Source organism: Hyla sarda, chromosome 2 (genome assembly GCF_029499605.1).
Source record: "Hyla sarda isolate aHylSar1 chromosome 2, aHylSar1.hap1, whole genome shotgun sequence".
NCBI classification, from domain to species: domain Eukaryota; kingdom Metazoa; phylum Chordata; class Amphibia; order Anura; family Hylidae; genus Hyla; species Hyla sarda.
The window spans coordinates 426,758,875-427,047,232 of record NC_079190.1 but is presented as its reverse complement, the minus strand read 5'-3'; the positions used below and the strand labels follow the sequence as shown (position 1 = coordinate 427,047,232).

At 43.0% G+C, this 288,358-nt stretch overlaps 1 protein-coding gene across 6 annotated transcripts; it reads left to right on the top strand.

Annotated features, from left to right (window-relative positions):
* Positions 1-69,964: 69,964 nt before the first annotated feature.
* Positions 69,965-274,725, top strand: ANKRD13B (ankyrin repeat domain 13B). 6 transcript variants are annotated; one of them, XM_056559008.1, is made up of 16 exons: positions 69,965-70,461; positions 226,237-226,372; positions 230,588-230,712; positions 234,609-234,654; positions 239,579-239,722; positions 239,809-239,998; positions 242,568-242,634; positions 243,324-243,405; positions 249,278-249,342; positions 260,482-260,580; positions 265,959-266,092; positions 269,269-269,426; positions 269,645-269,842; positions 270,165-270,325; positions 272,380-272,456; positions 273,713-274,725. In XM_056559008.1, the coding sequence occupies exons 1-16, from the start codon at positions 70,360-70,362 to the stop codon at positions 273,900-273,902; spliced, it is 1,974 nt and encodes a 657-aa protein (XP_056414983.1). In that variant the 5' UTR covers positions 69,965-70,359; the 3' UTR covers positions 273,903-274,725. The 6 variants fall into 6 exon arrangements, with proteins under 6 accessions (XP_056414983.1, XP_056414986.1, XP_056414985.1 ...); XM_056559009.1 differs by having other exon boundaries at positions 69,967-70,461; positions 269,645-269,797; XM_056559011.1 differs by lacking the exon at positions 260,482-260,580 and having other exon boundaries at positions 265,962-266,092.
* Positions 274,726-288,358: the final 13,633 nt, after the last annotated feature.

Genomic DNA, 288,358 nt, shown 5'->3' with positions numbered 1-288,358 from the left:
TTCCTCGGCGCAGTCCTGGAGAGCGGAAGACATGCGGTAGCCACTGAGGCCTGGTGATAGCAACAACAGTTCCTGGGGCATTTTGCAAAAGTCCTTCTCAGGGCTGATGACCAAATAACTGGGAAAGAGTCCATGTGGCATTGCTGGTAATGTCCTGACAGGCATTAAAGATGTGAGCTTTTTAGAACTTGTAACCGCTTGCTGGAGAAATTAGGTGTTCGGATTGGGCTTCCGGAGGCTTTCTACCTGAATGCCTTTGCTGCTGGGGCCCTTTGGCAATAGCTACTTCTCCCCAGAACACTACTGTATATAAACAGATACTCATTTTCTGACAATAGATAACAATTTTTACCTACATACATTGTAGCTCTGTCTCTGCACGTGTTTACCTAGGCTTCCAGGAGAACTCTGTGGCCAGTAGAGCACCCTGTACACGATGGACTGGAAAATAGTTAGACATTATATATGACATTTGTGGTCTGATGTGGACTGAGAATATAAACTGGTTAGCTACAGTACTAATTAGACGTGCCATTTGACTAGTTTATACACACATTACTGACTTCTCTGTACATAAAATTACATTAGAATTATTTAGAATATTTATTCTACACTGAATAGGAGTATACTATAGACAAATAACTGTTGTACAGAGGTACAATTATTCTCTGTACCTAGCTGGTAACTGTCCCTGTGTAGACCTTTGGGATCTGCGCAGCACCACCTCTGCAGAATCAGGAACCCTTGGAGCTTCTGGTACTTCAGCCGGCTCTTCTTCAGTGAACTCAGGAGTTGGAATTGGTTCAGAACTGGCTGGACTCGGGATCGCTGGCATTCGTACCGGAGACATGGGAGACATTATTGGCGCTCTGGAGACAAGTGTATAAGCCGGAGCAACTAGTGTGTTGACTAACATTGGTTGGCTTAGTCCCAGGGTTGGAGACACATAGAAGAATGCTGGCTGATTTGGAGAAAACATGGGGAAATCCATGGATGGGTGTATCCACTAGCCAGAACATACTCCCTTGCAGGTCGGACATCCGGGGGAGGAAGTACTGGTAAATCTTCTTTAAGACAGACTTTGATACGATTTCGGTGAACGACTTCTGGCTCCAGGCTTCTGGACTTCGTACACATCAAACTCAGGATAGGGTATGGCCATCACCGTATAGGATTCTGTCTCCCAGATGGAATCTAATTTGTTAGTTCTCGGAACCTTCCATAGCCAGACTTTATCACCCACCTGGAGTGGTTTGGCAGAGGCATGGCAGTTGTAGTCTAATTGTTGTCTTTGTTGGGCCTCGCCCCTTTTTCTTCCTGACAATCTCCTTGGCCTCTTGAATCCTTCTCTGATGGTCTGGAACCCACTCCAGGGACGCTTGTGGAGAATTGTTGATCCGGGCCTGCAACCCAAATGTCCGGTCTTTCGGCAGTTGCTCATGTTGTCCCATCATCAAAAAGAATAGGGTGTATATAGTGGAGCAGTGCACTGTAATCTTGTAAATTTCCAATAACTTGGGTAGTAACCGGGGCCATTCGTCCTGCCTTGACACACAGGCTGATCGCAGCATATGGATGAAGACTTGGTTGATACGTTTACAGAGCCCATTCCCCTAAGGGTGATAGGCAGTGGTCCGGAGCTTCTTGCAGTGGTGGAATCTACACAGTTCTTGGAAGAGTTGGGCCTCGAAAGCCATTCCACGGTCAGTTAAGACAGACTCCGGGCACCTAAGGGTCTGCACCCATTTGGAGTAGAACATCTGGGCCGCTGTCTTGGCTGTGAGATCTTTGATGGGTACAATTACAACCCACTTATAGTAATGATCAACCATGGTGAGAGCATAGGTAAACCGGGACCGGGTAGGAGACAATTTCAAGTTGTCTAGCGCGACCAACTGGTTGGGTCTGTCACTCTGGATGGAGTGGAGGGGTGTTCTTGCGTCCTTGCGCACATTCTTGGTGATATTACAGACAGCAAATTTACTGCACCATTTTTCAATATTGCTCCGCATTCGATCCAATAGAATCTTTGCCTGACAGTGGCTTCGATCTTGTGGACTCCGAAGTGTCCCGACTGGTTATGATATGCGTTGAGGACCATCGCCGCATCTCTTTGGGGAACCAGAATCTGGTGAAGTCGATCACCAGAGACCGGATCCAAAGAATTTCGGTACAACAGTTCTTTGTGCACAAACAGTCACTTTCTCTGTCGCCACAGAGGTTTCAACTCATAGTCACACTGGGCCCGACGTAGACGGGTTGGTACCTTTTTCACCAGAATGTAGTCCAGCAGATCCCCCATAACTCTATATCTTGGAGAGTATTCCAAGTATACAGGTCTTTTTTAACCCTTTGGAACCTGGGTTCACCGTCCATGAGGGCTGTTACACACTGCGCTCCGGCCGCTAGCACCAGCCATGAGCGCAGTGTCCCTGTGTCCCCGACTACCATCGGGGCCTGGATTTGCATCGCTGTACACGCCTGCATGCAAATCTTGGCCCGTCACTCACCACGCTCCGCTCCTGCAACTCTTTCTCTCTCAGCTCCGGCACGCCTCCCCATCTCTTAGGGCGCGCGCGCGTCGGAGCTTTGACATTTAAAGGGCCAGTGCACCGATAATCAGTGAATACACCTGACACCACATTATAAATTGTTGCACCTCCCACACTTTCCTGCCGGATCTTCAGTGCCTATTGCCTGAGAGAAAGCGTTCCCTATTGCCTGTTTGCCATACCCATGTATCCAGACCTTCCTGCTACATTTTTTTACTACGAACCTTTGCCGCCTGCCTTGACTACGCTACTGCTTCTTCCTTTGGTACCGCGCCTAGCCCAGTTACCTGTGTGGTCGATGGCTGTGTCGGGGGTAGCGACCTGGGTGTCACCTGCTGCAGCAACCCATCCTGCCTTGCGGCGGGCTCTGGTGAAGACCTTAGACTCCGCTCCCAGATGCTGTCCGAGTCACCCAGCTCCGTTACAGTATGATCCGGCATGGATCCCACTGGGGTTCCTCTGCCTAACAACACGGATCTTGCTACTATCGTGGTGCTTCAGTCACAGCAGTTGGCCCAGCAGGCACAGCGGCTGAACCAGCTATCCGCCATGATGCAGCAGTGTTTATCTGCTCAGCAGCAACCGCCACATCCACAGCCTCCTCCAGCTCCAGTACAGCCTCCCACTGCTGCAGTCTCCTCCGAAAACAAACTCCAATTGTCGTTTCCAGAAAAGTTTGATGGGGATCCCAAGTCCTGTTGTGGTTTCGTGACACAGTGCTCCATGCACATTGAACTCATGGAGGACCAGTTCTCCACGGAATAAGCAAAGGTGGCCTTCGTCATCAGTCTCCTATCTGGTAGGGCCTTGGCCTGGGCAACTCCGCTATGGGATCGCAGTGATGCTATCACTACCAATCTCCAGGCATTCCTGACGGAATTTCGCAGTGTCTTCAAAGAACCTGCTCGAGCTTACTCCGCTTAGACGGCTTTGCTGAGTCTTTCTGAGGGCAACTCCACTGTGGGCGAGTATGCCATTAAGTTCCCGAACCCTGGCATCGGAGTTGTCTTGGAATAATAAAGCTCTCTGCGCTACTTTCAAGAGAGGATTATCAAGTCAAATTAAGGATGCTCTCACTGCCTGGGAATTGCCATCCAACTTGAATGAACTTATCCAATTGGCATCCTGGATTGATATCCGTTTCTCTGAGTGACGAGAGGAATTACAACAAGAAAGGGAATCTGCACAACCTCGGCGCTTTCCTCATCTGGCACCAGTTTCCAGCAACCACCGCAACCTTCTATGTTGCCTCCCGCAGTGGAGGCTATGCAAGTGGATCGGTCTCGCTTGACCCAGCAGGAAAGAACTCATTGACAAACCAAAAAACTATGCGCCAGTGCAGACCACTTCCGTAAGGATTGTCCTCTGCGTCCACAGCCACAGGGAAACGCTCGCACCTAGGGTTCGTGGGAGAGGCCTCCCTAGGTGTGAATTCCACCTCTCCACGCTTTAATTTGATGGTCCAGCTTCTTCTTCCTTCTAAAGAGATCATCTCCATTCTGGCTTTCCTGGACTCTGGCTCAGCAGGAAACTTGATGCCTCCCTGGAGCATAGATATCATCTGCCAGTGTCCCGCCTCTTAAAACCACTGTACATCTCTACGGTCAATGGAGAAAGACTGGACTGTACCGTGCTATATCACACAGAACCATTGTCTATGCAAGTCGGAGTCTCCCATAGGGAGAACTTATCTTTCTACGTTCGCCCAGATTGTACTTCTCCTCTCTTGCTTGGCCTACCGTGGTTGCAACTCCATGCTCCGCAGCTTGATTGGAAAACTGAAGAAGTTCTTCGCTGGGGCTTGTACTGCAACAACCACTGTATTCATATACGTGTGACCAAGTTGAAATCATCATCTAGTCCTCTGCCCGGTTAACCTTCGTTCCTCCAGGACTTTGCTCATGTCTTCAGTGAAAAGCAAGCTGAAGTCTTGCCTCCACATCATCCATATGATTGTCCCATTGATTTACTGTCTGGCACCACACTTCCTAGGGGCCGAATCTACCCCTTGTCTGTTCCTGAAACCCAGGCCATTTCAACCTACATCCAGGAGAAGGGATTTATCAGGAAATTCTCTTCTCCTGCCGGAGCCTGGTTCTTCTTCGTGGAAAAAAAAGATGGGTCGTTGCGTCCTTGCATTGACTACAGAGGACTGAATAAAATTACAGTAAAAAAATATTATCCCCTTCCTTTAATCTCGGAATTGTTTGATCGTCTGCGAGGTGTCAGGATTTTTTCCAAACCAGATCTTCGTGGTGCCTATAACTTGATTCATATAAGAGAAGGGGACGAGTGGAAGAATGTGTTTAATGCTCGAGACGGACATCTTTAGTACCTTGTTATTCCATTCGGACTATGTAATGCTCCAGCAGTCTTCCAGGAGTTTGTCAATGATATTTTTCTATACTCCTTCTCTACTCCTGTGTCGTTGTCCATTTGGATGACATTCTCATCTATTCACCCAATCTCCACACTCATTGTCTCCATTTCCATCAAGTTTTACAGCGTCTCCGAGACAACCAACTCTATGCAAAACTTGAAAAACTGTCTTCCGTTCCTGGGGTATATTGTTACCAGTCAAGGACTACAAATGGATTCTAACAAATTATCCGCTGTACTGGAGTGGCCTCAACCTTCTGGTCTGAAAGCGATTCAGCGCTTCATTGGCTTTGCCAATTATTACCGGCAGTTTATTCCTCACTATTCCACCTTGGTTGCCCTCATCATGTCTCTTACCAAGAAAACTGCCAATCCGAAGGTCTGGACTCTAGTGGCGAAGAAGACTTCAAGCACTTAAAGTCTGCCTTCGCTTCTGCTCCGGTGTTGTCAAGATCTGATCTGGACAAGCTAAAGGTGGATGCATCTTCAGTTGGTGCAGGAGCAGTCTTGACACAGAGATCTTCCAAGGGCAGGACTGTGACTTGCGGACACAGTTACTACTGGGGGGGTTGTTATTTTTTTGTATAAGGTGCACACCCGTATCCTGTTCGTAGGACGTCATAAGTTGTGGTGAAGGTGTGACGAGGGCAGATGGAATTACCCTAGGGGCAGATGGTATTAACCCCTTGTATTTGTGACGCCAGAGCGTGGTTTATCCTCTACACCACTCTTATGGTATATGGATCCTGGGCTAGGCACGGGGGCAAATAATGACTCCGATGCCAAGTTACGGAACAATGGCAGCTTTACTGAGTCAGACAGATGTAACAGTCTATACAGCTTTGCTAGGCCCAAGGAGGTGATCAGTGACTTCAGAGACCACAGGGTTTGCTGAGACTTATAGTGGACTTGCACAATTTGATGCATGGCCACGCTGACTCGAGACAGACTTGACTTGGACTGACTTTACCCCGTTTGAAGCTTACTAGGTTTTTGACCTAGTGGGTAGTGGACTTGTGGATCCGTGGGTATGTGGTAGACTTTAGGACAGGGCAGCTAGGGTACAGGGGTGCAACTCCTGCACTGGGCCACCCCACCAGTGCTCTTAGAAATATTATAAAGTCTACTATAGATGCATGCATTATTTCTTTACTGTAAAAAGTGAGCTATTGTATTAAAGGGATACACCAGGGAAGTATATATATGTGTGTGTATATATATATATATATATATATATATATATATATATATATATACACTCCAAAGCTACCACACTACCTGAAAATGTTCCCTGTTAACCATCCTGCCTTATATGCATGGCTCCTGTGGCCCTTGTTGTCTTCTCTGGCTGCTTGATATTCTTTGCCATCCTTCCCTCCCCTTGCCTTCATCTCTTAGCAATTATTGCAGCTCCTCTCTGCCAGCCGGCTCACTCTTTGAGAGCAGCCCCACCCTCCTGCTCTGAGCAGCAGAGAGAAAGGTTTGGTGTCTGATTGGCTAAGGCTACAAACACCTCCCATTTCTCAGCACTGATGAAAACAACATGGTCTGTGTGTCTCAGGAGGTTGGTGGCTGCTTTCAGAGAGGGATTTGGGCAGAGACAGAGTGGATGGCTAGATGATGTCATACCCTCACTTCATGCATGTAAGTGACAACCAAAGAAGGGGGACTGCTCTGTATAGCTAATGAATGACATTTAGACAATTAAATAGGTTGATGAGAGGGAAGGGGTGGCAATGGGTTTATTTCTCCAGAGTACTCCTTTAAAGGGGTACTCCGGCGCTAAGACATCTTATCCCCTATCCAAAGGATAGGGGATAAGATGCCTGATCGCGGGGGTCCCCCCTGGGGGCTGATTCTAATGGGGTGCGGCGTGGAAGATCACGGGGGTCCCCAGCGGTGGGACCCCCGCAATCAGGCATCTTATCCCCTATCCTTTGGATAGGGGATAAGATGTCTTAGCGCCGGAGTACCCTTTAAGTTAGTAAAATACCTCATTACAGTAGAGCATCCAAAAAAGACCTGAATTGTAAAAAGTTTTTACAAAAGGTATTCTACAATACCCAGTGAGAAGCTGAAAATCATAAATATTCCAAACAAAATCCTTAAAGGGATACTCCAGCAAAATTTTAAATTTATCCTATATACCCGTGCTACTACCATTAAAATAATAAACTTTAAAGTACCTTCCATGGTGTGCTGATATCGGTCTCCCGTCCTCCATCTGCATTCTTCATCCTGGCATAAGGCTGCACTCAGCTAATCGCTGGCCGCATCGCTATCCCACCTTGGCTGGTCATAGGCTGAGCGTCAGTGTCATGTAACAGGTCTGGCCTTCTTCCTGGTGCCTGGGCCCATTACATCACATTGCTGCTCTGCCTATCATCAGCCGAGGTGGGACACCGATGCCGACAACAATTAGCTGATCCACAGTGTTATGTGTCGGGCCCCAAAACCAGAAAAAAGATGGAGGAGGGAAGAATGATATCGGCAGCACCGGGAAGCAACGGAATTAAAGTTTACATTTATTATTTTAATGGTGGCAGCCCGGGCACATAGGAATAATAAACAATTTGACTGAAGTACCCCTTTAATACTAGCCTGCAGCAACAAAACTTTTAATACCATTTCATATTACTCTATTGTAGCCCCTTAGGTTGAAAAACGAAAACAGATGTAAGTCTAATGGACTGTGCATGATAAGCATTGACAATGGGCCCTAAGGATCTATATTATTTAGCAGTGTTTCTCATTCACACTGTAGGCTAGACACGCACAACAGTAAACCCAACAAGAGTAATGGTGATAAAAGGCGGGGGTGATAGCTAATAATAGAATCATGCACACTGGAGAAACCTCTCCAAAACACGATAAAAGTAGTATTCTAGCAAATAGTGTTCAGTTTACTGAGCAGTGGTATACACATGTTGAAAATGTGATGTCTGAGCTGAGGTATTGGCAAACACAGCTGTTGCATTACACTATAATTGGGTTTAAATAATTCATTAAAAAATATAATACAAAAACACCCCACAGTAATTTCCCCTACCTACACAATTCTGTTGGATTTTTTCTGACTACTCTATTAGGGTCTATTCACACGGCGGAATCAGGACCGTCTTTAATTTTGATTGGACCCTGGGCAAGCAATTTTTTTGGGCCCTCCCCCCACACACACTCACACAATTGCACAGTCAATCTCAATTCTTCATCCCCACCTCCCCCGACAAAACACATTAGGTAGACAGCATAGTTTCCCCACATTAGGTAGATAGCATAGTTCCCTCACATTAGGTATGCAGCAGTGTTCCCCCACATTAGGTAGATAGCATAGTCCCCTCACAGTAGGTAGACAGCATAGTTTCCACACATTAGGTAGACTGCATAGTTCCCCTACATTAGGTAGACAGCATATTTCCCCCATATTAGGTAGACAGCATAGTTCCCTCACATTAGGTATGCAGCAGTGCCCCCCCCCCATATTAGGTAGACAGCATACTTTCCACACATTAGGTAGACAGCATAGTTCCCCCACATTAGGTAGACAGCATAGTTCCCTCACATTAGGTAGACAGCATAGTTCCCCCCACATTAGGTAGACAGCATAGTTCCCTCACATTAGGTAGACAGCATAGTTCCCTCACATTAGGTATGCAGCATAGTTCCCTCACATTAGGTATGCCTCAGTGTTCCCCAACCTTAGGTAGATAGCATAGTTCCCCCACATTAGGTAGACAGCAGTGTTCCCCCACACTAGGTAGACAGCAGTGTTCCCCCATATTAGGTAGACAGCATAGTTCCCTCACATTAGGTATGCAGCATTGTTCCCCCACATTAGGTAGACAGCATAGTTCCCCCACATTAGGTAGACAGCATAGTTCCCTCACATTAGGTATGCAGCAGTGTTCCCCCACATTAGGTATACAGCATAGTTTCCCCACATAAGATTAGACAGCACACAAGCACAATAAGGTTACACAGCCCGCTTTTGGGCTGATGTTCTGCCGTCCCGGAATGGCCCCCACATGTCCCGTATTCAGGGTTGCCTCATTGATATTTTCCTTAAGGAGCCAGGCCACCCATCAGGACTGAGAATAGTCCCGTCTCTGTCAGCATCATTCAGCCTGCAGGCCTTTTCACAGCGCAGGGGTTGACTGGGAAGAGAGTAGAGAGATAATCTCCTCCTCACTCTCACTCCTCTGTGTGCTGTTTCCAGCAGGCCAGGCTGTGTTTCCTGCTCCACCACAGGCCCGGACACCCACCCATGCCTCCAGGAAAAGAAAGACTTACCCTGCCCACCCTGATGCTGCCCTTTATATTAAGTAATTTTGGGAGGAGGGGGGGGGGGTGTCAGGTTCAGGAGACAGTGGGAGGTAAATGGGAACTACTGTATCTCATTGTTTCCTAACAGAGTGCCTTTAAGGCCCCTTTCACACTACAGTTATGTTCTTGCATTCTGACATCCGTTATTCAGCAATAACGGGTCATAACTGATGACCAATTTTAATGGACATTCTGTCAAAATAACGGACATGTTATAACGGTCTGTTATCACCCTTTATAGTCCATTATTTTATGTCTGTTATTTTATTTCCATGTGAGGCCCCTTTCACACTATACATTCATCTGTTTTAAAGATCCAATCTAATGTTCCATTATGAAAACCCTGAAAATCGGCCATTAAACAGCTATTACAAAATCCCATACGGCTGTTACAAAATCCCATTATAGTCTAAGGGATTTTTACATTATTCGTTTTAACCCGTCATAGCCCGTTATCAATAACGGACGTTGTTTGTGACGGGAGAAATTAGCTGGAGAAATAGTGCATGCACTATTTCTTCCATTCTTTCTCCCGTCACAAAATAACGTCCGTTATTAATAACGGGCGATGACGGGTTAAAACGAATAATGTAAAAATCCCTTAGACTATAATGGAATTTTGAAATGGCCGTATGGGATTCGGGTGTATAGGCTATGACCACTATCTTACGGAAAACGGGTAAGTCACCTGACTTTATTGAATTTGTTACTGAAGCCCTTACATTCGTGTTGAGTAATAATGTCTTCCAGTTTGGAGGGGATTGGTATAGACAGACACATGGTACAGCCATGGGGTCTCCCACCTCATGTGCTTATGCCAATATTTTCCTCTCCATGTTGGAAGACAAGTGGGTGTTCACATCCAAGAACCCCTTTATTGGTAAAATTAAACTTTTTCTCAGATATGTGGACGACCTCTTTATTATTTGGGATGGTTCACAGGAGGAATTTGCTGCCTTTGTTGAATATCTTAACCAAGTGAATGGAGTTAATATGTTTTTTACATATGTATTTGGAGATCAACATCTTGAATTTCTAGATGTACAGATAGATATTGTGGATAGCAATATAGTGACATCTGGTTTTAGAAAATCGATTGCCAAAAATTCATTGTTACATTATCAATCATCCCATCCCCCCCAGGTCAAAAATAGTATCCCATACAGTCAGCTAGTCAGACTAAAACGAATTAACAGCAGTCCCTTACTGTTTCAAAAACAGGCAGATGACTTACAGTATCGTTTGGAACAGAGAGGTTATCCTCTTAATTTAATTTTAGATGCAAGAAAGAAAATAGATCGAATACCAAGAGAAGTTTTGCTGAAAACGAAAGACAGAAAAAACAACAAACGTTGCGTTTTTTCTTTTTCAAATACTCCTATTAATAATGTAGTGAAAAAAGCTATTACGAATAATTGGTATATTTTACAAGAAGATGCTGACATAGCAGTAATTACTAATGAAAAACCGATTGTTACATATAGAAAAACTAAAACAGTTGGAGACTTATTGAAAAAAGGTAAAAACGCAGCGGGACAGAATTGGCTGTCTGAATTACGCCCAAAAGGGAATTTTATTTGCGGTTCATGTTCATTTTGCTCTCTAAATATGAAATGTAGAATTGTAGAATTAGCAGGTAATACTATTAATGTGAAACAATGTATTACATGCAGATCCTCTCATGTGGTTTACGTATTGGTATGTAAATGTAAATTATTTTATATTGGGAAGACAAAAAGGCCCTTATTTCACAGAATCCGCGAACATGTTCGATCCCTCAGGACCGGCATCGGAGCCACTAGATTTATTCAACATATTAATGAATTTCATTCTAAAGAAAAATATGGATTCCGTTTTGCCGGACTTGAAAGGATCGAACATGGTGTTGCTGGGAAAAATAGAGAAGAAATACTGTTAAGAAATGAAACTAAATGGATTCTTCGGTTGGAAGCAATGGGGCCTTTAGGTCTCAATGAACGTACTGAGCTCAGTGCATTACTAACATAAATGAAAATCTTAGGAGTATCACACAGTTGTTTTTAACATTTTTAATTGCACTTACCTTTTGTTTGGCTCATTTCTATGGCAACGGAGGGGAGGGTTATTTAAATGTGTTTCCGGCTGGAAGACGATGTGGGCCAGTTGAAGCATATCTTGCGAAACGGCACCGTAGCCCCGAACGAACGTCCCCCTGTTGTTTGTCCACCCGTGTCTTGCACTGTTTATACCCTTCATGGAACAATAAAGAAGCTTGAAGTTTACGTACTTGGTGAGTTGCCCTGGTTTTCTTTTCTCTTTTCTACGGATTGTTTGCATTGGACTTTGCTATTACCAGTGAGCACCATCAGACGTGGTTGAGCCAGCAGAGGCATTGGATGTCAGGTGCTAACAATTAAGGAAGCAGTGCCGAGTTTGTTCTTTTCTACTATTGAATATTAACTGAAATAATGTTTTTATGTATAGCTGACTAATTTTTCAGACGTTTCTGGCACAGTAATTTGTGCACACGTATGATATTAGATGAGCACTTTCCATTTTTTGCTTTGAATGCAAACTTATCCAACATTGTAACACATAACACTTATTTTACTTGAACAACATCGTAAGCTTTTTATTATGCCATTGTAAACTTTTTATTTGCACTTCCTAATATACAGCCTACACACACTTTGTTACACCGCATTATCCTATTAGAGAAATGTGTTTTGACTACAATACAGTTTAAGGGTAAGGTCACACATTTGCTGCTGCAGATTTTGCCCCCCATTGAAGTCAGTGGGTAGCAAAATCAGCTGCAGAAAATATGCAGCAAAATACACTGCAAAATATAGCACATGTGACCCTACCCTTAAAGGCGTTATCCAACATAAGGTGACTTACCTGCCAGACAGCAAATGGACATGCTTAGAAAGGATCCAAGCTCGTCTTGGGGCTAAATGGCTGTGTTGTGAGTCCAGCAATTAACATCATAAATGAAAGCACAACAGACGAGGATTGCATATATCCATTTATTTTATCCCAAATTTTCTTCAACTGATACATAAACAGAAATGAATGGATATAAGAAAGGATAATCACCCAGTGATAAAGTAGCAGTAGCTGATCGATCAGGCACTTGTAGGATTCATCAGCTTCACCGAGGTCTCCTGTTCCTGGCCGTGATCTGTTGCATCTCCTGCGGGCTGGAAGTCGGACTGCTCAGTGGATCCGAGCACCGACCATTGGATTGGCGACGTTTCAGGAGATAGAACTCCCTTTCTTAAGCCTATCACGTGCACACGCACCACCATGTTAAATATAACACTTGTGAGAACATTAATTCTATAACAAAGTAGAAAAATACATAAAAACATTAGTGATTGTAACAATATCCAAATAGAGTCAAGTAGAAAGTGCAGGCACTGCTAGTCTACCTTCATAGTCATTATGGGACATACAGACTTACAGACGGAGAACTTCCATGGCACAATGTACTAAGTCGGTGGTGCTCATTCGTAGAAAAAGCAACGTGTAGAAAAATCCATTCATAAAAGAATACAAAGGCACTCACCACGTTCAGTGTGCCTTCTTCTTTATTGCTTGTAGTTAGACAGACAGGTATACAGCGGCGCCATGCCGCAACGAGTGAGTAGACGCCAGTGCGCACTAAGTGGTTACAGCTGTTTCTTTCCTTGCGGAACTTCAACAGACCATTTCCTCTGACCTGTTCTCCGTGACTTAAGTACACTCCTCTATCAGTGACGTGGAACACAGGTGAGCGGAAAAAGTGATACAATTGTGAATATATCAAATTGTATATAAAATTCTACACACATCATTCATAAAATATCAAAATACGACATGTTAAAGGAAGACTCCCATATCTATTCTATCATTTAACCCTGCATTTTCTTGCGCTCGTGTTCTTAGTATCCATCTTGCCTCTATTTTTCGTAACTTCTTAACAATGTCTTGTCCTCCTTCTGTATTAACCCTTTGTTTACCCATAAATGTTAGTTTTCCAGTTTCTGTGTGCGTCCGTTATGTTATGTGTTAATATGTTCTATTAATCTGGGTGAGCCTTTACCAGTAGTTATTAATCGAATATGCTCTCTGAAATGTACATTAACCGGTCTAATTGTACTACCAATATAGTAACGTTTACATTCGCATAGAGATGAATGGAGGTGGCGTGGCGTGACGTCACGTCCCCGTCTCGGAAGCCCGGCGGTTTCCGAAACTGCAGACGCAGCTACGCATAGAATGCGGGCTGCTGCAGGGAGATCTTGGGGGGTCCCAGCGTTGGGCCCCCCGCGATCAGACATCTTATCCCCTAAACTTTTGATAGGGGATAAGATGTTTTTGCCCGGAATACCCCTTTAAGTCACATACATCATGGCCATTTTCAAAGAAGTGTCTAGCTAGACTAGTTTCCACAAATTTATCTTTCTTATTTTCATCTTTTTTCACTACCTCTATTTTTTTGCTTATAATTTCTTATAGAGCTTTTATGTTCATTTAGTCTGATTTTCACCATCCTAGATGTTTGACCGACTTAACACATTCCACATGGGCATTTAATTAAATATATAACATTTTTGTTGTCTCGCATGTAAAAAAAAACTTTAATCACTATCCGTGTGTACGGGAATGTACCCCTATTTCTCGCTTTCAAGAACATCTGTATGGACGTTCTTTTCTGTCACATATCTGGTCTCAACAGATAATTCGCAATTGACTTCCCCTTTCTATATATGAATCTCGGGCATTCCTTAAACAGCACTCCATATTTTTCCTCAACTTTTAGCAGTTCCCAATATTTGTTAATCACTTTTTTTGTTAAAGGGGTATTCCAGGCAAAACCTTTTTATATATATATATATATCAACTGGCTCCGGAAAGTTAAACAGATTTGTAAATTACTTCTATTAAAAAATCTTAATCATTCCAATAGTTATTGGCTTCTGAAGTTTTCTGTCTAACTGCTCAATGATGATGTCACGTCCCGGGAGCTGTGCATGATGGGAGAATATCCCCATAGGAACTGCACAGCTCCCGGGACGTGAGTCATCAGAGAGCAGTTAGACAGAAAACAGCAACTCAACTTCAGAAGCTAATAACTATTGGAAGGTATAAGATTTTTTAATAGAAGTAATTTACAAATCTGTTTAACTTTCCGGAGCCAGTTGATATATTAAAAAAAAGTTTTGGCCTGGAATACCCCTTTAATTTAGCATTTCTATCATAAGTAGTTAGGAACATAAATCCAGTTTTTCCTTTTTATCCTTCCTTTTTCTCAGCTGTTCCTTTGATATTTTGTCCACTTGCTGTGCAACCTCTTCCCCTTCAGATCTCTCATGTCCCCGCTGTATAAACTTTTCAATCATGTAATTTCTATTGTTCTGATATTCTTCTTCAGAGCTACAGATCCTCATTATTTGTCCTTTCGGTATCCCATTGAATACCTGTGGGGCATGTGCACTTTCTTTATGAAGTAGATTACTTCTATCACTATCTTTAACATAAAGTTTGTTCTCTAGATTATTATTCACATTTTTAACTTCCATAACCAAATAATGTATGTGGGTAGCGCTTGTGGGTAGCAGTATTTCCTGTTGGAGTTCCCTCCCTCCAACTTCAAGTCCCAGGATCTCTTGTTTGTTGGGGTGAGGTCACTTTTCTCCCTCCAACACATCAGCCACCCCACCAATTAAAGCACAGCTGAGCTCCCTTCTATGCATGCTGTGATTGAAGCTACAATTCCCTGAAGCCCTGTTGAGAATGATCTTCCTCCCATCCAGCGGTCACTGCACCCATTAAGGCACAGACAGGCTCCCTTTGAACACCTACCTAGTTATGTAATGTCTCAGGCTGCATGACAACCTGGGAAAACCTGAGAAAACACTAATTTTGTATCCTGTTAAAAATAAACATCCAGAGCAAAGATCACATAAGATTGTGAGACCAGCCATCGAATGGTACAATCACTATATTATGAACTACACTAACTTTACATCCCAGAATACTCATGTTAGCTTTTAACCAGGGCTCAAGTCCTTTTTTCACAGCAGGAACACTGTTCCCATTACAGGAGTCCTGCAGGGCCATCCCTTGAGTGGAAATCTTGAGTGAGTTTCCACACTTTTTTCCCAGGACTTGACCCCTGCTTTTAACTAATACCAGGATCATAGTGGTAGGTGCAATATTCAGGATGGAGCAACATAAAAGTCTGTGTAAGGATGGGGAAGAGGAAAGATTACAACCTTTTAGGCCCCGTTCACACTCGGAGATTCCGCCTGGCGGCCGCTGCCGAGGATACTTCGGCGCTAGGGCCGTGGGGCACTGAGCCGTCACCATTGACGGCTTTGGTCCGCTCGCGGAATCCGCGCAAATAATGAACTTGTCCTTTCTTTGCGTGGAACACTTTCAGCTCTGGAAATGTCCGCCTCTGAAATTCCGCAGTGTGAACGGGTCTCACGGAGACCCGTCCACACTAATGTTAAAGTTCACACAGCGGAATTCCGCGGCAATTCCGTAGTGTGAACGGAGCCTTAATGTCATTCCCCTGTACAGCCTGCCAGTGACCCAGGAGTGGGAAACATTAAAGGGTTATCCCTAGACAGGAGGTCGGTGATCGGTGGGGATCCCAGCGGTTGAACCCTTTACCTTTCAGCTAGTTATCCCCTATCCTGTGAATAGATGGTAACCTTTAATCTGGGTACAACTTTTGTCCAAATTATTACACTTATAGGCTCTCTGATTGTTTCCATTTAGAAGAGGGGGAAGGGGTGTTACAATTTTTGTTCACACCGCAGAATTTCCGTGCAGAATTCCACTGAATAACTTAGCTCAGAAACTGACCAATAGTCCGGTATGGTTAGGAGAACAAATTTTTTAAGAAATTGAAGCTATGGAAAGAGAACTAGTCTGGAAAGGGAAAAAAAACAAGAATGAAATTAGGTCATTTATATAGGGAAATGAAGAACAGAGGACTAGCTGTTCCAGAATTCAGACTATATTATATAGCAGCACAGTTGAGGTACGTAAAGAAATGGAAAGAAACAGATTCCTTTGCTAACATGGTAAAAGAAAAAAAGGAGGCGTGTGAAGATATGGGAGAATATCTAGAATCCAAGTTGGGTGAAAAGGAGCCCATAGCAGAGATGGTGGATAAAGTATGGGAGCAAATGAAAAAAGTAATGAAGGTGAAAGACTCACTAGATTGCACAAGATTATTTAATAACACAAAATTTTAAGAATTAGAGGAACATGAGTGGCGATTTTGGGGCAAATATAACTTAAAATATGTTGCACAATTTTTGAAGGGGAGAAACTCAGATTATTTTGTTATATAGATATGCACAATTAAAGAATGCAATAAAAAAAATAGATAAGAAAGAGAAGCTAAGAATTCATGAGTGTTTGATAATGAGGGTTTTAAGGGAAGGCACAGGAAAAAAATAATTCTAAGATGTATAAAATAATGAGGGATGCTAAAAATCAGGGAGTGAGGCACTTCAGTATAAAGGAATGGGAAAATGATATACGACATGTAACAGAAAAGGAACGGAGGGGGATATTGGAAGAGAGTTTTAACACTATTAAAAATAGTTCACATAGGATTACACAATTTGGAGGGAGTGGAGGGAATATTAAAATTAGTCATAAGAATAGATGTGGGTGATGTGGGTCAGACAGGGCACTGGAACCAGATCTGAGAAGTGTATGGGGTGTGGGGGGGTTAAAAATTTTTGGAAGTGTAATTTTATGAAGAATGTACAATTATTTGGAAGCTTAATAATAATAAAAATAAATAAATTAGCTCGGAAACTCCACAAAATGAGGATTGTGCCCATGGCAGAATTTCTGCCATGGAAATTGAGCTTTCAAAGTTCTGCAAAAATATTGAACATGAATTTTGTAGAATTCCGGCTGAATCCCATTGAACACAGTGAGGCTTTGAATTTCTGCAGAATTCTTTGTATTGAACACACAGAAATTCCACCGAAGTTCTGCTCAAATTCCCCCTAGGGGCCTATTATAAGCCATCAGTAGATGGCTTACTGTTACGCCTAGCGCTCCGGGTCCCCGCTCCTCCCCGGAGCGCTCACGGCGCCTCTCTCTCCGCAGCGCCCCGGTCAGTCCCGCTGACCGGGAGCGCTGCACTGTCATGGCCGTCGGGGATGCGATTCGCACAGCGGGACGCGCCCGCTCGCGAATCGCATCCCAGGTCACCTACCCGTCCCGGTCCCCTGCTGTCATGTGCTGGCGCGCGCGGCTCCGCTCTCTAGGGCGCGCGCGCGCCAGCTCTCTGAGATTTAAAGGGCCAGTGCACCAATGATTGGTGCCTGGCCCAATTAGCTTAATTGGCTTCCACCTGCTCCCAGACTATATCTGATCTCTGCCCCTGCACTCCCCTGCCGGATCTTGTTGCCTTAGTGCCTAGAGAAAGCGTTTACTGTGTTTGTCCATACTGTGTACTTGACCTCCTGCTATTGCCATATTGACTACGATTCTTGCTGCCTGCCCCGACCTTCTGCTACGTCCGACCTTGCTCTTGTCTACTCCCTTGTACCGCGCCTTCTTCAGCAGTCAGAGAGGTTGAGCCGTTGCTAGTGGATACGACCTGGTTGCTACCGCCGCTGCAAGACCATCCCGCTTTGCGGCGGGCTCTGGTGAAAACCAGTAGCAGCTTAGAACCGGTCCACTAGCACGGTCCACGCCAATCCCTCTCTGGCACAGAGGATCCACCTCCAGCCTGCCGAATCGTGACACTTACATAGATCAATGTAATGCTATTGCATTACTTTGATCTATGTTATCTGCGATCGATTGCTAAGGGCTGCCTAAGGCAGACTTAAGCCACCACCAATCTGAGGAGCACCAGGAAGGATGGGTAAGCACCGGTTTTTCCTCAGCAACTAATGACAGGATTACATTGCGGAGCTGCAGATGAGTCCCCTAGACCCCAGGGACATTTAATGTTTAAATACCAAAATGCCATAATCATTATTGATCACAGCATTTAACCATCTAAATGACAGACATTGAAGCCAGCTCCGATGTCCATTATTACTGGCAGATGTCAGCTGCTGATAGCAGTGGGGATCTGCCAGTTAAGACGCGGACCTGACCCGCAGGCCGCACCATATTCCCCTCACCCGACCCATGACGTACCCGTACGTCATGGATTGGGAAGGGGTTAAGAATCTTCTCGGGGTGACAATTTGCTGCCCAAGTGAAGATGTCACCTGGGTCTAATGGACCCAGCGGGACCCAGTATAGGGCCGGCCTTGGTTGGAAACACACTGGTTGGGAAACCCTAGTCTATATCAAATGTGTGAAAGCCTCAGAAGCAAAAAGGTTAATCTCAGTATTGCATCAACAACATTTGTGTCAACAGATGTCTAGTCTGAACATTTGTCAACGCAAACGATTACTAAAATCTTCACAGAGCTTGTCAATCTTTTGGGTTTTGCTGATATGTACATATAGCCAAAGGCATAAGTGACATGTATAAACTGTACATCCTTTTTTAGGAGGTGTTATATGTCTAAGCTTGTGCTTTCTTGACACTTTTAGCCACAAACATGATTTTTTAAGCATATTTTTAACACTACGTTTTAATGCAAAATTGCATGAAGGTGCATACAGTGGAGATCAAAAGTTTGGGCACCCCAGGTAAACAATTGTATTAATGTGCATAAAGAAGCCAAGGAAAGATGGAAAAATCACATTTACACTTTCAAAATAACAGAAAACAAAAAAATGGCGTCTGCAAAAGTTTGGACACCCTGCAGAATTTATAGCATGCACTGCCCCTTTGCAAAGCTGAGGCCTGCCAGTGTCATGGATTGTTCTCAATCATCATCTGGGAAGACCAGGTGATGTCAATCTCAAAGGTTTTAAATGCCCAGACTCATCTGACCTTGCCCCAACAATCGGCACCATGGGTTCTTCTAAGCAGATGTCTAGAAATCTGAAACTGAAAATAGTTGACGCTCACAAAGCTGTAGAAGGCTATAAGAAGATAGCAAAATGTTTTCAGATGTCAATATCCTCTGTTTGGAATGTAATTAAGAAATGGCAGTCATCAGGAACAGTGGAAGTTAAAGCAAGATCTGGAAGACCAAGAAAAATATCAGACAGAACAGCTCGCAGGATTGTGAGAAAAACAATTCAAAACCCACGTTTGACTGCACAATCCCTCCAGAAAGATCTGGCAGACACCAGAGTTGTGGTACACTATTCCACTATAAATAGATACTTGTACAAATGTGGTCTTCATGGAAGAGTCATCAGAAGAAAACCTCTTCTACGTCCTCACCACAAAAATCAGCATTTGAACTTTGCAAATGAACATATAGACAAGCCTGATGCATTTTGGAAACAAGTTCTGTGGACCGATGAGGTTAAAATTTAACTTTTTGGCCGGAATGAGCAATGGTACGTTTGGAGAAGAAGGAACAGAATTTAATGAAAAGAACCTCTGTCCAACTGTTAAGCATGGGGGTGGATCAATCATGCTTTGGGGTTGTATTGCAGCCAGTGGCACAGGGAACATCTCACGAGTAGAAGTAAAAATGGATTCAAAAGAATTTCAGAAAATTTTGGATGCTAACTTGATGCCATCTGTGAAAAAGCTGAAGTTAAAGAGAGGATGGCTTCAACAAATGGATAATGATCCTAAACACACCTCGAAATCCATGGGGGATTACATCAAGAGGCTTAAACTGAGAGGTTTTGCCATGGCCTTCACAATCTCCTGACCTACACATAATTGAAAATCTATGGAAGACCTTAAGAGAGCAGTGCGTGGAGGACAGCCCAGAAATCTCAAAGAACTGGAAGACTTTTGTAAGGAAGAATGGGCAAAGATACCTCAAACAAGAATTGAAAGACTCTTGGCTGGCTACAAAAAGCGTTTACAAGCTGTGATACTTGCCAAAGGGGGCAGTACAAGATATTAACTTTGCAGGGTGCCCAAACTTTTGCAGATGCCATTTTTTTGTTTTCTGTTATTTTGAAAGTGTAAATGATGGAAATAAAATCTAACTTTTGTTGACATATTATAAGAATGTCTAATCTGTAATTTGATGCCTTTTGGAGATTTTTCCATCTTTCCTTGGCTTCTTTATGCACATTAATACAAATTTTTAACTGGGGTGTCCAAACTTTTGATCCCCACTGTATGAATGTAAAGTCCTGGGCAGTATTTCCACTGTTTACTTTTATATATGAATATGGAAGTATGATGATTTATTTGTCTATATCAGTGTTTCCTAACCAGTGTGCCTCCATTTGTTGCAAAACTATATCTTCCAGCATGCTGGGACTTGTAGTTTTGCAAAAACAGGAGAGACACTGGTTGGGAAACACTCAAATCAAATGTGGGAAAACTAAGCTGAAACCCCTAGAAGCAAAAAGGTTATTCTCATTGCACTGCACATATAATAGACAGGAAAAATATATATTTCTTTAAACTCCTAGAAAAGTTTTTTTTCCCATTTTGCCTATATCTGCTAAGTTCACTATAAAAAATAGTGTACTGTGTATAAATAAAAAAAAAAAAAAAAAAAAAAAAAAATATATATATATATATATATATATATATATATATATATATATATATACTGTATGTAGTATAGAACTTCTCTTTGAAGCAATGTACTCTACACCTTCAATAAAACCTCCTGACACACAATATAGCTGAAAAAATGTAATGGCACTTAGTATTTTTGGTGATTGATGTGTCAGAATTTTTATTTTAGAATATCATAATGAAATATATAAATTTCATTCTTCCAGTTGGTTCTATTCATGGCCAATCCATTAGTATACTAGAAGTACCACAGTTAAAGCGGCACTGTCACATTAAAAAATACATTTTCTATGTTGTACATCTTGGCAAAACATTAACCTTTCTAATATACTTCATAAGAAAATGCTACTTTATTTTTATAGAAATGATAGCTTATAAAAAAAAAGGACCACTAGGGGTCCCCATACCATCCAGAACATAATCCTGTCTGGCTGCTGCATCATCTTTGTCCACAGGCATGGACAAAGTCCAGGAGGTAAAGGTGGGGCTAGCACTCCTCTGTGCTCATTCCTGTCCTATCAGAGTGCAGCTTGAAAACAGAGAGTAGGGGGGTTCAGAGCAGCCTGCAGTGATTGGATAAAGAGACCCGGCACTCAGGGTCATTCAGAATGAAGACCCCCCCCTCTAAAGTACAGAATGACAAACCAAGTGCGCAACAGATAGAAGGTATTTGTGAGGGAAATGTAGGTGCTAGACACATAGAAAATACACAATCAAGATAAGGTACTGAGTAACATGTAACTTTTTTATTGTAGGATATGACATGTACGCTTTAACAAAAAGTATAGAGCTGGACAGCTCTGTATTCCATGGGAAAATTGATACAAGGTTCAAAAGGTAAAATTTTGTGTATATATATATATATATATATATATATATATATATGTATATATATATATATATATATATATATATATATATATATATATATATGATCAGGGTTAGGTACTGAGTAAGATATAACTTTTTTTTGTAAGATATGACAGGTATGCTTTAACATACCACACATTTCAGTCCTCCTATATCATGGTTATCCAGGAAAAAACTTTTTATTATATATCAACTGGCTCCAGAAAGTTAAACAGATTTGTAAATTACTTCTATTAAAAAATCTTAATCCTTTCAGTACTTATGAGCTGCTGAAGTTGAGTTGTTCTTTTCTGTCTAAGTGCTCTCTGATTACACCTGTCTCGGGAACTGTCCAGAGTAGAAGCAAATCCCCATAACAAACCTCTTCTACTCTGTGCAGTTCCCGAGACAAACAGCAGAGAGCACTGTTGCCAGACAGAAAAGAACAACTCAACTTCAGCAGCTGATAATTATTGGAAGGATTAATATTTTTTACTAGAAGTAATTTACAAATCTGTTTAACTTTCTGGAGCCAGTTGATATATAAAAAAAGTTTTTGTCCTGGAATACCCCTTTAATACTCTGGATGTGTGGTCCACTATGTACCACAATACATTTAACACATAGAAAACCATTTCTCCAGAGAGTTTACTGTTTCAAGAAAAGCTTCACCTTAATTTCTGTCTTATAAACCTGTACAAACAAGAAAATATATTGAACAGAGCAAAGCAATACAAAACCCCACTGTGGGAATAGGGGATTTAAAGTAATGAGATTGCCAGGGAGGCTCTTATAGTGGAATCCAACTGTACATTGCTGGATTGCAGCTGGTAAATAGCTCACAGTGTATAGGAACAGTGTATAGTGTGCTGCAGAAGTTGGGGTACATACAAAATTAAACTTTTTGAAAATTTTCCCTTGGGGTGCAGATAAATTAATTAAAAAGTATTGTCCGGCAGTTAATTTTTTTTAAAGAGCACCGGTCATATCCTACAAAAAACAATATATGTTACTCAGTAATCCTGATTGTGTACTTTTAATTTTCTATGGGTTAAATGTATTGTGGTACATAGTGGACCACACATCCAGAGTATTAACTCCATGATAAGATATAAGAGGACTGAAATGTGTGGTATATTAACCCCTTCACTCAGCAGCCTGTTTTGACCTTAAAGGGGTATTCCGGGCAAAAGCATTTTATCCCCTATCCAAAGGATAGGTGATAAGATGTCTGATCACGGGGTGCCCGCTTCTGAGACCCCCGCGATCACCCATAGAATGCGGGTGCTGAATCTCCAGTCCAGATTTCCGGGACTGGGGACGTGACGCCACGCCCACTCCATTCATTTCTATGGGAGGGGGCGTGACAAATTCTATAGGGACAACTTGAATTCTGAGTATATATATATATATATATATATATATATATATACATACAGTCAAGGCCGTAAATATTGGCAACCCTGAAATTTTTCAAGAAAATGAAGTATTTCTCACAGAAAAGGATTGCAGTAACACATGTTTTGCTATACACATGTTTATTCCCTTTGTGTGTATTGGCACTAAACCAAAAAGGGAGGAAAAAAAGTTAATTGGACATAATGTCACTCCAAACTCCAAAAATGGGCTGGACAAAATTATTGCCACCCTTAACTTAATATTTGGTTGCACACCCTTTGAAAAAAATAACTGAAATCAGTCGCTTTCTACAACCATCAATAAGCTTCTTACACCTCTCAGCCGGAATGTTGGACCACTCTTGCTTTGCAAACTGCTCCAGGTCTCTCTTATTGGAAGGGCGCCTTTTCCCAACAGCAATTTTAAGATCTCTCCACAGGTATATAATGGGATTTAGATCTGGACTCATTGCTGGCCAATTCAGAACTCTCCAGCGCTTTGTTGCCATACATTTCTAGGGCTTTTTGACATATGTTTGGGGTCTTTGTCCTGCTGGAAGATCCAAGATCTCGGAGACACAAACCCAGCTTTCTGACACTGGGCTGTACAGTGCGACCCAAAATCCGTTGGTAATCCTCAGATTTCATGATGCCTTGCACACATTCAAGGCACCCAGTGCCAGAGGCAGCAAAACAACCCCAAAACATCATTGAACCTCCACCATATTTCCCTGTAGGTACTGTGATCTTTTCTTTGTACGCCTCATTCTGTTTTCAGTAAACAGTAGAATGATGTGCTTTACCAAAAAGCTCTATCTTGGTCTCATCTGTCCAGAAGACGTTTTCCCAGAAGGATTTTGGCTTACTCAAGTTCATTTTGGCAAAATGTAGTCTTGCTTTTTTATGTCTCTGTGTCAGCAGTGGGGTCCTCCTGGGTCTCCTGCCATAGCGTTTCATTTCAATTAAATGCCGACAGATAGTTTGTGCTGACACTGATGCTCCCTGAGCCTGCAGGACAGCTTGAATATCTTTGGAACTTGTTTGGGGGTGCTTATCCACCATCTGGACTTTCCTGCGTTGACACCTTTCATCAATTTTTCTCTTCCGTCCACGCCGAGGGAGATTAGCTACAGTGCCTTGGGTTGCAAACTTTTTGATAAAGTTGCGCACTGTGGACACAGGCAAATCTAGATCTCTGGAGATGGACTTGTAACCTTAAGACTGTTCATATGTTTCCACAATTTTGGTTCTCAAGTCCTCAGACAGTTCTCTTCTCCTCTTTCTGTTGTCCATGCTTAGTGTGACACACACAGACATACAATGCAAAGACTAAGTGAACTTCTCTCCTTTTTATCTGCTTTCAGGTGGGATTTTTATATTGCCCACACCTGTTACTTGCCCCAGGTGAGTTTAAAGGAGCATCACGTGCTTGAAACAATCTTATTTTTCCAAAATTTTTAAAGGGTGCCAATAATTTTGTCCAGCCCATTTTTGGAGTTTGGTGACATTATGTCCAATTTGCTTTTTTTCCTCCCTTTTTTGGTTTAGTTCCAATACACACGAAGGGAATAAACATGTGTATAGCAAAACATGTGTTACTGCAATCCTTTTCTGAGAGAAATACTTCATTTTTTTGAAACATTTCAGGGGTGCCAACATTTATGGCTATGACTGTGTGTGTGTGTATATATATATATATATATATATATATATACATACATATCTATAAATACACATATATATATTTATGTTTACATATCTGTATATATGTACCTGTATATATAAAAACATTTTTTTTTTTACTTCTGTACAACAGCTCCCCCTAGTGTCTGCCCTGCCAAGCATAAGATGCAGTAGCAGGTTTGGGACACTGGGGGCGGCAAAGCAGCAAGGTCAGGTCACGGAGCAAAGGGTATGTTACACGGCAAGGCAACTCTCAGGAACGCTTTCTCTCAGGCACTAGGCAACAAAGATCAGGCAGAGAAGTTCAAAGTTGATCACCACGTCTACAGTGAAAGTAAACTACTCCTGGCTAGCTCAGTCGGCTGTTGGGGACCTCCACGGCGAAATCCCAAACAGCTGGAACACACAAGAAGGGCCCCTACCTTCCTCTTGCGTGTCTGATCGCCGAATGACTGCTCAGTGTCTGAGATCCAGGCATGAGCAGTCAAGCGCAGAATCATTGATCAATGTTATCCTATGGGATAACAATGATCAAAGTAAAAGATCAATGTGTGCAGTGTTATTGGGGCAGTAATTGGCTATGGGGGCTATAACATTGCAAAAAAAAAAGGGAAAAAAAAAAAGTTAACAAAGGATCATTTAACCCCTTCCCTAGTAAAAGTTTGAATCACCCCCCTTTTCCCATAAAAAAATTGTGTAAATAAACATAAACATATGTGGTATTGCCGTGTGCAGAAATGTCCGAAAAATGAGCCCTCATATTGCCCCGTACATAGAAAAATAAAAAAGTTATAAGGGTCAGAAGATGACAATTTTAAACGTATTAATTTTCGTGCATGTAGTTATGATTTTTTCCAGAAGTATGACAAAATCAAACCTATATAAGTAGGGTATCATTTTAATCGTATGGACCTGCAGAATAAAGAGAAGGTATCATCTTTACGGAAAAATGTACTGCGTAGAAACAGAAGCCCCCAAAAGTTAAAAAAATTGCCTTTTTTCCTAAATTTTGTTGCACAATGATTTTTTTTCCGTTTCACCATAGATTTTTGGGTAATATGACTGATTTGATAACAAAATAGAATTGGTGGTGCAAAAATAAGCCATTATATGGGTTTTTAGGTGCAAAATTGAAAGAATTATGATTTTTTAGAGGTAAGGAGGAAAAAACGAAAGTGGAAAAACTCTGAGTCCTTAAAGGGGTACTCCACCCCTAGACATCTTATCCCCTATCCAAAGGATAGGGGATAAGATGTCTGATCACAGGGGTCCCGCCGCTGGGGACCCCCACAATATAGCATGCGGCACCCACCTGTTACTGCTCCGGAAGCGCTGGAGGGTCTGGCTCCCGACCACGGGAATGGAAGATTGTGACGTCATGCCCCGCCCCCTTAATGCAAGCCCCCTCCCATAGACTTGCATTGAGGGGGCGGGGTGTGATGTAACACGGGGCGGAGTCGTGATTTCACGATCTTCCATTCCCGTGGTCCCTCCAGCACTTCCGGAGCAGTAACAGGTGGGTGCCGCATGCTATATTGCGGGGGGTCCCCAGCGGCGGGACCCCCGAGATCAGACATCTTATCCCCTATCCTTTGGATAGGGGATAAGATGTCTAGGGGTGGAGTACCCCTTTAAGGGGGTTAAGGAAAAACTACTAAAGGTGGGTGTTCCACATTATTAAGCAGACACCATTTTCAAGCAATATGGGGAAGAAAAAGTATCTCTCTCCTGCCGAAAAGAGTGAAATAGTTCAATGCCTTGGACGAGATATGAAAACATTAAATATTTCATGAAAACTTAAGTGTGATCACCGCACTATTAATAGATTTGTGGCTGATTCAGAGCACAGACGGGTTTGTGCAGAAAAAGACAAATTGAGGATGATTTCTGCCAGATCCATGCATCGGATCAAGAGAGCAGCTGCTAAAATACCATTACATAGCAGCAAACAGATATTTAAAGCTGCTGGTGCCTCTGGAGTTCCACGGACATCAAGGTGTGGAGTCCTCCAGAGTCTTGCAACTGTGCATAAACCTTCTATTTGGCAACCACTAACCATTGCTCACAAGCAGAAATGGCTGCAAAGGGCAGAAAAAATAAATGAAGACTAATTTTCAAACAGTCCTGTTCACTGATGAGTGCCGTGCAACCCTAGATGGTCCAGATGGATGGAGTAGTGGATGGTTGGTGGACGGCCAAGCTGTTCCAACAAGGCTGCGACGTCAGCAAGGCGGTGTGGAGTCATGTTTTGGGCCAGAATCATGGGAAGAGAGCTGGTTGGTCCCTTTAGGGTCCCCGACGGTGTAAAGATGACCTTTGTAAAGTATGTGGAGTTTCTGACTGACCTCTTTCTTCCCTGGTACAAAAGGAAGAACTATGCTTTCCATAATAAAATCATCTTCATGCATGACAATGCACCATCTTATGCTGCAAAGAAAACCTCTGCATCAATGGCTGCTATGGGGATAAAAGTAGAGAAAGTCATGATGTCGCCTCCATCCTCCCCTGGCTTCAATCCTATTAAGAACCTTTGGAGCTTCCTAAAGCAAAAGATCTATGAGGGTGGGAGGCAGTTTACATCCAAACAGCAGCTCTGGGAGGCAATTCTGACATCTTGCAAACAAATTCAAGCAGAAACTTTCCAAAAACTCACAAGTTCAATGGAAGCAAGACTTGTGAAGCAGCTATCAAATAAGGGGTCCTATGTTAAAATGTAACGTGACATGTTAAAATGTTTAGCAAGTTAAAATGTTGTTAAAAGTTTGATTGAAATAGCTTTTGATTTCAGTAAATATGCTGCAAACACAACAAATGACAATTTTCAGTTCTTTACAACCTATAAAGTGTTTTGAAACTTACTTAATTTGGAACAGTGAATTGTAAGTTTTTTATGCTTTAAAAAAAATACCGTTATCATTAGAAGGTTTGTTCAGTAAAATTTGAATTGTTCTCTTAATAGTTGATAGCGTGAGAATTATGCTGACTGTAATTTACATCAATTATTTAGTTAAATGAAAAAAATATAATTTGCAGAATAATAATTTGGAACAGGGTGTAGAGTAATATTTACAGGGGTTAACAGTGTACAGACAAGCAGAAACGGGGATAAGTGTCAGATTGTAAAGGGGTCCGACCACTGGGACCCCCCCGCAATCTTCTGAATGGGCCCTGGTTCTATAAATTTCTATGAAAGCGCCGGAGATGCCTGAGTACAGCATTCTTCTGCGTTCCCATAGAGAATGAAAAGAGCAAATGCCTTCCCCAGCATGAGCTCCGCTCAGAGAGCCGGGACCTGTTCAGGAGATCGTGAGGGGTCCCAGCGGTCAGACTCCCCTCGATCTGACACTTATCCCCTATCCTTTGGATAGGGGACAAGCTACTTTTTGCTACAGCAGTGGTCTTCAACCTGCAGACCTCCAGATGTTGCAAAACTACAACTCCCAGCATGCCCGGACAGCCGTTGGCTGTCCGGGCATGCTGGGAATTGTAGTTTTGCAATATCTGGAGGTCCGCAGGTTGGAGACCACTGCGCTACAGTAACCTTTAACCCCTTAACGACAATGGACGTAAATGTACGTCATGGTGACGTGGTATTTAGCACACCATGGCGAACATTTACGCGCCGCCATGATCGCGAGCACGGCTCCGTCATGCGTGGCAGGTCCCGACTGCTATCAGCAGCCAGGGACCCGCCGGTAATGGCAGACTTCCGTGATCGCGTGGATGTCTGCCATTAACCCCTCAGATGCCGTGATCAATACATATCACTGCATCAGCGGCAGTGCGGTACTTTGAATGGATGATCGGATCGCCCGCAGCGCTGCCGCGGCGATCCAATCATCCAGCATGGCGGCCGGCGGTCCCCTCACCTGGCTTCGGCCGTCTCCCGGGGTCTTCTGCTCTGGTCTGAGATCGAGCAGACCAGAGCAGAAGATCACCGATAATACTGTCCTATACATAGCACTGAACAGTATTAGCAATCAAATTATTGCTATGAAAAGTCCCCTATGGGGACATAAAAAGTGTTAAAAAAAAAAATGTAAAAAAATGTTAAATAAAAATGTAAAAAAATTGAAAAATCCCCTCTTCCAATAAAAAAGTAAAATGTCTGTTTTTCCCATTTTACCCCCAAAAAAGCGTAAAAAAATAAATTATTAATACACAGATGTGGTATTGCTGCATGCGTAAAAGTTTGAACTATTAAAATATATTGTTAATTATCCCGTACGGGGAACGGCATAAGCGTAAATTCTTTTTTTTTTAAAGTAAAAAATTGCAGTTTTTTGTCACATTTTATTAAAAAAATGTTTTATAAAAAATTTATAAAAAGTAAAACCTCAGCAAAAGTGGTACTGATAAAAATTCCAAAAAATGAGCCCTCATATCGCCCCATATACGGAAAAATTAGAAAGTTATAGGTGGTCAAAATAGGGCAATTTCAAACATAATAATTTTGTTCAAATGTTTTGAGATTTTTTACAATTATAGAAAAGCATATAACATGGGTATCATTTTAATCATATTGACCCACAGAATAAAGAAAATATGTAATTTTTACCAGAAAGTGTACAGCGTCAAAGCAAAACCTTCCAAAAGTTGCTAAATTGCGTTTTTCTTTTCAATTTTCCCATATAAATAATATTTGTTTGGTTGCAGCGTACATTTTATGGTAAAATAAGCAATGCCATTACAAAGTACAATTGATGACGCAAAAAACAAGCCCTCATATGGATCTGTAGATGGAAAAACAAGAGAGTTGTGATTTTTAGAAGGCGAGGAGGAAAAAACGAAAAATGCAAAAATAAAATTGGTCTGGTCCTTAAAGCCAAAATGGGCCTGGTCTTTAAGGGGTTACATAATCCAGTTTAGAAAAACAAAACTACTCAGCCCTTCAGGAACTGAGAAATAACAGAATATTATGACTACAGGGCAGAAGTTTCTAACCTTGTGTTTGCATTCCATTTGCTAGGTTAGTTATTGCACATGTAGCCGTGGTTAGACATGCTATTTTTGGGCTATGGAAGTTTATTTTACTCTCTATCACATGCAGAGAGTGCAGGTTCCTTTCATTCTGTTCCTGTATCATGTTCTCTTTGCACTATGCTCTCTTGTTTTATCAGTAAAACTACTTTTTATCATGCAGAGGGAATTCCTCCCAGGCTGCCTTCTTCCTTGCTAGAAGAGCTGAAGAAAATCAAAGCATCTTTGTCTACTGATTCACACATAGGAGCGAGGGCAGGCCTGCCAAAATCAATGCCTTAGTTTATCCGGCTATGTCAAATACAAGATGCGGTCCCTGGGGATGTGAAGAGATATTATTCCACCTCTTTTATCCGTTTTTGGACACAACACTAAAATATATATATATTATAACAGAGATGAATGGTAATCCTTATAGACTGAGAAAATATTGCATCTACTTCTCTTCTTTATAAAATCAAATATGCAGTCGAGTGTTGCAGTAAAGGAACAAAAAAAATTAGCTTGCACCATGCTTTGTAATTAATTTAGCCTCAAGTCACGCTATGTCTTATTACATGGCAGAAGGTTGGTTGGGTTGTCTGAAGAACCAGAGCTTTGTTGTAATTTTTACATCATTTACATCTGCCTCCCCTATGGCTGCACCTCTTTGGTGCCACAAAGACCTATTGGTGCATATATTAAAGGGGTATTCCAGGCAAAACCTTTTATTTATATATATATATATATATATATATATATATATATATATATATCTCAACTGGCTCCGGAAAGTTAAACAGATTTGTAAATTACTTCTATTAAAAAATCTTAATCCTTCCAATAGTTATTAGCTTCTGAAGTTTTCTGTCTAACTGCTCAATGATGATGTCATGTCCCGGGAGCTGTGCATGTTGGGAGAATATCCCCATAGGAACTGCACAGCTCCAGGGACGTGAGTCATCAGAGAGCAGTTAGACAGAAAACAACAACTCAACTTCAGAAGCTAATAACTATTGGAAGGTTTAAGATTTTTTAATAGAAGTAATTTACAAATCTGCTTAATTTTCGGGAGCCAGTTGATATATAAACAAAATTTTCTGCCTGGAATACCCCATGGGCTTTAACATCTCTGAGACTGGAGATGTGACGTAACGTCATGCCACCTCCGTGAGAGATTTTACGGTAAGTGTTAAAAAAATCTCCTTTTCTCTATCGGCTCCATTGGGGGACACAGACAGTGGGACGTACCAAAGCCGTCCCTTGGGTGGGCAGATAAGTAATCAGGCAGACGGCTGATCCACTGCCGCCTGCAACACTTTACTCCCCAGGGTAGCATCAGCCGATGCGAAAGTATGAACCCGGTAAAACCTCGAAAAGTGTGCAAAGACGACCAGGTAGCCGCCTTGCAAATCTGCAAGGCCGAGGCTCTATTCTGGAGAGCCCAGGATGCCACAACAGAACGAGTGGAATGAGCCACAACCCTGAAAGGAGGAATCTTCCTCTTACAGCGATAGGCTTCCGAAATGGCAAACCGAATCCACCTAGAAATGGTGGCCTTGGAAGCAGGTTGTCCCTTGCAACGAACTTCCGTAAGGATGAAAAAGGAATCACACTGAAAGGAAGAAGTGATGGAAAGATAAGACCGAACAGCCCGAACCACGTCCAGCTTGTGCAGTGAGCGCTCCCTAGGATGAGAAGGAGCTGGGCAAAATGACGGAAGGACAATATCCTCATTGAGATGAAAGGCCGAGACCACCTTAGGTAAAAAGGAAGGGTCTGGCCGGAAAGCAACCTTGTCCTGGTGGATCACCAGAAACGGAGAATGGCAGGAAAGGGCTGCCAATTCAGACACCCTCCGGATGGAGGTGATAGCCACCAGAAACGCCACTTTCCAAGAAAGGAGGCGGAGAGACACCTCTCTAAGGGGCTCAAAGGGTGCACCCTGGAGGGCACTCAGAACCAAATTCAAGTCCCTAGCGGGAGAAGGTGACCGATAAGGAGGAACAGCATGCGCCACTCCTTGCAGGAAGGTCCGGACATGATGATTAGAAGCCAGGGGCCGCTGGAAAAGAACAGTAAGGGCCGAAACCTGACCCTTAAGGGAACTGAGAGACAACTTCAGTTCCAACTCCGACTGCAAAAAGGAAAGAAGACGGGGAACAGAGAAGGTCACCGGGGAGAAGTCCTGTGCTTCACACCAACGAAAATAAGACCTCCAAGTACGGTGGTAAATCCTTGCAGAGGAGGGCTTACGAGCCTTGAGCATGGTGCGAATAACTTGGGAAGAGAACCCGCGGGCCCTCAAAGCCGCGGTCTCAACCGCCACGCTGTCAAATGCAGCGACTGTAAATTGGGGTCGCAAAGAGGACCCTGAGAGAGCAGGTCCGGACGGAGCGGAAGGCGCAGTGGAGCGTCGTCCAGGAGCCTAACTACGTCGGCGTACCACGACCTTCGGGGCCAATCTGGAGCTACCAGAATGGCGGGGACGCCCTCTGCCTTGAGCTTCCTCAGCACCCTGGGAAGAAGCGGAAGAGGAGGGAACATATAGGGTAGGGCAAACCCCGCCCAAGGAATCATTAAGGTGTCCACGGCCAGAGCCTTAGGGTCCCGGGACTTGGACACAAACGGAAGGATCTTCCGATTGTGCAGGGACGCAAAGAGGTCCACATCCGGAATTCCCCAGAGGTCTCCGAGTTGTGCGAAGACCTCTGGATGTAGGTACCACTCGCCGGGGTCGGGTGAGGACCGACTGAGGAAGTCCGCTTCCCAGTTGAGCACCGCCGGGATGTGAATCACCGAAATGGCCGGAACCTTGCTCTCCGCCCAGGAGAGAATCTTGGTCACCTCGGCCATGGCTGCCGAGCTGCGAGTGCCGCCCTGACGATTTATGCACGCCACGGCCGTGGCATTGCCCGACTGAACGCGAACAGGACGGGACTGAAGATGGGACTCCCAATGAAGAAGACAAAGAAGAATCGCCCGTAATTCCAATAAGTTTATCGGAAGAAGGGTCTCCTGGGGAGACCAGAGCCCCTGAACCGTTCAATCCCTGAACACGCCGCCCCAGCCCGACAGGCTGGTATCCGTTGTAACAACCTGCCAGTGAATAGAAGAAACGACCGCCCTTGGAGAAGAAGGGGGGAGCAGAGCCACCAGAGCAGAGACTGATGAACCCTGCAAGGGAGAACAATCTGACGATTGAGGGACAGAGGAGACCTGTTCCATTGGGAGAGAATCGCCAGTTGAAGTGAGCGGTAATGAAACTGGGCAAAAGGTACGGCCTCCATAGTTGCCACCATCCGACCCAGGACTTCCATACAAGTGCGGATGGAGACTGATACCTAGGTCCGAAGGGAGCGGACCCCTGACCGGAGCGCTAGACGTTTGTCCGGCAGAAGAAGAATTCGGGCAGAGGCCGTGTCGAAGTGAAGTCCCAGAAAGGTTAGAGACTGGGTAGGACGGAGGACTGACTTGTCCTGGCTGATCATCCACCCGAAGCGAGTCAGAGTGTGGAGAGTGACGTCCAGATTCTCCAGAGTCTGAGCCCTGGATGGAGCCTTGATGAGAAGGTCATTCAGATAGGGTATCACCTTTGGACCTTTGTAAAGACCCGAGGAGCCGTGGCTAGACCGAAGGGAAGGGCTACAAATTGAAAGTGCCCTTCCGAAACCGCAAAGCGGAGGTACCGATGATGGCCCGGAAATATTGGCACGTGGAGGTAGGCATCCTTGATGTCCACCGATGAAAGAAACTCCCCTTGTTCCAGGGACGCCACTACCGAACGGAGGGATTCCATTCGGAAGTGGCGGATGAGAAGATGATGGTTGAGACGTTTGAGGTCCAAAATTGGACGCACAGAACCGTCCTTCTTGGGGACGACAAAAAGATTTGAATAGAAACCCTGAAACCGTTCCCCTGTAGGAACAGGAACAATAACCCCCTGGAGAAGCAGAGACTGGAGAGCCGCTCGAAACAGCTTCGCCAGAGGAGGAGACCGGGGAGGTCCGGGAGCGAAAAAAGCGGTCCCTCGGAAGGGATGCAAATTTGATCTGGTAACCGTTGAACACCACGTCCCTGACCCAAGAGTCTTGAATGTGAGAGGTCCAAATTTCTCGAAAAATTAAGAGACGACCTCCCACCGAGAAGAAACCGCGGGTGGGGGCCTCACTTCATGCAGAAGTGGGCTTGCGGTTGCCTGATTTGGGTGCAAAATGGCCGGACCGGTTGGAGTCCGACTTCCAAGATGGGCGAGGCCGGAACGAGGGAGCCTTCTTATCCCGCGAGGGCGCTGCCCGGACCCCTTGTTGGAGCTGGAGGTCCAAAAGGAAAGGACCAAAAGGAAAAGGACTTCCTTTGAAAAGTAGGGTGAGCCTTATTTTGAGGTAACAAGGAACTCTTACCTCCCGTTGCCTCAGAGATAATCTCATCAAGGCATTTGCCAAAAAGACAGCCACCCATAAAGGGAAGCTCAGTGAGAGATCTTTTTGAAGCGGCATCCGCATTCCAAGCTTTAAGCCACATAGAGCGGCGGAAACCCGCTAGGTGACCCACAGCATAGGCAGAACAACGGGCTGCCTGTATGGAAGCTCCGCACAGAAAATCTCCGGCCTTAGAGCATTGGAGAGCCAAAGCAGATAGATCCTCCGGGGGGGGGGGGGGGTCCGTCTAAGATATCCTGACGGAGCATTTGGCACCACTCCGACAGGCCCTTGGACACCCATGTCAAGGTGAAGATGGGAAGAAGAGAAGAGCCAGCAGCTTCAGTGGCAAATTTCGCTAAGGATTCCACTTTCTTGTCCGTGGGATCCTTGAAGGCAGCGGCATCTGCCAGAGGCAGTGTAGTCACCTTATTAATCCGCGAAACTGGTGGATCCACTAAGGGAGGGGAAATCACCTTAGTGATAAAGACCTTGTCAGATGGATAACGATCTTGAATTGTCTTAATTCCCAGGAATCTCTTGTCTGGGTGTTTCCATGCGGTTTCCAGAATGTCGTCAAAGTCAGCGTGAGAGCTGAACTTCTGAGGTGCAGGCTTAGCACGATGAAAGGAAACTCCTGGATTGACATCCGAAGATCCTGGGTCCTCTAGATGAAAGGTGTCTCTTAGGGCTGTAACCAAAGAGTTCAACGTTGCAACTGAGTCCGGGCGGTCCTCTGATTCAGATGCCGGCTCGGAAGCCTCATCCACCAGTTCACCAGGGGAATGAGAATGGGTAGAGGCAGTCCTGGAGGGGGGCGACTCTGACCGAGTACGCGGCTCTGGCGTGGCAGAGCGGCGACTCCGAGAACGTCCTCTGGAGGAGCGACGTTTGTGCCCAGATGACAGGGGGGAGCGGGATCCACGAGGGGAACGCTCATGTCTATTTGAAGACTCATTGCAAGAATCAGACGAGGCACCCCTAGGCCGCTTGTGAGAGAGTGAAGTATGTGGAGACGAGGAGCGAGCCCTTCCAGAAGTCCTGCGCAGGGAAGACCCCTTCAAGGCAGACACCACTTCCCGGGAGGCCTTAGCCACCGAGCAGAGACTTGGGTCAAGTCAGCCATATACTGGGTCAGGGAAGAAACCCAGGCTGGGGGAGCGGCTGGATCCACCGGGACCGAATGGGCATCAGGGGGTACCAGGGGGTCTGGGGGAGCAGTGGCGCAGGCAGGGCAAGTGGGCTCGGCAGAGCCAGACATCTTGGTATTACAGTGCTTACAGAGATAGTAAGTCGCTGAGGTTCCGGGTCTCTGTTTAGAGGGAGGAACAGCTCTGGGTATGGACATAATGTGGGAAAAGAAGGGAGTTAGGAACTTTCTCACCCTAGTCTGTGTCCCCTGTCAGCTGCAGTGAGGAAACTCGCTCAGTGCAGCTAGAGAGTGAGACAGGCCAGCCAATAGGAAAAGGGGGGCATGCCTGAAGCAAGGCACTAACTAACTGACCCCTTCCCACTGAAATTCACGCCCACGGTGCTGATTGGAGGCTGCTTCGCACCTCTGAGCGCTCCCAGCCCTGTGGGTGGAGCTACAGATCAGCCGAAGAGAACTATCATGGCGCCCGCTCCTTGTCCCGAGTGCACCTGTCGGCCGTTTGTGCGCTCAGGGGAATAGAGCGGGTGGCCAACGCTGGCAGAAACTGCCGGGGAAAAGAAAGAAGCCGGCGCAGAAGCGCCCGGCTCATAGGAGTGCCGCGGCTGTCAGACGCAATAAGGCGCTGCTGGCAAGCACAGCGGCTGTCAGCCGTGAATAAGGCGATGCCGGCAAAGTGAAAGTAAGCCGGCGCTGAGAGTGCCCGGCCCGGGACAGCACCGTGGCTGACAGCCGCACATAAGGCGCTGTGAACGAAGTACCCCGAAACACACACACACATAAGTAAAGTGCCGGAATAAGGCGCTGTGAATAAACGCACCAAGCACCCACACACACACACCTAAGTGAAGTGCCCCATATATGGTGTCCCTTCATTGTGCCACTGCTCCCCCAAAAATAAAGTGCAGCCCCTGAAAGCTAGCCCCAAAAAACTGAAGGTGGGCCAAAACAGGGGGACTCCAGCTGTTGCGAGTCCGTACCTATGGAGAAAAGGGGGAAAGTACTTACCTCAGTCAGAAGAACTTACCTAATGGAGTCTTCAGTGAAGTCTTCAGTCAGCTTTAGTTACCTGCATCACGCCTGGCTGCTATGCGCGAGTGAGGCGAGCAGGGAAATAGGGGTACCCGGACCCGTGAGGTACCACCCAAGCGCTGACCGTTGGCGAGGGGGGGGTTAACAGCGCATATACACAATGTCTGTGCCCACACACTCGCAATGGGGAAACGGGGAACCGCAGTCCCTGAGTCCCCACCTGAAAACAGAAAAGAAAAGGAATAAAAAACTAACATGTCCCTAACTAGGAAAACAAAAAATCAGAAGACCTGGTCTGGAGCAACCCAGACCATGTCCACCTCCTTCAGACACTAAGCTTAAACTGACTAGCTCAGAGCCTGAAGGCGGGTGTATCCTGCTGGGAGGAGCTGACTTTTTTTATCACCATAGTGTCACACCTCCTAGAGACAGCAAGATTGTCTGTGTCCCCCAATGGAGCCGCTAGAGAAACTCCATTTTGTTAATTTTGGGGGCTTCCGATTCTACGCAGTGCACTTTTCAATAAAAATGACACCATATATTTATTCTGTGGCTCCATACAGTTACAATGATACCCAATTTATATAGGTTTTCTTTATTTTACTACTTAAAAAAAAGTTATAACTACATGCACCAAAATTAGTATGTTTAAATTTGTCCTCTTCTGACCCCTATAACTTTTTTATTTTTGGTATACAAGGTGGTATGAGGGCTTATTTTTGCGTAATGATCTGATGTTTTTATCGGTACCATGATTGTTTTGATCTGCCTTTTTTTTTTAACACTTTTTATACAATTTTATGGGTATACAAAATATGCAATTTAGGACTTTGGAATTTTTTTTACATCTACGCCATTGACCGTGCGGTTTAATTAACCTTATATTTTTATAGTTTGGACACTTATGCATGCGGCAATACCACATATGTTTATTTTTATTATGTTATATTCATTATGTTTATATATTTTTTATTTGGAATTTGGGAAAAGGGGGGTGATTTGAACTTTTAAGGAAGGGGTTAATGTGTGTGTTTTTAAACTTTTTTTTAAGCACTTTTAGTGCTTTTAGGGGACTTTTAGGAGGAATCAGTAGATGCCTCATACAGATCAATGTGGTTCCATAGAACCACATTGATCTGTGTGCTCTGCGCTCGATTGATTAAGCCTGGTCCTACCAGGAATTATCATTGTTAGAGCCACAGCCAGCACAAGAGGGGGCAGGGGGGCGATCCACCCGACTGGACGACCAGGGAGCAGTTAAAGGTACCTATAGACGCCGCTGTGAGCTTTGACAGCAGCGATCTAAAGGGTTAATAGCTGCCCATGGCGATCGCCGCATGTCGGCTACTAACGCCGGCACTCAGCTACAAGAATGAGATGGAGGCCGGCTGGTATGGCATGGGCTCGAATCGGGAGCCCGCGCCATACCTGCTTAATGGCACATGGATGTATATACACGTCCATGGTCGTTAAGGGGTTAAAGGCTTTATCCAGGATTAGAAAAACAGAGCTGACTTCTTCCAAAAACAGGTCATCACCTGTCCCCAGATTGTGTGTGCTATTACAACTTGGCTCCTTTCACTTCAATGGAACTAAACTGCAGTACCACACACAACCTGAGAACATATGTGGTGCTGTTTTTTTCTCTCTTCCTAATCCTGGATAAACCCTTTAAAGGCAAAAGGATAGGTTTAGATGGGACCTGTTAGAATCCTCCAGCCCAAATTGTAGTCAACTCACTCAACTTGCTATATAATAAAAAGGGTTGTTTTAACCTGAGACAGATCTGGGTCAGGATCACAGCTATCATGGTACTGTTCCGGGTGCTATGAGCAGACACACTGCGCAGTATGCTCACACACATCACGTCTGCTCGCAGCCTAGCTCACTGCACTTTTTCTCTCACATAGTTTGATAAATCAGGGGCTTAATGTTTATTTTTGGTGTTTTATTTTTTATTTTCTTTTACAAATATGTGGTATTCAACAACCATGTTCCAATGGACCTGATCAAAGACCAAATGGTATGAAATATTAAAGTTTTTTATGTTTTTATTTCTTTGGATGGATTACATTGTAACTTGTTCCTTTTATATCTTTTTCAAATGTCTGAATGGTATGAATCAATAATACAAGCAAAGAAATATTTGTTATTGGGAAAAAAAAGGCCCTTTCTCCACTTATCAGGCTCCTATCCACTTATCATTGACTGTGAAAAACTGCTAAAGTCCGATTCCAGATGGACCAGCTTACTGACAAATCAAATTACAGCTGCCCGTATAAGACTGTGGAGATGTAAAAGGGAGGGAAGAAGTGTTATATCTCACCACAGAGCTGGATTCACAGCTTCAATAATCGGTATTACTCTATAATGTCCTTCATACTGCTGCTTTGGTGTCCTAAAGAAATATAGGTGAACATGATTCCCTCTTCTGTGTGGGTGTGCAGTGTATGGAAGACATCAAAACAGCCAGTCTTGACCCACTAATTGGACAACTGAAAATTAGAGATAGAGCTTATGGATCAGAAATCTGATGAAAAATGCCATTTACACATACATAATGGGCGGAAATAGCGCAACTTCTCATGTATACACTTACAGCTTATTGGACACATGTATCCATTATGCAAAAGACAGAATTTAATCCTAAAAAAAAAAGCAGTTATATAAATTATATAGAAGAAATACTTAGATAAATTAGTAGTGTTGAGCGCGAATATTCGAAATGCTAATTTTTACCGCGACTATCAGCACTTCACGATTTTGCTAATATTTAGAATATAGTGAGATATATTCGTAATGACGAATATTCACTTTATTTTGTTTTTATTTGTTGTGAATATGCAAATATTCGCAAATATGCAAATTTTTACGAATATCGGCACTTCCAGTCAGTGGACACTGATCCATCCCTTCTGTTAGGTAAAAGATATAATCGCGCATGCACACTATGCAAATTTCATTACGAATTTTCACATGAAAAAAGAAACGAACATAGCGAAAATAGTCCATATATTCGTGAAATATCGCGAATTCGAATATGGCCTATGAAGCTCATCACCATAAATTAGCGTTGTCTGCACCATTTCCAGTTCTAGTTACTAGAACCTTTTAACCTTAGACAGATCTGGGTCAGAATCGCAGTTATCAAAGTACTGTTTGTTTGAAGTGGAGAACCAGCTAAGCAAGGACCTTTCTGCAAAGACTAATCTCTTTGTGAGCTTACAGAAAGAGTTAGTTCCATGTGGCTAAAATTTTTAGTGTACACCCTGCAATTCGGTATCATGCCACAAACTGTGAGTCTTTACTTAGTTGCTTATAGAAAATAAATATTGCACTCTAGTTTACGATGGTACATAAGAAGATCCCAATCCTTTTTGTTAGATAACAAAAAACTTGGGACTCAATTTGCGTAATTGGAGATTTATTTTTAACAATCCTTAAACACACACACATATATATATATATATATATATATATATATATATACGTATATATATATATATATATATATATATATATATATTAGGTTCTGGTTCTATCGGACCTTCCTTAGAGGATAATATGGATAGAAAGGAGGGGTGCGAAAAAGCCCCTTTGCCTTGGTGTTTTAGATATAGATTTAGGGCAATAAACTAATGTGGTGAGGGTGTGATGGAGGGCAGATTTTATTACCCTATGGGCAGATGGCATTAACCCCTTGTGTTCGTGATGCCAGGGTGTGGTTTTACCTCTACACCACCCAAGGGTATACCGCTGGATCCTGGTCTAGGCACGAGGCAAATAATGACTCCGACACAAAGTTACGGAACAACGGCAGCTTTTCTGAGGCAGACAGATGGAATAGTCTTTACAGCTCAGTTAGGCCCAAGGAAGTGACCAGTGACTTCAGAGACTTTAGGGCTTGCTGGGACTTGTAGTGTATTTTGAACAATTTGCTGCAGGCCCACGCTGACTTTGTCCAGACTGATCTTGACTGATTTGATTAGGACTGACTAGACAGACTTCACCCCGTATGTAGCTTACCAGGTTTTGACTTTTACCTGTGGGCACTTGGTTGGTAGAAGCATGGCTGCGTGGGTCTCCTCAGGACACCAGACACTCTCTCCAGGTCTTGAATATTCCTCAGCATGCTCTAAACTGAAACTAGAACTCCCTAGCTAGCTCCTCCTAGTAATTATATGGGGGAGATTCTGGAGGGGTCCTATAGGTCACCCTATACGTCACCTGATCACTGGTACCTTCCTTGGTTACATGACTTGGTAACAACATTTAAAGGTACATAACATCATATATACATTAGATAATATAGGCACCTATTAACCATTTAAAATACTCAGCTTAAGGGGGGACTCAGGGGACACTGCAATAGAGTCCGCTAGACAGGAAAGCAAGAGTACAGGGGAACAACTCCTGTACTGGGCCACCACACTAAACTTTTACCCTGGGTGTAAGAAAACCCGCTCTGACTATAATATTAGCAAGAATAGAGTGGCGACAGGCACACTGAAACACAGCCTTGCTACAGTCCCTGTAAAGAAAACTGTTCATAATAACCCCTTAAAGATTCAGGGCATACCTGTACTTCCTGACCTGGCCAGGACCTGTGGCTAATAGCGCGCGGCACTAATCGCAGTGCCACACGCGATTAACCCTTTAGACGCAGCGTTCAAAGTTGATCGTCGCGTCTAAAGTAAAACTAAAGTGCTGCCGTTAGCTCAGGGGGCTGTTCTGGACCGCCACAGTGAAATTGTGGTGTCCCGAACAACTGAAGGACACAAAGAGGGTCCGCGTACCTGCCTCCTGGTGTCTAATCGCCGAATGACTGCTCAGTGCCTGAGATCCAGGCATGAGCAGTCAAGTGGCAGAATCATCGATCAATGGTTTCCTATGAGAAACCATTGATCAATGTAAAAGATCAGTGTGTGCAGTGCTATAGCCCCCTATATCCGAATTATAAAAATATATCGTTAATTAAACCGCACGGTCAATGGCGTACGCGCAAAAAAATTCCAAAGTCCAAAATAACGTATTTTTGGTCACTTTTTATATCATGAAAAAATGAATAAAAAGCGATCAATAAGTCTGATCAATACAAAAATACAGCTAAAAACTTCAGATCACTGCGCAAAAAATTAGCCCTCATACCACCCCATTCGCGGAAAAATTAAAAAGTTATAGGGGTCAGAAGATGACAATTTTAAACATATAAATTTTCCTGCATGTAGTTATGATTACAACAAATCAAACCTATATAAAGTGCAAACCAGGAAGATGATGAATGAAAGGATGCACTCACCCGGGAAGCTTGATTGCAGAATATTTTATTCAGAATCTGGTACAACACATAGGCGGGTGGACGCAGAGGAGCGACCTCGCAGCGACAGGCTGTTTCCTGCGCACAAGGCGCTCTTCTTCTGGCTGCCCAAAGAAGTGCACCTTGTGCGCAGGAAACAGCCTGTCGCTGCGAGGTCGCTCCTCTGCGTCTACCCGCCTTCTGAATAAAATATTCTGCAATCAAGCTTCCCGGGTGAGTGCATCCTTTCATTCATCATCTTCCTGGTTTGCACTTTGTATCTGCTATTTGCCGGATCGCACCTCCGGGCACCACATGAACTGTGTGAATTTGTTACGGATTGTCCCGTTAAAATGAATCTGTTTGAACAGCAGTGCCGGACTGTACTTTTTGTACAAACCTATATAAGTAGGGTATAATTTTAACCCCTTCATGACCCAGCCCATTTTCACCTTCAGGACCTGGGCATTTTTTGAAAATCTGACCACTGTTACTTTAAACATTAATAACTCTGGGATGCTTTAACTTATCATTCTGATTCCGAGATAGTTTTTTCGTGACATATTCTACTTTATGTTATTGGTAAAATTTCACTGATATTTGCATCCTTTCTTGGTAAAAAATCTAAAAATTTCATGAAAATTTTGCATTTTTCTAACTTTGAAGCTCTCTGCTTGTAAGGAAAATGGATATTCCAAATAAATTATATATTGGTTCACATATACAATATGTCTACTTTATGTTTGCATCATAAAATTGACAAGTTTTTACTTTTGGAAGACACCAGAGGGCTTCAAAGTTCTGCAGCAATTTTCCAATTTTTCTCAAGATTTTCAAAATCGTACTTTTTCAGGGACCAGTTCAGGTTGGAAGTGGATTTTAAGGGTCTTCATGTTAGAAATACGTTATAAATTACCCCATTATTGAAAACTGCACCCCCCAAAGTATTCAAAACAACATTCAGTAAGTGTTTTAACGCTTTAGGTGTTTCACAGGAATAGCAGCAAAGTGAAGGAGAAAATTCTAAATCTTCATTTTTTACACTCGCATGTTCTTGTAGACCCAATTTTTGAATTTTTACAAGGGGTAAAAGGAGAGAAATCACCCTAAAATTTGTAACCCAATTTCTCTCGAGTAAGGAAATACCTCATATGTGTATGTCAAGTGTTCGGCGGGCGCAGTAGAGGGCTCAGAAGGGAAGGAGCGACAATGGAATTTTGGAGAGTGAGTTTTTCTGAAAGGGTTTTGGGGGGCATGTCCCATTTAGGAAGCCCCTATGGTGCCAGAATAGTGGACCCCCCCACATGTGACCCCATTTTGGAAACTACACCCCTCATGGAATTTAATAAGGGGTGCAGTGAGCATTTACACCCCACTGGCGTTTGACAGATATTTGAAACAGTGGACTGTGCAAATGAAAAATTGTATTTTTCATTTTCACAGCCCACTGTTCCAAAAATCTATCATACACCAGTGGGGTGTAAATGCTCACTGCACCCCTTACTAAATTCCATGAGGGGTGTAGTTTCCAAAATGGGGTCACATATGGATATTTATTGTTTTGCGTTTATATCAGAACCGCTGTAACAATCAGCCACCCCTGTGCAAATCGCCTCAAATGTACATGGTGCACTCTCCCTTCTGGGCCTTGTTGTGCGCCCCCAGAGCACTTTGCACCCACATATGGGGTATCTCCGTAGTCGGGAGAAATTGCATTACAAATTTTGAGGGTCTTTTTTCCCTTTTACCTCTTGTGAAAATGAAAAATATAGGGCAACACCAGCATGTCAGTGTAAAAATTTTTATTTTTATACACTAACATGCTGGTGTAGACCCCAACTTCACCTTTTCATAAGGTGTTAAAGAAGAAAAAGCCCCCCAAAATTTGTAAGGCAATTTCTCCCGAGTACGGAGATACCCCATATGTGACCCAAAACTGTTGCCCTGAAATACCACAGGGCTCCAAAGTGAGAGAGCGCCATGCGCATTTGAGACCTAAATTAGGGATTTGCATAGGGGTATTCTATGTCAATGATTCCCAAACAGGGTGCCTCCAGCTGTTGCAAAACTCCCAGCATGCCTGGACAGTCAATGGCTGTCCGGCAATACTGGGAGTTGTTGTTTTGCAAACAGTAGCGTACCAGACGTTTTTCATTTCTTTTCGGGAGGGGGGCTGTGTAGGGGTATATGTATATGTAGTGTTTTTTACTTTTTATTTTAGGTTAGTGTCAGTGTAGTGTAGTGTTTTTAGGGTACAGTCACATGGGCAGAGGTTCACAGCAAGTTTGTCGCTGGGAGTTTGAGCTGCAGCGCAAAATTTGCGCCATCTCAAACTTGCAGCACTCACTGTAAACCTCCGCCCATGTGAGTGTACCCTGTACATTCACATTGGGGGGAGGGGGCAAACATCCAGCTGTTGCAAACTCCGAGCATGCCCTTTGGCTCTCCGTGCATGCTGGGAGTTGTAGTTTTGCAACAGCTGGAGGCACACTGGTTTGGAAACACTAAGTTAAGTAATAAACTTTCAAGTGTTTTGCAACCAAACTTAGTGTTTCCAAACCAGTGTGCCTCCAGCTGTTGCAAAACTACAACTCCCAGCATGCATGGTCTGTCAGTGCATGCTGGGAGTTATAGTTTTGCAACAATTGCAACAGTTGGAGGCACTGAGGTAGGAAACGGACAATGTTTCCCAACTAGTGTGCCTCCAGTTGTTGCAAAACTACAACTCCCAGCATGCCCAGACTGCCCACGCATGCTGGAAGTTGTAGTTCGGCAATATCTGAAGGATCTGATGTTGCCAAACTACAACTTCCAGCATGCTTGGGCAGTCTGGTATGCTGGGAGTTGTAGTTTTGCAACATCTGGAGGTCCACAGTTTGGAGACCCCTGTATAATGGTCTCCAATCTGTGCTCTTCCAGATGTTACAGAACTACAACTCCCAGCATGCCTGGACAGACTGAACATGCTGAGATTTGTAGTTTTGCAACATCTGGAAGAGCACAGATTGGAGACCATTATACAGTGGTCTCCAAACTGTGGACCTCCAGATGTTGCAAAACTACAACTCCCAGCATGCACAGAAAGCCAAATGCTGTCTGGGCATGCTGGGAGTTGCAGTTTTGAAAGTCCCAGAGGCAGCAGTGAGATCTCACTGCTGCCAATGAAGATGCCGCCCTGCTGCCGGAAACTCACCGCCGGGACGCAGCGCCGCCGGGACCGCCTGGAGGACGCCGCTCGCGCCAGGACCGCTCGGAACACCGCTCGGACGGGTAAGTGACACCGGGGGACGGGTCAGGGACACTTAGCAGAGCGGTGTGTGTCTCGATCCCTGTGATCCGGACTCACACACCGCGCTGCTAAGTATTCTGATAGCGAAACGCTGCTATCAGCTAGTCAGATTTGACCAGCTGATAGCAGCGATCGCTGGGGGGGGGGGTGGGGGATGAAACCCCACGTGGTCGCATGGTAAGATGGCTGGCTATCAGTGATAGCCACCATCTTTCCGGGCGCTGCGGGGTGCCGCGAGTAGCGGCAAAAATGTTCATGACGTACCTGTATGTCATGGGTCGGGAACACCTTGCCACTCATGATGTACAGGTATGTCATAGGTCGGGAAGGGGTTAATCATATGGAACAGAATAAAGAGAAGGTGTCATTTTTACCGAAAAATTTACTTCTTAGAAACGGAAGCCCCCAAAAGTTACAAAATTGTGTTTTTTTCTATTTTGTCTCACAATGATTTTTTTTCTGTTTCGCCGTAGATTCTTGGGTAAAATGACTGAAGTCATTACAAAGTAGAATTGGTGGCACAAAAAATAAGCTATCATATGGATTTTTAGGTGCAAAATTGAAAGAATTATGATTTTTTAAAGGTGCAAAAAAGTGCAAAAACGAAAAAACCGTGAGTCCTTAAGGGGTTAAAGTTGAGTTCAGTCTGCCATAACAGGTTGTGTGTGATATTACAACTTATCTCCATTCATTTTAACAGGACTAAGATGAAATACCACACATAAGAGTGGCGCTCTTTATGAAAGAAAGCAGCTATGTTTATTAATCCTGGATAACACCTTTAAAGCGTTACTGGCGCTAAAAACTAATTTTTCCTGCCAATCAGACATGTTAAAAGTTGTCGATCACTCCGTGACTTACTCCTGAGACCCGCTCCGATCCAATCATGAGTTATTGACCGGGGAAGTGGGCAAGATTGAGAGAAAAAAAAACTTGAAAGTTATTTTTAATGGAAATAACACATAATAATAATTATTATTATTAGCATCTTGGACCTTGAGCATGTAGTTAATATTTTCGTATTTTCAACCCCTGCATTCCAAAAACCATATCATTGGAAATTTTTCCATTGGTATATCTACGTAAAGGCTTGTTTTTTATGGTTTGAGTTTTCATCACATTATCTTGCATTACAAATAATGAATTATAAACTTTTATTATACTTTTAGTTACGTGAAATACAATAGTTAAATCTTAAGCAATTAACTACATCGGACATTAGAGATTCTATTTTTATTTTTTAAATTTTTTTAGCAATAGCTGACAAAAAGAAATAACACTTGTGCTAAATCATTTGTTACTAAAGGATTACCGTATTTTTCGCCGTATAAGACGCACTTTTTTTTGTTTTGGGGGGAAAAAGTGGGTGCGTCTTATATGGCGAATACACCCCTATCGCAGCAGTCCCTGCGGCCATCAACGGCCGGGACCAGCGGCTAATACAGGACATCACCGATCGCGGTGATGCCCTGTATTAACCCTTCAGATGCGGCGATCAAAGCTGATCGCCGCGTCTGAAGGGAAAGTGACACTAACCCGGCTGTTCAGTCGGGATGTTCGGGACTGCCGCGATTTCACCGCGGCGGTCCCGAACAGCCCGACTGAATAGCCGGGTTAGTGCTTACAGGACACTGGGAGGGACCTTACCTGCCTCCTAGGTGTCTTCTCCGTTCAGGGATCCCCTGTATGGCCGGCGCTCTCCTTCCTCGTCATCACGTCATCGCATACGTGCGTCGGCGTGCGTAACGACGTGATAGCGGCGACGGAGAGCGAGGATACCCGGCCGGCAGCAGAGACGTTCCAGAGCGACGGGGACGCGGGGACAGTGATGGAGCGACATCCAGGGCAGCGGTGACGGGTCCGGAGCGGAGGGGACACGTGAGTATTACCTCCTCCTGCAGTGGTCTTCAATCTGCGGACCTCCAGATGTTGCAAAACTACAACTCCCAGCATGCCCGGACAGCCGTTGGCTGTCCGGGCATGCTGGGAGTTGTAGTTTTGCAACATCTGGAGGTCCGCAGGTTGAAGACCACTAATGGGTTCAAAATCTTAATTTTTTTAGATTTTGCCCCTAAAAATTGGGTGCGTCTTATACGCCGGTGCGTCCTATAGGACGAAAAATACGGTACATGATAAAGTTGGATCATTTAAACAATGTAGCATTTTAGATTTCCTTATGGGTGTATTAGCATTGGGGCTTGCTTATTGGAAATAGATTCCAGGGCTTTTTCTTTATATTTTTGGTTTTATTCTGACATGCTTAAAATATTCACCTGTACCGAGAAGCTGCAGGGAATGATCAAATGAAATCATTCTTCCCCATATACTTGTTTGTGCCAAGCGTCAGCATTAAAACAGCAGAATGACCTGACTACCATACAAGTGATTATCAGCAGATCCTCTTTGAGCACCAGGGGGCGTACATGATAACTGTAAACAGAGAACTATTCGGTCAGAGTGGATAAAGTTCAGCTTTTCGGACATTATTATTTATGTTGTGATTATTGTCTTAGTTTGAATGGTGAGTAATAGCAGCATGAATTGGTCAGAATGAATGAATAAATTAAATACATTTTTTTTTTAAATCTTTTGCAACACAGCACTAAAAATGATCACCAGGTTAGGGATGTGAGGAATAAATAAAAAATCAGACAGTGCAGATATCCTAAGGTAACAAGGATAGTCTGCTCACCTTGTAAATTGATCCTAAGCGCAGGCACTACTCTGTCTCAAAGTATATAAACCTGTATTATTACCCCGACATCTAACTTAGTTCAAGATGTCACCATCAGAATCAACAATGCAGGATAGTAAAAGATGTGGTTTGGGGCACGCAGGTTACAGATACCAGTTGAATCTAACACAACTTCGATTTGTTTAGCTACATTTTTTGGCACTAGACCACTGCCGGAACGTATAGCTTAGAAATTTTGTAACCCCAACTACACCCGCCGATGGGACCCCCGCAATCTCTGTTCAGCTCCCGACATTCGTTTAGAACGCTGGGTACAGGCAGCGGGGGTCATGACATCGTGACCACGCCCCCTAGTGATTCCACACCACACCCCCTCAATGCAAGTCTATGGGAGGGGGCGTGGCTACTGCCACGCCCCCTACCCTAAACTTGCATTGAGGGGGTGTGGTGTGATGTCACGAGGGGGCATGACCGTGATGTCACAACCCCCGCTGCTTGCTCCAAGCGTTCCTAACAAAATGTTCCAAACTCTGGGGCAGCGGAGTACCCCTTTTAACACACGGGAATAGTTGCTATTTTAACCACTTATATTATCGTCTGGCCCCAGGTTCTATACGTCACACTACCGCTCAGCCTATCACCGGCTGCGGCATGACATGGCTGTGGCCGGCAATTTGTTGAGGCCCATTGTGACGTGTCAGGGCCCAAAAACAGGAGGAAGATCACACCAGAGGGTGGGGGGTGGGGGGTTAATACCAATGGCACCAGGGGAATGGGATTGTGGCATAATGAAAAAATAATAATAATTATATATGAAAGCTGACCTCAGAAAGATTGATATATCTGGGCTTATATTGAGTCTTGTGTGATAATTGGGAAGTTCTGTGCAAAATGGAAATATATAAATGATTAAAGAAACGTCACATATTTAAATAAACAAAGGAGTTTTCTAGGAATTTACATTGGAGGTCTACTACTCAAGTGAATGGACCGATCTGCAGTACAGACACAATAAACTGATCATTAGGGTTGAACGGCAACTGATCGTATATTGAGAGACTATGCTCAGCGTATTCCAACCGTATTTGTCTAGTTTAATGAACACATGTTATGAAGGAACCGAATTATTAAAGAAACAATTGTTATCACATTAGTACTAAGCATGTAGAAAGTGACACATCATTGTTTGCTGCAAAACAACCTATTATCACGGGGATTTGTGGTGTTTTACAATAAAAACTGCATTCACAAAAGACAAATTATCTAAATATATCTAATAAAAAAAATCTAATAAAAAAAAAAAAAAAACTTTATTTGAGCCACACATTATACAAATAGACCGACTCAATTTAGGTATCAGCACAATTTACTGTCATCATGACCAGTAGTTAGATATAAAGATAGATAGATAGATAGATAGGAGTTAGATAGATAGATAGGAGTTAGATAGATAGATAGATAGATAGATAGGAGTTAGATAGATATAAAGATAGATAGATAGATAGATAAATAGATAGATAGGACTTAGATAGATATAAAGATAGATACAGTAGATAGATAAATATAAAGATACATAGATAAAAAGATAGATAGATATAAAGATAGATATAAAGATAGATAGATGATAGATAAAATTATAGATAGAAAGATAAAATGAAATAAAATTATAACAGTATATATTTACAATATAAAGCATTCTTTTTAGTCAGAGCTGTGCAATGTTGCAGTAATGAAAGCAAATTGAAAGGAAGTTTGGCCATTTCAGCCTATGTGTATAATGTTTATGCCTTTTTAGAAACTTTTTTTTTTTTTTAAGGCTAATGATTTTTTTCAGTTAAAGAAAACATAATGATCATGTAGTAAATCTTCTTTAATATGTGATTTTACAGCTCGGACAAATAATCTAGGTATTGCATAAGACAGAAGTTGGAATATCTCGGTTTAATAACAGAAGATAATGTTGCACAATTTCTTTATGTCCTTCCAGAAGTGACTTCACAGCAATGTTACTTGGAAGACAAATAACTTGGCTCTTTTATCTGTTTGCTTCATTTTATCAAGCCCATAAAACACTTCTGTCATTGGAAAACTATATAAATGTGTTATATGTTCCCAAAAAATATTACACAATAAGAATAGAATAGTGGAAAGTGAGATTATCTATCTATCTATCTCTCTCATATCTATCTATATTTCTCATACCTATCTATATTTCTCACATCCATCTATCTCATATCTATCTCATATCTATCTACAGTATCTATCTATCTATCTATCTCATATCTATCTATCTATCTATCTATCTCATATCTATCTATCTATCTATCTATCTATCTATCTATCTATCTATCTCATATCTATCTATCTATCCATCCATCTATCTCATATCTATCTATCTATCTCATATCTATCCATCTATCTCATATCTATCTATCTATCCATCTATCTTATATCTATCTATCTATCTTATATCTATCTATCTATCTTATATCTAGAGGAAGGAAGCAACTGCAGCACACCGAAGTATCAGACAGGTATAGTGAACAAAAAGAGGACAACGTTTCTGTGGTCTCACACCACCTTTCTCTATATAGTATATCTATCTATCTATTTATCTATCTCATATCTATCTGTTTCATATCTATCAATCTATCTATCTATCTCATATATATATCTATCCATGTTATTAAATACAGTGGGTCCACTAACAGTTTTGTGCCCATGTGACTTGGAACGGGGGAATACCTCAGCTAGGGCTTGTGGGAAATAAATGTTAGTGCTGACTGTAGGAGGGCATGGATGTTATTTGCCATCATTCATTACTTAGGATGAGTTTACACTGATTCTAATACTATTGCATTTTTTTTTATATATCATAACTATGTCATTTGTAGAAAGCAGGTATAACACGCCAGCTCACCTCCGCGTCCAGCCAATGCATGGAATGATGTAGACCTCACCGCAATAACGTAACTAGGAAGCAAATATTCAGCACGGCACAACTCTTCAGGACAGAATACTTTATTATATAATCCACAACACACAGGACATAGGAAGGTGACGCGTTTCGGCCCGATCACCAGGCCTTACTCATACAAATTGTGTTAAAAACACCAGAATCCTAAATAGGGGAAAGAGGCTGATGTCACTCCACAGCACCTGTGGAGTTCCGGCAGTCTCCCCCTTTTACATGCAAATTAAAAAACAAATCATATTAACACTTTAAAAGCTGATAGATACAATAGAGGCTAAAGATGACACATACTGCATACATCTTACATAAAAATAAACCGCACAATAGTATATATAGAAAAACTAGAAAACAATTACATCTGTGGAAGCATACATAGTATGGTCAGCACTCTATAGGACATTTGGGAACATAGGTGTATAAGGGATAAAACACTCAGACTGAACCATCATATAATTAAAATCCATGGTTGGAATTAGAGATGAGCGAACTTACAGTAAATTCGATTCGTCACGAACTTCTCGGCTCGACAGTTGATGACATTTCCTGCGTTAGTTCAGCCTTCAGGTGCTCCGGTGGGCTGGAAAAGGTGGATACAGTCCTAGGAAAGAGTCTCCTAGGACTGTATCCACCTTGTCCAGCCCACGGGAGCACCTGAAAGCTGAACTAATTTATGCAGGAAAAGTCATCAACTGCCGAGCCGAGAAGTTTGTGACGAATCGAATTTACTGTAAGTTCGCTCATCTCTAGTTGGAATGGTCAAACCAAATTATAATCAATAATTAAAATACATATAGCACTAATAATGTTGTTTGAACAAAAGATTAGACACTATACTCCATTATTAATGCTATATGCATTTTAATTATTGGTTATAATTTGGATAATTTAGGATTCTGGTGTTTTTAACACAATTTGTATGAGTAAGGTCCAGTGATCGGGCCGAAACGCTTCCCCTTCCTATGTCCTGTGTATGGTGGATTATATAATAAAGTATTCTGTTCAGAAGAGTTGTATTGCTGGCTGGTAACTATGTCATTTGGTTTTATTTGTTTTGCATCAACATAATTAGGGCCGAAACATTCATTCATTCTGTGTTGTATAATACATGGATATGTACTCTTTATGTACATTTAGAAATTAAAAAGAAATACAACTTGTCCCACAATAAACAAGGTCTTATATGGAAAGATCAACAGAAAGATTAGAAAGTTACCACTTTGAAAATATAGAGATTTAAAAAATAAAACAAAAATAAAATTGCTCTATCATTAAAGGGGTACTCTCGCCCTAGACTATCTAAAGAATAGGGAATAACATGTCTGATCACGAAGGTCCAGCTGCTGGGGACCCCCGTGACCTCCCGCCGCGACAGCCGCGACGCCCACTCCATTCATGTCTATGGGAGGAGGCGTGATGGCTGTGTACTAGTGGTCACGCCCCCTCCCATAGACATAGACGTGACTGCATGAACACGGAAGCCCCAGGCTTTTTGTGTTCATGAACGCTGCAGAGTCGGCCCGGAGATCGCGTGGGGTTCCAGCGGCCAGACCCCCCGCGATCAGACATGTTACACTCTATCCTTTGGATAGGGGATAACATGTCTAGCGGTGGAGTACCCCTTTAAGTACCTAACTAGGCTGCATCAATAATGAATGAAGAGGTGACTACTAGAGTCAATCTACATAAAAACACTAAGTAACTTTACCAGTAGCTTATTTTATGTATCTTGCTCTGGATCTGACCTATAGCCTGTATTACAGCCCAGAGCCGCATTCACAATTCTGCAGTCTTTTTTATTGGACCAGTTATCATAGTTGTTTCCTGCTTAGCTGAGTTTATTTAATGTTGTGAAACAGCTAGTTTTCCCTAGATCAGATTATAGTGTCTGGTGCAAAGTCTGTACTTTACAGAATACAAATGACCAGAACACGCTCTGTGCAAGGGATAATAAAACAAAAAGAATTTTGGTAGGAAACCTGCAGAACTGTGAATGCAGCTCTGGAATATAATACAGGCTGTATCTCTTAATCTGTACAAGATAAGTAATGTAATGCATTTACAAAGTTACTCAACTTCATATGAAGATTCAACATTTATGTAACCTACAAAATTGTGGCTGAAAATGAACATACCGTATATACTCGAGTATAAGCCGAGTTTTTCAGCACGATTTTTCGTGCTGAAAACTCCCTTCTCGGCTTATACTCGAGTGAACTCTCCGTCTGTCAATCCCTTCTCAGTGGTCTTCAACCTGCGGACCTCCAGATGTTGCAAAACTACAACTCCCAGCATGCACGGACAGCCATCGGCTGTCCGGGCATGCTGGGAGTTGTAGTTTTGAAAACTCTGAAGGTCCGCAGGTTGAAGACCACTGCGGCCTTCGTCATCATCCAGACCCCCCCTTTAGTTTTTTACTCACCTTCCCTCGGTGGGAAGGGTGAGCTGGTCCGGGCCATCTATGCTGCAGGGACCGTCCGGTGGGGAGGATTAGTCATTCCGGGCTGTCCATCTTCCCTGGGGGGGGGGGGGGGGCCCTCTTCTCCGCTCCAGGCCCGGACTAGTGACGTTGCCTTAACAACGACGCACAGGGTAGTTTTGCAACATCTGGAGGTCTGCAGGTTTAAGACCACTGATGAAGGGATTGACAGGCGGGGATGATGACGGGGGTCTGGATGATGACAGGGGGTGATGATGACATGGGGGGATGATGTATTTCCCACCCTAGGCTTATAGTCGAGTTAATAACTTTTCCTTGGTTATTGGGGTGAAATTAGGGGCCGAGTATATACGGTATATAAGACATGTCTAATTCAGGAACTTACAGGATAAAAGAGCATGTTAAATTCTAATCGCACCTGTTTTTGTTACAAACTAAAAGGCAGATTTTCATTTTATTTGGCGGCATGTCCTTGCATTGAGAAGTCATGGCTTACATAAAGCAGAAGCACGAAATTTATAGAGGAGAATTGAATCTAAGCATAGCTGGCACCAGGTAATGGTGCCAAAGCAGAATTCCTTCCATTAGGAAAGACACCCAGGCACATCTTACGGATTATTTTAAGCCACAACTTGACTTTTTGATGCACATCCAAGACACCTATCATTGTGAAGCTCATGTTCACGGCATTGCAGCATCCTGCCTTTTTGTTCAGGTTTTCAGACTAGCATTTTTTTTTAATAACATGATGGATAATACACTTATTGCTTTATACCATCTTATAGCAACCAGAATTCAGAAAAGTTGGTTACAGAGGTACAAGAGGCTACAAACACTTTTAATATATTAATAAAATGAGGAAACAATTGGAGAACAAACAGCTCACAGTATACAATACTTGAGGTTAAAGGGGTATTCTTGCTTCGTACATTTTATCTCCTATCCAAAGGATAGGGGATAAGATGTATGATCGCAGGGGTCCTGCCGCTGGGGACCCCCGCGATCTCGGTGCAGCCCCCCCAGCATTCTGTGCCGGGCACTTCCACCGGAACGTGACATCTCAGTCACACCCCCTCCATTCAGGTCTATGGGAGGGGAAGTGATGGCCGTCACGCCCCCCTCCAACAGACACGAATGGAGGGGGCATGGCGTAACATCACTAGGGGCGTGGCCGTGATGTCACATCCCCACCTCGGAGGCAGCACCCGACACAGAATGCTGGGGGCTACACCGAGATCGTGGGGGTCTCCAGCAGCAGCACCCCTGCAATCATACATCTTATCCCCTATCCTTTAAGATATATAAGGATAAGATTTATAAAGCCGGAATACCCCTTTAACAGAAAAAGGGCATATATAGATGTCCAAAACAGGTAAAAACTAAAATAGAATCGGGGGTATTGATCCTCAAAAAGATTCCAGGGAAGCCCCTGACACAAGATGTAAAATAAACAGATGTCGAAGAAGCTTTTTTGTGCCGAGTCCTATACAGATATGAATTATTTATTGGGAATAATTTTTGGAGCAGGCTAATTCCAGAACATGCTCACGTTACATCATTCTTCCACTAGATGTTACAAATTCTAACTATTTTCTATCCAAGGTGACATTTTCCCTTCCAATATCTAAAGTGTAAATCTAATGTCAATGTGGAATATAAAGGGGGATGTATAAGATTAGAAAAAGGCCAAATATTTTTTTTTTATTATTACTATTTAAGATCTAATTTAGAAACCTCTAGCAAATCCAATCTTACAACCTCTCAAACGGCAAAGCAATAGCTACATGGCTCTCATTATATACATCCCAAGAATACAGGGACATAACTATATGAGTAGTTGAGGCAACAGGACCCTGGTATCTAGGGAGGCCTAAATACCCTTCTGCCACATAAAAGAACACCAGTATTTTAAATAGTACATAGTAGCTTTTGGCCCTGGTAGAGAATTGCATTGGGACTAAGGTGCTTCAAAGGGGTACTCCACTGGAAAACCTTTATTTTTTTTTTTTTTTTTATGAACTGATGCCAGAAAGTTAAACAGTTTTGTAAATTACTACTATTAAAAAATCTTAAACCTTCCAGTACTTATCAGCATATGTATTCTCCACAGGAAGTTATTTTCTTTTTGAATTTCCTTTCTGTCTGACCACAGTGCTCTCTGCTGACACCTCTGTCCATTTTAGGAACTGTCCAGAGTAGGAGCAAATCCCCATAGAAAACCCATCCTGTTCTGGTCAGTTCCTGACATGGACAAAGGTGTCAGGAGAGAGCACTGTGGTCAGACAGAAAGGAAATTCAAAAAGAAAAGAATTTCCTCTGTAGCATACAGCAGCTGATAAGTACTGGAAGGATTAAGATTTTTTAATAGAAGTCATTTACAAATCTGTTTAACTTTCTGGCACCAGTTGATTAAAAAAAAATAATGTTTTCCAGTGGAGTACCCCTTTAAGTTATGCCTCTGCAGGGAGATATTATTTATGCATATTGTGCAGATTTTGATACTGTGAACTATTGCATGTTCTGTAATATTATAGAAATGTTTGATGTAATAAACTCTATGGGGGGTATTTATCAAAGGATTTATGTGTTTTTTTTTCACGTAACTTTGGCGCAATACTTTGGCGCAGCGTCTTTTTGGCGCATCTTCTCCACTGTCATTTTTACAACTTTCTCAAAATCACACGGTCCTGTGTGTGATTTTAATTTTAGTCAGTAATTCATCATTTGCGCCAATAGATCTTTGGCGCAATTTTGCGCCCTTAGGGGTTTTTTTTTGGCGCAAATCACCGCCAAGAAATTTTGCACATGGAAAACACAATTAGCAATGTCAGAAAATGTAAAGGCGTCAAAATACATTAAAAACATTTTTTTTTTTGAAAGCAGCGACGCATCCAGGGCTGCTCAATACTATCCTGCGACATAGTTGTCTCTGAGGAACCTTCACCCTTCGTTGAGGCAGCATTGGACATGGCCACACAGGTTCAGGAAAGGTAAGCACTAAAGCAGTGGTCTCCAACCTGCGGACCTCCAGATGTTGCAAAACTACAACTCCCAGCATGCCCGGACAGCCAACGGCTGTCCGGGCATGCTGGGAATTGTAGTTCTGCAACATCTGGAGGTCCGCAGGTTGAAGACCACTGCACTAAAGTAAAAAAAAAAAAAAAAACTACCCAAGTTGAAAATAAAATCCATTTCACATGGTGGCTATAAACCCCACAATAGAAAATAACTCATGTCGCTTGCGGATATCCTGCAGGAGGGACTCCGAAATGGCTGCTCCACAGGGTAAAATACGCGTTCTCTGTGGGGGTAAGTTCTGTGTAAAAGGCGCTGTGAACGGCTGATTTCAACATTTGAGCCAAAATTACTAACAACTTGCACCAAATGATAAATTTGGTGCATGTCCACGAAAACCAAAGTGAAAAAAAAAAAGGGTAAAAAGAAACGGTCAACAGGCAAAATTGATAAATACCCCCCTATGGCTTGAATTAATGGCTTGAATGTAGGTCATGTGGATAACACAATGGTAGAAAAGTCACCAAAAAGCACTAACCTTAATAATAACAAATATCAGACTAACAAAAAAATGATTAAAAAATATTGTGCTACAATACATTATCACAGTTATGTACAGTGGGTAAAATACCGCCGTGACTAAGTCAGCTGCACAGTGCCTCATATGGAATACGTTACTGGAAGCAGACATGATGACATCTGTCCCAGCATTCATAGTGGCGGCTTATACCACACAGTACATCACACAATTGCTGTATGTAGTTATCACACCAGATAAACAGAAAACTTAGATTTTTCATTGATGTAACATTGTTCAACTAGAAATGCCCTAAGCAAGCTACAGCTACGAATCTAAAGCATAGGTTGCATTGTATCACTAAGATATCACCACTGTAAAGGAACATTCACAGAGGGGTCACATGGACATATAGCTTAGTGTAAGTGTCAGGGTCCGGACTGGTATGCAGCGAGGACACTGGTGGTGGATCCTCTGTGTCAGTGGGGGGATGGTGTGGGCCGTACCAGCAGGATGGACTTGCAGCGGCAGGTAACCCCCAGGTCGTTCCACCCGATAGCGACTCAACCCCAGCTGACGGGACGGAACAGCAAGAGGACGGGGCAGGTGAGGAGATTGGGATGCGACCCGCGGGCGGGCGCGTCCCGCTACGTGGATCGCATCCCCGCCGGAGATATCAGTGCAGCGCTCCCGGTCAGCGGGTCTGACCGGGGCGCTGCACAGAGAGGAATGCAGCGAGCGCTCCGGGGAGGAGCAGGGACCCGGAGTGCTCGGCGTAACAGTAAGATTACAATAACACTATGGTTTCAAAGCCACTTCCTATTCACATGACAGTATACTTACCACCTAAAACTGTTAAATCATTCATTTTATTTGACCTTTTGAGTATATTTTAAATGGACAACCAGATAAAAGCTAAATAATAGCCGCTAGGCTGGGTTTCTTTATTGAAATCTATTCAATATGGCCGACACCAAGGTGCTCAGTGGTAGGGTCAGTACTGTAACCAGTTTTGTATAGTAGAAATCTATGACTGTACCGAAATGTAGAAATGTTCATTTTATCAGTGATCACCAAAGAGCAAGGGTGCACAATGTACACAATTCAGCCCAAATGTAATATGGTTGTGCCACTGGACAATATTTTGATCTACTTTGGACATTAATCACAAAGGGGTACTCTGCCCCTAGACATCCTATCCCCTATTCAATGGATTGGGGATAAGATGTCTGATCGTGGGGGGGTCCCGCTGCTGGAAACCTCCGCAATCTCCGTGCAGCATCCAGCATTCTAAACAATATGTTTAGAATGCTGGGTGCTTCACAGAGATTGGGGTGGTTCTCAGCAGTGGGACCCCCGCAAGCAGACATCTTTTCCCCAATCCTTTAAACAGGGTATAAGATGTCTAGGGGTAGCGTACCTACCCCTTGAAAGGGTTTGTTCCACCTCACTTTTTCATTTTTTGCAAAGAAATAAATTCTGCATGTCAAGTGTTTTTTTCTGACCTTGCATATGACGCATGTGTTGTTTCCTAATCAGCTTTAACATTAGTTAAACATCTATCTATATCATGTGTTCTACCCAGGGAACAGAGACTTTATTTATGAGAAAATGTGTGACCGCCCTTGCCAGCTTTGGACTATTAATGGTCCCCTTGGAAGCTGTTTATTCCTCTGTCTGTTAGCATCTCATAGTAACAGATCAATCGCTTCCCTTTCTAATTAATAATTAACAGTTTATTCCATATACCACTTGCTGATTCTTCCCATGAAATTTACTTGGTAATGTACAAAAAAAAAAAAAAAAAAAAAAAAATATATATATATATATATATATATATATATATATATATATATATATATATAAAACACCTCTTGTCGTGCGGAACAGAAGCGTCTTTTGTCATCGAAATCAATAGTCAGAATACACACAACTGTGCCATCAAACTGTCAATTATTTACATTCACATCGTCTGCATTCTCTATAAGACTAAATTGCCAACCATATGAAAAGAGATTAGATAGCAGCTGATTTCAGGGATGACTCAGATTATTCAAATAATGTTCCGAGAGCGCACATACAAGGCGACAGATAATAATGCTTCTCGCTCATGCAGTCACTGAGATGTCCAGGTTTATGGGGTGGACAAGGACAGACGCCAGTGGAAGGCTGAACAAATGTATTTCGATAATGGAGATTCCTTGACCTACCAAGATCTGTGTTTCATTTACGTGGATGCATTTAACACTTTATTCACATATTGCTGTAAGGCCTAAATAATAATTTAGAAAAATATTTCAATTGAGATGTCCAAGTAGCAACAAGGGGGAATGTGAATTCTGTAGGTCTCATTGACCTATTGATATACAGTTCCCATCAGAGGCGTAGCTTGTAGCTACTGGGCCCCAATGCTAAATCTACAACAGGGCCCCATATGCCAATTAAAAAACTGGTCTCTTATGGGGCAGATGTGTTTTGGGGCCCCTTAAATGCTAGGGCCCAGGGGCGACTGCTACCTCTGCTTCTTTATTAACTAAGCCCCTGGTTCCCATCACTGTTCTTCATTTCATCCTGTTATTTAGTGATCACGGGAGGAGCAATGCATTTTAAAACTGGGTACCACTAAGTTGGGAGTAAGGAGCACGTAGAGTAGGCACTAGGGCTTCACAATGACCTTGGTTTGTGCAACAACAAATCACATCAACTTTATTACAGTTTATATTTGGCTGTATAAAAAATGGCCAAATTGCTTAGAAATCACAAGCAAGTCACAGTCCCATGTAACTTGCATTGAGGTCATTATAATTGTGATTCTTCAGAAATGAAAGAATCATAAAAATCATTGCTTCTAGTTCTACTTATTTCTGTGGTAGATTTCTCCCCCACTAGTGTCAAAGATCCACGCAAATATTATCATTAGCATACAAATGGGTCTGCAGAAGTCCCAAACACATGGATATGATATGGACCATCATTAGATTTGGAGTGGATTTTAATGTTGAATTTGTGTTAAAATCCATGTCAAATCAGACGTGTGAATGGGACCTAACTCCTTAAATGAGTACTGTGACTTTAAAAAACTGTTCACATGTCAAAGACCCTGACAGATTTCTAGCTGGGAGAAGTGACTGCTAAGCGCACTCTTTTCCAGCTATGTGCTACATCACAAAAATGGACTCCTAATATAAGTCTATGGGAGCATCTTGGTTGTGAACATAGAGAGTGGGAGAAAAGCGCTCAGCTGTGCGCTTCTCTCCCTGTGCGTTCGGTTGGGGTCTGAACAGGTACACTTTAACCAGGCCATGACATAAAGACATATATACCGTACTATATTCAGGAGGACACCACTTGATAAGTGTTTTTTACTGTATAAAAAGTAAATGCAACAAGACAGAAATTATTAACATGATCTATGTATAATATCATTGAAATGCACACATGGGGGGGGGATTCATCAATCTATATAGAGTCATTTTAGGTGCACATTCTTGCGCAAAATCTTGCGCAAGGATATTTCTTGCGTTCTTTTTGTGCGTCTTTTTTGGTTGAACTTTTTCTAAAGATGTCACCCGTCAGGTGTACCGTAGAGCTGTTTTTCCTGTAGACATGAATTTATTAACTGCGTCTTTTTTTTTTCGCAAAAAAAGGACGCATGTATCATTTTCTTGCGCAAATATACACCAGCTCCGAGCACACGTAAAAGTCTGCCTTATATTTTTTTCAAGAGCTGAGATGGGCTGGATTCTATTACTGCACATGATTCACAGAGACCTGTGCACAAGTTTAGTAAATTTTGCGCAGGTAAATGACAAATACACACAGCAGAAAGGGGTAAAAAAAGCTCTACCATACACTGCTGTTGATGAATACCCCCCATGGTGCTTACATATTATTAAAAATGTTTACAAATATTGTCATAAGGTGATAGTTTCTTTTTATAACTATTGTTCCCAGCCTGCGTAATAAAACAACAAAAAATTTAACTCATCTTCCTCACTCGCTCATAGCCTCTGTTATCAGGACACCTCATCTCTGACTGGTCTCTGCTGACATTCTGCTTCCCCACAGCCAGCCGGAGATGTAGACGTGACAACACAGCACCACCCTGCCAATCACTGCCCATAGCAGTGTACCTCCTTGGTTAGTGATTGGCGTTTGTTACTGTCAGGTCCCCCCAACTGTAGGCATCCCTGTAAGGCTGGGTTCACATATATCAGTCGTCCGGCAAAGTTTCCCTCCGGCGTGCACCGGAGGGAAACTGATGCTAGAACTGATCTCAATTTTGACGCCGGATGGTTGGACATGCCCGGAGGGCACCGGACAGAGCAACGCAGCTTGCTGCGTTCCCCTGTCCGTTGCCCAGAAACAATGGACGCCGCATGCCATACAAGTGATGACAAGTTGTCATCAGTTGTGGCATCAGTTGAGTCGAGATTTAGGCTGAGTTCACCTATGCCGGATGCCGGACATATGTGAACCCAGCCTTAGTGCCCCAACGAGGAAGGTGATTTTGAGTTTTTATTATTTTATTAGACAGGCTGGAGAAAACAGTAAAAACGACAAAAAAATAAAATAGCTGGACAATGTAAAAAATGACAATAAAATTAAGTTTAACTGAGATTTGAAGGGAGTCCTCTGTACAGGGAAACATGTTTTTTTTTTTTTTTTTTTTTACTGGATGGTTTATTATAGAATAGAAGAAATAGAAAAAACAACAATTAAAATAGACAATACAACTATCTGTAGTTTTTAAAGAGTGCCTCAACTAAACGTTTAATATATTGTTCCTTATGTAATTATAAGATACTTTGCTATATACTTGCTGTTAAAATTCTCAACTTTTATATATTTTAATGTGTTTGAAAAAAACAGGGTGGCATTTACCAGGGTGGCATTTACAATAGACTGTGTGTGGACTGGGGAAGTCTTTACGCAGTCTTTAGACTGTACGCAGACAGGGGGCAGCATTTACACTGTGCATGAACCAGGGGTGGCATTAACACTAGACTGTGCTTGGACAGGGCACTTTTAGCAAGAAAATTATAATACACAAATATAGTATACATGAAATATACATTCACAGTATATGCATGTACATACACATGCAAACTATATTTCTGGTGTTGCTGAACTTGTCCTTGTTTGTACAGTAGTAGTAATTGTGCAGAAACATTCATGTCCTATACTGAAGCCCCCAACATGTAAGACGGAGGGGGAAATCAATTGTTGTCAGGATCCAAGCTGCACAAATATGAGAAAGCCTAAGGTTATGTTCACTTACATTTCCGCAATTCCGCACAAATTCCGTTCAGCAAAGCTTGCAGAACAGAATTGAGGTGGAATTTTTGTTTTCTCACAGGGATGTGGAAATCCTATCGTCCGACGCCCGGGACAAGTAGTTTTGGGCGCCGGGCAGGTGAATTATTCATAGATTTAGCCCTGTATCAGGCTAGCAGGGACAGACCGACCTCCCCCTTATTTTTCTTTAATGCCGGTGTGAGGCGCAGGAGCCGATTGAAGTCTATACCTCACACCGGCGCTCAGAGTGTATGGAGGGGGCGGCGGCCTCCAGCTGACCGCAGAGTCCCCTTATCTCCCCTCCCGGAGGATGGACGGAGCTCAGAAGACACAGCAGGGTGAGAGAAAGGATATAGACAGCTCCGTGCACAGCTCCATCCCCCGCACACAGCTCCATCCCCCGCACACAGCTCTATCCCTCCCCCTCCCCCTGATCTGTCTCCCCCGGACCTAATCCACCACGGGGCGGTTGCTAGTTTGCACGGGGAAAACACAGAGCGGGGGTGAGGGGGAGGACGGAGATCTCACCTCACACCAGCGGTGACTACAGCTCTGATGTCCACTCATGGCGGCTCAGGTGAGGAGACCGAGAATACAGGCGGCGGCAGGAAGGGTGGTTGTATATGTATGGTCTGAGTGTATGTGTGATGTGTGTATGTAATGTATGATGAGGGAAGCGGCCGGTGTATGTATGATGTGTGCATATGCATGGTGTATTTCAGTGTTTCCCAACCAGGGTGCCTCCAGCTGTTGCAAAACTACAACTCCCAGCATGCTCTGGTCATGCTGGGAGTTGTAGTTTTGCAACAGCTGGAGGCACCCTGGTTGGGAAACACTGGTGTATATGTATGGTGTGAGTGTATGTGTGATGTGTGTATGGTGTCTGTCTGTGTGTGATGTGTATGTAATGTATGATGTGTGTATGATGTCTGTCTGTGTGTGATGTGTATGTAATGTATGATGTGTGTATGATGTCTATGTGTGATGTGTATGTAATGTGTGATGTGTGTATGATGTCTGTCTGTGTGTGATGTGTATGTAATGTATGATGTGTGTATGATGTCTGTCTGTCTGTGTGTGATGTGTATGTAATGTATGATGTGTGTATGATGTCTGTGTGATGTGTATGTAATGTATGATGTGTGTATGATGTCTATGTGTGATGTGTATGTAATGTATGATGTGTGTATGATGTCTGTCTGTGTGTGATGTGTATGTAATGTATGATCTGTGCATGATGTCTGTCTGTGTGTGATGTGTATGTAATGTGTGTATGATGTCTGTCTGTGTGTGATGTGTATGTAATGTGTGTATGATGTCCAAGTGTGATGTGTGTATGTATGTAATGTATGATGTGTGGGGGGTGGCAGCGGCGGGTGTATGTATGATGTGTGCATATGTATGGTGTATATGTATGGTGTGAGTGTATGTGTGTATGTAATGTATGATGTGGGGGGGGGGCAGTGGCGGGGGTGTGTGTATGTATGATATTGGGGCAGTGGCTGGGGTGTGTGTATGTATGACATGAATGTTTTGTATAGGAGCGGACTGTCACGTCGGGCATTAGGGCAGTTGTGCCATCTAATTTTATTTATTTTTAGTGGCACCCACATTAAATTGCACCCCCAGAATCCCCACCTTCATACTCATCCGCCAACCAAGAGCCCCACGGATGCACACAAACACGCCCGAACCAAAACTACAACTCCCAGCATGTTGGACCATAACCTAAACTGTAGAACTATTAAGTGTAACATGCTGAGAGTTGTAGTTTTGGTTCGGGTCAGCTGCAGAGCCATAGGCTGCATCAGGGCATGCTGGGTGTTGTAGTTACTAACTGTAATTCCCAGTATTCCTTGACACAGCCTATGGCTCTACAGCTGACACAAACCAAAACTACAACTCCCAGCATGTTACACAATAACCTTAACTGTACTACTATACAGTGCAACATGCTGCAACACCCACACAACCATAGGCTGCATCAGGGCATGCTGGGAGTTGTAGTTATCTAGTAACTAAATGCAACTTCCAGCATTTTCTGACAAAAAATGCACCACATAAACTGGAGAAGCAGAACCCCCCCCCCCCCCCCAGTAACACATAAGTCCCTATTGAGACTGAAAAATAGTGATTAAAATATTTTAAAAAGTGCATATATATGTGAATAAGCCCCTTTCCTAATAAGTTTCCAATTTTCTTTAAACAAAAATAATGTACAAAAATAAACATAAGTGGTATCGCTGCATGTGGAAATGTCCAGACTATTAAAATATAATGTTAATTAAACCGTACGGTGAACGGTGTAAATGTAAAAAATAGTCCAGAATTGCTCATTTTTGGTCACTTCATATGAGAAATGTTTTATAAGGTGATCAAAAAGTTACATCTAGACTTTTCTGGGCTTGTCTGGGGTGTAAGAGGAGCTACAGCTCTCCCGCCGCTAATAGCCTGGCATACTGCGATCACCTATTAACCCATTAGATCACCGCTGTCAGCAGTGTCTAAAGGATCTTATATCCATCCCTGGTGGTCTAGTGGGGGGGATCAGACTATTTTGGTTGAAATTATTTTATCTACCAGGACAAGTGGATTTTCTTGAGGGACAAGTAGATTGTGTTCCGCTTTAGTCCCTTGGACAAGTAGTTTTTTTAAAAATTTCCACACCCCTGTCTCAGAACACCAAATTCTGCCAAAATTTTGGCCCCATTGACTTCAATGGGATTCTGTCATGGAATTCCGCAAAATACAAGAATGTGGAAAGTGGAATTTTCTTGGCAGAAATAGGACTGCGGAATCTCATTAAAATCAATGTGCAATAAATTTCGGCGGAATGTCTGGCAGAATTCTTCTGCGTAATTCCGTATGGCAATTCCGCAGTGTGAACAAAGTCTATGATGGGGGGGGGAGAGAATTTACTAAGATATGTGTGATGTAGTACATTTTTTAGTTTAGTTTTTCGTGTTTTTTTTTGTCACCAAATTTCTTAAATGGTCACAGGGCATTTGATACATTTTGTGGTGGATACACATTTTCTGAAATTTTACTCTTCACATACACCAAAAAGCTAAGCTAAGTCTGGGCTGGTGTAGTTTAGAGACTTTTCAGTGGCTTTGCTAAAAATAAAAAATAAAAGTCTCGGTTAATAAAGTCATTACCACTGCATAAAACTAACCTCTACAGCTGGACTGTACACACTTTAAATTGTTCATGATGCCAGAGCGTGGTTTGTCTATGTAACCACCCGAAGGTAATCCCGTTACTCCTCGGTTAGGCAGGGGTAAATAATAGCCCAAGGCCAGGTTAAGGTTAACGGTAGCTTTACTGAAGTTGAACAGGTTTAACAGTCTTTACAGGGTAGTAAGGTTCCCAGAGTGATGACCAGTAACACGAGGGACCTCACAGCTTTCTGGGACTTGCAGTGACTTGACACACTCTAGCACAGCCACGCTGACTATAACTGACTTGAGTTGACTGAAGATAGTGACAGCAGACAAAGATGACTTGACTTACAGATCTGTGGCTGCAATTTAGGCTTGAGGCCTCCAGATGTGCTGGACACTGACCCTCAGACGTCTGGACTAGACTTGACCTCAGCAGAAAGTGAAACACAAGAGAGGGATTGTAGTACCTCCCCCTCTTATAAAGCAGGGCTGAGCAAGGAGCACATAGGCCAACTGCGGGTCACCTGGGCACATGGTGCTCTCTAGGTAACAAAACATATGACAACCCTTATCATGTGACTAACAATCATGTGACCATATCAAAGGTCCTTTACCCTTAATATATAACTTATAAACATAATGGGGTAACACTGCAGGTGAGCCCTGAGGATATATAGGGACTCAACCAGACAGGACTGTAGGAGCATATCCCATACTGGGACATCACAAACTCCCCTACTTAAGCAAAGTCATCCACGATGTCCGTCCTGGAAGGCTTTGAGGACCGAAACGGACACGGGGCCACATGCAGTCCTGGGGCATTGTAATTAACGTCCATATCCAGGCTGTTTGTTGACAAGAACTGATAATGCAATAGAGTCTCTGTATCAATGTCCATATATGCTCTGTTAGTTTTGTGTAACTGAAAATAACCATGGAATTACTGGAGAATAACGACTATGTATAATAAATGACAACATACCTATGACTATGGTATAAACATGACTTATGCACTATGACTATGCATTTTATGACATTTGACTATGCATATTATGACAGTTGACTATACATATTACATTTGACTATACATATAACACTCTATACATGACTAGACATGACATTGGAGGATAAGGTTGCCGGAGGCTCTCTGCCCAATGCCTTGACAACTGGGGTCCCTTGGCATTACAATGTCTCGCCAGAACACTAGATATATTTAGATATTTATTAGATAACATTTGAGATTTGTTACTTGACTTTTGAATTACATGCTTTTGTGGGAAAAGAAATACCTTCTGGCCAGCAAAGTATCCCGAGCACGTGGACACAAGAAATTACATTAGACATTTTAGACATATAAGACATTTTTATGGACTGTGTAGTTGTGAGTGTTACAGCCCTAATATACAGTGGATATGTGTACATACTTTATGTGTACTTCTGGACTATGTTTAGTACACAACTTTACTCTTTACTGTACATGATACTAGTCTTTGTACCTTGCAGGTAACTGACGTTGGGATCTATGCAGCACCACCTCTTGTGACTCAGGAACACTTCCTTCTTTGGGAGCTCTTGGCACGACTGGAGGGATAGAGGCCTCTTGAACATCCATTTCTATAGTGGGAACTGGATCTGCACTATCTGGACTTTGACTGGCTGGCAGGGATTAAAGAGACCTGGAAACCAGAGTGTAGACTGGTGCCAATTGTTACAGGACTTGAGCTGGTGAGGTGACTAGAGTTGGTTGCACCGGCCCCGGAGATAGCATGATACCGAAGATTGCAGGTTGGCTGGGAGAGAACATGGGGACATCCATGGATGGGTGGATCCTTTCTCCAGGTACGTACTCAGGAGGTTCAGGCAGGTCTTCCTTACAGCATATCTTTATCTGGTTACGGTGGACGACTTGCAGCTCGTACCCTAGTTTCTGGATTGTGTACACATCTGAGTCTGGGTAGGGTACGGCCGTCACCGTGCAGGGCTCCGTTTCCAAGATAGAGTCCAGTTTGTGGGTCCTTGGGAACTTCCGCAGCCAGACCTTGTTGCCCAAATGGAGAGGTTTGGCAGGGGCATGACGGTTGTAGTCTTGCGGTTATCTTTGCTGAGCCTGACCCTTCTTTTTATTGACAATCCCTTTTGCTTCCTGGATCCTTCTTTAGTGGTCAGAGACCCACTCCATAGAAGCTTGTGGAGAATTGTTGAAGGGAGCTTGAAGTCTGAACGTCTGATCTTTTGGCAGCTGCCCATGTCAACCCATCAAGTAGAACAGAGTGTATCCGGTAGAACAATGGACTGTGTTATTATAAATTTCCAGCAATTCAGGCAACAACTGGGGGCACTCTTCGTTCTTTGACACAGACGCTGCTCACAGCATGTGGATAAAAACTTGATTGATGCGCTCACAGAGCCCGTTCCCTTGAGGGTGGTAAGCAGTAGTCCGGAGTTTCTTGCAGGTGTGGAACTGACATAGCTCCTGGAAGAGTTGGGCCTCAAAGGCCGTTCCTTGTTCCATTAGGACAGACTCCGGACACCCAAGGATTTGCACCCAATGAGTGTAAAACATCTGGGCCGTGGTTTTGACTGTGAGTTCCTTAACGGGCACTACAGCAACCCACTTGGAATAGTTGTCCACCATGGCGAGAACATGTGTACCAGGATCGGGTAGGAGACAACTTGACATGGTCTAGCGTGACCAACTGGTTAGGCCTTTCACTCTGGATGGAATGGAGGGGTGCTCTGGCCTCCTTGCGCCCGTTCTTGGTGATGTTGCAGATGGCACACTCACTGCACCATTTCTCGATGTCGCTTCGCATCCCAATCCAGTAGAACCTTCGTCTGACAGTAGTTTCGTTTTTGTGGACTCCAAAGTGTCCTGTCTGATCATGGTATGTATTGAGGACCATCGCCACGGAGTATTGTGACGGCACGGCTCTGCCCCGTCACAATACTCAGGCCCCGTGATCGACAGTTATCAGACCGAACATGCTCCGGGGACTGATGGTAACGGGGTGCTGCGTGAAAGATCACAGGGGTCCCCAGTGGCGGGACTCCCACGATCAGGCATCTTATCCCCTATCCTTTGGATAGGGGATAAGATGTCCTAGCGCCAGAGTACCCCTTTAATGCAGGGAGCCACCGGCACCAGAGACTTACTTGCGATGATCGTTGGTTTATGGAGAGTCTGCGCTGTAGCGGATGCTTGACTGGGGACAGTGGAGCCGGACACAGCCGCCGAAACCTCCAATATGGCTGCACCCGGAACTTCCTGTTTTGGTCCAGTTGGTAAAGTCTTCCCCTGTGCAACACAGGGCGGATACTTAGTTCCTCCTCGCAACACTGAAGAGGCGTCGCTGCTGGGGAATGACGGCGGAGCTGCGACTGCTCCCGCGCACGGGAAACACCAGACTATGTGACTTTGCACACTTTGCAACGGCAATTAACAGTCTTTCCTTCACCTCCCCCACTATTTTACCAGCGCTGCCAGTAACACTTTGCAGTAACAACAGTCCCATACACTTTTCTGGCACAAACTTTTTTGCATCCACATGCGATTTTTCTTGGACACAGTTTGGACTCCGATGGAGGACTTGTGGCTTTATGGCTATGACACACACCCATATCCTGTTCATGACGCCAAAGATTGTGGTAAGCCAAGGGGGTGCGATGTGAGGTGTAGGGGCAGATGGTGTTGCCCGGGGGTAGATGATATTAACCCCTTAGTGTTCATGATGCCAGGGCGTGGTTGCCTATGTAACCACGCAAAGGTAATCCTGTTACTCCTAGGTTAGGCAGGGGTAAATAATAGTCCAAGGCCAGGTTAAGGTTAACGGTAGCTTTACTGAAGTTGAACAGGTATAACAGTCTTTACAGGGTAGTAAGGGTCAAAGAGAGGTGACCAGTAACACGAGGGACCTTGCAGTGACTTGACACACTCTAGCACAGCCACGCTGACTATAACTGACTGGAGTTGACGGAATATAGTGACAGCAAAGATGACTTGACTTACAGATCTGTAGCAGCAATTTAGGCTTGAGGCCTCCAGACGTCTGGACTGGACCTCTGCAAAAAGTTAAACACAAGAGAGGGATTGTAGTACCTCCCCCTCTGATAAAGGGGGGCTGAGCAAGGAGCCCATAGGCCAACTGTGGGTCACCTGGTGCTCTCTGGGTAACAAAACATATGACTTTGACATGTGACAACCCTTATCATGTGACTAACAATCATGTGACCATATCAAAGGTCCTTTACCCTTAATATATAACTTATACACATTATGGGGGAACACTGCAGGAGAGCCCTGAGGACGTACAGGGACTCAACCAGACAGGACTTTAAGAGCATATACCGTACTGGGACATCACAAATGTAAATCGAAAAAGTGCACAAAATAGCCTGCGGTGCAACGCTGCGCCAAAATACAGACAAATCTACACACAAAAATTGCTCTAAAGACAATGATAAATGCCATCCAGTGTGATGAAAAGCTACAACTCAACTCTGCTGCAAAACCACAACTTGTCTCTGTTGCAAAACTACAAAGGCTGTCCGGGCATGCTGGGAGTTGTAGTTTTGCAACACACCGGTTGGGAAACACTGGCCTAAGATAAACAAAACCTTACAAGTGAAGGGTTAAAATTTGACTACAGCACTGCAGACCCCCTTTACACCACCTTGACCAGGACCTCTCTTTCCTCCCCCCTTATATGCAGGCACTGCACAGTCATGTACAAAGTAAGAAGCTTGACCCTGCAGACCACTGGAGAAGGACTACAAGCTCCAGCCAGCCTGTGAATTCCGTCCACATGAACAGGATACACACAGCCTGCAGTGCACTCGGTGCCTTGTGTTCAGTCCACACTGCTCTGCTATGTATCAGCACCTGCCAGCAAAGTGAAGAGAAAAAAAAAGGAACTACATCTCCCATGATGCAAATCGCCTGTGCCTGTCACTGGCAGCATCCTGCACAATGCACAGCAGACAGTAGAGCAGAGACAGCGCTGCCAGGGAGGAGTCCTGAGCCCACCAGGAGCCCCTGGCACTGCCCCACTCTCCTGCCAGCTTCTGGCGGTCTGGGGATCCCCCCTCTCTGGGCTGGCATGCCCCTTCCCTCCCAATTCTGCAACACATTGCGCTACTGCTGGGTGCAGTGAGGAGGAAGAGGAGAAGCAGCAGCTGCCGGCACTACCCATCCCTGCAAGGCGGCTGTGCACACACATATACCCATTTGGCACACACACTGGCACCCACAGCAGTGTATTGCAGAGCCTCCCACGCCAGCTCTTCTCCCTGCACAAGGTTCTGCATGGTGCATTCGGGAGACTGGGTGGAAAATCCAGCATGAGACGAGGATGATGCCAGCAAAGAAAGGTCCGGAGAGCAGATACCCCCTGCACTACCTGGTGTGGCACAATAAATACCGGGAGCTGGAGAAGGAGATATCCGAGAGGCAGGTGGGTCTGGGGGGCATGGGTACTGGTAGCTTTACTGCCCACTCTGTGCTGCTGTATGGGTATGGGTCACCCAGGAAGGTGGCATCTCATATGCCAGAGCTGTGTCTTCCCAGCTTGTTTGCAAAACTACAACTCCCAGCATGCCCTCAGGGCATGCTGGGAGTTGTAGTTTTGCAACAGCTGGAGGCACTCATGCTAATGGATCAGAATGCAAGGATAGCTGGGTGTGGGGCACCAATGTATGTACTGCTGTGTGCATAGAAACAGGCTGTGACTCTGTTCACTTCTATTCCGAAATGTTACATGTGCAGGATCAGGCGTTGTTATTGTTGTATTATGTATACACTGTGTGTCATAAATTGATAGATACATTTCTTTATTCCTCGGGCAGCAGCTGTATTTATTTTTTTATTTATTTATTTATTTATTTTTATTATTTATTAATATATATATATATATTTTTTATTTATTTATTTTTTTTTAATCTTTTTTGATCCTTATCCATTCCATCCGATGTATTGATAAATATCCAGACTTTTGTTTTGTAAATACAAGCCATGTACATATCATCTGGCGTGTGACGTGAGCCGGATTGGGATTGTAAAGCGGGAAGGGAGGGGCAGGTAGTCTGAAGAAGTAGTATGTGGGTGAACATGCGTGTCGTCTGCCATTGGGAATCCATCTGTGGTGTTCTAACCGCCTCCATATTCGGGTCATTTTTCCATCGGTCCGTATTGCTATGATTGATCGTCATTTTTGAGAAAAAAAAAAAAAGAGGAATTTTAAACTTAACCCATGAATCCAAATCGTTGTCATTTTGTTCTATGGCTATGAGAAATGGTTATACCAGAGAACAGTGTTTTCTAAGCAGTGTGCCTCAAGCTGTTGCAAAACTACAACTCCCAGCCTGCGCTGTCCGGGCAGGCTGGGAGTTGTAGTTTTGCAACAGCTGGAGGTATGCTTGGTGGAAACGTTGCCATAGAGGGTTTGATGGTTATGTGACCCTTACGAAATATAAGATTTCCACACCACTTGTTCATGGTCATCCTAGTACTCCAAGTGTGCATAGGAGAAGGTCCACGCTACGGAAATATTGTATTAGTGAGTTATTTAGCACAAACATATTGTAAAATGTCTGAAGCCTCATGTTGTTCATTAACCCTATAGAACCTACGGATTTGACCAAGCTGCACTCTGACACATTCAGATGAAAGTGTTCGGCAATGGAATCTGTCTGACATGGCCATTTTAATGACTGTGGTATTCACATCTTAGCATATTGCCTCCTAGGCACAGGGACCCCCCCCCATACACACACACACACACACACTGATCCATAGACCAGAGGTGACCTGCCCCTGGAGCTGAATGGAGCACATCAATCATAGGTGACTTGTGGTCCATTCATTCTCTATGGGGCCTCCTAACATTGCCAAGCTCTGAGCTGGCAAGCTCCTTTCTTTGTTGTACAGATCGGCGTGGGTCCCATTTGTTGCACCCCTACACTGATTAGCCAATGGATAGGGGATAACATGTTGAATGGGATGACCATACACGTACGGAAAAAGTTAGCCAATATGGTTAACCATTTTGACTGACCATCCTGTATTATAAAATTACGTGTGTGCTTTCATGTTTTTGCATGGGTATGTAGCAACTGTAGCATCAGCCACCAAATGAGTATGGGTTATTTTTGAAATTATGTGCCAAAAAATGGGATTTGTCATGTTGGATTTTGTAGCTCCTTCTGGTCTAATACTACATGTGTATGGCCTTTTTTTTTATTCTTGCCCTTAGTTAGAATGATATGTCTATGTTCAGTTTGTTCGCACTAACAATCCATTCTATGATTTATCAGTCAGATTCTGGCCATCACTTATTTTACTGTATCACCATCTTTACTTTCATCTCCACTGACAGCTATTGACACTGATCCACTTGATATATTGAACGTGTAACATTATGGGAGATCACTAGGTGTGTGCGGTGACATCCCTAATCTCAGCCTTAATGCTCAGGACAGCCTAATCCCTACCTAAACTCTGCATTTAATACCGCCTAGTACCACCTCTCCTTATTTCTAGTCCTGGTCTATATCCTTAACTGCCTCCTAATTGAATTCTCTTATAAGCATTACACCTGTAGCCGGTTGTGAATGAATTCTTATGAAATACATTATTAATTTAGTGGAAACCTTTGATTCTGAGGCTAATTCTCTTACATTTTCTGGAAGTAGGAGCTTTTTTTTTTCATAATATCATATAATAATACTTTAGTAAATTCCCTTCACTGCATATTAGTGCAAGATTAGAGAGATTTGGTCTGTAGTTTATTCCATTTATATGTACAGTAGTTTCTCTTAATAACTTAATAATACAAATTTGATACCAGAATGCCCCTTACCAGGGATGTAGATAGAGGGGGTGGAGAGGTAGCAGTTGTACCGGGGCCCTGGTGTCTAAGGGGGTCCCAAATCACATCTGCCCCAAAGAGACCAGTATTATAAATTACACATGGGGCCCTTTTGCAAAATTTGCATCGGGGCCCAGAAGCTACAAGTTACACCTCTGCCCCTTCCCCATCATTAGGATTCATCTGCCACAATTAAAGGAGTACTCCACTGGAAAACATTTTTTTTTTTTTTTTTTAAATCAACTGGTGGCAGAAAGTTAAACAGACTTGTAAATTACTTCAGAACTTATCAGCTGCTGTTATGATCCACAAAAAGTTATTTTCGTTTAGAATTTCCTTTCTGTCTGACCACAGTGCTCTCTGCTGACACCTCTGTCCATTTTAGGAACTGTACAGAGTAGGATAGGTTTTCTATGGGAATTTGCTCCTCCTCTGGACAGTTCCTAAAATGGACAGAGGTGACAGCTGAGAGCACTGTGGTCAGGCAGAAAGGAAATCCTAAAAGAAACAAACTTTCTGTGGATCATAACAGCAGCTGATAAGTACTGGAAGAATTGAAGTAATTTACAGATCTGTTTAACATTCTGGCACCAGTTGATTTAAAAAAAAAAAAATGTTTTCCAGTGGAGTACTCCTTTAACGCGTACCATTTCCAGGAAAGTCCTCTTCTTTATCACTAGTGGCTTAATTCATATTAATTATTCTTTCAATTATATAATGTAATTCGGCTTAATATGCTTTATGAATGTCTTGTAAGTTTTAACACATCAGACAGTTTGCGCTACCAGAGATACAGTATAGAGCATGTTGGAGAGAGAGTAGCCAGAGTCTGTGATGAGGCAGGATATGTTATTTCAGATTACATCTAATTTATTTTAGACAATACAGCTAAACTGTAGTTACTGAGCATAGATTTGCCCTTATACAGAAGAGCTATATGGGTTGTCTCATTAAGACAACTCCTTAAAAAAAAAAAAATAGGCTGGCATGGTGATCATCTGATCTAACACCATTGTGATCAACGGTTACTGTCTGAAGAAGGGAAATGCAACATTGTGTGCCTGTCTTTCAAATAGGAAAAGTAGCCCACCATTAAAGGGGTACTCCCATGGAAAACATTTTTTTTAAATCAACTGGTGCCAGAAAGTTAAACAGATTTGTAAATGACTTCTATTAAAAAATCTTAATCCTTCCAGTACTTTTTAGGGGCTGTATACTAAAGAGAAATCCAAAAAAGAAATGCATTTCCTCTTATGTCATGACCACAGTGCTCTCTGCTGACCCCTGCTGTTCATTTTAGGAACTGTCCAGAGCAGCAAATGTTTGCTATGGGGATTTTCTCCTGGTCTGGACAGTTCCTAAAATGGAAAGCAGAGGTCAGCAGAGAGCACTGTGGTCATGACATCAGAGGAAATGCATTTCTTTTTTGGATTTCTCTTTTGTATACAGCCCCTAAAAAGTACTGGAAGGATTAAGATTTTTTAATAGAAGTGATTTACAAATTTGTTTAAATTTCTGACACCAGTTGATTTAAAAAAAAAAAAGTTTTCCATGGGAGTACCCCTTTAAAATAAAGAGAGCTTGCTCTGTGGTGCCACCTATTGGAGTTAGTGCCCCTGCAATGCTTGGCTTCTTAAAGAGCCTTGAAACATGACTGAGGATTATTAGCCTATTAGTATTACACATGAAGGGCGAGAACCCCAAAACAGCTGTCTATATAACTCTGCCTTCTGAAAGAGTGTCTGTCTTGGCCAATAATCCCCAGTCATGTTTTAAGGGTCTTTAAAGGGGTACTCGCCCCTAGATATCTTATCTCCTAAGGATAGGGAATAAGATGTCTGATCCCAGGGGTCCCGCCACTGGCACCTGGAATTCGTTTAGAAGGTCAGATTCAGCGCCGGAGGCTCACGACATCACCGCTGCGCCTCACTCGTGACATCACGGCCACGCACCCTCAATGCAAGTCAAGTCAATGGGAGGGGGTGTGGCGGCGGTCACGCCCCCTGCCATAGACTTGCATTGAGGGGGCATGACCGCGATGTCACGAGCGGGGTGTGACCGTTATGTCACGAGCTTCTGCCCCTCATCGCTCCGTGCACCGGATGTCTGGGGTGCCGTAGCCGAGATCATCGGGGTCCCCAGCGGCGGGACCCCCGCAATCAGACATCTTTGGATAAGATGTCTAGGGGCAGAGTACCCCTTTAAAGGGGCCGAGCATTGACTTGCAGGGATGCTACCCCTAAAAGGTGGTGTGTTCAAAAAGCAACGTGAAGGTGTATGAATATTCAGGTCCTAGATTTCATTTTTCACGTATGCTTGAAATATGAGACTCTGGAAACAACTTCTCCTTCCTCTTGTGCTGGAGTTATTAATGAGTTTTCACAGTTCTGTCGCTGCATATTTTAGAACTAATGGATTCATATTTTTAATGCATCAGATTTGAGTATATGTGTTAAAGAAGACGCCTGCCATCTCCAACAGAGCTAAACAATTATAGCTATAGATTTTATTGTACATATTATTCATGTTCATGTCACAGGAAATATAGCTTCAGATGTAGCTGCAGCAAAGTCTTATTATAGAGTTTTTAGGACCTGCGGTGCTTCCATGTTGGTTACATGATTCTGTGAGCATGTCAGGATGAGGACCTGTGGTTTGCAGAGTTGCCCCAGTAATAAATCAACCAGTTACTATTATAATTTTTTTTTATATTTGCTGAGTACTAATATCAGATAGTCGACATCAGTATTTGCTGTTGTCAGGCTGACAAACAATAGGTCTTTGTAGCATTAGCTAAATCTTGCTCACCTGCCATCTCCTGGCCCTGTACCTCCTTACATATGCACTCTTGGCCTCGTGTTTACTTCAGTGATTTACGGAAAGAAGGGAATATGAATTGACTGAACACTGTCAGTGCTTATCTTATGGTAGAACACAGGCTCAAAGGGGTTATTGAACTTTTTTTTTCTAAATCCTGCTCAGGCTGAGAAGCTTTAGATCAAGGTGCATGTAGTTGATGTGCGACCACGTCTGTCTTTTTTCTCTCTACTTGAATTGGTATTACTTGGACAGACATGTAGTATTATATTTTCCGTGAAAGACCTCTATAAAAGTCTTGTATGCATAGTGTTTTTAACCAATTATCAACATTGTTATCGATTACGGATTTAAGTTTTGCATTATGTGATATGTCTTAAAGGGGTTATCCACCATAAGGTGATTTTAGTACGTACCTGGCAGACAGTAATGGACATGCTTAGGAAGGATCTTCACTTGTATGGGGGTAAATGGCTATGTAGTGAGATTACCATAACACTGTGGCTAGCTTTTTGTGAGCAGGTATTTCCTTTTTGAGTTTCCTTCTTTTCCTACAAATCCCATAATTCCATTTTCCTCCCTCCCACACATCAATTGAAACATAAATGAGCTGGATCCATTCAAAAGACCTTTGGTTTTTAATCAGGGTACCTACAGCTGTTGCATTAGTTGCAGATTGATCTCTCTCTCCCACCAAGTGATCCCTCCACCCATTGAAGCAGACAGGCTCCCTGTCATCAGCTGACTAGTGAGTCAGGTCTCTGCCGCATTGCAAGCTGGGAAAAATCTGAGAAAACAGTAAATTTGTATGCTGTTGAAAAATAAATATTGGAGTGAAAATCACATAAAAATTGTAAGAGAACCGTCACACACAGGTACAGACACTATATTATGAACTACACTAACTTTACAGCCACTGTAGCATAGTCAACTAAAAAAAAATTCCTGGAATATCCCTTTAAAGGAAATCTGTCATCAGAATCACCTGCACTAAACCTGTTACACAGGCTTGTAGTGCGGGTGATCCTGATTAAAACGCTCCTTACATGGTTAAAAATGGTTCAGCGGTTCTTAAGATATCTATATTTTAGTTTTCTGTTATTCCCTGGCTTGGGACTCAGTGGGAGGTGTTATCATCTGGGACTCGGCTACACGTCATTCTAGCTGGGCGGAGCGGCCGCCCGGCTCATGAATATTCATGAACTTATCCTCGTGGTCTAACTCCTTTTTCTAGGTCTGGTGGGGAGGGCCGCGCATGCGCAGCGTTCCGTACACCCGGAAGCGGCGTTCTCCCCCCGGCTTCACTCGAGCTGCGGCCCTATACAAGTAAGAAGACGGGCTGCATGAGTGAAAAGCTTGTTCCTTCAGTTTGTGAATAAAAACACCATCCGTCCATCCCTCCCTTCCTCCCACCCCCGGCTTTTCACTCATGCAGCCCGTCTTCTTACTTGTATAGGGCCGCAGCTCGAGTGAAGCCGGGTGTACGTAACGTGGCGCATGAGCGGCCCTCCCCACCAGACCTAGAAAAAGGAGTTAGTTCATGAATATTCATGAGCCGGGCGGCCGCTCCGCCCAGCTAGAATGACGTGTGGCCGAGTCCCAGATGATAACACCTCCCACTGAGTCCCAAGCCAGGGAATAACAGAAAACTAAAAATAAAGATATCTGAAGAACCGCTGAACCATTTTTAACCGGGTAGTAAGCGTTTTAATCAGGATCACCAGCACTACAAGTCTGTGTAACAGGTTTAGTGCGGGTGATTCTGATGACAGATTTCCTTTAATAATGAGAAAATCATATTTACTTGTATAGCACCAACAAGTGTCACAGTATTTTACAATACAAAGATTCATGTATGAACAAAATCAATATTACATTGTAACAAACTAGTAGCAATTTAAATGATAGGAATGATGCTTTGATCAAAAGAACTTACAGTATGGGGGGGGGGGGGTAGGGTAGGGAAGAAAGGGTGAAATAAGTTAAAACATGTTTGTTAAGCCATTTTGTATGGAAAAACCTAAACCAGTGTTTAGGTATGTGAAGTGCATTGGTATACTGTTAAAGGCAAAGCTGAGGTTCAAAGGAATAACGTAAAAGGGCTGGGGGGATGGGGTAAATAGGGCAAAGTTAGCTTTAAGAGATTTGTTTGCATTTGTTTGTAGGGCATACTTAAAGAGCTTCCGGGTCTTTGTGTCCACCGGAGATGGTTGTGGATTAAAAATTGTAGATTTTGGAAATTAAGCTCATTGGCCAAAATCTTGCTTTCCAAAGAACTGGTGCACCATGGGCATAGTCTTGGGGATGGGATTTGGAGGATTATTAAGAATAGTAAAGAAGGTGTCCCACCATCTCATTTGGCTTTTTCTGGCCATTTTGGCCAGTTTTTGGCTGCTGGAGGTGGTTGGGAAAGCTGAAAGCTTTGACTTTAGTGTGAGTTGCGCAAATGGCAAAGTCCGCAAGGCTACACGAGTTACACAAATTGTGTAATATTACCGTGTAACTTCCCTGGCACCACAGACAGGGCCGAGGAGTATCCCCCCCCCCCTCCCGCTCAGGTGTCCATGTGTATTGTTTGAAAAAAAAATGCACACTATCTTCATGGATCGGTGAGTTGCCATCTTTATTTTCTTCATGTAAAGTGTACTAAAATAAAAGTATTGTGGTTGGGTAGGTTGGAAAATGGAGAAAACACAAAAAGTGTATATAAAAATTACATAAACAGGAAAGCCAAGAAAAGCCAAAATATCCACTAAATTGGTCAAATTTGACCTGAGCCTATTATGGGATACTTGTAAGCTTAGCCGCATTAGTAATTGATGATAAGCTCTGTCCATTACTCATATCTTTTTCTGTATCCCTGACGTAATTGGATAATTGAAATCATAGGCTTAGTGGAGTTTTGGCTTATACAATATAGCAGGGCCGCATCCTCGTGTGTTCTGGTTCATGAATATAAATTGGCAGTCAAAATTTTAATAACAAAATAGAAAACTTTCAGGTACAGGCAGATGAACCATGCATTACATGAACACCAATTTATGAAGAATTATTTTTCAGATTCTAAATTACATTTTGTAACATCCAATTTTAAATTTAGCTTTTTCTGATATATTAGAATTTGAAAAAATGTATTTACACAGTTTTAGTATACAAAAAGTTACTGGGTCAAATCACTATAACTACTGCTAAACTACTGTATAATGAAACATGTTTCGATACTCAGTGTCCCGGACCAATAAAATGCAAAAATGTACAATTTGTTTGTATGCTAATCTTTTATAAACACGGAATGTGAAAAATTTTATTATTTATCAGTGGAGTTATGTAGGCGTTGTTGCCAAATCTGCCTTATATCACTACCGTAGCTCTGTATGTAAAAATGTTGTATCAATTCGAATTGTGTGAAGACTTGCATGTTTTATTTTTTATTTTTTAACAAGCTCTTCAACAAATATTTATTCATTTTATAAAAAATGTGATTTATACTAGGTTATCAGTTCCTTTATTGTTTTGTTTTGTTTTACGCCATTCACTTTGTGTACAAACTTACATGTTATTTTGATACTTTGGGTCGGCCTGATTGCAACAATACCAAATTTGTTTATTTCCATCATGTTTTAAAAAACTTTTTAATTTTTAAAAAATTTTCAGACCCCTCTATAACATTTTTATATTTTCGTATACCGGGCTTTATGGGGGCTGCTGTTTGTATTGGTACCATTTTGGTATTGATCAGACTTTTTTGAATGCCTTTTACTTCATTTTCAACACAATTCTGTGGTTTGGTATTATTTTACCTTAACACCATTGACCGTACGGGATATATAACGTTATACATTTATTTTTATTATGTTTACATATTTTTTATATGGAAAATGGGAAAAGGGGGTGATTTGAACTTTTAATATGGAAGGGGTTACTGTGTGTGTTTTTTTACTTTTATTAAACTTAAATTTTTTTTTTTTAACACTTTATTAGTCCCCTCAGAGGACTTATATGAGGACTTATTAGATTCCTCATACAGATCAATGTATTGAACTCCATTGATCTATGTGATCTGTTTTCATTTGGTCGAGGCTGCTCCAGGCAGGCTCAATTAAATACAGATCCCTGGCAGTCAAAAAAGGAGAGGTTCAGGAGTAAACAAAAAGGGTCGGCACTCAAGTCCCTTGGTGGTGCACGTGGAATGAATAGCAATAGTGGAAAAGAAATCCCGGCACTCACTATATCTTCTGCCAAGTGTTATATGTTTATTGAAACACAGTACAAGTACTTGCACTGTGTTTCAATAAACACATAACACTTGGCAGGAGATATAGGGGGAGATTTATCAAAACCTGTGCAAAGGAAAAGTTGCCCAGTTGCCCATAGCAACCAATCAGATCGCTTCTTTCATTTTGCAGAGGCCTTGTTAAAAATGAAAGAAGCGATCTGATTGGTTGCTATAAGCAACTGGGCAACTTTTCCTTTGGACAGGTTTTGATAAATCTCCCTAATAGTGAGTGCCGGGATTTATTTTCCACTATGAAAGGAGAGGTAAGCCCTCCAGCTACCTCCATAGTGGATCACCTCTCTCCCCGCGATTGCATTGCTGGGGGACGATCCACCCAACTAGACCACTAGGGTCCATTTAAAAGTCCCTTTAGATGCCGCTGTTAGATTTCTAAAGGGTTATTAGCTGGCTGCAGCGATTGCCGCATGCTGGCTATTGACGGCAGCCCCCAGCTACTGAAATTAGCTGAGGGCGCCTGGTATAGGAGGTCAGGAGCCCGCTTCATTCACCCTGAGCGTTGGTGTTTTAAAATAAGAGGAGGAAATCGTTCCGGCCCTGCTTGCCTGAAGCAGGGCTAAATGCAAAAAGAATTCACCAGCCTGGCACCTGGAACTGCATGTCCCGGGCGTCGGGCGATATGATTTCCACATTACTGGACTCCAAAAAGCTTGTCTCTACAAAATACTGTTAGTCCAATAAAAAGGTATTACAAGATTCTGTTACATTCTATAATTTTGCATCTGCATCACTGGACTACTCCAAACTACTATACATCATCTGACTGAGGGCCAGACTTAGTGATAAAAGAAGCATTAACTTAGTTGAAGGGGACCTAGTTTGAGATGTGACATACAACATTTTACGATAAATATATTTTACATAAAGTAAGCTAACCAAAAATGTCTAAAGATGTACTAAATGTATTTAAAATTGTTAGTCAGTGTGATGAATTTGACATTGTTAGACTGCCTGGTTTTACGTTGACTGTAAAGTCATCTGAACCTACAGAATTCGGTGAGATTGGCTGACCAGTGTATAAGGGCCTCCCAATTCTCCCCTGCTAGCTGACATCCGGGCATGATTGGTTGGGCATTTGGAATATTATTTTACCCCATGCATTTTTTCTTCGGGAAATAAGCTGCTGCTAGAAATGTCTGGCAGTGGATTTGTCCCATCTCCCTTTTCATAATCCATATCCTTGACTGATCTAAACATGCCTGTGCATCTTGGGATTGGTATTGGGATAGGTGTAGGCCTAAGTTAACTTATGTGTATGACCAACTTTAGTTTACACCATGTTTTAGTAAATCTGCTATATTTTGTGAATTCAAAAAGGAATCTACCTCACAGTTCTCACTTTTAGGGCTCATTCATACTACTGGATCTCTGCCTGGAGATATTCCGGGTGGAGATTCCACCTGAAGCGGGCATCGGCAAAACAAGTCGACACTAGGACTGCTTGGAAATGGTCCGTCTCAATAGATGAAGAGATGAGAATGCATTTCAGAGCAGATTTCGCCAAAAGAAAGAACATGTTCATTCTTTTGGCAGAGTCTGAGATTTAGAATTTCTGCATCGGACATTCTGCGGCCGAAATTCCGCGGTGTGAATGGTGCAGCAGAATCCCATTGAGAACAATGGCTCATATTTTTTTTAACCTTCCTCTTTATGCACACTGTATGATAATAGGCTAAACTGAATGGACATAGATCTTTTACAACCTTAGGCCATGTTCATATGGCAGAAATTTTACATAATGTCCGCCCGGAAAACATGGGTGGGCATTCTGTAAATAGGACCTCTCTCCGTGTATGGCACAACATTTCCGAGCAGATTGACGTGTCAATTCTTTTGGTAGAGGCTGGAATTGGAATTTCCACAGCAGATGTTTCTGGCGCAGAAATTCTGCCCTGCAGCTGAATCTAATTGAAAGCAATGGAACCCTGCTGCAATGGAATTTCCAAGCTGTGTTTTTTCACCAGATTCCACTCGTAAATTCCTTCTTGTGAACGTTACAAGTTACCATTTTAGGCTGGGTTCTCATTTACCAAGCGTCCGGCACAGTTTCTCTCTAGCGTGCATAGGAGGGGAACTGATGCTAGAATTGATCCCAGATCACAATCGTCCAGTGTCTCAATGGTTGGACACGCCGGACAGCACCGGACAGGGGAACGCAGCTTGGTGCGTTCCCCTGTCCACTGTGCAAAAACAATGGATGCAAGCAATACAACCGATGACAACTTGTCATCAGTTGTGTCATCAGTTGCGTCTAGATTTAGGCTGAGTTCACTTATGCTGGATGCCGAACATATGTGAACCTCGCCTAACTTGGCACAGGTATAAGAAATTAGAAATTTTTTTTTTTAAGGAGTAGGTTTGTAAATTACTTCTATAAAAAATCTTAATCTTTCCAGTACTTATTAGCTGCTGAATACTATAGAAGAAATTATTTTCTTTTTGAAACACAGAGCTCTCTGCTGACATCACGAGCACAGTGCTCTTTGCTGACATCTCTGTCCATTTTAAGAACTGTCCAGAGTAGGAGAAAATCCCCATAGCAAACATATTGTCACGCCGAGCTCTCCGGGTCCCGCTGCTTCCCTGGAGCGCTCACGGCGTGCTTCTGGATGCAGCGCTCCGGTCAGCACCGCTGACCGCGAGCGCTGCTTCCATGTTCCCGGAGGGGACGCGATCCGAGGTGCGGGACATGCCCGCTCTCGGATAGCGCCCCGTGTCTCTCACCCACCACGTCCTCCTTCACTGCCCTCCCGGCGCGCGCGACCCCGCTCTCTAGGGCGCACGCGTCGGCTCTATGAAATTTAAAAGGGCCAGTGCACCACTAATTGGTGCCTGGCCCAATCAGTTCAATACATATAAAAACCCACTTCCCCTTCCTGTCCTTGCCGGATCTTGTTCCCCTAGTGCCCTGAGAAAGCGTTTTGTGTATCCTAAGCCTGTGTATCCAGACCCTTGCCGTTGCCCCTGACAACGAACCAATGCTGCCTGCCCAGACCTTCTGCTACGTCCGACCTTGCTCTTGCCTTGTCCTTGTGTACCGCGCCTGACTCAGCTGTCAGTGGGGTTGAGTCGCTATCGGGTGGAACGACCTGGGGGTTACCTGCCGCTGCAAGTCCATCCCGCTTTGCGGCGGGCTCTGGTGGAAACCAGTAACCCCTTAGATTCAGTTCCCCTGGTACGGCCCACGCCATCACTTCACTGACACAGAGGATCCACCTTCAGTGTCCTTTCTGCATACCAGTCCGGATCCTTACACATATGCTGCTCTGGACAGTTCCTAAAATGGACAGAGATGTCAGCAGAGAGCACTGTGCTCGTGATTCAGCACAGAGCACTGTGTTCCAAAAAGAACATAATTTCTTCTGTAGTACTCAGCAGCTAATAAGTACTAGAAGGATTAAGATTTTTTAATAGAAGTAATTTACAAATCTGTTTAACCTTCTGGCACCAGTTGATTTAAAAAAAAGTTTTCCACCGGAGTACCCCTTTAACATATGCTGCAGGAGTTTTTTCCCGTTTAAGAAGAAATATTAGACACTGGAGGAAGAAACTTTTAAAGAGGAACTCCAGTACAGGACATCCTATCCACTACACGAATGCTGTGCCTCCCTCTCTCTCATAGAGATACATGGAGGACATGTTGGTCACTGCTTTGTGCCGTGGTCGACAGTAACCACTTTGTGTCATGGTTGATAGATCAGATACTAATCCTCTATCCACAAGATTCTGTGGATAGGGGATAAGATCATCTGTACCAGAGTTCCCCTTTAATCAGGTTCCGTGGGTCACTCTTATTTTATTTATTGCATAGTGAAAGCCTATCTGGTGGAAGGAAAAGAAAGGGCAAAACTACCTGTGTGAACACAAGCTAAAGCTTACCCCCCAGTGCTGGTAGCCTGAAGGCTTAATAAAGTGTCTATTACTTTACCTTTGTTGTGATATACTGTTCCTATTTATACATCGCCTGCTGTGTTCTGCATAATAATCTCTCTTTCCCAGGAGGTTATTGGCACGCACTTTGCTTTGAGCGCAGAAAAGAAAGATTCTTATAATTGTGATTGAAGCCGCATTGCTTGAAAAAAAAAAAAAAAAAAAAAGCTTTCATTTAAGTTTCTCAATTTTTTTCCCCGGAAGGTTCTGTTCACATGTCACCATGGTAACAAGTAACACAGGTTCTTGGTCGGAAAGGTAATCACCTTTTTAGCACTATAAAATCATTAATCTTTTAGCTGAAAGACAAAATCCAAAGGAAGCAGGAAAGGAACACAGGAACTGAGGAAAGAAAATAAACAAGACAATGATGTATATTTAATGAATTCTTGATTTCTTTTTCTCCTGCCGGTGAAGATGTGATATGAAATAGATTGGGACACATCTTTATTACAAATAGGTCAGTACAGGTAGTGAGTTCTGAATAGTAGAGCAATGTTTCCAAACCCGGGTGCCTCCAGCTGTTGCAAAACTACAACTCCTAGCATGCCCAGACAGCCAAAGCCACCACAGTACCTGGATCTATTCCCTGTAAATGATCCTGCCTTATACACATGGCTCCTGTGGACCCTGTTGTTTTCTCTGGATGCTTGAGTCCCAGCCCTGCCCTCACTTCCTGCCAGCTCCTTCTCTGAGAGCAGCCCCCACCATTCTGAGATTGATTGGCTGAGGCTGCATACACCTCCCATGTCTCTGCACTAAAGGAGGCATGACTCAGGCCGAAAACATGTAAACTTCTTGTTCTGTGGAGCAGTCTCCACCTTATCATCACAGGCAGCATTACCATGACAGGTGACACCGATATGTAGATAACACAGGATCCACCATTTGCAATAGGTGATTATCACTGCTCCCCTCCTCCCCTTTCCTGCACATGGCCAACCTGTTTGTTTGCAGTTCCTCTTTAGAGGAGAGTCCTACACAGGTATGTGCCACCCAGTAGCAATATAGAAGAAAACCAGGACTGGGTCTCCTATTTCTAAGGGCATCACTTGATGTTTTCTTATGTTTTTCAACTACGGTTCCCGCATACGTTTTCATTAGTGAAAACATATGGAACGGTATAGAAAACGGTATACATTGCACCCTGATGCATACGGTTGCGTACGGTTTGCTTGCAATACGGTTTTTAACAGTACTCCAAACCGTGTTCAACCACGGTTTTGACTCTGGGTTAAAAACCGTATTGCAACCGCATACCTTTTTTTTTTTTAACATGGATGTCAATGGGAAACGCACATGCATACCGTTCCATACGGTGAAACCGTAAGCGTTTTTTCTTTGCACATGCAAGACCCCTCCCATTAAAAATGGACAGAATTTTCAAAAACGTATGTTTAACCCCTTAAGGACTCAGCCCATTTTGGCCTTAAGGACTCAGACAATTTAATTTTTACGTTTTCATTTTTTCCTCCTCGCCTTCTAAAAATCATAACTCTTTTATATTTTCATCCACAGACTAGTATGAGGGCTTGTTTTTTGCGCGACCAGTTGTCCTTTGTAATGACATCACTCATTATATCATAAAATGTATGGCGCAACCAAAAAACACTATTTTTGTGGGGAAATTAAAATGAAAAACGCAATTTTGCTAATTTTGGAAGGTTTTGTTTTCACGCCGTACAATTTCTGGTAAAAATGATGTGTGTTCTTTATTCTGAGGGTCAATACGATTAAAATGATACCCATTATTATATACTTTTATATTATTGTTGTGCTTAAAAAAAATCACAAACTTTTTAACCAAATTAGTACGTTTATAATCCCTTTATTTTGATGACCTATAACTTTTTTAGTTTTCCGTATAAGCGGCGGTATGGAGGCTCATTTTTTGCGCCATGATCTGTACTTTTTTTTGATACCACATTTGCATATAAAAAACTTTTAATACATTTTTTATAATTTTTTTTTAATAAAATGTATTAAAAAAGTAGGAATTTTGGACTTTTTAAATTTTTTTTCGTTCACGCCGTTCACCGTACGGGATCATTAACATTTTATTTTAATAGTTCGGACATTTACGCACGCGGTGATACCAAATATGTCTATAAAAAATGTTTTTTACGCTTTTTGGGGGTAAAATAGGAAAAAACGGACGTTTTACTTTTTTATTGGGGGAGGGGATTTTTCACTTTTTTTTAACTTTTACTTTTACATTTTTTTACATTTTTTTTTACACTTGAATAGTCCCCATAGGGGACTATTCATAGCAATACCATGATTGCTAATACTGATCTGTTCTATGTATAGGACATAGAACAGATCAGTATTATCGGTCATCTCCTGCTCTGGTCTGCTCGATCACAGACCAGAGCAGGAGACGCCGGGAGCCGCACGGAGGAAGGAGAGGGGACCTCCGTGCGGCGTTATGAATGATCGGATCCCCGCAGCAGCGCTGCGGGCGATCCGATCGTTCATTTTAATCGCGAACTGCCGCAGATGCCAGGATCTGTATTGATCCCGGCACCTGAGGGGTTAATGGCGGATGCCCGCGAGATCGCGGGCGCCGGCCATTGCCGGCTGGTCCCTGGCTGCGATCAGCAGCCGGGATCAGCCGCGCATGACACGGGCATCGCTCCGATGCCCGCGGTTATGCTTAGGACGTAAATGTACGTCCTGGTGCGTTAAGTACCACCTCACCAGGACGTACATTTACGTCCTGCGTCCTTAAGGGGTTAAAAAATAAATAAAAACGGACGGAACTGTATGCACTTTTAAAAACAGTATACGGTTTAAAAACACATATGGTTTACTTTTTCCCATACTGTTCCATCCGTTTTTTTCACATACAGTTTTTCATAGAAAACGTATGCAGGAACCGTAGTCTTGTTTTTAGAATGGAGTTATTGGACAGTTGATATGTGTTGATACTACCATATGTTCTCTTATTTTTGTCTTATTGTTATTTTGTTATTTACATTGCCATACATTGCCTTCTGTTGGTATAAATTGACAGCAGGTATGGAGAATCTGGAAGCACGGTGACCACGCAGATCGGGGGTCCATGGGATCTTGGAACTGGGAAGATTCATTCTTTGTTATTTTCTGATATTTTGTGGCCTGGCAAGAGAACAACATATTTGTTTCTATAAATTATTATTACTTTTTGCATGTTTGAAATTCCCAAACTTGGAAGCCTGGTTAACCCAATAAGTGCCAGAGATCCATTTGACAACTGCTATGGCATTTTCTCTATATCCTTATTTGGAGACTATGCTTAAAATAGATCTATCCCGCAGTTTTTTCCCTGTGAAGAGGGAATTGTTCACAATCCATACACATGCGGGTTTTGGGCTTGACCCTGAGCTATGACAGGATATGTCATACTAGCCTGGGCGTCATACAGCAGAATACAGCTGTTCTGTACCAAATCCAGATATTGGGGAAGCTCACTGTTTCTAAAAAGAATTTCTTTAATTGTAAACTGATATGTTGTGGGCCGCTTGCTCAAAATACAGAAGGAGGAGGAGAACGCTGGGGTCCCTATGGTCTTCTTGTGAGTACTGTACGTTCATAGCTAAAATATAAAGTTATGAATCACGACAATTGAAACATAAGGATTGTATAGTAGCTGTAGGCACAAAACAGTAGGATTTTTAATAATCCAGACTATTTTGCAAAGCTTCTTCCATTGGAAGAGTAAAAAAAATTAAAAATACAAGTTACAAAGGTGATCATACCCTTTAAAATACCATTCTGCAATTTAACAGAAAGAGTGAACAGTCCCTAAGGCTAGGGCTTCACAGCGTCTTTTGGTCACACTACAGTCAGAGTAAAATTGTGGGTTAATCTCCAGTGGGCCTTTTCACACTAGGAAAACATTTGAAAGTGTGCATTAGTTGTGGTAACCTGCAATTTTGCAATCGCTGTGGAGCCCAAGCCTTAAATTATTAAGTGAAGTTATATATAATAATATAAGTTGTTGTTTTTTTATGTTCAAATTTTTGATTTCTTCCATGGTTACATATTGGGGCTGTAACAGAGATAGTGAAAAGATGTCGGCACTCACCAGGATAGTGTCCAAAGCATCTTTATTGAGAACATTGTGAGGACAGACTACAAGGTAAGTGCAAAAAAGCACCTGCATTATAGTCAGTCCCCACGATGTCCTCAATAAAGAAGCTTTGCTTCCTCGCTATCCTCGCAAGTGACAACATATTTTCGCTATGTCTGTTACACAAGTATTACATTGTTGCATTATTGGCACCATCTCCTGGATATTGAGAATTGTGAACCTGCACAGTATCCACAAAACCAGCGAGTATATGCATCAGTGAACAGAGCTGGCTTGCTCTCTCATTGTTTGTTACATTGGGGCTGTGTTTAAAGAATTTTCGCTCTTACTTGGGTTTTGCAGCCTTAAAGGGGTACTCCCTTGGAAACCTTTTTTTTTTTTTTTTTTAAATCAACTGGTGCCAGAAAGTTAAATAGATTTGTAAATCACTTCTATTAAAAAAATCTTAATCCTTCCAGTACTTTTTAGGGGCTGTATACTAAAGAGAAATCCAAAAAAGAAATGCATTTCCTGTGATGTCCTGACCACAGTGCTCTCTGCTGGCCTCTGCTGTCAATTTTAGGAACTGTCCAGAGAAGGAGAAAATCCCCATAGCAAACATATGCTTCTCTGGACAGTTCCTAAAATGGACAGCAGAGGTCAGCAGAGAGCACTGTGGTCAGGACATCATAGGAAATGCATTTCTTTCTGGCACCAGTTGATTTAAAAGATAAAAAAAAAAAGTTTTCCACGGGAGTACCCCTTTAAAACATAATCATGCAGAATTTTATGAGGACCCGTCAGCAGGAAAACAAGGTTGTAAATAAGCACCAGACAAGAGCTCAGGTAAGTCCAGCCCATGTCCTCTTTATCTAGTGAGGCGGTCATAAAAAAAGATCATGAGCTGGACTCACCTGGCAAATGCCCCCTGGGCACTTGAGCCTAATTTACATAATGACAACAAGGGTTAGTCTCAAATCAAATCTATCTATCTGCATGAAATCCTGACTAGCCCTATCTAGCCATGCATTTATTTACAGTCCTGTTTTCCTGCTTACAGGTCTGCTATAAGGCTAGGTTCACACAGCATTATTGGATTCTGTCCTAGTATTGCTTATTAATATCGAAATAGTCCAAAAGGTCTGCTGCTGACTACATACTGGCCACTTCCCACACATATACAGTTATTTAGCTGGTGGCAATAATGTGGCCTACTTCACTAAGGCTCTTTTCATGTAACCTTTTTTGGTGTTTGGCGCAGGTATTTGTTGGGGGACACCCTGACGTATACTTCACTGTATAACTACGGCAGATGCCTTGTTGTGCCATCCATCATACATAGACTCCAGTGTTGTAAAAAAAAAAAAACTGTGTGATATAATTTTATTTTTACACAGGCCCCTGCTCTATGGAATAGAACAGAGGTCTGTGCTATTACATCCAGCATGGAAAATCCAAACTGAGGCCAAAACTCAGTTTGTGGTCCTCCATTGGGAAATTAGGAACTATTGGTACATTTACTGAATGCTTCATTTTCTAATGCATACAACAATTGGATACCACTGACTAGGTGTGAAAAGAGCCCAAATAAGCGAATATGTGCTGGCATTGGCCTGAATGTAGTCATTATGGGGGAGATTTATCAAAACCTGTGCAAAGTAAAAGTTGCCCATAGCAACCAATCAGATCGCTTCTTTCATTTTGCAGAGGCCCTGTTAAAAATTAAAGAAGCGTGCTGATTGGTTGCTATGGGCAACTGTGCAACTTTCCCTCTGGACAGGTTTTAATAAATCTCCCCCTATATGATTTGTAAACTTGACCATCTATACAAAGCAATTAACAAAAAGCACCTCACAATATATGCTCATAGACAGCAATGGAGCCAACACCTAATGCAATAATATACAATACTTTTTTAATAAATTAATTGATAAAAATATAAACCATTAAAAATCACTGAAAACATTATTGCTTTGTTTTTCCCCAAAGATATAACGCAGAATGATAGTGAAGGGTCAAAGACTAGGGGCTTGTTCACACGACCGCTGTGCTCTGGTAAATGGAGCTCAGCCAGTCAGTCCACCAGAAGGAAAGGAGCAGAAAATACGGGACTTGTGTAGGCACTGATCGCAGACTCCAGATCATTCAAAACACAATTGTGTCAGAAAAAAGTGCCAGGATGCACTATCTTTATTAACAAACTTCCAATGACGCGTTTCGGAGGGTATTTCCTCCTTCCTCAGATTTTCATCTACATTATTTTTTAAATAGCCTATGCTGCACTATAACAATGGGAAAAAAAAAAAAAGATCGGACTGCTTCTTTAATAAAAAAAATTCCCAATTTTAACACCGGTGTCTAATAACTGCATGAATATTTCACAATCCATGAATCATAAACCCTTACATACAGTAAATGATCGGTCATACAGAATTCCTTTTCTTCTAGTACAGCCCCCAAGACCTGACATGTCACAATGTTGTGCAAAGTATCAGGCAAGGGGAGGGAAAAATAGTGGATTTATGAAAAACATAACCACAAAAAAGGACATGGTCAGTTCAACGAAAGATGTAAGAGTCTAATGTATAAGTGTGACAGCAGCTAAACCCCAACACACCTTTTGCGTTCACTTCTTCTCTGGGGGGGATTATTGGATATTATTGTATTAAAGGAGATATCCAGTGGTGAAAAACTTATCCCCTATCCTAAGGACCGACCGCTGGGGCCCCCCGCGATCTCTCTGTATGGGGCCCCGACAGCCCGCGGGAAGGGAGCGTGTTGACCACCGCACGAAGCCTTCGTCAATCTCCGGCTCTGCCATAGCGATGTATTGAGGGGGCGTGTCGGCCGCCGCTTCGTGCAGTGGTCAACACGGGGCCCCGTGCAGAGAGATCGCGGGGGGCCACAGCGGTCGGACCCCCCGCGATCTGAAACTTATCCGGGATACGTTTTTCACCACTGGACTACCCCTTTGGGCTGGCTCTATTGTTGTATTGGAGCATATGAACATATGTCACTAGCTGACTATGTTTGGGCCATTAAAGAGAACAGGACCTCTACAGTATACATCAGAATCCTTCTATTGATGGGATTCTGACACAACTAGGATGGAAGCCAATAACGCTGTGTGAACCCAGCCTTAGGAACTTGTCATAGAAGACACCTTATGATGACTGTTTGCTTTTGCTGACTGTTTGATGTATGTATCATTATATAATATACTTTTAATTCTTGTGTTAGTATATATGATCTATAATGTCATCCTTCTGTGCAAGCGTAAATCAATCTTCATGCCAGAAACATGTTATTGTATCCATTACCACTGACCTGTGTTATCTTGAGTCAGCGGCATCTATCAGCATGCATATCTACACAAGTCTCATCCATTAATGTAATTGTAATACGGTATCTCAGTGATCAGGTAACTGTTTGGCAATCATTTCAGCCTTAACTCTAAACCACTTTGCAACTGAGAAGGCTGCGTCACATTGCCACGTACACTCCAGAGCTTAGGAGATGAAACGATAACCTGTTATAACTATAACGCTGGCTGTCCATACTGCAAAGCTTGTGTTTGAACAGCTTATGTAATGTTTCTATAGAAATGTGACCTAACAACACACACAAATTATCACCCTACTATATGTACACTTCCCAAGCAGGGAAGTAATAAATGGTATGCGTCCCAGAATTCATTGCAGGTGTTTTTATATATCTATCATTTGAATGCTGCATATTTTCATGCAGAATCTAAATACAAAACAAAATGAGCGGGTTCTGCAGTTTCTTTTATGCAAAATCTACAACAATACTTTTCACTGAGGTTTTACAGAAAATTTTGAATTCTCTATTAACGTCAATGCAATAGATCAACAACAAATCTGCATCTTAGGCCGGGTTCACACTACGAAATTTCCGACCGGAATTCTGCTCAGGAATTTTGGTCAGAAATTTTGCTGCTTGAAGGTTAACATGCAGGTGATTGGGTTTTCAGTTAACCCATTCATACTGCAGAATTATCTGGGCAGAATTTCCCTCAGAAAATTCTGCTAAAAAATGTTGTCTGACTATTAAACCTGCTCTGGCGGTTCTGGCAGAATCTGTGCTGCAGGCATTGCTGTGGTTTCTGTAGTGTAAACCTGGCCTTATTAGGCTGGGTTCACATATGCCCAGCATAGGTGAACTTAACCTATATCTTGACGCAACTGATGCTGATGACAGCGTGCATCAGTTGTCATCAGTTTTAAAGCATCTGGCGTCCATTGTTTCTGGACACCGGACAGGGGAACACAGCAAGTTGCATTCGCCTGTCCGGTGCCGTCTGGCGTGTCCAACCATCCGGCATTAAAATTGAGACACTGGATGATCGTGAAGTTACATAGTAACCCATTCAAATGAATGTGATCTGTTCTAGCATCAGTTTCCCTCTGGTGCATGCCAGATGGAAACTATGCTGGACTTCTGATATATGTGAACATCGCTGCCGCAGAGATCCGATCATCCAGAACGGCAGACGGAGGTCCCCTAACCTGCCTCTGATGCCTTCCACGGGTCTTCTGCCCTGGTCTGAGATCAAGCAGACCAGAGCAGATGACCGATAACACTGATTTGAACAGTATTAGCAATCGAATGATTACTATAAATAGTCCCCCATGGGGGAAGTGTAAAAATCAAAGGGAAAAAAAAAAAAGGAAAAAATTTTTTTTAAATCCCCTCCCCCAATAAAAATATAAATTGTCCCATTTTCCACATTTCACCCCCAAAAAGGGTAAACATTTTTTTTAATAGACATATTTGGTATCGCCGCTTGCGTAAATATCCAAACTATAAAAATATGATGTTAATGATACCGTATATGAAAAGTTTTATATATGCAAATATGTATCAATAAAAAGTACAGATCATGGCATAAAAAAACGTACTAAACTTAGAGATTTTAAACGTACTAATTTGGTTAAAAACTTTACGATTTTTCTCATTGCAACAGTAATAGAAAAGTATATAATCATGGGTATCATTTTAATCGAATAAACTAAAAAAAATGTGGAGCTCACAACAAAGGACACGAGGTCAACTGTTATCCTCTCATCCAAGGACAGATAGTAAAATGACAAAGAAAAAACACAGCCCACAGTCCTCAGTGTCCTACCCTGGTACTGTGACGACGTTATATAGATGATATTATTTTAATTTGGAAGGGTCCCAGGGTTAGTCTGGAATCTTTCATTCAACTGTAATAACCATAATCTCAGGTTCACATCCACTATTAGTCAAGAAAAAGTATAATTTTTAAATATTGAACATTTTCCCTTACAGAATAATTTATAGTGTAAAACATTCATCAAACTCACAGCAAAAAATAGTTTAATCAGACATGACAGTTGCCATCTACCACGATGGTTGACCAATGTACCGACTGGCCAATTTAGAAGGCTAAAACGAAATTGTACTGCTGAATCCCAGTTCCAAAAAGAAGCAATAGCATTAACGTCCCAATTTCTTGAGGAAAAATTACCCCAGAGATGAGGTCGAAAAATCTTTAAGTTAGGTGAAGGAGTTGGAAAGAACTTCTTTCTTTGAATCTTGTGTAATTCCCAATTCAGAAACTGAGCAGCAGTCAAAAATTATACTGCTTTTCAATAAGGACTATAAGCGGATTGAAAACATCTTTAGAAAACATTGGCACCTGATCATACAGGAAAGAATAATGGGGGATCTACTCCCTACCAAGCCCATGGTGCTATACACCAAGGCCCCTAACCTGGGCATTGCTGTTGCACCATCGGTGAAAAGACCTGAGAGAGATACTAATCCAGACTCATGGCTGACCACGAAAGGCTTTTTTTTAGATTTGGCACCTATTTAAATTGTACTATTACAAAGGGGCAAAGGAAAATAACAGAAGTAAAATCTACAGTCAATTCCTTTACATGGGAAATTGGTGAACTGATCACCTGCAATACAAAAGGGGTGATTTATATCTTGCAATGTAGCTGTAATAGATTGTATATGGGCAGGACAAAACGCCCTCTAAAAGTTATATTCATGAACATTTTAGTAATATAAAGAAGGGCAATATGAAACACCCTTTATCGTTACACTTTTCTAAAATACACAATAAAGATCTTATTGGTTTAAGTTTTGTTGGTCTGCAGACTGTAAAAAAGACTAGGTAGCTTTATGTTAAAAATGTCAAAGATAGAAATACAGAATCTATGAATTTTATCTATGAATCTTTGGAACCAAAGTGTCTGAACGCCAGTCTTGAAATTTTTGGTTTTCTGTAGTGGGGTGGTTTTGTTCTGATGGATAGGTCCTATTGTTTCAATCCCGGAACCTTCCCCCATGATGACTACCACCCCATTTATTGGTTTCTGACAGGAACATTTTTATTTAATTATTATTATTATTTTTATTTGCCATTTTTATATATTTAGTTTTGTTATTTTTTACTTTTATTTTTATATTTAGTTATTTTTTATTTTTTACTTTTATTTTTATTATTTTTATTTAGGGGTTAAAGGGGTATTCCATGAAAAAAACATTGTTTTGTTCATATCAGCTGGCTCCAGAAAGTTAAACAGATTTGTAAATTCTATTAAAAAATCTTAATCTTCCAGTACTTATCAGCTGCTGAAGTTGAGTTGTTCTTTTCTGCCTGACAACAGTGCTCTCTGCTGACACCTCTGCTTGTCTCAGGGACTGTCCACAGCAGGAGAGGGATTTGCTGCTACTCTGGACAGTTCCTGAGACAGACAGAGGTGTCAGCAGAGAGCACTGTTGTTAGACAGAAAAAACAACTCATCTTCAGCAGCTGAGAAGTACTGGAAGGATTAAGATTTTTTTTTAATAGAAGTAATGTACAAATCTGTTTAACTTTCTGGAGCCAGTTGATATGAAAAAAAATGTTATTTCATGGAATACCCCTTTAAATCCTGCACATCAAATATGAACAGGATATTGTACATGTAAATACAGTGGTCCCTCAAGTTACAATACTAATTGGTTCTGGGACGACCATTGTATGTTGAAACCATTGTATGTTGAGACCAGAACTCTATGGAAACCTGGTAATTGGTTCTAAAGGCACCAAAATGTCATCCAAAAATAGGAAAAAGTGAGAATTAAAGAAAAATAAGTAGATAACTAATATACATAAAGCAAGTCCGTACATATAAAAGTAGAAAAGATCTGCTGGGAGCTGTAATCACTGCCTATGCCAGTGTTTCTCAAGCAGGGAGCCTCCAGCTGTTGCAAAACTACAACTCCCAGCATGCTGGGAGTTGTAGTTTTGCAACAGCTGGGGCCACCCTGCTTGGGAAACACTGGTCTATGTAGAAGACAGGAGCTTCTTCGGGGTCCTGTACAGTACACAGTGTCCTAAAAAAGTAATGGAGTCGCCCTCACCTGGTGTCCAAAGGAGCAGCTAACCCTGGCACAGGTAAAGTGTACAGAACATGTAATACCTCCCTGTACTGTAGAGGGCGCTACCAGACACCAGTCAGTGCATACACTTCAGTAATACAGGGGTCTGTACATTGTATGTTGAGTTTGGTTTCTGGTTCCAGAAAAGACCATTGTATGTTGAAACTATTGTATGTTGAGGCCATTGTAAGTTGAGGGATCACTGTACAGGCTCCAATATGATGTTGTCAGCCAATGACAGGGCAGAGTGCAATGTTGGACCAGATATTTCTTCCAGGTCACATACAACTCTTTTATGAAGTCCTTCTTACAGCTGATAACAAACAAAGCAGAACAAAACCATCCCCACCAGAACCAAACTGATGTTTTGGATAAACAGTCTCTAGAGAAATTGACAGTGCAGAGGAATAATTCCGCATATTCTCCTGGCTTGGCAGAAAGCCCTCGGACATATTTAATCACTTCCGTTTCTGTGTTACTTATCTGCATGTTTTTTTTTTTAGTTTAGATCATTTCCATTCTCCATCTATCTTGCTTTTAGCCTCTACACAGTTTTAATTTGTTTATACGGTTCCCATGTTTTCAGCTGTGGCCTTAGCAAGGGGGTTTTTCAGTTCACGATTAAAGAAGATGCTTTACGAAAGCAACCGTTCTGCACATGCCCTATGTGGGCAATGGATGTTTTAGGCTAGAGCCACCCAGTGACTTTTTGTAGCGCTACAGACTGATTTGAAGTGTTGAGTGACACCTGCAGTCCACACATTGCATAGAGCTCAACGGTGGACATTTATCATTGTATTTAAAGGGGTACTCCGCCCCTAGACATCTTATCCCCTATCCAAAGGATAGGGGATAAGATGTCAGTACGCCGTGGTCCCGCTGCTGGGGAGCCCCGGGATCCCCGCTGCGGCACTGCTCTATCATTACAGCACAGAGCGAGCTTGCTCTGCACGTAATGACGCGCAATAGAGGGGCCGGAGCATCGTTACATCACGGCTCCGCCCCTCGTGATGTCACGGCCCGCCCCTTTCAATACAAGTCTATGGGAGTGGGCGTGGTGGTCGTCACGCCCCCTGCCATAGACTTGCATTAAGGGGATGGGCCATGACGTCACGCGGCTCCGTCCCCTGTATTGCCCGTCATTACGCACAGAGCGAACTCGCTCTGTGCTGTAATGATAGCGCGGTGCCGCAGTGGGGATCCCGGGGCTCCCCAGCAGCGGGACCGTGGCGTACTGACATCTTATCCCCTATCCTTTGGATAGGGGATAAGATGTCTAGGGGCGGGGTACCCCTTTAAGGCTTTTTTTTACTTACAAATGGCTCATGAAATGTAACCCATGCGCTTAAGATTTCTTAGTTTTTATTTTGCAATGGTAAAGAATTTATCAAGTGTGAATGTTGCACAAAAAGTTGCAAATCCTTCAAAAACATCGCAAATCTACACCAGCCCAGACCTGGCTTACAAACCTGCCTTTGGAGAGCATGTTTACATTCGGCACAACAGGTTAAAAAGTAGCACAAAAAGTCTCAGAGTAGGAACCTTAGCAGCACCATATTCATCACATGCCCTGCACCGTATAATACATTTGGCGCACATACACTTTTCCAACAACACAAATTAAAGAGGTAAAAAAAAGTTGTTCACCTACACCAACCTTGATAAATTCCCCCCAATGTGTTACTTTGCACTCCAGCTATAGCTCAGTAGTTAAAATGTATTTGTAGTGCTTCAAAAAGTCTCAGGGGGAGATTTATCAAAACCTGTGCAAAGGAAAGGTTGCCCAGTTGCCCATGGCAACCAATCAGATTGCTTCTTTCATTTTTAAGAAGGCCTCTGAAGAATGAAAGAAGCAATCTGATTGGCTGCTTTGGGCAACTTTTCCTCTCCACAGGTTTTGATAAATCTCCGCCTATGTGTATCCCTGGCCATAATCCTCCGAAAACCACTCAGTTAGTGAGAAAGAGCTGACGCAAGAGGTGAGAGCCAGGATGACCCAGGCTTTTTATGTATTATGTCATTGGAATAGCTAGCATATAAAACTATATTGTGCTGTAGGGGAGATGTACGGACATACAGAGCTTTCATTGGTGATGTCAGTGGGGTTTCTTAGGCTAGTCCCTCATCTTCAATATAAAAAGGGGTTGTCATAATAAGACAGCCCCCAAAGGAGTATATTACCATGTTACCCCTACATACAGGAAAGAGAATAACATGCTGATTGGTGGTATCCCATCCCAAGAACAAGAATTGTCCCCAGAAGAAACGGAGTATACCGAGCACGCTTGGCCAGTGCTTCATACATTCTCTATGGAGCTTGCAAGCATTGCTGAGCTCAGCTCTTGGAAATGTTCTAAAGCCCTATAGACAATAAATAAAGCACTGGCTGCACATGTGCATTGTGGTCTGTACATTCCAGGGGAGATTTTACCTCTGTCCTACGGATTGGTGGCGTCCCACAGGATAGGAGATAGAATACTGAGATAATATTACGAATTTAAGCCCGATTTGAAAGGATATTGATGATACCAGTCCCATATTTTTCTCTCGGATTAAACACAAGAATCAATGTGCAGCCAAAGCGTGCCTCCACCTAGCTCCATATGGTAGAGATATATGGTGAGAGATCTGCAGGGAGAGCCACATGATTGCATAATTACCAACATATTAAAAGACAAAATTGGAACATTAACCCCTTAAGGACCCGGGCTTTTTCCGTTTTTTCATTTTCAATTTTTCCTCCTTAACTTTAAAAAATCATAACTCTTAAAAATTTTCACCTAAAATTATATATAATGGCTTAATTTTTGCGTCACTAATTCTAATTTGTAATGACATTAGTCATTTTACCCAAAAATCTACGGTGAAACGGGAAAAAAAAATGTGCGACAAAATTGATGAAAAAACACAATTTTGTAAGTTTTAGGGGCTTCTGTTTTTACGCAGTACATTTTTTGTCAAAAATGATACCTTATCTTTATTCTGTAGGTCCATACGGTTAAAATGATACCCTACTTGTATAGGTTTGAATTTGTATCACTTCCGAAAAAAATCATGAATACATGCAGGAAAATTTATACGTTTAAAATGGTTATCTTTTGACCCCTATAACTTTTTTATTTTTCTGTGTTCAGGGCGCTTTGAGGACTCATTTTTTGCGCCGTCATCTGAAGTTTTTAGCGGTACCAATTTTGTTCTGATCAGACTTTTTGATCACTTTTTATTCACTTTTTTGTGGTATAAAAAGTGATCAAAAATGCGCTATTTTGTACTTTGGAATTTTTTTGCGCGTACGCCATTGAACGAGCAGTTTAAAAAGCGGTATATTTTTATAATTCGGACATTTCCGCATGCGGCGATATCACATATGTTTATTTTTATTATTATTTACATAATGTTTTTTTTTATTATTATTTACATAATGTTTTTTTTTATTTTTGGAAATGGCGGGTGATTCAAACTTTTAATAGGGGAAGGGATCATTGAAAGGGTTAATGATTTTTTTTTACACTTTTCTTATGCAATATTATAGCTCCTATAGGGGGCTATAACATTGCATTTACTGATCTTTTACACTGATTGATACATCTCCATAGGAATGGATCAATCAGTGTTTTCGGCGATTGAATGCTCAAGCCTGGATCTCAGGCTTGAAGCATTCATTCGGCGATCGGACAGCACAGGAGAAGGTAAGAAGACCTCCTCCTGTGCTACAGCTGTTCGGGATGCCGCGATTATACCGCGGCGATCCCGAACAGCTCCCTGAGCTAACCGGCACATTTTACTTTCATTTTTAGCCGCGCAGCTCAGGTTTGAGCGCGCGGCTAAAGGGTTAATAGCGCGCGGCACAGCGATCAGTGCCGAGCGCTATTAGAGGCGGGTCCCAGCTTCACTATGACGCCGGGCCCGCCGTGATATGATGCGGGGTCACCGTGTGACCCCGCGTTATATCACAGGACCGGGACCCAGGACATACTCATACGTCCTGGGTCCTTAAGAGGTTAAATGGGCACTGTCAGATCCAAAAACGTTTTCTTTATTGTTACTGATGAAAATTAAAGACCTTTTGTAATATGGTTGTTATAAAAGTTTTGAATATTTAATAAAGAAAACGGCTCCTGAAAATCCCACCACTAGGGGTCCCTATCCCTTGAGCGGATTTCTACAAATGTGAGCTAATGAAAAGAGGTATTTTTTATAATAAATGTAGGTGATAGAGGCATTAAAATTAGATGAACATGGTCAAGATTAGGTACTGAGTAAGGCTGCATTCACACCTCGTTTTCAGCCTACGGTTGCCTGATCCGACTGGAGGAGGGTAAAACCGGGTGACTCCGGTCGGCTCATTTTTGAACCGTATCCGGTTTTGTGACCGGACCCAAAACCGTAGTATGCTACGGTTTTAGGCCCGGTCAGGAAACCGCATACGGGTCAAAAATGAGCCGACCAGAGTCACCGTTTAACTCCGATCGGCTCATTAAAGTAAATGGATTTCAGCGCCAGTCCGGCTGGGGTAATGGAGCACCCTGTTTTCCCCTCACCCAGCCGGATCCGGCAACCGTAGGCTGAAAACGAGGTGTGAATGCAGCCTACCATATTAAATTTTTTTTTGTGTGGGATCCGACAGGTACACTTTAAGGGTAGGGTCACATGTATCTGACACTGTGGATTCACTGATAGCAGTCACAAGAGCGAGCTCCCTGCTGCGACGTGCTCTATGTGTCTGCTCGTAGCTTTATATTTCCTGCTGTAGACACAGTGCCTGCTCGTAGCTGATGCGCAGAAATCCACTGCTATGAGCGTACACACAGCTACCTGGCCGCCGCAGGGAGCTCACTCTTGAGACTGCTGTTGGTGCATCCACTGTGTGAAATACGTTGCGGATGGCCCCGTGTGGCCCTACCCGTATCCTGCACATATTTGATGCACCAGGTTTAAAGCTGATATAGAGACACAATCGATTTTACTATTAGTATCTCACATTTTATGTCTTATTTGTAAGTTTCGCATTGCCTGCATGGATTGAGCTAGTTTTGGTGCCAGTAGGAGCTTCATCAATTCATGGTTGGTGCCTTAGCGTTTTTTTTTTTTAGAAGTAGTTAATTTTGTTTAAGTATTGTGTTGATATGATCAATAATGCATACTTTTTTCTGATAATCTGAAGACGTCTTTTTATTACCATATTGCTATAGCATTTATTACTGCTGCCACTGTTAGACTGTGTTCACACAACACAATTTCACAAGCCACAGATATTCCGCAGCAGCAGATTGCCATAAATTTCAATGGGATTCTGCTGCTCTGTGCCCATAGCAGAATATCCGGTGCAGACAATGTTTCATATGTTTCCTGCGCAAAAATTCTAATTCCCGTGTCCTCAGAAAGAATAGACAGGTCCTATGAGACGGTGCATTCCCTATCGGTTCATGTCATGTCGGCGCCCCGCTCTGCAGAATGTCTGCACAGAGATTTTCCATGTGGAGATTCTGACATGTGAACATAGCCTTACTGTAGGAGTAACTGGTTTTGGTATTAGAATTAGTACAAAGTATGGCGGCCTTATTATAGGATATAGGAACCCATATATCTATATAACAGGTTAAAAAATGAAATCGGCGTTTTCCAAACAGTGTGAGGGAGATTTATCAAAACCTGTGCAGAGAAAGAGTGGTGCAGTTGCCCATAGCAACCAATCAGATCACTACTTTCAGTTTTCAGAGGCCTCTTTACAAATGAAAGAAGCAATCTCATAGGTTGCTAAGGGCGACTGCACCACTCTCCCTTTACACAGGTTTTGATAAATCTCCCCTCGTGTCTCTAGCTGTTGAGAACGACAACTCCCAGAATGCCCGGAGTTGTAGTTTTGCAACAGCTGGAGACACACTGTTTGGGAAACACTGATCTAAAGTATTACTCGCCATTCAGTTTCAGCGCCTGGTGTGCTGTAATAAAAGCTGTGACATGTACAGTGATCCCTCAACTTACAATGGCATCAACATACAATAGTTTCAACATACAATGGTCTTTTCTGGACCATTGTAACTTGAAACCAGACTCAACATACAATGCTATGGAATCTGCGAAACGTGTCAATGGCTGGAAGAACCGACCAATCAGAATGGGCATTTCACTGGTAAAACCCCTGTATTCCTAAAGTGCAGGCACTGACTGGTGTCTGGTAGCGCCCCCTACAGCACAGGGAGGTACTACATGTTCTGCCAGGGTTAGCTGGTTACCTCTGCCAGGGTTAGCTGCTCTTTTGGACACCAGATGAGGGCGGCTCCATTTTCCTTTTTTTTTTTTAGGACACTGTGTGTACTGTACAGGACCCTGAAGAAGCTTCTTTCCTCTACATAGACCAGTGTTTCCCAAAGAGGGTGCCTCCAGCTGTTGCAAAACTACAACTCCCAGCATGCCCGGACAGCCGAAGGCTGTCCGGGCATGCTGGGAGTTGTAGTTTTGCAACAACTGGAGGCATCCTGGTTGGGAAACACTGACATAGACAGTGATTACAGCTCCCAGCAGCTCTTTCTTACTTTTATATGTAAGGATTTGCTTTATCTATATTAGTTATCTACTTATTTTTCTTTAATCCTCACTTTCTCCTATTTTTGGATGACATTTTGGTGGCTTCAGAACCAATTACCAGGTTTCCATAGAGTTATGTCCTCAACATACAATGGTTTCAACATACAATGGTTGTCCTGGAACCAATTAATATTGTAACTTGAGGGACTACTGTATACATTGGCCTGCTTTGCAGTATCCCTTATTCATTTGTTCTTTTATGTCCGGTTGAAAATGGAATATAATTTATGATACGTGAGAGCTGGCACAAAGTTCTGAAGTTTTTCTTGTCTTGTAAGAGTTAAAAGGATGTGCCTTTTTTTAGAGGAAGTGGAGGAACTGGACTATTTTTTTCTTCTTTTCAGTTAAACATATTGTTGAACCTGTCAGTGTGTACACAAGCATACACCACTCACCCGAAAACAATATACATGCACACTGCTTCATTCAGAAAGAGGCATACTTGAAAGAGTACATCTTAAAGGCAAAGGAACACTCATTATAGCTTTACAGAGTATCTGTCATATCCTACAAAAAAGTTATGTGTTACTCAGAACCTAATCTTGGTCATGTATGTATAATTTTTATCCATCTAGAGCCTATATTTCTCTCACAAATACCTTCTATCTGTTGATCACATGGTTTGTCATTCTGTGCTCTGGAGAGGGCGTGTCCTTACTCTACATGACTCAGCTTGCCCCCTGAGTCTGCTGTGCTGTGCTGGGCCTCATCACTGCAGGCTGCTCTGTAACATCCTTTCTCTGTTTTCATGCTGCAGTCTGATAGGACAGGACAGGAGTGAGCACAGAGGAGTACTAGTCCTGCCCTAACTTACTGGACTTTGTCCATGCCTGTGCTTCATCTGGGATAAAGATGATGCTGCAGCCGGACAGAATTATGTTCTGGATGGTATGGGGACCCCTAGTGTTTTTTTTTATGAGCCATGAATTCTCTTAAAAGGAGATCAAATTTTCATATGAAGTATATTAGAAGGGACAGTGCCCATTCAGGTGCCCATATACATCAGGTCATTTTAGGATGGTGTAATATAATGTCTATAAGGTTAAATCAATTGCCCCAATGTCTGGATAAAACAAGGACTGGCCAGGTGTATTAAATAAACAATACTTTCGTAAGTATATATTCACGATAGATTTTTTTTTGTTGCCGATCTGTTGCACAAATTCGAGATACCATTTAAAGGAGAACTCCGGAATAGGAAAATTATCGCCCATACTGCAGGCAGTAAAGAAATAAACAGGTACATACCTTCCTTCGCTCCCCCGCTGCCTCCGGTAACCGGCTCCGGCCTCTGCCGCGATCCTTTTCCTGGTTGCCGGTGGTCAGCGAGTCATACTGCACTCAGCCAATCACCGGCCGCAGCGAAGTCCCGACTCGGCCGGCGATAGGCTGAGCGGCAGGGGGAAGTTTTCGGCCCCGGCGGCGGAGGCCGGAGCCGGTTACCAGAGGCACCGAGGGATTGAAGGAAGGTATGTACCTGTTTATTTTTTTTTACTGCCGGCAGTATGGATGATAATTTTACTATTCCGGAGTTCTCCTCTAATTTCTACTATGGATTTTACTGCAGTTTTTCTCACTGATATTTAGCCCAAATGTGGCATCCTGGCTACATCCACTTCGTAGTCAGGTAGCCAGATTTAAAATCAATGTGGAGAACAAATTGCAGCCGATGAGCTATGGTGTGAATTACCAATTTACTGTGGTGTTTACGGACAGAATTCACACAGATTTTGGTATGGAATATGCAACAAATTCTCTGTGAAAGTCTGTTGTGTGAACATGCCCTAAGGCCCGCTTCATACATGGTTTTGTTGTGCTGTTATTGAGACTTTTTTTTTTAACAATCCTTTTTTTACAATACATGTGTCGTATTTTGCTGCATATTTTCTTCTGCATATATTCCTTCCTATAGAAGTAAGGGGAAAGCAAAATATGCAGCTGATTTTGCTTCTTGTTGGGTAGGAACATATGCAGCAGCCAATACACAGCAAAGTACAGCACGTGTGACCCTACCCTTTAAGCTAACAAACCATGAAAGGCAGGTTGTCTTGTCCACCATGGAGAAATACACATCTCTTGTTTGATTTATTCCCATATTCATTTTTGAATTCTAAGTAGCTTTGTAACATGACTTTATAACTTTATAACAGTTATGCTGAAATTCCACTTGGCTTAAAAAAATTCAAAATAAAATAATAATTATCCACCATACTCACTGTATGGTGTTTTATGGGCCAAAAGTAGTAGTCAGTAGCGAGGCATGAAACGCCAGACCCACATGCCATTTTTTCTTTTCTTTCGTTTTTTTTAACCTTTAGTGAAGTTTTTTAGGCTCAGGGCAATTTTTCCAAAATCACATTGTGTTAAGGGTATGACTTTTTTTTTTTTAAGGCTAAAATGCACTGGGGATTTCAAATTGTTCTTGTTTTTTCCCCCTCCAATTCTTTAATAAAAAATCGATGAGTTACGGGATGAAATAAAAAAATACGGGTGATAAAACACCAAAGTAAACATGTCTATACCAAAACCCATTAAAGGGGTATTCCGGGCAAAAATATTTTATCCCCTATCCAAAGGATAGGGGATAAGGTGTCTAATCGTGGGGGGCTCGCTGCTGAGACCCCCCACGATCTCCCTGTAGCACCCGCATTCTATGCGGGTGCTGAATCTCCAGTTTTGGAAGCCTCCAGGTTTCCGGGACTGGGGACGTGACGTCACGCCCCCTCCATTCATGTCTATGGGAGGGGGCATGACGGCCGTCGCGCCCCCTCCCATAGACATGAATAGAGGGGGCGTGGCGTGACGTCACGTCACGTCCCCAGTCCCGGAAACCCGGTGGTTTCCGAAACTAGAGACGCTGTCCCCGCATAGAATGCGGGTGCTGCAGGGAGATCGCGGGGTGTCTCAGTAGCGGGCCCCCCGCGATCAGACATCTTATCCCCTATTCTTTGAATAGGGGATAAAATGTTTTTGCCCAGAATACCCCTTTCATTTTGAAAATGAAATGCCACAAACAATGCATCTTGGGTGTGAAAAATAAGGGGACACTTTTTTTTGTGGTATGTTTTTTTTTTCTAGTCAAAAAAGTCACACAAAAGTTATGTGGAGTGTCAGCTTAAGAGCATTGCTTTTTTGATAAATTGCATTTAAACATAGATATAGGTTTACATTTTAGGCCCCTTTCACACTGCTGTAGTGCCCTGTCAGAAAAGATCCCTTAGACACTTTTTTTGTGCCTTTAATGTCCGTTATCCGGACAAGGGGCAACAACGGGTCCCAACAGATCCCATTTACTATTATGGGGTCCGTCAGGTGCCATTGTTTTTTAGACGGAAGTAGCGGGAGCAAAAGCCGTTGCATGATGTATCTTTTTCTCCCGCTATTCTCCCTGTGTTCCCTGATGTCCGTCGCACTGCCGTGGCAGTGTGAAAGGAGCCAAGTTATATCGATGTATACCGCAACGTACTCGCAATAGGCCCATTTGTGGAGATTTATCAAAGCCTGTGTAGAGGAAGAGTGGTTCAGTTTCCCATAGCAACCAATCAGCTTGTTTCTTTCATTTTTAAAGATGCCTGTGAAAAATGAAAGAAGCGACGTGGTTGGTTGCTATGGGCAACTGCACCACTCTTCTTCTACACAAGTTTTGATAAATCTCCCCCATTGTGTTTTTTATACCAAATGTATTCTACTAGAGACTACATTTAGTCTATTTCCAGAATGTAGACTTTTTTATGCAGGACCCAAAAGCGCAGTGGATCATGTTTTTGGAAATGAACCAAACATTGGGGGGGGGGGACTGGATGTATCAATAATGGTGTTGCAATGTGTGATTTTATGTTTGTTTGTTTTGCGTCAAATGAAGCGTAGTTGCGCCAAAATTATCAATTGTCGCAGGCAAGTTTGTAATTTTGGCACAAATGCAGCCCTACAAAAGGCGCAGACTCCTGCCCCAGAATTCCAGGCAGAACTTTCTGACTGTGAGGCAGTTAAATCTGGCCTTGGGACTTTGGCTGGTTTACAGTGGTAAAGCTCGCACAGCCAGAGCCTTTTTTTGCTGTTTTTAATTTGTGCATTAGGGGGGATATTCATCCAGACCTCTGCCGTGCAAAAGTGTTGCATTTCCCCTAGCAACCAATCAGGTTGCTTCTTTTATTGCTCAGGGTCCTTTTTCCACTTTTTAGTTGGGCACTATTTAAATGTTCTACATTCTATCATTGTAGCTATTTTCTATGTCATTTTATTTTTGGTGTGGATTTGCGCCTTAATGAAGGTATTTGCCCCAAAATTTGCGCCAAACTGAAAAGTCGCAAATTACTAATTCCAAACCAATGCATGATTTTAACTGAAATCACAACTTACACCGTCAATTCAGTGATAATGTTCTAAATCATTTGGCGCAGCTGTTTGTCGCAAAAAGTAACATATAAACGAAATAGCGACAAAACACAGTAAAAAATACAGTGTAAAAGCTTTCATACATACCCCTCATTGTAACTAGTAGACTGTGTTCTGTCCATGAAACTGTATATATGTACAGTATATAAAGGCAGTGAAGGTAGAAGTATTAACCTTTCCTGTTCAGGGCTCGGCCCCCTGCTGTAGCGACATGAGTGCTCATACAGCATCTTACTCCTTTAAGCCTTATGAATAATTTAAGCCCTATATGCATAATTTATTGTAGACCACTAGACATTTAAAATCTATTAGTGGTCTGCAAGTGATTAAATAAGAATACTTCTTGGAACAAGTGCGTACTAGAGCAGTGTGGATATCCACTTTATATACTGTAGGATGCACAGCAGGGTCTACTGGTTAAAACTACTGCCTTGCAGCGCTGGGTATAAATTAGAAAAAATGCAGGACTTAAATGTTCTTCCAGTGTTTACACAGGGTAGGGTAGGCTCCATCTAGTTCACTGGGCCGACCACTACCAATACCAGAACCATGTTTGTGGAGCAACCTGGTGTTGTCTAACAGCGCCACCTGTAGGTGAGGTAGGCACTGATATTAGAGCGCCCAGTGGATAAGGGCACTGCCTGGGGATTGAGGACTCCCCAGAACATCCTGGATGCACAGAGCGAGCGCCATTTTTAACTTTTTGTTCACCTTTAAGATTCACACCAAGTTCGAAAGTATGCTCCTGCTGAAACAGAATGAAGCCACGCAGCTCTCTCCTTCCACAGACTTCAATTTTGATGGCCTATTCTTAGCATAGGCCATGAATATCAGGTCAGGACATCAATAGTGCTATACTTTTGATAGTGTCCGTTCCTTGAATGCAAATGGAGAAGACCTCACAGGACCTCGGTTGGAAGAAGAGGGTGCTGTATGGCCCTTTGTCAGCATATAGTATTAACCACCGACAGACCTCAATGAAAAATAATGAAAATGTTTAGTAGACAAAGGACACCCCTTTTCGAGAGGCAGAATTTTCTCTTCGTCAGGTCCATCCAGGTCAATAAGGACCTGAGAAAGAAAGAATTCCGAAAAGCGATTTCCTTTGTCTAATAAACATTTTTATTACTTTCCATTGAGGTCTGTAACTGGTGAATGCTGTATGCCAGCAAAGTGATACCCTAGCACCCTTTTCTAACGAGGTATGGTTCTCCTCCATTGGCTTACAGTTCATGGACCATTCGGTCATTTGACTCTGGTTTTTGCATGCAGACTGCTTCTGGCAACAAGAGAAATACACTGCTCAAAAAAATAAAGGGAACACTAAGATAACACATCCTAGATCTGAATTAATGAACTAATCGTATCAAAATACTTTCGTCTTTACAAAGTTGAATGTGCTGACAACAAAATCACACAAAAATTATTAATTTAAATAAAATTTATCAACCCATGGAGATCTGGATATGGAGTCACACTCAAAATCAAAGTGGAAAACCAAACTACAGGCTGATCCAACTTTGATGTAATGGCCTTAAAACAAGTCAAAATGAGGCTCAGTAGTGTGTGGCCTCCAAATGCCGGATGACCTCCCTACAATGCCTGGGCATGCTCATGGACAGTCTGTGGTGCAACGTGGCGTTGGTGGATGGAGCGAGACATGATGTCCCAGATGTGCTCAATCAGATTTAGGTCTGGGAAACTGGCGGTACCAGTCCATAGCATCAATGCCTTCCTCTTGCAGGCATGACACAATCCAGCCACATGAGGTCTAGCATTGTCTTGCATTAGGAGGAACCCAGGGCCAACCGCACCAGTATACGGTCTTACAAGGGGTCTGAGGAACTCATCTCACTACCTAATGGCAATCAGGCTACCTCTGGCAAGCACATGAAGGGCAGGGCGGCCAACCAAAGAAATGCCACCCCACACCATTACTGACCCGGCGTGGCCGGCGTCTGAGCTCCCCCAATTCCACCATCGCCTCCCTGCAGAAGTCACCTAAATCGGGACCTCTACTTCAGCATCTTAATCCGAAGAACAGTGATCGTGTGAGTGCTCCGTTTTCTCTTTCTTCTCTATATTATGATTTTCAATCGGTTTCATACGTGATGCACCGCTATCGACTCATACCGAACATTTGATACCACCTCTTCACCCATTAGTGCATTTACTTTGTTTGGTATTCTCCAGTGCCAATTGCTCACTATACATCTCTGTACTTTTCTTTTTTCTGGTTGCATATCATAATTCAAGTTTTATAAACCCATTAAATATGTTTTAGCTAAAAATAAAATGTATATTTAATATATTCAAATGTATATGTATGCGATAGGGACTATAGCTTGTAAGTAAGACAAGGCACAGTCTCTGGTGTGGTGACAATCTGTGATCAGCTTACTTGAATATTTTGGTGATATATAGGAAATAAATGTTATGAGCAAACTGCATGTTTCTTCCGATAAAGTCAACTGATTCAAGTACTGTATTTGCATTGTATTTTAACCTGATTATAGTTTAAATTAATTACATTATAATTTAATTGTGTACTCTACATTGATTTTTACATACATTTGGGATGTCTTTTAATAAGTGTATTGACATAATATAGCTGTACAAAATAAAAGCCTCATTAATCACTTTAATATCCCTCGGTGAATTGGACCGGCCCTGTGGTAATGCCAAATCTTACTGCGTGTCATAAACTTCATTTTCTAGGTACCACTACTGATCGGGGCTGCTAGGGATTTCTGTCAGTGCACTTGCACATAAAGCTATATGAAAAATCCACGTAATAGGAAGCCTGTTTAAACTGACTTCATACTGACACGTGCCACTGTTGAGCTGCATTCACATTTGTGTCAGAGCTCCGTTTCAGGGCTCCGATGTAAATTCTATTTATTTTGCAAGATCTGACCGGACAAAAAAAATATTGCAGGCAGTAATTTTTGTCTGGGTTAATCCTGCTAGACACCAGAAAGAAAACTGACATACCCCATTGAAGTCAGTGGGATCGCTCAGCCGTTGTGCAATAGACCATCCGGCTCAGTATTCTAGCCCTGAACAGAGTCTGTGACAGAGCCCCAATGTAATGTAAACTTAGCCTTATTCCACTTGCATGTTTGTAATCCTGAACCTTAAAGGAGAACTCCAGAATATAAAAATTGTCCCCCATACTGCCGGCAGTAAAAAAATAAAGATGTACATACCTTCCTCCGCTCCCCCGGGGCCTCCGGTAACCGGCTCCGGTCTCCGCCGTGATCCTCTTCCTGGTTGCCGGTGGTCGGTGAGTCATACTGCGCTCAGCCAATCACCAGCCACAGCGAAGTCCGACTTGGCCGGCGATAGGCTGAGCGGCAGTGTGACGTTTTCTGCTCCGGCAGCAGGTGCCGGTGTAGTGAAGAATTTTGTGTCCTGAAGCGTTCTCACACTGCTGCTCAGCCTATCGCTGGCCGAGTCGGACTTCACTGCGGCTGGTGATTGGCTGAGCGCAGTATGACTCGCTGACCACCGGCAACCAGGAAGAGGATCGCGGCGGAGACTGGAGCTGGTTACCGGAGGCCCCGGGGGAGCGGAGGAAGGTATGTACATCTTTATTTTTTTTACTGCCAGCAGTATGGGGGACAGCTTTTATATTCTGGAGTTCTCCTTTAACCTGACTTTTTATGATCCAGATCATGTGAGTACTCTTTGGATCCTCCACTGTTCTGCATTCTGATCCTACTTGACATCTAATACCTGGCCTCCAGCTTGTTTGAATATTCATGTCTATTTTACAATACCACTTCCTCTTTCTGCCCTGTTTTCCTTGGCTCATTGAACTAGCCTTATGAGTAGACTCTTATTTACTGTCTATTGTTACCGTCTATAGCAACCATACCTGGAACCTATTTTCAGAGTGGTTTCACCTCCACTACACGCTTATCCTGGAAATCACTGGATCAGCTTAGGACAAATAAGTCCAGGGTCCAACTGGGTATTTATTCCAAGCCACAGTCACATTAAAGGAGGGTTTAGTTGATTCTTTCCATGGGTGTTTCAGAAAACAGATCATTACAATATGGTAACCCTATATTGACGGGCCTTTGCTGACTGTGAGTTAAGTTATAACATCTTTATCTTCATTATTATTAACTGTTACTAAACAAGAAAACAGAGCAAGCTATTAGCCATTTAATGTGTTCAAGAAAGCAGGATTGCACTCACCAAATTATCAACAAGGCTTTTACTTCGGCATTCCAGGTAACAGGAGCAGGTAAGTGGAGGGAGGCAGGGGACGTACACCAGGAAAGACTGTTTCACTCCAGTGACGGCGTTTTTTCAAGCCGGTATAACTTACCACGTCATCCATGACTCCATATAAGGGCGTCATGATGGGCGGTATCTAAATCACATGTCATAACAAAGTGAACACACGATTAACACAAAACATTAGCCATTTAAAGTGTTATTTTAAGACTTTTGACTTATCCCACAAATATGTCAAAGGTTTTGATCAGTCAGGGTCTTGGGGCTGAGACACCTCCGATCCCAAGATATAGCACAGCTTCACTCACCGGCTGGTTACTTGATCTGATTCACTGCAGGAGATAAGCTTCATAGACTAATAATGCAGTCTGTTTCCATCAATGAGTCCTATTGAATGACGCTTCTCCTGGCAATATCTAGAGATCAATTGGGGTCAAAGCACTAAGACCCAGACCGATCAAAAATGTTCAGATGTCTGTGTGACAGTAGCGCTTTAAAGGGGTATTCCTGGATTTCTTTTCATTTGACTATGCTACAGGGGCTATAAAGTTAGTGTAGTTCATAATAAAGTATTTGTACCTGTGTTTCATGGTGGTCTCACAATTCTTATGTGATCTTTGACCCAAAGCTGAGGAAGCTGCCAGTCAGTGCAACGGAAGACGTGGAGTTTGCTGTCCCCCATGCTGTGGTGATCATCTCCCAGGCATGCTTATTATTTTGATTGGTATACTGTCACCTAGGGCTGGGCGGTATGACCAAATTCCACGGTATATAACGGTATTTCCCCCCCCCCAAATTAATTATCAGCCCAGCGCTGCGCTGTCCCCATCAGGGTAAATACTCACATATCACCCGCAAGCGCTGCCCTCCTCGTCCTCCTGTTTGTTGCGGCCGCCGGTGCTGGCACTCTATATTGTACGCTGTATCCCTATGCCCGGGCTGCAAAAGGTAAACAAAATAAACTTTAATTCACCTTCCCCGTCAGTCCAGAACTGCTTCCTGGAGACGGGAACGTCGGACAGCCGTCAGCCTATCACTGGCCGCAGCCTATCACTGGCCGCAGGGGGGGGGGGCAGAACAGCACTCGTGGGTCACATATGATTAGTTTCCCGATGTGGGGACAGCGCTGGGCTGATTCATTCATTCCCGATTGGGAGCAGCTAAACCGGTATTGCGGTATGCGGAAATATTCATATCGTGCAGGACAAAAATTTCGGTATTCGGTATGAACCGGTATACTGCCCAGCCCTACTTACACCTTTAGGATTGTTTGGTATAGGTGTTTAGGTGGGATGTTTTGGCACTCAGTTTGTATTGGTTGTTTCTTATAAGAATTATCACATTATTTGGTGTGACCTTGTAATATTTTTTTCTTTATTATATCATTTGGTGTGTACTCTTTATTTCATTTGGTGTATATAGTCACCGCTTTGCATAATGTTAGCTGGGAATTTTCTCTATAGATTATTTATATCCGGCATGGGGATGGGGGTTGTAAGATCACAGTCCTCTTGTGGGTTGTTTGTGGATTTTAAAGGGTACCTCTCTTCAAAAAAACTTTTGATATATTATAGATTAATGTATGCAAAATAACTTTACAATTGCATGTTATTAAAAAATATGCTTCTTTCTATTTAATTTTCCATTTTGAAGAAATGACCACTAGGGGTCTCCCTACCAGTCCTGGCAGCAAGCATTTCAGACTCATGCTGGAGTCCTAAACACTACAAGCTGCCAGTCTGCTTTGTTCACAAAGGAGAACATTCAGAGCTGCCAGCCTGCTTTGTTCACAGCCTGTTTGGCTGTGAACAAAGCAGGCTGGCAGCTCTGAGTGTTTAGGACTCCAGCATGAGTCAGAAATGTTTGCTGACAGGACTGATCGGGAAAAATACAATAGAAAGAAGCATATTTTTCATTAACATGCTATTGGAAAGTTATTCAACATTCATTCATCTAAAATATATCAAAAGGTACCCTTTAAGTGATTTTAATTGTTTGTGTACAACTGTGTGTCCAATAAAGTTTTTCTAATTTTGTAATCATTGGTGTGCATCTTCCCTCTAAACCCTGTTCCAAATTATTATGTAAATTATATTTTTCTCTTTTACCTAAATAATTGATGTTAATAACAGTCAGCATAATTCTCATGTTATCAACTATTAACCCCTTAAGGACTGAGCCCTTTTTCACCTTAAGGACTGAGGCCTTTTTTTGCAATTCTGATCAGTGTCACTTTATGCATTAATAACTCTGGGATGCTTTTACCGTTTATTCTGATTCTGAGATAGTTTTTTCATGACATATTCTACTTTAACATAATAGTAAATTTTCGTTGTTACTTGCATCCTTTCTTGGTGAAAAATTTAGCATTTTTCTAACTTTGAAACTCTCTGCTTGTAAGGAAAATGGATATTCCAAATAAATTATATATTGATTCACATATACAATTTGTCTACTTTATGTTTGCATTATAAAATTGACATATTTTTACTGTTGGAAGACATTAGAGGGCTTCAAAGTTTAGCAGCAATTTTCCAGTTTTTCACGAAAATTTCAAAATCGGAATTTTTCAGGGACCAGTTCAGTTTGAAGGGGATTTGAGGGGCCTTCATATTAGAAATACACCATAAATGACCCCATAATAAAAACTGTACCCCTCAAAGTATTCAAAATGACATTCAGAATGTTTGTTAACCCTTTAGGTGTTTCACAGGAATAGCAGCAAAGTGAAGGAGAAAATTCTAAATCTTCATTTTTTACACTCGCATGTTCTTGTAGAGCCATTTTTTTTTTACAAGGGGTAAAAAGAGAGAAATCCCCCCAAATTTTGTAATCCTATTTCTCTCGAGTAAGGAAATACCTCATATGTGGATGTAAAGTGCGCCGTGGGTTCACTAGAGGGCTCAGGAGGAAAGGAGCGACAATGGGATTTTGGAGAGTGAATTTTGCTGAAATGGTTTTTGGGGGGCATGTCACATTTAGGAAGCCCCTATGGTGCCAGAGCAGAAAAAAAAAAAAAAAAAACAGGGCATCATTTTTTTCACAAAAATGCTGTTCCCCCCCCCCCCCCCCAATTTCACATTTTTACAAGGGGTAATAGGAGAAAAGGCCCCCCAAACTTTGTAACCTCATTTCTTCTGAGTATGGAAATACTCCATGTGTGGACTTCAAGTGCTCTGTTGGTGCACTACAATGCTCAGAAGAGAAGGAGACAAATTTGGTTTTTGGAAAGCAAATTTTGCTGAAATGGTTTTTGGGGGGCATTTCGCATTTAGGAAGCCCCTATGGTGCCAGAACAGAAAAAAAAAACACATGGCATACTATTTTGGAAACTATACCCCTCGAGGAACGTAACAAGGGGTACAATGAGCCTTAACACCCCACAGGTGTTTGACGACTTTTCGTTACATACTTTTTATTACATACTTACATACTTTATATTACATGTGGAATTTCATAATCATGATTAAGACCTTTAGAGAACACTGTATTTAATGTGTGAATCCAGTATGCTCCACTATAGCGGAGAAGCTTTGTAATACCACCACGTCTTGGATATCTAACCTGTTCCAAGATCTGGAACCGTAATTGGGCTATACTGTGTCCTTTTTCATGAAAATGGTGAGGTACTGGGAGGAGTACATTTTTGCAAAGAATGGTCGACTAATGTTTGCTTAGACGGTCTTTCATCCGTTTAGAGGTCTCACCTATGTAAAGTAATCCACATGGGCATTTCAGAGCATATATTATATTGGATGTATAACAGGTGTAATAGCCTTTAATTTTATATGGTGTGCCTCGATGTGGATGGAAAATCTGATCTCCTCTGAGTACATTGGAACAATGTGTACAATGTAGACATGGGAATGTCCCATTTTTACAGTTAGATATGCAATGTTGATGCGATTTTTTAATCTGACTCCCAATATCTTCTTTTACTAACGTGTTCCTAATATTCTGAGCTTTCTTATTGCAGTAAATAGTTACATCACTGAATTCTCTAATATCCGGATAAGCTTCCTTTAAAATATGCCAAGGTTTGCGTACCACTTCATATATCCTGTGATTTAACGGGTGAAACTTTAACAAAGTACATACGTGGTTGCTCTACTTTAGGTATCCTATCTGATAAGGACTCTCTTTCAGGTTTTTGCAATATTCTGAGGGGATAGCTTCTGTTGATGAACTTCTGTCTTATGTCTTGTATTATCACTTCACGTATCTCAGGGTTTAATACAATACGCCTAACCCTCTGGTATTGAGATTTAGGAATAGCACATTTGGTTGTATGTGCATGATTGCTTGAATAGTGTAGAATACTATTTTTATCTGTGCGCTTGATGTATAAGTCGGAAGATAAAAGGCAGTTTGTGTTTATACTCACAGTAGTATCTAAGAAATTCACTGTGTTCAGACTCAATGTCATAGTGAAGTTGAGCTCAGGCCACACCCCATTAATGTGTTCCATGAAATCCAGCAATATTTGGCGTGGAACCTCCCATACGCAAAACACGTAATCTATAAAACAATACCAAGCTTTAGCATGATAAATAAATAATTCATTATTATAGACATAGTGTTCTTCGAATGATTACATATAGGCATTTGAGTATGGGAGGGCCACGTTCCCCCCATGGCCGATCCCCACTACTGAATGTAGAAATCATCTTGGAAAAGTAAATAATTATAATGTAGAACCAAATCCAACATTTCAAGAAACATTTATTTCTGTATATCCACTGTCAATATCTCTTTAACAGACTGAATGCCTTTAACATGTTCAGTTGATGTATATAGGCTCTCTACATCAATAGTTATGAGCCATGTATTTTCCTGTAAGGGTCCAAGATCTTTGATTTTCTCAAAAAAATATGAGGTGTCTAATAAGAAGGATTTGGTATTTTTAATCAGCGTTCATTAGTAATCATTAGTACTTTTTCAAGGGTTCCTGACAACGGGGTCAAAACAGAATCATTAGAAGCCACAATTGGGCGGCCCGGTGGGTCTACTAAATGTTTATGTATCTTCGGTAAGATATATATTGTTGTAATAACTGGACTTTCATTCACTAAAAAACATGACAACTTGGCATCAATCACCCCTAACTCCGAATAATGGGTCACCAGGTCTTTTATTTTTTTGTTTAATCATTGGAGTGGGATCAGACTCAACTCTCCTATATGTGACTACATCACTCAATTGTCTCCGTATTTCATTTACATAGGCGGTACAATCCATAATAACGATCGCACCACCTTTGTCAGCCGGCTTCACTACTATATCAAGATCATTTTTTAATGACTCAAGCACTTTTTTGTCCGGAAGTGAGATTATGATGGATGGGAAACTCGCCCCTTTTAATCTGTTCCATAACCACCTCTGTATCTCTTTTTATTAACTGTACAAATGTTTCCACTGCATGTTCTGTTTTAGGTGGATTAAAAGTGTTTTTGAGTTTCAGATTAGGATCATCAAGATGTAGCATATTGCTATCAATAACATCTGAAACGTTTCAAATTTTTCATCCACATCGAGGCACACCATATCAAATTAAAGGCTATTACACCTGTTATACATCCAATGTAATATGTGCACTGAAATGCCCATGTGGATAACTTTACATAGGTGAGACCTCTCAATGGATGAAACATAAATCGAACATTCGTTGCAAAAATTTACTCCTCCCAGTACCTCACCATTTTCATGAAAAAGGACACAGTATAGCCCAATTACGGTTCCAGATCTTGGAACAGGTTAGATATCCAAGACGAGGTGGTATTAAAAAGCTTACAGTGTTCTCTAAAGGTCTTAATCGTGATTATGAGATTCCACATGTAATATAAAGTATGCTTGTTTATTTATCATCTTTTCACTTTCCTTACAGAGCCAGCAGAGACCCACTTGAAAGTTTAGCATTTGTAAATCCTTTTTGTGAGATTTATGCTATATAATATATATTTGATTGCACGGCAAATGTAAATTTATGGGATAATATACTTATATTGTTTGGTTTTAATAGTATGAGGTCCATTCCGCTATGTTCATTATCATGTTATGTTGCACCCCTTTTTTGTGATGCTTAAATGATGCCATTTCCTCTGTGAATACTAGCTGTTGAAAGGCTCAGGTGTAAGCCAATACGCGTGCAGTAACGCCCATTTATGTTAAGCTGAATAAACCCTTTGCAAGAAAACTACCATGTGTCGAGACTCTTTTCTTGGATTATACTGATTTGCTATGTGCACCGGGTGAGCTGCAGTGCCGACCGCTTCCATTTGCTCCTGAAATGGTGCATTGTCATGCATAATGATGTTTTATTAAGGAAAGCATAGTTCTTCCTTCTTTACCAGGGAAGAAAGTGGTCAGTGAGAAACTTCACATACTTTGCAGAGGTCATCTTTACACCTTCGGGACCCTAAAGGGGCTGACCAGTTCTCTTCCCATGATTCTGGCCCAAAACATGACTCCACCAACACCTTGCTAACATCGCAGCCTTGTTGGAGCAAGGTGGCCGTCCACCAACCGTCCACTACTCCATCCATCTGGACCATCCAGGGTTGCACGGCACTAATCAGTGAATAGGACTGTGTAAGAACCCAAAGGGTTAATCTGCACTATGATTTTTTGTTATAATTGGTTTCTGTGGAAACGCCCTGTTCTCTGGATGTCAGCTGACCTCGTTGGCTTTTCACCTGCTTAGCTCACAATTTAAACCCTCAGTATTCATCCAGGCGTCTCCTGCGAAAGAGCTCATACTCCTAGCTAGCGTTTGTACTGTACCTTGTATTTCTGGCATATTTGACCCATTGGCTCCGCTCTCTGACTCCTCTCCTGTTTCTGCGATTTGGCTTTTCTGTTATCTCTTGGTATTGACTCGGCTTGTGGACTGTGACATATTGTGTGTGTATGTTTAGTTATTATTTCTGTTAGTGTGTGTGATTCCATACAGTGTCCCGACCTCCCTCTGTATTGTAAGTTTATTTTGTTGATGTTTTACTCCCTGCACTTATTCAGGCAGGGACTGTCACCATGGTTGTGGACTCGTCGCCTAGGGCGGGTACGCAAGTAGGCAGGGCAAGTGGGAGTGGATGAGTTCAGGGCTCACTCTTCCCTGCCCATATGTGACAGACTGTTTGAAAATTAGTCTTCATTTATTTTTCTGCCCAGTTGTTTCTGCTTGTGAGCATTTGTTAGTGGTGGCCGAATAGGTTTATGCACAGATGCAAGACTCTGGAGAACTCTACACCTTGATGTCTGTGGGACTCCAGAGGCACCAGCAGCTTCAAATATCTGTTTGCTGCTATGTAATGGTATTTTAGCAGCTGCTCTCTTGATCCAATGCATAGATCTGGCAGAAATCTTCCTCAATGTGCCTTTATCTGCACAAACCCATCTGTGCTCTGAATCAGTCACAAATCTCTTAATAGTTCGATGATCATGCTTAGGTTTTCATGAAATATCTAATGTTTTCATACCTCGTCCAAGGCATTGAACTATTTCACTCTTTTCAGCAGCAGAGAGATCCTTTTTCTTCCCCATATTGCTTGAAATTGGTGCTCTGCTTAATAATGTAGAACACCCACCTTTAGTAGTTTTTCCTTAAATTGGTGTCACCTGTCAATCTAATTATCACAGGTGTCCAAGATTGTTTTCAGTGATCAAAAGAGCCCTGAGACACAAAGCCATCCATGAGTTACACTGAAAAACAAAATATTTAAAGTGTACCTGTCGCCAACAAAAACTTTTGATATAATGTAGATAATACCATTATATGTATATTTGTAATATACATTGATTAAAAATGTGTATATTTTTGGGTGAAAAATGCTGTCCTTGCAGCTATTATCTGTGTGTCTCTATGAGGAGTCTAAATACAGGAAGTGAGGGCAGGACAAGCAGGGATCTGTGCAGGCTCCTGGCTTGTCAATCATTCTGTTGTGTGAGCCAGGGGCGTGTCATAGAGCCTCAGTGTGCAGAGCCCTGCTTGTCCTCAGTGCACAGACAACTGCTTGTTCACCCACACTTCCTGTATTTGGACTCCTCATAGAGACACAAGGACAATAGCTGTAGGGACAAAAATATACACATTTTTTAACCAATGTATGTTACAAATATACATATAATGGTATTATCTACATTATATAAAAAGTTTTTGTTGACGACAGGTACACTTTAATCTTTGTGACACTTAAATAGAATTTGCATAATAATTTGGAACAGGGTGTAGTAGCCAGCTTTTCTGACTCTTCTATATTACTTGTTTAAATTGTATTCATAGAAAGTTTGGATAAAAGCTTGAAAATATTCTGCAGTCCTCCAGAATCTACCATTATGATACAGTTTTCAGTCTTGTCAAAGGCCAACTTTGACTAAAATGCTTCTTGCCCTGAAGGCAATGTGCAGACTTCGAGTATATCTAACTCTGAGTGCTCTGCAGTCATTTTTATACTATATATTATAGTTTAATTTACATTTCTTTTCTAGCATCATTTAAAAAGGGAATGTGTAATGTTTGTTCAGATAAATTAGGCATGTTTTTAGGTGTGGTATTTTATTTAATAAGACACTGCCTTTTAGGCGAATACAAGCCGAGAACACACCACACGTCACCATTATCTGGCCTAAAATGATATTTGGAATTCAGGAGAATAAAGGGTCTTTGTTTTATTTATTTTTTGCCCTTTAAACAAATCAGGGTTTATGGAGTATGTGTAACTCTAGTAGGGGCTATTTTAGTTACACATTGAATGCAACTGTATCGCTCTATAAGTGCAATGTTGAGGGACAAAGCAGAGAAGTCTCCCCCTCCTCCTTCACTTTTCTTTGTGAAACAGAAAGACTGACGGTTAATATTTTATGAGGATAAAGAAAAAAAAATGTTTTTTTTTCATACATCATGTTATTGGATGGTCCCTGGGACTACTCTGTTAATTAATTCAATTACATGTATATTCAGTTTCATTTTATTCTCAATTAAGATGCTTTATGACTCTTGGAAATGTCATTGCTTGTCAAATGAGAACCGTGAGGAATAGTTAAGATTCCAGAGACTACCATGTATTCCCGTTGAAGATAGGTAATTGGATTGCTACAAGCATAGCACCTTTTTTCAAGGGCATTGTATCATAACTACAGGTATGACACTACAATAAAAAAGAAACTGGTGGTACAGCTATTTTTCCCTATAATAGATGTATAATGAGTGTGTGGTAATGGTTTTTATACCCGGTGATATTTACGCAACATGGAGTTTTTTTTTTGTTACATTATGTTCATGTCTGTAATGACATAGGACTACAGTGAATTATGGCATTTCTACTGTCTAGTAAAAAAAATTAAGTACTGTCTGTAGATGTTCCCATAGAAATCTGTCACCAAATGTGTTCTACAGTGAAGGTCGCCTACCAATTTCAGCATCATTTTCAAGCATAACATGGTGCAGTTATCCTCTTTAAATCATTATGCTTCTTCATAATTTCCCACTTGTTGGATGGGTTTTTTAACAAAAAAAATTATCAGAAAGTATACCCCTGCCAGGACCTTTAATAATGAGCCGTTAGCTTTTTGAAATCTAGGCAGTAAGTGTTCAGTTTCCTGCAGCGCCACCACAGGGGAAATGAAGCATTACGGAGTACCTATATATATCAATGAGATGTCTGTAGAAGAAGTTCTCCATAGTGGGAGACTATCTTTGTAACCAGTCTCCCCTCTAGCCAAGTGTTGAGAATCCTGAACAGGGAACCGCCCCTCCACGTAATCTGACATACCCCCCACCCTGCTATTAAATAGGTTATCCAGTGAAATTATTTTCATTTTACTACTGCCTCAAGCCTGCCTAATAAAAAACTGTAACTCAACCTTCTCTGCTCCCTTGTAGCCTACAGTATCAGGGCACCCTACCTGCAGCTGGTCTCCGCTGACAGTCTGCTTTTCCGGAGCCGTATTGGGGCTGTGAAGGAATGAGCTAGGAGAAGTGCTTGGCTAAGCTTTTCTCCCCCTGGTTTGCCGATCTTGCCTACCTAGCGCTAAGCTGCATTTTTTTTCCGTAGTATTAGATCCTATGCTCTTGATATAAGATCCTAGTAGCTAAAAGCTCTCCACTGCTTTATTATCTTACCGCTTAGCACAAATAAATCATGACGCATATAAAGCTATCTATACACAAATGATAGCTGTTGGCTCAACTTTGGTTTGGCTGACAACTTTCCTGCCCGATACCCCCATACTCCTGAACACCTGCCTCGGCTAAGCATTATTGTGTTTTGAATGTATATGTGCTTTAAATATATAGTGTTATGAATGTATTTCCAATGTTTATGTTCGCCTTAAAGGGGTTCTCCACCACAAGGTGATTTTAGTACGTACCTGGCAGACAGTAATGGACCTGCTTAGGAAGGATCTGCGCTTGTCTTAGGGCTAAATGGCTTTGTTTATATTGCCCTGATATGTGTATAACGCAGTATAGATCCAAGTGTAATGCCTCACCTAGAAGTAACAAGCACTGAATAGTGAGGATATAAAACGTAACTTTTATTTAGCCTTTCAAAAATATTTATAAAAATCGTAGAACAAATGTGCATATTGTATCACAAATAGAGGCCGCCATCACCGTGTTCATGGAACATATTTAGCATACTAGTCCAGAGAAATATGTGTATGCAAATACATGAGTCCATACATAAATATTAGAGATGAGCGAACTTACAGTAAATTCGATTTGTCACAAACTTCTCGGCTCGGCAGTTGATGACTTATCCTGCGTAAATTAGTTCAGCCTTCAGGTGCTCCGGTGGGCTGGAAAAGGTGGATACATTCCTAGGAAAGAGTCTCCTAGGACTGTATCCACCTTTTCCAGCCCACCGGAGCACCTGAAAGCTGAACTAATTTATGCAGGAAAAGTCATCAACTGCCGAGCCGAGAAGTTTGTGATGAATCGAATTTACTGTAAGGTCGCTCATCTTTAATAAATATCATGAAGCATAATCCATCAAAGTCCAACAGTTACTTTTCCAAGATACTGTATATAGATATACTGTGTCTTTATTATGTTAAAGTAGCCCATGCATATTTCTTTGATTATAGAAAATAGTGTAGCAAATATCACAGCCTCTTTTAAGCGTTACTCCTGTTGATAAATAACCATGATAATAAACATCCATTCTGGTATGTATATCCACATCTATGTCTCGATATTGCTGATCATGTGAATAATACCATGTATCCAGGCCTCTTGGTTAAGACCAATACACACTGTGCTTTATTGTGGTATATAGTATATAGGGCATGTCAATGTTCATACACTTTGTAGCTGACTTGTGTCCATATCTCACAGGGAAAATAATAGGTGTATCTATACGCAGTGTGCCTTCGGTCATTCACAGTCCATTTTAGATTCTATTAGTGCACTGTTATCCTTTTATATAGATGGAAATTATGCATAAAATCTAGACCTATCATCAGCGTGTAGTCCAAAGGTTTATACACATATACAGTCATGGCCATAAATGTTGGCACCCCTGAAATTTCTGCTGTACAGCCATAGCCATAAAATGTAAGATGACTTCAACCACCACTATGGAGAAGTGGAAAAATTGTGGAAAAATATCAACAATCTCAAGGTTACAAGTCCATCTCCAGAGATCTAGATTTGCCTTTGTCCACAGTGCGCAACATTATCAAGAAGTTTGCAACCCATGGCACTGTAGCTAATCTCCCTGGGCATGGACAGGAGAGAAAAATTGATGAAAGGTGTCAACGCACGATAGTCCGGATGGTGGATAAGCAGCCCCAAACAAGTTCCAAAGATATTCAAGCATTCCTGCAGGTTCAGGGAGCATCAGTGTCAGCGCAAACTATCCGTCGACATTTAAATGAAATGAAAAGCTATAGCAGGAGACCCAAGAGGACCCCACTGCTGACACAGAGACATAAAAAAGCAAGACTACATTTTGCCAAAAGTAACTTGAGTAAGCCAAAATCCTTCTGGGAAAACATCTTGTGGACAGTTGAGACCAAGATAGAGCTTTTTGGTAAAGCACACCATTCCACTGTTTACTGAAAATGGAATGAGGCCTTCAAAGAAAAGATCACAGTACCTACAGTGAAATATGGTGGAGGTTCAATGATGTTTTGGGGTTGTTTTGCTGCCTCTGGCACTGGGTGCCTTGAATGTGTGCAAGACATCATGAAATCTGAGGATTACCAACAGATTTTCGGTCACTTTGTACAGCCCAGTGTCAGAAAGCTGGGTTTGCGTCCGAGGTCTTGGGTCCATCAGGACAATGACCTCAAACATACATCAAAAAGCACCCAGAAATGGATGGCAACAAAGCGCTGGAGAGTTCTGAAGAGGTCAGCAATGAGTCCAGATCTAAATCCCATTGAACTCCTGTGGAGAGATCTTAAAATTGCTGTTGGGAAAAGGTGCCTTCCAATAAGAGAGACCTGGAGCAGTTTACAAAGGAAGAGTGGTCAAACATTCCGGCTGAGAGGTGTAAGAAGCTTATTGATGGTTATAGGAAGCGACTGATTTAAGTTATTTTTTCCAAAGGTTGTGCAACCAAATATTAAGTTAAGGGTGCCAATAATTTTGTCCAGCCCATTTTTGGAGTTTGGTGTGACATTAAGTCCAATTAGCTTTTTTTCCTCCCTTTTTTGGTTTAGTTCCAATACACACAAAGGGAATAAACATGTGTATAGCAAAACATGTGTTACTGCAATCCTTTTCTGTGACAAATACTTCATTTTCTTAAAAAATATTAGGGGTGCCAACATTTATGGCCATGACTGTATATTGGGACAACTTGCCTCTCTATATGTCCCACTTCTTTATGTGACAGTGTTGTAGCATGGTAAGTATACCACAGGATTTTATTTCTCATACAGATATATAGAACCTGCTGTCCCGGAGTTGCTTCATTCGATTTTATGGTCCATGCAGTAGATAGATATTGTCTTTATTGATTCAACGCATTTCGTGCAGCTGGATTCATCAAGAATCTGTTGGAACAGCATTTCTTTCCTTGAAGATGTTTGATCACAAATCTCATTATGGCATAGTGTGGACACAACTCTGATGGTGACCGTGTACTAAAACCAAACAGCGGTCTTACTTTAAACATGCCGACAATGCCCCTAAATCACTACCTACCCAATCAATTGCTACCAGCGCTCGAGTGTAACTGAGTGTGCTCTATCGCTCTCAGCTGGGCTGTTTCCTTATATTGGGATATACGGGGCGGTGACAATCACAACCAAGCCTCTCTCTCAAGGCTTGTTACTTAGGTAACAGGATAGTATGCGTCTCACTGCTGGATACATCGTGACTGAGGTATATATGTATTACAGAGTATGCTACGTTCTAGTAATAAACTGCCCTACATTATATTTTCTAAACTACATGGTATATATTTACAGAACAACATGACTCTTAAAAGCAAACATACTAGAAAATAGGGATCGACCGATATCGATTTTTTAGGGCCGATACCGATAATCTGTGGAGGTTAGGGCCGATAGCCGATAACTTATACCGATATTCCGGTATAAGTTATCGGCTATTTATCCACCCCCCACCCCCCCCCGCGCGCGACACTGCTGCAGATCATTGATTTAAAGCAGGCGCTTTAAATCAATGAACTGCAGCGGCTTTTGCAGTGCCAGAGACCGCTGCCGCCACCAGCTTCTCTCCCCCTGCCGGTCCGGGGGTCCTCCTGAGTCCTATCACTGCCACCGCGTATGGCCCCTCCCCCCACCGCCGCACCGTGCCACACCCCCCACCGGGGTCCACGCTACATCTGGCTCCGGTGGCGTCCTCCTGAGCTGTCACTGTGCGCACTGACGGTGACGTCGCATTGAGGACGTCACTTGTCATTGCGCAGCGCACAGCGTAACACAGGACGCTGCAGGAGTCAGTAGTAGCGTGGACCTCGGTGCGATGGGGGGGCAGCACGGTGCGGTGGGTTGATGGGGGGGCGGTCGCGGTGCGGTGGGTGGTGCAGCGCGGTGGGGGCGGTGCGGGGGTGGGGAATTTTCAGATTATCGGCAAGGTAATTGCAGATACCGATAATGCCCAAAATCGTGAATATCGGCCGATAATATCAGCCAAACCGATAATCGGTCGATCCCTACTAGAGACTATTAATGATTACCAAAATATATCTCGTGAGGGCAATAAGCAATCTGAAGGGAAGGGAAAGCGTACTGACCTAAGGGACCTACATGAATAAGAAGGAGATATGGTGTTGATTTCCTATCTGGATGTGCTGTAAAAGCAAAAAGATCAAGATGTCTGTGCGTAAAGTGTTCATGTTGGCCCAGGCAAGATGGATAATACTTGGGATATGAAAGACTACCATCAGATTGGATGTTAACTGTGAGTCTGGATTTGATCATTGCTTATTTGGCCTCTGGTTGTACCTGCTCAGTAATGTCACAATATTGCGGTGTTCGTCAGTCCCTATGTATGTATTCATTCACAGTATGTTGGGGTTAGTATGGGGGCATTTTAATACTAGTAGGGAAAGCTGCGGAGCACAAACTACTGGATTATCTTGAGAAAACTGTTCAGGCCATGAGAGGAGGAATACATGAGACCACATTGCAGTAGTTGGGCTGACACCTACCGTATTTTTCACCCTATAGGACGCACCGGCATATAAGACGCACCCAATTTTAAAGGTGCAAAATCTAGAAAAAAAAGATTCTGAACCCAACAGTGATCTTCAACCTGCAGACCTCCAGATGTTGCTAGACTACAACTCCCAACATGCCCGGACAGCTGTTTGCTGTCCGGGCATGCTGGGAGTTGTAGTTTTGCAACATCTGGAGGTCCGCAGGTTAAAGACCACTGGATAGGAGGTAATACTCACGTGTCTCCGCCGCTCCAGACTCATCACCGCTGCCCTGGATGTCGCTCCATCGCTGTCACCACGTCCCCATGGTGTCCCTGACGCTCCGGACGTCTTCTTCCCCGGGATCCACGCTCTCCGTCGCCGTCATCACGTCACTATGCACGCCGCTCCTATTGGATGATGGGACGGCGTGCACGATGACGTCGAAGGAGAGCGCCGCCCATGCAGGGGATCCCGGCACGGAGCAGACACCGAGGAGGCAGGTAGGGTCCCTCCCGGTGTCCTGTAAGCTGTTCGGGATGCCGCGATTTCAGCGCGGCGGTCCCGAACAGCCCGACTGAACAGCCGGGTTAGTGTCACTTTCCCTTCAGACGCGGCGGTCAGCTTTGATCGCCGCGTCTGAAGGGTTAATACAGGGCATCTCCGCGATCAGCGATGTCCTGTATTAGCCGCGGGTCCAGGCCGCGATAGGTGTGTGTATTCGCCGTATAAGACGCACCAACTTTTCTCCCCCCAGTTTTGGGGAAGAAAAAGTGCGTCTTATATGGCGAAAAATACGGTAGTTTAAATCTTACACAGAAATGACTGTAAATTGTATATTTAATAATTGCATGTGAACATCTGTATGCACTTTGCTTTATTCTCTTCTTTTCGCCATGACATTTTTATGGTACTCAATGCAAGAAATGATTACAACAGCTTGAACAATGCCCCCCCGAGATAAGACAGTGATGTCACCGAAATGATGAAAGTCCTAGCAATGTGGTTAAAGTGCCAGATAAAAGTGCAGTTCTGTTTAATAGCATTGCTGTAATAAAACAATAATGGAGGAAACACTGGTGTCACTTGGTTTGTGTTATTCTTGTTTTACAATCCCTTGTAGACCAGTGAAATATGGAAACGATTTCACGAAAGTGTCAGGCCTCCGAATGACTGTAAATTAAAAGATGTGAGGAGATTATATAAAGAGAAACATAAGACAAGTGCAGGTCATCATTCTTAGGGCAGGCGTAGGGAGACGTGTTTATTAATGAAGACTATATTTGTAATAAGAGGTTACACGGATAGAGATATAACCTTTGTTTAGGTGAAATTAAAGGACGACAATTATCTGTTGTCATTTTTTGTGACTAAAATGCCAAAACAGCATATCCTACCTATTATTGCATATACTTGAATGAATCATAACTATGGGACTATAAAAAGCTGGACGACATTCCCTGTTGGTATCACTGCATTTACTGTATTTCACAATCTGGAAGACACACATAAGAGGACAGGGACTTATTTTACTAGGTACCGTATATACTCGAGTATAAGCCGACCCGAATATAAGCCGAGGCCCCTAATTTCACCCCAAAAACCCAGGAAAAGTTATTGACTCGAGTATAAGCCTAGGGTAGGAAATACATCATCCCCCCATGTCATCATCCAGACCCCCGTCATCATCCCCACCCCCCCCTTTTTCATCACCGCCTGTCAATCCCTTTATCAGTGGTCTTCAACCTGCGGACCTCCAGATGTTGCAAAACTACAACTCCCATTGGCTGTCCGGGCATGCTGGGAGTTGTAGTTTTGAAACCTCTGGAGGTCCGCAGGTTGAAGACCACTGATGAAGGGATTGACAGGCGGTGATGATGGCCTTCGTCATCATCCAGACCCCCCCCCCCTTTAGTTTTCTACTCACCTCCACTCGGTGGGGAGGAAGGGTGAGCTGGTCTGGGCCATCTGTGCTGCATGAACCTTCCAGTGGCGAGCGTTAGTCGTTCCGGGCTGTCCATTTTCAATTTTCACCGGGGGACCCCTCTTCTCCGCGCTCCGGGCCTGCCACGGACTAGTGATGTTGCCTTGACGACGACGTACAGGTACGTTCATGCGCAGAGTGCGGAGAAGAGGGCCCCCCAGGGAAAATTGAAAATGGACAGCCCGGAACGACTAACCCTCCCCACCGGACGGTCCCTGCAGCATAGATGGCCTGGACCAGCTCACCCTTCCTTACCACCGAGGGGAGGTGAGTAGAAAACTAAAGGGGGGTCTGGATGATGACAAAGGCTGCAGTGGTCTTCAACCTGCGGACCTCCAGAGGTTTCAAAACTACAACTCCCAGCATGCCCGGACAATCGATGGCTGTCCGGGCATGCTGGGAGTTGTAGTTTTGCAACATCTGGAGGTCCGCAGGTTTAAGACCACTGAAAAGGGATTTACAGGCGGAGAGTTCACTCGAGTATAAACCGAGGGGGGGCGTTTTCAGCATGAAAAATCGTGCTGAAAAACTCGGCTTATACTCGAATATATACAGTATTTCTTTCACTATATGATGTGGGGCATTGCTCTTGAAAAAAATAAAACTTAACTTAGAAATAATGGATGTGGGACTTGCAGCCAATGATAATTTGCATGGATTTTGTTTCCTGTAAGGTAAATAGTGGAAGTGTGATAAAACACCATACAAGTGTATACTCACATCAGTATCAGGACAATATCTCTAGGCCATTGTATCCCAAACAGTGTGCCTCCAGCTGTTGCAAAACTATAACTCCCAGCATGCTTGGACAAACTGGTGTACTGAGGTGCCTGAACTTCAAGTCCATTGAGTGGAAGCACAGGAACTGATCTCACTTTCAGCCTTCTTGGCACTCACCACTTGATTCCCAACCTTCTGGCTTTTGGTGTCAGACATTTTTCTAGAACCGATCAGTTGTCCAGTCTGTATATACAGCATACCTCACTTTATGTTTTTTTAGAATTTTCCATTTTTCCATTTGACATCAGGATTACAGTGAAAGGTGACGCCAATATATAGATAAGATGAGATCAGGTCATTAACAATAGGTGATGGTCAAGGCTCCACACCCTGCACATTTCACAGAGTATGTGTTACATTGGACAGGGATAAGTGCGGGCCTGAACTGACTCACATTCTCTGTCTCTGACTTTTGGGGTGCCCACCTCTTTAACCCCTTAACGACGCAGGACGTATATTTGCGTCCTGCGCCGGCTCCCGCGATATGAAGCGGGATCGCGCCGCGATCCCGCATCATATCGTGTCGGTCCCGGCGCTCATCAACGGCCGGGACCCGCGGCTAATACCACACATCGCCGATCGCGGCGATGTGTGGTATTAACCCTTTAGAAGCGGCAGTCAAAGCTGACCGCCGCTTCTAAAGCGAAACTGAAAGTGACACGGCTGCTCAGTCGGGCTGTTCGGGACCACCGTGGTGAAATCGCGGCGTCCCAAACAGCTGACCGGACACCGGGAGGGCCCTTACCTGCCTCCTCGGTGTCTGATCGGCGAATGACTGCTCCGTGCCTGAGATTCAGGCAGGAGCAGTCAAGCGCCGATAACACTGATCACAGGCGTGTTAATACACGCCTGTGATCTGTGTAGAAGATCAGTGTGTGCAGTGTTATAGATCCCTATGGGACCTATAACACTGCAAAAAAAATGTAAAAAAAAAGTGTTAATAAAGGTCATTTAACCCCTTCCCTAATAAAAGTTTGAATCACCCCCCTTTTCCCATAAAAAAAATAAAACAGTGTAAAAAAAAATAAAAATAAACATATGTGGTATCGCCGCGAGCGTAAATGTCCGAACTATAAAAATATATCATTAATTAAACCGCACGGTCAATGGCGTGCGCGCAAAAAAATTCCAAAGTCCAAAAAAGCGTATTTTGGTCACTTTTTATACCAAAAAAAAATGAATAAAAAGTGATCAAAAAGTCTGATCAAAACAAAAATCATACCAATAAAAACTTCAGATCACGGCGCAAAAAATGAGTCCTCATACCGCCCTGTACGTGGAAAAATAAAAAAGTTATAGGGGTCAGAAGATGACATTTTTAAACGTATAAATTTTCCTGCATGTAGTTATGATTTTTTCCAGAAGTGCGACAAAATCAAACCTATATAAGTAGGGTATCATTTTAACCGTATGGACCTACAGAATAAGGATAAGGTGTAATTTTTACCGAAATATGCACTGCATAGAAACGGAAGCCCCCAAAAGTTACAAAATGGCGTTTTTTCTTCAATTTTGTCGCACAATGATTTTTTTTTCCGTTTTGCAGTGCATTTTTGGGTAAAATGACTAATGTCACTGCAAAGTAGAATTGACGACGCAAAAAATAAGCCATAATATGGATATTTAGGTGGGAAATTGAAAGGGTTATGATTTTTAAAAGGTAAGGAGGAAAAAACGAAAGTGCAAAAACTGAAAAACCCTGAGTCCTTAAGGGGTTAATAGAGTGGCCCTAACCATGGTGTCGGTCCCTATGCTACTACAGTGCACCTTAGTAGCTTCCAATATAGCAATCAGAATAAATCCCCGGATTATCGTTCTGTCACCGTGAATCTAGTATCCATAACTTGTAATATTAAATGTATTACCTTACCATGGTTAGGGTCATCTGCAAAAAGTGAAATTCTTCCCCAGTGGACCCAGTACTGACCCCTGTAGTCCCCACTTGTAACTGTCACCCAACCAGAGTAAGTTCCATTGATCTCCATCCTCTGCTTTCTATCACTGAGCCGATTGCTAACCCATTTATATATATCATCCCCTAGTCCCAGCCTCCTTATTTTATGTACTAACCTTTTGTGTGGCCCAGTATCAGATGCCTTAGAAAAGTCCAGATATACAACACCCACAGCTTCACCCGATCCAACCTATAAGTGACCTCCTCATAGAAGCTGATCAGATTAGTCTGACAGGACCGATCGCGTATAAACCCATGTTGGTGCTGTTTAAGGCATTAATAGAACAAAATAGCGAGCTGCTTTAGGTGATAGGACACTGTTTGATGGGTTATATTTTAGAGATAGCATTGGGTTCTGGGAGGATAAAGAAGCACCCATACTAAGGGGATTAATTATTAGTAGGGGGACTGATAATCGCCATGCAGAGTGAACATGTCCACACTAAGATAAATACCAGAGAAGGAGATATAGATAGTAACCTGCAGTGAATGAGGACAACATAATCACCTCCATAACTGTATTCACAGGCCCCGCTGACATGGTTCACCAATTTATATTCTTAGGGTGGATACACACAGCTGTCTCTGTAATTGGAACTTTACAAGAAGCTTTTTATTACTGTTTAAAAACTATCCTGAAATGGAGAGATTTTCATCTAAAACTTTAAATGACTTTCCCCCAATACTATATTCAATCATTTACTTTTTCTGTCTGGTGGTAAAGAATAATGACATAATAATGTTAACTACATGGATCATTTCAAGGCATTCGGGCCATTTTAATACTTTAATTCTTAAAGGGCTATTCCAGGAAAAACATATATATATATACATTTTTCAACTGGCTCAAGAAAGTTAAACAGATTTGTAAATTACTTCTACTAAAAAATCTTAATCCTTCCAGTACTTATCAGCTGGTGAAGTTGAGTTGTTCTTTACTGTCTGACAACAGTGCTCTCTGCTGACACCTCTGTCTGTCTCAGGAACTGCACAGAGTAGAAGAGGTTTGCTATGGGGATTTGCTTTTACTCTGGACAGTTCCTGAGACAGGTGTCATCAGAGAGTACTTAGACAGAAAAGAACAACTCAACTTCAGCAGCTCATAAGTACTGAAAGGATTAATATTTTTTAATAGAAGTAATTTACAAATCTGTTTAACTTTCTGGAGCCAGTTGATATGTATATTTTTCCTGGATAACCCCTTTAACCCCTTAAGGACCCAGGACGTATGGGTACACCCTTGCTTCCTGGTAGTTAAGGACCCAGGGCGTTCCTGTACGCCCGTGGGAATTCCGGGGACCGAACCAGGATGCCTGCTGAAATCATCCAGTAGGCATCCCGTGCAAATGCCCAGGGGGGTCGCCACAAATTGCCAGTCAATTCAGACCGTCGATTTGCGGCGATTCCAGGTCAATCGGGTCTCTGGTTACCCGGTGACCCGAAAAAAAAAGGGTGAATGGGGTTGTCCGGGGCGGCGATCGGGGCGGAGTTCAGGGTCGGCAGCGGTCTCCTACCTTTCCCTGGTCCCGCGGGGGTCCCCTCAGGAGCGGCAGTGGCGGTCCCGATGGCAGGAGCCTGTGGTAGCAGCGGCGATAGTCCCGGCGGTGCAGGCGGCAGGATACAGCAGGAGGTGAGGCCTGTTCACCTCCTGCTGTTGCTTAGCAACAACTCTCAGCATGCACAGCCAAAGGGCATGCTAGGAGTTGTAGTTTTGCTACAGCTGGAGTTCCATCTACAACTCCCAGCATGCCCTTTGGTAGTCTGTGCATGCTGGGGGTTGTAGTTATGCAACAGCTGGAGGCACATTTTTTCTAAAGTGTGCATCCAGCTGTTGCATTACTACAACTTCCAGCATCCACAGACTACCAAAGGGCATGCTGGGAGTTGTAGCAGTGTGCCTCCAGCTGTTGCAAAACTACAACTCTCAGCATGCACTTCAACTGTCAATGAATGCTGAGTGTTGCAGTTTTGCAACAGCTGGAGACACATTGGTTGTGAAACAGAGTTTGTGTCCAAACTCAGTGTTTCACAACCAGTGTGCCTCGAGCAAAAATACAATTCCCAGCATGCACAGAGAGACTGTACATGCTTGGAGTTCTAGTTTTGCCATAGCTGGAGGCACACTGGTTGCAAAACACTGAGTTAAGTAACAAACTCTCAGTGTTGTGCAACCAATGTTCCTCCAGCCGTTGCATAACTACAACTCCCAGCATGTATGGTCTGTCAGTGCATACTGGGAGTTATAATTTTGCAACAGCTGGAGATTTGCCCCCCCCCCCCCCCATTTAAATGTACAGGGTGCATTCACACAGGCGGGTTTACAGCGAGTTTTCTGCTGCAAGTTTGAGATGCAGCAAATTATCTTCCGCAGCTCAAACTCCCAGCTAGAAACTCACTGTAAACCCGACCGTGTGAATGTGCCCTAAAACACCACACTACACTACACAAAATAAAAAGTAAAACACTACATATTCATATACCCCTACACAGTCCCCTCCCCCAATAAAAATAAAAAAAACGTCTTGTATGACACTGTTTCCAAAACGGAACCTCCAGCTGTTGAAAACCAACAACTCCCAGTATTGCCGGACAGCCACTGACTGTCAAGGCATGCTGGGAGTTTTGCAACAGCTGGAGACACCCTGTTAGGGAAATACTGCCGTAGGGTATTTTGGTGGTGGATGCAAATCCCCAAAATAGGCCTCAAATGCGCATGGCGCTCTCTCGCTTTGGAGCCCTGTCGTATTTCAAGGAAACAGTTTAGGGCCACATATGGGGTATTTCCGTACCCGGGAGAAATTGTGAAATTTTGGTGGCTTTTTCTCCTTTTCCCCTTATGAAAAGGTAAAGTTGGGGACAACACCAGCATGTTAGTGTAAACATTTTTTATTTTTTACACTAACATGCTGGTGTTGCCCCATACTTTTAATTTTCACAAGCGGTAAAAGGAAAAAAGACCCCTAAAATCTGTAACGCAATACCCCATATGTGTCTGTAAAGTGATCTGCGGGTGCACAACATGGCTCAGAAATGAGAGCACACTATGTACATTTGAGGTCTAAATTGGTGATTTGCACCAGGGTGGCTGATTTTACAGCGGTTCTGACATAAATACCCAGATGTGACCCCATTTTGGAAACTACACCCCTCACGGAATGTAACAAGCCTTAACACCCCACAGGTGTTTGACGAATTTTCACAAGGGAGAATAGGAAAAAAGCCCAGCAAAATTTGTAACCCCATTTCTTCTGAGTAAGAACATACCCCTATTTGTGGATGTAAAATGCTCTGCGGGCAAACTACAATGCTCAGAAGAGAAGGAGCGCCATTGGGATTTTTGAGAGAGAATGTGTCCGAAATTGAAGGCCATGTGTGTTTACAAAGCCCCCATAGTGCCAGAACAGTACCCCCCACCACATGTGACCCTATTTTGGAAACTACACCCCTCACAGAATGTAATAAGGGGTACAGTGAGCCTTTACACCCCACAGGTGTCTGACAGATTTTTGGAACAGTGGTCCGTGAAAATGAAAAATAAAATTTTTCATTTGCTCAGCCCACTGTTCCAAAGATCTGTCAAACGCCAGTGGGGTGTAAATGCTCACTGCACCCCTTATTAAATTCTGTGAGGGGTGTAGTTTCCAAAATGGGGTCACGTGGTGGGGTCCACTATTCTGGCACCATCGGGGGCTTTGTAAATGGACATGGCCCCCGACTTCTGTTCCAATCAAATTCTTTCTCCAAATTTTCAATGGCGCTCTTTCTCTTCTGAGCATTGTAGTTCACCCTCAGAGCACTTTACATCCACATATGGGGTATTTCCATACTCAGAAGAAATGGGGTTACAAATTTTGGGAGGCTTTCTCCTATCACCCCTGTTTGGGGTAACACCAGCATTTTAGTGAAAAAAATCAAATTTTTCATTTCCACATCCAATTTTAGCGGAAATTTGTCAAACACCTGTGGGGCTCACTGTACCCCTTGTTGCGTTCCTTGTGGGGTGTAGTTTCCAAAATAGTATGCCATATGTTTTTTTTGCTTTTCTGAAACCATAGGGGCTTCCTAAATGCGACATGCCCCCCAAAAACCATTTCAGCAAAATTTGCTTTCCAAAAGCCAAATGTGACTCCTTCTCTTCTGAGCATTGTAGTACGTCAGCAGTGGACTTGATGTCTACACGTGGGGTATTTCCATACTCAGAAGAGATAGGGTTACACATTTTTTGGGGCATGTTCTCCTATTACCACTTGTAAAAAATTTAAATTTCGGGGAAAATAGCATTTTAGGAAAAAAATAATAATAATAATTTACACATCCAACTTTAACAAAAAGTCGTCAAACACCTGTGGGGTGTTAAAGCTCACTGTACCCCTTGTTACGTTCCTTGAGGGGTGTAGTTTACCAAATAGTATGCCATGTGGCGGGGGGGTCTTTGCTGTTCTGGCATCTTAAATGTGATATGCCCCCCAAAAACCATTTCAGAAAAACTCACTCTCCAAAATCCCACTGTCGCTCCATCCCTTCTGAGCCCTCTAGTGCACCCACCGAACACTTGACATACACATATGAAGTATTTCCTTACTCGCAAGAGATTGGGTTACAAATTTTAGGAAGATTTCTCTCCTATTACCCCTTGTAAAAATTCAAAAACTGGGTTTACAAGAACATGCCAGTGTAAAAAATGAAGATTTTGAATTTTCTCCTTCAATTTGCTGCTATTCCTGTGAAACACCGAAAGGGTTAACAAACTTTTTAAATTTCATTTTGAATACTTTGAGGTGTGCAGTTTTTATAATGGGGTCATTTATGGGGTATTTCTAATGAGAAGGCCCTTCAAATCCACTTCAAAACTAAACTGGTCCCTGAAAAATTTCAATTTTGAAAATTTTGTGAAAAATTGGAAAATTGCTGCTGAACTTTGAAGCCCTCTGATGTCTTCCAAAAGTAAAAACATGTTAACTTTGTGATGTAAACATAAGGTAGACATATTGTATATGTGCATCAATATATAATTTATTTGGAATGTCTATTTTCCTTATAAGCAGAGAGCTTCAAAGTATAAAAAAATGTCGGAATCACAATGAAAAGTAAAAGCATCCCAGAGTTATTAATGCTTAAAGTGACAGTGGCCAGATGTGCAAAAAATGGCTGGGTCCTTAAGGTGAAAATTGGCTGGGCCCTGGCTGGACCCAACCCATTTTCACCTTAACCCCTTAAGGACCCGGGGTTTTTCCGTTTTTGCTTTTTCGTTTTTTCGTCCTTGCCTTTAAAAAATCATAACTCTTTAAATTTTGCACCTAAAAATCCATATGATGGCTTATTTTTTGCGCCATCAATTCTACTTTGTAATGACTTCAGTAATTTTACCCAAAAATCTATGGCGAAACAGAAAAAAAAATCATTGTGAGACAAAATTGAAAAAAAACCCCCGCAGTTTTGTAACTTTTGGGGGCTTCCGTTTCTACGTAGTCCATTTTTCGGTAAACATGACACCTTATCTTTATTCTGTAGGTCCATACGGTTAAAATGATACCCTACTTATATAGGTTTGATTTTGTCGCACTTCTGTAAAAAATCATAACTACATGCAGGAGAATTAATAAGTTTAAAATTGTCATCTTCTGACCCCTATAACTTTTTTATTTTTCTGCGTATGGGGCAGTATATTATTCATTTTTTCATGAAATAAAAAGTGACCAAAAATGCACTATTTTGGAATTTCTTTGCGCGTACGCCATTGACCGTGCGGTTTAATTAACGATATATTTTTATAATTCGGACATTTCCGCACACGGTGATACCACATATGTTTATTTTTATTTACACTTTTTTTTTTTATGGGAAAAGGGGGGTGATTCAAACTTTTAATAGGGGAGGCGTTAAATAATCTTTATTCACTTTTTTTTGCAGTGTTGTAGCTCCCCTAGGGACCTATAACACTGCACACACTGATCTTTTACATTGATCAGTGGTTTCTCATAAGAAACCACAGATCGATGATTCTGCCGCTTGACTGCTCATGCCTGGATCTCAGGCACTGAGCAGTCATTCAGCAATCGGAAAGCGAGGAGGCAGGTAGGGATCCTCCAGCTATCTTGTAAGCTGTTCGGGATGCCGCGATTTTGCCACGGTTATCCCGAACAGCTCCCTGAGCTAACTGGCATGCTTTCACTTTCACTTTAGACGCGGCGTTCAACTTTGAACGCCGCGTCTAAAGGGTTAATAGCGCGTGGCACCGCGATCAAAGCCGCTCGCTATTAGCCACGGGTCCCGGCCGTGGCCCCGCGTTATAGATCGGGAGTGGACTCATGACGTACGCGTAAGTCATGTGTCCTTAACAGGTTAAAGGGGTAATCCGGTGCAAAATATTTCTTTTTTAAATCAACTGGTGCCAGAAAGTTCAACAGATTTGTAAAACGACTTCTATTAAAAATCTTTAGCCTTACAGTATTTTTTAGCAGCTATATGCTACAGAGGAAATTCTATACTTTTTGAATTTCTTTTTTGTCTTGTCCACAGTGCTCTCTGCTAACACCTGCTGCCCATGTATGGAACTGTCCAGAGCAGCATAGGTTTGCAATGGGGATTTTCTGTGTCAGCAGAGAGCACTGCGGACAAGACAAAAAAGACATTCAAAAAGTATAGAATTTCCTCTGTAACATACAGCTGCTAAAAAGTACTAGAAGGGTAAAGATTTTAATAGAAGTCATTTACAAATCTATTTAACTTTCTGGCACCAGTTCATTTAAAAAAAATGCTTTTACTTTTCATTCTGATTCTGAGATTGTTTTTTCATGACATATTCTACTTTATGTTAGTGGTAAATTTTTGTCGATACTTGCATAATTTCTTGGTGAAAAATTCCCAAGTTTTTTAACTTTGAAACTCTCTGCTCATAAGGAAAATGGACATCCCAAATAAATTATATATTGATTCACATAGTGCTTGGTGATATACCGGTTCATACCGAATACCATAATTCTTTTCCTGCACGATGTGAATTTTTCCTATACTGCAATACCGATTGGGCATTGGGCCCCTCCACCTCCCCCTCGAATGAATTATCAGCCCCCACATTATCTGTCCCAACTAATCATATGTGACCCGCAGGCGCTGTTCTGCTTCTCTAACCCCCCCCCCCCCCCCCCTCCCCAGTTTATCAGCCCAGTGCTGCGCTGTACTGTACTGTACTATCCTGAGCTCGGGCTTCAGAAATAAACAAAAAAAACTTTAACTCACCTTCTTCCTACATTCCCCCGTTGCTCCGGGAACCGGCCTCATGGTCCCTCCGCTGCTCTTGCTGCTTCCTGGGGATGGGAACGTCATGGAGCCGTCAGCCTATCACCCCCCTCGGCTGGTGATAGGCTGAGCGCACTGTCATGTAAGGAGCCGGCGGGCTCCTTACATGACAGTGCGCTCAGCCTATCACCGTGAGCCTCAACACAGTGAGCCTTAAAACCCCACAGGTGTTTGACGACTTTTCGTTAAAGTACGGTGTGTAAATGAATTTATTTTTCATTAAAATGCAGTTTTTCCCCAAATTTTACATTTTTACAAGGGGTAATAGGAGAAAATGCCTATGAGTATGAAAATACCCCAAAGAGTATGGAAATACCCCATGTGTGGACGTCAAGTGCACTGTGTGCACACTACAATGCTCAGAAAAGAAGGAGTCACATTTGGCTGTTGGATGTGTAAATGATTTTTTTTTCACTAAAATGCTGGTTTTTCACTCAAATTCCCCATTGAGGAACGTTGTGGTACCTCGCACAGGGACAGGTGAGCTTCTGTTACATCCCTCTAAGGACATCTGTCTTATCCTTATACCTGACCAGCAACAGGTTTTTATGGGCAAGGGCACGGGACTCACCCTTGGGCATAGGTGTCTGGATAAAATTTAGAGGGAGGCCTCTCTGGTTCCTCCGCACGGTCCCACAAGTGGACGTGGATCTGGGGGCAAAGGAATGTGAACAGAGGGACACGTGGTAACCCTTATCCAGCAATGGGTGCACAAGGTCCCAAACGAGTTTCCAGCTAACACCCACAGTGGGGAGACATTCTGGGGGTTCAATACGGGAATCCCATCCCTCATATACTCTAAACTCTACCCGGAGGTACTCTCACAAAGTTAGTAGAGTTTCACACCATACCGTGCTCGCTTCAAGGGAATATACTGGCAGAAGATGAGTCTTCCCTTAAAACTGATAAGAGACTCATCTACCGAGAGCTCCCTGAGGGGTACGTAGGCCTCCAAAAATTTGGTCCCAAAGTGATCTATGACCGGCCTTACTTTGTAAAGCCGATCATAGGTGGGATCACTCCGGGGGGGGGGGGGGGGGGGGGGGGACATGCCGCATTATCAGCATAATGCGGGCATTTCCGAAGGGCCTCAAACCGCTTCCGTGTCATGGCCATACTGTAAAGCGGGGCCTGGTAGAGGACCTCTCTGCTCCAGTACTGCCTGACACTTGATTTTTCGACTAGGCCCATATTCAGCACGTGGCCCCAAAATGTCCTCATTTCGGCTGCATCGGCGGCGTACCATTCATTGGACCTTGCCAAAAACTAATTTGGTTGGTGGGCTATGAACTTTTGGGTGTACAAGTTCTTTTGCGCCACCATTAGATTGACAAAGTCGTCACTGAAATAATAACTAAGAAAGTCTATTTCAAAGTATCTGACTATGTCAATCCTGATTCCGAAGTCGTCAACAAACTCAGGAATCTGTGGCTGATAACCCTCTGGGTGTCTCCAGACAGGTTCACCGGAAGGGGGCTCAGCTACGCTTGTCTGGGGGGTCGGACTCCTATTACGAGCGGCATGACCACTCTTACAGTGTCGGTTATTGGGTCACTATCATGGGGGGTGCGTGGCCTCGCTTGGCGGCATCTCCGCTGCTGTGCAGGGGACTCATCATCAGTACTAGATGATGAGGAGGATGAGGAAGAACACAGAAAAGTAGGAAATGTGTATGTGTGTGTGCTTGGTGCAAACTTTATATAGCGGTGCATGATATCACACACCATTATAAAAAAAATTATAAACGCTGCGGCCTAAAAAGGTGGCCAAATGCAGTCCCCTGAAACCCTAAAAGGGCCTGGGTCACACTGCAAAATGTGCGTCGGACCCTTGAGGACCTATTACGGGGTCGGGGGAAATATTTTTTTACCTTTTTATTTTTTTCAAACTGCTACCTGTCTCTTTACACACAACTCACCCTGACTACAGGTGGCAGGAGGCCACTTCGTCAGCCTTGAGGGGCACAGATCTGGTCAGGAGGGGGGGTCCCTGGCTATTTCTCTCAGCTCTGCCCGTTGACTTCGGTGGGCTAGCAGAGCTGAGAGAAGGGGACATTAACCCCTCCTCTGCCAGTTGCTATTGGTCGGACCAATAGCAGCACATCTAGGGAGGTGACGTGATCGCCACCTCCCCCCAGCAACAGGAGGTGATTGGCTGTGTATAGTACACCGCCGTTCACCTTCTAATTCCGGGTCATTGGGTGACACACGTGACCTGTATGACCACAGATCACCGGTGTAAATTCACCGGAGATCTGTGGCGATTGCTGACATGGGGGGGGATGCATTGTCACGGGATGCCTGCTGAATGATTTCAGCAGGCATCCCAGTCCAGTCCCCGCTCAGCACGTGGCGGGGACCGGAATTCCCACGGACGTACAGGTACGCCCTGTGTCCTTAAGTCCCAGAACGTCTGGGCATACCTGAAGGCCTGGGTCCTTAAGGGGTTAAAGTCACTGATGGCTAGTCTGTACTTTCTTTGTTCTTGATTGTTTCATTCCCATTACTTTTGACTCTGTTAGGAATGAATTATGTTGCATCATGTTCTGTGTAAGTTTCCATTTCATTTATTCTTCATAAAGTGGAGCAGACGTATTAGAGATGTTTTCCAGTCTACACTGCCCAGGTCCTTTTAGTGCTAAACCATTTGTTTGGGTGATGGGTTGTTATGCAATCTTTAGTATGCCAACCGCAGCTTCAAATAGATATGCTGGGAGCCCAGACAAAAGGCCATGAGAAGGTCTTGTGGTTTGGTGGCTAGGAAACATTGGTTACCAAGCCTGGAGTTATGTTTCAGTGACACCTACGTTTGGTTAACATATTTTTGCATAACCAGATCTTGGTCACGTTTTGATCTCTCTTTTTGTGAGAAATAATAAGGTCACCACAAGAACCCTCTATGAAATGTTGGCTGCATTTTATTGTCAGCAGTGCTTCATATCTCCTTATAGTAATGCTTTGTCATGTATGTTCGGGACCCTTTGCAGACATGTATTTTTAGAATTCGTATCCTTATTTTCCTCCTTGTTTTCCAAATTTCCCAGTTAATACTCAATTATTGAAAGTTGAGTATTTATAAAGCTTTGTTCACACTGGCTTTGGGATATTTCCCAAATATTGCTTTTTGATTCTTTAACCGCATTTACCATCCACAGAATGGAGGCATTATGAAAGCCATTTGTGAACAGAGGCTTAGTCTTCTTTATGTAATGAGGCTAATAGGTAGCAAGAGTGTAGAACTTGGATTCTTAGCAGTCACTTTAACTTGGTCCTAACAATGTAAAAATGGCTCCTGGTTCCAGATAACCTCAGGAATAATGAAAGGACTGAATGGTGAACCTATCGGCAATCACACAAAAAATGATACAGTGGTCCCTTAAGTTACAATGTTAATTGGTACTGGGACGACCATTGTATGTTGAAACCATTGTATGTTGAGACCAGAACTCTATGGAAACCTGGTAATTGGTTCTGAAGCCTCAAAATGTCATCCAAAAATAGGAAAAAGTGAGAAGTAAAGAAAAATAAGTAGATAACTAATATAGATAAAGCAAGACCTTACATATAAAAGTAATAAAGATTAGCTGTGAGCTGTAAATCACTTTCTATGTCAGTGTTTCCCAAGCAGGGAGCCTCCAGCTGTTGCAAAACTACAACTCCTAGGATGCCCGGACAGCCAAAGGCTGTCCGGGCATGCTGGGAGTTGTAGTTTTGCAACAGCTGGGGGCACCCTGCTTGGGAAACACTGGTCTATGAAGAGGACAGGAGCTTCTTCGGGGTCCTGTACAGTACACAGTGTCCTAAAAAAGTAACATGGAGCTGCCCTTACCTGGTGTCCAAAGGAGCAGCTAACCCTGGCACAGGTAAAGAGTACAGAACATGTAATACCTCCCTGTACTGTAGGGGGCGCTACCTGACACCAGTCAGTGCATGCACTTCAGTAATACAGGTGTTTTACCAGTGAATGCCCATTCTGATTGGTCGGTTCTTCCAGCCATTGACACGTTTCACAGATCTGGACTGTCTGTAGCATTGTATGTGGAGTCTGGTTTCAAGTTACGATGGTCCAGAAAAGACCATTGTATGTTGAAACTATTGTATGTTGAGGCCATTGTAAGTTGAGGGATCACTGTACAAGCATGTGACAATGTCAAAAGCAAAAACAAATGCCAAATCACTATTAGATGTCAGTGGCCAATGAGAGTAGTAGTCTTACAGGATGGCTCAAATAAAATGCAAACTACAGAACTAGAAATCTCAAAAGGCAGAATTCTGCAATACACCAAAAAGGATCCCAAACTGAAATGCCAAAACCCACATAGACAGACTGGGCATGGCATAGGCAGCACATAGCAGCAGACCACCAACCAAATCAATAAAACCAGCATGAGACAGACTGGACAAAAATAGACAACACATGGCAGCCGTTCAAACCAAATAATAGTAATCCATATAAAACAATGGCCCTCATTTACTAAGAAAATCGGGTTGTAAGTCTATGTTGCTTTCTTACCCGATTGCTTTTTTCCCCTGGTATTTATTATTATGTCGCATCCTGTTTGTCGCACGTGGGTTTTGTTTGTTTTGGTTTCCAACTCCTCTGAGCTGTCGTGAAAAAATCCACAACAATACAACAAATTCGAGTTGGAAACCTTTATAAATACGCGGGAAAGCTCAGAAATGTCGGATTACGCCCCTTTTTCGGGTTTGGGAGAATCCACATCGGGTCCGTCGGGAAAAAATGTTGCATCGTGTCGCAGACTGGCGCATGATGTCTGCGACATGGCGCAGACAAAGATGCGACAAAAAAACCCGACAAAAGAGGTCGGGTTTAGAATAGTAAATGAGGGCCAATATGGCCAGACTGGACAAGACAGACACCAGGAAGCAATCATCAAACCCAGCCAAATGCCTGATGAAGCAGCCATCAAGCTGGGAAACGCGCTGCATTTTTCTTCTTTTCTTCCATTAAAGAAGTTTGTCTTTTATCTGGTCTGTGGATCTGTTCAGTACTGTGGAAATCCTGCTGTATCCTTCAGAAATGATTCTTTTCTGTTATTGCCGTTGCAGCCGAAAGTAGTCTGTGCTAAAATGTTTACTTCTTTTGATTCTAATTCTATAAATACATAAATCCATTCATATAACAGCTGCGGATTTCTAAGAAGGGTTCCACAATCAAGCTCGCCTCCACTTGCTTCTAGTTATTATCTGTTAATTGTTAGAGATCAGTTCAATGGACACAGTGATTGTCATGCACCTAAATGCTCCAGCTATATTCCATAATCCAATGTATGTTGCTAAGCAGTATTGTAAATTCTGAGGATTGTTTGTTCCCTTCTGTAGTTTTATGTTGAGCAAGAATTGATTGCGGAGAGAAAGGCATCTGCTAATGAACGGAATCGGGGAGACGCCGAGCATCTGCATGGCAACAAATAGGACATACTCAAAGTGCATGTCTCAACAGAAATACTTGGTTTAGGGTCCATTCACACGTACAGTATTCTGTGCAGATTTGATATGTAGGATTTCAAGTTGTTGTGTTCCGTAAAGATGAGCGAACTTACAGTAAATTCGATTCGTCACAAACTTCTTGGCTCATCAGTTGATGCCTTATCCTGCATAAATTAGTTCAGCTTTCAGGTGCTTCCGTGGGCTGGAAAAGGTGGATATAGTCCTAGGAGAGTCTTTCCAGCCCACGGGAGCACCTGAAAGCTGAACTGATTTATGCAGGATAAGTCATCAACAGCCGAGCCGAGAAGTTCGTGACGAATCGAATTTACTGTAAGTTCGCTCATCTCTAGTGTTCAGTTTACATTGAAATCTGCAGCAGAAAATCCTGTGCGTCAAATCTACGCGTCAAGTCTGCACAGAATACTGTATGTGTGAATAGACCCTAAGGGTACGTTCACACGCGTGGATTTTTTAGCGGGTTTTCCGCTGCATATTTGAAAGTGGGCGGGCTCTTCTGGACTGCCCGCAGCAGATTTTATGCGGAGGAATTTACGCCACAGTCCTTACCGACTTCAATGGGGCTTGCGGCGGATTTTCCGCAGTGTACATTCCGCCGCGGAAAATATGCTGCAGACAGCCGAGAAGAGCCCGCCCACTTTCAAATACGCAACAGAAAACCCGCAAAAAAATCTGCACGTGTGAATGTACCCTAAAGGAGTATTCCTACACTCCTGATCCCTTTTTGGCCTGCTTACAGTTGCCAGAGGTGGTCAAGCTGCAGAAGCTGCATCACGTTGCTATGATGCTATTGCAACTTCTATTATAATCAATTAAAATGACTCTAATAGTCATTCAGTGGCCAAATCTCCCTGTGTATAGAGCAGGGTTAACTTTCCCTGTTTATGCCTTCTTTATGGAAGCGCCAGAGATACATAAGCGTTGTACTCGCTCCAGGGCTCTCATGGAGGGGGCGTGACGACCCTGCTTGTACAGGCAGTCTTAGGCGCCATTCTGGAGATCAAGGGAGGTTCCAGCAGTTGGACCCCCCATGATCAGACACTCATCTCGTATAAATAGAAGATATGTTTTTAAATGCAGGATAACCCCTTTAAGCTTCAGTGCAGTGGAATCATACTATTGCCATATAGCCTAATATTACGTACCGTATATACTCGAGTATAAGCCCAGTTTGTCAGCACGATTTTTCGTGCTGAAAACGCCCCCCTCGGCTCATACTCGAGTGAATTCTCTGCCTGTCAATTCCTTCTCAGTGGTCTTCAATCTGTGGACTTCCAGATGTTGCAAAACTACAACTCCCAGCATGCCTGGACAACCATCGGCTGTCCGGGCATGTTGGGAGTTGTAGTTTTGAAAGGTCCGTAGGTTGAAGACCACTGCGGCCTTCGTCATCATCCAGACCCCCCTTTAGTTTTCTACTCACCTCCCCTTGGTGGGAAGGAAGGGTGAGCTGGTCCGGGCCATCTAGGCTGCAGGGAACCTCCGATGGGGAGGGTTGGACATTCTGGGCTGTCCATCTTCTCCACTCCGGGCTGGCCCCGGACTAGTGACGTTGCCTTGATGCACAAGGACGTCCGCGATGTCCCTGCGCATGAATGTCCCTGTGTGTCGTCATCAAGGCAACGTCACTAGTCCAGGGCCGGCCCGGAGCGGAGAAGAGGGCCTCCCGGTGAAGATGGACAGCCCGGAACGACTAACCCTCCCCCACCAGACGGTCCCTGCAGCATAGATGGCCCGGACCAGCTCACCCTTCCTTCCCACCGAGGGGAGGTGAGTAGAAAACTAAAGGGGGGTCTGGATGATGACAAAGGCCGCAGTGGTCTTCAACCTGCGGACCTCCAGATGTTTCAAAACTACAACTCCCAGCATGCCCGGACAGCCTATGGCTGTCCGGGCATGCTGGTAGTTGTAGTTTTGCAACATCTGGAGGTCCGCAGGTTGAAGATCACTGATGAAGGGATTGACAGGCGGTGATGAGGAAGGGGGGGGGGATGATGACGAGGGGGATGATGACGAGGGGGATGATGACAGGGTGATTGATGATGATGGGGGTGTTAATGATGGGGGTCTGGATGATGACAGGGGGGGATGATGACATGGGGGGATGATGTATTTCCCACCCTAGGCTTATAGTCGAGTTAATAACTTTTCCTGGGTTTTTGGGGTGAAATTAGGGGCCTCGCCTTATGTTCAGGTCGGCTTATACTCGAGTATATATGGTATATACTTTGCATTGTATAAGAGAACTGTTTTTGCATGCTGCTTGAACACTTCTAAAACCTGGTCCACATTTTGCCTTTTGTTGCAGCATTTGTCACATTTGTTTTTCACAACAGACAAATGCAGCGGAAGAAACAACATATCAATGTTTCAGAGAGATCCATTCACAGAGAATACCAGCAAAAGAAATATTGTTTTTACCATGGACATTTAGCCTAAAAGCCTAAAATTCAGCCACATATTTCATATTACTCGCATTCTTACGGTGATGTTTCTGTTATCTCTGTATAGTACATTATGGCACCACTACTGTATCAAAAAAAGTATACAGAAAAGTACCTCAGCACTGCCAAGTCCCTGAATACAGAAGAAAATATACATGGAGCTTGTTTTGTTCACAACTTCTGTATTATTCAGTATCTCTTGGCTGCATGTAGATTATCATCCACCACGGTTTACAGTTCATAGCTTCATATTTCTATTGCTGCATTACAGCATTGACACCGAAAATATTTTTGTTTTATACTACCCAAAATAGGGATGTAAGAAAAAATCGATTTGCACGATTATCGCGATTTTTCATTTGGCGATACTGAATCGATTCAAAATATTTTTGAATCGATCCTTTTAGGGATGTGGAATTTGTATCTCCTGACGCCGGGACATGCTGTTCCGGGCGCCCAGCAGTTGAATTTTTCTGGCTTGTGCACACACCGGACCTGACAAGCACGGCAGCACTCTGGGTGAATGGAGAAGGCTCCTGACTCGTGCCCACTCCGTACTCTGCGGCCCCCGGCTGATTTTAGTAGCCGGGGGCCACTGATGCATCACCGCCGCAAATAACTAGCATGCGGCGCTCAGCAGTCTGTATGGAGCGGGCTCCGGACTCCTGCCTGCTCCATGCTCTGCAGCCCCCGGTTGTTTTCAGTAGCCGGGGGCCGCCGCTAATAGTCAGCATGCAGCGATCGCCACGGCTGGCTATTAACCCTTTAGATCGCCGCTGTCAAAGCTGACAGCGGCGTCTAAAGGGATCTGTGAATGCTCCCTGGTGGGCTAGTGGGGTGGATCGCCCCCCCCACAGCGCGATCGCGGTTTGGCGATCCACTGTGGAGGTAGCTGGAGGGCTTACCTCTGCTTCCTGCTGTCCCGTGGCTCTGTCATTGATAGAGCCTGGCTTGACTAGGCTCTATCAATGTATCGCAGATCAATGGAGTTCAATAGAATTCTATTCATCTGTCTGAGGAATCTAATGATTCCTCCTAAAAGTCTAATAAAGTGTATGAAAAAAAAAGTTTTAATAAAAGTGTAAAAGACATTGTTTTTGAGCCAGAATCGGGATATATCGTGATATATCGTCCCGTAAACAGAATTGGGATATATTGCGATATATCGTATAGCCATACGTGTATCGCAATACATATCGTATCGCCAAATTTTTGCCGATTCACACCCCTAACCCAAAACATGCAGTTCTGGTACAGCTTTCTGCCCTTCTTAGGGTACATTCACAATACCCGCCAGTTACCTCTGGCAGAATTTCCACAGCAAAAAGACTAGCAAGACCCCATTGAGGTAAATGTATTCTGCTGCGGATTTTCGGATGCGGAGATTCCATTGCGGAAAATCCGCAATGGGAAATTTAAACCTGCAACTCACTGGTAACTCGCCCTTGTAAATGCACCCTAAGGTTGGGTCCACACCTTTTGTAAATTTCATTGTCCTTGTTTGTCATTGGAAGAGAACAGTGTATAAAAGGTGTCAGATGATCTGTTACATAAGACATGAACTATAACCTGATGGACCCCATTGACATTGAATGGGTTATCTATGAATAGAAAAACAAACCTATTATCTTTCAAAAACAGTGCCACGTCTGTCCCCAGGTTGTGTGTGGTATTACAACTTGTCTCCATTTACGTCAGTGGAACTGAGCTGCAGAACCACACCCAACCTGGAGACAGGCAGAAAGCGATTTTTGAAAGAAATAAGCTCTGTTTTTCTAGTCTTGGCTAACCCCTTTAATGTGTTCTGGTGGGTTTGCAGGGTGGTGTCCAGCATACTGTGCTATTTGCCTCCTACACAAGTGTAAACCCAGCCAACCAGTCTTTCTGAAGGCCTGGAGTTCTCTGGGTTCCATTGAGTTTGCTGGTGTTATAACAAGTTAATATGTTGAATGTGGCTCTTGAGTGTGGTTCACAAAGGGACAAAGGTAGAAGACCTCTACTTTATTACAAACACTTGTGTAGTGGCCTAACATTTTAGATATATGGTCATAAGTCACTATATAATCTATATTATCTTGCCATAAAAATACATGATTCTACCATAAGCTTAGGCTATTTTTAGATACTTTGTTGTCTTAGTCACATCCTTGCTTATCAGACAGTGCATATTACAACCATATGTATCTATTCTACATTACTAGCCCATATTATCATAGATCATAAGTATCCTGTCCTGGTGTATGTAACCTGACGCTCTAAACCAGGGGTCCTCAAACTACTCATGCGGCCCGCCGAGGTTGTATTTCCGGCCCGCCGCTGCCTAAGGACATCCCTGTGTCCCGAAAGATACTGCACCTAATGTGGGGGAACTAGGGGATAGGGGATAAGATGTCTTAGCCCCGGAGTACCCCTTTAATGTCTCCCTATAACATATTCTTTGCTACAGTACATAAGTACAGTGCATGTTCTTGGATTTCCTCCAGTCAGTTCATTGTGTCCCTGTGACACATAATGTAATTTATTCATCCTCTTTCTGCCTGAAGGATCTGAACTTGTCCATCTTTTCTTTATTATTTGCTCTTACTTTCTTAAATTCTACTAGTTAAATCACCATTCCTCCATGCCTCTCGTCTCAGGCTTTGTACTGCAATCGAAGGACCACACATATAAACGTTATACCTTCAAACACAGTATGAACACTAATCTCATACAGTGGGGCAAAAAAGTATTTAGTCAGCCACCAATTGTGCAAGTTCTCACACTTAAAAAGATGAGAGAGGCCTGTAATTTTCCTCATAGGTATACCTCAACTATGAGAGACATAATGAGAAACCAAATCCATAAAATCACATTGTCTGATTTTTTAAGAATTTATTTGCAAATTATGGTGGAAAATAAGTATTTGGTCACCTACAAACAAGCAAGATTTCTGGCTGTCACAGACCTGTAACTTCTTTAACCCCTTAAGGACGCAGCCCTTTTTCACCTTAAGGACTGAGACCTTTTTCGCAATTCTGACCACCGTCACTTTACGAATTAATAACACGAAAATGCTTTTACCGAATATTCTTATTCTGAGATAGTTTTTTCGTGACATATTCTACTTTATTTTGGTGGTAAATTTTCGGCGTTAATTGCATCCTTTTTTGGTGAAAAATCCCAAAATTTCATGAAAATTTTGCATTTTTCTAACTTTGAAGCTCTCTAATTGTAAGGAAAATGGATATTCTAAATAAATTAAATTTTTATTCACAAACACAATATGTCCACTTTATGTTCGCATCATAAAATGGACATATTTTTGCTTTTTGAAAAAATTAGAGGGCTTCAAAGTAGAGCAGCAATTTTCAAAAATGTCATGAAAATTGCTAAATCTGAAGGGACAGATGTTACAGAACTACAACTCCCAGCATGCCTGGGCAGTCGAGGCATGCTGAGAGTTGTAGTTTGGCAACATCTGGAGGGCTATAGTTTGGGCACCACTGTAACAGTGGTCTCCAAACTGTGACCCTCCAGATGTTGCAAAACTACAACTCCCAGCATGCCCAGACAGCCTTTGGCTCTCTAAGCATGCTGGGAGTTGCAGTTTGGCCCCCCTAGTGGTTGCCACAGTAAAGATCGATTTACTTTCACTTTCAATTCCCCCCCCCCCCCCACTGTCGATTCCCTACCTGATCAGGATCCAGCAGGCTCCAGGCTCCAGGTCCCCAGGCATCTTCTCCTGCAGGTACGGCCTCCATCTTCTTCCCAGAGCCCCTCGACATCCAGGGGCGGGCAGAACGGGGGTTGCCATGGCAACCCCCTGTCCTGCGCTGCCATTGGTCAGAACTCCGTTCTGACTAATGCCAGGGGATAGGAGTAGATCGCAGCTTTGCGACCTGACTCCCATCCTTTAGGCTGATCGGGGCTGTTGCTGACAGCTCCGATCAGCCCTATTTTCCGGGTGATCGGGTCACCAGAGACCCGATCAGCCCGGAATTGGAGAAAATCGCATGTCTGAATTGACATGCGATTTTCTCCGATCGCCGACATGGGAGAGTCTCAGGACCCCTCTGGGCGATGTGCCAGGGTGCCTGCTGAATGATTTCAGCAGGCATCCGGCTCCGGTCCCCAACCGGCTAGCGGTGGGGACCGGATTTCCCACGGGCGTATGGATACGCCCTCGGTCCTTAAGGACTCGGAATGCAGGGCGTATCCATACGCCCTGTGTCCTGAAGAGGTTAAGAGTCTCTTCTGTACTCCACTCGTTAAACATAATTTATAAAAAATGAAACATCATTTATTAAAAATGAAAGACTAAAATTAAGAACCTTTACTATGGACACTTGAAATGTAGCTCTGGGGGTCTCCCATTTCTTATGATCACCTCTGAGATGTTTTTGCACCTTTATTGGAGTCAACCGTGATAAATTAAGGTGACTGGACTTGGTTTGGAAAGACACAGCCCTGTCTATATAAGATCTCACAGCTGACAATGCATTTCAGAGCAAAAACCAAGCCATGAGGTGGAAACAACTTCCTGTAGAGCTTAGAGACAGGATTGAGTGGAGGCACAGATCTGGAGAGGGGTACAAAAAAATTCAGCTGCATTGAAAGTTCCCAAGAGCTCATTGGCCTCCAATTTTATTACATGGAAAAAGTTTGGCCTCCAATATAATTACATGGAAGAACAACCAGGACTCTTCTTTGCTAAAAAGGTTTTCTAAAAAAGAAAACCACCTAATAGACAATCAGAATGTGAGAAAGATTCTCTGGTCTGATACAACCAAAATTGAATTCTTTGGCCTTAATTCTACAGGTCTGGAGGAAAGCTGGCACTGCTTATCACCTGCCCTTTTGGTATCTCACATTGGACCTATGTGGCATCTGAGGGGGGCACACCCCCTGCATGCCCCGTCATGTGTAGCCTTTCCTCTTTCCTGACTCCTTCCATCCCTCTTGGCACAAAAGCCATGTGTGTTCAAATGCCATCAATTTTTAAGTAAAAAAAAAAAAAGATTTTGTGCAAAAAATTTTGTTTTCGAACAATACGCCACTATCACATTTTAGTAAATGTTCCCCATTGTCTTCTATTTTAAACAAAGCTTACACTTACCCAAATATTTTTACCTAATACCCTTTTTTTAGGTTTATATAGGCATGGCTCTCTATCTCTCTGGTATCTTACCATTTTTAATTTACTTTGTCAATGTGAACTTATTTATAGTTGCATTGATTTTTAGGCCTTTTTGGACATACCAGTTACTGTACCATCTCATAGACGGCTATGCATTCCCTGTGGAGTCTGCAGAAAGAATGAACAGGTTCATTCTTTATACAGACACGGAAAACTAAATTTCTGTACCAGAAACATCTGGCATGCAAATTCTGCTGTGTGCACAGCGCAGTAGAATCCCATTGAATACAATGGGATTCTGCTGCTCCAGAATCTCCAACAGAATTCCAATGCGGAATGCTGGATGTGTGAACGTGGCCTTTTTTTACCCTCCTTTTTCCTCTGTATGACTCCCAATGTACAGAATGCTGCTAAAATGGAATATCTTCCCTCTCTAAGGGACCAGGTGAACAGTGATATAGTAGGCGAGTCCATATACTTATTTTTACCGAGTTAAATAACTTCCCTGATCACACCGACTGCCTCTTCTGTGTGCAGAATCTCTAGTGTATCCCATGAGATGGAGCCTGACATTGCACCCTTTTGGGTAAGAGCTGACAGGGAGAAAAGAAGACAGACTTAAGCTGTATCTCATATGATACTCTATAATGTGAGTCTGGGCCCAGAAGTTCAACATCACTGATCTATCACTCTGCCCCCCTGATTTTGCAAAAGCCAGAGGCATCATGGAAAATGGTGGCAGCATAAGGAAACCACATCAGAGGGAAAGATTGCAGGCAACCCATCCATACCACATCAACAAAAATAGGTATACACAAAGCATACATAAAAGTCTCTACATTATTCTCTAATAATAGCCTATGCTGCACTATTGTAAGCAGACAAAATATGCTGCTTCTTTAAACCATGTTTGACTGTAGAATTTTTCTCTACTGTTAATTTATAATTCCCAATCAGTAGGGAATAACCTAGGGACAAGCAAAGATGCCTCCTGTCTGTGTTATGTGCCTGTTCTGGAGTGACTATGAATAATCTTATCATCTTTTATGCTATTATGTTATCTAGTGAGGGTGTTACTTTTTCCAGTTAAAGCCCATTGTGATAAGGCAGTAGAGCTTTTTTTTTTTTTTCAAAAGCTATATACACAAGAAAGGTCATTGTTTGCATTTCATTTGCATTGATTTTAATACATTTTTATGTACTTTGTTGAACACATTGTGCAAAGGTTTCTACACAAACTCAATGGAATTTGTATTACTGTCAATGTTATCCAAATAGGTTACATGTATTCTTTAGGCTGAGGAAGTTTGATAAATTTACGTTAGGCCATAGACCAGTAATTTTCCAAACAGTGGGCCTCTAGTTGCAAAACGACAACTCCCAGCATGCCTGAACAACCTTTGGCAAAAACTGGGAAACTCACTACCCTTCATTACCAGTAGCGTTGCTAGAGAGGGGGGGCGTACCGCATCGGGTAACACTCTGACTGGCGTGCCTGGCACTAAATAGCTGCACTCCAGCTATCCCAAAACAACCCAACCACCCTCCTCAGAAATAAAAAAATATTAAAAACATACTATGCCGCACCATGAATATCCGTAGTCTGGAGGCTTTTTTGTTTAACCCCTTAATGACCACAGACGTAAATGTACGTCCTGGTTTGGCGGTACTTCGCGCACCAGGACGTACATTTACATCCTGTGTATGGCCGCGAGCATCGGAGCGGTGCTCGCGTCATACACAGCAGGTTCAGGCTGCTATCAGCAGCTGGGGACCCACCGGTAATGGGCAACATCCGAGATCGCGCGGATGTCCGCCAGTAACCCCTCAGATGCTGTGATCAGTACAGATCATGGCATCTACGGCAATGTGCATGTAAAAATAGATGATCGGAACGCCCACAGCGCTGCCGCGGCGATCCGATCATCTGTAATGGCGGACGGAGGTCCCCTCACCTGCCTCCGTCCGTCTCCTGGCGTTTCCTGCTCTGGTCTGAGATCGAGCAGACCAGAGCAGAAGATCACCGATAATACTGATCAGTGCTGTGTCCTATGCTTAGCACTGAACAGTATTAAACAAACAACAAGAAACGTGGACTCAAATGGCTGGAGGTGCTCAACCCCAAATGCAGTTGTGCATTTATACTGGGGGAGCAGATCCTGCCCTTGTAGTCCGTTGCTAGGGGCGATCCCCAGCATAAAAATGCATACAATGGAGGATGTCTGCAGCGGACTACAAGTGCCACAATAGAATCCTACACCAGATAAACGGTGTGGATGTGTAACAATTAGAATACAATACAGGAATATGGGTGCACTACTGTGGTAGATGTATACAATGACATTGGCTAATCCCTCAACACTGATGTTAAAATTGAGACATTCGCCAGTATATCCTTATATGAAGGACATACCAGAGCCCGCACACCAACGCCAAGGTTTCTCAAGATGGTGCGAGACCTACGCTAATCCTACCTGTGCTTGATAAGCAAAACAGGGGCCAGTGGACAATTACGGCAGCATTCGGTCGACTGAACAGTATTAGCAATCAAATGATTGCTACAGATAGTCCTCTATAGGGACATAAAAAGTGTAAAAAAAATAAGTTGAAAAATTAAAAAAAAAAAGTTAAAAAGTTGAAAAATCCCCTCCCCCAATAAAAATGAAAATTGTCAGTTTTTCCCATTTTACCCCCATAAAGTGTAAAAAAAATGTTTTTATAAGCATATTTGGTATCGCGGCGTGCGTAAATGTCAGAACTATCAAATTACTGATTTTGTACAAAAAGTTTTAGATTTTTTTTAAGCGGTACAAAAATATAAAAGTATTTAGCCATTTTAAACATATTGACCCACAGAAAAAAGAACACATGTAATTTTTACTGTAAAGTGTACAGTGTGAAAACGAAACCCTCCAAAATGTGCAAAATTGTGGTTTTCATTTAAATTTCCTCCCTAAAAATAATTTTTTGGGTTTGCCGTACATTTTATGGTAAAATTTGAGGTTTCATTACAAAGCCCTTATATGGTACTGTAGATGGAAATATAAGAGTTATGGATTTTAGAGGGCGAGGAGGAAAATGCAAAAATAAATTTGGATTGGTCCTTAAAGGAGTATTCCAAGAAAAAACTTTTTTTTATATATCAACTAGCTCCAGAAAGTTAAACGGATTTGTAAATTACTTCTATTAAAAAATCTTAATCCTTTCAGTATATATGAACTGACACCTGTCTCGGGGAACGCCCAATTTAGAAGCAAATTCCCATAGCAAACCTCTTCTAAACTGGGCGTTTCCCGAGACAGGTGTCATCAGAGAGGATTTAGACAGAAAAGAACAACCTTAACTTCAGAAGCTCATAAGTACTGAAAGGATTAAGATTTATTTAATTAATTTACAAATCTGTTTAACTTTCTGGAGCCAGTTGATATATATAAAAAAGTTTTTTCCTGGAATACCCCTTTAAGGTTAAAATGGGCTTGGTCTTTAAGGGGTTAATTTTGAGCCTGCATTTTGTGACGTTGGTGGGTGGAGTCTTGCGTCGCTGCACTGAGGCCGGAGTTTACGTCAGGAAGGAAGACAGCACAGCATAAACAATAGTGAAGCCACAAATAAAAAAAATAAAAAAACGGCTCGGTACGTTACCCACCCCAAAATGTGCATGTAGCTGTATTCCTATGGATGTTTTTTTATTTTTTTATTTTTTTTTTTTTTTAAGGAAACATTTTAGTGCTACGTACGGTTATTTACGTAGTCTGTAAAAATTCTTACATAATTATTTTGTGCCTTATTCTAACACAACATACATTTTAAAATTTTGTGGGTACACCAGCATGTACGTGTCCTAAAATTAACAAGGTGTGCAGTGTGTATTTTCAACCTTAAAATGAATAGAGTTATTACTTATTTCATAAATTTTTTCTGTAATTAACATTAACATTAATGTAGTAGCTTTGTTCATGATGCAGAAGAAGAACAGTTGTTAAAGTGGGTGTTAATGTCCTTTTCTGCTGACGTATGCACTTTCTGTAAGCCAGGTTGGACCTGGAATACATAGGCGACTTTTAAATGGAGATGCAACTTTTTTTTCTTCATAAATAGCGACTATTGCATTTGAGAAATACATGACCACTGCAAAGTAAAAAAAAAAAATATAATTACTACGAGAGCAGATTTCAGAAATGTGCTTTGGAATAAGCAAAAATCAAAAAGTTGCAGCATGTATAGAAAAGTTGTACGTGCGCACTTTTTTACACAAAAAAAATCTACTACGGAGCTTGATAAATCTCCTTCAATGTGTTCTATTACTGCAGAGAGCGGAAATTTCCACTTATGGTCAATGTGAAGATGAGTGCCCAGGATCATAATGGGGGAGATTTATCAAAACCTGTCCTGAGGAAAAGTTACTGAGTTGCCCATAGCAACCAATCAGATCGCTTCTTACATTTTTTACAAGGCCTCTGCAAAATGAAAGAAGCGATCTGATTGGTTGCTATGGGCAACTCAGAAACTTTTCCTCTGGACGGGTTTTGATAAATCTCCCTCATAAATTGTAACAGTTTAAAGGGGTTCTCCGGTGCTTAGACATCTTATCTCCTATCCAAAGGATAGGGGATAAGATGCCTGATCGCGGGAGTCCCGCCGCTGGGGACCCCCGGGATCTTGCACGCGGCACCCCGTTTGTAATCAGTCCCCGGAGCGTGTTCGCTCCGGGTCTGATTAGCGACGACCACAAGGCCGGCGGCGTGTGACGTCACGCCTCCGCCCCCGTGTGACGTCACGCTCCGCCCCTCAATGCAAGTCTACGGGAGGGGGCTTGATAGCTGTCACTTCCCCTCCCGTAGGCTTGCATTGAGGTGGCGGAGCGTGACGTCACACGGGGGCGGAGGTGTGACTTCACACGCCGCCGGCCTTGTGGTCGTCGATAATCAGACCCGGAGCGAACACGCTCCGGGGACTGATTACAAATGGGGTGCCACGTGCAAGATCACGGGGGTCCCCAGCAGCGGGACTCCCGCGATCAGGCATCTTATCCCCTATACTTTAGATAGGGGATAAGATGTCTAAGCACCGGAGAACCCCTTTAAACACCTCATTGGCCACACCAAGGGTCAGCTTTTAAACCAATTTTTAGTGCTACTATCTTTACACATATACAGTGATCCCTCAACTTACAATGACCTCAACATACAATAGTTTCAACATACAATGTTTTTTTTCTGGACCATCGTAACTTGAAACAAGACTCAACATACAATGTTACAGACAGTCCAGATCTGTGAAATGTGTCACAACTGGAGGAACTGGCCAATCAGAATGGGCATTTTACTGGGAAATCACCTGTATTACTGAAGTGCATGCACTGACTGGCTGTCTGGTAGCACCCCCTACAGTACAGGGAGGAACTACAAGTTCTGTACTACTCCTTACCTGTGCCGGGGTTAGTTTCTCTTTTGGACACCAAGTAAGGGTGGCTCCATTTGGGACACTGTGTGTACTGTATAGGACCCTGAAGAAGCTCATGTCGTCTACATAAACCATTGTTTCCCAACCAGGGTGCTTCCAGTTGTTGCAAAACTACAACTCCCAGCATGCCCGGACAGCCAACGGCTGTCCGGGCATGCTGGAAGTTGTAGTTTTGCAACAGCTGGAGGCTCCCTGGTTGGGAAACACTGACATAGACAGTGATTTACAGCTCCCAGCAGATCTTTCTTACTTTTATATGTAAGGATTTGCTTTATCTGTATTAGTTATCTACTTATTAGTTATCCTCATCTTTTCCTATTTTTGGATGACATTTTGGTGGCTTCAGAACCAATTACCAGTTTTCCATAAAGTTATGGTCTCAGCATACAATGGTTTCAACATACAATGGTCGTCCTGGAACCGATTAATATTGTAACTTGAGGGAGCACTGTAGTGGAAAAATGGACATGGACAAGATAGAGTAAAGCCATTTCCCTAAAGAAGAGAAGAAGTCATTATATTGTGAGATAGTAAATCACGTGCTTCCGTGGCTCCTGTCACATTTCATTATATGAAGATTTTATCTAGTGACTGCACATCTGTTATACTGCAACTGTGTTACCAGACAGAGCTCCATCTATAACTACACGGCTGAAGTCACGCTGAAACACGGCTGAAGTCACGCTGAAACACGGCTGAAGTCACGCTGAAACAACATCATTTTCTCAAAGTCTCTCAGGCAGGACGTGTTTTTCCTGTTAGATGAATGGGATATATAGACGAAGAAATATGGCCGCTATCAGAAGAATGTGCTGCTGTGCTCTTACCTGATCACAACTTGTGTACATGGAATATTCGCTAAGATTAAAGGGGTACTCCACCCCTAGACATCTTATCCCCTATCCAAAGGATAGGGGTATAAGATGTCTGATCGCGGGGGTCCCGCTGCTGGGGACCCCCGCAATATAGTACGCAGCACCCACCTGTTACTGCTCCGGAAGCGCTGAAGGGTCTGGCTCCCGACCACGGGGACGGAAGATCGTGACGTCACGACTCCGCCCCAGTGTGACGTCCCGCCCCCTCCCGTCACGCCCCCTCCCATAGACTTGCATTGAGGGGGCGGGACCCCCGCGATCAGACATCTTATCCCCTATCCTTTGGATAGGGGATAATATGTCTAGGGGTGGAGTACCCCTTTAAAGGGGTATTCCAGGCAAAACTTTTTTTTTTATATATATATATATATATATATCAACTGGCTCCAGAAAGTTAAACAGATTTGTAAATTACTTCTATTAAAAAAATCTTAATCCTTCCAATAGTTATTAGCTTCTGAAGTTTTCTGTCTAACTGCTCAATGATGATGTCACGTCCCGGGAGCTGTGCATGATGGGAAAATATCCCCATAGGAGCTGCACAGCTCCTGGGACGTGAGTCATCAGAAAGCAGTTAGACAGAAAACAGCAACTCAACTTCAGAAGCTAATAACTATTGGAATGATTAAGATTTTTTACTAGAAGTAATTTACAAATCTGTTTAACTTTCCGGAGCCAGTTGGTATATAAAAAAAGTTTTGGCCTGGAATACCCCTTTAAAATTATTTTCGGGGAAATGTTTGCTGATCATAGTAAAGATCAGTCTGAGGAACTATTGGTGATGTCTTAATTTGTGAATTTTTGACTGTACCATCACTTGCAAACTCAGTGTTTTATAGTCTAATAACAGTAAAATATTCTGTGCCCGGCTGTTGTACATTTACGTCACAGATTCTTCTGTATATTTTGACGCCTTCCAGCTGTCAGTGACTTACTGTCTTGGTGACCGCATTTTCTATACAAAGAATAGATGTAATCATATAATATCTGTAATCACTGGTAGTAGCCTTAGGTTAGATTCACAAATGCCCATTTGTTCATACATACATTTATTTTATGGCAAAAAAAAAGCTGCATGTCCTTTATTTAGTTATTTATTTTAAAGCAATTTAGAGGATCAGCATGAACAGCCTCTAAAAAGGCCATTTAAATGCTAAGTGGCTGAAAAACAGTCAAAAGCAGATTTCCATGCTAATATGATTGATGGCCTATGCCCAGAACAGTCCAGTAGTCACTGATTGGTGAGGTGCCGATTCCCCCGTTGATCAGCTGTTTGGCACCTGCCATGAATGGGGACATAAGCAGTCGGCTTCTTTCACTGTACAGTGGAGGAGCATGGTTACTAGAGTGTAGCTCCTGCACCATCACTAAGCAGTGAACGAGGCCTACTGTTTCCATTGGGGCATTCACCAAACAGCTGATTAGAAGGGGTATCGGGTATTGGCACCTCGCTGATCAGCAGTTGATGGCCTTTCCCGAGGATAGATCATCAATCATATTAGCCCAGAAAACCCCTTTAAGGCTGGGAATACAGACATAATTTAAATAGCTTACTACAAGCAGTCTTACTGAATTCAATGTATGACTGTAAGCAGTAAGCTTCTAAGCCGTCTCCAGTGGTAGCAGCATGAACTTGTGAAAAGACCGTCAGCATGTAGGAGCTGAGCAGAAAAGTATAACATATCATTTTATTTAAACCTCTGCTCACTCTGGATTAGGAGTCTAGTGGGCGGTCCAACTCAATGATTGACAGCTATAAGTGTATGCACACATATACTGGGAAGGCTGTCAATCAGTAGGACTGCCCACTAGACTCTTAGAATGGAAGTGAGAGCGCTCCATGGTGCAATTAAAACAGGGACATTATGGTGAGGGGAAAGGTTGTTCCTGCACCCAGCCGAGCCGGCGTCTACTCCTGAAGCTACCTTGATCTACACTGGACTCTTAGGGCTCGTTCACACAGGCAGATCCACAACATATTTTATGCTGTGGATCCGCCGACAATGGACCCCTACAGTGTCTCAGATGTGCCTGCTTGGAGAGGCAGTCTGCAGCTACTAGCAGACACACTGCTGCGATGTGTGAGTCGCCGTGTGCATGCGTTAATGCATTACAGTTAATGGGTAGCAAAATCAGCTGTACAAAACATGCAGCAAAAATATGCAGCAGATCCTGTACATGTGAACATACCCTTAAAGGGGTACTCCGGTGAAAACCTTTTTTCTTTTAAATCAACTGGTGGCAGAAAGTTAAACATATTTGTAAATTACTTCTATTAAAAAATCTTAATCCTTTCTGTACTTATTAGCTGCTGAATACTACAGAGGAAATTCTTTTCTTTTTGGAATGCTCTCTGATGACATCACGAGCACAGTTCTCTCTGCTGAAGTTATTATAATAATAATAATGCTTTCTTTATTGTTGTCCTTAGTGGGATTTGAACCCAAGTCCCCAGCACTGCAAGGCAGCAGTGCTAACCACTGAGCCACCATGCTGCCCTTAGCATACATCTGCTATCTATGGTTGCTAAAATGGACAGAGATGTCAGCAGAGAGCAATGTGTTCGTGATGTCATCAGTGTTCCAAAAAGAAAGGAATTTCCTCTGTAGCATTCAGCAGCTAATAAGTACTGGAAGGATTAAGATTTTTTAATAGAAGTAATTAACAAATATGTTTAACCTTCTGCCCCCAGTTGATTTAAAAGAAAAAAGGTTTTCACCGGAGTACCCCTTTAAGGTGTGTGCTGACGAAAGTTTTCATAAACTCAAATGGCAAGAGAGAGAGAGTGGTTTTGGGGTTTGATTTCTGTGACTTGTAACCTCCTGGACCCCTCTATTACTAGGCTTATCAGTTAAAATAGAAGCAACAAGGCTGTCAGGTAGAATTGTTTGTTTGCTACCATGGTATAATTTATTGTTGTCGCCAGTTCTTTTCTTTATCCTTCAGGCGGCAGTCTGACCGGTCTAAACTCTTTTGCACTTGGTAATATTCAGATAGACAATAGTATATACTGTTCTTAATTAAATGCATGTCGTCTAGTGTAAACAACAGTAATTTGCAGTGTAAACAATTGTATCCAGTGTCCTCTATTAACCTGAGTGACCCAGCTTTCTTTTGTCTCTGATGGGGTTAAATGAGGCCGCCACTGGCTGATATATTAATAAGATATTGTTCCATTCTCTGGGGTGAGACTGTCTGATGGCTACCTAGTTTCCAAAATACTTTGCTTGCTCTTACAAGGTCTGGATCATATGAAATCTTTCCCGGATCCACTTGAATGAGGTTGACACTCCACAGAGACCGTCTCGCCAGCCTTGTGCGGGTCTGACAGCTCAGTGCAGGTGATGCCGTGTAGGAGATAAGCAATGGCTGATGCCTTCAGTGCTCCTGCCACTTCCTAAAGTGATTGATAAAATGTATACAGTGCTCCCTCAAGTTACAATATTAATTGGTTCCAGGACGACCATTGTATGTTGAAACCATTGTATGTTGAGACCAGAACTCTATGGAAACCTGGTAATTGGTTCTAAAGGCACCAAAATGTCATCCAAAAATAGGAAAAAGTGAGAATTAAAGAAAATAAGTAGATAACTAATATAGATAAAGCAAATCCTTACATATAAAAGATCTGCTGGGAGCTGTAAATCACGGTCTATGCCAGTGTTTCCCAAGCAGGGAGCCTCCAGCTGTTGCAAAACTACACTCCCAGCATGCCCGGACAGCCAAAGGCTGTCCGGGCATGCTGGGAGTTGTAGTTTTGCAACAGCTGGGGCCACCCTGCTTGGGAAACACTGGTCTATGTAGAGGACAGGAGCTTCTTCAGGGGTCCTGTAAGTAAAAAAGTAACGGAGTCGCCCTCACCTGGTGTCCAAAGGAGCAGCTAACCCTGGTACAGGTAAAGTGTACAGAACATGTAATACCTCCCTGTACTGTAGGGGGCGCTACCAGACAGCCAGTCAGTGCATACGCTTCAGTAATACAGGGGTTTTACCAGTGAATGCCCATTTTGATTGGTCGGTTCTTCCGGCCATTGACACGTTTCACAGATCTGGACTGTCCGTACATTGTATGTTGAGTCTGTTTTCAATTTACGATGGTCCAGAAAAGATCATTGTATGTTGAAACTATTGTATGTTGAGGCCATTGTAAGTTGAGGGATCACTGTACTGTAAAGAACAGTTTTTGCTGTCCATGCCTTCTATCATACACATAATATTCAGCACCTGCAGGAGTTACCTTACTGGGGAATATTCGGTGCAATAAGCCATCTTTTATTTTGGCTGAGTTTGCAGAGAACATTGTTATTTAGGTCTCAGGCCTCTGATGGGGAGCTGCGGGGCATGCTTTGATGCTTTGCAGGTTTTCTGTCTTCTAAAGAGAAATATCTATCAAACATTTGACATGCTTGGATCAGATTAATAGTCGGTTACAGCAAACACAAAATCCTTCCAGCACTGGAAAATGACAGAACTACTACCGTATTTTTCGTCGTATAAGACGCACTTTTTCTTCCCCAGAAACTTGGGGGGGGGGAAGTTGGTGCGTCTTATACGGCGAATACACACCTATCGGGTCGGTCCCTGCGGCCATCAACGGCCGGGACCCGCGGCTAATACAGGACATCACCCGATCGCGGTGATGCCCTGTATTAACCCTTCAGACGTGGCGATCAAAGCTGACGGCCGCGTCTGAAGCGAAAGTCGGGCTGTTCGGGACCGCCGCGGTGAAATCGCGGCGTCCCGAACAGCTTACAGGACACCGGGAGGGACCTTACCTGCCTCCTTGGTGTCTGCTCCGTACGGGGATCCCCTTCATGGCCGGTGCTCTCCTTCAACGTCATCACGTCGTCGCGCACGCTGTCCCGTCATCCAATAGGAGCGGCGTGCGTAGCGACGTGATGACGGCGACGGAGAGCGTGGATCCCGGGGAAGAAGACATCCGGAGCGTCGGGGAGACCACGGGGACGCGGCGACAGCGATGGAGCGACATCCAGGGCAGCGGTGACGGGTCCAGAGTGGCGGGGACACGTGAGTACTACCTCCTATCCAGTGGTCTTCAACCTGCGGACCTCCAGATGTTGCAAAACTACAACTCCCAGCATGCTGTCCGGGCATGCTGGGAGTTGTAGTTTTGCAACATCTGGAGGTCCGCAGGTTGAAGATCACTGTTGGGTGCAGAATCTTTTTTTTCTAGATTTTGCACCTTTAAAATTGGGTGCGTCTTATATGCCGGTGCGTCCTATAGGGCGAAAAATACGATATGTCCTGGCTAAGGTCACTTTAGCACAGCAGTATTTTGGTCAGTATTTGTAGACAAGACTCAGGAGTAAAACATAAAGAGGGAAAGGATAAAAAGGTAAAATCCTAGTTTTTACCTATAAATACGGATCTAAAGGTGCACACTTATCCAGCGTGAAACGCATTGTTCATTTTCTTCAGTATACGGATGTCTTCTGGAAGAATACCTTGGTGGGTAGTGCTACCATATACAGCAATCCTCTCAAATTTTTGACTATGTTTTTTTTTTAATTCACTTTTAAGGTGTTGTACTTGGTTATGAACAACCAGGTGAACATGATTCTCATAGTGTATGTTGGGCATCCTGTTTTTCCCAAAGTCTGTTGGCATGCTTTGCTGCTTTTGTAGCTATTGTAGTGTTGTGAGCTATCACCGTAGCAGTAGGGGAGCTGACAAAAGACTTAAAGGGGTATTCTGGCTTTATACATCTTATCCCCTATCCAAAGGTGCAGCCCCTGCAGACATGAATGAATGGGGCGTGACATGATGTCACTAAGGGGAGTGGCTGTGACATCACGTCATTGCCTCGGAGGCAGCGCCTAGCACAGAATGCTGGGGGCTGCACCAAGATCGCGGGGGTTCCCTTGCGGCGGTACCCCTGCGATCATGCATCTTATCTCTTATCCTTTGGATAGGGGATAAGATGTGTAAAGCCGGAATACCCCTTTAACCTGGCCGACAGCTGTCTCACCTCATTGCCCCTTACACCTGCACACATGAGCTTGCATGCATGTTCTCATGAATAAGGGTATGTTCACACTGCGGAATCTGAATTCAGCGAGCGGAGATTCCATCTGGTGGCCGCCGCTGAAAATATTTAGGCGGTAGGACCGCGCAGCACTGCGCCATCACCATTGACAGCTATGCAGTGCTCATGGACTTCCGCGCAAAGGATGAATGAAATTGTTGCAATGTCATTGGTGGAATTGTCCGCCGCTGAAATTCCTCAGTGTGAACGGGTCTCAGAGAAGACTCATTCACACTGATGGTAACGTTCAATGCGTGGAATTCCGCTCACCGAATTCCGCAGCGTGAACGTACCCTAAAGGGGAAAAAAGCCCCCTCTGGAGAACAAAAGGATACAGAAGTTTAAATCCAACATGCCTGACCCTTACCTCCCCTGACATTTGCCAATGGGGAGAGTAAGGAAGCTCCCATACACATTAGATAGTCATCTAGTCCTTTCAAATTCAGTGGGTTCTGTTGACTTTATTCCAATCTGTAGGGCAAGCTTAAGGGGAAAACACCTTTCTAGAGCTGCTACCAATTTGTCCTAGTGGTCAGTAAGGATAAGGAAACATTCGTTCCGCCTCCCCGCACCGATTGCCATCTATGTCCCCGCTTGATTGACGGTCATCTAGAAGCAGAGGCTTGTTTACAAAAGTCGTTCCTGTGCTGTGCATACAAATTGTGCCCAGATTGTGCGAGATTGACTGTCAAGCAAAAACAGGGAGTGAGAGCCTCAGTCCTCAGCACTTTAGTTTCTTGGAAACACCCCTTTGACACATTTTGCTAAAAGTTATCATGTGTCTTGTAACACTCATGTTTCTGAAGACAGGAACTCCGGTGTATGTGGATCCGCTGGACCTGTGTGGCAGATAACTCGGACCGTACCAGGGAGCGGAGTCTAAGGTCCCGCTGGTTTTCACCAGAGCCCGCCACAAATCAGGATGGGCTTGCAGCTGCAGGTGACACCCAGGTCGTTAACCCTGGCATGGCTCGACCACACAGGCGGCTGAGGAGATGCGAGGCACAGGAGGGATGAGGCAACTTGTAGTCTGGATAGCAGTAGGTCAGGGCAGGTGGCACAGTAGCGTAGTCGGGACGTAGCAGGAGTTCAGTAGGCAGGCGGCAGAGGAGCATGGTCAAAGTTACAAAAGCAGGAGATCTGGTACACGGCAAAGCAATACAGAGGGACGCTTTCTCTAGGGCAAAAGGCAACAAAGATCTGGCAGAGAACTGAGGAGGGTGGAGGAATTTATAAACAAGCCTCAGGTGGATTACACTAATGAGCGTATTTGCCCTTTAATTCTTAAAGCTCTAGTGCGCGCACGCCCTAAGGGACAGGGACAGGCGCGCCGTAGCAGAGAGGTGGAGGCAGGAGAAACGCCCGGAGAGTGACGGACTGGGGCTCGCATGCGATGCGAGTCCCAGCCCCGTCGGCAGCAGAAGGTAAGTGGACTATGTGCTTACGGCCAGCGTGTGTGCGCATAGCGTAACGTGTCTCCTTGCCCTAATAACTATCTAACAAGTCAGCAGTTTGGGGCTTGAATTGCAGCTGACAGATTTCCTTCAATATAACAATCGATTGACGTTTTAGTGGAAGCACAGCTGTATAGAGGCCACAATTATTGTGGTGACTGTGGCGGTAGAATAATTCTGGGTAATTGTTGCTCAGTATATAGCACTGGGAGCATACAACATCCAGGATAACTGTGTCACGCAGCTGTTTGTATATGAAATATTAATATAATACTGACAGTAGAGTGTATTATGAACTGACGGCTCAGTGTTATTACCAGATAACACACCTTGGATTTATTAGTAGGACTCATGACTGACACTGCTGTGATAAAGCATACATGGCCATTGTCTTTCTTCTGCCTGGCAGCTTATTGCTGCTGCATGTCCTTGTTTTACATGGTTGACAGAAGAATCATTTGGATTCAAGTTTTATATATTATAATAATATCTGACCCTATTTGTGTTTTGTATACAGTACTTCAAATATTTCTTTAAACCAGATTTAAAAACTATTCTTAATCTTGTTGCTTTCACCTACTCACCTCCATTTACACTGTGGATGGGGGTGCTGATTTTTTGGGGAGAAAAAAAAGCCCAAAATTATTGCGCACGCCATATTTTTTCTATAATATGCCACTTTTAACCCCTTGTGGGACAAAAGTGGGGAAAAAAATTTAATTTTGTAACTTTCTGGTTAAATGACACGTTATCTTTATTCTGTAGGTCAATACAATTACAGCAATACCCAATGTGTATAGGTATTGTTTTACTTTACTACTTTGACAAATTAGAACTTTTGAAAACGCCTTTGGTTAAAATTGTTCTCTTCTGACCACTATGACACTTTTATTTTTCCATATACGGGGCTGCATGAAGACAAATTTTTTGCACTGTGATTATTAGTTTTATGGGTACCATTTTTGTTTATATGGGACTTTTTAATCCCTAATGATGATTTTTCTTTTTCTGGTATATGAAGTGACCAAAAATCTTCAATTCTGGAATTTGGCTTATTTTTTTTTACATGAACGCCATTCACTGTGTGGTTTTATTAACATAACATTTTTATAGTTTAGACATTTCTGCATGCGGTGATACCAAATGTGTTTATGTATTTTTGTTTACATTATTTTATTTAATAAATGGGAAAAGGGCTGATTACATTTTTTATTTGGAGAGAGGCTCATTCCCACTTATTACATTTTATTTTATTCACTATTTTTTAGTCCTCATAGGGGACAGTATTACATGCAATCTTTTGCAGACACTGTTCAGTGCACTACCATAGCACCACATTAATCATGGAGGCCTGTCGAACCAGCCTGGAGAAGCAAAGTGATGAGTGGACAGCATGGAGGCACCTCCGGGCGTCATGTCAGCTCACCGGGACCCCGTGATCTTCTGATTTAAAGGTGTAATGAGCAGGTCGGCATGAATGGGACAGTGTCAGAGATGCAGATAGTTCTGAATCCCGCCTCCAGTGCACTTAAGAGTTTATTTTCATATTGTAAGACTGTGTTATATCTCTGGAATAATTGAACGGATTGGGATATGGAATACATAATTTTACTCAGGATCACCCACATTAACCACCTGTATATTCTGGTTAGTAGCTTGAACCATATGTAAAATTCTCCCTTTAAAATAGTTTTTCGGGCTAACTGTATAGATTACCTCCGGAGAGGTCATCAATATCAGATCCATTGAGGTCTGACTCCCAGGATCCCTGCCGATCAGCTGTCATCCGTATGCTTGCGGCGGCACAGTGCATATAGATAGAACTGAACCGGATGCAGAATGTTATACATTAAAGCCCAGAAATCTCTCAAAGAAAGCCATACAGTAAATAATCATATTAAAAAAAGGAATCCTTACTATTGTATTAGGATTAACATATTGCATTACAATAAGAAGTTTTATTGAAGCCTTTATTTTGTTTGTTTGTTTTTCCAACAAACCGTATTAAAAGGGTTGAACAGGATCAGAAAAACATGGCTGTTATCTTTCAAGAAGCACAGGATACTTGAAATATTACCGATTAAACCCTTTCACTTTAATGGGGGCGAACTGCAGGACTAGACAAAATCCAAAGACAGGTGGGGCATTGTTTGTAGAGCAAGCAGCCATGTTTTTCTAACCTTGGACAACCCCTTCAAGTTTTTTTTTCCTTTTATTTACCTATTTGGGCAACAGAAGGAAACTCTGCAGTAGATAATATCTACCGTCTTTTTGATGTTTGGCGAATAGAAAACGTAAATTACTGTGTACATCTTCCTCGCAGCAGCGCTGTGAGATCACGCAGTGTTTGGCTCACTTTCACCTTGTTTGCTTTTCATTTTGTGGCCAGCCGGGCAAACAAAATAATTAGACAATATTGTCTCAATGTTCACGTCATTGTACAGCTCACTCAATGTGTGTTTTCAAATTCATGTCAATTATCATGAGAAGAACATATGAATTGTACAAAACGCTGTATTTACAGGCTCAGGTTATTCACCTTGGCATTCCTATCTTGATAAAAATGTCGTTTGCATTTTGCCATTTGCATTTGCTCATTGTGTGACAGCAGTGAGGTTACAGCCTTTACATGGTCTTTGACCTTTATTTATCATACGGTGTATTAGATGGGAAGGCTGATATCAGGGCTGCTGTCGCTATGACATATGTTTTGTTTTGTTCATTTAACAGAACATTAATGAGTGACCATAAGTCGTAGTATTACATAGGGTAAATCAAGGCTAGAATCACAAATATTGGGGAAGATTTATCAAAACCTGTGAAGAAGAAAAGCGGTGCAGTCATCCATGGCAACCAATCAGATCGCTTCTTTCATTTTTCACAGGTCTCTGTAAAAATAAAAGAAGCAATCTGATTGCACCACTCTTCCTCTACACATTTTTGATAAATCTCCCTATAGTGTTTGATGCCGTTTTCATTGCAGTTTTTGAGCAGAGGAGAGGTTACAAAAACTTCATCAAAAACTGCCCCAAAACTGCTTGTGTTTTTCCAGCCACTTTATTGTACTGTATTGATAATCTATGGTTTAGACGTTATAGCTTCCTGCACAATATTCTGATTATCTGGAACGTTGAAGACGACAAAGTTAGAGGAAATGTTGCTGAGTTGCCCATAGCAACTAATTAGGTAGCTTCTTTCATTTCTGAAAAGGCCTCTGAAAAAGGAAAGAAGCAATCTGATTGGTTGCTATGAGCAACTTTTCCTCTGGACAGGTTTTGATAAATCTCCCCCAATGTGTCTATGGGACATGTCAAAAGTTTTGGTTGGTCAAGGCCTGAGCATTCAGACCCCCAACAATTTATAGATATAGTCAGGAGAAGCACCCAAAAGCATACTTCAACCCCAGGCTGGCTGCAGTAGACAGACCCATAGACTTATGAAAGAGCCCTCTCTAGTATCTGGATATCAACTATGAACTGTATAAACTATAGTTCATTTAGTGTGAAAAACAAACTTAGCATTTTCCCTTGGTTATAAAATATTTTGCTCGGTTTCTCTTCTTCAGCCTGCATGTTTTCACATATAGTACAGATTGGTTGTCTCGTCTGTTGTAAAATTCTTTAAACTGGCTGCCCGAAGGCTCAGTCACCAGTCTCTATTTCTCCTCAGCTGAGCTATTTTATATGCTGATTTATGACAAGATCAACTTTTGTATCTGCTTAAAAGATAATTTAAGAAAGGAAAGAGGGGCTGTCGGGCAGACAGTGTGGAAACTGGGGCAGAAGCAGGTATTGCCAAAAGCGTTGACCTTCAGGGTAAAGTGAAGCAGAAGTAGAGAAATAATTTTGGTTTTACCATAAACCTTTATTTTATACAGCAACAGGAGAATACAGCAGCACACTGCTAGCACAAAGATATAGATGAAACATGAGTATATAGATAAAACATGAGTATATAGATAGAACATGAAAAGCTATAATGCAATAAATGAAGATATGAAACTATGACATTTTGAGGTACTCAGCTTGCAAATTTGGTGCCAAATAGCTTAGACCATCCCACCACGGTAAGGTGACCTCATTCTGGGACGGACCCTACACTGTGAATATGCCTCTGTGTGAACAGTACAGAAGGCATGCAAGGTCTGAAACATCCAAGGCACCTAATATACTCCTAATAGAGGTGGGTGGCGAGCAGTAGCCAACATGGAGGTAGCATTCTTTGGTTGTTTTATTTTATACAACTATTTCCACCACAGTCTGATTTCTTTCTGAACAGGACAGTGCAGCCTGGACAATGTGGGAGATTTATCAAAACCTGTCCAGAGGAAAAGTTGCTGAGTTGCCCATAGCAACCAATCAGATCGCTTCTTTCATTTTTGGGAAGGCCTCTGCAAAATTAAATAAGCAATCTGATTGGTTGCTATGGGCAACTGGGCAACTTTTCCTTTGGACAGGTTTTGATAAATCTCCCCCAATATGTAAAAACATGCCGGCTACAGAAAAGAAACTGGGCAAAAATGTTAATAAGCAAGTATAGGAAGAATACCCTTTTCACCAAGTACAATGCAGTAATACTAAATTGCATTCAAAGCTGTCCATAGCCTTTAAAGCCATTTTTCTTCCCAGTTTACTTCAATCAAGCTCTGACTTTTTTAAAGGACCTGGTCAGCAAGACTGTTTGGTGGCATGCAGAAAGTTTCAGATATTTGTGTTACATAAAAACATGAAGCTAAGTGCAGTTTCTTTTATATAGGTTATCAGGTATCTAAGAACTTATCCATTATCTGCAGGATGGGGGATAAGTGTCAGATTCAGAGAGGTCAGACCGCTGGGACCTCTGTGATCTCTTGCCTGGTGCCCGGCTCTATGCATGAATGGAGTGTGTTGACCATGACACTAAGCTGTGGCTGACTTGCCCCCTCCATGCATCTCTATGGCAGAGCCGGACGCTGTATCTCTGGCTCTCCCATAGAGATACATGGAGGGGGCGTGTCAGCCATCGCTTTGTGCGGCGGTAAACGCACCTTCATTTATGAGGAGAGCGGGGTGCCGTACGGGAGATCGCAGGGTTCCTAGGTATCACATATCTAGTAGACAGGGGATACGTTTTTAGATACTGGATAACTTGTGATTCCATCTGTACATTACTGATGTGTATGGACGATATATTCTAATTATATGTGTACCATTTAAATGTTTCTGTTTATAAAAGATGATCATATAATTTAAGTCATATGAAGACCACAAGTTATTAGCCTCTCAGTTAAAGCAGCCTATATACCCATTGAGGAATTGACACTTAGAGTAGGTCGAGAGATGTAATCTAAGTTAGTAAATACATTTGTATCAGTTTTATTAAATATTGATAAGGTTCTGCAAAGGCTTTGAACATTTACAATGGTTATGCCATTCTTCACAATTATTAAATTAAATTGTCATTTCTGCCTTAAACCTTCTTTGTAATAGTAAATACATTGGTGACAACTCTCAGCAATGGCTCTCGGCAATTTGTTATTGATAGCATGTTTTTTGTCAGGTCAGATATAGTAACTAACCTTGATGGCTATGTCAGATCTCCAATATATACTTTTAATTATATTCTTACATTTCATAGAGATTTTTGTATTCGAAAGGTAACAATGTCCTTGGTGCAGGACAAGGACAGACTGATTCTTCTGGTAACAATAGGCTTACTTAAAGGGGTACTCCAGTCCTAAGACATCTTATCCCCTATCCAAAGGAATAGATTGTGGGGGTCCTCAGCGGCGGGACCCCCCGCGATCAGGTATCTTATCCCCTATCCTTTGGATAGGGGATAAGATGTCTTAGGGCCGGAGTACCCCTTTAAGTAACTAACACACAATGCATGTGTTCATAAGATCGGCAAGAATATGCGAGTGTTGAATGAATAGGACAATTTATCACTCCTTAACAAAAAGACTGAACACATGGCAGATTATCAAAAATGAATAGCTCCAGGCACATCCGAGTAATATAAACTCTGACTACCCTGGATCTCAGACATGTGAAAATGCACTTTGAATCTGGCTCGTGGTCTGTTTGGAACTTTCTCATACATTTCTAAACTTTATAACAGTGATTTTTAAAATACCGTATTTATCGGCATATAACACGCACTGGCGTATAACACGCACCCCAATATTTACAGTTAAATTTAAGTTTAATAAAAAAAAACAAAATAAATGTTAACAAAATAAATGACTTGAACTTAATGCCACATCATCCCCCCAACTTTGATTTCCCGTGCACCTCAGTTTGGTCCCGTCCCCCCAGTGCCACATCATTCCCTGTGCCACAGTTACCCATCTCATCGCCCCCTCCATGTCTAATCATCCCCCCTCATCATTTCCCCCTGCCATAGACCACTAGCCATACAGACATTACCCCTTTAGTGCCTCATCACCCCCTCATCATTTCCCTCTGTCTCATCATCCTCCTATGCCATTCTTCCCATGCCTCATCATTCCCCCTTTTCCCCTGCTTTTTATAGTTTTTTTTTATTTTACTTACCTGGCTGCGCTTCGACAGGTCAGGCAGTGGGTCTTGCGGGCTGTGTAGTCAGGGAAGCAGATGAGTGACGTCCTCTGCCGACTCCTCTGCGCGGCATCAGGGACGTCACTTTTCATTTCCTGGAGTTGCTGCTGGTCATTATTCTAAAGTGGCTTCTGAACTTAAGCTTCCGTCGCTGCGTCCACTCTGACTAGTAGGGGCTGCAGGAAATGAAAAGTGACATTGCCCGCAAGACCCGCCAAAGCACAGCCAGGTAAGGAAAATAAAAAAAAACTAAAAAAAAGCAGGGGAAAAGGGTGAATTATGAGGAAGGGGGAGGTAAGGAAAATAAAGAGCAGAGCAGGGAGAAGTCTGAGCCAGCAGAAGACGCAGCTGGTCACTGATTTAAAGTGGTCACGGCCAGCCACTTTAGATAAGTGACCAGCACATTTATTGGCGTATAACATGCAGGCAGGCTTTTTGTCTTACATTTAAGTTTTAAAAGTGCATGTTATACACCCATAAATATGGTATCTCTTATGCCAGATAGATTGAAAAATTAAATCAGAAGAAAATAAAAGTTGTGTTGATATGTGTAGAAATTCATCCCAGAAAAATGATCTTCAAGTGGAATCTGTCAGCTCTACTGTAATGCTTGCAACTGGCTAGGCTTTGCATGCTGTGCTTGGTGAGGAGTTTTAGGCCCGGGCCAATCAGCAGCTGAAGAGGGGATTTAGATTTAGATTTGGTCTTGTCTGTTTCAGTTTGAACCTCTCTATTTAGTTTTTAGCCTCATACTGTCTTGTGATCTGTATGTTCTTGGTTTTATCATTTCTACTTTGTGTCTGTTACCTGAACTTGTATCCTGACTTGTATTCTGACCTATTTGTGTTTCGTACTACACCTTGATATAGGTCCTGATCCATTGGTTCTCTTGTTTTGCTCCTTCTCTTGTGTTCTTCTTCTGTCCAGTTCACTCCTGGTTAACCTGCTGCTCTATCTTCCTGGAAACCTGTTTGTCATTACTGCCATACCTGCCGTAATATTTTGGTCCTGAACCTGTTAGTCCTTATACCTGTTTGTTACTACTTTGCATGCCTGCCATTATATATTTGTTCTTTCAGTTTGTTTGTGTGTTACCTGTTTATCTTTGATGTCCTGATTTGTTTCCCTGATCTCCATACAGTTCTGTTTATTATTTTGACTTGTGAAGCCCCTGCACCTTATATAACACTGGGACTGCCATCCAGTTGTGGATCCGCTGTCTAGGAGGGATATACAAGAAGGCAGGGAAAGTGGTTCTGGATAAGATCAGGGCCGCATTGTTCCCTTCCCTACTTGATATCTTCATTATGCTCAGAGCAGCAAACATAGGGCAGATGGAATCAAAATAATAATACCTAATGATAAGCTGATATCTGTTTTATAAAGTTGTAAAATCACATTTTACTTCTAAACTCAAATGTCATAGAGGTGGTTAGCATCTAACATCTAGCATCTTGGGTGAGTTTGAGCACATTTATTACTTAGTCGATGAGCTATTTAATTTATTTATTATAAGATAAAATGTTTTAACAGTAGTAAAATAAAACAAAAGCTATAAAAATTCAGTAATACTGTAATGTTGAATGGTAAAATGGAAGACACAGAACACTGAAGTTCTTGGTGGATTCTGCACCAAGAACTTCAGTAAAGTTAAACCCTTTTTTTAAAGGGGTATTCCGGGCAAAAACATCTTATCCCCTATCCAAAGGATAGGGGATAAGATGTCTGATCGCGGGGGGCCCGCTGCTGGGACCCCCCACGATCTCCCTGCAACACCCGCATTCTCCCTGCAGCACCCGGTGGTTTCCGAAACTGGAGACGTGACGCCACGCCACGCCACACCCCCTCCATTCATGTCTATGGGAGGGGGCGTAATGGCCATCACACCCCCTCCCATAGACATGAATGGAGGGGGCGTGGCGTGACCGGAATACCCCTTTAAGTTATGCTGGTGTCTGGAGTATTACTGCTGTGTCTAAATATTGCTGTTACATACTTGGTATTGCACCCCCTGCTGTTCTTTTAATTAAGTGTAAGAATGTCCACCTAATGGACCCAGTAGTGGTGGTCACACATGCTCTGTAGCTACAACTCATCATCTAGATCCACCTCACCACTATTGGACATGGGGTGGACATTCTGAGAGGGAATCAAAGGAACGCCAGAGGGCAGCATAACAAGGATATAAGAGCCATATCTAAACAAAGGGGAATTTTCTTAAATATATCTTATCAAAAACCTCTTACATTTAGGGCTAGCCACCTTAAAGGGGTACTCCACCCCTAGACATCTTATACCCCATCCTATTCGTTTAGAGTGTCGGGTTCAGCACTGGAGGTTCGTGATATCACCCCTCAATGCAAGTCTATGGGAGGGGGCATGACGTCACGAGCGGGGCGTGACCGTGATGTCATGAGCCTTCGTGCACCGGATGTCTGGAGTGCTGCAGCCGAGATCGCGGGGGTCCCCAGTGGCGGGACCCCCCTCCTGGTCCGACATCCTTTGGATAGGGGGATAAGAGGTCTAGGGGTGGAGTACCCCTTTAATCAATAAAAATGAAGTCACAGCAAATAGTATGTATTTGCTTTACCAGATCCATAATACTGCCGCATGCCCTCTGCCTTCTATTCATGACATCATTTCTTGAGCTGGAAATGTGGCAATATTCAATATTTGTTAAAGGTGTCTATGGTAAAGAACAGTTTATATAAAGTGGAAGTTTATTGTTTTTTCCTTTTGTAAAGGTTTGCACCGCTGCCAGTGCTGTAGAGACTTTAACACACCAAATATTTAACAGAATGACAACTCTCAGGGTTTCTGTCTCTCATCAGATTTTACAAATTAGATTCCTGGTGACTGAAAATACATTAGAAAAGCAAACTTTGTTTTGGCTTGTGTGAAGTGCTCAGGAATAGTAGTAATCTGTTTCTAGTTCTTATTCCATACAGGCTTTGATATTGTATATTTCTATATACATATACCCACTATATTAGTCAAAGAACATCAGGATCTATTTTACATTAAAACATAGTTCTGCTTTAAAACACATTTTACAGTATAAGGCCTTGTTCACACTGCAGAATTTCCAAGCAGAAACATCTGGCGCTGAAATTCTGTTTCTGGCCTCTGCAGAAAGAATTGACATGTCCATAATGCTTTCTGCACAATCCGCTTGGAAATGCATTACCTTCAATGGAAACAGCGCATTTCCAAGTGGTCCTAGCGCGGTTGAATTGGACATTCTGCAAAATTTACACCGTGTATACATAGCCTAATACAGTGTTCTCCAACCAATGTTCTTTTAACTGTTGCAAAACTACAAATCCCAGCATGACTGGACAGCCATTGGTCCCAACACTAGTCCTTATGTGTAGAGACAGTGACCCCCTCCCGACCTACGATGGCCCCGACATACGATCATTTCAACATACGATGGCCTCTCAGAGGCCATCGCATGTTGAAGGCAGCATCAACATACGATGCTTTTGTATGTCGGGGCCATCGCATAAACGGCTATCCGGCAGCGCAGACTGCTTCAGCTGCCACCGGATAGCCGTTTACGGTGCCCCGTGTGGTCTGCTGACGATCACTTACCTGTCCTCAGGGCTCCGGCGCGTCCTCTTTCGGATTCCCTGCATCATCGGCGCTCTCCATCTTTTTCATCACGTCGCTGCACACGCCGTCCCATCATCCAATAGGAGCGGCGTGCGTAGCGACGTGATGGCGGCGACGGAGAGCGAGGATGCCGGGGAAGAAGAGGCCTTGACAGAGCGTCGGGGACACCCCGGTAACGCGGCGACAGCGACGGAAGGCGACATCCAGGACGGCGGTGACGAGCGGTGAAGGTCCGGAGCGGCGGGGACACCTGAGTACAACCTTTAATACCAGTGGTCTTCAACCTGCGGACCTCCAGATGTTGCAAAACTACAACTCCCAGCATGCCCGGACAGCCGTTGGCTGTCCGGGCATGCTTGGTGTTGTAGTTTTGCAACATCTGGAGGTCCGCAGGTTGTAGACCACTTTCCTATACTTTACATTGCACGGATCCCTCAACATACGATGGTTTCAACAAACAATGGTCCATTTGGAATGGATTACCATCATATGTTGAGGGACCACTGTATAGTTTTAAGCTTTTAGTTAAAGAAAAGATGTAGTCAGCAGAGAAAATGTTACCTTTTTTATATTGTTTTGTAGCTTTTGGTGACCTGGTTCTAGCAGTATTTTTACTTTGTTGCTCTGTGCCTCTGGTCCTAATATAGGGCTTTTACTGTTTGCTTGACTGCTCTTTTCCCTGAATCGGGGATCATGGCAAACAAAACTACAGTTGAATCAGAGCTTTTTTTAGGCTACAAAATGGTATGAAAATTATTTTTTTTTTACTGACCTCAAGTCCTCTTTAAAGGGAACCTGTCATCACTTTAATGCTGCTTGAAGTCATGGCATGCTCCCCAGCAGCTTCTGCCCACCCCAATAGTAACCAAACCGAGAAATGTATCAGGGCTGGTGGGGGAGGGAAAAGCTGCTGGGGACCACCCTGATGATTTGTGATTTTCCAAGCATGATAGTGACAGGTTTGGGAGAATAAATTTTACCTACTGGTCACTAGGGCTGGGCGGTATACCGGTTCATACCGAACGCTGAAATTTTTGTGCTGCACGATATGAATTTTAACCCATACCGCAATACCGGTTTGGCCCCTCCCCCTCGGGAATGAATGAATTATCAGCCCAGTGCTGTGCCCATCGGGGTAAGTACTCACATATCACCCGCAAGCGCTGCCCTCCTCTTCCTCCTAATTGTTGCAGCCGCCAGCGCTGACACTCTATACCAGTGGTCTTCAACCTCCAGATGTTGCAAAACTATAACTCCCAGCATGCCCGGACAGCCTTTGGTTGGAGGTCCGCAGGTTGAAGACCACTGCTCTGTACTGTATCCCTATGCACGGGCTGCAAAAGGTAAACAAAATAAACTTTAACTCACCTTCCCCATCGGTCCGGACCAGCGTCCTAGTGAATGGAACGTCGGACAGCCGTCAGCCTATCACCGGCCGCAGCGATGTTCCGACTCGGCCGGCGATAGGTTGAGCCCACTGTCATGTAAGAAGGCGGCTTCTTACATGATAGTGGGCTCAGCCTATCACCGCCCGAGGCGGAACATCGCTGCGGCCGGTGATAGGCTGACGGCTTTCCGACATTCACATCCCCAGTAAGAGGGTAAGGCCGACGTTGGAACATGCGTTAAAGTTTATTTTTGTTTACCTTTTGCAGCCCGGGCATAGGGATACAGTATAGAGTGTCAGCGCCTGCGGCCGCAACAGACAGGAGGACGAGGAGAGCAGCGTTTGTGGGTGACATGTGAGTAGTACCCCGATGGGGACAGCGCAGCACTGGGCTAATAATTAATTTGGGGGAGGGGATACCATTATATACCGTGGAACTGCCATAACCCAAAAATACCGCGATACACATATTTGGCCATACCGCCCAGCCCTACTGGTCACAGTGGGGTCCCACCTGAGCCATGATTGGCAAAGAGAGCATTTCTACATGGTGGGAGAACAGTAAGTGCTTACTGCAGGGATCAGCATCATTGTATGACACCAGCTGGGAATCAGGAACAGGGGAATACACGTTTTTATTATTATTAAATGTAAAATGTATCCTCTGGAATACTCCTTTGTGTGCAGGTGATTATAAAAAATGCAGTTGCTATAGCTCTGTCCCTGGTAGTTATACCGTTACTTAGTGCAAAGCCTAAGGCCTCATGTAGTTAGCAAAGGCCCATTTCCAGAGACTGGAGTCCCTCTGTGTGTTTGTCACTATATGGTGCCTGTATACAGCAGCATATTACTAGGAGACAGAAATGTTTCTAGGGTAGAATACTCTTGTAGTGTTTAATCAGGTAGAGCATGCCGCGTTTCTTTTTCTCATATTCCATATGGATTTGAGAGAAAATACATCTGTATCCCTCCATGTAAAATGTAGTGCATACAGAGATATAGTAGGGCCCCATAGGCTTCTTTAATTGTCATATTACAGTTAATTGTTATATACAATTCCAAGATAGTTACATAATTCATAGGGTTGGAAATAGATCATCATAGATCATCATGTATGGAACTGTAATACAGTTGTGTGCATCAGATGTAAAGTCATAGAATGCAGTGATTTTTGCATATTATCCAATAATCCCAACCAATTTTGCCAGGACAGTCTCACAACACTAGGCCATATAATGGGCAGGGCTCTATGTAAACTTTGGTAAGCATGTCATGGTAATTTCCAATTTCAGTTATATAAGACTTTTATATAAAGCTGTACCAAGTGCTATGTAATAGCACTTGGTACAGAAGCAATAAATGCCACAAGAGTGATATTAATAGGAAAGAAGGATGATGAACTTAAAGGGGTATTCCAGGAAAAAACTTTTGTTTATATATATATCAAGTGGCTCCAGAAAGTTAAACAGATTTGTAAATTACTTCTATTAAAAAATCTTAATCCTTTCAGTACTTATGAGCTTCTGAAGTTAAGGTTGTTCTTTTCTGTCTAAATCCTTTCTGATGACACCTGTCTCGGGAACCGCCCAGTTTAGAAGCAAATCCCCATAGCAAACCTCTTCTAGACTGGGCGTTTCCCGAGACAGGTGTCATCAGAGAGGATTTAGACAGAAAAGAACAACCTTAACTTCAGAAGGTCATAAGTACTGAAAGGATTAAGATTTTTTAATAGAAGTCATTTACAAATCTGTTTAACTTTCTGGAGCCAGTTGATATATATCAAAAAGTTTTTTTCCTGGAATACCCCTTTAATAAAACAGCAGATTTTCTCGATTTTTCATAGAGATTTCAAAACTAAAAATCTCATTGTGGATTGGTGTACTTAAAAGGCCAAAATGATGTGCCCTTTCATTGACATCAGGTACTTATAAAGCTTCACTTACTCGATCATTTTAGTATATATATTGTGTGTATATCATAAATTCCCTTCCCAGTATTGACATTGAGTATAAATGTGCTTGCTGCAGATTTCAGCTTTGACTGTGTATTGCATTTGTGGGTGTTTTTCAATGCAAAGTTTCTGTGTGGGTGATGTTGGAGAAATGACCATGGCATACCAATGTGTCCATGACAAGCTACCTCCTGTCTACCACTGTAGTAATTTGCTTTAGTATATAGATGGCGATGACATTTGTGAGTAAGGAGAGGTGTAAGGAGTCGTGCTCTAGAGAGGCGAATAACAAACGCGGCATGCCAGCTCCACGACCGTAATTGCTCATTAACTAAAATATGGCCATATGTTCCCTTTGATTTGTTAGTGGATGCTTAAAGTGCTTAGTCATATGTAATATTCTCTAGATTAAAGGGTCAGCAACAAGGCAGGTTATTTACATAACGTTACTTATAATTTGCATTTTAAGCATACAGTACAGTGATCCCTCAACTTACTATGGCCTCAACATACAATGGTCTGTTCAGGACCATCGTAAGTTGAAACCAGACTCAACATACAATGTACAGACAGTCCAGATCTGTGAAACGTGTCAATGGCTGGAAGATCTGACCAATCAGAATGGGCATTCACTGGTAAAACCCCTGTATTACTGAAGCGTATGCACTGACTGATGTCTGATAGTGCCCCCTACAGTACAGGGAGGTATTACATGTTCTGTACATTTTACCTGTACCAGGGTTAGCTGCTCCTTTGGACACCAGGTGAGGGTGACTCCATTACTTTTTTAGAACATTGTGTACTGTACAGGACCCTGAAGAAGATCCTGTCCTCTACATAGACCAGTGTTTCCCAAGCAGGGTTCCCCCAGCTGTTGCAAAGCTACAACTCCCAGCATGCCCGGACAGCCAAAGGCAGTCCGGGCATGCTGGGAGTTGTAGTTTTGCAACAGCTGGAGGCACCCTGGTTGGGAAACACTGACATAGACAGTGATTACAGCTCCCAGCAGATCTTTCTTACTTTTATATGTAAGGATTTGCTTTATCTATATTAGTTATCTACTTCTTTTTCTTTAATTCTCAATTTTTCCTATTTTTGGATGACATTTTGGAGCCTTTAGAACCAATTACCAGGTTTCCATAGAGTTCTGGTCTCAACATACAATGGTTTCAACATACAATGGTTTCAACATACAATGGTCGTCCCAGAACCAATTAATATTGTAACTTGAGGGACCACTGTACAGGGCTCATGGGGTAGGAATGAGCTACATATGCTGGACTCTAAAATGTGCCCAATTTTACGATGGGTGGACATCCATTTCATAACAAGCATATATATACATATATATATATATATACATACATACAGTATCTCACATCCGGGAGTCCACCCCTCACATTTTTGTAAATATTTTATTATAGCTTTTCATGTGATGAGACATTTTGCTACAATGTAAAGTAGTGAGTTCACAGCCTGCATAACATTAAGTGTTGTGTCCCCTCAAAATAACAGATAGCCATTAATGTCTAAAGGCTTGGCAACAAAAGTGAGTTAACCCCTAAGTGAAAATGTCCAGATTGAACACAATTAGTCATTTATACTTCCCCGGTATCATAGTGTTACGAAGTCTCAGATGTGAATGGGGAGCAGGTGTATTAAATTTGTGTTATCGCTCTTACACTCTCTAATACTTCTCACTGGAAGTTCAACATGTCACTTCATGGCAAAAAACTCTCTGAGGATCTGAAAAAAAGAATGGTTGCTCTACATAAAAATGGCATAGGCCGATAGGGAGGGAGATTTCTAAGACCCTGAAACTAAGCTGCAGCATGGTGGGCAAGACCATACAGAGTTTTTATAGGACAGGTTCTACTCAGGCCTCACCATGACCCACCAAAGAAGTTGAGTTTGCATGCTCAGCGTTATATCCAGAGTTTGACTTTGAAATACATTGCTGCAGAGGTTAAAGGGGCAGGGGGTCAACTTGTCAGTGCTCAGACCATACTCTGCATCAAATTGGTCTGCATGGCTGTCGTACCAGAAGGAAACATTTTGCTGAAGATAAGCAGAGTAAGGACATGGATTACGGGAACCATGTCCTGTGGTCCGATGAGACCAGGGTAAACTTATTTGGCAACCAAGTGAGGAGTACAAAGATAAGTGTGTCTTGCCTACAGTCAAGCATGGGGATGGGAGTGTAATGATCTGGGGCTGTGTGAGTGCTGCTGGCACTGGGGAATTACAGTTCATTGATGGAACCATAAATGCCAACATGTACTGTGACTGGGCCGCAGGGCAGTATTCCAACATGATAATGACTCAGAACACTTCCAAGACGACCACCGCCTTGCTACAGAAGCTGAGGGTAAATGTGATAGACTGGCCAAGCATGTCTCCAGACCTAAACCGTTATTTAGCATATGTGGGGCATCCTCAGGGAAGGCGGCGGATCGTAAGGTCTGTAACATCCACCACCTCTTTGATTTTAACATGAAGGAGTAGAAAAGGACTGCCATGGCAACCAGTTATGCTCAAGAGGTTTAAAGCAGTGCTGGAAAATAATGGTGGCCACATAAAATATTGACACTCTAGGCCAAAATTCTGTAGTTTTCAATGGGATTTTGCTGCACCATGCACATGATGGAATTTTTGTGACAGATGCTTCCGCTGCGTTAATTTCAGTTACAGTGTCTGACAAATAAATAAATATGTTGATTCTTTTGGCGAAATCTGCTCAGGAATGCATTGACATCTATGGAGACAACGCATTTCCGAACACCGGCAGAACATGCAAATTTGCAAAACATATGCCTGTGTTTTCCTGGCGGCCATTACGCAATATTTTCACCATGTGAACATGGCCTTACTCCTACTGAATAAATATATTAATCTTAACTTCTACTATAATATGAATTATTTGTCCTTTTTGTTGTATTTATCATGAACATGTCTAATTTGTACAAATCCATAAAAATAATCATAATAATTAAAACATTACCTGGAAGTTTGGTTCCTTTCATCAAATTATTTCCATGATTATGTCCAGTTAATAGGAAAGAGCTTCCTGCATTTTGACTGCTATATAATTAAGAAATGAACTTGCTCTCTGGTTGTCGTCATTTAAAAATATTTTTTTAGCCTTTACTCTGTGTAGCTGTGGCTGCTTATTATTTGACAGGAATACTGTATATTGTAATTAGGGCTGAAGCTATTATTTCTAATTATTTCTTACTTAGCTGATTATTGGTACCATTAATCGATTAATCAGATAAAAAACCCAAACGGGATTAGGGGACTATGGAAGGATTAACAGGAGGGTGGGAGGAAGTGGGGACCGCATTGTGCAGAGTTAACAGGGGGAATAGAGAGGGGACAGCACCTGAAGGGTTGACAAAGTGTAATAGTGAAGGGATAGAAACTAAACTTTAGACAGAAACTAAAGGGTTAACAGGGAGAAAAGAAAGGGGACATCCCCTGAAGGGTTAACCAAGGAGCCTCGCTGCAGGGGAGAAGGACCAATTCACAGACCTTAGTGATATTTGTCCTCCTGCACCAGGAAGAACTGTCAGCTTCTGGCCGGACAGGGGGGCTCCCGCGATGTCAGGACCAGAGTCTTCTTGTCACCAGAGGCGCCGAGGACAAGGAGGCGGCACTGGTTTTCAGGCAGCACTCCAGTGCTGCAGGTAGGCCGCAGATGTCGTAGGACAGCAGTATCTTCAAAAAGGCACCCAAAGACACTGGAGGGTAAGGAGAGGCACTGTAGTGTAAGGGGGATGAATGGTACATGAAGGTGCAGACTAAGGGGCTAAAAGGCAGGAAGAATAGCAAAATTAGTAGGAATACTGCGTTACTAGGCCACACCCCCTAACGTCCGAGGTGGTTTGTGTCCTACATTGCCCCGGGCAATAATTTTAAAAGTATTAAGCGTTGGTTGATGTTGGTACATGCAATAAAAGCCACAGATCATTTGTCCTGTTTGTCTATGGCAGAGTTTCCCAACCAGGACGCCTTCAGCTGTTGCAAAATCACAACTCCCAGCATGCTCAGACAGCCTTTGGCTGTCCGAGCATGCTGGGAATTGTAGTTTTGCAACAGCTGGAGACACCCTATTTGGGAAACACTGGTCTATGGATAGAAAATGTCTGTCACGTATGAGCAGGGAAGAGTGAAGCCCTGAACTCACCTGCTCCCACTTGCCCTGCCTACTTGCGTACCCGCCCTAGGCGACGGGTCCACAACCACGCTGACAGTCCCTGCCTGAATAAATGCAGGGTGTAAAACGTCAACAAAATAAGCTTACAATACAGAAGGAGGTCGGGACACTGTATGGAATCACACACACACTAACAGAAATAATAACTAAACATACACACACAATATGTCACAGTCCACAAGCTGAGTCAGTACCAAGAGATAACAGAAAAGCCAAATCGCAGAAAGGGGACAGAAGTCAGAGAGCAGATCTAAAGGTCAAATATGCCATAAATATAAGATACAGTACAAACACTAGCTAGGAGTATGAGCTCTTTCGCAGGCAGGGTGTGGGAGCAGACTGCCATCTTAAATAGGCAACACACAGGTGAACTATCAAGGTCAGCTGACCAGCCCAGAGCTAGGCGTCGCTACAGCACCCAGAAAAACAAACATTCTCAGGAATGTTTAACTCTTCGGGTTCTAACAATGTCAATATTTCTATTGCCACAGTAACCTGTGGAAACAAATGAAAGTTTTTAACTGTTAAATACAAATAAATAAGAAAATATTTTTAACTGTAATATAGAAAGAATAAATATGTTGCGTGAAATTGGTTGGATATTGCTGCATAGGTGTTGTTAAGAATAGGAGTGCCAAGAATACCAGTTTATAGGGGAGATGTATCAAAACCTGTGTAGAATAAAAGTGGACCAGTTTCCCACAGCAACCAATCAGATAGCTTTCTTAATTAAAAAAAAAAGGCCTCTGAAAAATAAAAGAAGCAATCTGATTGTTGTTATGGACAAGTGGTAACTTTTTCTCCGTATTTATCAATTAATTAATGTATATATTTATTTATTCATTCATTCATTTATTATGCATCCTTGTATGGGCAATAATGTGGTTAAACAAACACAACCTCCATGTTATATTGAACCATAATACGGAACCCAAAAAAGTCTTTGAAACTTTAGGGCACATCAGTATAGCAAGTGATTTTGCCTTGTTAAGGCAAATATAGGAAAGAAAATGGAGAGGACAGCGCCTCGTGTGATTCCATGGGTATTATGTCCCACATAACCCCCGTGTGATATGTGCTCACCTAGGATAGGTCTTAGTAAAAGCGTGTCACCCCTCCGTGTGGGGTCAGACGAGATATCTCGGGCTGCAGCCTGTAGAGTCTGGCCAAAGCACTCAGGCAGAGGTCGGCAAAGGATATGGGGATATTGGAGGTAAATGATGATCTGCAGTGGCGCTGCCTTTCGGAAACCAAATTCAATTCCAGTCCGGTTTAAAACAAAGTATTCACATTTATTAGTGCAACCATGTGGTGGACAATCATGCAAGACCCATTTCGTGATTAAGTTACCCCTTTCTCAATTGCAGAATAAGAGGAATTTATTTTTTTGCAATTGAGAAAGGTCAATGTAATCTGTTGCTGATTTTCGGCTGCCGAGATTCCACTGCGAAAAATTCGCAGTGGCAAATTCATACCCGCAGCAGAACATACCCCTGTGCCCAATAACTCCGCACTCTCCATAAACATTTATCCCCTCTTCTTCCGCATGTCCGTGAAGGGGGGCAGAGTTTGGTTGCACATAAAAAGAATACATTGAACATAGAACAAGAAACTACCATATTTGCATCAAAATCTCCTGAACAGCTAAACAAAGTTTCAGCCGGTAAGAAGCGTTAGAAACCGAGTCATCTGCACTATCTACCTGCATATTCCGGTTAGTGCAGGTGGCTCTGCTGTCAATTTTCCTTTAACAATCTGAACGTGGGAACACATCCTAAATGTTCATGATTGCAGGAGCAATAGGGTTCAGTGCTCAGGCTGGGTTCTCATTACGGAATTTTCAGCCAAAATTCTGCTTGGGAATTACAGTCTATAAATTCCGGTGTAGCAGAATTCCATTGCTGGCAATGGGATTCCACTGCACAGTGCATGCTACAAAATTTTAGCGGGGATATTCTGCCGCTGAAATTCTGCCACCAAAAGAATCAGCTTGCTATGAGAACAGTGATTTTCGTATGATCCTAGGGCTGACTGATTCAGTCGGCGCAGGGTGCACTTGGAATCCCTGGATGGAATTTTTTCCCTCCGGAGCTTCCTGAGTGTAAACCGAGCCTTACAGTACTTATAGTGTGTCAAGTCGAAACGGTCCCACTTATTGTACCCTATATAAATCTTGTCTTGTAGAGACCTCATCAGTTTATCTTTATCTGGTTTATTTTTGTCGGGTTTATCCATTTAATGATAACAGGAAATTTCCTCTAATTAGTCTCAAATTAATTCATATATCCTCTGCCCATTGACTTTAATGTTTTTTCCGCTGTCCTCTTCACACTGCGGAAATTCTGCTAGCGGAATTCTGACGCTGAATTCCGTTCCACTTGAAGAATGGGCATGTTCATTCTTCAAGCGGAATCCGCTAGTAGAAATCAGTAGAAGTCAATGGTAAAAATAAATTCCGCCCAACATCGTTTTTGCGTGGAATTCGCCCGCAATTTGCACGGAATTGACTCAGAATTTATGCGGAAATGGCTGAAAACCCTTCACTTCTTTCTCCCCCATTTCTGCGTCCAATTCCGCGCGAAAATGAAATTATTTTATCTGCCCGTAATTTTTTCGGTGTGAATTACTCTTGATTTACTCGGTGTGAACGCACCCTTAGACAGAAAAGAACAACTCAAATTCAGCAGCTCATAAGTACTGAAAGGATTAAGATTTTTTAATAGAAGTAATTTGCAAATCTGTTTAACTTTCTGGAGCCAGTTGATATATAAAAAAAAGTTTTTTCCTGGATAACCCCTTTAAAACAAGTCAAAATGAGGCTCAGTAGTGTGTGCGGCCTCCACGTGCTCGTATGACCTCCCTACAATGCCCGAGCATGCTCCTGATGAGGTGGTGGATAGTCTCCTGAGGGATGTCCTCCCAGACCTGGACTAACGCTTCCGCCAACTCCTGGACAGTCTGTGGCGCAACATGGTGTTGGTGGATGGAGCGACACATGATGTCCCAGATGTGCTCAATCGAATTCAGGTCTGGGCAACGGGCAGGCCAGTCCATAGCATCAATGCCTTCCTCTTGCATGAACTGCTGACACACTCCAGCCACATGAGGTCTAGCATTGTCTTGCATTAGGAGGAACTCAGGGTCAACCGCACCAGTATATGGTCTCACAAGGGGTCTGAGGATCTCGTCTTGGTACCTAATGGGAGTCAGGCTACTTCTGGCAAGCACATGGAGGGCTGTGCGTCCCCCCAAAGAAATGCCACCCCACACCATTACTGACCAACTGCCAAACCGGTTATGCTGGAGGATGTTGCAGGCAGCAGAACGTTCTCCACGGCGTCTCCAGACTCTGTCACGTCTGTAACGTGCTCAGTGTGAGCCTGCTTTCATCTGTGAAGAGCTCAGGGCGCCAGTGGCGCATTTGCCAATCTTGGTGTTCTCTGGCAAATGCCAAACGTCCTGCACGGTGTTCGGCTCTAAGCACAACCCCCACCTGTGGACGTCGGGCCCTCATACCACCCTCATGGAGTCTGTTTCTGACCGAGTGGACACATGCACATTTGTGGCCTGCTGGAGGTCATTTTGCAGGGCTCTGGCAGTGCTAACTGTGACAACTTGCGCTCACTCTGGCCGTGACCGCATTGTCCCCTTCTCGTCCCCAGCCTGCGGGGCTGGGATTTGCATTGTGGGACTCGCCAGCATGTGAGTCCAAGACCGTCACTTACCTCTGTCCTCTGCTGCTTCCTCTCAGCTCCGGCGTGCGTGCTCCCACCTCCTAGGGTGCTCGCGTGCCGGAGCTCTAAGATTTAAAGGGCCAGTGCGCCCATAATTATCCGTTGCACCTGTCACACTGTTATAGGTTTCTGCACATCCCAATTTCCTCTGCCAGATCTTTGTTGCCCTAGTGCCTTAGAGAAAGCGCTCCTGTGAGTTGCCTTGCCGTTTTCTGACCTCATTGACCTGACCTTGCTCCTTTGCTGCCTGCCTACTGACCTCCTTCTACATTCCTGACTACGCTCCTGTGCCGCCTGCCCTGACCTTCTGCTACGCTCCTCAGCCGCCTGTTTGGTCATGCCAGAGGTAGCGGTCTGGGTGCCGCCTGCCGCTGCAAGCCCATCCCGCTTTCCGGCAGGCTCTGGTGAAAACCAGCATCACCTTAGACCCCGTTCCCTGGTACAGCTGTGTCATCTGCCACACAGGTCCAGCGGATACACTACCACAAGTGTTCCTGTGTACTGAACTGTGAGTGTCACACTCCTCCTGCTCCTCCTTGAACAAAGGCGGAGGTAGCTGTCCTGCTGCTGGGTTGTTGTCCTACTACAACCTCCTTCACGTCTCCTGATGTACTGGCCTGTCTCCTGGTAGCGCCTCCATGCTCTGGACACTATGCTGACAGACACAGCAAACCTTCTTGCCACAATTGGCATTGATGTGCCATCCTGGATGAGCTGCACTACCTGAGCCACTTGTGTGCTTGTAGACTCTGTCTCATGTTACCACTAGAGCGAAAGCACCGCCAGCATTAAAGAGTGACCAAAACATCAGCCAGGAAGCATAGGAACTGAGAAGTGGTCTGTGGTCACCACCTGCAGAACCACTCCTTTATTGGGGGTGTCTTGTTAATTGCCTATAATTTCCACCTGTTGTCTGTTCCATTTGCACAACAGTATGTGAAATTGATTGTCAATCAGTGTTGCTTCCTAAGTGGACAGTGTGATTTCACAGAAGTGTGATTTCACAGAAGTGTCCCTTTATTTTTTTGAGCAGCGTAGTCTTATTATAGCTACTTCTAAATGGTGACCATCTGCGGTTCCTTAAGCCCATTTATAAAGATAATTCTTAGGATCTGGGTCTGCCCTTCATCTATACAGAAATGTTGTGTGTTCACTTTTAGCGGCAACATTTTACTCTTATTGTTTTACATTGTTGTGGCAGTTCAGCGCTGCATACATACATATACATACAAATATTTGAAAATCCAACATTGAAACATTTAGGCCTTGTACACACAGAAGAAAATGACATTGACATTTTGGTTTTTTAAATTTCATTTCTGCTCAATGCTCAAATGAGGCAGAACTATGCAGAATTGTCCCAATTACTTTAATGAAATGTTTCCTTACAGATTCCGCCTGAAGAATTAACTTTTTTTTCAACAGAATTCCAATGAGAATGGAAATTTTTATGTGTGAACATGGTTGCGGGAATCAAATTAAAATAATTGGGGGTCAGATTTCAGATGGAATTCATGTTAAATTAAAGGGGTTATCCATCAGAAGGTGATTTTAGTACGTACCTGGCAGACAGTAATGGACATGCTTAGGAAGGATCTGCGCTTGTCTTGGGGCTAAATGGTTGTGTTGTGAGATTACCATAATACTGTGACTAGCTTTTTGTGAACTGGTATTTCCTGTTTGAGTTTTCTTCTTTGCCTACAAATCCCATAATTCCATTTTCTTTCCTCCCACAAATCAGCCACCCCACCCATTGAAACATAAGGCTGCATCCATTCAAAAGACCTGTGGTTTTCAATCAGGGTTCCTACATCTGTTGCATTAGTTGCAGGTTGATCTCTCTCCCACCAAGCGATCCCTCCACCCATTGAAGCAGACAGGCTCCATGTCATCAGCTGACTAGTGAGTCCGGTCGCTGCCGCATTGCAACCTGGGAAAAATCTGAGACAACAGTCATTTTGTATACAGTTAAAAATAAATATTGGGGTGAAAATCACAGAAGAATTGTGAGAAAAACGTCACACACACAGGTACAGACACTATATTATGAACAACACTAACTTTACAGCCCCTGTAGTATAGTCAAATAAAAAAAATCCTGGAATACCCCTTTAAAGGTGGAATACACATCAGAATTCTCTTAAACCCATAAAAACTGCTCCTGGGGCCATCTGTTACTAGCTAGGAATAATCCAATACCTCCTACTTTTGGATGGTGTTTGCATAGGCCACGCCCCTTTTCCCGCCAAAATAAGGGCCTTTGGCAAAGTATGTGGATCTGCCTCTCCTCTTAACCCATTAGTGTTTACCTTGAGAAACAACTTGTTGCAGTGTTTTTCCATAGAGATTTTTCGTTAGATTCTCACGCAGTAACAATCCAGGGCCACTGTATTAAAGATGTTGCGCAAGCACAATATTTCCATGTTCCAATATGAGTATTAGAGAAGAGGTGTTCTTACAGTGAGGGGTGAGCGGGTGTAAGCGGTACACTTGGGTGCACTAGATAATGCCTCCAGTGCACTAGGGATGCTCTTTTGCATTTAGAAAAAAAAAACAGGGCAACAGATGATAATTAAAAAAGCTACCAGTGCCACAAGTGCTATTATCTAATACAGGCAGATTTGTATGGGCTAACCTGATGACAGTTTCCCTTTAATAGTGTGGTGTCCCATTATGGGATGGTGTGTCCCCGTATTTCTCCTTCCCTGTCATGCAGAGTCTCTCCATGTCCCTAAGGCCCCCTTTATGTGTTATCCCCTGTGTATATAAGTTGTATAATAAAATGTACTGTCTCTTTAATAGCTGTTACCATGTGATTGTTACCCAGGAGGCACTCATTTTATTTTTTTTAAGAGCCGAGGAACGTGCTCTCGAATCACCCAAAGTGCAAGAAAAAGTGCAAACGTGTCACACTAAATAAAACGTGCACAGAGGATGCGGTCTATCACAAGCCGTTATCCAAAAGGAAAGGGCCCCCCCAACAAACCTTACCCTTTGCCTCCAGACCAAAAGGTACCTGCGAGGTTCCAGGTTCGATGTCCCTTTTCGCCGAAGCTACTAAGAGACCGAAAATGCTCCCGGCATCCCCCTTGGCGTTAGCCAAGGTATCTGCCCGCAGAGCCGATAACGGTAGGTACCCTGCCAAAGCAGGAGTATCCGGGGTGTTTGCAGGGTGGTGCGGAACCTAATGGCCACACACACCTCTCCTAGACCACCAGGAGGGACACCCAGAAGGGCTACCGCATCCTGACAAATCCAGTGGACACACAACACGCAAAAAGTGACACAGTGAGACAAAAATAAATAAGTGAATGTGTGTAGATATACTGCCCGGACGGATCTATAAAAATTTCTCTGATCCTAGCCAGAAGGCCGGGAAGAGGTGAGTGCCACAAGGTGAAGAGCTTATGGTGCCCGTGCTTCAGCTCAGTGAGCCAGTACACCCAGTGAGTTTCGGCCCCTCGGGGTCACCACTCCCTGAGGCACAAAAGAACCTCGGCTCTAGACCCTCTCAGCCTCATGGCGAGACCCGGAGGAAGCAGGTCACATCTGGGCAGCCATCGGGCTGAGTACAGAGGGACTACGTCCTCCCCCCACCCCCAGCAATGCATTCTCTTGAGAGCGGGGAGATTGTGGAGCACACGCCAGTGCAGAGCATGAGAGGAGAGTGGGTGGCTGCGGTGACCCGTCCAAAGAATCCAACGCAGATTCCATTTGCTTATTTCCCTTCGGATGACTGGGGCGCAGATCCTTTTGGGTTGCTGCCACCGAAAGTCAAAGGTACCGCCTGAGAGGAGGTCTTCATGCCTGAGGCACCTGCTATGGCTCCAAGATACCTGCCAGAGTCTTCTGAGGATGTGCCCAGGTCTACTCCTGTGGTCGAGGAGGTTTGGCCTATTCAGCGGGCACCAACCAAAGTGCCTCGGCCTACTCTAGCTTTTGCAGAGGTTTGGACGGTTCACCAGGCACCAACTGTTCATCCCCCAGTGGCACAGTCTGCTGTGGTGCAGGTGGTGGTCACTGTGATTCCGACCATAACCGAGTCCCATTTGTCACATCTCTTATGGAACACACATGTCAACCCCATGGAGCGGGCTCAGTCCTGTTACCCTAGGTTCATGTCACAACCTTGGAAGCAAACCGACCGGCAAGGCTGTGATGGAAAGATACGATATTGAGGAGCATCTTGTCAGTCAAGTAACTTTACCCTTTTGGTCGAAAAGACTAACTATGTTCTGTGTGAGAATACTTTTGTTGTTTTAGGTTTCTACAGCAACATTCAAGTACAGCGCCTGACTAACTTGTCAAGAGTTTTTGTTGCAACCAATTTCGTAAGTGTGTGCCCGGCTCTTAGCTGAGATTCTTTGCCAAGAACTCTACAATGTACCTGGACTGTAGAATGTATAAAATGGACCTATATGTATATATATTTCTCCTGTTATAGTAATACATTTGTGCTTATTATTCTGCACAAGCCAACACTTGTGCTAATGTGCTATAATTGTCGTAATGTAATAAAATGTATAGAACTTGTTTGTACATCAAGGTCAAAGTGTACAGTGTTTTTGTGTCTGGCAATTTTTATAGGAGGTATCCTGACCTAGTCAGGAGGGGCGTTACTACTACCTCACCTCCAGGACAACAGTATAGGGATTAGTTTCCCACATAAAAGTTATGTACCACACATAGGTATCTAACACCATATTGAATAGTGTACATATGTCTATATAAATACATTAGGGCTGTAGCATTTACTGTAAGTACCAGTCCACAAGTGTCTATGATAAGAATGTTTAATGTCTAATATTTTCTTGTTTCGACGTGCCCAGGATACTTTACTGGCCAGAAGGTATTCCTGTTAACCCACTGCGCACCTACAAAAATAAGATAACAAATGTCCAATTTTGTCTAGCAATGTATAGAGTTCTGTGGGGAAGTGTGTCGAAAGGGGGAACACAGTGGCCAAGGCATTGGGTAAAAAGCCTCCGGCAGCCCAATCAGAAAAAGTAATGTATATTGTTATGTATATTGTCCTATAGTCGTATTCCTAAAGCAGTTACTAGGTCTAATAACGCTCACATGTTTGGAGCGTGTAAGAACATTTTATGCTACATGGACTCTTGTGTTCCTCTGTTAATCTACATCAGACCTGGAAATGGATGTTGTTTGAAATGCCCCCTCCATTAAAGAGGGGGAGTTTGTGGTGGCCCGGTACGGGATCCCGGCTGAGGTCCAGTGCAGTCATCTTAGAGTGTGTCCAGAGCATTGGAGGCCTCAAGCCTAAAGTCTGCAGCCACAAGTCTGCTCAAGTAAGCTCAAATTCATCTTCATGTCAATTGTCAAATCTTCTATATAGTCACCGTGGCCTGCACTAAAGTGTCTCTATATACTGCAAGTCCCATTAAGCCTGCGAGGTCCCCCTGTGTCACTGGTCACCTACAGTGGGGATCAAAAGTTTGGGCACCCCAAGTAAAAATTTGTGTTAATGTGCATAAAGAAGCCAAGGAAAGATGGAACATTATCCAAAAGGCATCAAATTACAGACTAGACATTCTTATACTATGTCAACAAAAGTTAGATTTTATTTCCATCATTTACACTTTCAAAATAACAGAAAACCAAAAAATGCAAAAGTTTGGGCACCCTGCAGAGTTAATATCTTGTACTGCCCCCTTTGGCAAGTATCACAGCTTGTAAACGCTTTTTGTAGCCAGCCAAGAGTCTTTCAATTCTTGTTTGAGGTATCTTTGCCCATTCGTCCTTACAAAAGTCTTCCAGTTCTTTGAGATTTTTGGGCTGTCTGTCACGTACTGCTCTTTTAAGGTCTATCCATAGATTTTCAATTATGTTGAGGTCAGGAGATTGTGAAGGCCATGGCAAAACCTTCAGTTTACGCCTCTTGATGTAATCCCCTGTGGATTTCGAGGTGTGTTTAGGATCATTATCTATTTGTAGAAGCCATCCTATCTTTAACTTCAGCTTTTTCACAGATGGCATCAAGTTAGCATCCACCCCCATGCTTAACAGTTGGACAGAGGTTCTTTTCATTAAATTCTGTTTCCCTTCTTCTCCAAACGTACCATTGCTCATTCCGGCCAAAAAGTTCAATTTTAACCTCATTGGTCCACAGAACTTGTTTCCGAAATGCATCAGGCTTATCTATATGTTCATTTGCAAAGTTCAAACGCTGATTTTTGTGGTGAGGACGTAGAAGAGGTTTTCTTCTGATGACTCTTCCATGAAGACCATATTTGTACAAGTATCTCTTTAGAGTGGAATAGTGTACCACAACTCCAGTGTCTGCCAGATCTTTCTGGAAGGATTGTGCAGTCAAATGTGGGTTTTGAATAGTTTTTCTCACAATCCTGCGAGCTGTTCTGTCTGATATTTTTCTTGGTCTTACAGATCTTGCTTTAACTTCCACTGTTCCTGATGACTGACATTTCTTAATTACATTCCGAACAGAGGATATTGACATCTGAAAACGTATCTTCTTATAGCCTTCTCCAGCTTTGTGAGCGTCTTCCCAGATGATGATTGAGAACAATCCATGACACTGGCAGGTCTCAGCTTTGCAAAGGGGGCAGTGCATGCTACAAATTCTACAGGGTGCCCAAACTTTTGCAGACGCCATTTTTTCGTTTTCTGTTATTTTGAAAGTGTAAAGTGTAAAATCTAATTTTTGTTGACATATTATAAGAATGTCTAATCTGTAATTTGATGCCTTTTGGAGATTTTTCCATCTTTCCTCGGCTTCTTTATGCACATAAATACAAATTTTTACCAGGGGTGCCCAAACTTTTGATCCCCACTGTACTTGGGATATTGGCTGTACTGCATAGACTTTGTCATCTGTCACTCAGTAAAGCTACCATTGTCTGTAACTTGGCGTTGGTGTCTTCATTGCCCCCATGCCTAGCCCAGGACCAGCGATATTACCTTCGAGTGGTTAAGGCTAAACCACGCCCTGATGTCATGAAAAGAAGGGGTCAATAACATCTGCCCCTAGGGTTATAACAGGTACCCTGCATTGCACTCTGCTACACCACAATAGTAAATCATCATCCAATTCACGATTAGATTTGTTGTCGTGTGCAAAGAGGGTACATTGATATTTTGTCTGTTCAGATATTCCAGGTAACAAGAGTACGAAAGCCAAAGATATGCGCCATACTGAGAATGATTATATCTTGATGTCAGACAATGAAAGCTCTAGTTGTCCTGTATCCTATTGACACTAATGTATGCTTATTTAAGCTGCTGACCATGTCTGTATATATGCATATACTGTGTATGAAGTAGGCCTCTCAGCTGTAGAGCTTTACTTACAGAGATGCAGATTATGTTATTATGTCTGTACATATTGACATGATATAGAACTACCTGAAAAGAGATAACAGCAATTCAAATGGCAAGTTACACAATAAATGTTAAATGAACTCATTAGCAAAATGGGTTCTAGAATATCGTGTTTATATGTTGTACAACTTGGCAAAATATTAACCTTTCAAATGTAGGTTAATTCTGTTACAGCTTTTAGAGATAAAAGCCCTGTGTAATTTCATATCCCCCCCCCCCCTGTGCAATTTCATCAGCCCTCTAAGGCATTTCATAGGTTTGCAGTATTTTGTGGGACCCACTGTATGATCTTTGACAGCCCGCCCCACCTGCTCAAGACTAAAATCCTGCAGGACCTACCTGCGGAAGCACAACACCATTGCATTCTTCTATTACGGCACAGCACGGCAGACTTAGGGGTGACACACAGTCAGATGGGAACTTGCATCTGTAATATGGATGCAAAAACACACAATACATTTCACGTCAGGGAGAATATGGGTGTAAGGCTCTGTTCACTCTACCATACATGGCAGAAATGATGGGTTCACTTAAAGCAGGTTTGCTATTTTGAATTATTTTCAATATGTGAATATAAAACTAAAAATAAAAAATAAAACTGTATGAAAAACATAGATCCAGGGAACTGAGGAGGTTGCCACTGTTTCAGATTATTATCTTTTTACATCTATTTACAAGGTTTAAATATCCATTCTCCACTGATAACAGACTAAATAAACTACAGTCAGGGCACAATGAATAATAATCCATAATAAGGCCATTTTCTAATTATACGGACTCTGCCAGGTAAACATTGCAAATAATTTGTTTTGTCTGGGAGTTGTAGTTTAGCTACAGGGGCCTCCAGCTGTTGCTAAACTACAACTTCCATCATGGGAGTTGTATTTTAACTACATGGGGCCTCCAGCTGTTGCTAAACTACAACTTCCATCATGTGAGTTGTAGTTTAACTACATGGGGCCTCCAGCTTTTGCTAAACTACAACTCCCATTATGGGCGTTTTAGTTTAGGAATGGGGTGCCTCCAGCTGTTGCTAAACTACAACTCCCAACAGCGAGACTCCAGCTGTTGCTAAACTGGAGGCTCGCTGTTGCTAAATTACAAATTATGGGGGTTGTAGTTTAGCAACATCTAGAGGCCCTTTTTTTGGAAATGCTGGTTTATGGTCAGTTTCCCCAAGGGAGGGCGCCATAAGTGTACAAACCAATTTCCGTGTTTTTTTCGTCGATGACCAACATTTTTTTGTTTAATATTAATAAAATGGTTAACGAGGGCTTGTGGGGAAGTGTTTTTTAAAATAAGAGTTTTTAAAAAGTGTTGTTTGTTTGTTTTATTTATTTACTTTACAGGCTTAGTAGTGGAGGCTGTCTTAAAGACAGAATCCATTACTAAGCTGGGGCTTAGCGTTAGCACCAAAACCAGTTAACGCTAACCCACGATTATTACCCAGGTACCAACAAGCCCAATGCATCAAATATGGCGCTCCTGGGCCTAGGTGGTAACAGGCTGGCATTATTTAGGCTGGGCAGGGCCAGTAACAATGGTCCTCGCCCACCCTGGTAACATCAGGCTGTTGCTTCTTGGTTGGTATCTGGCTGACACTGAACATACAGGGAACCCTATGTGTTTTTTTTTTCAAAAATAAAATAATAATAAAAACGCATAGTGTTTCCTGTATTTTCATTCTCAGCCAGATACAACCAAGCAGCAACAGCCTGACATTACCAGGGTGGGCGAGGACCATTGTTACTGACCCTCCCCAGCCTAAATAACGCCAGTCTCTGTTACCACCTAGGCCCAGGAGCGCCATTTTTGATGCTCCAGGCCTGTTGGTACTGCTCTTCCCGGCACCCCTGTGGCGGTGGGTACCGGGGTAATAATTGGGGGTTAGCGCTAGCTGTTTTTGGGACTAACGCTAAACCCTGGCTTAGTAATGGATTCCGTCTATAAGACAGCTTCCATTACTAAGCCTGTAAAGTAAATAAAATATTTTAAAAAACACAATAACACGTTTAAAAAACTTTTATTCCAAAAAAACACTCTGCCACAAGCCCTCGTTAAACATTTTATTAATATTAAACAAAAAAAAACGCTGGTCATCGTAGTCCACCAAATCTGAAGAAGTCCACAGGATACACAGATATGAAATGAGAAGGAAAAAAAATCGGTTAGTACATTTTGGGGTAAAAAGTGGTAATTTTTTTTATAAACATATATATATATATATATATATATATATATATATATATATATATATAGATATAGATATAGATATATAGATATATCTAGCACATTTTTTCTCAGCTGCGACTTGAGCTGGGTTTACAAAGTGCTGTTCTGGAGTCATTTATTGGTTTTTGCTTATGTGTGCTAAAGAAAACTTGTATTCAAAAGTTATTTATTTTTCTTGCTTATGTTAGCCAAGTTTATCAACCCCCTGTGATAATATGATAAATACGTCACACATAAGCAAAACCAAATGCAAAAAAACAAGTCTCTACAGAACTCGCTTACCAAAGTAACAATGATAAATGTCCCTGTCTGTGACAATCTTGTGCCAAAATTGTTGATTTTGGCACAAAAAAATTCAATATGTCGCTAAACTCTGCAATTTTGGCACAAAAAAAAAAAAAAAACACACCTGAGAGAGAGAGCTTTGAAAATGTAAGGAGAAAAAAAAAGTGTGATTAATAGTGCTATAACAGAAATTACAGTAGTTTTTGAATATCTCCTCCAGTGTGTGTGAAGTTGTTATTTGGTCACTGTATGTTCATATAGCTCGAGCACAGCACAGTGAAATGCTCCTAGGCATTGTATGGTACTTCCACATAGCCACTGTAGAATATTATATTGTTTTAATACAAGATATAGTGAAGGTGGTAATAATATAACAGATAGAAATGTTATTTGGCCAACCTATGGCACCATTATTTGGGTACCATATTGTTTAGCACTAAATAGAATACACTTATGACGGGCGGCTGTAGGACGCACAGCACATCCAAGCTAAGGGCTCTTTCACACTGCGGACATTCTGCCTGCAGAGGTCCACCGGCTGAATCTTTGCCTGCATTGTGCGCGACTGGGCACTATCGGTGGGAGGCAGACGTCCACTGTCTCATAGCATAGTATAAACAAGCCCTTAGGTCACCCTTGGCATTACGCCTGCTAAAGTAAATTTTTTGTATAGTCCTTTGGGCAATTGTCAGCCAGCATTTCCCTAGATCACAGGACCAGCAACAGTAGGGGCAGTTGTAGGAGTTACCTATCAAGGAAAAAGTTTTAGCAAGAATTTACCAGTATTAAAAAGTTGTGAACTACATGTCAAGTGCCAGGGTAAACTTGGAGTGCCATAGGTAGGAAGAATTTACCAATAAACTCTGTATAGGTGAGATTATAGCACTGAGTTACTCGGATCATTTGGCCAAAGGTCATCTAATCACTATAGTAAAACAGAGAAAACAGCTGTCTGACATGGCAGTCAATAATCCGTCATTACTGATCGAGACTGTCACAGGCTTACACAATCATTGTTGTGCCAAAGGAAGACTGTGTGGCTTAGGCTGGGTTCACACTACGTTTTGTCCCATACGGGAGTGCATACGGCAGGAGGGAGCTAAAAGCTCGCGCTCCCGTATGTAACCGTATGCGCTCCCGTATGTCGTTCATTTCAATGAGCCGACCGGAGTGAAACGTTCGGTCCGGTCGGCTCATTTTTTCGCCGTATGCGCTTTTACAACCGGACCTAAAACCGTGGTCAACCACGGTTTTAGGTCCGGTTGTAAAAGCGCATACGGCGCAAAAATGAGCCGACCGGACCGAACGTTTCACTCCGGTCGGCTCATTGAAATGAACGACATACGGGAGCGCATACGGTTACATACGGGAGCGCGAGCTTTTAGCTCCCCCCTGCCGTATGCGCTCCCGTATGGGACAAAACGTAGTGTGGACCCAGCCTTATAAAGGAAACAGATCGATGAGGATAAGGAAACAAGACAAAGCAGGTATGATAGCATGCCATCTAAGAAACGCAAAGGCCGTGTTTACATGGTGGAATTTCTGAGCAGAATTCTGCAAAAAGTCCCATTGATTGAAATAGGATTCAGCTGCACTGTGCATACGGCAGACTCCGCTCGAAAATTCATTGCCATCTATGAGATACATTTACGAGCGTTCACAGCCCCCCCCCCCCCCCCCCCCGATCATTCAAATGTGTCGGATGTCCAGCCGTGCATTTCCAAGCAAATTCCGCAATAAGAATAGCAATGAGTTGGAATTTCCACAGCAGATATTTCCTATGCAAAAATGTTTCTGCGTGCACGGAGCAGTTTAATCCTATTGAAAACAATAGGGGGGGGGGGGCATAAGCACAGATTCTGGCCACAGTGTAAAACCTGCTGTGCAAGTGTGTGTTTTTCCCAGTAGCGGCGCAAAGTGTATTACGTTGCGCATGTCACATAATAAATTTGCGCAAATAAAAGAAAGCTCCTGGATAGTGCAAAAAAGGGTACGTACACATTCCTACGGCAGCTGGTCACTGTAGTACATTTGGTCAGCATTTCCTGTTTTTGGACTTCTGCCAGGCCAGCAGGAGTCCAAAGTCTGTGCAAACGATGGGGGAAATGTGCTCTGGACAAGTAGGGAGACACCTAGTGGCAGTTTTTTAAAACACAAATAAAACAGAAAACTTTTTTATTTTATTTTAAACAGAGTATATTGGAAGGATGTTTTATTTACCATAAGGAGTGCAATAGAAAAAAATTGTTTTAATGAGAGTCACCATTTAAAGTGGATTTCATAGTTATGTGTAATTGAAGGATTTTTTTTTCATACATTTTTCTAGAAGTGTTATATGTGTCTGGGTTGTGCCATTCCCAGGTTCTGTGAGATAGGTATAAAACGTATTAAAACGTTTTTGTATTTTGAGCTGGTTAGTTAGATATGTGTACATTCGGGTGGGAGACCTCATCGGGGGATACCGTCAAAAATCAGTACATCTGTAATTACTTACAACATTCTGTTTTACATAAGTTGCGATATTTATTAGCAGAAAAAGGAGAGGTGTCATTTCTACATTATTAACATGGTAGACCTTAAATGGCCACTCTAAACCTCCCCAAAGGCCTTCTGCTGGGTGTATACATTTTGTCCGGAGTGTTATGCTCCTGTGTAGCAAAAAAAAGGACAAGAACCTGAAAATCCACAGCAACAATTGCTTATAGGTGAGTCCGCTCCATTACAAGCTTTTAGACTTATATCTGTCTTCCACACTTGAAAGTAAAAGATTGTTTTTTATAGAATTATAATGGACTTACTGAGCATATATTACTACGATTCAGACTGTATGTATTATACAAATACAGATTGATAGGTCCATTGCAGAATGTCTGAGCAGGAAAGTAGATTTGATTATCCTTTAAAAGCTGAACATTTATGAATAAAACATTGTGCACACCTACAGATGTATGTATCTTTAGCATATTACCTCTGAAGTTCGGAAAAACACATTATGGCAGATGTCTGCTAACTAAAAAAATCCTGTATAATATATGACTTATCCACCATATAGTCATTAGTAAGCCCTCACATGACATCTACGTGAGCTTTTACACCTTTTTTATCCCTTAAAGGGGTACTCCGGTGGAAATGTTTTTATTTATTTTATTTTTTTTAATCAACTGGTGCCAGAAAGTTAAACAGATTTGTAAATTATTTCTATAAAAAAATCTTAATCCTTCCAGTACTTATTAGATGCTGAATACTACCGAGGAAATTCTTTTCTTTTTGGAACACAGAACTGTCTGCTGACATCACGAGCAACAGTGCTCTCTGATGACATCTCTGTCCATTTTATGAACTGTCCAGAACAGCATATGTTTGCTATGGGGATTTTCTCCTACTCTGGACAGTTTTTAAAATGGACAGAGATATCAGCAGAGAGCACTGTGCTCGTTATTCAGCAGAGAGCTCTGTGTTCCAAAAAGGAAAAATTTCCTCTGTAGTATTCAGCAGAAGTACTGGAAGGATTAAGATTTTTTAATAGAAGTAATTTACAAATCTACAAAAAAAAGAAGATTGCAGAGGGTGCCATTCCCCCTAAGTTGCAAAAAAACAAAAAAACTAGTTGCAACTTAGGGGGAATGGCACCTCTGTAGCCATGCACCCCTCCCCTTTTTCACCGGAGGTATTTTAAAGGGTACCTTTCATCAAAAAAACTTTTGATATATTATAGATTAATGTATGCAGAATAACTTTCCAATAGCATGTTATTAAAAAATATGCTTCTTTCTATTTAATTTTCCACTTTGAAAAAATGACCACTAGGGGTCTCCCTACCAGTCCTTTTTTTTTATAGATTTCAGACTTATGCTGGAGTCCTTAATCTTAGACTGCAGCCGGGACACAGACAAGCTCAACACTGCTCCATGACAGTGAGCAGTGGGGAGTTTCTGTTACGCTGAGCGCTCCGGGTCCCTGCTCCTCCCCGAAGCGCTCGCGGCATTTCTCTCCCTGCAGCGCCCCGGTCAGACCCGCTGACCGGGAGCGCTGCACTGACATTGCCGGCGGGGATGCGATTCGCATAGCGGGACGCGCCCGCTCGCGAATCGCATCTCAAGTCACTTACCTGTCCCGGCCCCCGGCTGTCATGCTCTGGCGTGCGCGGCTCCGCTCTCTAGGGCACGCGCGCGCCAGCTCTCTGAGATTTAAAGGGCCAGTGCACCAATGATGGTGCCTGGCCCAATCTCCCTAATTAGTTTCCACCTGCTCCCTGGCTATATGATTTCACTTCCCCTGCACTTCCTGGCCGGATCTTGTTGCCTTGTGCCTTGAGAAAGCTATTACTGTGTTACCCTTACTGTGTTCCTGACCTCCTGCTCTTTCCATATTGACTACGAACCTTGCCGCCTGCCCCGACCTTCTGCTACGTCTGACCTTGTCTCTGCCTAGTCCTTCTGTCCCACGCCTTCTCAGCAGTCAGCGAGGTTGTGCCGTTGCCAGTGGATACGACCTGGTTGCTACCGCCGCAGCAAGACCATCCCGCTTTGCGGCGGGCTCTGGTGAATACCAGTAGCTTCTTAGAACCGGTCCACCGGCATGGTCCACGCCAATCCCTCGCTGACACAGAGGATCCACTATCAGCTAGCCGAATCGTGACAGTAGATCCGGCCATGGATCCCGCTGAGGTCCCCCTGCCAGTTGTCGCTGACCTCACCACGGTGGTCGCCCAACAATCCCGACAGATCGCCCATCTAAGTCACCAGCTGTCGCAAGTGTCCACCATGGTACAGCAACTTCAATCGCAGCTACAGCAGCTGCAACCGCAGCCACCATCTCCTGCACCTCCTCCTCAGCGAGTGGCCGCTCCTAACCTCCGCTTGTCCCTGACGGACAAATTTGATGGGGACTCTAGACTCTGGCGTGGTTTTCTGTCACAATGTTCCCTACATTTGGAGATGTTGTCGGACCAATTTCCTACAGAACGGTCGAAGGTGGCTTTCGTGGTCAGTCTCCTGTCTGGGAAGGCTTTGTCTTGGGCCACACCGCTCTGGGACTGCGATGACCCTGTCACCGCCACTGTACACTCCTTCTTCTCTGAGGTTCGCAGTGTCTTCGAGGAACCAGCCCGAGCTTCTTCTGCTGAGACTGCCCTGCTGAACCTGGTCCAGGGTAATTCTTCAGTAGGCGAGTACGCCATCCGATTTCGTACTCTCGCTTCCGAATTATCTTGGAACAACGAGGCTCTCTGCGCGACCTTTAAAAAAGGCCTATCCAGTAACATCAAAGATGTGCTGGCCGCACGAGAGATTCCTGCCAACCTGCATGAACTTATCCATTTGGCCACCCGCATCGACATGCGTTTTTCGGAAAGACACCAGGAACTCCGCCAGGAAAAAGACCTTAATCCCTGGGCACCTCTCTCACGGTATCCCTTGCAATCTACCCCTGTGCCTCCCGCCGAGGAGCCTATGCAAGTAGATCGGTCTCGCCTGATTCTTGAAGAGAGGTCTTGCCGTAGGGATAAAAATCTATGTCTGTACTGCGCTAGTACCGAACATTTCTTGGTGGATTGCCCTATTCGTCCTCCACGTCTGGAAAATGCACGCACACAACCTGCTCATGTGGGCCTGGCGTCTCTGGGTACGGAGTCTGCTTCTCCATGTCTCACTGTGCCTGTACGGATTTCTCCTTCTGCCAACTCCTCCTTCTCTGCCGTGGCCGTCTTGGACTCTGGTTCTTCTGGAAATTTTATTCTGGCCTCTTTGCTTGATAGGTACTGCATCCCGGTGACCCGTCTCATCAAGCCGCTCTACATTTCTTCAGTCAACGGAGTCAAGTTGCACTGCACTGTGCGTTATCGCACAGTGCCCCTGCTTATGAACATTGGACCACATCTCGAGAAGATTGAATTTTTGGTTTTGCCCGGCTGCACATCTGAAGTCCTTCTCGGTCTGCCATGGCTCCAGCACCATTCTCCCACCCTTGACTGGACCACCGGGGAGATCGAGAATTGGGGTCCTGCTTGCCGCAAGAAATGCCTCACGTCTGCTCCCAGTCCCGTCTGTCGGGCCTCAGTGTCTCCTCCTGTGCCTGGTCTCCCCAAGGCCTACCAGGACTGTGCCGTGCCTCCTCATAGCTCCCGTCCTGGTGACACTCTGCCCCGTGCCAAGCCTCACCCTCTGCCCCCCCTCCCCATTCCCACTCCTTCTGACCGGTCTGCCATTCATGAGTATACCCAGGACTTCACTGTCCCCCAGAAGGAGACTCTACAATCGCTCCCAATGTCCTCGTCCCAGGTGGAGCAACATCCCGACAAAAAGAGGGGGAGACCTAAGGGGGGGGGGGTACTGTTACGCTGAGCGCTCCGGGTCCCTGCTCCTCCCCGAAGCGCTCGCGGCGTTTCTCTCCCTGCAGCGCCCTGGTCAGACCCGCTGACCGGGAGCGCTGCACTGACATTGCCGGCGGGGATGCGATTCGCATAGCGGGACGCGCCCGCTCGCGAATCGCATCCCAAGTCACTTACCTGTCCCGGCCCCCGGCTGTCATGCTCTGGCGTGCGCGGCTCCGCTCTCTAGGGCGCGCGCGCGCCAGCTCTCTGAGATTTAAAGGGCCAGTGCACCAATGATGGTGCCTGGCCCAATCTCCCTAATTAGTTTCCACCTGCTCCCTGGCTATATGATCTCACTTCCCCTGCACTTCCTGGCCGGATCTTGTTGCCTTGTGCCTTGAGAAAGCTATTACTGTGTTACCCTTACTGTGTTCCTGACCTCCTGCTATTTCCATATTGACCACGAACCTTGCCGCCTGCCCCGACCTTCTGCTACGTCTGACCTTGTCTCTGCCTAGTCCTTCTGTCCCACGCCTTCTCAGCAGTCAGCGAGGTTGTGCCGTTGCCAGTGGATACGACCTGGTTGCTACCGCCGCAGCAAGACCATCCCGCTTTGCGGCGGGCTCTGGTGAATACCAGTAGCTTCTTAGAACCGGTCCACCGGCATGGTCCACGCCAATCCCTCGCTGACACAGAGGATCCACTATCAGCTAGCCGAATCGTGACAGTAGATCTGGCCATGGATCCCGCTGAGGTCCCCCTGCCAGTTGTCGCTGACCTCACCCCCTGCCAGTTGTCGCTGACCTCGCGAATCGCATCCCAAGTCACTTACCTGTCCCGGCCCCCGGCTGTCATGCTCTGGCGCGCGCGGCTCCGCTCTCTAGGGCGCGCGCGCGCCAGCTCTCTGAGATTTAAAGGGCCAGTGCACCAATGATGGTGCCTGGCCCAATCTCCCTAATTAGTTTCCACCTGCTCCCTGGCTATATGATCTCACTTCCCCTGCACTTCCTGGCCGGATCTTGTTGCCTTGTGCCTTGAGAAAGCTATTACTGTGTTACCCTTACTGTGTTCCTGACCTCCTGCTATTTCCATATTGACCACGAACCTTGCCGCCTGCCCCGACCTTCTGCTACGTCTGACCTTGTCTCTGCCTAGTCCTTCTGTCCCACGCCTTCTCAGCAGTCAACGAGGTTGTGCCGTTGCCAGTGGATACGACCTGGTTGCTACCGCCGCAGCAAGACCATCCCGCCTTGCGGCAGGCTCTGGTGAATACCAGTAGCTTCTTAGAACCGGTCCACCGGCACGGTCCACGCCAATCCCTCGCTGACACAGAGGATCCACTATCAGCTAGCCAAATCGTGACAGTTTCTCTGTGTTCCGGCTGCAGTCTGAGATTTAGGACTCCTGCATGAGTCTGAAATCTATAAAAAAGGACTGGTAGGGAGACCCCTAGTGGTCATTTTTTCAAAGTGGAAAATTAAATAGAAAGAAGCATATTTTTTAATAACATGCTAATGGAAAGTTATTCTGCATACATTAATCTATAATATATCAAAAGTTTTTTTGATGACAGGTACCCTTTAATTTAAATTGATAATGGATCAAGGATGTCACCCAGTCAGAGGCTATATGCCCAGCAAGAGGTGAGTGTTATGAGTGTTAGGCTCAGAATGTGTGTTAGGGTCCCATCCGAAATGAGGCCACCTCCGTGTGGTAGATGGGGGGGGGGGGGGGGACACACACGTTTTGATCAAAAAGTGCGTTAAGAGCCTCATTTTTTTGACCAAGTGTGCTACTGCAATCTTCTTTTTTTTGTATACTCTGTATTTGCCACAGCAGCGTGCACCCGTGTTTTAGGTAGTTGTGCTGGCTATTTTTCTTTTTGCTAATTTACAAATCTGTTTAATTTTCTGGCACCAGTTGATTTAAAAAAAAAAGTTTTCCACCGGAGTGCCCCTTTAAATATGGAGTAGCTTCCCCTTTATTATCAGACCACATTCTAGTCTTACTTAAAGGGGTATTCCACTGAAAACATCTTATCCCCTATCCAAAGGATAGAGGATAAGATAATAGATCTTGGGGGTCCTGCTGCTGGGTACTCCTGCGATCTCCGCTCCGTGCCCGCCGCCTCGCCCCCTCCATTCTCGACATGAAATGAGGGGGCATAACATGACGTCACGAACGGGGAAGCTGCAAGCTTCTGTGTTCCAGACACCGCCTCTACTGGCCCGGAGATTGTGGGGGTCCCGCTGCTGTTTGGATAGGGGATAAGATGTTTAGAGTGGAGAACTCCTGTAAGTTTCGGGCAATGCTCCTGGAGATGTCTGCCAGTTGGTCCCTCTTATGCAATACATAGAAATAACATGTTTAACCAAGCCAAACATCACTGATAGTGAAGGATCAGGCTTGATAACTTTCAACCGATAAATAGATAGATCAGGGGTGTAACTATAAGGGGTGCAGAGGTAGTAGTTGCACCAGGTCCCTGGTGCCTAAGGGGGCCCCAAGGCACATCCGCCCCATATAAGACCAGTATTATAAAGGGTACATGATAGATATAGGGCCCTGTTGCAGATTTTGTATCGGGCCCAAAAGCTACAAGTTCTGCATCTGAGGTAGATTAAATATTCAGAACATTTTCTCATCATATTAAATGATGCATTAATGATAATTTATTATAAAGACAATAACTACCAACCTCTTCTATCATTCTCTCCACAGCACGGAGGAGGAGGGAGGTTTTAATGAGAAGAGTATGTTGGCTTGTCATAGATATTTATAATGAATTATTGGAGAATTTATAATCTATAATACTTGGTTGTCGGGTTTCATAGCTCGCTCAGACGTATCCAGACACTCAGTATCATAGCCATGCATCTGTATAATAGCCATATTTATCTTACTCTGTGATCGCTGTGTTACACTACATCAAAGGTAGAGAAATCTATGTCTAGGAAGAATTTGTGCTTGAAGATTTCTGTGTCCAGGTTCCACACTCTCTGGTCTTACAACCTGCGCATAATAGTTATACAGTCAGTAATATAACTTCTAACACCTTCAAAGAGATATCTGATGTAGAAAGCAATAGAGCAGAGAATATATGTTCTGGATACATACGGTTAGACAGTGTCTTCTGGCGATGCGGGGTAGAGGCTCGTGACATCACGGTCACGCCTCGCTCATGAAGTCACGGCCATGCCCCCTCAATGCAAGTCTATGGGAGGGGGCGTGACGGCCGTCACGTCCCCCTCCCATAGACTTTCATTGAGGGGGCATGGTGGTGACATCAGGAGCCTCCAGCGCTGCATCCAATGCTCTAAACGAACACTGGGTGCAGCAGGGAGATCGCGGGGGTCCCCAGTGGCGGGACCCCCGCAATCATACATATTATCCCCTATCCTTTGGATAGGGGATAAGATGTTTAGGGGCGGAGTACCCCTATAACTATATCTTTTATCTCCTAAATTATAAACTAACACCACTTGGCTGTTTCCATATTTTTTCATGGAGTGGCAGTGAGCTTGTCTGACCCTTAAACCATTCAACCCTTAACTGCAGACATCCTGATGCGCAGCAAGGTCTCTCATACTATTAATATATATATCACCTATATAAATCATTATGAAATGAAATGAAATGTCTGGTCTTCCTCTTGAAACAATTCAACATTTGAAGGGAGACCTGATATGACACACAATCTCTATTGTGATATTCTTAAAGGACGTCCGTCATAGCCAATGATTTTAGGCCTGTTGCCTAACAGTGATCCATGGACCTGCTGGTCTTCCATTCTCCCATTTATTATTTCTTATACTACTCTTTGCCAGAAAGAAATGCATCATTTCAGACGTGCCTTGTCCCATGTTATTGGCTCTTGCTCTTCTTATTCTTTTGGCATCAACCAATGTGTAATACATATCTTATTAGGTGCTTTTTCACCCACCAGGATTGGTACTTTTTCTGTGCTATGACACATTTGATACTAAGGGTGTCCAGAATTTTACCTTTTCTTTATTTTACCTGCGTCCTCACTCTCATATGTTTGATTTTTCAGTTTAAGTGTGTTTTTTATTACCCTCAATTTTGCAGCTACATTTGCTATTCTTTGTCTGAACTACCATGTGATATTGGGACGTCTAGTGTTTCTGAGTAATGTATCTTTGTTTTAAAGTAGAAATGAAGAGAAAGTCCAGCGTGGCAATTCAAGGAATACTTGGTACTTTATTCAGCAATCAGCCAACATGGAAGACTGTCTTCCATGAAGAGGGCACAAGGGTGAGCTGTGTCAACTCTGCTCTGCTTATCTTTGTTTTAACAAAATTTTTTTTGACTTTGGGGAAATGAATTCAACTTTTGTAATGGTTGATTGCATATTTCATACATCTACACCCCCTACACTTTGGCCGCTATGTATATCCTTTGGATGGCCTTTTGTTGTATCCCTGTCTTTTTATTGTTTTCACTATGATCGAATTGTGTTTTGCTGTTAACACAGAGATCACTATCAACATGTCTATATTATTATGGATAATTATTTATAGGACATCTTAAATACTTAAATTAAGTGTTCATAAATTTAAAATTCAAGTCAGCTTCGCCCAGTCCCAAGTTTCATGCATCATGTAAAGGTTCAATAATTGTCACATTAGTTTTTTTTTATAATATTGTTATTTAAGACTAATTAGTAGTTTATGTGACAATTATACTCCAATCAGGTCTTACATTAAAACCACCTGCCTGATGATGTGTACACCCCCCTTCTGTGGCCAAAACAGCTGTAACCCATTGAGGCATTGATTCCACAACAGCTTTGAAGTCATTTTGTGGTATCTGGCACAAAGTATCCTGTAAGTCCGTGGAGCAGACTTGTTTTTTCCAGGACATCCCACAGTTAATCAATTGGATTGAGATCCAGGGAATTTGGAGGCCAAGCTAGCACCTAGAACTCTTTGTCATGGCATCATTCCTAAATCATTTTTGAAGTGTGGTGAGGTGCTATTAGATGATACCACTGCTATGAAGGGTGCGCATGGTCTGCAACATTGTTTAGGTAGGTGGTACATGTCACAATAACATGCACATGAATGTCAGGGCCCAAGGTTTCTCTGCAAATCATTGTCCAGAACATTATACTGCCATCAGGTAAGCGATGCACACATGCACGATGTATAATAACAATGTGATTTGGGCCACCTTCTTCCACTGATCCAGTTCAGATACTCACATGCCCCATGTAGGTACTTTTGGCCATGGCCACAGGTTAGCTGTAACAATCAGACCAGGCTCTGCAGTTACACAGTCCCACATGCACCAAACCTTTGTAGCACATTGTGCTGCAATAGCGGTTTGATGAACCAGACAGGCTATCTTTGGCCTACTTCACACTTCATTAAACCTTGGATACCCATAACCCTGTTGCTGGCTCACCAGTTTCCCTTCCTTTGATCACTTTTGGTGGGTACTAAGCACTGAATACTAGGTGTAACACTCACGTTTCTGAAGACAGGAACTCTGGTGGATGTGGATCCGCTGAACCTGTGTGGCAGATGACTCGGATCGTACCAGGGAGCGGAGTCTAAGGTGCCGCTGGTTTTCACCAGAGCCCGCCGCAAAGCGGGATGGACTTGCTGCTGCAGGCGACACCCAGGTCATTACCCCTGGCACGGCTCGACCACACAGGATGCTGAGGAGATGCGAGGCACAGGAGGGATAAGGCAGCTCGTAGTCTGAATAGCAGAAGGTCAGGGTAGGCTGCACAGTAACGTCAAAGCGAAGTAGGAGTTCAGTAGGCAGGCGGCAGAGGAGCAAGGTCGAGTCACAAAGCAAGAGATCAGATGCACGGCAAGGCAATAACAGGAATGCTCTCTCTCAGGCTCAAGGCAACAAAGATCCGGCAGGAAACTGAGGGTGGAGGAACTTATAAATGAGCCACAGGTGGATTACACTAATGAGCATACTGGCCCTTTAAATCTTAAAGCTCCGGCGCGCGTGCACCCTAGGGGACGGGAACACGTGCGCCGGAGCAGAGGCAGGAGAAATACCTGGAGAGTAACGGTCTGGGGCTACAGCAGGTAAGGGGACCATGCACTCATGGCCAGCGTGTGCAGCCGGAGCGCATAACGTAACACTAGGTACACCCCATAGGATCACTCAGATCTGTATGTTTTCCTGTTCTTCCAGCTTTCAGCACATCTGCTTCTAGAACTACTTGTACTTGATGCCTAAAATATCTCACCCCTTGATAGGTGCCACTGTCACTTAACTTATATTGTTATGGCTATTTGGTGTATTTACACACATTATGTGAATGTTTTCCTCTTAATATATAATCCCAAAACAGAGTTATCTGTTTTATAACAAATTCCATATATAGTAATTCTTTTTTGGAAACCGAATGCCTTAAAGAAGGAATGAATTGGCTTTTATGTAAGTTATGCTCTCCAGATTTGTAAAGAAAACATATAATACTTGCATTTCATTTTATGACCCCCTGCTGTCTCCACATGGCATTCTTCAGTGCTCTTTGAGTGGCTGTCTGTCATTGTTCGCGGTGTCGGCATCATACTAATTGACAGCTGTGGAGCGCGCATGTCTTCTGAGTATACTCATTAGAAATGGCTAGCATTTAAGCTTTTTTTTCCGCAGCATTATAGTGCTGTCATCTTAGATTTTTGGCGATCTCTCACATAGAGCTCGTTCTTGATTCATCAAGTGCGGTTACACTCTAGTAAAAGAGAATATTGAATTTTGTGTTATCATTTACTGCTTCAATGAAATACAGATATCCCAGAAGTTACCAGTCGAATAGCCTAGAGTTGCTGATTTTTACTGTCACAAGACAACAGAGATCATGAAAGTGAATACTCACTTCCTGTACTTTGGGCTAGGATCAAATGTATCTGTTCTTCTCATTTCAAAGTTAAAATTTTTAATAAAATTTAGAATTTGCCATGGAGATTATTCATGAAGGCATCTATCAGCCATTCAGAATAAGTGCTATACTGTAGATTGACTGGGGTTGAGTCATCCAACAAAGAATAGAATTTCTGGTAAGGTGTATGGATTCCATTACTTCTGTTTCTTTAAAAAAAAAAAAAAAAAAAAAAAAAGAGGATGACCCGTGGTTCTTAGTGCTGGATCACCAGGTTGTGTGGCTTTTAGGTCCTATAATATTGATTGGCCACTTTAAATTGTATAAACAACAAACTCAGAATGTTGTAAAATAAGTAATACTCAATCTACAAATCCCCCACTGCTCCTGGTCAGCACAAAACTCTAGAATAAAACTCTGTGGGGGTTGTTATGGTAAGAACTGCTCCTATATTTTACAGTATTCTGACATGTTTTTAAAGGAAACCTGTCATCAGTTTCATGCAGCCTGATCTACGAGCAGCATGAAACACTGACAGCATCCCCTTGTACAATGACTTATGATTCATTTTGAAACATTGCAGCATTTCAAAAGAAATCTAATGCGACCTATAGTCGTTGGATGGTGTCGTGAAAATGCCGGGGTACCACGGGCAGCATGAAGCACTGACAAGCACTCTCTCAGTGATAGGGTTTGATTAATTGCAGCATCTGAGTTATTAACGAATCTCAGTTATAAAGCTAGCAAGGAACAGGGCTGCAAGTCATCAAGGAGGTCTGACATAAATGGGATAATTTGCTAGGCATGCTCTATGACCTATGCAAAAATCATTTTGCAGGTAGGAGAGGCTGATCGACAAGCTTAAGCTAGTCTGAATGGTGGTAGATCTTCTGACCTATATACTGGTGACACCTTTCACTGTCTGTGATGATAAGTAGAAGACTGCTGGAAAGGGATCAATACAGATCAAAAAAGACGGGCCTAACATTAGGTCTGGTGGCCAGACTGACTGCAAGATTTCAGGAATATATTATAATATAGATAGCAGAATGGAAAATTAGAGGAAAAACACCACCAAAATTCATAAAAAATATGTCTAACATAAAAAACTTGAGTCAAACAATAGGTCATTTTCTGGTGGCACATTCCCTTAAAACATTCATTAGCATGTGTATTCAAAGTAATGACAAGATACTATATGGTTGTATATTTTTAGCTACTTCTGGCTGATCATAGACATCAGTCTTTAAATACAGATAAGTTGAATCGCAGGCTCCATTTATACAATTTTTTTCTGATTCAACCGAAAATTACAAATTAAGAATTGTTTTTAATGTAAATGGACAAAATAATCTTGTACATGTCAAAGGGAGGTGGAGTTATATTTTTCAAGGCGGAATTGTGGCACTGATAACTACATCTATTGCTGTTATCGAAGCATGTGAGTCAGTTTCCATTATGAGATACAAGTATTTTGCTATGGTTGATCATGTTTTCCTTTAATTCCATCGTTGCACAATTTCGCAGTGTATAACTATGTTCCGGTGTTCATATAGTTATTGGAATATTTGTTTTATTTAGGGCTGCAACGATTAGACGTAGTTGTCAATTAAAATCGATGATGGAAATAGCTGTTGACGAATTTCCATTATGGAGTCATCGGTTGTTAGGGGATGTGGCCTCGGTTGTTAAGGGACATGGCCTAGCAACAATGCCCACTATTGTTACCCTGTTCCTGCCTTTTAGCCCCTCAGTCTGCCCCTAATTGCCCCCCTCCATCTCCCCTTACCCTCCGGTGTCTTTTGGAAGATGCTGCCGGCCTGCAACCTCTGCGGCCTACCTCCAACACTGAGACCAAGGCCTGGAGACCAGTCCAAAAGCCAGCACCACTTCCTTGCCCTCAGCGCTTCACAAGAAGTCTACGGTGCTGGCATTGCGGGAGCCCGCCTAAACAGTGACAACTCTTCCAGGTGACGACCATCACTAAGGTCTGTGAACTGCTCTTTTTCCCCTGCAGCAAGGCTCATAGGTTAACTCTTCAGACGCTGTCCCCTCTCTTTTCTCCCCCATGTTAAAGGAGAACTCCAGAATATAAAAATTGTCCCACACACTGCCGGCAGTAAAAAAAAATAAAGATGTGCATACCTTCCTTCACTCCCCCGGGGCCTCCGGTAACCGGCTCCGGTCTCTCCGGCCTCTTCCTGGTTGCTGGTGGTCGGCGAGTCTGCCAATTACAGACCGCAGTGAAGTCCCGACTCGGCCGGCGATAGGCTGAGCGGCAGTGTGACGTTTTCGGTCCCGGCAGCAGGTGCCGGTGTAGTGAAGAATTTTGTGTCCTGAAGCGTTCTCACACTGCCGCTCAGCATTTCGCCGGCCTTCACTGCGGCCGGTGATTGGCTGAGCCCAGTATGACTCGCCGACCACCAGCAACCAGGAAGAGGATCGCGGCAAAGACCGGAGCCGGTTACCGGAGGCCCCGGGGGAGTGAAGGAAGGCATGAACATCTTTATTTTTTTTACTGCCAGGGACAATTTTTATATTCTGGAGTTCTCCTTTAACTCTTCAGTTGCTGCCTTTTCACTCTTTCCCTCTGTTAACCCTTCAGGTGCTGTTCCCTCTCTTTTCCCCCTGGTAACACTTGACGATGCAGTTCCCACTTCCAACTGTTAACCCTTCCCTGATCCCCATATCCCTTTTTTTTTTTTATCTGATTAATCAAATCAATAATCGGCCAACTAATCGATTTTACAAATATTTTTTTTATTTGTTTTATTGTAGCTCACAAACTCATAGGTCAATAGTCTCCAAACTATGGAACTCCTGATGTTGCAAAACTACAACTCCCAGCATACCCCAACTGCTGTTGGCTGTTGGGGTATGCTGGGAGTTGTAGTTTTGCAACATCTGGAGATCCACGATTTGGAGACCACTGTTGTAGGTCAACGGGGAATTCAACTTATTCACATGGTACCTCTCAAAGGGTCTGTCAGTGGACGCAGCTTACTGTTTAGAAACCTGTTAAAGATGTATTCTTGTTGTTTTCACATGTTCACACCATCCGAGTAGTTAATAGAAGAAAATCACCGATTGCGGAAACAAGGCAGCACTTGTTGTATTAACTCCCTGGGATACCCAGCCTATATGGCACATGCCTGCTGTGCAGAATACAAGCTGTAGATGTGATTCCCCATCCCTGTTGTGACAGTCACAGCAGACTTCACAACATTAGTATGGATGGGCGACACTTCCAGTACGATGGAGAAGATATATCTTCAGAGCAAATTACTTTATCCCGGATGGACTCGGCCAGGCCAGCGTTAATTGGATAATGGTAATATCATTCTTCATGTCTCCTCCTTGAAGACCAAAACAGCTGAAATGCCTCTGAACTTTAATATACAATTACCAAGTTTTTTGGAAAAGCAATATACTGTATCAATGCAAGATTGTTTTTGTTCTTTCTATTTTATTCCTTTATTCTACTCTCTTGAAACCTCCTTAGTGACAGAAAAGGAAGCACTACCTGTCTGATTGCTTAATAACATAATAACTATTCCCAGAACAGTCCTATGTTAAAGGGTTTATCCACCATAAGGTGATTTTAGTACTTACATACCAGACAGGAATGGACATGCTTAGGAAGGATCTGTGCTTGTCTTGAGGCTAAATGGCTGTGTTGTAAGCCCACCATAATGTTTCTGCTTTCTTTTTGTGAACTGGCTATTTCATGTTGGAGTCCCCTCCTTCCAACTACAACTCACAGGATTCCTTGTTTGTAAGTGTGAGGTCACTTTTCTTCCTCCCACACATCAGCCACCCCCACCCCACCGCTTAAAGAGTACTTCTCATGATCTTGTTAAATTTTATAATTCTCCAAGTTCACTGCCCCCATCATGATAAATCACCCCCTGCCTTTATTTTTATTATTTTTTAGTTTTCTACCTTGATATTGCTCTGTATTTTCTGCTTAGTCTCAGTCAGATTCACAGACTGGGAAGGGGCGTTACCCAGCAGGAGTGTCATCATCCGAAGCCATACAGGGGAGAAATTCCTCCCTCACTCTGCTACACATAGCCCAGAGCAGTTCAGTGTGTGAGATGAGCTATGATTGGCTAAGGCTGCACACCCTCCTCCCCTCCCTCAGCACTCCAGACTGCATTTCCTGATTTTGGACTTCTGCCAGACCAGCAGGCGTTCAAAGTCTGTGCAATAGATGGGCGAAAATGTGCTCTAGACAAGTAGAGAGACACCTAGCAGCAGCATTTTTAAAACATAGAAAACTTCATTTTTTTAAACTAAGTACATTTGAAAGATTTTTTTTAGTTACCATAAGGAGTGCAATAACAAAAATTAGTTTTAATGACTGTGCCCATTTAAAGCACACATGGGATAATTCCCTGCAGCCCTGTGGAGAATGATCTTCCTCCCATCCAGCGGTCGCTAAGTCTGCTTAGTGATAGAAAAGGAAGCACTACCTGTCTGATTGCTTAATAATATAATACCTATTCCCAGGACAGTCCTACATTAAAGGGGTTATACACCATAAGGTGATTTTAGTGCTTACCTGCCAGACAGAAATGGACATGCTTAGGAAGGATCCATGCTTGTTTTGGGGCTAAAAAGCGAGGTTATAAGTCCATCATAACCTGTTACCTGTTAGAGTTCCCTTCCTCCAGCTACAAGTCCCAAGATCCCTTGTTTGTAAGTGTGAGGTCACTTTTCTTTTTCCCACACATCAGCCACCCCTCCCTTTGAAGCACACATGGGACAATTCCCTTCAGCCCTCTGGAGAATGATCTTCCTCCCATCCAGCGATCGTGCCACCCATTGAAGCAGGCAAACTCCCTTTGAACACCTGACTAGTAATGTAATGTTTTGGGCTGCACCTGGGGAAACCTGAGACAACACTCATTTTGTATGCTGGTAAAATAAACATTGGGGCAAAGATCACATTAGAATTATGAGACCACCATGAAACTCAGGTACAGACACTATATTATGAACTACACTAACTTTACAGCCATTTTAGGCTGGGTCCACACTACGTTTTGTCCCATACGGGAGCGCATACGGCAGGGGGGAGCTAAAAGCTCGCGCTCCCGTATGTTACTGTATGCGCTCCCGTATGTCATTCATTTCAATGAGCCGACCGGAGTGAAGCGTTCGGTCCGGTCGGCTCATTTTTGCGCCGTATGCGCTTTTACAACCGGACCTAAAACCGTGGTTGACCACAGTTTTAGGTCCGGTTGTAAAAGCGCATACGGCGCAAAAATGAGCCGACCGGACCGAACGTTTCACTCCGGTCGGCTCATTGAAATGAATGACATACGGGAGCGCATACGGTTACATACGGGAGCGCGAGCTTTTAGCTCCCTCCTGCCGTATGCGCTCCCGTATGGGACAAAACGTAGTGTGGACCCAGCCTTAGCAAAGTAAAAAAAAATCCTGAAATACTCCTTTAAAGAATAGCCATATGGTCCCTATGTGCTTATGTGTAATGCATCACTCTAATAGAGACCATTGTGCAAAGTCATGTCTTGTCTGGCTGGAGGAGATGCACAGAGCTTTGTTATTCCTATCTCATGACCATTTTTTAGGTTGGAAAGGATCATATTTTCATGCATGCTGTTTGTGGTCCTTGGTGGCTGAGAAAGACGCATGAATGGTCTAAATGGGGAAGCAGCAGAAGATGCTGCCTGTAGCCTGGGGAGATTACACTGAGGACAGATTACATTGGAAGCAGCACGCACGGCCGTCTGTTATGGGCTGTTGGTCTCCGGAGAATGACCCGCTGCCAGATCTTTCTATCACATAGAGTTCACATCATGAGTCTTGTCAGCTAGCGTGGGTCTGTCCGAACAAAAGGCGTCTCAGAATAATTAACATTTTACTGGATGGAATAATTCTTACAGAATACTAAATGTAATATACTTGTGCCCACGCAACTTACTGGCAATGCAAGGACGCTATAATTGGAGGTATTTTTTATATTATTGTTAAAGATTGTTCTATTTCGATCGTGTTTTGCAAAGGTAATCACAAAGAAAATGTAAAAAATTGGTTTAGTTAGAAATCGTATTATGTGTTATAGCAATGCTATGTCATTATTATTAGTGTTATTCTTAAATGGGGACTCTGGGGAACTGAACCTTTCAGACACTTCTTCCCTATATACAGGACAGGGAATAAGTGTCTGATTGAGGGGGGTCCCAGCGACCACCAAAGGCACACTCCAACCCCCACCTTCATTGAGGAGCGCTAGTGATGGCCTGCTCTACTAGTCACTGCTGTGGCCGGTGATTGTCTGAGCGGGCCGTCACATGTTCTCGTCCAAGGCAGGGCCGGAGTGCAACAAGGACGCTCCCTGTACAAGAGATCGCAGGAGGTCCCAGCAGTCACCCCCCACCCCCCACACTAAGGGGATAACTGTTGAATAAGTTCCCCAGAGTAACTCCTTTTTTTATTATTAATAATAATGAATAAATGTTTTAATTCTTAATCCTCTCGTTCAGGATGTGTATCATTTTTAAGTGGCTTGATGTCCTGTAGGAGAACCTGGAGCTAAAAAAAGATGAAAGTAGCAGGAAAAAAAGGATAAGAAACACTGGTCCAGAGCAGTGTCAAATTGACGTCCCATGGGCCCCTCCAAAATAATTATTACCCAGCAACTATAAAATAGTCCCTGTTTTGATTACATTGGGAACGTTTGTATCATCTGTACATTTCTGATAAGTGGAAAGTCTTTGGTTTGGAAGTCACAACAACATGGGTTCGTCTTCTATTGTCAGAGCCAAAGTCCAACTGAGCATCCTCATGTTGGGCCAGTCCTACCCTGATCCAGGATTTCATGTACATGAATAATGTTGGTTTAAATTAAAAAACCTTCTCAATTTGGAAGATAATGGCTTGGAATTTAACCAGCTTTTTCCCATCTTTTGTGCGAGAGAAGGGCATGTCTATCAAATGTTGTTGCCCCTAAAGGTAGTAAAAGTGGTGGAGACCCAAAGAAGGGTAAGGGGCTAATAAGAGATTTCATAGAAACTGAACTCTTTTATAGACATGCTGTAGCGGTTGGCTGTCTGTTGTGCCCACAATGCACTTCAGGATAGTACCAGGCAACCTCAGTCTAAAAACATATTAAATGTGGTTACAAATAATTCTCTATGGTTATTATTGTTTTTCCCATAGCAAATAATTAGAATTTGGTTCAGAATTTCCTATGCAGCAATGCAAGCACTATTTTATTCTATTTTATCTTTTATACATTTTTAGCATTTTTCATGGCAAAAATGCTTTGATCATAGTAAAAAAATATCTGATCATTCATGCTGCTCCGAGGCTTCTAGTAACATAGTAAAAGAGACCATCAAGTTCAACCTATAACCCTAATTAGTCCCTACTGAGTTGATCCAGAGGAAGGCAAAAAAAAAAACCTCATACTCGAGGTCAAAATTCATACATAACCTGTAATGTTATTATTCTCCAAAAATCCTTTGAATAGGGGATAAGATGTCTTAGCACCATAGTACCCCTTTAATGCTTCTTCACTGCCGTCCTGTTTTAGTAGTTTAAATGCTTTATTTTTGTAATGTATTGCTCCCTTAAAGGGAATCCTTTCAATAATTATCAGCTGCTGAAGTTGAGTTGTTGTTTTCTGTCTGGCAACAGTGCTCTCTGCTGACATCTCTGCTTGTCTCGGGAACTGCACAGAGTAGAAGAGTTTTGCTATGGGGATTTGCTTCTAAACTGGGCGGTTCCCGAGACACGTGTCATCAGAGAGCACTCAGACAGAAACAACAACTCAACTTCAGCAGCTCATAAGTACTGGAAGGATTAAGATTTTTTAATAGAAGTAATTTACAAATCTGTTTAACTTTCTGGAGCCAGTTGATATATAAAAAAAAGTTTTTTTCCTGGATAATCCCTTTAACATTTTTATTCATCCATATTGATTTTCTTTTATTTCTGACCCTTTTATTCCCATAAGGTATATACCGCTTACAGTGAGAATTTAAGACATTTTAAAAAATCTCCCATTTAGTGTCAGTATTCTTGTTTTTGAGGACATTATCCCATTTTATATTGTTAAGTGCTTCTCTGAGTTGATCAAACTTCCTAAAGTTCATTGTTTTTGTGGCCCCTCGAGAGATTCCATTATTGAAGAACAAGTTATAATGTATTATATTATGATCACTATTTCCTAGGTGTCCATCTACCTGCACATTAGTTACTCTGTCAGGTCTGTTGGTTAATATTAAGTCTAGTAGGGCGCCCCCTCTGGTCGGGCCCTGCACCATTTGGGACAGATAATTGTCTTTAGCTATAGCCAGAAATCTGTTTCCTTTATGAGATTCACAGGTCTCAGTCTCCTAGTTTATATCATGATATATTATCACCTCATTCTGATTTGCTGCCTTGTTTATTTGCCTCAGTAATTGATCTTCTGCTTCTCCCATTATCTTTGGCTTATAGCAAACCCCTATCAGAATTTTATTTTTATTTTTATCTCCATATATTTCTACTCATAATGACTCCACATTATCGTTTCCCTCCCATCTATGCTCCGACAGTGCGGCCTTCAGACTCGATTTCACATAAAGACAAACTCCTCCCCCTTTCCGTTTTGTCCGTTCCTTCCTCAATAGACTTTAACCCTGTATGTTGACCGCCCAGTCACAGCTATCGTCCAACCAAGTCTCTGTTTACCCACTATGTCATAATTTTCCTCAGACATCAACCACTCCAGTTCCTCTGTTTTATTGGACAGACTTCTGGCAATAGCCAACATGCAATTCAAAGGTGTATGTTTTTTCTTCCTATGAAGCCTATCCCTATTAACTATTCTAACCCCTCCCTCCGCTCCACCCCCAAGTACATTAATAAGTCCCCTCTCTCTATCTACAGTATCTTCCCCCTCTACGTTGTAGGTTCCCTCCCACCCAGTCCCTAGTTTAAACACTCCTCCACCCTTCTATCCATCTTCTCCCCAAGCACAGCTGTACCCTCCCCATTGAGGTGCAGCCCGTTCCTACGGTAGAGCCGGTATCCGACAGCGAAGTCGGCCCAGTGGTGTGGCTCGTGGTACAAGTAATATTTCAGAAAATATTACCTTGGAGGTCCTTTCATTAAGCTTGCGGCCTAAGTCCCTGAAATCGTTTTTAAGGACACTCCACCTACCTTTTACATTGTCATTGGTGCCAATATGTACCATGACTGCTGGGTCCTCTCCAGCCCCACCCAGCAACCTGTCAATCAAATCCGCGATGTGCCGAACTCGAGCGCAAGGAAGACAACACACTGTTCGGCAATCAGATCACCCTGTCTGTCCCCCTAATAATTGAGTCCCCCACTACCAGTACCTGTCTGGCCTGCCCTGCTCTCCTCCCTCCCTCCTTACTGGAGCAGACACCCCCTTGGCGGTCAGAGGCAGAGTCCTGCTACAGTACTGCTAGCTCTGAAATGGCATCTCCGTCATCTGCCAACCCGGGCAAACTTGTTGGGGTGTGCCAGTTCAGGACTAGCCTCCCTGACACTTTTTCCTCTACCCCATTTTCTAACTGTAACCCAACTAACTGCCTGACTGTCCTGCACCTCCATCCCACTATCCTCCCCCACCTCTACCCCAGAGAGTACCTGCTCAGTGAGCAGAAGACTCCTCTCCAAGTTGTCAATGCGTCTCATTGTTGCCAGTTGCTCCTCTAGATCCAGGATCTGGGCTTCCAAATGAACAACTCGCGCACATCTCGCACAACAATATGCACCCTCAAACTGTTGTTCAAGGATTGCATACATTGTACAAGATGCACACTGAACTGCCTTTTCCAACATGGAGGCCATACTATATTTGGGGACTGCAAACATTTACAGTAAAAAAACAATCAAATATTTAAATTAAACTCCCTGAATTTAAAGTCCCTAGACTTTAAATTAAGGAAGTTTAAAGTCTAAGTTTCAAGAAATTTTCGAAAGTTCACCCAACTGGTTTGTAACTTTGTGTCTGTCTACTTTTAGTTAAATCAGCCATAGACTGTATGTACTGCTTTTTTCACAGTTCAGTAGAGTGGAGGCAGCGAGAGGCATAACTATATGGTGTGCAATTGCACATGGGAACTGGTGCCTAAGGGGGTGCCTATCGGCTTCTCTGCCACATAAGTGAACAATAGTTGGGGCCCTGGTATACATTATACATGAAAGACCAGGAGCTTCAAACTACGCCTCTGGGAGCAAGACATGAAATTAACAACATAAATACACATTATATATATATATATATATATATATATATATTAGTAACACTATTCATTAAAGGGGTATTCTGGTGTCAGAAATTTGTATATATTTAAGACTATTACTCTAAGATATATAATTTACTAATATAGCGATATCACAAATTGCACTGGCTTCAGCCTGTTTTTCCTTGAATTAATCCTCACAGGAAGTTGTGTAGTCCTCTCACTTTCAATGTGGTGTTTTCTCTCCGCCTCCTCCCTCCTGAGATGACGCATCATCCTCTGCTGTCTCAGGGGATGTGGCTGGATCGTGTCTCCGAGCTCTATCCTCGCCCCCTGAGTGATGTCACCACCACTGACCAGCCCTACATCACGGCCTACATCATCATCTCCCTGTCTTATACACACATATATATATATCTTTTATGACACATTTAAGGAAGAAAGAGGTGTGTTTACAGTATGCTGCCTTGTGCTGACAGTTTCCTCAGAGGAGCAGACAGGGAATGAATGGAGCAGATGCCGCAACCTTACTGATTTTGTTTCTGCTGTCTGCTGTAAAATGTGATGAATTACTGAAGACAAGGAGTAGGCATTGTGGAAAGACTGTAAGAAAGTTCTGAGGAAAAAATGCATTCTGGGAATTGCAGTACTGAGCAACCACTCAACCAGAAAGTGCAGGACTTAGACCCGCAAAATCATTTTGTTTTGTAAGACAGTTTTTTGGGGGTACAACAGTTTTCTCTGTTCTTCGACAGCCTGGACACCTAAATAAAAAATAAAAAACAAGTGGGCAAGCTTTCTTGGAGGGACCGTCCTCTCACAGCCCCACAAGTTTATTATAACCTACTTTAGAAATGAATTTATATAATACTCCCGCTAGCATAGCTCTTAGCTGGCATACATTTCAAATTTGAGTGCACAGATGCACCAGTTCACTTTTTTACCGGCCTAAAATGCCTGACATGATAAATTTACCCAGAAATGTTGGCATTTACTCATTGTTTACATGCATTATGTAAATAACTCCTGAGGTTATGTCCAGATATTGTTTTGTGGGCCATATTTCACGGCACATTTTTAAAAATGTATTCATTCATTCATTCATTTATTTTTTAAAGCAAAAAATTTAGCTTTTTGGTTTGTTTCTGGGATGTTTTTATCACCAGTAACAGGCTATAAAAAGGGTACTCCAGTGGAAAAAAAAATTTTTAAGTCAACTGGTGCCAAAATGTTAAACAGATTTCTAAAATCCTTTTATTTTAAAGTCTTAATCCTTTCAGTACTTATCAGCTGCTGTATGCTCCACCGGATGTTCTTTTCTTTTGGAATTTCTTTTCAATCTGACCACAGTGCTCTCTGCTGACACCTCTGTCCAAGTCAGGAACTGTCCAGAGCAGGAGAGGTTTGCTATGGAGATTTGCTCCTACTCTGGACATTTCCTGACACAGACAGAGGTGTCAGCAGAGAACACTGTGGTCAGACAGAAAAGAACTACACAACTTCCTCTGGAGCATAAGGTAGCTGATAAGTACTGGAAGGATTAAGATTTTTTCATAGAAGTAATTTACATATCTTTTAACTTTCTGTTGATTGTAAAAAAAAAATATTTTCTACTGGAGTACCCCTTTAATATTTTAGCACATGAACAGCCAAAAAGGCCTGACGCTTTGTTTTCTGGCCATTACAGTTACAACTAGAGATGAGCGAACTTACAGTAAATTCGATTTGTCACGAACTTCTCGGCTCGGCAGTTGATGACTTATCCTGCCTAAATTAGTTCAGCTTTCAGGTGCTTCGGTGGGCTGGAAAAGGTGGATACAGTCCTAGGAAAGAGTCTCCTAGGACTGTATCCACCTTTTCCAGCCCACGGGAGCACCGGAAAGCTGAACTATTTTATGCAGGGTAAGCCATCAACTGCCGAGCCGAGAAGTTTGTGACGAATCGAATTTACTGTAAGTTTGCTCATCTCTAGTTACAACTGTCTTAGTTCAGTAGAAATCAATGTTAAAAAAAAATTGACCAGTTATTGTACCGTAAAAAGTCCTAAAATACATATCCTGTGTGCTCAAAGCCTAAAGCAGTGTTTCCTAACCAGGGTTCCTACAGCTGTGGCAAAACTACAACTCCCCACATGCCCGGACAGCCGAAGGCTGTCCGGGCATGCTGGGAGTTGTAGTTTTGCCATTTATAGATATTAGGTGAGATTTATCAAAGCCTATGTAGAGGAAAAGTTGACCAGTGGCCCAAAGCAACCAATCATCTTTCCTCTTTCATTTTCGAAAAGGCCTCTGAAAGATGAAAGAAGAGAGCTGATTGGTTGTTATGGGCAACTGGTCAACCTATCCTCTACACAGGTTTTGCTAAATCTCCCCCATTGACCTCAAAGATATTCGACCAGCTTGCCTGTTTTAGTCTCTCTTCTGCTATTTAAAGGGGTACTCAGAGGGGAAAAAAAATGTTTTCAAATTAACTGGTGCCAAAAAAATCCAGATGTATGTATCTTTAGCATATTACCTCTGATATTCGGAAAAACACATTATGGCAGATGTCTGCTAACTAAAGAAATACTGTATAATATATGACTTATCCACCACATAGTCATTAGTAAACCCTCACATAATATCTACCTGAGCTTTTACACCTTTTTTTTATCCCTTAAAGGGGTACTCCGGTGGAATTATTATTTTTTTTTTAAAATCAACTGGTGCCAGAAAGTTAAACAGATTTGTAAATCACTTCTATTTAAAAATTTTAATCCTTCCAGTACTTATCAGATGCTGTATACAACAGAGGAAGTTCTTTTCTTTTTGAATTTCCTTTCTGTCTGACCACAGTGCTCTCTGCTGACACCTCTCTCCATTTTAGGAACTGTCCATAGTAGTAGCAAATCCCCATAGAAAACCTATCGTGCTCTAGACAGTTGCTAAAATGGACATAGGTGTCAGCAGAGAGCACTGTGGTCAGACAGAAAGAAAATTCAAAAAGAAAATAATTTCCCGTGGAGCATACAGCAGCTGATAAGTACTGGAGGGATTAAGATTTTTTTAATAGAAGTAATTTATATATCTGTTTAGCTTTTTGGCACCAGTTGATTTAAAAAAATAAATAAAAGAAATAATAGGTATTCCAGTGGATTACCCCTTTAAGCCTTCCAGCGCTTATCAGCTACTGTATGCTCCAGAGGAAGTTGTGTAGTTCTTTCCAGTCTAACCACAGTGCTCTCTGCTGACACCTCTGTCCATGTCAAGAACTGTCCAGAGCAGGAGAGGTTTGCAATGGGGATTTGCTCCTGCTCCAGATAGTTCCTGACAAGGACACAGGTGGCAGCAGAGAGCATTGTGGTCAGACTGGGGAAAACTACACAACTTCCTTCAGAGCATACAGCAGTTGATAAGTACTGGAAGGTTTTGGATTTTTAAATAGAAGTAGTTTACAAATCTGCATAACTTTCTGGCACCAGTTGATTTGAAAACTTTCTTTTTCCTCCAGAGTACCCCTTTAAAATAGAAATCTTCATCGCTCTTTGACATTTAGGTGGCGAAAATGTTCATCAAAGGAAAATGACACATAACTTAAGAATTCCTGCAAGGAGTTAAAGAGAAGCCTTTATGACGCAAAGCATCTGTTTTCTTAGTTCTGATTCCCAGTACAGCCATGTGGGTTCTTTCATTTTCAGGAGATGGCCCGGTCTTGTCACCACGCTTAGCTGCCTTCCTTCTGAATACATGTCGATTCTATGCATTACCTTCGGTATTATTCCCTATCGTTGTACGCATGAATGCTTTGTGCTCTTAGCAAGTGCAGCTAATGAAAAATTAACTTGCCTCCCATTTCACGTAAGTGGTCTCTGCAGGAAGCGAGAAGGGGGTTGCGGGGGAAGACGGATATAAAAAAGGATCCTTGGAGACATATTTGGTCCTGTACATAATGACTATTTTTCTGCATCGGGCTAATAACAATGACATTACGTTCGGGGCCATGTATACAACCTGGAGGCTGAACTTTCTGTAAAATAAAAAATTGCAGATAATATGGTTATAACCACATATACAGTTCTGTCTGGATTGAAGACCTGCAGGAATGGTTTGGTGATGTATCGACAATGATGATTTACCTCTACCACCTGGAAGAGCTGCAGACGAAAACACAATGGTAGACATTAGAGATGAGCGAACTTACAGTAAATTCGATTCGTCACAAACTTCTCGGCTCGGCAGTTGAGGACTTATCCTGCATAAATTAGTTCAGCTTTCCGGTGCTCCGGTGGGCTGGAAAAGGTGGATACAGTCCTAGGAAAGATTCTCCTAGGACTGTATCCACCTTTTCCAGCCCACGGGAGCACCTGAAAGCTGAACTAATTTATGCAGGATAAGTCATCAACTGCCGAGCCGAGAAGTTCGTGACTAATTGAATTTACTGTAAGTTCGCTCGTCTCTAGTAGACATAAAGTGTGTTTGTGGGGGTTGTGGTGCAGCACAAATGTAACACTCCGCCAATTTCCAGTCAGCTGGATTGACACATGACTCAGCTGCAAGTCGGGCCTAAATGTGAGGAGGGTATGCCATCAGCACACCCACTGAGACCCTTTTAAACCTCCTTCATGCTTCCTCCACACCCCCTTTGCACGAGTGGCACAAATGCTACAAACTGGCAACGTTTTGCACAGAAATGCCAATTTCTGAACCTCACTTTCTACCCAAAGATTTGCTGCATAGGTTAACATTAGCTCCATAAAATATAAATAAAATACGGTGCTAAAAACGCACATGTGAACGTGGCCTAGAAAGTGTACATGTGTTTTTTTCCCTTGAGATTATTACATTACAAGGCTGAGGATGTTAGCAACATAACTATATGGTTACATTCATGCTAAGAAATTACCGTCTAAAATTCCGCAATTTCGGTGGGAAATTTGATGCGGCAGAATGTCATTGCTAACAATGGGATTCCGCAGCACAATGCAAACTACGGAATTTCAGTGGCGGATATTCTGAGACTAAAATTCTGCCGTCAAAAGAATTATCTCGGTCATTCTTTAGACAGAATTCGTGCTAAAGATATTACCGGGTGGTTCTGCCGTAGACTGATTCAGTTGGTGCTGGGTGCAACTGGAATTTTCCGTGCGAAATCTTTCTGTACGGCGCTTACTTAGTGTGAACCCAGCCTAATAACAATTTGCACCTTTTTCTGTGTCTTTGGATCACTTCTGGTTTTGGCTAAAAAGACTAACCAAAATATGGAATGTCAATCCAGCCTAAGTGTGTGTATCGTCTTTTTAGCCGTATAAAAGAAATTGCTTATATTGCTGGCGGAAAAAACTGCAGAAAATACGCCTGTAAATAAATGACATCATACTTTTTACCCAGTGTGAACTAAATAGTGATACTTCTTACTTAATTTATAATTAGTTTGCATCAAACATATTAAAAATGTAGATATTATGCAGATTTGGAATGGAACATCCATGAAGTCCAGTTTAATGACTTATTTTCTGTTTCCTTTTAATCTCCTTTTTCCTCTAAACTAAAATATAATGAGCTGTTTAATGATTCTCTTTGATGTAGTATATTGTGTTTTTCTGTAATTCGCCCACTAATAGGACTGTATTATTTATCATGGAGTGTCATCACAACTAGGGAAAAATATGGAAGTTTATTTTGATACTGTAAATGTTGGTCGAGCTTTTCCATCAGTATCTGGAGGTTGACGATTTATATTATAGACCAGTAAGGTGATATTACTCAAAAATTATGTTAGTTCTTAAAACTTTTTTGTCCAGCTAGTCTTACTAAAAACATGCATAATAATAATAAAACGTTTGTGAAACATTAAAATTGTCAGGATCCGGATACTGTGAGGATACTGGAGGTGGATCCTCTGTGTCAGTGGGGTGATGACGTGGGCCGTACCAGGGGAACGGAGTCTAAGGGGTTACTGGTATTCACCAGAGCCCGCCGCAAAGCAGGATGGACTTGCTGCGGCAGGTAACCCCCAGGTCGTTCCACCCGATAGCGACTCAACCCCGACTGACTGCTGAGATAGGCGCGGTACAAGGGATTAGGCAAGAGCAAGGTCAGACGTAGCAGAAGGTCAGGGCAGGCAGCAAGGATCGTAGTCAGGGGCAACGGCAGGAGGTCTGGAACACTGGCTTGGGACATACAAGGAACGCTTTCACTGGCACAATGGCAACAAGATACAGGGAAGGGGAAGGGAGGTGATATAGACCAGTGCACAGGTGAATTCACTAATTTGGGCCAGGCGCCAATCAGCGGCGCACTGGCCCTTTAAATCGCAGAGAGCCGACGCGCGCCCTAGGGAGCGGGGCCACGCGCGCCGGGACTGAACCGGCGGAGGACGGGTCTGGTAAGAAGGCTGGGATGCGAACCGCGAGCGGGCGCGTTCCGCATCGCGGATCGCATCCCTGCTAGGGACACTATCGCAGAGCTCCCGGTAAATGCTGCGAGGTAAACGCTGCGAGCGCTCTGGTGAGGAGCGGGGACCCGGAGTGCTCGGCGTAACAAAAATATATTGGCAAGTGGGTCAATCGGTGTCTGGCAATGATTTTCTGATCCTAAGAATGAAGGGTTGCTGTGGCTTCTTATAGTGTCTGGGTGATATGCCAATCACTAGAAGAAGAATAACCCTTTAAGTTCTAATCAACTATTGGAAACCAGGAGGTGCCCAACCTGTCCTTCTCCATGGTACCATAGGCCTGTCTCTATTTCTGTGTCTTTGGCTTCAGACATGCTATGACCAAGTTTGTCTTTGGCCTCTATGTCCTTGGGTTCAGCTGGCTTTTGTAAGAGTAGAGTTTGTGGATGAGAGGCTCAATACAAACGTCTCAGTATAATAACATTCTAAAACATTTCTGGTTGAATTAGGATTATGTATAGTCCATTGGATGGAGACTACTGGTACTTTATTTTGTAATACAGTAACTCAATTTCTACAGTGCAAATGGATATTATCCATGGGGAAACACAGTCCTATAACTCTGAGATGGTGAAATGCATGGTTTAGGCTCTATTCACATATGTATCACATTTTCCATTTTAAAGAGACACCACAAGGCAATGTTGTTGCATTACAGACACAAGGGACATTCATTGGATCCTGTAAATTCGTGATTGGTTTAATTGGTTTCCATCTCTATAGGAAAAGCAGTGATAGTAAAAGCAGTGCTGCATATAGCAATGTTTTTGCGTTAAAAGACTATGGAATCCAAGATGGAGGCATCTAGAAGTGCCCACCATGTGCCATCTCTATTTTATTATTGTACTGATCTAGCTTTGTTTTGTCCACATTACTACTGTATAGGAATAAACAGTGAAAATCACCATATTAATATAAACCTCTTTTTGTTTTGTAGGACCAGATTGAACAGGTTGACCCACGGGGACGGACCCCCCTTCATCTTGCTACAACATTAGGTCACTTGGATTGTGCCAAAGTACTGCTCAATCATGGGGCGGATGTCAGCAAGGAGAACCGCAGTGGATGGACCGGTAAGTGGCAATGAACATGTTTACTAAAGGACGATATGATAATTTAGCGTTTTTGTCAGAGAAATCTTGCTTTATTGATTGTCATGGCAACAATAACTTCTCTAGGAGCGTTTCTCACAGGCACTTTTTTTTCTTAATCATTCCTGATTATCAAAACCAGGACATTTATTTCACTAAATTTATTATGTAAAAAAAGACTGGTATTACGACCTCTGGGACCTTTACCAATTCTGAGAAAGAACATCTATTCAAGTGGAGCCATGCTGAATTTCTCAACCAAACACAAAAACATGGGGGCTCAACCTCTATATATGAGGACATATCAGTGTGCAGAGCTGTATATCCCAATAGCCATATATAAAACAAAAGGAGAAAAAAGCTGATATACTAAAATGCAGTGCACACCTATCAGTAACAACAATGTTCTGTATAAAATATATTTATTAGCAAATTATATTATTAGTACGCTGCATTTCCCAGGCACAGATTTTTTTGTGTCATCGAGGTCCAAGAGCTTAAGACCATGGTGACCATAACGTGCTGTCATATCCTAGCGATATGCCTTTACTTTCTAAGAGGGAACATTTTTATCAAAACATGACAGACCCAGGCTGATACTCCCACCCCCATTGTTCAAACCCTTAACAGTATTTCTCTAATTCTTTGAGAATCCCCTATTAGATGGGTCAGCTTGCACAGTAAGTGAGCCTCAATCTTATAGATCAGGGCTAGTTTAAAGGGGTTCTTCGGTGCTTAAACATCTTATCCCCTATCCAAAGGATAGGGGATAAGATGCCTGATCGCGGGAGTCCCGCCGCTGGGGACCCCCGGGATCATGCACGCGGCACCCCGTTTGTAATCGGTGCACGGAGATTATGGTCGACCGCAGGGCGGGCGGCGTGTGACGTCACGCCTTCACCCCCGTGTGACGTCACGCTCCGCCCCTCAATGCAAGCCTACAGGTTGTCAAACACCTGTGGGGTGTTAAGGCTCACTGTACCCCTTGTTACGTTCCTTGAGGGGTGTAGTTTCCAAAATAGTATGCCATGTGTTTTTTTTTTTTTTTTTTTTTGCTGTTATGGCACCATAGGGGCTTCCTAAATGGGACATGCCCCCCAAAAACCCTTTAAGCAAAATTTGTTTTCCAGAAGCCAAAATGTGACTCCTTCTTTTCTGAGCATTGTAGCGCGCCAGCAGTGCACTTGATGTCCACACATGGGGTTACAACTTTTGAGGGGCATTTTCTCCTATTACCTCTTGTAAAAATGGTAAATTTGGGGAAAAACCTGCATTTTAGTGAAAAAAAAATTAATTTACACATCCGACTTTACCAAAAAGTCGTCAAACACTTGTGGGGTGTTAAGGCTCACTGGACCCCTTGTTATGTGCCATGAGGGGTGTAGTTTCCAATATAGTATGCCATTTGTTTTTTGTTTTTTTTGCTGTTATGGCACTATAGGGGCTTCCTAAATGCAACATGCCCCCCAAAAACCATTTCAGCAAAATTCACTCTCCAAAATCCCATTGTTGCTCCTTTGCTTCTGAGCCCTCTAGTGCACCCACAGAGCACTTAAAGTTCACAAATGAGAAATTGGGTTACACATTTTGGGGGGCTTTTTCTCCTTTTACCCCTTGTAAAAATGCAAAAACTGGGTCTACAAGAACATGTTACATGTTATTGTAAAAAATGGAGATTTTGAATTTTCTCCTTCACTTTGCTGCTATTCCTGTGGAAACACCTAAAGGGTTAACACTCTTACTGAGTGTCAGATTACTTAAAAAAATTCAGATTTTGAAAAGTTTGTGAAAAATTGGAAAATTGCTGCCGAACTTTGAAGCCCTCTGGTGTCTTCCAAAAGTAAAAACACATCAATTTTATGATGCAAACATAAAGTAGACATATTGTATATGTGAATCAATATATAATGTATTTGGAATATTCATTTTCCTTACAAGCAGAGAGCTTAGAAGTTAGGAAAATGCTAAATTTTTTAATTTGTCATGAAATTTTTGATGCATGCAGGGCCGGCCTTAGGTGTTCAGGCGCCCTGTGCGAGCTAACCCCCCCCCCCCCATTACCCCATAAACATACACAAAAAGGAAAAAAATCTTTGAAACAAATATTTTCTTTAAAATATTTAATCATTCCCCTGCCCCCTTCACCAGTCCCCTGCCCCCCCTTAATCAGATGCAGTATAGTTCCCCCACATTAGGTGCAGTATAGCTCTCCACAATAGGTGCAGTATAGTTCCCCCACATTAGGTGCAGTATAGTTCTCCCACATTAGGTGCAGTATAGTTCCCCCACATTAGGTGCAGTATAGTTATCCACATTAGGTGCAGTATAGTTCTCCCACATTAGGTGCAGTATAGTTCCCTCACATTAGGTGCAGTATAGTTCTCCACATTAGGTGCAGTATAGTTCCCCGCATTAGGTGCAGTATAGTTCTCCCACATTAGGTGCAGTATAGTTCCCCCACATTAGGTGCAGTATAGTTCTCCACATTAGGTGCAGTATAGTTCCCCACATTAGGTGCAGTATAGTTCTCCCACATTAGGTGCAGTACAGTTCCCCCACATTAGGTGCAGTATAGTTCTCCACATTAGGTGCAGTACAGTTTCCCCACATTAGGTGCAGTATAGTTCTCCCACATTAGGTGCAGTACAGTTTCCCCACATTAGGTGCAGTATAGTTCTCCCACATTAGGTGCAGTACAGTTCCCCCACATTAGGTGCAGTATAGCTCTCCACATTAGGTGCAGTATAGCTCTCCACATTAGGTGCAGTATAGTTCCCCACATTAGGTGCAGTATAGCTCCCCCACATTAGGTGCAGTATAGTTCCCCCACATTAGGTGCAGTATAGTTCTCCACATTAGGTGCAGTATAGTTCCCCACATTAGGTGCAGTATAGTTCTCCCACATTAGGTGCAGTACAGTTCCCCCACATTAGGTGCAGTATAGCTCTCCACATTAGGTGCAGTATAGTTCCCCACATTAGGTGCAGTATAGCTCCCCCACATTAGGTGCAGTATAGTTCCCCCACATTAGGTGCAGTATAGTTCCCCACATTAGGTGCAGTATAGTTCTCCACATTAGGGCCGGCCAACCGGAGACGCGGAGGAGGGCGGGGTAAGTGAAGCCTTCCGGTGTAATGAAGAAAACTGTGAACAGTGAAAAAATTTTTCTTTTAAATCAACTGGTGGCAGAAAGTTAAACATATTTGTAAATTACTTCTATAAAAAATCTTAATCCTTCCAGTACTTATTAGCTGCTGAATGCTACAGAGGAAATTCCTTTCTTTTTGGAACACCGATGACATCACGAGCACAGTGCTCTCTGCTGACATCTCTGTCCATTTTAGCAAACATGCATAGCAGATGTATGCTAAGGGCAGCATGGTGGCTCAGTGGTTAGCACTGCTGCCTTGCAGTGCTGGGGACTTGGGCTCAAATCCCACTAAGCACAACAATAAATAAAGCGTTATCATTATTATTATTATAATAACATCAGCAGAGAGAACTGTGCTCGTGATGTCATCAGAGAGCATTCCAAAAAGAAAAGAATTTCCTCTGTAGTATTCAGCAGCTAATAAGTACAGGAAGGATTAAGATTTTTTAAATAGAAGTAATTTACAAATATGTTTAACTTTCTGCCACCAGTTGATTTAAAAGAAAAAAGGTTTTCACCGGAGTACCCCTTTAAGGGGTTAAATGTGATTGTTTGGCGCATATCTATTGCAGACTTGAGGATATTATTTTTCAATAGCATAGTCTATTTTTTTCTATTATTGTTAATAATTGTGAGCCTGGAGGAGTCATCTTGTTTTATATATTGGTTTTCTTTAGTACTTTTGGGTGGTACACAGATAGACCATCGACTGAATTGAGGGTGAGCCACAATAGTTTTTGTACAGATGGGAAATCATCTGTACAGAATAGGAAGCCTTAGCGTAGTTATAGACCTAGTGGCCAGAATAGAAACCACAAGATTTTTTCAAATTTATGATAAAATATAGATAGTGAAATGAAAAAGTAAGAAGAAATCACCAAGCATTCTTAAAAAATATGGTTAATATAACAACCTGATTTAAGCAATAGTTCATTTTCGAATGACACATTCCCTTTAAAGACACGCTCTACCAATTTTGGATTGTTCCCCTTGTTGTGTTTCTTTACTTGTGCTTATTTGTAATATAGTCTTTTATTTCCATCTAGTGCTTCAGGAGGCCGTCAGCACACGTGACCTAGAGCTGGTCCGGCTAGTTTTACGGCACCGTGATTACCAAAGGACCCTTAAACGCCTGGCAGGGATACCAGTCCTACTGGAGAAGTTACGCAAGGTATACTAGATTCATGTGTGGCTTAGTATCTAGTAATGTACCCATTCTGTATTGAGTTTTAGTAATATTTTAAATGGCTACCAGATATGGCCTTAAAGGAGTACTCCGGTGGAAAACTTTTTTTTAAATCAACTGTTGCCAGAAAGTTAAACAGATTTGTCAATTACTTCTATTAAAAAAAATCTTAATCCTTTCAGTATTTATTAGCTGCTGAATACTAAAGAGGAGATTTTTTTCTTTTTGGAACACAGAGCTCTCTGCTGACATCTCTGTCCATTTTAGGAACTGTCCAGAGCAGCATATGTTTTCTATGGGAATTTTCTCCTACTCTGAACAGTTCTTAAAATGGACAGAGATGTCAGCAAAGAGCTCTGTGTTCCAAAAAGAAAAGGATTTCCTCTGTAGTATTCAACAGCTAATATGTACTGGAAGGATTAAGATTTTTTAATAGAAGTCATTTACAAATCTGAAAAATAATTGAATAGTAAGCGCTGGATTATACACACAAGTTACAAACTGACCTGTAGATAGTACGGTTGCTGATAAAACTCGGTGGTTGCGGTGTAAATGTAATGATCCCACAGCAATGCTGTTACAGCGCGATCGCTGTGTATTGCAGTGAAGGAGGTACCGCTCTGCAGATACGTGGGCTCCCTGAAGTGGTTTTCCAGAGGTTGCAAGTGGTTCTTACTGAATTGACTACTTACTTAAAAGAAGTAATTGACAAATCTGTTTAACTTTCCGGCACCAGTTGATTTTAAAAAAAAGTTTTCCACCGGAGTACCCCTTTAAATGGGTACTCCACTGGAAAACATTGTAGCGAAATATGTTAGTGCTACACAAATAAATAAAATGAAAAAATAAACAAGAACCAGACTTAAAGGAGCACTCTAGCCATAACTAACTTATTCCCCTAGCCACAGAATAGGGGATAATTAGCTGATTGCAGGGGTCCGAAAGGGACCCCAGCTTTCAGTGAGGAGCGCGCTCCATTCATTTCTATGGGAGTGCTGGAGATCTCGGGAGGTCTCTTCAGCGCTCCCATAGAAATGAATGGAGGGCATGCTGTCTGCAGCACACACTCCTTACTGAGAGCCGCGTTCTGGACCAGAGATCGCAGGGGGTCCCCGTAGGGGGTCTCAGCTACTTATCCGCTATCCTGTGGATAGGGGATAAGTTCATTTTGACTGGAGTTCTTCTTTAAGACCTCGTGGAACTCCCTTTTCTTAAAAAAAAATCTTAACGTGGGTCCTTCTAACTCCTGGTAAGTTGATAGTATGGCAGTACCAGAAGGGGCACATTATTTGAATACGTCTCACTCTACCTTTTATGTGCTCCTGGTGTGAATTGCATCAGTATATATAGGGTGCTTTTATTTACAATCTTCGGTAATGCATACAAGAATGTCATATTTTTTTTTCTCATCAGGGTTTTTCTCAAATTTTGTAGCTAAGGGGCGTATTACATGGGCAGACACCTTCCCGATATTGACAATACACAAGTTGATTGCCATTAAAGAGCCCTTGAGATGGCCAATAATGGATAGTAAAGATCCTCCTGGCTGTATTTTTTGGGCGCCTGCTCATTTTTAACACTGTCGGCAGCACATCCCCCATTTACACAGATAGATGTGCTTCCGATGAACAATGATTTCCGAGCCTGATAAACCACATTTGTTGGCCAATCGCTGGATCTCTGACACTGAGCAATATATGGCCAATAACTACCCAATCGATTACAGCCCTATGTTTCACCGTGGTAATAAGGTACTAGTGGTCCAGATATGGGAGCTGTCTGACATTTTGACCTTATGCAGTCAGTAAAGAGTAGATTTCTCATAAATGACTGTATTCTACTCTGACCCTTAGATTTTTGTCCTTACTATCATCACTCCAGGAAAAATATCCCATATTTCACCTTCTTCTTTCTGGAGACTGATTTAGTCCCTGGAGACTTACTTGTGTTAATGTGCTTTTTCATGTCAGTAAATCCCTCTAGTGCTGGAAGGCCTGTTTACCAAGGCACTAAATGGGTTACATTTCTCCAGAGGCTACAAGTGCAGGAAAAAAAGGAAGACTATTAGGTCCTATTATCATTGTTTTTAACCTATTTATAGATCAGTGGTCGATGGCTTGAAATATATCACGTTGTTCATTACTTTAACTTGACACTTAAACTGACTCATAGTGAAATGATGAGACTGTGAGGACTTTTATTTTATTATCCACTTTACTGTCTGGAGACATATGTAGTATACAGTATTCTTCTAATACTATTCATCTATCTATCCATCTTCTCTCTTTCTGTGTGATGGTATTGTATGTTGTTATAATGCCCTAACAAATGCCAGAGCTGTGAATTATGTAATATATCATATTTTAGCTAAGTTACTTGTATCGGCGCTACCATCAATATAAATACTTAGTGATAGATGTCGGTATTTTACCTTGAAGCATTTGTCCCTCCATATCCCAGAAAACGTCAGCAATGTAAAGACCTTCATGTCTACTTACAGATGAAAACACAGGCCTGGAAATGTCCTATGAAGGCTGTAGTTTCCATGAATAATTAAGTAGTGGCAATGCTGTAATAAATAATTAATTGTACCCAGTACTATTAAAATATTTGCCTAATGCAAACCAGTTCTGGAAATTAATAAAGTTATTACCTACTTTTTTTTCTGGGATTTTTGTTTTATGGGAGCCTATCCTTGGGTTAGGCAGGGTGCAGACACCTGGCACCGTGCCAATCTGTAGTTTGCCTTCACCAGAGCTGTGACACTTGCAGACAAGAGCTGGGTGCAAGCGGCTCTGTACTTGGTGTAGTGGCCGTGCTGGGTTACTACAGCTCTGTTCCCATTGAATTGTATGAGAGCTGAACTGCAGTAACGCTGATAGGGATGACCCTTATGTTTCTGATGACTGATCAATATACTAATACTAATATGCCATTGCTGCTGGAAAAATATATTTGTTCCCTAGCCCTTACCCCATATACATCAGCTTGCTATCTGCTCGTGACTCCGGATTGAGGCCTTGCCATGACTCCATGCAGGAGTAGAAAGACAAATATCTGACGAACAGAGAACTCTGGAATTTCCCAGTAAAGAAACTTCTGCCAAGAAATTAATGGACATTGATCAAACAACCAATCAAAAAGGAACATGCTAATTCTGATGTCATAACTGAACCTCCTTCTTTGTCCAACAACGCCACATGGCCACAACACAATGGCCCTCATTTACTAAGAGTGGAGTGTAGGTTTCTTTGTGGGTTTTAATTCTCTACAATTTATTTTCCACGGTGTTTACTAAGGTTTCCCTACATTTTCCACTTTCCTTACACTTTGCTTTTTTTTACACATGCTCTGATCTGTCTGGTTTTCCTCAGCTCAAATCCACCACATTTTATGTGGAAACCTTAGTAAATATGTTGGGTTTTTCTGAAAATGTCGGGAACACGCCCCTTTTGGAGACCACACACCCTTTCCCCCAGCGGCCACACCCCTTTTTGGGTTTTCTCAGCAAAATGGAGAGTTATTCGGGTTTTTTCAATTCTGAGGCAAATTCTGGTGCAAAATCAGGCGCAGACAGAATTTCTGGCGCAATGCGACGGAATCTGGCGCACAACCCAACAAAACATGTCAGGTTTGCAATAGTAAATGAGGGCCAATGTATGGAGCTGTCTGTTTCTGGCTGATTGGCTTGGATATCAGGTATCAAAGTGCCACCAATCACATGTTAGTGCCCTATCCTGAGGACAGGCTATCGATAAAAAGTAAATAAAAAATATTCAGAAATAGTAAGACTTATATGAGGATACACACCTTGGGGAGTAAATGTATAAATAAAAGACTATGTGTGAAGATGATTTCAGTTTCTTTTTTTTCACTTCTAGGCACAGGACTTTTATGTAGAAATGAAATGGGAGTTTACCAGTTGGGGTAAGTATTAAAATACTATGTTCTTTTTTAAACTGTTCTTATTATTTATTTATTTATTTTTTGGCAATACTGACCTAACTGAGTTTGACAGCAAATAATAAAGGTGCAATTTACATTTTTACATACATCAGAATAAAGGATATTGAAGTGACTTTGAGCAAAGCATGGTTGTTAGTACCACATGAGCAACCATCGCTAGAGTTTGGTAAAAAAAAATGGTCTGAAAAAGAGAAAATATCCATTGAGCGGCAGTTGTGTGGATGAAAATGCCTTGTAGAGGTCAGAGGAGAATAGGCAGACTGGTTCCAGATGACAGAAAGGAAACCTTAACTCAAATAACCTCTTGTTACAACCAAGGTATGCAGAAAACCATCTCTGAATTCACAACATGTCCAACCTTGATGCAGATTTGCTACAGCAGCAGAAAACTACATTGGATGCCACTTCTGACAGCTAAGAACAGGAAACGGAGGCTACAATTCACACAGGCTCACCAAAATTGGGCACTGGAAGAATGTTGCCTGGTCTGATGAGTTTCAATTTGAGCAGCATTCAGATGGCCAGGTTCATTGTTTGTCATAAACAACATGCAAGCATAGATCCATCCTGCCTTGTATGAACTGTTCTGGCTAGTGGGGGTGTATTGATGTGGGGAACATTTTCTTGCCACATGCTGGGCCCTCTCATATGAATTTAGCATAGTTTAAACATTACAGTCAACCTGGATATTGTGTATAAATAAATGTGTTCCACTATATTTATGTACAGCTCCTATGTAGGCTCATTCCATCTGTCACCTTCTCTTTAATATCTGACCAAATACATGATAGTAAGATGTAGGAGACAGATTGAGGGGAATTTGCTTGCAGTGTCAGTCTACGCAGAGTTTGGAGAACATCTTTAGAACAGCAAGTAAAAAAAATACCATATAAGATACAGATACATGACATTCCTACTTACCTAAATTCGTTTTCCAAAAGATTTGGTAGCGATAGATCCCACTGACATGAAGTCTTTTTGTTCAACCAATATATTACACTGTATGCATTACCCCGATTGCCAAATCCCTTTGTTCTTCACAAAAACCTGATTTATTTATATAAATGTATTTATTTATTTAAAGGGGTACTCCACTGGGGAAAAAAAAAAATCTAAATCAACTGGTGCCAGAAAGTTAAACAGATTTGTAAATTACTTCTATAAAAAAAATCTTAATCCTTCCAGTACTTATCAGCTGTTATATGCTCCACAGGAAGTTCTTTTCTTTTTGAATTTCCTTTCTGTCTGACCACAGTGCTCTCTGCTGACACCTCTGTCCATTTTAGGAACTGTCCAGAGTAGGATCAAATCCCCATAGCAAACCTATTCTGCGCTGGACAGTTCCTAAAATGGACAGAGGTGTCAGTAGAAAGCACTGTGGTCAGACAGAAAGGAAATTCAAAAAGAAAAGAACTTCCTGTGGATCATACAGCAGTTCATAAGTACTGGAAGGATTAAGATTTTTTATTAAAAATTATTTACAAATCTGTTTGACTTTCTGGCACCAGTTGATTTTTTAAGAACAATGTTTTTCAGTGGAGTACCCCTTTTACAAAGGGCACCTTTTTTCCCCAGACTACCTGTTTTAAGAGCCATGCTCAGTAATGATTGTTCTTTAGCCTTACAATTTTAAACTGTACAGACACTAATTCTCTTTTCAATTTCATAACAAAGTGAGTACCGTATTTTTCGCCATATAAGACGCACTTTTTCTTCCCCAAAACTGGGGGGAAAAAGTCGTTGCGTCTTATACGGCGAATACACCCCTTTCGCGGCGGTCCCTGCGGCCACCAACGGCCGGGACCCGCGGCTAATACAGGACATCACCGATCGCGGTGATGCCCTGTATTAACCCTTCAGACGCGGCGATCAAAGCTGACCGCCGCGTCTGAAGGGAAAGTGACACTAACCCGGCTGTTCATTCGGACTGTTCGGGACCGCCGCCATTTCACCGCGGCGGTCCCGAACAGCCCGACTGAATAGCCGGGTTAGTGCTTACAGGACACCGGGAGGGACCTTACCTGCCTCCTCGGTGTTTTCTCCGTTGAGGGATCCCCTGTATGCAGGCGCTCTCCTTCCTCGTCATCACGTCGTCGTGTACGTGCGTCGGCGTGCGTAACGACGTGATGACGGCGACGGAGAGCGAGGATACCCGGCCGGCAGCAGAGACGTTCCAGAGAGATGGAGACACGGCGACAGCAATGGAGCGACATCCAGGGCAGCAGTGACGGGTCCGGAGCAGCGGGGACACGTGAGTATTACCTCCTATGCAGTGGTCTTCAATCTGCGGACCTCCAGATGTTGCAAAACTACAACTCCCAGCATGCCCGGACAGCCAACGGCTGTCCGGGCATGCTGGGAGTTGTAGTTTTGCAACATCTGGAGGTCCGCAGGTTGAAGACCACTATTGGGTTCAAAATCTTTATTTTTTTAGATTTTGCCCCTAAAAATTGGGTGCGTCTTATACGCCGGTGCGTCCTATAGGACGAAAAATACGGTAGTTTAATTACAAAAACAGATCTGCTATCTATCAATATTTTTCACACAGTTTGCAAAAAACAGTTTTTTGGAATAAAAATGGCCCACAAAGTGTGAAAAAAAACTTCCAAAAAATATTTTAGGATAAAAAAAACACTGACATTTTTCATGCAAAAAAATTGGCTAAAAATTCTGCCTGTCTTTCTGTATTTTTTTTTATTTTTTTTAGCTTTTTTCTCAAACTTTTTTTTATTTTTTAGCTTTTTTCTCAAACTTTTTTTTTTTTTTTTTTTTGCTACAGCAAATGCTTTTACACAACTTGCACAAAGCCAGCCATTGATAAGATGAAATTGGCCTAGAAAAGTGGAGGAGCTGTACTTTGTGGGACTTTGTTTTAAAATTTTAAATTGATGGCCATAAATTTATTATTATTATCAGCTGTTTTTCCGTAAGTTTAAACTGCCTGCATGTGAACATAGCTTTATACTTGCAGTAAGATAGATATATCAGACATGAATCAATATTGAGTAATTACCATGGACAGTTATGTCACTGTGTGCCATGGAGACATAAGGGTGTAATAGCAATAGTGGTTAAAATAGTAAAAAATTAAATAAATAAAAAAAATATATATATATCACATATACAAATAGTTGCGGCTCTTACACTGCTCAAAAAAAATAAAGGGAACACTTAAACAACACAATGTAACTCCAATTCAATCACACTTCTGTGAAATCACACTGTCCACTCAGGAAGCAACTCTGATTGACAATCAATTTCACATGCTGTTAGCAAGACACCCCCAATAACGGAGTGGTTCTGCAGGTGGTGACCACAGACCACTTCTCAGTTCCTATGCTTCCTGGCTGATGTTTTGGTCACTTTGGAATGCTGGCAGTGCTTTCACCCTAGTGGTAGCATGATACTGAGTCTACGACCCACACAAGCTGCTCAGGTAGTGCAGCTCATCCAGGATGGCACATCAATGCGAGCTGTGGCAAGAAGGTTTGCTGTGTCTGTCAGTGTAGTGTCCAGAGCATGGAGGCACTACCAGGAGACAGGCCAGTACATCAGGAGACGTGGAGGAGGCCGTAGAAGGGCAACAATCCCAGCAGCAGGGCCGCTACCTCCGCCTTTGTGCAAGGGGGAGCACTGCCAGTGCCCTGCAAAATGACCTCCAGCAGGCCATAAATGTGGATGTGTCCACTCAAATGGTCACAAACAGACTCCATGAGGGTGGTATGAGTGCCCGATGTCCACAGGTGGGGGTTGTGCTTACAGCCCAGCAAATGCAACGTGTAACAGACATGACAGAGTCTGGAGATGCCATGGAGAACATTCTGCTGCCTGCAACATCCTCCAGCATGACCGATTTGGTGGTGGGTCAGTAATGGTGTGGGTTGGCATTTCTTTGAGTGGCCACACAGCCCTCCATGTGCTTGCCAGAGGTAGCCTGACTGCCATTAGGTACCGAGATGAGATCCTCAGACCCCTTGTGAGACCATATGCTGGTGCGGCCCCTGGTTCCTCCTAATGCAAGACAATGCTAGACCTCATGTGGCTGGAGTGTGTCACAGTTCCTGCAAGAGGAAGGCATTGATGCTATGGACTGGCCCGCCCGTTCCCCAGACCTGAATCCGATTGAGCACATCTGGGACATCATGTCTCGCTCCATCCACCATCGCCACGTTGCACCACAGACTGTCCAGGAGTTGGCTCATCAGGAGCATGCCCAGGCATTGTAGGGAGGTCATACTGACATGTGGAGGCCACACACAGTACTGAGCCTCATTTGACTTGCTTTAGGGACATTATATCAAAGTTGGATCAGCCTGTAGTGTGGTTTTCCACTTTGATTTTGAGTGTGACTCCATATCCAGAACTCCATGGGTTGATAAATTTGATTTCTATTGATCATTTTTGTGTGATTTTGTTGTCAGCGCATTCAACTATGTAAAGACGAAAGTATTTCATACGATTAGTTCATTCATTCAGATCTAGGATGTGTTATCTTAGTTTTTCCTTTATTTTTTTGAGCAGTGTATTTCCACATTAGGTCCCTTTCATGGAAATGCAGTGTACCATAAAAGTGAGACAGCCAGCGATTAGGTCTGTAAAATTGAGTAGTAGTAAATTTGTTCTGCTGTTCAAAAATAGAATGGTAATCTTCACTTAGATTCCACATCTCTATAAAGGACACACACAGAGTCTCAGTGAATACATAACAAAGATGCGGCTTTCCTTTATCCGCTCAGGAGATGAATGAATAAAGTATTCAGGGCTTAAATCTTATTAAAATTGTTTGCCATATCTTTGCTTTCAATATACATGACATGACCTAATAGAATAACTTGCAGAATCCTGGAACCCTTCCAGCACTTTCCTCTGTCTTCTGTTTCCTTAGTGCCCCTGGTCTCCAAGATCTGCCCTAGTGACACGTACAAGGTTTGGAAAAGTGGGCAGAACCTGCGTGTGGACACAACACTACTTGGGTTTGATCACATGACTTGGCAACGAGGGAACCGTAGTTTTATTTTTAGGGGACAAGGTGAGGATTCTTACGTGTTTGCATTTGCGTGATACCATTGCATTTTTCTGCAGTTTCTAAACGTAGACTTAACTATACATTCACAGACACCAGCGCCGTGGTCATGGAAATCGATCATGACAGAAGAGTTGTCTTCTCTGAAACTCTGACTTTAGGTTCCCAGGACCATGAAGTTCTGCTGGCTGCTGTGCAGCCCACTGAAGAACAGGCCATGAGTCGCCTGACAGCCCCTGTGGTCACTACTCAGTTAGATACCAAGAACATTGCCTTTGAGAGGTGAGAAGGGAGAAGGGTATAGTAACAGTTGTAACATCAAAAAATTGTATCTACTAAGAATGTTATTATGTATAACAACATCAAGGGGTTTTCTGGGCTGATATGATTAATGATCTTTCTATAGGATAGGCCATCTGTCGCTGATCATCGGGGTGCTGACACTGGAAGCAGTTGACACAGTGGTTGTATAGCGTTACGGCACTGCAGCTCCCATAAACTTGAATGGGAAATGAGCCGCAGTTACATGATGCCACCACTACACAATGAATGGAGCCAACTACTTCAGTGCCCTGCTTACTGTGTAGTGCGGGCACCAAACAGCTAATCATCTTAGTGGCGATGTTACCAGCGATTTGCAGTTTCAGGAAGTGCAGCACACTTAGGGAGGTAAGTAGAGGCTTTTTGAAGTGCAGCACACTTAGGGAGGTAAGTAGAGGCTTTTTGAAGTGCAGCACACTTAGGGAGGTAAGTAGAGGCTTTTTGAAGTGCAGCACACTTAGGGAGGTAATAGAGGCTTTTTGAAGTGCAGCACACTTAGGGAGGAAATAGAGGCTTTTTGATAAATCTTTTTATACATTTCAAGCACATTTCTTTAAAAAAAAAAAAAAAGTTTTTGCTTGATAACCCCTTTAAGTAGCACCTCCTAGCATAATAAATGGTCAGGTAGAAATCTCCCATACAAAAGCAAACAAACGCACATATACAATAAAACATACAGGTATATCATGAAGATCACATGGGCACAAGAGCTGTACCCATGTAATCCACAATAGGAACTCAGTGGTTGTAGAAAGACGAAATTAGAGGTTTTGCCCCCATTGCATCTCTTAGATACCAAGGTTAATAGCCTAAGAAAGCCCCTCCACCCCACCATGCCTGCCATGGCTGAATGCCTATTGGGATGTATCATTGGGATTACCTAACAAGTTTACACTGGCAGGCATAATCATTTGGTACGGTGAGTATAACAAAGCCTTGTGAAGTTCCCCTGTGAGGGGAGAAGAAAAAAAAAAAATTCCTAAGTGTTAAATAAGTTTAAAAACAAACACCTATATGGGATCACCATGATTATAATGACCCAGTGTTTAAAAGTTATAGGGGAGATTCGTCAAGAGGAAAAGTTCACCAGTTGCCCATAGAAACCAATCAGATCGCTTCTTTCATTTTCCGATTTTTAAGAATTAAAGAAGCAATCTGATTGGTTTCTGTGGGCAGCTGGTCAACTTTTCCTCTACACAGGTTTTGATAAATCTCTCATTAAAATTACAATAAAACCAATGACAGTGTTAAAAAGCTAACATTAGTAAATTAGTAAACAAAAAATCTGCAGCATTTATTCCCATGGGAACGTATCCTAAAAGAAGGCAAATTCAGTCTTGGTGTCTATGGCCGCATGAACAGTAAGTAGGCTCTGCTGATAATAATGGTATACTATTGGAGACTTACAGTTTGCGCAATATCCTACAATATTCTTAAAAACGACTTTAAAGGGATTCTGTGTGCGCTATATAAAGAGTTATTATTATTTATTATCAATGTCGCCCACTCTACTTCAGGTCACACTATTGACAATGTTATGGACATTCTGCTGCAGGAGAGTTCCATTGATTTAAAGGGGTATTCCAGGCAAAACCTTTTTTTATATATATCAACCGGCTCCAGAAAGTTAAACAGATTTGTAAATTACTTCTATTAAAAAATCTTAATCCTTCCAATAGTTATTAGCTTCTGAAGTTTTCTGTCTAACTGCTCAATGATGATGTCACGTCCCAGGAGCTGTGCATGATGGGAGAATATCCCCATAGGAACTGCACAGCTCCCGGGACGTGAGTCATCAGAGAGCAGTTAGACGGAAAACAACAACTCAACTTCAGAAGCTAATAACTATTGGAAGGATTAATATTTTTTTAATAGAAGTAATTTACAAATCTGTTTAACTTTCCGGAGCCAGTTGATACATAAAAAAATGTTTTGGCCTAGAATACCCCTTTAAATGGAATTCTACTGCTTTTTGCACACTGCGGAAATCCCAATTCCAGCATCCGCAGAAATAATACACATGTCTATTCTTTCTGTGGATTCCGCTTGGAAATGCATTGCTGTCTATGAGATATTTTTAAGCGGTCCTAGCACCCACCAGATTTTTATTTCCGGGCGGACTTTTTGCACATTTTCTGCTGTGTCAACCCGGCCTTAGGGAGCTTTTTATTTAGAGATCTTTTTTTTAACCATCGGGCAACGTGTTAAAAGAGGTTGTTCAGTTCAAGTGGTTAGAAACACATCTAAAGAAAAACTTTAAATGTAAAATTTGCCAAGAAATGTTGGGTATAAAGCACTGAAGCTTAGCTACTTGGTTCCTTTCCTAGCTTTATCTGAACAGTCAGGAACACAGGCTAGCAAGACTTCAGTGCTGGAGTGACACTTTTATGTGCGGAATCTTTATTAGGATACTTGGTCTGGAATATTCCGATAATGTATGCTGCGGCAGCTTTTCTGTTGCCTCATAGATATGGTCCCGAGTCATGACTGTAAGAAGCGCATTCACGTTTTCTTTATTTTCCCATCACAGAAACAAATCAGGTATCCTCGGCTGGAGAAGCGAGAAAACTGAGGTTATCAACGGCTACGAGGCAAAGGTTAGAAGCGTAACCTGAGCAATAATCTAGATAGAGAGGAGAGGACTGGAGGTGACGGCAGCCGTGAATACTCATATGATAAATATTGGGAAAGGGTTAAAAATAAATCCCAAATAAATGCGCTGATGTGTCCATAGGAGCACCTAGTATAGTCAGCTCCACATCAGAACATATCTACTGATCCCTGCTCGGCCCTTTATTATATATGTATGCCTGTAATGTAGGGTTCATATTCATTTAAAGGGGTACTCCGCCCCTAGGGGCGGAGTACCCCTTTAAATGAGTATGAACCCTACATTACTGGCATACATATATATAGGGCTGATTAGGGATCAGTGGATATGTTCTGATCTGCAGCTGACTTTACTAGGTGCCCCTATGGATGAGATGTCTTGTCCCCCAAAAGATAGGGGATAAGATGTCTGATCGCAGGGGGGGGTCTGGCCACTGGGACCCCCCCCACTATCTCCGGGCCGGCACCCCGGCATTCTGAACATTTATGTTCAGAGCGACGTTTTCGGGGTTCCCTGTTCATGACGTCACTCCACTCCCGCTCCATCCATGTCTATGGGAGGGGGCGGGGAGGCTGTAACTGCAACTGCAGAAAATTGATATCCGCATAGACAGTAAATATAATAAACGTGCATGAAGCAAATACTTGTCTTACACCTCTGTCATTCTCTTTTCAGGTATATGGGGCTTCCAATGTAGAATTAATTACTAGAACCCGCACAGAACATTTATCAGACCAGCACAAGGGAAAGAGCAAAGGTAATGTCAAATCTCACCTAGCTTCCAAGTAGAGTTCAGATTATATCCCTAAGACATTATATGATATTATATCTTGCAGCGTATTCGGTGTGTACATTTGCCATATGCACTGAGAAATACTCCAGGCACATGTGTTATGTCAATTTCTAGATCCCTATGGGCCTAATGGATGCAAAAAATTTACTATTGGTATCTACTAGGCAGATATTTTTTACTGTATAGAACAGTGTTGCCAGCTGTACTTTCCTAAACAGTTGACCACCTAAAAAACAGCTACCGTATATCAATTTTTTTTTACAATGGTAGCCTATGGCAACTGCATGGTATAAAGTTGAATATGGTGGTCTTTAGGTTTTCCCTGTAGGTCAGAAGATTCTCCCAGCATGTGCCCTAAGCATAAAGCCAAAACAGGGCCTTACACAAGTCTTATGTGTGATTATTAAAGTTGGGGAATAAGCATTCAGAGAGCCCAATAGTAAAAGAGGCCAGTGACTTACCCTTAAAATTGGCAACATACTAAAGAGATTGCCATCCATTATCATGACTAAATCAAGTTAGCTATTTATGGACCTACAATGGGCTAAAAGTGGGAAAAACATATGCAAACTGTGTACAAAGTCACTAGTTTCCTGAACAAAGGACCCATTTTGGTTTTTCCAGTCACGGAACTGTTCTCTTCTGGTTGCAGTGTTTGGTATTGCCACTCAGGCCCATTTACTTTGATTAGCATCATGGCCCCTTTGTTCTTGTGACCATTGGAGTTTCCAGTGTGAAACCTACACAAATCACACTATGATGGCTTATTCAAGGATATGCCATCAATACTTAGAAGTATTCTTAGTTCTGTAGACTTAAAGGAGTACTCCGCCCCTAGACATCTCATCCCCTATCCAAAGGATAGGGGATAAGATGTCTGATCGCGGGGGTCCCGCACCTGGGGACCCCCGCGTTCTCAGCTGTGGAACCCCAGACATCGGGTGCATGGAGCAAACTTCTCTCTACGTGCCGGATGACTGGGGATGTAGGGTGGAGGCTCGTGACGTCACGGTCACACCCTGCTCGTGACATCACGGCCATGCCCCCTCAAGGCAAGTCTATGGTAGGGGCGTGGCAGTGACGTAATGAGTCTCCAGCGCTGCGCCCGACGCTCTAAATGAACACCGCGTGCCGCAGGGAGATCCCCAGTGGTGGGACCCCAGCGATCAGACATCTTATCCCCTATCTTTTGAATAGGGGATAAGATGTCTAGGGGCAGAGTACCCCTTTTAGCAGTTAAAGTACCAAATGAACACATCAGAATAATATTACCAACTTGTTCACTCATCTTGGGTCAACTAGACGACAATTCTCTCTAATAATACCTACAATACTAGGACATATCATTGTGAGGTGGTCTCTTGTCCTCCTCAGATGGCACATCTCTCTTATAGAAAGGCTCATAGAAATCCCTTCTTGCTTCCTTTTTCTGTGTGTCTTTGGCTAAATATTCTGGAATGGTTTACCTATAGGTGACACTAAGAAACCAAAAGGCTATGAAAAGGAAGCGTAATAACATAACATTTTCCATCTAAGAGGACATATGTACTTAAAGGTATAGATATCCTATATTTCTATTGGTTTATTGGTAGTCACTCTTAAAGGGGTTATCCACCATAAGGTGATTTTAGTATGTACCTGGCAGACAGTAATGGACATGCTTAGGAAGGATCTGCACTTGTCTTGGGGCTAAATGGCTATGTTGTGAGATTACCATAACACTGTGGCTAGCTTTTTGTGAACTGGTATTTCCTGTTTGAGTTTCTTTTTTTTTGCCTACAAATCCCATAATTAAATTTTCCTCCCTCCCACACATCAGCCACCCGACCCATTGAAGCATAAATGAGCTGCATCCATTTAAAAGACCTGTGTTTTTCAATCAGGGTGCCTACAGCTGTTGCATTAGTTGCAGATTGATCTCTCTCCCACCATTCAATCACAGGCTCCCTGTCATCAGCTGACTAGTGATGTCAGGTCTCGGACGAATTGAACCCTGGGAAAAATCTGAGACAACAGTCATTTTGTATGCTGTTAAAAATAAATATTGGGGCGATAATCACGTAAGAATTGTGAGAAAACCGTCACACACAGGTACAGACACTATACTATGAACTACACTAACTTTACAGGCCCTGTAGCATAGTCAAATGAAAAAAATTCCTGGAATACCCCTTTAACCCCTTAACGACCACGGACGTATGTTTACATCTGTGACCGGCTCCCGATCTGTGAAGTGTGCTCAGAAGCTGTGCGCGCATCGTATCTGCAGGGTCCCGATTGCTATCGCCAACCGGGACCCGCGGCTAATACGGGACATCGCCAATCAGGCTGATTTCCGGTATTAATCGTTTAGACGCGATCAAAGTTGATTGCGTTGTATAAAATGGGAGAAATCCATGCCGGCTAGCTCAGCGGAGCTGTTTGGGACCACTGCGTTGAAAATTGCAGCATCCCGAACAGCTGAAAGGACAGCGGCAGGCTCCCTTCCTGGCTCCATGCTGTCCGATGGGCATTTGATTGCTCCAAGCCTGAGATCCAGGTTTGAGCAAGCAAGCGCAGATAACACTGATCAATGCTATGCTATGGCAGTGCAGATCAGTGCCTGCAATCAGTGTAATGCATGTTATAGCCCCCTATGGGGGTGAGAACACTGAAAAAAACAGTGTACAAAAAGAGTTAATAAATGTGATTTAACCCCTTCTCTAATAAAGGTTTGAATCACCTCCCCTTTTCAATTAAAAATAAAACTGTATAAAAAAATAAATAAATAAACATATGTGGTATCACTGCGTGCGAAAATGTCCGAACTATAAAAATATATTGTTAATTAAACAGCATGGTCAATTGCGTATGCGCAAAATAAATTCAAAAGTCCAAAATAGCGTATTTTTGGTCACTTTTTATACCATAAAAAAGGAATAAAGAGCAATCAAAAAGTCTGTTCAAAACAAAAATGGTACCGATAAAAACTTCAGATCACGGCACAAAATATGAGCCCTCATACCGCCACATATGCGAAAAAATAAAAAAGTGATAGGGGTAAGAAGAGGACAATTTTAAACAAATACATTTTTGTGCATGTAGTTATGATTTTTTCCAGAAGTACGACAAAATCAAACCTATATAAGTAGGGTATCATTTTAACCGTATGGACCTACAGAATAAAAATAAGGTAGACTGCATAGAAAGGAAGCCCCTAAAAGTTACAAAATTGTGTTTTTTCTTCAATTTTGTCACACAATGATTTTTTTCCCGTTTCTCCGTGGATTTTTGGGTAAAATGACTGATGTCACTGCAAAGTAGAATTGGTGGCACAAAAAAAAAGACATCATATGGATTTTTAGGTGCAAAATTGAAAGGGTTGTGATTTTTAAAAGGTAAGGAGGAAAAAACGAAAGTGGAAAAACGATTAGTCCTTAAGGGGTTAAGATCCCTGTACAACACTGTGGAACATGGCTGAGCTTTAAATGAAAATAATATAAATTGATGCATGCATATGATAATATGCCACTACCGCAGTCCCGCAGCCTGTGTTGCATTGAAGAATGAATGACCTCTGGAGGTAGCAATTGCTACACCTGCAGGCTGTGCACGGGTACTACAGCTGTATAATGTATGAGTAGGAATAACCCTTCAGAAGGAAGAAAACTGGGTCTATAGTGCTAAATCTCTACAAAGAAAAACAGTACTTTCCAAAAACCTTGCATATTACTAAATTGTTTGCCATTGCTACCATCCCTGACTAAATTGGATCTCATTGTATATCTGCATGGACAGGCATGGGCCCCATTGACTGTGGTCTGCACAGAGTCGGCTAGGGATTTCATCTCCTTAACATAAGCGTGCATTGACTTGGACTCAGAAGACCAACATACCACACTTTTGAGTCTAAGTACAACTATACACAGTGCTTTCAGGAAGTCTTCAGACCCTTTACTTTTTCACATTTAGTTTTGTTGCGGCTTTGTGCTTAAATAAAAAATTAAAAAACATGTTTTCCTCCCGTCATTCTGCATTCAATACCCTATAATGAGAACGTGAAAACAGAATTTTTGAATTTTTTTTCAAATTTATAAAAATGGAAAAAAGCTAAAATTTCAACTGGACAAGTATTCATACCCTTTGTTACACTTGATATATAAGGTTTCAAAGTTGACAGTGTGTATTAGAGCAAAAACCAAGCCATGAGGTGGAATAAACTGAGACAGGATTGTGTGGAGGCCCAGATCTGGAGGAGGGTACTAAAAGAAACATAAAAAAGACATAAAAGACACATAAAAGCCTTTCTAGAGTTTGCGATAAAGCAGCTAAAGGACTCTCTTACTGTGAAAAACAAGATTCTCTGGTCTGATGAACTATTTGGCCTTTAATTCTAGGGGTCTGGAGGAAACCAGGTGTCGTCAGGTCGGCACTGTAGATCCAGGTGGGTGCCAGGGATAATATAAGTCTAATCGAGGTAAAGAAATCTCCGCACACCAAAACTTCTGCTGATAAAGTATTTATTTTATTCAGGCAAGGTATATATACATCAACGAAGCACGCAGGATGCAGTGGAAAAAGGCTGTAGTGGCCGGAACGCGTGCTGCGTTGATGTATATATACCTTGCCTGAATAAAATAAATACTTTATCAGCAGAAGTCTTGGTGTGTGGAGATTTCTTTACCTCGATTGGAGGAAACCAGGCACTGTTTATCACCTGCCCAATACAATCCCTACAGTGAAGATTGGTGATGGCAGCATCATGCTGTGAGGTGTTTTTCCGCAACTGGGACAGGGAGACTGGTCAGAATTGAGGGAAAGCTGAATGGGGCAAAGAACAGATATATTCTTAATGACACCCTTAGGGGTGATCATTATCTGAAGGGTATGTGTGAAAGGGACAGCTGTCGAGAATTTCAATCATATATTTAGGCGTGAATAAGGCAGGAGAGGTGTGATTACAGCCCTGGGCACAGTTACTGCACCGCCTAGGACTACTTGCTGGGGCTAATTGCTGGAAATGTACTGCACGGGATGTTTTTAAACCTTTTTTTATAAACATTGCTTGCATCATTAGTGCACATAGAGGCATGGTAGGAATGCTTATTTAAAGGGATACTCCGGTGGAAAACGTTATATTTTTATTTATTTTTATTTTTTTAAATCTACTGGTGCCAGGAAGTTAAACAGATTTGTAAATTACTTCTATTAAAAAATCTTAATCCTTCCAGTACTTATTAGCTGAAGAGGAAATTATTTTCTTTTTGGAACACAGAGCTCTCTGCTGACATCACGAGCACAGTGCTTTCTGCTGATATCGCTGTCCATTTTAAGAACTGTCCAGAGTAGGAGAAAATCCCCATAGCAAACATATGCTGCGCTGGACAGTTCCTAAAATGGACAGAGTTGTCAGCAGAGAGCACTGTGCTCATGATGTTAGCAGAGAGCACTGTTCCAAAAAGAAAATAATTTCCTCTGTAGTATTCAGCAGCTAATAAATACTGGGAGGATTAAGATTTTTTAATACAAGTAATTTACAAATCTGATTAGGTGACCTTCTGGCCCCAGTTGATTAAAACAAATTCTGGCATGTGAACATAGCCTTATTGCTCATAGCTCATCTTGACTGAGCATCTCTATCTCAAGCTGAATCTTTCACTGGATATAATCTGATCTGCTGGTTTGTCTTTGGTAACAGACAATGCAGTATAATGTGACAGTCCTTAAAATCCGTTAGAAGAAATTATGAAGGTGCTTTGTATAGGACATGAGATGCTGTATTTTAGTCACATTCGTAGGTAGAAAAATCACTATTCCCTTTCCCATATGTGACATTACTTCTCAATTTTCCTTCCAGGTAGTAAAACGCCTTTACAGTCATTCCTGGGGATAGCAGAGCAGCACGTAGGACCAAACAATGGGGTGAGTATTACTGTGTGATTGCTGTAGCCTTGATAGCAGCGTCTGAGTCTTCTCTGTCCTTGTTTCCACTGGGTGACTGTACTTAAAAAGGATTGTATGAGCTGTCTCTGTGAAATAAGGATTTACTGCAAATCAATACCTGGTGTGGCAGAATGTGCTCATAGCAGCCTTCTGTCTGATGGTTATCAATAATTGTATCCTGAAGACCTAAAATTACCTCCAGATGAAGATAGAGACGTCGCTGCTACGCTTACAGGTGAATTGATGGGTAGCGAAGGAACAAGCATGCTGCTTTCTCTCATATGTTGTTTAATGACCTGAAAGAAAAATATATTGTACAAAAAAAAGAGAATCTCTGTAGGTAAGGTCTGTTAACAAACCTTTTTAGAGATTTTTCATGAAATATTTATATTGTTTGAATATAGCTAAGCAGCTTGTTATAGTGCAGCTACAATAGGTCTTTGAATATTGCGCATGGACATTCAGACAAAAAGGTAAAACCAGAAGCACACAGCATTGTTGTTATTCCAAAACTATTGACTAGGATCTGTCTACAGAATTAGGATTGGGACTGGAAAAAGGGATTATCAGTAGTTAAAGGGGTACTCTGGTGGGTGGAAAAAAAAAACTGCACAACTTCCTGTGGTGGCATAGAGCATCTGATAAGTACTGAAAGGATTAGAATTATTAAATAGAAGTAATTTACAAATCTGTATAATTTTCAGGCAGCAATTGTTTTTCCACCGGAGTACCACTTTTAGCAGGAGTAAACATAAACCCATGGCTTGATCAGGCTTCTTTTTCAGGATCTGGGCATAAATTTTTCTTTTCCGTAGTCATTTTCAGTGCTCAGAAATAGCACCATTTGTTCATATGTAAATGAGACTCAAGTGCCTAGGGGGTGTTCCCCAGCACAGCAAGACCCCAGAGTTAGCCAACCCATCTCCCCTTTTTTATCACCTGGGTGCCTGCTTGCATGCACCTAACCTCCTTTTGATTGACAGCCTTTAGGCTGTCTTCTTCTTTACTCTCCCCATTAAAAGAAGTCAAAATAATAAACAGGACTGTACGGAGATCAGGGAAACAGGTCAGGACATGAAAGGTAAACAGGTAAGAACAAACAAACAGGGAACCAAGGTAATATATAACAGCAGGCAAAGAAGTAACAAACAGGTATAAGGAAGATATAATAGCAGGTACATAAAGTACTGACCAACAGGTTCAGGACCAAAGTAATACAAACAGGTTTCCAGGAAGATAAATTGGCAGGTTTACCAGGAATGAAGATGAGTGAACAGGTAACTGAAATCAGGACATTATACAGAAAAATAACATGATCAGGATCAAACAAGTCTAAACAGAGGTACAACACACAAGGCCAGGGACAAGCAAGAAAGCAATGGATCAGGACTTATACTGTGGTGAAGTATAAAACACAGAAAGGTCAGAATACAGGTCAGAATACAGGTTTAGATAACAGACACAAACTAGACAGGATAAAACCGATTATAAATACAGACAGATCACAAGACAGACAGTATAAGGCTAAAAACTAGATAAACAGGTCGGAACTGCAAAGCCATGGCAAAATCAAACTATCAAGTCAGATCTGAAACAGGCAAGACTAAAAATCAGGACAATGAAGCAAATTAAGAGCCATGCCAGAAAGCTGAGGAGGAATCTAAATACCTAAGCAGCTGATTGGCCCGGGCCTGTAACTCCTAACTAAGAGCGCATGCATAGTCTGGCAAGGTGCGATTGTTACAGGCATTCTTGGAATCCTGCTAGGAAGCCACTTTCTAGCTATTGACTTATTTTTACCACTGTTTAGCTGCTGTCAGATCCATTCTAAAACTTAAGATAACCCCTTTAGATTTTTTCTAGTGACAATATTGATGTTTCTGCAACAGGATCATAGTCACATAGTCACCAGTTTTGAAATGACAAAAGTCCTGATGAGAAGCTCTCTAGCCATGGGCTTATATTTATCCTTGTCTAGCTGCTGACAGGTCTGCTTTAAAGGGGGTTGTTTGGGCAAAAAAAATTCAGGGACAGAATGTGACATGCCTGCTCAGCCAATCAGTGACTAAGGCAAAACCGCTGTGGCCAATGATTGGATGAGCCAACGTGTGACGTCATGGCCCCAAACCCAGAAGCACTAAACAGCAGGCATCGGAGCTTTATTATACTAGTGGCTGCGTGGGAGACAGAAAGGTAGGATTTTTTTTTTTTTACTTACCTCCCCACTGACCTGGTTTAAAAAAAATAAAAAAAATTGTGCCCAGACAACCCCTATGACTAGATGATAACTAGCTGATCAGTCAGGGTCCCACCACTGGGACTCCCATTAGTCATGAGAAAAGAGGCCACTCATCCCCTAAAAATAATAGGGCAACAGTTTGCATTATTGGCCACCTCTCAAATCACCCTTTATTGGACTTCCTTTCAAAAATACAAGTCACCATATTGGGGCATACTATCATTTCTGCCCTCATCCACAGCTCATAAACCTTCCCCACTCATGCCTTCCCCTTTCCCCTCTGCTCAAACAAAGTTACAAGATTAGGATTTTTCACATTCATACTTTGTTTCTTTCTACCGGGGTTTGAGTGTTTTTACCGAGAATAATAACATAATCCGCAGCAATATTCTTTCTCTCATAAACAGTGATAGAACAGGACACAGTGCAAGTGGGAAGAGAATATTTTGGAACTCATTATACTATAGGTTAATAGAATCTGTCAAGATGTGTTTGGATCTTTTTGATAAGGGATCTGTCATATTGGTCACTGGTCATTAAGGTAGTGTGAACAGAGCCAAACATTAGCATTCATTTCCATCAATAAAATATCTCTTGGTGCCCTGGGAATGTATGCTTGATAAGGGATATTAGATTGAAATGCATAGTGATCGATATATTTTCGAACACATTGCCCTCTGTCCTTTTGAATAGACACATCCTTCAGTTACTAAGAGAAGATCCATTAGCCTTCACTTGTCTTTCTAGGCTTTGAGTAACACATCATACAACGTCTAACTCTAAATTGAAACACAATTTGCTTTTCTTAATACATTCAGTGATTTAATTGTAGAAATGCCTGGCAAACCTCCATTGCCATCTGCTGATCCTGTGCCAGCCTACTGTACCACTGACAGAGTTCTATAGTCAATCATGTTGAAAAGTATTTAATTTTATATGATAAAGTATAATTGACTTGATATTGCCAATCTACATGTTTGCCAATACAGCTCTCACTTCTATCACAGTGAATTGTCAGAAATAACAAACCCGCTTAAATGACAGAATAGGAAAATTACCCATCACCTCAGACGTCTCTGGGATCGCGGCTCACTTGCACCATTATTCTTCTCATTTTCATAAACATATGCTCCATCAATATGTCTTCTGTCTCAGTTTGTTCCATATGCTGAGCAGCGGAGTACCCCTTTAAGGCTGCCTGGAAGACAGAGCACTTCAGTATGATGGGGCCCCCAAATAACACCTCCAAGACATTCCCCCTCCCCTCCCACTGAGACTTGTTGCCGGCTAGCAGGGGTGGACTGACAACTCATTGGGCCCCCCATGCATCCACACCCATATAGATGTCCTGCCCACATACAATAAATACATTTTTCAATTCATAACGAAAAATTCATAATGAAAATATAGCAAAATAACGCAATTTTGCTAAGTTTTTGGGGGTGTAGGTAAGTTTCTACGCATTATATTTTACAGTTAAAATTACACATTATCTTCATTCTGTAGGTCCTTATGATTACAACGATACTCAATTAACCCCTTAACCCCTACAGGACCCATGACGTAACGTTACGTCCCGACACCCTGGGTCTTAAGGACCAAGGACGTACAGTTACGTCATGGGCAGTTCTGGTCCCCGCTGTGCGCCGGGCGGGGATCGGACCGGGATGCCTGCTGAAATCATTCAGCAGGCATCCCGTGCAAATGCCCAGGGGGGTCATCAGACCGCCCCCCCCCCCCCCCCCATGTCGGCGATCGTGGCAAATCGCAAGTGAATTCACACTTGCGATTTGCGCAATTCCGGGTCATTACGGGTCTATAGTGACCCGGTGACCCGGAATGTAAGGGGGATCGCGGGTGTCTAAGACACCCAGGATCCCCCTGAAGCGATAGGAGTGAGGGTGCCACCCCTCCTATCCCTGCTATTGGTGGTCTAGACGCGACCACCAATAGCAGATCGGGGGCGGAGGGGTTTACTTTCGTTTTCCCCGTCCTACCCTCCCACAATAGGCGGGGCAGGACGAGGAAACAACGGGGACCGGCACCGAAGATCCACTTACCGATCCGGGCGGGCGACGGAGGCTGCAGGCGATGGAGATCGGCGGGCGGCGATGACGTGCAGCTGGATCCGACGGAAGCTGGTGAGTTGCCTAGCAACATCTGGAGGGTACAGTTTGAGACCATTATACAGTGGTCTCTAACTGTAGCCCTCCAGATGTTGCAAAACTACAACTCCCAGCATGCCCAGACAGCTGTTTGGGCATGCTGGAATATGTAGTTTTGCAACAGCTGGAGGGCTACAGTTTGAGACCACTATATAGTGGTCCCTAAACTGTAGCCCTCCAGATCTTGCAAAACTACAACTCCTAGCATGCCCAAACAACTGTTTGCTGTCAGGGCATGCTGGGAATTGTAGTTTGGAAACAGCTGGAGGACCACAGTTTGGAGATCACTTTGCAGTGTTCTCTAAAACTGTAGCCCTCCAGATGTTGCAAAACTGCAAATCCCAGCATGTCCAAACAGCAATCAGCTGTCTCGGCATGCTGGGAGTTGTAGTTGCGTACCTCCAGCTATTGCATAACTACATGTCCCAGCATGCCCTTCGGCGATCAGTACATGCTGGGAGTTGTAGTTTTGCAACAGCTGGAGGCAGACTGGTTGGAAAATACTGAGTTAGGTAACAGAACCTAACTGAAGCTCCCAGCATGCACGGTCTGTCAGTACATGCTGGAAGTTGTAGTTTTGAAACAGCTGGAGGTTTGCCCCCCCCATGTGAACGCACAGGGTACATTCATACAGGCAGGTTTACAGTAAGTTTCCTGCTTCAAGTTTGGGCTGCGTCAAATTTTTCGCCGCAGCTCAAACTCCTAGCGAGAAACTCACCGTAACACGCCAGTGTGAATGTACCCTAAAAACACTACACTAACACATAATAAAGAGTAAAACACTACATATACACCCCTCACACTGTCCCCCCCTCCCCCAATAAATGAAAACTGTATTGTATGGCAGTGTTTCCAAAGCGGAGCCTCCGGCTGTTGCAAAATAACAACTCCCAGCATTTCCAGACAGCCACTGACTGTCCAGGCATGCTGGGAATTTAGCAACAGCTGGAGGCACCCTGTTTGGGAATCACTGGCGTAGAATACCCCTATGTCCACCCTATGCAATCCCTAATTTAGTCCTCAAATGCGCATTGAGCTCTCTCACTTCGGAGCCCTGTCGTATTTCAAGGAAACAGTTTAGGGCCAGATATGGGGTATCTGCGTACTCGGGAGAAATTGCACTACAAATTTTGGGGGCTTTTTCTCCTTTTGCCCCTTATGAAAAGGAAAAGTTGGGGCTACACCAGCTTGTTAGTGTAAAAAAATAAAAAATTTTACACTAACATGCTGGTGTTGCCCTATACTTTTTATTTTCACAAGCATTAAAAGGAAAAAAAGACCCCCAAAATTTGTAACGCAATTTCTCCTGAGTACAGAAATACCCCATATGTGGGCGTAAAATGCTCTGCGGGCGCACTACAAGGCTCAGGAGTGGGAGCGCACCATGTACATTTGAGGCCTAAATTGGTGATTTGCACAGGGGTGGCTGATTTTACAGTGGTTCTGACATAAACGCAAAAAAATAAATACCCACATGTGATCCCATTTTGGAAACTACACCCCTCACGTAATGTAATAAGGGGTACAGTGAGCATTTACGCCCTACAGGTGTCTGACAGATTTTTGGAACAGTGGTCCGTGAAAATTAAAACATTTTATTTTTCCGTATACACTGTATACAAGGCTATATGAGCCATACATATGTGCCATGATCTGTAGTTTTTAGCAGTATCATTTTTGTTTAGATGGGAATTTTTGACTGACATCACCCCCAACATATATCACTCCCAGACATCACCACTGAGTGCTCAGATATCACTCCCAGACATCACCACTGAGTGCTCCGATATCACCCCCAGACATTACCACTGAGTGCTCAGATATCACTCCAAGACATCACCACTGAGTGCTCAGATATCACTCCCAGACATCACCACTGAGTGCTCAGATATCACTCCCAGACATCACCACTGAGTGCTCAGATATCACTCCCAGACATCACCACTGAGTGCTCAGATATCACTCCAAGACATCACCACTGAGTGCTCAGATATTACTCCCTGACTTCACTGGTGACATCACCCCCAATATCACGACTAAGTGCTCACTGACATCATCCCCCAACAAGTAATGTGATGTATGTACATAGTGAGCCTACTAGAAGAATAGTGAGTACAGCTCTGGGGTATAATACAGGATATACCTCAGGATCAGTACAGGATAAGTAATGTAATGTATGTATACAGTGACCCCACCAGCAGAATAGTGAGTACAGTACTGGGGTATAATACAGGATATAACTCAGGATAAGTAATGTAATGTATGTACACAGTGACTCCACCAGCAGAATAGTGAGTACAGCTCTAGAGTATAATACAGGATATAACTCAGGATCAGTACAGAATAAGTAATGTAATGTATGTACACAGTGACCCCACCAGCAGAATAGTGAGTCCAGCTCTGATGTCTGGCCACTAGAGGGAGCATCTTCCTGTGAGTCTGCTGAGTGTGGTGTGTGGGTCATTTGGTGAATTGTTTGGTGTGTGTGCTCTGAGCTCTGCATCTGAACATCTGTGCCGGACAACGTTCTTCCTTCCCCAGAGAGAGAGCGTGTGTTCGGGCATGAGCGAGGAGAGGAGAACCAGGAGAATCAGGTCCGCGGGGGGCAGGGGGAGCCAGCGACCTGTTGTGGAAGGACCAGCTTCAGGATCTGCATCAGAGGTCTCTGGGTTGAGGTGCTCTGCCAGGAGGTGCAGCGATGCATCTCCAGCCCCCCCTGAACCCGTAGAGACAAAGAGCAGCCGCAAGGCTCGCCCTGCAAGTTGTGGGACTACAGGTACAAGAAGTTCCGGAAGCACAGGTACTGTGACAACAGGGCCTGACAATGTGGACTGTGATACTCCTCCTGGAGCAAAGCTAAATGCCCACGGAGGTGTGGAGGAGGATTGGGGAATGCAAGGGCCCAGGTGCCTGGAGTCACCTATAGCTCCCGGGTGGTAGAATACATCTGTGGGTATGAGGAAGCAAGGAGCAGCTTGTATAGGCTCCAGGAGGAGGGACGGGAGGCAAAAGCCTTGAGGGACACTGTGTCCAAACGCAAGAAAGCTGAGCTGTCAGCCCGGATTAAACAGCTGAAAATGATATAAGGAATCTGGAGAAGAAGAGAACTTTTATTTTAGAGAACAGTTGGCCATTTAAAGAAAAAAACTTTTAAATGAAGATCGCTTTCAAACAATGGAGAGAGAGAAGCAGAGACGGCTGAGGGGGCTTCAGCCACGGGTGGAGGAGGAAGGAGACGCTGCGGAGGCCGATAATGTTGAGCTGAATCCACCTGGGGGTCTGCAACATCTGACCCCATACAGTGAGCTCCCTGCAGGGCAAGTGGCAATGTCATCTAGCCATGGCTAGATGGGATGAGAGCAGCACCAATCACCAAGGTTGATGGCCCAGATCCAGCTCCTGGAGTCCCCAGGTCGCCTCCAGGACATCACATTTGGAAATGAGTTACCAGAGGAGGCTCCTGGGGGAAGGAAAAAGAAGAAGCTAATGAAGACCAAGCTCCAGGAGCAGGTAACATTTGTATATACCCCCCTCCCTGAGCCCCCCAGACTGGCCGCAGGGACATCTCACTGTATGAACCCCATTTCTCAGCCCAGCCTGAGTTCTGCTGTGGTGCAGGAGTAGGGAGAGTATGGAGTTTAGTGTGCCGGTGAGCTCCGTCGCTGTTTGTAGTAACAGTGGTGGAGCAGACAATGTATCGGCTGTGAGGTCGGACAGTGATATTGGCCCAGCGATGGGCATTAATGGCTCTGGCACATTAGGTTGCTCCCTAACGGGAGAGGGCTTTGTGCAAGAGTCGGCTGCGGGAGCTCCGGTAGCTGTGAGCGTTGGCACTGCAGTTCCTCTGGAGCAGCGGTGTCGTCGTGAAAGAGCTGCCGGAGCTAAGATGTCTTCACCTCCCAGAAAGACTGGACTTAAACCTTTATGTTGTATTGGTGCCGATTATACGGATCAGCGGCACCCACGAGCAGAAAACTCCAGTACTGATGAGGCGGAGGGTACCAGTAAAAACAGGACTGGGGCCTCTAATAAACAGGCAAGGCAGGCTTCACAGTCCTTGTATAAGGGACCGGTGGCCTGTTCTGTGGTGGTGGCTTCAGCTCTGGTACCCAGTGATGCTGATGGTACAATTTCGGCACCAGAACACACCGGTCCAGCCAGTATGAATGAAAAGGTTAATGTTGCAATGAATGAAGGAGTGGATGTGGTGGAAAATTCATCTGCTTATAAAAAATGTGAATGGTGGTATGGGCTGTAGCACGGGTGAAGGTATGGGGAGCACATCAGCTAAAACAGGTAATAATGTTGTGAGTATGGATTATGTGGAGGAGGGTGGTGAAGGTGCACAGATTAGTGGTGGGGATGTAGGTCCAGTTGCACCCCCAGTTGTTGCCGCTGGGGGGAGGGGGGCACCTTCTTAGTCTTCTGGCTCTGGAGAGAGAAATTTGCAGCAGCGTCTCCTAGGGGCCTTAAGGAGAGGGGAGAGATCAATCAATGTAGAGGGTAGGGAGGTTGATCTATCCTTTTGGATAGAGAGACATGGTCTTTCAGCCTTCCGAGAGGAAAGAGGGGGGGATACTGTGTGGTCCCTCCCGACAGCCGGGCCAGGTGGTCTCCGGAGGAATGTGGTCTGGCTGATGTGGAGAGGCAGTGATACATGTCCTCCAAGATCTAAATTTGAGCTTCTGCTGAAGTTGGGCTTTAAGGCATCCGACATCTACACCTTGATACATCCTTATGGTACCCCTCAGTTCAATATCAGCTTTGTTTGGCCAGAGGGGCTTGAGCTCTTCTGGTCGAATTATGAGCTGGTAAAGAACGAGCCTGGCTGGCGAGACTTTGCCATTCAGGTGGTGTCTTGCCAAAACAATGTCAAGAAAGTGACCGTTTTAACCTGTAACGAATCACTCTCTTGTATTGACATCATGATGTGGCTAGGTCGGTATGAAGAGATGGTGGAGGTCCCAAAAAAGAACAGGGATGAATATGGCATCTGGTCAGGGGCCTGGATGTTTATGGTCAATGCTACAGCCCATACCACCATTCAAAGCCCCATACACATTTTTTATAAACAGATGAATTTTCCAGCACATCCACTCCTTCATTCATTCCAACATTGGCCTTCTCAATTATATAGGCTGGACCAGTGCGTTCTGGTGCCGATATTGTACCATCAGCATCACTGGGTACTAGAGCTGGAGCCATCGCCACAGAACAGGCCACCGGTCCCTTATACAAGGACCGTGAAGCCTGCCTTGCCTGTTTATTAGCGGCCCCAGCCCTATTTTTACTGGTACCCTCCACCTCATCAGTACTGGAGTTTTCTGCTCCTGGGCGCCGCTGATCCAGATAAGCGGCGCCAATACAAAATAAAGGTTTAAGTCCAGTCTTTCTGGGAGGCGAAGACATCTTAGCTCTGGCAGCTCTTTTACGATGACACCGCAGTGCAGTGCCAACACTCAGAGCCACCGGAGCCTGTCCCTAAAACCAGTCTTACTGCTGAGGCCCTTGGGGATAGTGAACTGGATGAGGAGATTGGGAGGATCCACAAAGAGGGGGATGCTGTCTGCTCGCTGTCCTTCCATGGTAAGAGCACGGATGAGGACAGTGGGAGATGGGCAGAAAAAAAAATGGTGTACTCGGAGGAATAAGAAAAAGGGAGATTTAAGATCTTCAATGCCAAAGGAAGGTGCAACTGACCCCCCTCTGATTGGTCTCTCCAACAGGTTCCGAGCCCTCCGCGACATTTCCTCTTCCGAGGAGGAGGTTGGGGGTGAGGTTCTGTATGTTGCGGTGGTGCCCACAGGAGACGCGGACTCCTCTTTCGCTGGGGAACCTATGTCTTTGGGGGGCTGACCCAGAGTCAGGGGACGATAATGTAAATAAAGGGAAAATGGACACATCCATCTCACTAAAAAGGGGTAATCCATCATCTTATGAGGAGGGTGGCGGGTTGGATGGGAAGGATGGTGGGAAAAAGAAAGCTGTCTAACTCAATCACCCTTGATGGTGGAACCCTCTCCGTTGACTCTGGCATCCATTAACGTTGCCAGCATTAAGTCAGATACGGCTCGATTTGCGGCCTATTATTTTTTTGCCCATATTAATGCTGATATTTTATTTTTGCAGGAGACCAGGCTTACAGACATATCATCAATATATAAGGCTAAAAGAGAGTGGAGGAATGGGCCCTCCTACTGGTCTCTTGCGGCAGAGCCGTATAGCGGAGTGGCAGTCCTTTTTACCGCAGCAGTATAATGCCGATGGGTTATCGAGTTAGAAATGGGGAGGTACCTGATCTTAGATGTCCTCATGAAGGGACAAGAACTTCTCCTTATTAACATCTACGGCCCACAGTCTAAGTGGGACCGGAAGTGTCTCTTTATGAGGATCAAGCCCTATCTTTTTACAAGTCGGCAGGTGGTCTTTGGAGGGGACTTTAATGCTGTCACGAGGCCCCAAGACAGGGGAAGTTCCAGAGACAAGCTGACTTATGATAACGTTGCCCTTAATAGCGTAGCGAGTGAGGCTCGCCTGGTGGATGTCCACATCCGGCACATCCACATCCGGCGGGATTCACCTATCATAGGGGTAGTTGTAGGTCCAGAATACACAGGTTTTATTTAAAGGAGGAAGCCATCTCTTCAGCAGTGTCTGTTGTTGAGGTGGAATTCTCCGATCACTGTTTAATTTTGTTTTCTCTGAATGTTACAGAGACCCCCCCGGATGGGCAGAGGCTATTGGAAGCTCAATTCGTCTCTCTTGGAAGAAGCGGATATAAGACAGTCCTTTGAGGATTTTCTTCAGAGCCAGGTACTATTGCTGGGCCTTTGAAGCAGTAAGTCAGAGTGGTGGGAGATCTTAAAAAAAAAAGGGTTGCGAGATTCTTCCCCCAGCTCTCAGGCCTCAAAGGCCTAAACAGGTATCGTTTGAATAGTAAAGTAGTCTCAGGACTGATTGATAGTAGGGGATCCCTGAAAAGGTCCAGATCAGGGATCCTGCAGGTTGTCAGATCCTTCTACTCGCACCTCTTGGGAAGGAAGGATCTAGATCGAGATAAGGTATCAGCTTTCTTGGCTGAAACCATCCCTGAACCAGGAGTAGACCCCTCTCTTGACATTTTGACAGAGATGATCCGGGAAGAGAAAGTCAGGATGTCTATTGATGGGCTTGCCCTCAAGAAGTCACCCAGTCCAGATGGCTTAACATCTGAGTTCTATAAGACCTTTAAGGACACTTTGGTTCCCCTGTTGACCACGGTATTTAATGAGTGTCTATTCTCGGGCACTCTGCCGAAGTCAATGAGGAGGTCAGCGCTGATCATCCTGTCAAAGGGTAAAGACCTGTCCCACATTGAAAATTGGCGTCCCATAGCAGCGCTTCTCAATGCAGACCGAAAGATTCTGGCAAAAGTGCTGTTCAACCCGCTGGTGGAGTTTGCACCCCGGCTCTTTACGGGGGCTCAGCATTGCTCTCTTCCGGGCCGCAGTACATTTAGTGCTGTGCTCAGTGTCCGAGAGGTTGTGGAGCAGAGTTGGGCTGGCCACTGGAAGGGGTACTTGCTGTCCTTGGATCAGGCAAAAGCATTTGATCGGGTTAACCATGAGTACCTCTGGTCTCTTCTTCTGAGATATGGCCTGTCGGGGGGGGGGGGGGGGAGTTGTTTATTGGCTTGTATGTGGGGGCAGAGAGTTTCCCACTTGTGAATGGTTGGATTGGCCGCTCTTTTGAGGTTGGGTCTGGCGTCCATCAGGGTTGTCCTTTGAGCCCTTTGCTGTACGTGTTTGCAATTGATCCTTTCCTTCGGAGGATTGATTGTGGACCGTTGGCGGGAGTGAGAATGGATTCAGCTCTGAGGGCAGTGGCATATGCTGATGATGTCACTGTGTTTGTCTCCTCACAAGAGGAGGGCCGATGGGTGATTTCAGAGGTGGTCAGGTACTCGGAGGCATCCGGGTCCAAGATCAACCGGGATAAGTGCGAGAGTCTCTGGCTGGGAGGGGGAGATCCTGATTTTGATCTCCCGGACGCCCTTCCAGAGCCCCAGGAATCTGCAAAAGTCCTCAGCATCGAATTCGGCCAAGGGGAATACCCCAAACAAAACTGGGACAGAAGGCTTAAGATCGCCACTCAGAAGGTGGATCAGTGGAAGGGTTGGTCTTTGACCCTCAGGGATAGGGTTAACCTGATCAACATTCCTGCTCCCTTTGTTGATATATCTGGGCAGTGTATGCATGTTGCCAGAACCTCTCTGGACCCGGGTCTACAGTGTGTTCTTCCCAATGTTATGGGGGAAACTGAACCTAGTGAAGAGGGAGGTTATTTACCGTACGAGGAGACTAGGGGGGTTGTGTATGGTCAACCCCATGGTATTCCTAGTGAATACCTTTCTTAAGACCAATATTGCAAATTGGAAAGAGAGGGCTCCTCCGTGGGTATCCTCCTGTAGGGGATGGTTTTGGCCTTTCTTTCAGGAATGAGAGACAGGAAGGCAAGTGAAGGATCTTCGTACACCACATGGGTATCTCCTGGCTTATGCTACCCCGGTTCTGTAGGTTATTCGTCGGTGGGGTCTGGGGATGTGGGAGATTAGGACTCTGTCGAGGAAATTCCTTTACAAGAGGGTTCTGTCTTCTCATTTCCAGAGGCCATTGGCGCTCAAGGATTGCCCAAGTCGGGATCTGGAGGTTGGTTTAGAGCTTTTGAATTCTATCAGGATCCCCTTGAAGTTTTGGGACTTGACTTGGCGCTGCTTCCATGGGAAACTGTGTGTGAGGGACGATCTGAAGTGCAGGAGCTCTGAGGACCGGGGATGTCCCCGCGAAGAGTGTGGAGGCATGCTGGAAAGCATGGTGCATTTTCTGCTTCATTGTCCCTTTTAACACAGAGGTTTACAACAGGGTGGGAGCTTCCATTGGTTGGCCTAGGCTTGCCAGTCTCTCCTATGCCGAATGGGCCTATGGGGCATTCAGAAACCTTGGAGGCTGGGACCGGTGCACTTTATTCCTAGTTAGCTCCTTGGTCAGGTACTACACGTGGAATGCACGGTGTTTAGTGTCGACGCAACGTAAAATCCTCCCTGTGGATGAGGTGATTAGGAACATACTCTGTGACCTCTGAAGGTGGGTTCTCTTGAGTCCAAGAGGCTGGGTGCTGGCAGGGCTTCTCGTCTGTGGAGGGGCTCTGCCTTTAAAGTGCCTTAGCCTGTTGTCTCCCCCTAGTGGTGGGCTGATGCTGGCACATTAGTCTTTTTGTTTTGTGCTGAAGATATATGGTAATATAGGGCTTACAGGCACTGTACTTGGGCTTTAGGGGTTTGTGTGGCTGAAAAGCCTCTTTGTTGTTTGGTTTTTTAGTGTTATATGTATTTGTATGGTATTTTTGTTGTATACTTATGTACTGTATATATGGTTAGTCTGTGTATATTTTATGTACTGTATATATTGTATATATTGTGTGATGCCACCTGGGGGTCTGGGTTTAGTTTAGGTTGGGTGGTGGGTTAAAAGGGGGGAGGGGGTTTCTAGGGGACTTATATATAATATATATATATATATATATATATATATATATATATATATATATATATATATTATTGCTATTGTTGTTGTTATTAATTTTGGTATTGGGTTTTGCTTAATTATTTGGCTTTTGGTATTGCAACTGGGCCAGGGAATTCACATTTAATAGTAGTGTATATAGTTTATTAGTATGTTATGGATATTATAGGTAAATGTCTTGTAAATATTGTATATATTTGTTTGTGTGGAGGAATGAGTGTGGGGTGGACCGGTGTTGTATTTTATGCTACGGTGTTGGTTTTATGATTCATTATATTGATATGTTCTGTCAGATATGGTATGTTTATGTTTTGTACTTATTTATTGTTATAAGCCACTAGAGAAGGAGAGAGCACACCATATAGCTTAAGCATGCGAATGTACGATACCGCTGGTAAGCACTGGCAGCCTCCGGACCCCATATATAACAACGCAGCACCTGCGGGGTGCACACACTAGATAAAGTATCAAACAATACAATGGAAAAGGGTAGCGTGCACTCACCGCGGGTAAACAGCTGCAGGCCCGAGGTCAGGGATCACCACGGCATGGACGAGGACGGTAAGGGGCGCTCAGAGGCTACACCGGCAGTTTCGGACGTAGGAACAGCCTTTTTCCGGCCTCAAAGAGGAAAAACGTTCCTATGTACACAGTGATCTCACCAGCAGAATAGTGAGTACAGCTCTGGGGTATAATACAGGATATAACTCAGGATCAGTACAGGATAAGTAATGTAATGTATGTACACAGTGACCTCACCAGCAGAATAGTGAGTACAGCTCTGGGGTATAATACAGGATATAACTCAGGATCAGTACAGGATAAGTAATGTAATGTATGTACACAGTGACCTCACCAGCAGAATAGTGAGTACAGCTCTGGGGTATAATACAAGATATAGCTCAGGATCAGTACAGGATAAGTAATGTAATGTATGTACACAGTGACCTCACCAGCAGAATACTGAGTACAGCTCTGGAGTATAATACAGTATATAATTTAGGATCAGTACAGGATAAGTAATGTCATGTATGTACACAGCGACCCCACCAGCAGAATAGTGAGTACAGCTCTGGGGTATAATACAGGCTATAACTCAGGATCAGTATAGGATAAGTAATGTATGTACACAGTGAGCACGCCAGCCTCCAGATGTTGCAAAACTACAACTCCCAGCATGCCTAAACAGTCATTCACAGGCTTTGGCTGTCCAGGCATGCTGGGAGTTGTAGTTTTGCAACACCCTGGTTGGGAAACACTGATGTAGACAGTGACCCCACCAGCAGAATAGTGAGTGCAGCTCTGGAGCTCACATGTATATACTGTATATTAGTGTCTTCCAACCAGGGTGCCCCTAGCATGCTGGGTGTTGTAGTTCTGCAACAGCTGGAGGCACCCTTGTTAGAAAACTACATTGCAACAACACATTGCAGGAAGAACTCACCACACTACACTCCTGGCTGCTCCAGGAACTTTAGCTCCGCCCCCAAGTCACATGATTGTGACATCACCATAGGTCCTCAAAGACATTACCCCCTCCAGCATTCAGAAGGTACAAAGCAGGTCCTGATCGGACAGTCACTGCCATTATGTTCTGTGTGGAGATCCCTGTTTTTAAGTGACTGCCGACCAGGACCTGCTCTGGGCCCCTTTCTTTCCTGGCCGTGCGGGGCCCGGAGCCTGAGCTCCAAAAGCTCCAATTATAATCTGGCTCTGGGCAAATAAAGAGTACTATGGTATATAGAAATCAGGACAGAGCCTCCCTCCTTTCATTCCAGCACACCCTGTATACATAACAGTCAGCTCTATGGTAAATAGGCCCTTAAAGTAGAATAGAAAGATGTGTTTAATGCAGACATAAAACATTATGCCCTTTAGAGAGTACTACTACGACTAGTTATTAAATGGTTAATAATCTTTCAGCAAACTGTGCTTAAATGAATGCAAAGCAATAAACTTTGTAATATACTCTCATAATAAAAAAATAAAAGCTTGTAGCTTCCAGTACTCAGATACCCCAAGACTTATAGTAAAGCAGAATATAATGACCAGGAGGCTGGTGTCTGAAAACAAAGAAGCATAAATCAGTATTGGAAGGTAACAAGAATGAGATTTACAATTCACCCTTTGATGACTGGAACTGGAGATGACAGATGAAATAATAAGATAAAAGAATAATAGTGACAGAAGCCAGGTCTTAAAATAGAGAGAAACACCAAACTACCACTAAATAATTCACTGCTCCTGAAACACTTTATGGAAGGAAACCCAATCATGAAGCCGTTTTGGAATTGGCTAAAATGTGCAGGACTAATGAATAATTACTGGTAAGGTTTACATACAGTTATTGTCATACCAGATACTGCCACTTACACATCATATTTGATCCAAATCTAACATTTTATAACTCATACGTTTGATTTCTCTTTCTTTATCTACTTTTAGGACTGATGTAGGTTTAGGTCAAATTGATGCAAAATTATCAACTATTCTGAAGGGTTTACACATGTTCAAGCACTACTGTATACACTGTAGCCATGAACAGTGCTTCATAGACACATAAAAAAAAATATTGATCATTTGAAGCTGTTTAGCATTTCTGAAATATCCTTTTTTATGTTTTTATTTTAGCAGACATTGATCACCCAGACTTTTAGCCAGACTAACCCAACAGCCATCACTCCAGATGAATATTTTGACCCTAATTTTGAATTGGGACAACGGGATATGGGGCGACCCATGGAACTTACTACCAAAACTCAGAAGTAAGTAGAGCCTTATGTATTCAGTAACCATTTCTAAAATTATGATTGAGGAAGTACAGCAATTTTTTATTTTTTTTTTACAAAAACATGTCTGTATTTCCATAATACTAATAACTAGAATTTTAAGGGTTGGTCATAGACATGAATGGAGATTTAATACACATGTATTTCCCATAATACATAGATTTGGCCATACATACAGTATCTCTCTCAAATGCAGTTCCCACCCAACTGATTAACAGGGGAAATGTTGGTGAATCTGGTAAAGGCGTAAAACAACATCAATGCTAAGGGCTCTTTCACATGTCCGTCTGCGTCCGTTAATAAATGCCTGTTCTGCAATCCGTTTGATAATTTTTAAACGGGTTGCAAACGACTGTAAAATAATCCCATTAATGTCAATGGGATATTTTTTTACAATCCTTTATCACCCGTTTGCACATGTTTGCTTCCTGTTCCGTTTTTTTTTTTTTTTGACGGGAGATAAGACGGTGCATGCAGTATTTTTTCTCCCGTCAAAAATATTGGAATAGAAACGGATATTATAAATTTTACATTGAAGTCTATGGCAAACCAATGAACCTTTAATGTCACCCGTTTGCCCCAGTTTATAATATCCATTTCTGAACTGTTATTACTTCTGAGCATGCTCAGAAGAGGTGACATTGACAAGTTGATCGAAATGATTCTGACTGCCAATCAATATATATTAATACTTATATATTTATATGCCATTTCTAATGCTGAAAAAATATATTTGTTACCTACTCTTAACCCATATATCAGCTTACTATTTGCTTGCAACTAAGAAAGAGACCTTGGAATGACACCAGGAGGCCCAAGATGAGACGTCAGAAGACAAAACATTTGAAGAAGATACAGATTGTATAGAAGGGCAAAGATCTGGGTTTTTCCAGTTTCAGAGTGAAAGAGCCGCATAAGTGAACTTTGGCCAAGAAAGAAATAAATGCTTAAATATGCCAATATATACCAAGACAAAGCTCAACTAACCAATCAAAATGTAACATGATGATTTTGACGTCATAACTAACCTCCCCTTTTTTGTCAAATGTAAAAACAATGTACTTCCGTTTAATAAGCAGAACTCCTTGGGGGCAGCTCTTTAGCCAGTATGCTGAGAAGGAGATATTATACCAGCATTCTGTCTGGTGTGTATTCCTTGTGCAGGCACTCAGCGGTATACAACAGCAGTAACTCACATTTTAAGGCCTCATCCGCACCCATCAGACTCCTGCAGTGCTGAGGGACTACTACTACTCCCATTATGGAACAGACTCATTTCCATGATGGGAGTAGTAGTTCCCCCAGCTGCAGGAGTCTGCCGGCAGCTGGGGAGGCTACATTAGTGTTTGGACTACTACCCCATCATGGAACAGAGTCTGTTCCATGTTGGGGGTAGTAGTACAAGGGATAAGGGATCGATCGCAACTGGTCTCACTTCTGGGACCCGATGCAATCAGCAGTTATAAAGCAGGGGAGCAGGTTGCATGCTGCGCTCCCCTGCAATGTTTCATTTTGAAATCCCATGACGGGAGCCCTGAATGGCCATCACCGAGGAGCCATTCAGGGCTCCCGGCGGGGTTTGTAAACTACTACTTTGACCCCAAAACGTATGCCCCCTATGCATATTTATAATAATTCATTGGCCCCAGTGTGTTAATAATCATTAATTGGCCCCAGTGTGCTTATCCCTATCTTCCCCCCACCCCCGTGGCATTATTTCCCCTCCCGCTGCCTGCTTCTCACCTTCTTGGAGCAAGGCAGCAGTGGGGTCATGTTGGGAACCGGTGGCGGTGAATGAAGCTGATATGTCCCGCATGTAGCATGTAGGCTACATTTATTCATTCACCGCCGCCGCCGCCCAACATGTGCCTGCTGCTGCCCTGCTCCTTGCGCAATCAACGCACCATCAGGACATGTCTATTCTCTTCTGCTTATCTCCACCTGGTACGGAAATGAGAAGCAGAGAATAGACATGTCCCGGCGGTGCTGATTGCGCTAGGAGCAGGCAGCAGCGGGGACATGTCGGGCAGTGGCTGCTGCCCTGCTCCAAGAAGATGAGGAGCAGGCAGCGGGAGAGGAAATAAGGATACTGGGGGGCATACATTTTGGGGTCAAAGCAGTTTAAAAACCCTGCTGGGAGCCCTGAATGGCTCCTCGGTGTCGGCCATTCACGGCTCCCGGCGGGGATTTCAAAATTAAAGTTTACTCAGTAGCATATACATTACAGGGGAGCGCAGCATGCCACCCGCACCCCTGCTTTATAACTGCTGATCGCATCGGGTCTCAGAAGTGAAACCCAGTGCGATCAATCCCTTATCCCCTGTACTACTACCTCCAACATGGAACAGACTCTGTGCCATGATGGGGGTAGTAGTACAAACACTAATGTAGCCTCCCCAGCCACCTGTAGATTCGCGCAGCCAGGGAACAAATACTCCCATCAAAGAAAGGAGTCAATTCCATGATGGGAGTAGTAGTAGCCCCAGCTGCAGGAGTCTGCAGACGGCTGATACTAACAGATGAAAAACTGATGCAAACGCATGCCACTAAATGGCATCCCTTTGCATCAGTTTGCATCCGTTATTAGAATGGTCCGTTTAGGAGACAATAACGGAGACAATATGAACGGGGGACAACAGCTGTGTGTATGTAGCCTTAGTTGAAAAGTGGCCAAAAATATTAAAGGCTCACACGTGGTGCAATTCTGAAGCCTCACCCACAGAAGTACTGCAGGGAGCTTCATAAATATTCCATTAAAACCAAATTCCATACTCTTTGGCTCGAGTTCCTTACGTCACAGTGCGCTCAGTCTATCACTGGCCGAGGCAGGATATCGCTGCGGCCGGCAATACGCTGCCCGCAGTGTGACGTTTCAAGCCTAAGAAGCACGTAGCCGAGCAGCGCCAGAGGAACGGGATGCCGATATCGGGATGCCGAATGTAGCAAGGTGATTTAAAATTTTTTTTTTCGTTTTTGCAGCCCGGGCACAGGGGAACTTAAAAGTTTTGTGCCGCATTTCTCCTTTAACATTTATCAACCTAGAACAAAGTGATGTACCTAGAGTACGGGAAGGTTTCAGGAAAGGGATTGAGGGTTCCTCTTATTTTTTATCATGAATATTTACTTGTTTGTCTTCTATTTTTCACATTCAGGTTTAAAGCCAAACTTTGGTTGTGTGAAGACCACCCGTTGTCTTTGTCAGAACAGGTGGCACCAATCATTGACCTCATGGCAATAAGCAACGCACTTTTTGCAAAACTTCGTGATTTTATTACACTCAGGCTACCCCCAGGATTTCCTGTCAAAATTGGTGAGTTATATATTTATATTCAGTTTAAAGGAACTGACGGTTTTACTGTTTCTTTTATAGCCAGATATGGGATTTACTTTCGTATTTGTATAATTGGTTAACAAAAGTATAGCAGTAGAGCAACATGTCTGTATATGTTTTCCCTATCTGAGCAGATTAGAACTGCAAACTACCTAAACATTGTTGGCGTGCAATGGTCTTATTTTATCTTTTCCCAGAAATTCCCATTTTTCACATTTTGAATGCACGCATCACTTTCGGAAACCTGAATGGATGTGATGAGCCAGTGTCATCCCTTCGTCAAAGTCCCAGCAGCGAAGCCCCCTCCCCAAGCAGCGACTCCTGCAGTGTTAGCAGCACCAGCTCTATAAGTATGATGCCACAGCAGGGGGAGGCGGGACAGAGGGACCACAACAGTATGTGTCAGACCTCAGCACTGGGGGCAGAGGAGGTCCTGGATAGGTGTGACTAGAGGGTGGTAACCATTAGCTATGTCTCATGTCACCCATGGATTCTAGATGGGGAGGCAGCATGATCCACCAACATTTCAGATGGCTCCTCCAGGCCTCCACCTTCACTGCTTTGCCTGAATATACATACAGAATTGGCTGCTTTTGTAACAGTGTTTTTGTGTTGTAAATGCAGTGGCAGTGAGGAATCTTAGATGGTTTGCTAACACCCGCTTAACTTCTTTGCTGTTTTCCTGACCTGTACACAATTCCCTTTTGTAATTTGCAGCCTCTGGACGTGGCTGTGAGATGGACCAGTCTTTGTTTGAAGCTCCTCGAGGTTACAGCATGGTGGGTAGTTATCGTGAGAGTATGCGCGAGGAAGAAGATGACCTACTTCAGTTTGCTATCCAGCAGAGTTTACTAGAAGCTGGTAGTGAATATGACCAGGTATTACAAGACTATGGACCCCTTCTTCATTCAGTATGTCTGTAGTATTACTTGCAGGTTTATTAGCTCACATACTTCATATAGATGTAGCAAAATAAAAAATACAGCAGTAGGAAAACACGAAAACTGAAAAAGAACTGAGGAAATCCTTGCAGCTTTGCAATGGGCAGCAGCCATGGTTTTTACTTATAGTCATAGAGTTAAAGGGGTATTCCCATCAGATTTTATGTCATAAATGTCAGATAGATGTGAGCTCCTCAGCTAGGACTTGCACCCCAATGAGCACCCCCTGGCTCCATCCAGCCATTAAAAAAGTTCTGGCTACCTACTGCCACAACTAGGCGGTGTTTAGGACCTCAGTGCCCACTGACTATGTCATCCATTGAACTCAGTAATACAGTCATGGCCGTAAATGTTGGCACTCTTGAAATTTTTCAAGAAAATTTAGTTTTTCTCACAGAAAATGTCAGTAACACATGTTTTGCTATACACACGTTTATTCCCTTTGTGCTTATTGGAACTAACCCAAAAAAGGGAGGAAAAAAGGGAAAAATTGGACATAATGTCACACCAAACTCCAAAAATGGGACAAAATTATTGGCACCCTTAACTTAATATTTGGTTGCACACCCTTTGGAAAAAAATGCTGAAATCAGTCGCTTTCCATAACCATCAATAAGCTTCTTACACCTCTCAGCCGGAATGTTGGACCACTCTTCCTTTACATACTGCTCCAGGTCTCTCTTATTGGAAGGGCACCTTTTCCCAACAGCAATTTTAAGATCTCTCCACAGGTGTTCAATGGTGGAGAGATGTGGACTCATTGCTGGCCACTTCAGAACACTCCAGCGCTTTGTTGCCATCCACTTCTGGGTGCTTTTTGAGGTATGTTTGGGGTCATTGTCCTGCTGGACGTCCCAAGATCTCGGACCCAAAACATCATTGAACCTCCACCATATTTCTCTGTAGGTACTGTGTTCTTTTCTTTGTAGGCCTCATTCTGTTTTTGGTAAACAGTAGAATGATGTGCTTTACCAAAAAGCTCTATCTTGGTCTCATCTGTCCTCAAGATGTTGTCCCAGAAGGATTTTGGCTTACTCAAATTCATTTTGGCAAAATGTAGTCTTGATTTTTTATGTCTCTGTGTCAGCAGTGGGGTCCTCCTAGGTCTCCTGCCATAGCGTTTCATTTAAATGTCGACGGATAGTTCGCGCTGATACTGATGCTCCTTGAGGCTGCAGGACAGCTTGAATATCTTTGGAACTTGTTTGGGGCTGCTTATCCACCATCCGGACTATCCTGCGTTGACACCTTTCAGCAATTTTTCTCTTCCAAACTTGCAAACTTCTTGAAAATGTTGCACACTGTGGACAAAGGCAAATCTAGATCTCTGGAGATCGACTTGTAACCTTGAGATTGTTGATATTTTTCCACAATTTTGGTTCTCAAGTACCCAGACAGTTCTCTTCTCCTCTTTCTGTTGCCCATGCTTAGTGTGGCACACAATGCAAAGACTAAGTGAACTTCTATCCTTTTTATCTGCTTTCAGGTATGATTTTTATATTGCCCACACCTGTTTCTTGCCCCAGGTGAGTTTAAAGGAGCATCACCTGCTTCAAACAATTCTATTTTTCCACAATTTTGAAAGGGTGCCAATAATTTTGTCCAGACCAATTTTGGAGTTTGGTGTGACATTATGCCCAATTTGCTTTTTTTCCTCCATTTTTTGGTTTAGTTCCAATACACACAAAGGGAATAAACATGTGTATAGCAAAACATGTGTTGCTGCAATCCTTTTCTGTGAAAAATACTTAATTTTCTTGAAAAATTTCAGGGGTGCCAACATTTACGGCCATGATTGTAGCTCTCTATGCAGTAAACTTCTCCATAGTGGTGGTTTGAGTCGTCTTACAGTTTATGGCTATGGCTGTACAGCTGAGATGTTTGCATCAGACCAGTCCTACAGTTCCACAGCTAAGTTACAATACAAGCTTTACCTAAATGAGAACAAAAGTGAATGTAAATTTAACCATCTCCTTTCACTAATTTTACAGGTGACAATTTGGGAAGCTCTTACGAACAGCAAACCAGGAACACACCCAACGTCAAATGAAGGTCGGAAAGGAGAAAGGTTTGTAAGGCATAGATACGGCATAAGCTCAGCCAAGTACTCAGCCAAGTATACATTTAAACATATATTAAACACTTGTCCTGAGATCTCTGGTAGTTGCCTCAGCAAAGACTTGTTCTTAAATTAGATGGTAAGATCCAAGAGAGCTAATTAAAAAAGTCCACCCCTTTATATAGTGGGGGCTGGACTAAAGCCCATTGGTCAAGCTGTGGGTCATAGGTTAAGCTAGTGCTCTCTGGGAGTACATGTTACAACAAATCATGTAACTGCATAACATAACATGTGACAGGCTTACTCACAGGTCCTTGAGACCTCCACAGGTCCTTGACACTATCTATACATCGGGATCCTGTCTATGCATTAAAGGAACATACACACATTTATTAAACCAACAGGGAGACAACAGGGGGAGACCCTGCAGGGGAGCCCCCAGGTCACTGAGGAACTCAACCTGACAGGGCCTACAGGTAGTATAGGACCATGTACCTGTACTGGCACATTACAGAAGTAATCCCTCAGAAAAGTAGAGAAAACTATCCTCACAGCAGGGATGGGTCTGGGTTCAGGAATGACTGAACTAGTGACTGGTATGTGGCCTATTTGTAGGAGGAATGCCTGACATTAGCAGTAGCTGGGCTCACTACTCCAATCTTCTGAGAAAATAACAGGGTGAGGGGACAATACATGTACACTTGGCAAAGGCCAAGCTATGATTTTACTAACTAGGTCAAGGTTAGTTCCACCTCTCTTCCCAAGGAGAGGAAGGTGGACTTAGCATTAATTGGACAGGAGTCTACCATGTGACTAAGTTCTTAAGTAAAGCTGCACTCTGTAGTCCTCAGTGTAGACTTGCGTTGCAAAACCAAAAAATACATTTAATGTAGAAAATACACTTTGCATGACCATACAAAACTTTATACGTCATTATACGTCAGTCACCCAACTACTTCCTGATGGGTAACAGCTGAAAATGCTCCATGACTTCCATGACTATTAATATAGCTGCTTTGAATCCCACTAGAAACCCACTTCCAAACTTCAGCTTCCTGAACACCTATTAGTATGTTATATGTGCATAAAGAGATATTGAATTTTAAGGGTATTTGAGCAAATGTAGTCTCACTTATAATTAGCAGGGTATACAGCTGCTAAATGTATCCCCCCTGTCCTGGAGTGGGCATTTAAGGTACACCATAATAAGGCATTTGTATTTGTTACCATGAAGGTCTTTATTTTTGAATTTGCATGTTTTGCAGAACTCCTCAGCACACACAGCGATGCAGCCCCCCACATACTGTCTCCAGCAACGCATTCAGCACGTATCAGGAGCAGCTGCGAATAGCCATGGAGCTCTCCGCCAAGGAACTGGAGGAGGAGGAGAAGCTGAAGCAGCAGGAAGAGGAAGAGCTGGAAAGAATTCTACAGCTCTCACTTACTGAAAAATAACAGGGCATCAACTCTACTAGGCAGGCACCCAGGATGTCTACTCAAACTGCTTAAGGGCTCACTTGGGAAGCCACAGATATAGACATATGTCTAAGAAAGATTCATTGTGAAGAGAGATGGGTGCAGGTGGAGCTTCCTGTTACACACAAAGCATTGCAACATGAGCCAGCGGACAGGGGTGACATACCACTGTAGCCTTTTGTTGACATTTTTCCTAGTCTTTCAAATGTAAGGAATGTCAAGTCAACTGAAGGAAGTCAATAGGACATGCAGACAATGAGCACAAGCTCAAGTGTGGATGCAGATCACCCATCCACGCTACCTTCGATAGGTCATCCTCTTTGCTGCTGGAGCAAAAATCGTAATTCTGATATGTTGGTGAATTGAAGGCTCTCCAACAGCAAACTGGTTAACATTCACAATATGGCACCTCCACATATCTCTAGTGACAGATACCCAGGTGATGGACTTTATTATAAATCTGGCCTCCATATAGGGCTGTAGTGGATGTGATGAAACTTTAATTCTATTTGGGTTGTGTGCGCATTATATGTTAATTCTTTAAATATCAGACTCAGTTCTATGTAAGTGGTGACAAATTATGACAAAAGTATATTAAATGTGTAGGAGTGTTGGAAAGAAAAGGCAACATAGAGGAGTTTACCTTCTCTTTCTTCTATCCCCACCAAGGATGCCATGTTGTTGGGTAATGTACTACAGGTTCCACTAGAGAATTACAAATTGGGTTTTCCTTTCATGCTAAATCTAAATTCAATGTTTGATGTAAATTAAAATGGTAATAAAGAAACTTTCCCACGGTTAACAGATTTTTTTTTTCTTATTCATAAAGCGACAATAAATGTGTTTTACTTACTAAACATGCCAAATAAATTACCTAGTCAGCCAATGATACCGCAATTTAGTGCTTTGCCATTCAGTTCTCATAACAAAAAATTGTATGACACTAAGACTATGTTCACATCTGATCAGTAGCTTACTTTCAAAGTTCACAAGATATGGCAATGTATACCGCAGTGTACGTGTTCGAGGTCCAATTAGTTCAATGAACCGAATGAAGTCAACTAGTAAATATCATTTGTTCCATAGCCAAGTTTGTTTTGTTGCAGAACTCAAAGTTGGCCGTACTTTTGAGTCTTGAAAAAAACTGTATATGCTTTTAGATGGAGCGCAGTGATGAACATTTTTTTCACCGCTACGCTCCCCATGCTTCACTTTTAAATTGATGTTAACATCTATAAAAGATTTAGGAAATGCCACTTAAAGGGGTACTCTGGTGCTATCCAAAGTATAGGGGATAAGATGCCTGATCGTGTAGGGGATAAGATGCCACCGCTTGGGACCCCTGTGATCTTGCACGCGGCACCCCGTTTGTAATCAGTCCCCGGAGCGTGTTCACTCCGGGTCTGATTACCGGCAACCACAGGGCCGATGGCATGTGACATCACGCCTCCGCCCTGTGTGACTTCACGCTCCGCCCCTCAATGCAAGCCTACGGGAGGGTGCGTGACTCCCGCGATCAGGCATCTTATCCCCTAAACTTTGGATAGGGGATAAGATGTCTAAGCACTGGAGTACCCCTTTAAAAAACATGTTTCCTATTTTACATGCATATACATAGTCACAACAAATTTATTTAAGGAGTACTCTGGGATATGAAAACTTATCCCCTATCCTTTTGAGATTGCGAGGGGTTTGACCACTGGGATCACCCTCTATCTCCCCTACAGGGCCCTAGCAGGAAGGGGCGTGTTCCACCACTGCACGAAGCAGCAGCTGACACGCCCCCTCAATACAACTCTATGGGAGAGCTGGGGTGCTCCATTCAGCAATCTCCGGCACTGCCATAGAGCTGCATTTAGTGAGCATGTTGGCCGCTGCTTCTGTGCGGCGGTTGATACGCGCTATTTGGCCGTAGAGCCCTATCATTCGGATAGGGGATACGTTTTCATATCTCGGAGTACTCCTTTAAAGGGGTACTCCACCCTCTACATGTTATCCCCTATCTGGGCCAGCGCTACGGCGTTATGGTCCTGGAAGCCTGGGGCTTTTGTGATCATGACATCATGCCATGCCCACCCCATTCATGTCTATGGGAGGGGGCGTGAATGCTAGTACACAGCCGTCACGCCTCCTCCCATAGACATGAATGGAGAGGGCGTAGCTGGATGTGTTTGCCAGTCATCCGACACTGCACAGAGTTTGTTCCGTGCACCGGATGACTGGGGTGCCGCGGCAGAGATCGCGGGGGTCCCCAGTGGCTGGTCCTTTGGATAGGGGATAACATGGCTAGCAGTGGAGTACCCCTTTAAAGGAGTTTATGCAACCATTCTGCATGTTATTTAAAAAAACAAAAAAAACACATGTACTTACAGGTACACCATGGTATACATTGGAATAATATTTCATCGGTAAGCTAAGGTACCGTATTCACCAAATATAATGTATGCAGCCTAAGTATTTGACCAGTGTGGATTAGGCTATTAAACCACTGTAAAACCAAAGACAATGGGGGAGATTTTTCAAAACCTGTCCAGAGGAAAAGTTGCTTAGTTGCCCTTAGCAATCAGATCGCTTCTTTCATTTTTGAAAAGGCCTCTAAATAATTAAAAAAGCGATCTGATTGGTTGCAATGGACAACTCAGCAACTTTTCCTCTGGACAGGTTTTGATAAAGTTTCCCCAATGGCTCTAGAATCAGGGAGCTTGGTGTTTCGTTAAAGGGGTACTCCGGCGCTAAGACATCTTATGCCCTATCCAAAGGATAGGGGATAAGATGCCTGATCGCGGGGGTCCTGCCGCTGGGGACCCCCGTGATCTTGCACGCAGAACCCCGTTACAATCAGTCCCGGACCCGCCCCCGTCACAGCCCCACCCCCCTGGGATATCACTCCGCCCCCTCAATGCAAGCCTATGGGAGGGGGTGTGACAGCTGTCACGCCCCCTCCCATAGGCTTGCATTGAGGGGGCGAACGTGCTCCGGGGACTGATTGTAACGGGGTGCTGCGTGTAAGATCACGCGGGTCCCCAGCAGCGGGACCCCCGTGATCAGGCATCTTAGCGCCAGAGTACCCCTTTAAAGTCAATTGGTAGCAAAATTAACTGCAGAAGATACACAGCAAGATACGCACATGTGAACATTCATTGAAACCGCTGATCATTGGGACCATGATTCTAAGTCACAGTTCACAAGAATGATGGTGTAAGACAAAAAGTCAGTACGCAAGAAGAATGGGAAATCTAAACACCAGTTACTGATAAGTAACCACAAGACACCAGACACAAAGCACATTTCAATAGGTTGTTGGTTTCATATTAATAAAAAAAAAAAAAAAAAGTGTATTTGAAAATCATGACCTTTAGGCTATGTTTACATAGGAGAATTTCGTGCGAACATTCCCTCGACAGTGGAGCATTGGCAGAAAATGCCGGCGCTAGGAGCAGGGGCGGACACAGACAGCATAGGGCCCCTGTGCAAAGAACGTGCCTGGGCCCCCCCATACATCAATTGTTCAGGTAGGAGATAAATATGAGATATGAGATAGATAGATATTAGATAGATAGATATGAGATAGATATTAGATAGATAGATAGGAGATAGATATGATATAGAAAGATATGAAATAGATAGATATTAGATAGATAAATAGATAGATATGAGATGGATATAGATAGATATGAGATGGATGGATAGTAGGGATGTCCCGATACCATTTTTTTAAGACCGAGTACGAGTACCGATACTTTAATTCTAGTACTCGCCGATACCAAGTATGAGTACTTTTATTTTAAAGGGAATCTGACAGCAGCGTGACGCGGTTTCTGGCGCTGTGTACCGTATGATATGTGGGTCATTGTTGTGCGCAATGGAGGCGGCTGCTCTAGTATGAGCCAAGTTTTCTCTCTTCTCCATTGGACAGAACAGGGAATCTGCATTGGGGTCGAGACCAATGTCTCCGGAGCGATTGCGCTGATCTTCTCATGGTGAGCAGCGGTAGAAACCGGGTCATCAACTGTAAGATTGCCTTTAATAGTAGGTAGTAACCCCTTGTAGGTAGTATAGATAGTTGCAGCCCCCCTGTAGACCGCAGCCCCCCCCCCCCCCCCCGGGTAGACATTGCCCAATTGTAAACAGCAGCAGCCCCCCCCTTGTAGACAGTGCCCCCTTGTAAACAGCAGCAGCTCCCCCTTGTAGACAGTGTCCCCTTGTAAACAGCAGCCCCCCTTTGTAGACAGTGCTCCCTTGTAAACACTTTGTAGACAGTGCTCCCTTGTAAACAGCAGGCCCCCCTTGTAGACAGTGCCCCCTTGTAAACAGCAGCAGCCCCCCCTTGTAAACAGCAGCCCCCCCTTGTGGACAGTGCCCCCTTGTAAACAGCATCATCCCCCCTTGTAGACAGTTCCCCCTTGTAAACAGCAGCAGCCCCCCCTTGTAAACAGCAGCAGCCCCCCTTGTAGACAGTGCCCCCTTGTAAACAGCAGCAGCCCCCCTTGAAGACAGTGCCTCCTTGTAAACAGCAGCAGCCCCGCTTGTAATCAGCAGCCCCCCCCCTTGTAGACAGTGCCCCCTTGTAAACAGCAGCCCCCCTTTGTAGAAAGTGCTCCCTTGTAAACAGCAGGCCCCCCCTTGTAGACAGTGCCCCCTTGTAAACAGCAGCATCCCCCCTTGTAGACAGTGCCCCCTTGTAAACAGCAGCCCCCCTTTGTAGACAGTGCTCCCTTGTAAACAGCAGGCCCCCCCTTGTAGACAGTGCCCCCTTGTAAACAGCAGCATCCCCCCTTGTAGACAGTGCCCCCTTGTAAACTGCAGCAGCCCCCCCTTGTAAACAGCAGCAGCCCCCCTTGTAGACAGTGCCCCCTTGTAAACAGCAGCAGCCCCCCTTGAAGACAGTGCCTCCTTGTAAACAGCAGCAGCCTCCCTTGTAATCAGCAGCCCCCCCTTGTAGACAGTGCCCCCTTGTAAACAGCAGCAGCCCCCCCTTGTAGATAGTGCCCCCTTGTAAACAGCAGCAGCCCCCCCCTGTACACAGTGCCCCCTTGTAAACAGCAGCAGCAGACCCCCCCTGTACACAGTGTCCCCTTGTAAACAGCAGCAGACCCTCCCCCTTGTAGACAGTGGCCCCTTGTAAACAGCAGCAGAAGCCCCCCCATAGTTGCTCACCTGCAGTTGCCCCCCAGCTTCCTGCATCCCCGTCCTGCCATCCACATCATGGCCTCCTATGGAGGAGCATGCGACATACACGTCACTCCTCCTTCCTCCGTAGCGTTACGCTGGGCGCAGGGGAGGAGGTGGAGTGACGTGTGTGTCACATGTTCCTCCATAGGACGCCATGATGTGGATGGCAGGACGGGGATGCGGATGGCAGGTCGGGGATGGGGACGGCAGAACGGGGATGTGGATGGCAGGACGGGGATGTGCATGGCAGGACGGGGATGCGCAAGGCAGAACAGGGATGCGGACGGCAGAACGGGGATGCGGATGGCAGGACGGGGATGCGGACGGCACGACGGGGATGCAGCCGCAGTGCAGCAGGTATCGACCTTGGAATCGGGGACATAAAACGAGTCCCCGATACCATGAAAATGCCGGGCATCGGTCCCGATACCGATACTAGTATCAGTATCGGGACATCCCTAATGGATGGATAGATAGATAGATGTGAGATAGATAGATGTGAGATAGATAGATATGAGATGGATAGATAGATATGAGATAGATAGATAGATATGAGAGATAGATAGATAGATAGATGTGAGATAGATATATAGATATGAGATGGATATGAGATAGATAGATGTGAGATAGATAGATAGATATGAGATGGATATGAGATAGATAGATAGATGTGAGATGGATATGAGATAGATAGATGTGAGATAGATAGATAGATATGAGATGGATATGAGATAGATAGATAGATATTAGATGGATAGATAGATGTGAGATCAGGGGCGGATCCAGAGTCTAGTCTCGGGAGGGGCACTATCAGAGTATTTTGTGTTGGTGGAGAGAAAATAAGATTTGTTGCTCACGGAACTGTATCATACAGGAATTTGGCATGGAAATTCTGCTGCAGCATAGTCCCGTTGAATTCAACAAGATTCTGCTGCACTGTGCACACAACAGAATTTCCATGCCAGATGATTTTTTTACAGCACGGAAATTCCCATTACTGTATCTGCAGAAACAATGAACCCGTTCAATCTTTCTGCAGACACCGCACAAAATGCATAGCCTTCTAGGAGACGGCTGTCCGCACAGAGATTCTCTGTACAGAAATTCTGTAGCGTGAACATGGCCTTATAATACAAACAGATATATAAATATTACAAAGATCATAAGACATTTTAAGCAGTTTATGTACAATATAATAGAATGTGTACATAAACAGGGCTTTATATAGGACACATGGTCACACATTTAGACTGGAAGAAAGGGGATTTTTCTAAGGCAAAGGAAAATGTTTTTTACACAAAAAACAATAAAGATGTGGAATCCTCTGCCTGCAGATGTATTTTTTGAGAGAGTCTGAACAGACGTTTAAAGAGCAACTGGATGAATACTTGCAAAAACATAACATTAAAGGGGTACTCCGGGGAACTAAATCCATAGCCCATTCTTTCCCTCTCACCAACCTATGAATTTGTCTAAATATAATTCATTAGCTATATACAACAGTTTTCCTCTTTCAGCTGTCACTTACATGCAGGAAGTGAGAGAAAAATAAATTTTTTAGATCCACGTTGTCTCCTCAGTGAGAGCAGCCCCTCCCATCAAGACAACATCACCTGATCTATGTCTGATTTCTGATTGGGCTAGCACAGACAGGGGTTATTTACTGTAAGAGCATTAAGACTGTGGAACTCTCTTCCAGAGGAGGTGGTCATGGTGAACTCAATAAAAGAAAACAGAACGTTGATCCAGGGATTTATTCTGATGCCATATTTGGAGTTGGGAAGGAATTTATACCTCTAGTAAGAGGGTTTTTTGCCTTCCTCTGTATCAACTCGGTAGGAACTCATTAGGGATATAGGATGAATTTTATGAACTCTGGTCTTTTTTCACACCAATAAAATAGTAATCACAGCCCTGCGAGTATAATACAGAACTATTACTGTCTGGGATCCCTATCTTTCAACCCTTTCCTCAAAACGTTGTATATCCTGTATTCCCATATATATATATTAATGCAACACATTTAGTGTCCCCCCACAATGCCCCATATAAAATGATATCCCCTTATATAAAATATTTTTTCTCAAACTGTCCCATATAAACTTTATGAAAAAGAATACACCTCGAAAAGTGTATATATAAATACTTACTTACTGCTCCCCTTGCCCGGCTCCCTCACACCAACCGGTACCTATGGTCCCCCTTTTCTCCCTTATTGAACCCCATATCCCCCTGTCATACTAATGGTGCCCCTCAAAGTGCCCCATAATATTGATGACCAACCTTTTCATAGTCTGCTCCGGGTCCCCATGGGCTCCCACTCTCTCAGAGAAAGTAAGATATCATAAAACAGCCCTGTGTTTCCAGCTTCCTCTTCCTTTGCGCTGCTTCACCAGGCTGAGCTTGGGCTCCATCACTCTGTGACCATGCTGATGCCACATGTCTACACAGCCTATCCCTGCTCGAGGGTTGATGTCACCCGATGTGGCAAAAAAAAGGTGTCACCCCATACCCCTTCTTCCCCCAAAGTAATTTTTTAGCCTGTTGTGATGCCCGCGGTGTAGCACGTTGCAGAAAATAATTTCCAGTATAATAATTAAATATATCAACTGTCACAGAATGGGAAGGTGCAGAAGAAATTTTTACCATTTAATACTACAGCTCCCAGAATCACCTAAGCAGTGGTAAGGTTATGCTGGGAGTTGCAGTTTCACTCGTCATAACTGTAGAACTTGCAAGTGACTCCAGCTCTGATGGGACATAGTGAGAAGAATACACAATGATATCAGTGATTACAGGTGACGTCTTCTCTTTAGTGAGGACAATACACAATGATATCAGTGACTACAGGTGACGTCTTCTCTATAATCTTTCCTTATCTAATTCAGATGGTACATACCGCCAGGACTTTGTCAGCTAAGTCTTCTTTCTGAAGAAAATGACGCCCAGATGGCTCCTTAATTTGTCAGTGAATTCTGATCCTCTATATGAAAACAATAATTATTATAATAAAGCTAAACACTGTACCTCTGAATATAACACTACCACATACTGCGCTTTCTGAATATAAACCCGCCACACACTGTGCTCTCTGAATATAATACTACCACACACTGCCCTCTCTGAATATATTACTAGCACATACTGCACTCTCTGAATATAATACTACCACACACTGTGCTCTCTGAATATAAACCCGCCACACTGTACCTCTGAATATAATACTACCACACACTGTGCTCTCTGAATATAATGCTACCACACACTGCACTCTCTGAATATATTACTAGCACATACTGCGCTCTCCGAATATAATACTACCACACACTGTACTCTCTGAATATTACTAGCACATACTGCGCTCTTTGAATATAATACTACTACACACTGCACCTTCTGAATACAATACTGTAATGTATTGTGGCCCATAAATATCGTAGTACCCCAGAAATTCCTTCATAATATAAACCATACCTCTAAAATGCAAAACATTCTATGCCCCTCATAAATAGTAATAATGCCCAATCTTGTCCCCCACATATAATAATTATGACCCGTCCTGCACCCTCACCTAATAATAATGTCTGACCTGTTTCCCCCAGATAATAATGCCCTCTGTCCTGTGCCCCTCACATATGCCTCCTGTGCCCCTTACACATAATGCCCCCGTCATGCCCCCCTCACATATAATGCCCCCTGTCCTGTGCCCCAACATATAATGCCCCCGTCATGCTCCCCTAACATATATTGCCCCATGCTGTGCCCCTCACATATAATGCCCCCTGTGATGTGATCCTCACATATAATGCCCCCTGTCCTGTGCCCCAACATGTAATGCCCCTGTCAGGGGATCATGACAGAGGCATTATATGTTGGGGCACAGGACGGGGGCATTATATGTGAGGGGAGCATGATGGGGGCATTATATGTTGGGGCACAGGACAGGGGGCAATATATGTGAGGGGAGCATGACGGGGGCATTATGTGCAAGGGGTACAGCACAGGGGGCATTATATGTTAGGGGAGCATGACATATAATGCCCCCCTGTGCTGTGCCCCTCAAATATATTGTCCCCCTTACGTATGATGCTCCCCTGTGGGGCTGGACTGGGGGCATTCTATGTGAGGGTCACATCACAGTGGGCATTATATGTTGGGGCACAGGACAGGTGGCATATGTGAGGGTCACATCACAGGGGACATTATATGTTGGGGCACAGGACAGGGGGCATTATGTGAGGGTCACATACAGGGGCATTATATGTTGGGGCACAGGACGGGGCATTATATGTGAAGGTCACATGATGAGAGCATTATATGAGGGGCACAGCACAGGGGACATTATATGTTAGTGGAGCATGGCGGGGGCATTATATGTTGGGGCACAGCACAGGGGGCATTATATGTTAGAGGAGCATGGCGGGGGCATTATATGTTGGGGCACATCACAGGGGGCATTATATGTTAGGGGAGCAAGATGGGGGCATTATATGTTGGGGCATAGGACAGGGGGCATTATATGTCATGCTCCACTAACATATAATGCCCCCTGTGATGTGCCCCTTACACATATTGCCCCCTGTCCAGTGCCCCAACATATAATGCCCCCTGGGATGTGACCCTGACATATAATGCCCCCTGTCCTGTGCCCCAACATATAATGCCCCCCTGTGAAGTGACCCTCACATATAATGCCCCCAGTTCAGCCCCACAGGGGGGCATTATACGTAAGGGGTACAATATATGTGAGGGGCACAGCACAGGGGGCATTATATGTGAGAGACACATGACAGGGGTCAGTGCTCTTAACATATAATGCCCCCTGTCATAGGCCGCTCACATTAAATTTCTCCTTTCCTGTGCCACATAATTGCCACCTGACCCCAGTGCCATAGTTGACTCTTTTAAACAGAAAAAAAAAATTTACACTTAGATTTTGTTCCCCAGCCGAAAATCTTCTTCTTACTGGCAGCGTCACACAGGCAGCTCAGTGTGCACTGCAGACGAGCCGAGCGACGAGCCGCGGGGACGGGATCTTCCGGCGCCAGCGCGATAATGTGATGTCATCGCGCCGGCCTGTCAGCAGCACTTTGTATAGAGTCCCCGCAGCCGCGCCAAGCTGGCAAAAAGGTTAATAAACAGTGAATGAGGGAGCGGGAGCTGACACCTCCCGCTCCGCTATGCTATTTTACTAGTATTATACGGGGGGCAGAAATCTCGGGGGGGGGGGGGGGGGGGGGCAATTGCCCCGTTGCTCCCCCCCCTGGATCCGCCACTGTGTGAGATAGATAGATAGATAGATGTGAGATAGATAGATAGATATGAGATGGATATGAGATAGATAGATAGATGTGAGATAGATATATATATACATATATATATATGAGATGGATATGAGATAGATAGATAGATAGATAGATAGATAGATGTGAGATAGATAGATAGATAGATAGATAGATGATAGATAGAGATAGATAGATAGATAGATAGAAGATAGATACAGTAGATAGATAGGACATGGATATCTTTTTACCAACCAGGGTGCCTCCAGATGTTGCAAAACTAAAAAACTACAACTCCTGGGCCTTTGGCTGTTGAGGTATGCTGGGAGTTGTAGTTTTGCAACAGCTGGAGGTACCCTGTGGGATGGATAGATCAATAGGTAGATAGTGTTTTCCAACCAGGGTGTCTCCAGCTGTTGCAAAACTACAACTCCCAGCATGCCTGGACTGTAGTTTTGCAACAGCTGGAGGCACCATGGTAGGAAAACACTGATCTATGCCCAGTCAATCTATCTATCTCAGTTGTGATAAAGAGAAGAGCACCAGGCACTGTCTACTCAGCTTTAGGTCAAGTTGTCCTGTCCGGACTATCCGGGATGTGTAACCTGCTGAACTGGATGCTATGGGGAGCGTCTACGTCTGATAAAGAGCAAAGTCTTTCATGCAACATCAATAGAGAAATGAAGATAGACGGACGACTCACCCAGTTAGCAAAATATTCTTCTTTATTCGATGCTTGTAGCGTAAAATAACAGCAGGTACAAGGGGGGTCTGTCAGCAGGAACGCAGGGCTGTGGAGTGCAACGACCGTGTCGCTTCGGACTGAAGCTTCTTCCGGCCTCCAACAGGTGTTCCACGTCCTGCTGTGATTTAAAACCAGGTATGTGGGGAAGGGGGGAGGGGCCTTCACCTAGACAAAAAATCACCTACGTGCTGACATAATGTTAAAAACATTCTTAGCGAATTTACAAAAATGGGCTAAATTCTGCCCTATCGTTAAGTCCCGCTGGTCCCAGGGCTCCGGTTCTTAGTATCCAGCGTGTTTCCATTTGTATAAGAATATTTTCTTTATCTCCTCCTTCTTTCGGGGGAGGAATGCGCTGGATACCAAAGAACTTAAGAGCCCTGGGATCATTATCATGCTCTTCTCTCATATGTTTCATTAATTTCGGGACTCCTTTTCCTGATTTTAACGAATAAATTTGTTCTCTGTATCTGGTAGACAATTGTCTTTTCGTTTTCCCGATGTAGAATCGGGCACAGGGACACATTAATCCGTACACTACATGTGCACTTTTACATGTTATGACTTCTCTGTCAGTGATGTCCTTTCCTCCTAGGTTTACAAAGCTCACTTTCATATTTTGAGAACAATGTGAACATTGACCACAGGCGTAATTACCTGGGGGAAGGGAATTAGTCAGCCAATCTTTTTTATTTTTCTGTGCGGTTTCCTTGCGTTTTTTTTATTTTTTTAATGTTATCACTAATCGTGCTATTTTTTCTGAATGTTATTAAAGGTCTATTTTTGGCTATTGTTTTCAAATCGTCATCTTGTTCTAATATTTTCCAATTGTTATGTATAGCTTTAGCTATTATACTATTTATAGGTGTATTGGCAAATGAGAAGGTGAATCTTTTATCTCCTGTGTCATTCATATTGGATATTTTTGGTTTATTGACTAATAGATCATCTCTTTTCTTTTTTCTGCTTTCTCATATGCTTGCTGTATGAGTTTTTCAGGGTATCCTCTTTTTCTCAGCCTATCTTTTAATTCTTCTGCCTGTTTTTGATATTTATGTTCGTGTGTATTGATTCGCTTTAACCTAATAAATTGACTGTACGGCAGGCCCTTTTTTACATGGTGAGGGTGGGAGCTTTTAAAATGGAGTAGGGTGTTTCTTGCTATTTTCTTTCTGAAGCCTGTCACTGATATCATTCTAAACTTTTATTACCATAAACTGCCGTGAAAAACATGTTGCAGGAATTCACATCATTTAGATATTGCACGAATTCGTGAAACTTTTCTTCTGTGTTACTCCACACTATTATGATATCGTCTACGTAACGCTTAAAAAAGCGTACGTATAGCAGGTAGGGATTACTATCAGAAAAAATATATTGGTCTTCGAAAGCAGCTAAAAAAAAGAGCTGCAAATGTACAGGAAACCGGGGTCCCCATCGCGGTACCAGTACATTGCTGGTACGATTGGGAATCGTATTTAAACGTGTTCTTTGTTAATACGAAATGAAAGGCTTCACATACAAAATTAATAAAATGGTTGGTTTTACCTGTTTTTGTGAGGAAGTATCGGATGGCCTGTATACCCGTATCCAACGGGATACGGGTATACAGACTTTCTACATTGATACTTCCTAATGTATCATGAGGTAGAATGTGAAAGGATTGAATGTAGGTTATCAGATGAGTGGTATCCTTTAAATATGTCCTAGTGCTAGTCAGCATGGGGCGCAATAACCAGTCGAGATATTGGGACAAATATTCAGTACTGGACCCTATGCCCGTTATGATGGGGCGACCTGGGGGCTGGCACAATGTTTTATGCACTTTTGGTATAATATACCACTTTTTTTTAGACAAATGTTTTTGTCTACTTGAACTCTAAGGAATGTTTTTAGTGCACTAATGGTTTTCGATGTGGGGTCCCCTTTTAGTTTAGAATATGTAGTGGCATTATTTAGCTGTTTAAGAGCTTCTTTATTGTATTCTTCAGTATACATAACTACTATTGAGCCGCCTTTATCGGCTCTCGTAATAGTTATGTCATCCCTAGATGCGATTTTTTCTATTGCTGTTTTTTCTTCTGAAGAAATGTTGATTTCTGCTTTGGGATATATAATGCTTTTAACTTCTTGTGTTACTGCTTTTTGTAAAAAAAAGCTCAAGGGGACTCCCTGGGCTGATGGGAGGGGAAAATAAAGAAGGGTTACCTCCTGTAAAAATTAAATTAGATAAACTGTCTACAGGTGCCTGTTCACATTCTAAATTACTCAAGATCTGTATGTTTGTTATGTCTTGTGTGGTTAGTTGTGGGTTGGGAATAAATCCCAAAGGACCTATGCAACACTGTTTTTCTCCCTCTAGTGATTCTATAATATTTTTATTAGGTTTGTTGCAGAAAAACTTGTGCAAATTAATTTTTCTAATGCCCTTCTGTATATCAATTTCAAAATCTTCCTCTCGGAAGTTTTCCAAAATGCCAAAGTTCAGGCCTTTAGATAAGGCTCTTATAGTGGTGACATCTAGTGTCTCTGATGTTAGGTTCACTACATTGTCCTCCTCTTCTATGTCTTGTGCCATATCACCACCCTTTTCTTCGGGGCTGGTGCGTTTTCTCTGCCTCCTTTTAGGTCTTCTTGTGGTTTTCCTAAAGGGACTTTTGTTTCCTCTCTTAAGTTGCTGCTCGTTTCTGCTATTTGTTCTTCTGGTGCAGAATCTGAATCCGAAGTCCAAAAGTCAGATTTTTTCTTTGCTTGACTATTTCCTGCTTTAGGTTTTTGTTTTTTATTGTAATGGGTTTGTATTTTTGTTTTTTTCCAGTTAAAGACTTTATTATGCTGGAAGTCATCCTTATCTCGTAGGAATGTATCCCGCTTTCTTGTTTTGACTTCAGCTTGTAATAGTGAGAGTTTTCTTTTCATGTTTTTTTGAAAGTTGTTCTGTTGTTCTGCAGTTACTATAGTTGCATATTCACACTTGGCGTCTTCTAGTGCGGTTTTTACTTGTTGGTATTCCAAATGATTTTGCTCCAAAATGAGTTGTGTAAGCTTAAGAGAATGTTGGATATGTGCCTGTTCCCATGCAGCAACAAAATTGGGGATTTTCCTAGCCTTGGTGCAGGAAAATATAGATTTTATTAAAGACAAGAGATGAGTATTATGCTTTAACTTTCTTTTACTGACTGACAGCAGCAACCAATCAAATCACATAAAAGAGAAAAAATGTATGCATGCATATG

What these genes read in the sequence shown, in the direction of transcription:
- ANKRD13B (XM_056559008.1), top strand. Translation starts at nt 70,360, where the DNA reads ATGATGCCAGCAAAGAAAGGTCCGGAGAGCAGATACCCCCTGCACTAC. An exon ending in AGGAGATATCCGAGAGGCAG is followed by an intron (nt 70,462 to 226,236) that starts GTGGGTCTGGGG and finishes TTTGTTTTGTAG; the next exon opens with GACCAGATTGAACAGGTTGA. An exon ending in TTTTATTTTTAGGGGACAAG is followed by an intron (nt 239,723 to 239,808) that starts GTGAGGATTCTT and finishes ATACATTCACAG; the next exon opens with ACACCAGCGCCGTGGTCATG.